We start from the raw sequence: 236,642 nt of genomic DNA, 5'->3' as shown, positions 1-236,642 counted from the left end.
CGGTGCGTATTCCACTATACCACCGACAGGCTAACATATAGATCCCCTGATAATAAATTTCACCTTGACATTGATAGTTACCAAGCACTGAATGTTACAGTTTTGTACAGACCCTTCTGCCCACTTTGTTGTACCATCCTTTATACCTATTCCAATATCAATCTAACTCTTCCCTCCCACAAAACCTTCCATTTTTCTATCATCCATGAACTCTTCGGGGTTTCTTAAATGTCTTTATTAGCCTGTTTTTAACATGATTAATTTCACCGAGAATGAACATGTCCAAAAAAAATCCTTGTGAACTCCTTTCTCCCAGAAAGATGGGACTCGCTGTCTCAGCAATTAATCAACCAATTACAAATCCATTTTATAATATTTCCACTTCTAGTTTACTGATTTTCAGAGAAAACTCATTCCTACCAAATGAATAGCCTCCCCAGTCATCCAAGATTTTCCTGTAGTCTCCAGAAATTGCAGGTCAACCTCAGAATCACTAATGCAAACAACATGGGAGGAAATAAAGCTCAGTATTAATCAAAAAGTTAAATTTTATGTTTTCTTTTACCCATTAAAAAATGGAAATGATTGAGGAATCTAACCAGTGTCTCTTCCAGACGGTCACAGGAAGTCAAAGTGTGGAGAATGTGGACAGGATGGTGCAAATGGGAGCCAATACGACAACATCTCCAGGACGGCATTCAGTCAGAGATTGCGACTCAACATGGAAACTCAACAGAAATAGGCAAGGGGATCTTAAACAACCCACTGAAGGAACTCAGCAGTCCGTAAAACCATAAGACTTGGGCTTTTCGGACCATCAGGTCTGCTCCACCATTCCATCATGGCGAACTTATCATCCATCTCAATCTCATTTTCCTGTCTTCTCCCCATAACCTTTGATGCCCTGACTAATCAAGAACCTATCAACCTCCAATTTAAATATACACAATGACTTGGCCTCCACGGCTGTCTGTGGCAATGAATTCACTTTCTGAGGAAACTGAAGAAATTTGGCCTGTCCCCTAAAACCCTCACTAAGTTTTATAGATGCACCGTAGAAAGCGTTCTTCTAGGGTGCATCACAACCTGGTATGGAAGTTGTCCTATCCAAGACCGGAAGAAGTTGCAGAAGATTGTGAACATGGCGCAGCACATCACACAAACCAATCTTCCATCCTTGGACTCACTTTACACCGCACGCTGTCAGAGCAGTGCTGCCAGGATAATCAAGGACACAACCCACTCAGCCAACACACCTTTCATCCCTCTTCCCTCCAGGAGAAGGCTCAGGAGCTTGAAGACTCATACGGCCAGATTTGGGAACAGCTTCTTTCCAACTGTGATAAGACTGCTGAACGGATCCTGACCCGGATCTGGGCCGTACCCTCCAAATATCCGGACCTGCCTCTCGGTTTTTTTGTACTACCTTACTTTCCATTTTTCTATTTTCTATTTATGATTTAAAATTTAAATTTTTAATATTTACTAGTTTTTACTATTTTTAATATTTAATATTTGTAATCCAGGGAGTGAGAAGCGCAGAATCAAATATCGCTGTGATGATTGTACATTCTAGTATCAATTGTTTGGCAACAATAAAGTATAAAGTATAATTCCACAGAGTCAGGCTGAAGAAATTCCTCCTCATCCATTCTGAGTGTGCGCCCCCCCCCCGCCCCCGGTCCGAGGCTCCCCCACTATAGGAAACATCTTCTCCATGTCCACTCTATCTAGGGCTTTCAATAATCAATAGGTCTCAATGCTCCTACAAAATCCTACCTTGGCACCTCACCTGGCTGAACATCAGCGGAGTATGGCAGAGATTCGTTCTCTGGCAGGTCTAACCGAGCCGTGAACATGATGTTCCATCGGTACACTACTAGACTAGATCTAGTAGTAGGATCGTGGCTAGCTAAGTCAAGGAGGTGAGCTTGCCTTTGCTACTTTGTAGGTTATGCTGCACCCAACGAGGATGCCGGCAGCAGGGCGTCTGATGGTGTCTGTGGAAGATGAATCCAAAAGGGTTAATGGTACAGCCACCTTGGTGGCATGTGGAGGAACCAGACCGCTGGTCAACAGATGGCATGGCAAGACTAGTTAGTTGTCACCATGGGGCAGGCTTCCTTATCCGCTAAGTGTGTTACGCTCCTGACAAGGATCAGATTTGGAAGTCCAGAGAGACTGTATGGTGGGGGGCACAACACCGTCTGTCTTATTACTGTGCAAGGCCTCAGTCAACATCGAAATCGATGAACAGCCGAAGAAGAAGAGGTCTCAATGAGAATCCCCTTCACTATTCAAAACTCCAGCAAATATGGGCCCAGAACCATCAAACGTCCTCACATGATAACTCTTTCATTCCTGGGATATATCCTGGGAACCATCAAACGTCCTCACATGATAACTCTTTCATTCCTGGTTTCTCACGAACCTCCTCCGGACCATCTCGACAGGAGATTCAAGCAGCATTTGATGGCGAAAAGAAATCGCAGGTGTTTCAGTTCAGAACACTGCGTCAGACATCAGACTCAGATTCGTTTATTTATCACAAGTACATCGAAGCATACAATGAAATGTCTTGTTTGCTTCATTTGCCTCAGCACTGAACTGGCTGCTTGTTTTGTGGACTCACATTCTCAGACTCAGCAGTTCACTTACTGTGTATTATTTGTTTACTTTTTTATTGTTTACGTGATTTGTTCTTTTTTGGATTTTGTCATTTTTGGCCATGTGTGTGTTTTTTGTGGGTTCTATTATATTTCTTCATTTTGTGGCTGCCTGTAAGGAGATGAACCTCAAGGTATATATAGTTTGATAATACATTTACTTTGACTTCGAATTTCGAACCTATGGATGTGCTGGGGGGCAGTCCGCTAGTGTCGCCACACATTTTGGCGACAACATAGCATGCCCACAATTCTCGGCAGAACAACACAGAACACAAGAAGCAACAAAACAACAACAGCAAAATGATCCACCTTCTCCCACCTACACACCCACTCACACACACAGCCAGTACTCCAACCACAGGACAGGCTGCCTCCTGGCCTTCAGCCTCCAGCAGACTCGCGGACTCTCGGATAATGGGCCTCCGTCTTCCCGAAGTGTAACCAGATTGATTCCGATATAAACGCTGGAATAAAGTAAGTTCTACATTTCTGAAATAACAGTAGGATCATGCGGGCAGATTTTCCTCCCAAACAAGAGAAAATCTGCAGATGCTGGAAATCCAAGCAACACACACAACATGCTGGAGGAACTCAGCAGGCCAGGCGGCATCTATAAATTTGCTGATGACACAACTATTGTTGGTAGGGTCTCAGGTGGCATATGGGAGCAAGGTAGATCAGCTGGTTGAGTGGTGTCGCATCAACAACCTTGCACTCAATGTCAGTAAGACCAGGGAATTGATTGTGGACTTCAGGAAGGAGAAGTTCGGGAAACACACACCAGTCCTCATCAAGGGATCAGCAGTGGAAAGGGTGAGCATTTTCAAGTTTCTGGGTGTCAGCATCTCTGAAGATCTATCCAAGGCCCACCCAGGTGTAATTACAAATAAGGCATGACAGGGCTATACTTCATTAGGGGTTGAGGAGATTTGGTATGCCATCAAAGACACTCGCAAATTTCTACACACTTATTGCGGAGAACATTCCAACGAGTTGCACCACCGTCCGATACGGAGAGGTTACTGCGCAGGACCGATAAAAGCTGCAGAAGGTTACAAACTCAGCCAGTCTCCAGCATTGCCACTAGCCACCTCAGCATCGAAGACGTCTTTAAAAGGCAACGCCTCAACAAGATGGCATCTGTCACTAAGGGCATCCGCCACCCAGCACATGCTCTCTTCTCATTGCTACCATCAAGGAGGAGGTACAGGGGCCTGAAGACACACACTCACTGATTCAGAAACAGCTTCTTCCCCCTCCCCTCACTCCCACCATACATCTGTATGGACAATGATCTAATCCATGAACAGTACCCTCACTACCTTTTAATATTTATTTTTACATACATTTTTGTGATTTAAATTTTTATTATGTATTGCACTGTACTGCTTGCACATAACAACAAACTTTATGACATATGTTATAATTATGTGGTTTTTGTCTTTTTTTTAGTCTTGGTTTGTCTTGTGTTTCTGTGATATCATTCTGGAGGAACAAATTGTATCATTTCTTAATGCATGCATTACTAAATGACAATAAAAGAGGACTGCGTCTCCTCATAATCTAATCTAATCTAATATGCTAGTGATATTAATTCTGATTCTGATTCTGACTTTCGCAAATCTTTACAGCTGTACCATGAAGTGCATTCTGACTGGTTGCCTCACCAACTAGTATAGACTCCAATGCACAGGATCAAAAGAGGCTGCAGATGGTTGAAGACTCAACCAGCTCCATCATGGGCATGACCCACCTTCAAAAAGCAGTGCCTCAAGAAGGCAGCATCCATCATTAAGGACTTGCCCTCTTCTCATCACTATCATCATGGAGGAGGTACAGGAGCCTGAAGATGCAGACTCATCATTTTAAGACCAGCTTCTTTTCCTGCACTAATATATTTCTGAACAGTCAGTGAACACAACCTCACTATTATGCACAACGTTTTATACTTCTGTTCAAGATGGCACCAGTGAACAACGATTCCTCAGGTGACATCTTCCAGGTAGTCATTCCTTTAAGATTTTCTATGTCTTCTACTTATCCTTTTTAACTTGATTTTCATTTTGAAACTGTTTGGAGCCTGTGAGTTACAGCCTGTAGTTCAACCCAGTGGGCTAGCGCTCTGCTGTCCCCGAGAAAACTGCAGGAGAGAAATGCGAGCATGAGCTACCACGAGGAGAAGCTCAGAGATGCGACGAGGGGCCATGATCAATTACGTTTCTTCCCGATTAAAGTGTCAAGGAAGATTGAAATATCAAGGCAAAAGTGGAGAAGAGCAAGCAGTTCTCAGAGGGGCCATCGGGTTCGAGTCACTGCCCCTGGAGGGTCAGCTGGATTTGACCTATAACTGTGTTTGCTGGTGACACCACAGTTGTGGGCCGTACCAAAGGTTGTGATGAATCAGCGTACAGGAGGGAGATTGAAAATTTAGCTGTGTGATGGAATAACAACAACCTCTCACTCAATGTGAATAAAACCAAGGAACTGATTGTAGACGTCAGGGGAGGGAAGCTAAAGATCCATGAGCCAGTACTCATCGGAGGATCAGAGGTGGAGAGGGTCAGTAACTTTAAATTCCTGGGTGTCACTATCTCAGAGGACCTGTCCTGGACCCATCATATAAATACAATTGCGAAGGAAGTACGACAGCATCTCTACTTCCCCAGGAGTCTCTGGAGATTTGGCATGTCATCAAAAACCTCGATAAACTTCTATAAATGTGTGGTGGAAAGCATGCTGACTGGCTGCATTTTGGCCTGGTATGGGAACACCAATGCCTTTGAGTGGAAAATCCGACAAAAGGTAGTGGATTCAGCTCAGTACATCATGGGTAAAGCCCTCCTAACCATTGAACGTACCTACATGAAACATTGCCATAGAAAAACAGCATCCATCATCAAAGGTCCTCAACACATTGGCCATGCTCTTTCTCACTGCTGCCATCAGGTAGAAGGTACAGGTGCCTCAGGACTCATACCACCAGGTTCAAGAAGTTACTACCCCTCAACCATCAGGCTCTTGAACAAAAGGGTCTTCCAGTGGCCACACATTTTAATTCCACGTCCCATTCCCATTCTGACATGTCTATCCACGGCCTCCTCTACTGTAAAGATGAAGCCACACTCAGGTTGGAAGAACAATACCTTATATTCCGTCTGGGTAGCCTCCAACCTGATGGCATGAACATTGACTTCTCAAACTTCCGCTAACACCCCACCTCCCCCTCGTACCCCATCCGTTATTTATTTATATGCACACATTCTTTTTCTCTCTCCTTTTTCTCCCTCTGTCCCTCTCACTATATTCCTTGCCCATCCTCTGGGTTTCCCCCCCTCCCCCTTTTACTACTCCCTAGGCCTCCTGTCCCATGATCCTCTCATATCCCTTTTGGCAATCACCTGTCCAGCTCTTGGCTCCATTCCTCCCCCTCCTGTCTCTCCTATCATTTTGGATCTCCCCCTCCCCCTCCCACTTTCAAATCTCTTACTAGCTCTTCCTTCAGTTAGTCCTGACGAAGGGTCTCAGCCCGAAACGTCGACTGTACCTCTTCCTAGAGATGCTGCCTGGCCTGCTGTGTTCACCAGCAACTTTTATGTGTGTTGCTGGATAACTACACACATTCTGTTTCTGGTGTTACCACAACCAACGGTCTCACTTTAAGGACTCTTAATCCTATTACAGTACTTCATGCCCTCATTATTTAATGCTGTTTATTTATATTTGCATTTGCACAGTTTTTTTGTTCATTGATCCTGTTTACAGTTACTGTTCTATAGATTTGCTAAGTATGCCAACAGGAAAAGGAATCTTAGGGTTGTATGTGGTGACATGTACGTACTCTGATAATAAATTTTACTTTGACTTAAACTCTGACTTTTAAGTTGCTGCCCTCAGAGGGGCCGCTGAGTCCCAATGCTCTCAGAGATGTTCTCAAAATTCTGAGATTTATAGATTGGACTGTAGTTTATATTGGCTTCTTTCAGTTCTGTGTTTTTGTTCTAGTTGCCAATTGGCAGGCTGGGGGTTTGGGTTTGATGCTGTTGTTTCTCCCTGTAGGTGATCTGTTAGCTTTTGTGCGAGGGAGGTGTTGGGGTGGGGGGGGTTGGGTTTGCGAGTTGTTTCCTTTTCTTTTCATGTGGGGGGTGGGGTCAATGTCTTTTCTTTGGACTTATATGGTTTTCTATATTTTATGGCTATCCGGAGAAGGCAAATCTCAGAGTTGTATTCTGCATACATACTTCAATAATAAAATGATCTTTGAATCTTTGATATTTTTATTGTAACTTATAGTAACTTTTTAAGTCTTTCGCTGTACTGCTGCCACAAATAACATATGTCTGTGATACTACACCAGATTCTGATTCCAATATTATATTCATGTCCCATCAGCTGATGAGACAATGTACAATATAAGTGGGTGTATTCCATGGGATGACTCAGGACAAGGGATTCAAACATCTGGATAACAGTCCACTCTCTCCCAATCGTACCCAAGAAATGCACTTATTAGTTTTCTGCCTGTGCATGCAAAGTCATGGCCAATGATCTGGTCACACCCAGAAATACATGAACTCATTCACAGATTTGTGTGTGTGAACTGGCCGCTACCCAGGTGTAAAAAGTCAAGTTTCAACAACAAGTTACATTAACAGAGTACATTTAAGTTTGGAAGTTCACAGGAATAGTTATCAAGCCAAATTTGAGACCAAACTGGAGAAGACAATATTTCAAAGTGCAAGGTAAATTTATTATCAAAGTACATACTGTGTATGTCACCACATACAACCCTGAGATTCATTTTCTTATGGGCATACTCAATAAATCTGCAACAGAATAATAACCATAACAGAATCAATGACAGACCACATCAACTTGGGCATACACCCAATCTGCAAAAGACAGCAAGCTGTGCAAATACAAAAAGATGGAAATAATAATGTTAAATAAATAAGCAATAAATATTGAGAACATAAGATGAAGGGTCCTTGAAACTGAGTCCATTGGTTGTGGGAACAGTGCATATTGAGGCAGGTGAAGTTGAGTGAAGTTATCCCCTCTGGTTCAAGAGCCAAACATTCGATGGCTGAGATACAATGTCCTGTGGACTTGCACAGCATGTGGCCTTTCAGTCGTTTTATTTTATTTATTTAGTGATACAGCGTGGAGTGGGGTCTTCAGGCCCTTTTAGCCATGCTGTCCCTGCAAACCCCGGCGACACCGATTTAACCGTAACCTAAACACGGGACAGTTTAAAATGACCTATTGGGAGGAAACCAGAGCACCTGGGGAAAGCCCACTCATTCCACAGGGAGGGCATACAGAGACTTCTTACAGACAGTGCCAGAATTGAACTCTGAACTCTGACGCCCTGCGCTGTTATAGCGCCGTGCTAACTGCTACACTACTGTGGCACCCACGGCTGTTGCTGCTGTAGTGCTTGTGTCCTAGTACAACAAACAAGTTTCCATGAGTTCTTTACAGATTCCTGAAATGGATTTATAACAATGCAAGTAGACAACAAATATGGTAAAATTAATAGTACACACAATTTCCCACAAACTGCCATTGCAATCTTTTTCCTACCAAAATGTTTCCATTACTTGCTAGAACAAGTTGCACAGTATGGTAAATTAAAACAAATTTTGCTGACAAATTTATGGAACATAAGCTATGGTATCATAAAATCTATACCACCAGATTGATTTCAATATCCAGATGGCCCTATCCTTTCCAAGCTATGAGAAGAATGTGACACTGGTTAGCTTTGGAATCAAGTTTCCCAGACACTATTTTGACCGTTTTGCTCATAGAAGCAATACTGAACACTGAGTAACACTTCTTAAATAAAAACAAACATCCATTTTCTTTCATGCATGACTTTAGTGTCATTGAGAACAATGAACTTACATTTTGTTCGTCAACAGCCACTTGATAAGTTTGGAAAAAGACATCATATAATCAGGGAATTTCATGAAGATTGTCTTTTACCTTGATATCACAGATCAAATGAAGCCACAGGAACGTTGCATTAAATAATTTGCACTTTGTATCTGTTGAAATGATGTGGCACAACTTAATCTATTCATTATACGCTCAGTGTCTACTTTATTAGGTGTCTCCTGTACCTAATAAAGTGGCCACTGCATGCATGATTGTGGAGTTATATTCCTATCGCACATATGAACAAAATCAGAAACATTTTTAGAAGTATCATTGGACTGTATTCCTGCTCCAATATCTTGCAATCACTTTTAATATTCACACAGAACATGTCAGAGTTGGTTGTGGGATTTAGAATTAGTGGATGGGGAAGAATATGAATGGCTAGTCATGACTTTCAAAGCAAAAACATAATCAACTCGCAATACAGTGGATTCTGGTTAATTGGGTCATTAGTTAATCATGCCAGCTGCTTGCTTGAGGAAACTCTTAAAGAGCAAAAACTAATCGGGAAAATAGGCAGAATTCTATTTGTTTATTTGGGACACTGTACCACTTAATTGGGACAGGAGACTGTTGCCAAACAGGTTTTAACTAGCATCTTTCATGCACTTGTATGGCTGTTAGACACCACACCGTGCTTAGAACAAACAGTTTTTAAATAGCATCAGTTACATGTGTTGTGTTCAAAAAGCAGTGATTTCTGTCAATGATTTTGTCACTTTGTTTGTGAGAAATATGCAGTAAGACAATTCGGAACTGTTTTGCTGACCACAGTTTCAAGCATTCAGGCTTGGAGATGCCAGAAACGAACAGGAGTGCAAATGAAACAATTTCACTACTTCAGCAAGTTGGGAACTAAAAAGAATTAGGAGGTATCGGCAATCCTGTACCTAATATAGTGGCCAGTGAGTGTAGGTTTGATGACTTTTGTTGCTGTAGCCCATCCACATCAAAGTTCCATGTGTGCGCATTCAGAGATGCTCTCCTGTACCCTACTGTTGTAAAGCGTGGTTATTTGAGTTACTAACCCCTACCTGTCAGCTGGAACCAGTTTGGCCATTCTCCTCCGACCTCTCTCATTAACAAGGCATTTTCACCCAGAAAACTACTGCTCACTGGATTTTTTTGTTTATTTGTTTTTGCACCATTCTCTGTAAATTCTAGAGACTGTTGTGCATAAAAATCCCAGGAGATCAGCTTTTCCTGAGAAACTCAAACCATCCCATCTGGCACCAACAATCATTCTACAGTCAGAGTTACTTAGATCACATTTAGATTAGATTATGAGGACACGCAGTCCTCTTTTATTGTCATTTAGTAATGCATGCATTAAGAAATGATACAATTTGTTCCTCCAGAATGATATCACAGAAACACAAGACAAACCAAGACTAAAAAACAACTGACAAAAATCACATAATTATAACATATAGTTACAACAGTGCAAAGCAATACTGTAATTTGATGAAGAACAGACCATGGGCAGGTAAAAGAAAAAGTCTCAAAGTCTCTCGAAAGTCCTATCATCTCACGCAGATGGTTGAAGGGAGAAACTCTCCCTGCCATGAGCTACCAGCACCGCAAACTTGCCAATGCAGCATCCTGGAAGCACCCAACCACAGTCCGACTCTGAGTCCGTCCGGAAACTTCGAGCCTCCGACCAGCTCTCCGACACCGAGCACTGAGCACCATCTCTGCCGAACGCTTTGACCCCGGCAACAGACAATAGGCAAAGCCGAGGATTTGGGGCCTTCCCCTCCGGAGATTCTCGATCGCACAGTAGCAGCGGCAGCGAAGCGGGTATTTCAGAAGTTTCTCCAGGTGTTCCTCCATGCTTCTTCACATCTGTTTCCATGAAATCAGGATTGTGCACGGCCCCTATTTAACAAATACGATATCAATTTGGAGCGGCTGCGCGCGCTGCACCGCGTCGCCATCTTCTCCTCCCCTCCCTGACGTCAAAGTTTTGCCAGACTGTTTTCTTCCCCATTCTGATGTTTGGTCTGAACAACAACTGAACCTCTTGACCATGTCTGCATGCTTTCATGCATTGAGTTGCTGCCATATGATTGTCTGATTAGATATTTGCATTAACGAGCAGGTATACAGGAATATTAAATAAAGTAACTACTGATTGTATAATCAGAGATTTTGACGAATGATATCTCTTATCTTAATATCACAGATCGAATGAATGCACTGGAACGTTGCATTAAATGATTTGCACTTTGTATCTATTGAAAATAGTAAAAGAATGTGGCACTTCCTAAAACATAATTGAGGTTCATTCATAATGTGTGAAACAGTATCTGCAGGAGCTGCCTACACGCGGGCTGCCCATCCATTCAGAACAAGTCGAGCAGGGAAGCTAACAATGAATATGTTTTGGTCTGGTGATCAACAATACAAAAATGCACACAGCACACATCAGAATGCAGTTCCTCTTCCATTCATCTGACATCTTGATCACATGTCTGCTCAGTTTCGTTGGCAACACTAATCTACAAGAAATGGATTCTTGAACTCAGAACAGTACAAAACAACACTGAATGAAATACTATCGTCTTCTACAGATTCAGATTCAGTATTGTTTATTTAGTGCGTGCACGTCGAAACATACAGTAAAGTGAATTGTTTGCGCTAACAACCAACACTACATATTGAGCTGGGGGCAGCCCGCCAGTATCACCACACATTCTGGAACCAACGTAGTGCGCCCACCAAGAAACAGAACAACACAAACAACATTTCTTTACTTTTTTTTCCTTATTGTTTGCATGATTTGTTCATTTTGTTTTGCACATTGGGTGTTTGACAGTCTTTCTTGTGTGGGATTGTTTAATGGGTTCTGTTGTGTTTCTCTGTGGCTGCTCACAAGGGGATGAATCTCAAGGTTGTATACAGTACACATAAACTTGATATTGAATGTACTTTGGACTTTTCTGAGGTGGTGCCCTCTGGTCCCAAACTCTCCCACACTTCAGAACGCTGAAGCAGGGACCCAATTGCAGACCAAATACTGTGTGCACTGTGATATTTACTGAATAGCAAATCCAGAGGGGTAACAAAGTCAGCATCAAAGTTCAGGCAGAGATTAAAGCATCCAAAGAAATCGAAAAACCAGAATCAGGAAACAGGCAGAGTCAATATTCAGACAGACAGAGTACAGATACAAATACTGGAAAGGCTCAGCAAAATTCACTGGCACAATCTGTCAACAAACAGATGAAAACACAGGACTGAAATACACTGAGCAATAAACAGAGAGGCAGATGATAGGTGGAGCACAGTGAGACACAGGTGGCAGCAATACAGGTAATAATGAGAAACTGATGAGAGACGGAATACTCAGTAATACAGGGGCCAGAGTAGAGCAGGAGCAGGGACAGGAGCACATGGTAATACAAAACTACAGACTGACGGCCGGGGGAAAACACACAAAAAGACAGAGTTCAACTGGAGGTACTGACAGCTTCATATCTAAGGAAGGATGTACTGGTGATGGAGAGGGTCCAGAGGAGATTCATGAGAATGATCCTGGAGATGAAAGGTTTAAAGTATGACAAACACATAGACGTTAAGATATAGGAGCAGGATGAGGCCATTTGGCCCATCAAGTCTGCTCAGCTTGATGACTCTGGGCCTGTACTCACTGTAGTTTAGAAAGATGAGAGGGGCTATCACTGAAAGTTACCAAACATTGAATGGTCTAGATAGAGTGGACATGGAGAGGATGTTTCCTATAGTGGGAGCGTCTAGGATCAGAGAGCACAGCCTCAGAATACAAGGATGTCCCTTTAGAATGAAGGTGAGGAGGAAATTCTTTAGCCAGAGGGTGGTGAATCTGGGGAATTCATTGCTTCTGTGGAGGACAAGTCATTGGGTCTATTTAAAGTTGGGGTTGATAGGTTTTTGATTAGTACAGATGTCTAAAGTTACAATGGAGACAGCAGCAGAATGGGGTTGCGGGGAAATAATAAATTAGCCATGATCGAGTAGTGGAGTGGACTCGAAGGCTGAATGCTCTAATTCTGCTCCTGTGCCTTTTGATCCTTTTTTCAAAATCAATTCAGTATTCTTTCTCAGATTATACCCAGACTTGACAGGTGGTGTTTTATTTTAAGTGTTGAGCAGTAGTTCAGAAGACCACATAAATAACTAGGATTTAATTAATGGTTGATTTGCTCTTATGATTTGCGTCAGAAAACTTGGACTGAAAGACCATTTGTTTCACTGCATGTATAAAGGACACTCCCTCTTTCCAGCACTAGGTCCAATACTCTGCGTACTCCATCTCTTAGAAACATAGAAGCATAGAAAACCTACAGTACAATACAGTCCCTTTGGCCCACAAAGCCGTGCTGAACATGTCCTTACCTTAGAACTACCTAGGCTTACCCATAGCCTACTATTTTTCTAAGCTCCATGTGTCCATCCAGGAGTCTCTTAAAAGACCCTATTGTTTCCACCTCCACCAAAACTGCCAGCAGCCCAGTCCACACACTCACCATTCTCTGCATAAAAAACTTACCACTGACATCTCCTCTATACCTACTTCCAAGCACCTTAAAACTGTGCCCTCTCATTCTAGCCATTTCAGCCCTGGGAAAAAGCCTCTGACTATCCACACGATCAATGTCTCTCATTATCTTGTACACCTCTATCAGGTCACCTCTCATCCTCTGTCGCTCCAAGGAGAAAAGGTCGAGTTCACTCAACCTATTCTCATAAGGCATGCTCCCCAATCCAGGCATCATCCTTGTAAATCTCCTCTGCACCCTTTCTATGGTTTCCACATCCTTCCTGTAGTGAAGTGACCAGAATTGAACACAGTACTCCAAATGGGGTCTGACCAGGGTCCTATATAGCTGCAACATTACCTCTCAGCTCTTCAACTCAATCCCACGATAGATGAAGGCCAATGCACCGTATGCCTTCGTAACCACAGAGCCAACCTGCGTAGCAGCTTTGAGTGTCCTATGGACTCAGACCCCAAGATCCCTCTGAAGGCAGGAGGAGAAGATGGCGGCGTGACGCAGCACGCAGCGGTCACTCCAGTGGTGATGTCTGTTATTTGTCAAGTAGGGTACCGTGCACAATCCTGACTTAATGGAGACGGATGTGAGAGTACAGAGTAACATCCGGTGAAACTTCTGAAATGCCTGCTTTCTGCTGCTGCTACTGTGTGGTCCAGAATCTCTGGAGGGGAAGGCCCTGAGTCCTTGGCTTTGCTTGTTGCTCGGCGGACGGGGTGAGGTCGAAGCGCTCGGCAGAGGATGGTGCTCAGAGAGGCTGTGTCGGAGGCTCGAAGTTTTTGGACGGACCCAGAGTCCGCTGCGGTCGGGTGCTTCCAATGGTGCTGCATCGGCAAGTTGGTGGCACTTAGAGGTTCATGGCAGGGAGAGTTTCTCCCTTCTGCTACCTGCGTGAGATGATGAGTCTATCGGGACTTTGAGACTTTTTTTTACCGTGCCCATGGTCTGCTCTTTATCAAATTATGGTATTGCTTTGCACTGTTGTAACTATATGTTATAATTATGTGGTTTTGTCAGTTTTAGTCTTGGTTTGTCCTGTGTTTTCTTGTGATATCATTCCGAAGTAACGTATCATTTTTTAATGCATGCATTTCTAAATGACAATAAATGAGGACTGAATGTCCTCATAATCTAATCCTCCACACTGACAAGAGTCTTGCCATTAATGCTATATTCTGCCATCATATTTGACCTACCAAAATGAACTACCTCACATTTATCTGGGTTGAACTCCATCTGCTACTTCTCAGCCCAGTTTTGCATCCTATCAATGTCCTGCTGTAACCTCTGACAGCCCTCCATACTATCCACAACACCTCCAACCTTTGTGTCATCAGCAAATATACTAATCCATCCCTCCACTTCTTCATCCAGGTCATTTATAAAAATCACGAAGAGTAAGGGTCCCAGAACAGATCCCTGAGGCACACCACTGGTCACCGACCTCCATGCAGAATATGACCCATCTACAACCACTCTTTACCTTCTGTGGGCAAGCCAGTTCTGGAACCACAAAGCAATGTCCCCTTGGGCCCCAGGCCTCCATACTTTCTCAATAAGCCTTGCATGGGGTACCTTATCAAATACCTTGCTAAAATCCATGTACACTACATCTACAGCTCTACCTTCATCAATGTGTTTAGTCACATCCTCAAAAAATTCAATCAGGCTCGTGAGGCACGACCTGCCCTTGACAAAGCTATGCTGACTATTCCTAATCATATTATACCTCTCCAAATGTTCATAAACCCTGCCTCTCAGGATCTTCTCCATCAACTTGCCAACAACTGAAGTAAGACTCACTGGTCTATAATTTCCTGGGCTATCCCTACTACCTTTCTTGAATAAGGGAACAACATCCACAACCCTACAATCCTCCAGAACCTCTCCTGTCCTCATTGATGATGTAAAGATCATCGCCAGAGGCTCAGCAATCTCCTCCCTCACTTCCCACAGTAGCCTGGGGTACATCCCGTCCCGCCCCAGTGACTTATCCAACGTTTCAAAAGCTCCAGCACATCCTCTTCCTTAATATCTGCATGGTCAAGCTTTTCAGTCTGCTGCAAGTCATCCCTACAATCACCAAGATCCTTTTCCATAGTGAATACTGAAGCAAAGTATTCATTAAGTACCTCTGCCATCTCCTCCGGTTCCATACACACTTTTCCATTGACACACTTGATTGGTCCTATTCTCTCATGTCTTCTTCTTGCTCTTCACATACTTGCAGAAGGCCTTGGGGTTTTCCTTAATCCTGTCCACCAAGGCCTTCTCATGACCCCTTCTGGCCCTCCTAACTTCATTCTTAAGCTCCTTCCTGCTAGTCTTATAATCTTCTAGATCTCCATCATAACCTAGTTTTTGAATCTTTCATAAGCTCTTCTTTTCTTCTTGACTAGATTTACAACAGCCTTTGTACACCACGGTTCCTGTACCCTACCATCCTTTCCCTGTCTCATTGGAACATACCTATGCAGAACCCCACACAAATATCCTCTGAACATTTCCCACATTTCTTCTGTATGTTTCCCTGAGAACATCTGTTTCCAATTTATGCTTCCAAGTTCCTGCCTGATAGCCTCATATCTTCCCTTGCTCCAATTAAATTTGTCTGTTCCTATCCCTCTCCAATGTTATGGTAAAGGAGATAGGATTGTGATCACTATCTCCAAAATGCTCTCCCACTGAGAGACCTGACACCTGACCAGCTTCATTTCCCAATATCAGATCAAGTACAGCCTCTCCTCTTGTAGGCTTGTCTACCTATTGTGTCAGGAAACCTTCCTGAAAACACCTAACAAACTCCACCCCATCTAAACCCCTCAGTCTAGGGAGATGCCAAACAATATTTGGGAAATCTAAAATCTCCCTCCACAACAACCCTGTCATTATTACTCCTTTCCAGAATCTGTCTCCCTATCTATTCCTCGATGTCCCTGTTACTATTGGGCAGTCTGTAAAAACACCAAGTAGAGTTATTGACCCATTCCTATTCCTAACTTCCACCCAGAGAGACTCCGTCGACAACCCCTCCATGACTTCCTCCTTTTCTGCAGCCGTGACACTATCTCTGATCAACAGTGCCACGCCCCCACCTCTTTTGCCTCCCTCCCTATCCTTTCTGAAACATCTAAAGCCTGGCACTTGAAGTAACCATTCCTGCCCCTGCACCATTCAAGTCGTCTCTGTAGTGGCCACAACATCATAGCTCCAAGCGCTGATCCACGCTCTAAACTGGATATCACTGTAGTGTAAACCACAAAAGGAATTTCTGTCTCCATCACCCTTGCCAACAGTACATTCTAAACTTTTACATGAAAAATGTTTAATCTCTCTTTTAATCTTTCCACTAATTACTTTAAATTTATGATCGTTTTTTGATCTCCCTCCTCAGGGAGATTCCTAATTGCTCTATCAAGACCTCTCATAAATTTTATACATCTCTAATAATTCACTTGTCGGTCTCCTTTGTTCCAAAGAAACAACCTTAGCTTATGGCACATAGATGAAAGAAAATCGGAGGGAAGGGTTAGTTTGATCATAGAATAGGTTAAAACAACATCCAGGCCATGGTCTCTTCTTGTTGCTCATATCAGGCAGGAGGTACAGAAGCCTCAAGTCCCACACCACCAGGTTCAGGAAGAGTTATTATCCTACAACCATCAAGTTCCTGAACCATTATGGATAATTTCGCTCACCTGAACACTGAACCTGTGGCCTCACTTTCAATAACTCTGTAACTTACGTTCTCAATATTATTTATTTATTAATTATTACTTTGCTTGTCTCCATTTGCACATTGGTTGTTTATCAGTCTTTGTGTGCAGGTTTTCATTTTTTCTATTGTATTTCTTTGTTTTACTGTGAATGCCCACAAGAAAATAAATCTCAGGTACCTCCTGCCCAATATGGTGACATGTAGCTACTTTAATAATAAATTTACTCTGAACTTTAAACTGTGCAAAGGTTGGCACAACATTGTGGGCCAAAGGGCTATACTGTTCTATGTTCTCCAATCTTTTCTCATAGCAAGTGTTTTCTAGTCTTTGCAACATCCTCCAATGTTGAAGGTTCCAGATGAAGGATCTTGGCCCTAAATGTTGATGGATTATTCCTCTCCATAGATACCACCTGACCTGCTGAGTTCCTCCCGCATTTTGTGTGTTTCTGGCATCTGCAGAACCTCTTCTGTTTATCTTCAGATCTCTTTGACTTGTGCACTTTGGTAGAAAAAGTGAAAGGGTTGACTGTTTTCTAAATGGAGAGGAAATTCAAAAATCTGAGATGCAAAGAGAGCTGGGAGTCCATGAGCAGAATTCCCCGAAGGTTAACCGTCGGGTTGAATGCGAGGTGAGGTTGAATGCAATGTTAGCATTCATTTCAAAAGGACTAGAATATAAAACCAAGGATGTAATGTTGAGGCTTTATAAAGTACTGGTGAGGCCTTACTTGGAGTATTGTGAGCAGTTTTGTGCCCATTATCTTAAAAAAGATGTGCTGAAACCGGAGAGGGTTCAAAGGAGGTTCATGAAAATGATTCCAGGATTGTCATATGAAGAGCGTTTGATGGCTCTGGGTCTGTATTCACCATAATTCAGGGGAATGGGGGACGAGCTAACTGAAACCTATTGAATGGTGGAAGGCCATGTTAGACTGGCTGTGGAGAAGATGTTTCCTGTGGTGGAAGAGTTTAGGACCAGAGGACATGGCCTTAGAATAGAGACGAGGAGAAATTTCTTTAGCCAAAGAGTGGTTAATCTGTGGAATTTGTTGCATAGGCAGCTGTGGAAGCCAAGTCATTGGGTATATTTAAGGCAGAGATTGATAGATTCTTGATTAGTCAGGGCACGAAGGGATACAGAGAGAAGGCAGGAGATTGGGACTGAGAGGAAAAATGGATCAGTCATGATGAAATGGCGGAGCAGACTCAATGGGCCAAATGGCCTAATTCTGCCCCAATATCCTATGGTCTTATTACCAATACTGAAGTTTGGCTTAACTTAATTTTCCCAAGGGCAGAAATAGTGGGAAGAATTTAGAGACTTCCTTGATGCACAAACGCCCACATAGACCTGCTGACTTTGGTAATGTAAGTACCTTTTTAATAATATTTATTCTTAATACTCTTCCATGCCTCATATTTGCATCCAATATTCAGAAGCACAAAAGAGTTAACAGTGAACAGAAACTGTAGTTCCATAAATATTGCTATAAATAACCCACGGTCCTTTTCCATCACAAGATTACTCATCAGTAAGGAGATGGCACTTCCATTGGCTCAGTAATAATAGTTTGCATTCATTTCCTACACTTCAACCGGCAGCATTTTAGTCTAGCATAATATCCAAGGCATCTTACCGAGCCTGCAGATAAAATGCAACATCAAACCACAGTAGCATAGCTGTTCACGTAACGCTATGACAGCACCAGTGACCTAGGTTCAACTCCTGTCGCTGTCTGTAAGGAGTTTGTACTTTACGTTCTCGCCATGACCACACGGATTTCCTCCGGGTACTCCGGTTTCCTCCAACTTTCCAAAAAAGTCCCGTACGGATTAGAGTTAGTGAGATCTGGGTACGCGATGTTGGCACCAGAAACGTGGAGACGATTCCAAAACACAAGCCTCACTGATCTGATTTGACGTAAACTATGCATTTCACTGCATGTTCCGATAGCAGCGTCAAGAAGTCAGCATGTTCTGGATGGTGAGGACAACACAGTAGTGTAGCTTTATAGACAGCAGACAATAGGCAATAGGTGCAGGGATAGGCCCTTCGGCCCTTCGAGCCAGCACCACATAATACTATCACAGCACCAGCGACCCAGGTTCAGTTCCCATTGCTGTCTGTATGGAGTTTCTACGTTCTCCCCAGAACCACGTGCGTTAGTTCCAGTTTCCTCCCAGATTCCAAGGACACACGGGTTAGTAGGTTATTTGGTCACATGGGTGTAATTGGGCTTGTTGGGCTGGAAGGACTTGTTACTGTGCTTTATCGCTAAGTAAAAGAAATAAAATGAAATAACCCAACGTCAGTTAGCTGGAGGCAGCACCAGACCAATGACTAACAGCAAACAATCGACTGTACAATAAACAAAGTGAATTTACTCAGGAAGCTGAATTTGTTTTTATAAGCAAAGGAAGCAAAAACCACAACGTCTCCCAATTAAAACAGAGTAATTTCTCTCAAAAAATGCACTTACGTATTTTACAAGCCGAAAATCAACAATGGTTCACTTACAAGCAAAGTAATTTTGATTTAGAAGATCTACAGTTGCCAGAAATCTGAAACCAAAACAGATCGGAAGTCCGGAAGTCGAGGCCCGATGCCCAAGTCTGTGAATCTCTGCGTGTCAGCTGGGGAAGTTGCAGGCCCAGTGTCCACTAGCCTGAGTCCGACAACACAGGGGGCCGAAGATGGCCACTTCTGGGATTGGAGTACTGTGTGCGGGAAGGAGGACTTACTTTATCGCTAATTATGTTCGGCTTTGTTGTGTTCTGTGAATGCTGTGTGGGTGCCAAAATGGCCGGTGACGCTTGCGGGCTGACACCAGTACATTTTTCGATTCTGTTGGTTGTTAACGCAAATGATGCATTTCACACTATGCTTCGATGTACATGCGATAAATAATTGAATCGGAGTCTGAAAAAGACAATTGTATTGCATTCAGTGTTGTTTTTTTACTGTATTACTTTCTTCAGTTGTTGATGGAATTTATACACTGGAATTTAGAAGGATGAGAGGGGATCTGATTGAAACGTATAAGATTATTAAGGGATTGGACACGCTAGGGGCAGGACACATGTTCCTGATATTGGGGGAGCCCAGAACCAGAGGCCGCAGTTTAAGAATAAGGGGTAGACTATTTAGAATGGAGTTGAGGAAAACCTTTTTCACAGAGGCTTGTGGTTCAGTGGAATGCTCTGCCTCAGAAGGCAGTGGAGGCCAATTCTCTGGATTCTTTCAAGAAAGAGTTAGATAGAGCTCTTACAGATAGCAGAGTGAAGGGATATGGGGAGAAGGCAGGAAAAGGGTACTGATTGTGGATGATCAGCCAGGATCACAGTGAATGGTGGTGCTGGCTTGAAGGGCTGAATGGCCTACACCTGCACCTATTGTCTATTGTCTATTGATGCGATTGATGTACGGTTTGAGGGACGTGTAATAAATAAATCTGAATCGAATCTTGAAAAGGGTGGAAATGTTCTTCACATCAGACAGTATCTTTGGGAAGAAAACAGAATTAATGTTTAAGGTTAGAAAGTCTTCTTCGGAAACAAAAAGGAGACGAGTTTGTAAAGCTACAGGGAGGATGGGGATGTCTTTCATCCTGCAAAGTGGATGAGATGCAGTTAAGAGCTTTGTTAACAGAGGGAAGCCGCATATCAGAAAGAACTTACTTACTGCCTGTTACGCCACTGGCGTTTAGGGCAGCAATGAAGGTCCTCCGTTTCCAGCGGTGTTCAGGCCTTCCTTCATCGTGTCAGTAGCTTCCTCTCCGTTTTCACTACTGTCAGTCATGCAAGTCCCAGGTGGAGACTCTGGAATACTGTCGCACTCAGATGTAGAAGGATTCTTTATTGCTGTTTCAGTAACGGTTTTGTTTTACCAGTCAGGGTTGTTAGCCCTGAGCTGAACCCCCGAACCTGGTGGACTGATGAACCACAAGGTCTGGTCTCTACCCTTTGTCCTGTTTGTCATGGGTGACCCTACCAAGAGTCAAAGCAAAAAGCCCTGAATCCAGCCAACATAGCTCTCTGGGTCATTGAGGTATGTGCCTCCAAACCATGACAAGGTTGAGGTCCTCTTGGAGGATATCAGAAAGAAATTTACAGCTTATTCCCCACAGTTATCTCAGTTTTCCCCCATCAGAGACATCCTTCCACACCACAACCTCACTGCAACTTTGTCAAAGCTGAAAAGTTGAGAACGCTTGAGAAGGATCCCAAAGCTGAAACATTGACTCTTTCTCTTCAAAGGGATACAGACTGGCCTTCAGAGTATTCACACCATTCTCTGGTTGTGTGTAACAGTCCCTTGCATCTGGCTCCAATGTCGCCACAAAACAAATAAGCCTAAACCCAATTCCCCAACAACACCACCGTCCCTGGTTAGGAGCATCTTTGAGAGAGAGGAATGGAGAGCAAGAGAAAGAGAGAGGAGGGAGGGAGGGAGGAAGAGGGAAATAGAGGGAAAGAGAGAGGGATAGAGGAGAGGGAGGAAGAGGGAAAGAGAGAGATGGAGAGAGAGGGAAAAGAGAGATGGAGAGAGAAAGGGGGAGAGAGAGACAAACCAACAGACAGACAAAGAGGCCGATGCAGAATTTAGTGCAGGAACTCCAGGGCTATTTGGTGTTTGAAGACAAGGCCCCACTGGAGGAATGGACTAAATTGTGGACGTACGAAGGTCCAGAATTGCAGGAATTCAGGGATGGAACGTGGGGAGCTGAAGGGGCAAGAACTCGACGTGAAAGTCAGGGCAACTCTTGGACTCAGGAGAAGGAAGTGTGTCAGCGAGCCAGAGTATTGAATTAAGGAATGTGATGTATCCTCCTTTGTTCAAAGCTGTGACGTGAGCCCATTTTTCAGTGACTTTAAGTGTATAACCAGGTTATGGATCATTTTGCACACCGGCAGGAACTAGCTTTACTTTGCAAGGACTTGGCTATGATGTTCCTCAGAGATGAATAGGCCATTTATAGTCATTATCTCGGCTCATGTATGAATATAGAGCACTTGGACATGACATTCAAGGGCATTAAGCCAAAACCCTGATATATCAGTGCCTCCATAAACAGTAGGAGGAAGGAAAATTTAATCTTTGATTCATTGTTCAGTGTGCAAGTGGAAGGCCAGCTGTTTCAAGCAGTCCTTGTTTTATTCAATTTACCGGCAATGCTTTTCATTAAATTGTGCAATTATTCACTAATATTGACAGCTGGGGTTTCCTCAATGCAGTGACATTTTTTTTCCTCTCTCGTGGCCCGTCTGTGAAAAAGGCTGAAAACTGGCTGGGGATGAATTATTTCCACTCAGTTCAAATAGAGCTCCAAATAGTCAATTCAGAAGCATAAGTAACGCTATTGGACCACAGTAGTGACTGAGAAACCCTAACCTTGAACGTGGGCCAGGAAGCTCCAGTGCAAAGAGCTCCAGACTGAGGAACAGTCACTGCGGGAAATCCAGAGCAACACACACTAAGTGCTGGAGGAACTCAGCAGGCCAGGCAGCATCTACGGAGAGGAGTAAGGGGCGCAATGGTAGCATAGTGGTTAACGCAACGTTATTACAGCTTGGGGCATCAGAGTTCAGAGTTCAATTCTGGCTCCTCTGTAAGAAAGTTAGTGTGTGTGTGTGTGTGTGTGTGTGTGTTGTCATTTATAAGAACAAGGGTGACAAGGCCATCTGTGGCAATAGTAGGGGCATATCACTCCTTTCTGTTGCTGGAAAGGTCCTGGCTAAGGTGATGCTTCAGAGACTCATCAGCAACTTCACCGAGTCAATGCTGCCTGAATCGCAGTATGGATTTAGGAAGAACAGGAGCATGATCGACATGATCTTCATAGCCCGGCAGCTTCAGGAAAAGTGCCAGGAGCAACATCAGGACCTGTTTATGGCCTTTCTCGATCTCTCCAAAGCATTCAACACTGTGCAAAGAGAGCTCTTATGGGATGTCCTCTTCAGGTTTGGCTGTGCCAATAAATTTGTTAACATCCTCCGCCGGTTCCACAATGGGATGACTGCTCGGGTGACAATAGGAGGACAAGAGTCCGAGCCCTTCCTTGTACACACAGGGGTGAGGCAGGGGTGTGTGCTAGCGCCAGTGCTCTTTAACATCTTCCTCGTGTGTTACCAAGCTTCTCCACAACGAGATCGAACACAGCAGCGGTGTGGCAGTGGATGTCAGATTAGATGGCAACCTCTTTGACATCAGGAGGCTCCACACAACCACCAATCTCCCTAGAGAGTGGGTCCTGGAGCTGCAGTGTGCAGACGACTGTGCTCTGTGACCCATACTCCGGAGGATCGTCAGACTGTCCTTGCTGTGGCGGTGAGAGCGTACAGCAGGATGGGGCTGACTGTCAATACCACCAAGACAGAAGTGGTTTGCCAATGGAGTGCCAGTGTCCCACCCACTCTACCTGTCTTCACTGTTGGTGATGAAAAGCTGTCAGTAGTGCCATCTTTCAAATATCTGGGGAGCATTCTCTCTGGGGATAGCTGCATTGACAACGACATTCAGAGCCGCATTAAACAGGCATCAGCTGCCTTTGGGAGACTTCAGCGTAGAGTCTTTCAGAACAGGAGCCTTTGTCCCTCCACAAAGGTCGCCGTATACCAAGCGGTCTGTGTCACTACCCTCCTTTATAGCTGTGCAGCTTGGGTAACCTACAGCCATCACATCAAGTCCTTGGAGCACTTCCACATAAGCTGCCTCCAGCACATCCTGGGAATTACCTGGCGTGAGCGGGTACCTCACACTGAAATACTTGTAAAGACCAACTGCAGAAGTATTGAGGCCATGATCACCCAGCGTTAGCTGCAATGGCTGGGGCATGTGATAAGGATGCCCCATGTCGGCTACCCCGCAGAATGTTATACGGCCAGCTACATCATGGTCGACGCTCAGCTGGAGGGCCGAAGAAGCGCTATAAGGATCAGATGAAGAATGCTTTAAGGAAGTGCAAGATCAGACCGGAGGACCTGGAGGATGTTGCTGCTGACCGTACCACTTGGCGACAGCTGTGTAGGGATGGGGTTCGTGTTCTGGAGATGGAAAGAACAACCAGAAGACAGCAGAAGAGAGCCAGGAGAAATGCAGCCATGGTTACCACCACTACCACATATACATGTCCCACCTGCAATAGAGCTTGTGGGTCCAGGATAGGACTGTATAGTCATCAAAGATCTCACCGTTAAAGGAGTGGACGTTATCATCGGATTTTGATGGACAACCGAAGAAGAAGAAGAAGTGTGTGTGTGTGCTCCAATTTCCTCTCACAGTTCAAAGGCATACTGATTAGTAAGTTAAATGGGCATTGTAAATTGTTTTTTATTTTTATTTATTTATCGAGAAATATCACGGAATAGACCCTTCCAGCCATTCGAGACACGCCACCCAGCAATCCCCTGATTTAATCCTAGCCTTATCACGGGACAATTTACAATGACCAATTAACCTACTAACCAGTACGTCTTTGGACTGTGGGAGGAAACCAGAGCACCCAGAGGAAACACACACAGTCACGGGGAGAACATACAAACTCCTTACAGGCAGCGGCAGGAATTGTACCCAGGTCACCTGTACTGTAAGGTGTTATGCTAACCACACTGTGATTAAGCTGGGGTGAAATCGGTGGGTTGCTGGTTAGCACGGCCCATTGGGCCGGAAAACCCTGTCCGCGCTGTATCTCTAAATAAAATAAATAAACAGCCGACGTTTCAGGCCGAGAGAAATGACAACTGTCTATTCCCCTCTATAGATGCTGCCTGACCTGCTGAGTTCCTCCAGCATTTTGTATGTATTACTCCTGACTGTGAAAGTCAGCTATGAAATCGGCAGCATGAACGTGTAGGTTGCATTACCCCGCAAATGTAAAGAGGGGAGGAAAAACAAAGAAAAAAAGATAATGATTAGCTTTTCTTGTCACACATACATCGAAACGTGCAGTGAAGTGCATCATTTGCTCCAGATCAAATCAGTAGGGATGTGCTGGGGGCAGCCAGCAAGCGTCACCATGCTTGTGCCATCTACGTAGCGCTTGCATGACTCGTTAACTCTAACTCTACATCTTTGGAACATGGGAGGAAACCGGAGCACCCGGAGGAAACCCACATGGTCACAGGGAGAACATACAAGCTCCTTGCAGACAGTGGTGGAATTGGATCCTGATCGGTGATCGGCAGCGCTGAAGTAGCCTTACGCTAACTGCGACACTACCCTGCCACCCCAAAGTAATAAAATAAAATAAATGATCACAGTTCAGGCCAGATTAAACTTATTAGCACAGAACTAAAATATTACAAGTCAGGAGGTGGCAACAGGATAAACATTTGTATTTATAAAGCTAATTAACCTAATAAAGCTTCCTATTCTATTTAAAGTAACATACAGTAAAACTGAGCATTTAAATTGTCGTAAAGGCCACAGCAGTATAAGGCAAGCTTGTTTTTGAATTTTCCATTTGACAAACCTAGACGTTAGTATTTTTAGAATCATAAATAAAAGTTTCAAACATTCACATAAGGTGGTGATGAAAGCGCCTAACTTCTTAACATTTTTAAAACTCAAATGAGGAAACACATTATCCCTTCAGCAAATAAATGCTAGTTCTATCCTGTGTCTGTTATATTCAAAGTGTTCTTGCTAATTGGCTTCACAGCCTTCATATGCTTTTCATTCCCGGATTGTACAAGACCACATCTCTCTTCATTCCCTCCAAGGGAGAGGAACATATTATGTCGATAATAGGCTTGGCAGCAGGAAGCAGAGGATAATTGTTAGTAGGTGTTTTTCTCTGACTGGAGGACAGTTACCAGGGGTTCCTCAATTCTCAGTACTCATTTCCTTGTCCCTGGTGTATAGTATTATTGGCTTAGACTTAAATGGGGGAGACATGATAAAAATTGGCAGGTGATATAAAATTAAAAATTGGTTATATAGAGTTAATAAGAATGAGGGAGGATCTCTCTCATTGAGGCACATCAAACATTGAAAGGCCCAGATAGGGAGAATGTGGGCAGCGTGCTTTCCTATAGTGCAGGAGTCTAGGACCAGAGGTTACAGCCTCAGAATAGAGGGGCGCCTATTTAGAACAGTGATGAGGAGCAGTTTCTTTTACTGGATGGTGGTGAATCAGTGGAGTTTGTTGCAACGGACCACTGTGGAAGCAGATGATTGTATATACTTAAAGCAAAGATTAGGAGGTTCTCAATTAGTAAGGGTGTCAAAGGTTATGGGGAGAAATGGCATAGAGAAGGATAATAAATCAGCCATGATGAAATGGCAGAACAGACTTGATGGGCCGAATGCCCTGATTCTGCTTCTATGTCTTATGGTCCTTATGGTACTTGACAGTGAAGAGGTAACTTTCATAACTGAAGGGAATATAGACATTCTGTTGGGCGCATGTCAAATTTAGAATCGGGTTTATTATTATCACTGACGTGAAATTTGCTGTTTTGTGGCAGCAGTACAAAGCAGTACATTAAAAATAAATAAATAGAGCAATATAGTGAGGTAGTGTTCATGGCTCAAGGACCACTCAGAAATCTGACAGAGGGGAAGAAGCTGTTCCTAAAACATTGAGTGTGCGTCTTCAGGCTCCTGTACCTCCTCCTTGATAGTAATAATGAGAAGAGGGCACGTCCTGGAATGGTGAGGTTCCTTCATGATGGATGTCGCCTTCCTGAGGCATGGCCTTTTGAAGATGTCCTCAGTGGTGGGGAGGCTAGTGTCCATGATGGAGCTGGCTGAGTTCACAACTCTCTGCAGCTTTCTCCAAGCCTGTGAATTGGTGCCTCCATACAAGTCATAACGAAGGGCCTCGACCTGGTATATTGACTGTTTATAGATGCTGCCTGCCCTGCTGAGTTCCTCCAGCGTTTTGTGTGTGATACTTTGCTAGGAGTGTATTGCAGACCTCAAAGCAACCAGTGAGAGATAGAGGAGAACATACAGAGATAGAATAATGATTGGTCATAATTCCAAATTCCCCAATATTAACTGAGATGATGTTTTGTGTGTTATTTGCTCGCTTTTTGTTGTTAGTATGATTTGTTCTTTTTATCGTATGTTGAGTGTTTGATGGTCTTTGTTGATAGGGTTTTTCTTTTCAACAGGTTCTATGGTATTTCTTTGCTTCAGGAAGGTGAATCTCAGGGTTGTATACTGTATACATACCTTGATAATAAATGTACTTTGAACTTTGAGATCACCAATCCCAAAGATTGGTGAGTTTGAAAACTTTCAAACATGGAAGTTTGTGGAGTAGAATTTTTAAAGTGCATCCTTTTGATGTGATACCTATACAGTCCTAATGGAGAAAAGGTGATATTATGCACTTAATCTTTGGGTAATTAACTGGACAAATGATAGGAGACCATATTATATATAATTCTGTTATTTAAGAAAATGTCCCAAGGCATGTAATTGATGAGTTATCAAAGATCAACACATGAGTCAACAGAGGCAGTATAGCAATGGTGTCATAGAGCTGGGTTAGAGATTTAGACAGCAATGAGAATCTTACACTTCTATGGAGAGTACAGTGGAGAGTATCCTAACTGGTTGCATCACAGCCAGTTGTGGAAAAAACCAAAGCCCAAGGATGGAAAGTATTACAGAAAGTAGTAGGCACAGCCCAGTCCATCACAGGCAAGTCCCTCTCCACCATTGAACACAGTTACGTGGAGCGCTGCCACATGAAGGCAGCATTTATCATCAAAGACCCCCACCATCCAGGCCATGAACCCTTCTCACTGTTATCATTGGGCAAGAGGTACAGAAGCCTTAGATTCCACGCCACCAGATTCAGGAACAATTATTGCCCTTCAACCATCAGGCTCCGGGACAGGCGTGGATATCTTCAATCCTATAATGGGGGAGTCTTGGGCCAGAGGGCATAGCCTCGGAACTGAGAGATGCCCATCTAGAACAGAGATAAAGAAGTATTTCTTTAGCTGGAGAGTGGTGAATCTGCAGAATTCATTGCCACAAATGACTGTGGAGGCATATTTAAGGGTATATTTAAGGCAGAGGTTTTTTGATTTGTAAGGGCTTCAAAGGTTATCGGGAGAAGGCAAAAGAATGGGTTTGGGATTGATGATGGAACAGCCATGACGAAGTGGTGGAATAGACTCGATGGGCTGAATGACTTAGTTCTGCTCCTATGTCTTATGAACTTATGGTCTATTTCTATGTGACTAGCTATTTTCATTTTATCATATCCCTAAAGTGCACTAAAAGGGGGGAGGGTGGTCTTCAAAGGTTACTTACCATTTCCAACACACCTTTAGTCCAATCACTTTGTCTTACCTCAGGTTTCCTGTCACCACCCTCCACAGAAAGTGGCCAAGCAAATTCTCTCAATAGAACAAGTGTGTTTCTACTTCCACTCAGAGGGCACATAAGAGTACTACTGCTAAGCTGTTTACATTATGACAATCAACATCAATAAAGATTTAACATTTCTCTCTCTCTCTCTCTCTACACTTATGACCGTGTGGCTAGGCACAGCTCAATAACTTCACAGCTCAACACGGAACGAATTCCACAACCTATAGACTCATTTTCAAGGACTCTACAACTCATGTTCTCAGTATTATTTATTTACTGTTGATTCATTATCATTATTTTGTTCTGTGCTTGCACAGCCTTGTCTTCTCTTGCTCGTTGATTGTTTCTCAGTCTCATTTGTGTGTAGCTTTTCATTGATTCTATTGTACAGTATTTATTTGTTGTACTGTGAATGCCCAAAGAAAATGAATCTCAGGGTAGTATACAGTAACATATACATACTTTGATAATAAATTTACTTTGAACTTTGAAACACCATCTGTAAGTTTGCTGATAATACAACTGTTGTTGGCAGAATCTCAGATGGTGACTGGGAGGACTACAGGAGCGAGATCGATCAGCTGGTTGAGTGGTATTGCAACAACAATCTTTCACTCAGTGTCGGTAAGACCGGGAATTGATTGTGGGCTTCAGGAAGGGGAGGTCACGTGAACACATACCCATCAGCAGTGGAAAGGATGATCAGCTTCAAGCTCCTGGGTGTCAACGTCTCTGAGGATTTATCCTGCGTCCAACATGTTGAAGCAAATTTGAAGAAGGCACACCAATGGCTATATTTCATCGGGCGTTTGCAGAGATTTGGTATGTCACCAAAGGATCTTGCAAGCTTCTACAGACATAGAGACATACATTTTAACAAGTTGCATCACCAACTGCTATGCAGGCACCAATGCGCAGGGTCAGCCAAAGCTGCAGAGGGTTGTAAACTCAGTCAGCTCCATCATGGGCACTAGTCTCCTCACTATCAAAGATATCTTCAAAAGGCAACGCCTCAAGAAGGCAACATCCATTATTAAAGGCGCCCACCAGCCGGGACATGCCTTCTTCCTATTGCTCAGGGAGGAGACACAGGAGTCTGAAGAAAGATATTCAACTTTTCAGCAACAATTTCTTCCCTTCTGCCACCAGATTTCTGAACGATCCAAGAACCTGTGAACATTACCTCATTATTTTGTTCATCTTTTGTACTACTTATTTAATTTATATACATTTCTCATCGTAATACAGCAATTTCTTCAGTCTTGCACGGTATTACAGCCTGGTTTGGGAACACGAGTGCCTTTGAGCAGTAGTGAAAGGCAGGGGATTCTGCCCCATACGATGTGGATAAAACCCACCAAACAATTGAGCACGTCTACATGAAATGTTGCTGTCAGAAAGCAGCATCCATTACCAAAGATCCTCACGACCCAGGCCATGCTCTTTTCTCGCTGCTGCCATCAGGAAGAATGCACTCACACCACCAGGTTCAAGAACAGTTACTACCCCTCAACCATCAGACTCTTGAGCAAAAGGAGATAACTACACTCTTCTAAGGACTCTTTACTCTTGTTATTTCATGCTCATTATTTATTGCTATTTACTTATATCTGCATTTGCACAGCTTGCTGTCCATTGATCCTGTTTACAGTTACTGTTCTATAGATTTGCTAAGTGTGCCCGCAGGAAAAAGAATCTCAGAGATGTATGAGGCGACATGTGTGTACTCGGGTAATAAATTTTACTTTAACTCTTGACTTTGACTTTGCCCTGCTGCTGCAAAACAACAAATTTTACGACATATGTCAGTGATGTTAAATCTGATTCTGCTTCTGGCAGATTTTGTTAATTTGGTGAACTAATGTGTGTCCTGCACAAACAGTAATTTGCAGTAAGAGATCAGGTCACAGAAGCACGATCAAATATCAAGTTTACAAACCTTTCTTCACACAACCCCTCAGTAGCATAGTGCAGTCAAATTCTAACTTCCAGAGCCCAGGATTAATATTCCAAGAAAACAAACGTTATCGGCTAGCGTAACACAATTATCACATAACAGTGACCAGGGTTCTATTCTGGTGCAGTCTGTTAGGAGTTTGTTTAATCTCCCTGTGATTGTGTGGGTTTCCTCTGGGTGCACTGGTTTCCTCCCACATTCCAAAGATGTACAGTGGGAAAATGATTTGTTGATCTCGTTACTGAAGATTCATTGTCACTGGACCTGCCACTCTGATCTGGCCCACTTTTTCATTAAACTGGTCCAACGTTACTTGGGTTTACTGGGAACTTCTTTTATCTATTACTATCTTATGTGGAGCGAGAGGGGGTTACGTGGTATTGTTGGATGTTTGTGTGAGCAAGGGCTGGGTTTGGGTTAGTAAGTTGTGGGCCTGCTATGTTGGCGCCAGGAGTGTACTGACACTTGTGGGCTGCCCAGCACAACCCTTGTTAATTTGATTCGATGCAAAAAACTCATTTCACTGTATGTGCACCTCAGGGGTGTGTGCTAAGCCCACTGCTGTACTTCAACTATCCCCATGTCTGTGTGGCTCAAGTACCATCTATTACTTTGCTGACGATACAAACATAGTTGGTGGAATGTCAGATGGAGATGAGAGGGCGTACAGGAGCGAGATATACCAGCTAGTGGAGTGTTGTCGCAGCAACAACCTTGCACTCAATGTCAGTAAGATGAAAGAGCTGATTGTGGACTTCAGGAAGGGTAAGATGAGGGAACACGAACTAATCCTCATTGAGGGATCGGAAGTGGAGAGAGTGAGCAGCTTCAAGTTCCTGGGTGTCAAGATCTCTGAGGATCTAACCTGGTCCCAACATATCAATACAGCTATAAAGAAGGCAAGACGGCTGCTATATTTCATTAGGAGTTTGAAGAGATTTGGTTTGTCAACTGAAACACTCGGAAACTTCTATAGATGTACTGCGGAGAGCATTCTGACAGGCTGCATCTCTGACTGGTACGTGGGGGCTACTGCACAGGACCGAAAGTTGAAGAAAGTTGTAAAATTAGTCAGCTACAACTTGGGTACTAGCCTCCATTGTATCCAAGGTATCTTCAAGGAGTGGTGCCTCAGAAAGCCAATGTCCGTTATTCAGGATCTCCATCACCCAGGACATGCCCCCGTCTCATTATTACCATCAGCAAGCAAGTACAGAAGCCTAAAGACACACACTCAGTGATTCAGGAACAGCTTCATCCCCTCTACCATATAGTTCAATGGACATTGAACACATGAACACTACCTCACTTTTTAAAATATATATTAAAATATATATGTGGAGGGGAGGAGAAGATGGTGGCGCGACGCAGCGCACGCGGCCGCTCTGAAATGATATCGGTATTTGTTAAGTAGGTACCATGCACAATCCTGATATGATGGAGGCAGACCTGAGAAGCACGGAGGAACATCTGGAGAAACTTCTGAAATGCCTGCTTCACTACTGCTGCTATTGTGCGATCGAGAATCTCCGGAGGGGAAGGCTCCAAATCCTCAGCTTTGCCTATTGCCTGTTGCCGGGGCTGGGGTCAAAGCACTCGGCACAGTTAGTGCTCGATGCTCGGTGTCGGAGGGCTGGTCAGAGGCTTGAAGTTTTCGTACGGACCCAAGAGTTGGCTGTGGTCGGGTGCTTCCAGGATGCTGCATCGGCAAGTTTGCGGTGCTGGAGGTTCATGGCAGGAAGAGTTTTTGTTCCTTCTACCGTCTGTGTGAGATGATGGCGCTTTTGAGAGACTAAGTCTTTTTTTTACCGTGCCCATGGTCTGTTCTTTATCAAATTACAGTATTGCTTTGCGCTGTTGTAACTATATGTTATAATTATGTGGTTTTTGTCAGTTTTTTTGGTCTTGGTTTGTCTTGTGTTTCTGTGATATCATTCTGGAGGAACATTGTATCATTTCTTAATGCATACATTACTAAATGACAATGAAAGAGGACTGCGTGTCCTCATAATCTAATCTAATCTAATTTAATTTCTGTTTTACACCGTTTTAAATCTATTTAATATAGATACTTCCTGTAATCGAGTTACTTATTTATGTCTTTCCTATATTTTTACACATTGCATTGAACTGCTGCTGCTAAGTTAACGCATTTCACGACACATGCCGATGATAATAAACCTGATTCTGATTCTGTTTTGATATTTGGAGGTATGTTTAGCAAAATAAAACAAAAAAAATCTTTATCTTTATGGATGATCGTCGTAGGTTGAATATTACATATCTGGGTTATAGCATAAAGATTATGGAGTCATAGAGTCATAGAAAACTACAGCACAGAAACTGGCCCTTCAGCCCATCTAGTCCATGCTGAACCATTTAAACAGCCTAGTCCCATCAACCTGCACTTGGACCATAGCCCTCCATACCCTTACCATCCATGTACTTATCCGAACTCACCTTAAATGTTGAAATCAACCCTGCATCTATCACTTATGCTGGCAGCTTGTTCCAGACTCTGAGTGAAGAAGTTTCTGTCTGTATCTTGTTTTACGGCAGTTGGCATCCAGCTTAATGGTGCATTACCGCCACGTGAAGAAGTTTTCCTTCATGTTTCCCTTAAACATTTCACCTTTCACACTTAACCCATGACCTCTAGTTGGAGTCCCACCCAACCTCAATGGAAAAAGCCTGTTTGCATTTGCCTTATCTATGCCCTTTATAATTTTGTATGGCATTCTCAAATCTTCTCTCAATTTTCTATGTTCCAGCGAATAAAGTTTTAATCTATTCAATCTTTCCTTATAACTCAGTTTCTCCAATCTCAGCAATGTCCTTGTAAATTTCCTCTGTATTCTTTCAATCTTATTTACATCTTTCCTGTACGTAGGTGAACAAAACTGCACACGATACTCCAAATTAAGCCTCACCAATGTCTTAAACAATTTCAACATAATATCCCATCTCCTGTACTCAGTACTTTGATCTATGAAGCCCATTGCGGCAAAACCTTTCTATACCATCCTATCTACCTGTGACACCATATTCAATACATTATGGACCTGTATACCCAGATACCTTTGTTTCTCTGCATTCCTCAGTGCCCTACTGCTCACTGTGCAAGACCTAATCTGATCGGTCCTCCCAAAGTTCAACACCTCGCACTTTCTGTATTAAATTTCACCTGATATTTTTCAGCTCATTTTCCAGCTGGTCCAGACCCTGCTGCAAGCTCTAATAGTCTTCCTCGCTGTCCACTACATCCCCAACCTCGGTGTCATCCGCAAACTTGCCGTTTCAGTTAACCACATTATCATCCAGATCATTGGTATAGATGACAAAGAACAACAGACCCAGCGCTAATCCTTGCAGCAGACCTCTAGTTAAAGCGGCAACCATCTACTACCACTCTCTGCCTTCACCCGCAAAGCCAATGTCTAATCCAATTTACTACCTCATCCTGAATGCCAAGCGACCGAACCTTCTTGACCAACCTCCCATGCGAGACCTTGTCAAATGCCTTGCCAAAGTCCATGTAGACAACATTCCACTGCCTTGCCTTCATCAACTTTCCTGGTAACTCCTCAAAGAACTCTAGAAGATTGGTTAGACCCGACCAAACGCGCACAAAGCTCTGCTGACTATCACAAATCAATCCCTGTCTATCGAAATGGTCATAAATCTGGTCTCATTGAATACCCTCCAATAACTTTCCCATTACAAATGTCAGGCTCGCCAGCCTGTAACTTCCTGCTTTATTCTTAGGGCCTTTCTTAAACAGCGGAACATTAGCTGTTCTCCAGTCCTCCGGCACCTCACCTGTTGCTGAGGATGTTTTAAATATCTCTGCGGGGGCCCCGGCAATTTCTGCACTTGCCTCCCACAGGGTCCAAGGGAACAGCTTGTCAGTCCCTGGGGATTGTCCACTCTGATCTGCCTGTAGACAGCCAACACCTCCTCTGTAATCTGTATAGGGTCCATGATCTCGCTGCTGCTTTGCCTCACTTCTATGGACTCTATATCCATCTCCCAAGTAAATACAGAAAGATCAAGTAGGATCTCCCCTATTTCATTTAGCTCCATGCGTAGATTACCATTCTGATCTTCCACTCAATCAATTTTATCCCTTGCAACCCTTTTGCTCTTAACATACCTATAGAAACCCTTAGGATTCTCCTTCACCTTGTTTGCAAGAGCAACTCTGTGCCTTCTCTTAGCCCTCCTGATTTGCCTTTTGTGTTAAAAACAAATTTAGTATCAACGCTTAACATGTCATTGTAAAAAAATGTTGGCACTGCACAACTGTTTAACCTTTTGCTCCTCCCTCCTAGTGGGCCCAGATCTCTCCACCTTATCAGCAGGATATTAATATCCCGCATGGTTATGACATTATTACTTCCCACAGTCTCCTTTGTCTGTGTAAACAAAACTCATTCTTGAACTGCCATCTAATAGCAGTTGTTGTTACTTTGATCTTTAGCGGCCAGCTTTTATCCAAATTACTTCAAGCAGCTCTTCCTCTGTTGTTTCGACCATTTTGATAGCTGTTATGCCATCTCTTAGTGTCACTCTTCTGCCAAGATTGCTATGTTTCTTTTGGAGAAAAATGCTCCAAGGTCAAGCTCTTGTCCATCTCCTGCACTCAAACATGTTTCTGTATTGACAGTAATGGCAGCTGTGCATACCCAGCATTCCTCCTGCTCAGGTCATCCTCTGACCCCCTTCCTATCTTTCTTACACTTGTCATTCTTTCTTTACCTAAAGAACTTTCTCTCCTCTTCCTGGACCAGCACTTACAAACAGCTCCGTTTCTTTCAGGTCCAGTCCAGGAACAAAGTTTCCACAAAATGTTTTTTTTTGTGCAAATTAAAGCATTGTAATTTGAATTTCACAGTAGCATAGTGGTTAGCACAATGCTTTACAGCCGCCAGTGACTAGGGTTCGATTTCCGCCGCTGTCTGTAAGGAGTTCATATGCTCCCCCCACGACCGCATGGGTTTCCTCCAGGTGCTCAGGTTTCCTCTCACGTTCGAAAGGCATACAGATGAGGGTTAGAGGGTTGTGGACATGATACATTGGCGCAGAAAGCATGGTGGTACTTGTGGGCCGCCCCCAGCACCTCCTCAGGATGTGTCGGCCATGGATGCAAATGCGCATTTCACAGAACGCTTTGATGAAAATGTGCCAAATAAACCTCAGACAGTCTAGTTCCATTGCGGTGCTGAGAGAGCACCGAGAAATAGTGCGGAAGGTCCGCAGCAGCGGTAACCATTTGTATGCTCAAAATGTACCTTATACTCTTCGGCAATCAAGAGTGATCAGTCGCCTGGGCTGATTTTAACTTTAATCAAAGTCAAAGTAAATTTATTATTGAAGCACGTATATGTTAACGTTTATGATCTTGAGGTTCATTTTCTTTCAGGCATTTGAAGTTCATGTTCAAGTTTACTGTTATCTGACTGTACATGTGAACGAAACAATGTTCCTCCAGACCACGGTGCAACCACAAAATGTATAACACACACACACAGCACATAAACCAAAATATTATGCTATAAATAAGTCAATAAAAATATAATTCAAAACGTATTTATTGAGATACAGCACTGTTTGGTCAATCTAAATGACGGCCCAGATAGACAGAAAAGAGACGGTGTTAGGATTCGGGACGAGCGCCGATTTCGCTCGCTCTCTGCGATGGTCACTCCTCTCTCCATGGCGCTGAGGCTATGAAGACCGTCCCGGCTGCTGTGCTCAGTGCCCACTAATATGATGGACAAGCAAAGCTTTGGGCCTGCTCCAGAGTTTGGATCAGAGGACTCAATTTTGGTTCAGAGTGTTGTTGTTTGCTTCAATTATTTGCATGATTTGTAGTTTTTTTTTCTGTTGTGCATTGGGTGTAGGTCTTTTAGTTTTTGTCTTTAATTGGGTTATTTCGGGTTTCTTGCTTTGTGGCTACCTGTGAGCAAGCAAATTTTAAGGTTGTTTATACATTCTTTGGTAATAAATGTACAAATGTTTGTACTTGAATCTTGGATAGACTCTTCTGGCCCTTCGATCCATGTCAACCAGCATTTCCCGATTTAATCCTAACCTGATCGTCGGACAATTTATAATGACCAATTAACCTACCAACTGTATGCCTTTGGACTGTGGGAGGAAACCACGCAGTCCCAGGGAGAACATACAGACAGTGGCGGGATTGAACCCAGGTCGCTGGTACTGTAAATCATTGTGCTAACTACTGCGCTAATGTATGTAGTAAAGTGCAGCACAGGTAAACAGCAAACAGTACAGTAAACAGCTCACTGTCCTGGTGATGAGACCTCGGTGCTGGCAAGGTATTCAGTAGGTTCACAGCCTGAAGGAAGAAGTTGCTACTCTGTCTGGCTGTCCTAGTCCTGATATTTCTGTACCTCCTTCCTGATGGTAGCGGATCAAAGAGATTGTGGGATGGGCGGTATGGATCCTCAACAACACTTTGGGCCCTTAAGAGGGAGGGATCCCCCAGTGATCCTCTCGGTGGTTTTTACTGTCCTCTGTAGGGTCTTCCGGTCCAAAGTCTTGCAGATTTCTTGCAGCATTTATAGGAAAAAAAGAAATACAATAGAATTTGTAAAAAATTGTAAACAACCAATGTGCAAAAGAAGGCAAATTGTGCAAATAAAAAAATTAAATGATTCTGAGAACGCAAGTTGTTGTGTCCTTGAAAGTGACTGTAGGTTGTGGAATCAGATCAGAGTTGAGTGGGTGAAGTTATTCTCGCTGGTAGGCAGGAGAATGGGGTTGAGAGCAATAACAAATCAGCCATGATGAAATGGCAAAGCAGAGTCAATGGGCTGAATGGCCAAATTCTGCTCCTATGTTTTATATCTTATGGTTGTAGAGTAATAACTGCTTCCGAACCTTTATTCCTTTCTTGCCTAACGTAGGGCATGGTATTTTAAAAAAGTCACACTGGGTTGACATTCCAGTCTAGTATTCCTTTGTGCTTAACCTGTGCCCTTTCACCTTCAAAGAATCTCAAATGCTCAGAGACCCCCTCAATACAGCACCAAGGTTTCTGTGCTCAAGGCTCCATGTGCGGGACTTGAACCCACAACCCACTGATTTGGAGGCTAGTGTCAAACCTACTAATATCTACTAATAAAGTAATGTGGAATTCCACATGCTTCAAAGGCCTGAACCAGGAGGCCAGAGACGCTGACCTTGTGGACTCCTGTCAACAGTCACATGCTTTCTACGTTACCAGCATTATTAACCAACTGGTTGATCATGATTTCAGAAAAATGTTCCACAAATGTATGGAATATTAGCCAGTATCTGAAAAGATACAACAACAGGTTAATATTTCAGGTATGTAACATCTTTATTGGGGCACGTGTTTTTGAAGCTGTGAGTGAAATGCTGTCTTTGGATGGAACATAAAAATATGCTTCCATTGTAATTTAAGTTTTCTGTCAGCATAGGAGTGATGTTACCAAATGCGGGAGGCTGCGCAATCAGAAACAGCTACTTTTGATCCAAAAGACTGTAACAGAGTTGTAAATTTATGGCAACTTATTCAAGGCTGCATGCTTAGTTGGCTGAGAGGTGCCACAGCAATAAACACTCACTCAGTATCAGCAAGACCAAGGAGGCGATTATTGAAGAAGAAACTAGAGGTCTATGAGCCAGTTCTCATCAGAGGATTAGAGATGAAGAGGGTCAGCATCTTTAAATTTCTCAGTGTTATCATATTTGGGGACCTGTCCAAGGTGCAGTATGTAACTGCCATTATGACAAAAGCACAGCAGCGCCTCTACTTTCTTAGGTGTTTGCATGGGTTTGGCAAACTTTGACAAACTTTTATAGCTGAGTGGCGGAGAGTATACTGACTAGCTGCAACACAGCCTGGTGTGGTAACACCAATGCCCTTAAGTGGAAAATCCTACAAAAAGTAGTGGATATTGCCCAGTCCATCACAGGTAAAGTCCTCCCCATCTTTGAGCACACCTAAATGAAGCACTGTCACAGGAAAGCAGCATCCATCATCAGAGCACCCTTCACCCGAGTCATGCTCTCTTCTCACTGCTGCCATCAGGAAGCAGGTACAGGAGCCTGAGGATTCACACCACCAGGTTCAGGAACAGTTATTACCCCTCATCTACCAGGCTCTTCAACTAAAGAGGATAACATCATTGACGTGGTCCCTGAACCTGTGGACTCACCTGCAAGGACTCTTCATCTCATGTTCTCAACATTTATTTATTAATTATTATTATTATTCCTTTAGTTTTGTATTTGCACAGTTTATTGTATTTTGCAAACTGGTTGAATACCCAAGTTGGTGTGGTCTTTCATTGATTCTATTATGGATTTATTGAGAAATTCATCAGAAAATGAATCTCAGAGTCGTATGTAGTGACATACATGAACTTTGATAATAAATTTACTTTGAACTTTGAAGATTTTTTTTGTCATTCTTCAGTACACAAGTGTAAAGGAGGAGAGACAGTTGTTACTCTGAATCCGATGCAGCATAAAAACACAATAAGCATAGAGAACAGAATTTTTTTTAAAAAGCACTATAAGTATAAGTAAATAAGATTAGTTTATGTGGAGAATTTTTTTCATTCATGAATGAGCTCAGAATGAGAGGAGTGGTAGAGCAGTAGAGCTACTAGGACTTGATGTTTCAATCCCTATGGTAAGTTGGTACTCTCGATGTTGGCAGTGGGCTTGGAGTGGTGATTAGGATCCAATGATTTAGTGAATTTTGATAGGTTGATTTTTTCTAAAATAGAACCAATATTACAAAAGAGATACCGAAGGAAAAGGCTCCTTGAACCTATCCTGCTGCTCAGTGCCTGATTCAACTTTCGTTAACAGTTCCACTTTCCCGCCCCTTCGCCAACAACCCTCAACCCGCTAATGGGTCAAGAATCGACATAAACCAGTGTTGAATGTATTCAGTGATACAATTCATGTAACTCTTTACAACTCCATTTTTTGGTAGATCCTTTGTATTTCTATATTTTTCCCATTAATGCCTGCAAGAAAATGGACTTCAGGGTAGTATATGGTGACATATATGTATTTTGATAATAAATGAGCTTTGATCCAATCTGCAGATCTGGAACATAGAATTTAGAACACAACAGACTTTCTTTCTGCTATTTTGTGTGATTTTGATCGGGGCAGACTGACTTGCGACCTGCAGTCAACGAATGACGCAGTGCTAAATTGAACTGAATTGAACTAAACTGAACATTCCTCGACTGTTTCAAGGACTCTGTGGTTTAGTGCGTTATATTCTGTGTGTTTCTCGCTCATTTTTTGCCGTTTGCAAGATTTATGCTTTTTTTGTGTGTTGTGTGTTTGATGTTTTCTTTGAATGGGTTGGTTCCATGGCGTTTCTTTGTTTCATGGCTGTCTGTGGGAAGACAAATCTCGGAGTTGTATACTGCATACTGTGACGATATCCTGAGTTATTCATTATGGACTGTGCTTTTAAAAAGAAAGAGAGAGTGTGCAGCTGCACAGCGCAAACAGCTTGTTACTGAGAGAGAGCGGGGCGAAGACTGCTCACAGTTGTTTGGGATTTCTGCAAGGACACTGCCAGCTTCTGAGTTCCTACAGAGAGAGAAGGGAGGAGTTACTTGATGGACAGCTGGTGTTCAGCACAACAGTATTTAAACCAGTGTAATTGTTTGTTTCACAGGACACGCAGACACACTAAGGTGTGGTGAAGTTACCACTATCCTGTTCAGGTGCCCATGACTGTGGGACTGATGATCGATTGTGAGGGATCGATCTATGATTATTAGTGTGTGAAAGAGTGACCCTGTGGAGTCTACCAGTGTGTCTAACCTTTGCCTGGGTTGGTAGACTATCACTTGAAGATGGTGCTCTTAAGTTGGTCAAGTTTGGCTAACTTGGAAGTTTCGGAGGACAACGGGAAGAATCAACAGTATCAGCTTACACGGACAACCACAACACCTCTCTCTCTCCCCATCACTACTCAACTCAATAACCACGAACTGAACTGATTTCATTTACCCATCATCGTAAGACTGTATCTTCACACAGAGAGTGGTGAATCTGTGGAATTCTCTGCCACAGGAAACATTTGAGGCAGTTCATTAGCTTTATTTAAGAGGGAGTTAGATATGGCCCTTGTGGCTAAAGGGATCAGGGGGTATGGAAAGAAGGCAGGTACAGGGTTCTGAGTTGGATGATCAGCCATGATCATACTGAATGGCGGTGCAGGCTCGAAGGGCTGAATGGCCTACTCCTGCACCTATTGTCTATGTTCCTATGTTTCTATGTATCCATTTACCCCTAGGCTTGAAGAAGCTTGGTTTTTATTTTTCCACACTTAGATATATAATCATTGCTAACCTGTTTGATATATCTGAATTTACATTACTGTATTGCGTAGTTACTAATAAACGAGCGTTAGTTAACAGCAATACCAGACGCCAAGGTGCTTTCCGTTTCTGCTGGTTCTTTAACCCGTTACGGGGTACGTAACAATACATACATGGTTAATAAATGTATTTGAACCTTTGACCTTTCAGGCCTCAATACACTGACATTTTAACTGACTCCAAGATTAGTCTGACCCTTCCCTCCCACAGAGCGCTTTGTCTTTCTTTCATCCATGCGCCTAACTGAATCTCTTAAATGTCCCTAACGCATCTGCCTCTACTACCACCTCTGGCAGGGTGTTCCATGCAGCTACCACCACCTCTGGCATCTCACCCCTATACTTTCCTTCAATCACCTTAAAATTACACCCCCTCGTATTAGCCATTTCCACCCTGGGAAAAAGTCATTGGCTGTCCACTCTATCTCTGCCTCTTATCATCTTGTACACCTCTTTATCAAGTCACCTTTCATTCTCCTTCAATCCAAAGAGAAAACTCCTGGCTCGCTCAACCTATCCTCATTGGACATGTTCTCTAATCCAAGCAGCATGCTGATAGATCTCCTCTGCACCTTCTCTAAAGCACATGCTTCCTCCACAGCGAGGCAACCAGAACTGAACACAATGCTCCAAGTACGGTCTAACGCAAGTTTTATAGGGCTCCAAACTAATCTCGTGGCTCTTGAACTCAGTCCCCCAACGAACGAGGACCAACCCAGCAAATGCCATCTTCCCCACCCTATCAACTTGTGCTGCAACTCTGATTGACAATACTTCTCAACAGCGCCATAAGTATAGATGCTTTCCAAATCCAAGTTGTCCCACTGCATCTCAATACATGCAAAATAATGAATGAGTGAGGCCCTTCGTTGGTCAGGGTCGATATGGATGCTTCGTCCCTGTTGCAGAAACATAGAAAACTTACAGCACAATACAGGCCCTTCAGCCCACAATACTGCGACAAACATGTACTTAATTTAGAAATTACCTAGGGTTACCCATGGCCCTCTATTTTTCTAAAGTCCATGTACCTACCTAAGAGTATCTTAAAAGACAAACCAATCTTCCATCCTTGGATTCACTTTACACCACATGCTGTCGGAGCAATCAAAGACACGACCCATCCAGCCAACACACTTTTCGTCCCTCTTCCCTCCGGGAGAAGGCTCAGGAGCTTGAAGACTCGTACGGCCAGATTTGGGAACAGCTTTTTTTAGATTATGAGGACACTCAGTCCTCGTTTATTGTCATTTAGAAATACATGCATTAAGAAATGATACAATGTTCCTCCAGAGTGATATCACAAAAAAAAGGACAAACCAAAGACTAACACTGACAAGACCACATAATTATAACATATAGTTACGGCAGTGCAAAGCAATACCGTAATTTGATAAAGAGCAGATCATTGGCACAGTAAAAAAAAGTCTCAAATTTCCGATCGACTTTGGATAATCCCGATAGCAGGCGGCAAAAGGGAGAAACTCTCCCTGCCATAAACCTCCAGGCGCCGACAACTGCTGATGCATTGGAAGCACCCGACCACAGCTGACTCTGAGTCCGTCCGAAAACTTCAAGCCTCCGACCAGCCCCTCCAATACAGCCTCCTGAGCACCATCCTCTGCCAAGCACTTCAACCCTGCCCCGGCTGCCGAGCAACAAGCAAAGCCGAGTACTCGGGGCCTTCTCCTCCGGAAGTTCTGGATCACACAGTAGCAGCAGCAGCGAAGAAGGCATTTCAGAAGTTTCTCCAAATGTTCCTCTGTGCTCTCACGTCTGACTCCATCAAATCAGGGTTGTGCAGGGCACCCTACTTGACAGGTAACAGATATCATTCACCAGAGTGGCCGCTGCACGCTGCGTCGCGCCGCCATCTTCTCCTCCTCCTATAAAGCTTCTTTCCAAATGTGATAAGACTGCTGAACGGATCCTGACCCGGATCTGAACCGTACCCTCCAAATATCCGGACTTGCCTCTCGGTTTCTTTGTGTTACCTTACTTTCCCTTTTCTATTTTCTATTTATGATTTATAATTTAAATTTTTAATATTTACTATCGATTTGTACTCAAGGGAGCGGGAAGCGCAGAATCAAATATCGCTGTGATGATTGTACGCCCTAGTATCAATTGTTTGGTGACAATAAAGTAAAGTAAAGTAAAGCAAAGTAAAGACCCTAATGTATCCGCCTCCACCACCATCACCGGCAGCCCATTCCATGCACTCACCAAAACTCTGCGTAAAAAAATTACCCCTGACATCTCCTCTGTACCTACTTCCAAGCATCTTAAAACTGTGCCCTCTTGTGTTAGCCATTTCAGCCCTGGGAAAAAGCCTCTGACTATCCACAAGATCAATGACTCACATCATCTCATACACCTCTATAAGGTCACCCCTCATCTTCCGCTGCTCCAAGGAGAAATGGCCGAGTTCACTCAACCTATTCTCATAAGGCATGCCCCCCAATCCAGGCAACATCCTTGTAAATCTCCTCTGTACCCTTTCTGTAGTATCCACATCCTTCCTCTAGTGAGGCGACCAGAACTGAGTATTCCTAATGGGGTCTGATCAGGGTCCTATGTAGCTGTAACATTACGTCTCGGCTCTTAAACTCAATCCCACAGTTGTTGAAGGCCAATGCACCGTATGCCTTCTTAACCACAGAGTCAACCTGTGCAGTAGCTTTCAGTGTCCTATGGACTCAGACCCCAAGATCTCTCTGATCCTCCACACTGCCAAGAGTCTTACCATTATAGTATGGGTACCAGAACAGATCCCTGAGGTACACCACTGGTCACCGACCTCCTTGCAAAATACGACCTGTCTACAACCTCTCTTTGCTATCTGTGAGCAAGCCAATTCTGGATCCACAATGCAAGATCTCCTTAGATCCCATGCCTCCTTACTTTCTCAATAAGCCTGGCACGGGGTACCTTATCAAATGCCTTTCTGAAATCCATATATACTACATCTACTGCTCTACTGTCATCAATGAGTTTAGCCAAATCCTCAAAAATTCAATCAGGCTCGTAAGGCACGAGCTGCCTTTGACAAAGCCAGGCTGACTATTTCTAATCATATTATACCCCTCCAAATGTTCATCAATCCTGCCTCTCAGGATCTTTTCTATCAACTTACCAACCACTGAAGTAAGACTCACTGGTCTATAATTTCCTGGACTATCTCTACTCTTTTTCTTGAATAAGGGAACAACATCTGCAATCCTCCAATCCTCTGGAACCTCTCCCGTCCCCATTGGTGACGCAAAGATCATCACCAGAGGCTCAGCAATCTCCTCCCTCGCCTCCACTTGTAGCCTGGGTCACAAGATGGAGACTTATCCAACTTGATGCTTTCTAAAAGCTCCAGCATATCCTCTTTCTTAATATCTATACGCTCAAGCTTTTCAGTCCGCTGTAAATCATTCCCTACAATTACTAAGATCCTTTTCCATTGTGAATACTGAAGCAAAGTGTTTGTTACGTACCTCTGATATCTCCTCCGGTTCCATACACACTTATCCACTGTAACACTTGATTTGTCCTATTCTCTCATGTCTCATCCTCTTACTCTTCACATACTTGTAGATTGCCTTGGGGTTTTCTTTAATCCTGCTCGCCAAGGTCTTCTCATGGCCCCTTCTGGCTCTGCTAATTTCACTCTTAAGCTCCTTCCTGCTAGCCTTATAATTTTCTAGATCTCTATCATTACCTAGTTTTTTGAACCTTTTGTAAGCTTTTCTTTTCTCCTTCACTAGATTTTCAACAGCCTTTGTATAGCACGGTTCCTGTACCCTACCATCCTTTCCCTGTCTCATTGGAATGTACCTATGCAGAATGCCACGCAAATATCCCCTGTACATTTGCCACATTTCTGCCGTACATTTCCCTGAGAACATCTGTTCCCAATTTATGCTTCCAAGTTCCTGCCTAATAGCCTCATATTTCCCCTGACTCCAATTAAACGCTTTCCTAGCCTCTCCAATGCTATGGAAAAGGAGATAGAGTTGTGATCACTATCTCCAAAATACTCTCCAACTGAGAGACCTGACACCTGACCAGGTTCATTTCCCAATACCAGCCTCTCTTCTTGTAGGCTTATCTACATATTGTGCCAGGAAACCTTCCTGAATACACCTACAAACTCCACCCCATCTAAACCCCTTGCTCCAGGGAGATGCCGGTCAATATTTGGGAAATTAAAATCTCTCAGCACGACAAGCCTGCTATTATTACACCTTTCTGGAATCTGTCTCCCTATCTGCTCCTTGATGTCCCTGTTACTATTGGATGGTCTATAAAAAACACCCAGTAGAGTTATTGACCCTTTCCTGTTTCTAACTTCCACCCACAGAGACTCTGTAGACAATCCCTCCATGACTTCCTCCTTTTCTGCAGAAGTGACACTATCTCTGATCAGCAGTGCCACACCCCCACCTCTTTTGCCTCCCTCCCTGTCCTTTCTGAAACATCTATAGCCTGGCACTCTAAGTAACTATTCCTGCCCCTGATATATCCAAGTCTCTGTATTGGCCACAACATCATAGCTCCAAGTACTGATCGGTGCTTTAAGCTCATCTGCTTTGTTCATGATGCTTCTTGCATTAAAATAGACACATCTCAAACCATCAGTCTGAGCGTATCCCTTCTCTATCACCTGCCTATCCTCCCTCTTTCACTGTCTCCAAGCTTTCTCTATTTGTGAGTCAACCACCCCTTCGTCCATCTCTTCAATTCTGTTCCCACCCCCCAGCAATTCTAGTTTAAACTCTCCCCAATAGCCTTAGCAAACCTCTCTGCCAGGATATTTGCCCCCCTCGGATTGAAGTGCAACTCGTCCTTTTCGTACAGGTCACACCTGCCCCAGAGGAGGTCCCAATGATCCAGAAATCTGAATCCCTGACCCCTGTTCCAATTCCTCAGCCACACATTTATCCTCCACCTCACTCTATTCCTATACTCACTGTCACATGGCATAGGCAGTAATCCCGAGATTACTACCTTTGAGGCCCTGCTTCTCAACTTCCTTTCTAACTCGCTGTAGTCTGTTTTCAGGACCTCCTCCCTTTTTTCTACCTATATTGTTGGTACCAATATGTACCACAACCTCTGGCTGTTCACCTTCCCACTTCAGGATATCGTGGACGCGATCAGAAACATCCTGGACCCTGGCACCTGGGAGGCAAAGTACCATCCGTGTTTCTTTCCTGCATCCACAGAATCGCCTGTCTGACCCCCTAACTATAGAGTCCCCTACTACTGCTGCCATCCTCTTCCTTTCCCTACCCTTCTGAGCCTCAGGGCCAGACTCTGTGCCAGACGCACGGTCACTATTGCTTCCTCCTGGTAAGCCGTCCCTCCCAACAATACTCAAACAGGAGTACTTATTGTTAAGGGGGACAGCCACAGGGGTACTCTCTAGTATCTGACTCTTTCCCTTCCTTGTCATGATTGTTACCCTTGTCTCTCCCGAGGACCCGGTGTGACTACTTGCCTATAGCTCCTCTCTATCACCTCCTCACTTTCCCTGACCAGATGAAGGTCATCGAGCTGTGTCTCCGTGTTGTCTACGTGATATGCAAGCCGGGGCAGTACGATATGGAGAGCAAGCCATTGCTCAAAGTAGCAGGCTCCCACTCTCTACGCAGTTGATAAATCCAAAGGAATGGTAGAGACCTACTACAGGTTGGCACCAGCAGCATCGCAGGAGTAAGCAGTCGGCATTGAATTCAACACAGGAGTGCCTTAGGGACTCCATCTCCATAGTGGGTATAGCCAAAGGCAGCGGAGGTTTGAGATCAGAGTTTTCTTTCTCCTATATGAGCTGCACACCACAGCTGACAAGCCCCATCTGCCCGATATAACTGGTTTTAAGGTACCAGTGACCCACCTTTGTCCCTTCTCCTGTCTGTAGAAAAGGCTCAACTGAACTGAGTAGCTAAGTCACACATGAATGTCAGGAGCTTGAGTTGGTTGTCAGAGGCTATTTGAGACACACGCCACTGGGAGCATTTAATAGGTAGTGGGAGCTTATCCCCACTACCACCCCTGCCAGCTATATCAAAATTAAGAAACCAGCTACAATAATAAACCAACAGCAGTTTAGATAGACAAAGATGGCAGCTGCCATGCCCTTCAAGTTGTCCAAGTCAAAGTCAAGTTTACTGTCATATGGACAAGTAAGTGTATCCACAGGTGTAATGAAAAACTTACTTGTAGCAGTATTACAGGCATACAAATAGAATTTACAAGGGCCGAGGGGGCACGTCGACTCAGACCACGAGAGGCCTGCGTCAGGCATTTTCATGCCTTACAAGGCGCAGATTGGAAGTCTGTGTGGGGCGCCACTCCTCGAACAGACTCGAGCAATGTGTGATTAAGTTCCTTGCTCAAGGGCACAAACACGCTGCCACAGCTGAGGCTCGAACTAGCGACCTTGAGATCACTAGACGAACGCCTTAACCACTTGGCCATGTGTACAAGGAAAATATGAATTAAACATAGATTACACACATTTTTCAAGAAAATAAAACAACTGGAACAAAAATGTCCATTTTATTGCAAAGTACTTGGAGTGCCGCTGAACTGTAGTTGAAAGTTCAAAATAAATTTATTGTCAAAGCCCACCAGATTCATTTTCTCGTAGTCATTCAGAGTAAATACAAAGAAACACAATAAAATCAATGAAAAACTGTACAAAAAGATAAACAAACAATGTCTAAAAGAACAAAAAATAAGAAAAAGTAATGGGGATGGTGCCAGATGGTTCAAGAACTGAATGGTTGAAGGGAAGTACTGGTGTGGCTTTTGTACCTCCTGCCTGATGTGATAGCCTAGATAATGATGGATGGTGCCTTCTTGAAGCAGTGCCATTGCCTGACTTAGGAATGTTCCTTTACTTACACTGGACAAAAATCCTGTAAGTTCTCAGCCAACAAGGAACACTTTACTCCAGGGGTTCAAGGAAGCATGTCAACACCCTCTCAAGTGCACTTCGGGATGGGCAATAAATGGGCGCTTTGCAGCCTTGCTATAATGAATAAAGTAGATAAGATTCAGTTAGAAATTCCAAGTTCACAATGTAGGAACCAGGCTTGAGTTTCAAGAATTCTGTACAATCCACTGGAGACTGGAGGACGGTGTCAATAAAGTTGATTTGTTGAAGAGCCGTCAAACGTGTCCTTGGTAACGGTCGCAAAGAAGCGGCGTGGTTGCTACTGGCGACGGCGAGCATGGCGGAGTCCCCGGTGGATGCGGAGGTTGAGCAGGCGGCCGAGGTGTGCCAGGCACTTGGCCGCCATCTGAACTGCCTGAGCAGCGAGAGCGAGAGCAAGAGCTCAAGGCGCCGGGCGCTCGAGTGCATCCGAGCCGAGGCGGCGGAGCGGCAGCTGCCGAGCGGAGTGCGGCAGCGGGTGCTGGCCACCCTGCTGCGGCCTTTGCTCAGCGCCCTAAGCGACCCGGCCGAGCGCTGCCGGGAGCTCAGCATCTGCACCCTGGCCGAGCTGCTGCGCGCCGTGCCGCGGCCCCACGAGGTGCTGCCCTACCTGCTGCCGGCCATCGTGCAGCGCCTGGGCCTGCCCGAGTTGGCCGAGCCGGCTGAGGAGCTGCGCTTGGCCCTGGTCGAGTTGCTGGTGTTCGTGGTCGAGCTCTGCGGCGCCCGGCTGGCTTCCTACCTGGACGACATGGTCAAGATCTTGCAGAGGACCATCGTCGACCCCTTCCCCGAGGTCAAGAAGAAGAGCTGCGAATGTGCAGCCAAGTATGCGAAATGGACCCCTGGTAAGTGTGGGCTTTGGCCCCTTCCCATGAGAGGCTCGTCTAAAAAGTCAGGAGACATGGGATCCTTGGAAACTTGACTACGTGGATTCGGAATTGACTTGTCCGCATAAGGCAGAGGGTGGAAATAGATGGGGATTGGTGGCTAATAGTTTTCCACAGGGGTGTGTTCTAGGAGCCCCGTTCGAGATTGCTTAATGTCATTCCAGCACACAAATGTAAAGGAGAACAAAGTAATTGTTAATTCGAATCTACTATAGGAAAAAAAGATAAAGAGCATGGTAATAAACACAATAAGTGTAAATTAGTATGACACATGTCTGTAAAGTGATGCTAGGGACAGGAGTGTCTGCATATGGTGACTGATGAGAAATGATAAAGTAGTGGTGGCTGTGGGTGTGGAGGAACAATAATGGATGGAGGTGTTATCAGTCTTACTGCTTGGATTTGCCTTTTGAGTCTGGTGATCCTGGTGTTGATGCTACAGAGCCTCCCCCTAATGGGAGTGGGACAAACAGTCCATGAGCAAGATTGGTGGGGTCCTTCATAATATTACTGGCCCTCTTCTGGCATCTTTTTGCATATATGTCCTTAATTCAAATTTTAATGCATTGGGCAGTTTTGACTACCCGTTAAGAGAGCCTTCCTGTCTGTTGCAATGCAGTTATCATACCATGCACTGATGCAGCTTGTTAGGATGCACATCTGTAGAATGAGGCGACTGTAGATGCGCATAATCCAGCTCTCTTCAACTTCCTCAGAAAGTAGAGGTGTTAGTGAGCTTTCCTGATTGCGTATGATGTGTTCTGGGACCATGAGATGTGCACTCCCAGTAGTTTGAAACTGCTTGCTCCATTGTAAGGAGGGAGTGAGTGGTGTGAGTCCTCCTAAGTTGATAACCATCTCCTTTGTCTTAATGCCGTTGAGGAAGGGGTTACAGGCCTGACATCAGGCCTTGAGGTCTTCCATCTCTTCTCTGTAGGCAGTCTCATGGTTGTTGGTGATGAGCCCCACCCCTGTCATGTTATTAGTAAACTTGATGTTATTGCTTGGGTGTTTGCCTGTAGTCATGTGTGAGCAGTGTATGCATCAATGGGTTCAGCACTGAGTCCCGTTGGGTATACGCGTTGAGGATGATGGTTGTGCATTTTGTAATTTTTGTAAGTGACGGATGAGGAAGTGGGAGGGTGGGTTAGTAAGTTTGTCAATGACGCAAGGTTTGTTAGAGTTGCAGGTGGTGCGGCAGGCTGCTGTAGGTTACAAAGGGATATTGACAGGATGCAGAGCTGGGTGGAGAAATGGCAGATGGAATCGAATCTGGAAAAGTATGAAGTGATATACTTTGGAAGATCAAACTTGAGGTAGAGTAAAAGGTTCTAAGCAGACCTCTTGTCAGTGTGGGATCCAAGTCCGTAGATTCCTCAAAGTTGATAGGGTGGTTTGGGGGGGGGGGGGGGGGGCGTGGTCAGCCTTCATTAGTCAGGGAATTGAATTCAAGAGGGTTGAGGTAATGTTGCAGCTCTGTAAAACCACAAACAAGAGAAAATCTGCAGATGCTGGAAATCCGGCAACACACACAAAATGCTGGAAGAACTCAGCAGGCCAGGCAGCATTTTGTGTATGCAGCTCTGTAAAACTCTGGTCAAACCACACAGAGTATTGTGTTCAGTTCTCGTCCCTCATAGAAAGGATGTGGAAGCTTTAGAGAGGGGGCAGGGGAGATTTATCAGGATGCTGCCTGGATTGGCGAGTATGACATATGAAGAAAGGTTGAGGAGCTGGGCTTTTTTCTTTGGAGTGAAGGACGATGAGAGGTGTATAAAATTGAGTGACGTGGATAAAATGGACGTTCAGCACATTTTTCCTGGTAAGAAAAGTGGAGGGTGTATAGGAGGGAAAGGTTAGATTGATTGTGAACTAGGTTTGTATTGGTCAGCACAATATCATGGGCCAAAGGGCCTGTATCGTTCTATGTTCTATCTCTGCTAATGGACTGAAGAAGCACCAGATTGCCTTAAGTGTTGTTAAAACATCAAACAAAAACTCCTCCAGTTTTCTCAGAACTATCTCAATGCACTATAAGACCATGAGACAGAGGAGCAGAATTAGGCCATTTGGCCCATTGAGTGCTCCACCATTCCAACATGGCTGATTTATTTTCATCTCTCAACCACATTCTCACGCCTTCTCTCGATAACTTTTCATGATCTGACTAATCAGGAACCTATCAACCGCCATTTTAAATGTACCCCATGACCTGGCCTTCACAGCTGCCTGTGGTAATGAATTCCACAGATTCAACACCCACTGGCTGAAGAAATTCCTCTTCACCTCTGTTCTAAAGGGACTGTCTTCTATTCTGAGAGTGTGCCCTCTGGTTTTAGGCTCTCTCAATACTGGAAGCATCCTCTTTATGTTCACTCTATCTGGGCCTTTCAATATTCTGTAGGTATCAATGAGATCCGCCCTCATTCTTTTAAATTTGAGGCCCAGAGTCATCAAATGCTTTTCACACATTAACCCGTTCATTCTTAGGATCATTCTCATAGACATCCTCTGGTTCCTCTCCAATGCCCGCACATACTTTCTTTAATATGTGGTCCAATACTCCAAATGTGGTCTGACCAATGGCTTATAAAGTCTCACTAATTTAAAAGGAATCTCATGAAAGTACTCCTCAATCTCTTGAATAATAATGATAGTTTGCCGAAATCAAATTATCTGCTCATTATCACATGGGATCTTGTTGTGCATCCAAATTAGGGATCTGGAGCAGCAACTGGATGATCTTCAGCTTGTACAGGAGAACGAGGATATAATTGATCAAAGTTATAGGGAGGTAGTCACCCTGAAGTCGCAGGAGGCGAGTAGCTGGGTGACCATCAGGAGAAATGGAAATAGGCAGTTAGAGCATTTCCTGTGGCCCCTGTGGCCATTTCCCTCAAAAACAAGTATACCACTTAGGTATACCTCCTGACGAAGGCTCTCGGCCTGAAACGTCGACTGCACCTCTTCCTACAGATTCTGCTTGGCCTGCTGCGTTCACCAGCAACTTTGATGTGTGTTGCATACCACTTAGGATACTTTTGTGGAGGATGACCTCCCGGGAGAATGCCATGGCCACCGGGTTACAGGCATGGGTCCATGATGCAGAAGGGAAAGAGAAGAAGGGAGTAGTAATGATGGGGCACTCAATAGTGGGGGGAACAGACAGGAGATTCTGTGGATGTGAACGGGACACCTGGATGGTTTGTTGCCTCCCAGGTGCTAGGGTCAGGGAGGTCTCAGATCACGTCCTCAACATTTTGGAGAGGGAGGGGGAGCAGCCAGATGTCTTGGTACATATTGATACCAATGACATAGGAAGGAAAAGAAATGAGGTCCTGAAAAGAGAATTCAGAGAGCTAGTTAGGAAGCTGAGAAGCAGGACCTCCTGGGTAGCAATTTCTGGATTGCTGCCTGTGCCACGCGCCAGTGAGGGTAGAGGCAGGATGATTTGGCAGATAAATGCATGTCTGAGAAGCTGGTGTAGGGGGCAGGGCTTCAGGTTCTTGGATAACTGGGATCTCTTCTGGGCGAGGTATGACCTATTCAAAAGTGACGGGTTGCACCTGAACCGAAAGGGGACTAATATCCTCGCGGACAAGTTTGTTAGAGCTGTTGGGGAGGGTTTAAACTAACTTGGCGGCGGTGGGGGGTGGGAACCAGAGTGAAGGGACTCAGGATAGGACAGATGGTAAAACGTAAAGATAACGTGCAGTCAGATTGTCAGGAAGGGCAGGCAGGTGATGGGACTTAGTTGCAGCCAACAGTTTGAGTATCAGGTCATTATGGATGAGAGTCAGAAAGGACAGCAAATACAGTACTCAAGGTGTTGTATCTAAATGCACGTAGTATAAGAAATAAGGTGGATGATCTTCTTGCAATATTACAGATTGCCAGGTATGATATTGTGGCCATCACTGAATTGTGGCTGAAGGTTGGTTGAGCTGAATGTCCAAGGTTACAGGTTGCATGAAAGGGATAGGAAGGTAGGCAGAGGGGGTGGTGTGGCTCTACTGGTAAAGAATGGCATCAGATCAGTAGAATGATGTGACACTGTATCGGATAATGTTGAATGCTTGTGGGTTGAGTTAAGAAACTGCAAGGGTAAAAGGATGTTTATGGCAGTTATATACAGGCCTCCCAACAGTGGCTGGGAGGTGGACCACAAGTTACAATAGGAAATAGAAAAGGTGAGTCAAAAGGACAGTGTTATGGTAGTTATGGGAGATTTTAACACACTGGTCGATTGGGAAAATCAGGTTGGTAATGGATCTCAAGAGAATGAGTTTGTTGCATGCCTAATAGATAGCTTTGGAGAGCAGTTTGTCACTGAGCCTACTGGGGGATCAGTTATACTGGATTGGGTGTTATGTAATGAACCAGAGGCGATTAGGGAGCTTAAGGTAAAAGAACCCTCAGGAACCAGTGATCACAAGAGTTCAACATGAAATTTGATACGGAGAAAGTAAAGTCTGATGTAGCAGTATTTCAGTGGAGTAAGGAAAATTGCAGTTGTATGAGAGAGGAGCTAGCCAAGGTAAATTGGAAGGAGCTGCTGGCAGGGATGTCAGCAGAGCAGCAATGGTTGCGTTTCCAGGAAAAATGAGGAAGGTGCTGGACATGTGTATTTCAGAAATGAAGAAATACTCAAATAGTACAACTGTGGCTGACAAGAAAAGTCAAAGCTAATGTAAAAGCAAAAGAAAGTGCATACAACAAAGTAAAAATTAGTGGGAAGATAGAGGATTGGGAAATTTTTAAAAACCTACAGTGAGCAACTAAAAAAATCATTAGAAGAGAAAAGATGAAATGTGAAAGCAAGCTCGCAAATAATATCACAGTGGATAGTAAAAGTTTTTTCGTCGACCGATCTTTTCCACGGATGCTGCCCGACCTGCTGAGTTCCCCCAGCGTGTTGTGAGTGAAGTTTTTTCAAGTATGTTAAAAGTAAAAGAGTGGATATAGGACCACTAGAAAATGAGGCAGGAGAAATAATAACAGGGGACAAGGTGATGGCTGCTGAAATAAACATCAGTCTTTGCTGTCCAAGACACCAGCAGTATGCCTGATGTTGTAGTGTGTAAAGGAGGAGAAGTGAGTGCAGTTATTGTTACAAGAGGGAAGGTGCTCAAAAAGTTGAAAGACCTAAAGGTACATAAGTCACCTGGACCAGATGAACTGCACCCTAGGGTTCTGAAAGAGGTAGCGTTAGAGATTGTGGTGGCATTAGAAATGATCTTTCAAAAATCATTGGACTCTGGCATGGTGCCAGAGGACTGGAAAATTGCAAATGTTACTCCACTCTTTAAGAAAGGAGGAAGGTAGAAGAAAGGAAATTATAGACCACTCAGCCTGACCTCAGCGGTTGGGAAGATGTTAGAGTCAATTGTTAAGGAAGAGGTGATGGAGTAATTGGTGTCACAGGACAAGATAGTACAAAGTCAGCATGGCTTCCTTCAGGGGAAATTCCTGCCTGACAAACCTTTTGGAATTCTTTGAAGAGATTAAAAGTAGGATAGATAAAGAGGATGCAGTGGATGTTGTGTATTTGTACTTTCAGAAGGCCTTTGACAAGGTGCCACACATGAGGCTGCTTACCAATTTAAGAGCCCATGGTATTACAGGAAAGTTACTAACATGGATAGAGCATTGGCTGATTGGTAGGAGGCAGCGAGTGGGAATAAAAGAATCCTCTTCTGGTTGGCTACCAGTGACTAGTGGTGTTCTGCAGGGGTCGGTGTTGGGACCGCTTCTTTTTATGCTGTATATAAGTGAGTTAGATGATGGAATAGATGGCTTTGTTGCCAAGTTTGCAGATGATACGAAGATTGGTGGAGGGGCAGGTAGTGTTGAAGAAACAGGTAGGATGCAGAAGGACTTAAACAGATTAGGAGAATGGGCAAGAAAGTGGCAAATTAAATACAATGTTGGAAAATGCATGGTCATGCACTTTGGCAGTAGAAATAAATATGCGGACTATTTTCTAAACGGAGAAAATCCAGGAATCTGAGATGCAGAGGGACTTGGGAGGCCTTGTGCAGAACACTCTGAAGGTTAACTTGCAGGTAGAGTCGGTGGTGAGGAAGGCAAATGCCATGGTAGTATTCATTTCAAGAGGTCTAGAATACAAGAGCAAGGATGTAATGCTGAGGCTTTATAAGGGACTGGTGAGGCTTCACCTTGAGTATTGTGAACAGTTTTGGGCCCCTCATTTGAGAAAAGATGTGCTTGTGTTGGAGAGGGTCCAGAGGAGTTTCACAAGGATGATTCCAGGAATGAAAGGGTTATCACATGAGGAACGTTTGATGGCTCTGGGTCTGCACTTGCTGGAATTCAGAAGGATGAGGGGGGATCTCATTGAAACCTTTTGAATGTTGAAAGGCCTAGACAGAATAGATGTGGAAAGGATGTTTCCCATGGTGGGAAAGTCTAGGACACGAGGGCACAGTCTCAGGATAGAGGGGCGCCCTTTCAAAACAGAGATGTGGAGAAATTTCTTTAGCCAAAGGATAGTGAATTTGTGGAATTTGTTGCCACATGCAGCTGTGGAGGCCAGGTTGTTAGGTGTATTTAAGGCAGAGATTGATAGGTTTTTGATTGAACATGGCAACAAAAGTTACGGGGAGAAGGCCGGGAACTGGGGTTGAGGAGCAAGTAGGAAAAATGATCAGCCATGATTGAATGGCAGAGCAGACTCGATGGGCCAGTTGGCCTAATTCTGGTCCCATGTCTTTTAGTCTAAATTGCGTACTGTATTTTCACAATATGCCTGGGACCCTGATTCAAAAGTGCTTCATTAGTGGTGAAACTATTTGGGATGTTTTCATGAGAAAAGGGACAGTGGTTCCCTTTGGAAGGATTTCCTTCCAAAATTACAGTTTTGTAAGTGAATCCTCATTCCAGCATATTGTGTACAAATAAATATTTTTAGCAAATTTCCATGGATGTACCATGGAGAGCATTCTGACTGGTTGCCTCGCTGTCTGGATGGAGGTGCTAATGAACAGGGAAGTTGCAGAGTCAGCGCCATTATGGGCAGTAGCCTCCCCAGCATCATGGGCATCTTCAATAGGCATTGTCTTAATAAAGCAACATCTGTCACTAAGGACTCCTTCACCCAGAACAAGCCCTCTTCTTAATGCTGCCATCGCGGGGAGGTACAGGAGCCTGAAGAGGCGCACTCAGTATTTCAGGAACAGCATTTCCCTTCCACTGTCAAATTTCTGAACAGATCAGAGTTCAAAGTAAATTTAGTATCAAAGAGTATATCTGTCATCATATAGATCCCTGAGATTAATTTTCTTGTGGGCATACTCAATAAATCGATAGAATAATAGTCCTAATAGAATCAGTGAACACTACCTCACTTTTGCTCTGTTTTTAACTATATAACCATATAACAATTACAGCACAGAAACAGGCCATCTTGGTCCTTCTAGCCCGTGCTGAACTCTTACTCTCACCTAGTCCCACCGACCTGCACTCAGCCCATAACCCTCCATTCCTTTCCTGTCCATGTAGCTATCCAGTTTAACTTTAAATGACAACATTGAACCTGCCTCAACCACTTCTGCTGGAAGCTCGTTCCACACAGCTACCACTCTCTGAGTAGAGAAGTTTCTCCTCGTGTTACCCCTAAACTTTTACCCTTTAACTCTCAACTCATGTCCTCTTGTTTGAATCTCCCCCACTCTCAATGGAAAAAGCCTATCCACGTCAACTCTGTCAATCCCCCTCATAATTTTAAATACCTCAATTAAGTCCCCCCTCAACCTTCTACGCTCCAAAGAATAAAGACCCAGCTTGTTCAACCTATCTCTGTAACTTAGGAGATGAAACTCAGGTAACATTCTAGTAAATCTTCTCTGTACTGTCTCAATTTTGTTGACATCTTTCCTATAATTCGGTGACCAGAACTGTACACAGATCTTACAACTTGTAACTTATAATTATTTTTTATATATTGCACTATTCTGCTACCGCAAAACAGCAAATTTCACGTGTCTCTGATAATAATCCTAATTCTGATTATTTTTTAGCATAATAGCTATTTTAATAATTGGAGGCTACAATTTATGGACCTGTACCAATAATTATCAGAATATACTTCAAATGAACCTGCTGCTTCCTGAAGCTTGAAATGGTACAGTAATTGCAAAACATTCTGTCACGAAAATATTATGTTTCTGATAGCAAATATTGAAACTGTTATATTATTTGCATTTGGACATGCAACAGTTTTGCACAGTACCCAAGGTTGAGAAGGTACTCATCAAAGTGCATAAGTGTTGTGAGAACCTTTTGTGGGATAAAAGATTCTCTGAAGTGATGTGCAAGAGAGCCAAGATGTTTGTGATGTGTATTGCCTAACGGTGATCTTAATGAATGTCATTTGATAATTCTCATTCTGGTTCAGTTACGCCAACTGGGATGCCCATCCAAGCGAAAGCCTATTTGCCTCCGTTAAGCCCGTATCCCTCTAAACCTTTCTGTAGCATGAACCTGTCTGAAAGTCTTTTGAATATCGTAATTGTATCTGTCTCTATCACTTTGTGTAAGGTAAAACTAAAAAACTTGAGTTGCAAATTGATCCTTCTGGTCCAAGTGTTTTGAAAAGGTTTCAATGCTACATTTAGAAGTATTCTTAGGAGCTTATGAAGATTTGGCATGGCATGGGATGGCATGGTAGCATAGTGGTTAGCTCAACGATTTAGCGTACAGGTGACCAGGGTTCTATTCCCGCTGGTGCCTGTAAGGAGTTTGTATGTTCTCTACGTGACTGCGTGGGTTTCCTCTGGATGCTCAATTTCCCTCCCACAGTCCAAGGACCTACAGGTTGGTAGGTTAATTGGTCATTGTCAATTGTCCCGTGATTAGGCTTGGATTAAATTGGGGGATTGCTAGGCGGTGTGGCTGAAAGGGCTGGAAAGGTCTGTTCCACACAGTATCTCAATTTTAAAAAATATATCTAAATCATTGACAAACAACTTTAGAGTTGCAGTGGAGAGTATCTCGACTGTTTGCATCACAGCCCGGTTTGGAAACACCAAGGCCCTTGAATGGAAAATCCAACAAAAAGTAGAGGTTATCACAGGTAAAGCCCTCCCCAGCATTAAGCACATCTACATGAAGCATTGTCACAGGAAAGCAGCATCCATCTTCAGGGACCCCCATCACTCAGGACATGCTGTCTTCTCACTGTTGCCATCTGGGAGAAGGTACAGAAGCCTCAGGACTCACACCACCAGGTTCATAAACAGTTGTAACTCTTCAACCATCAGGCTCCTGAAGCAAAGGGGATAACTTCACTCAACTTCACTCGCCCCATCACTGAAATATTCCCACAACCTATGAACTCACTATTAAGGATTATCTCATGTTCTCGATATTATTTATTTATTTATTATTGTTCCTTGCTTGTCGTATTTGCACAATTTGTTGCCTTTTGCACTCTGGTTAAATGCCTATGTTGATGCAGTTTTTCATTGATTCTATTATGGTTATTTTATTTTGGATTTATTGAGTATGCCCACAAGAAAATAAATCTTAGCGTTGTATATAGTTAATTCCGCTTGTGGAATTAAAATCCTTGTTCACTTCAAAAATATTTCCATGCTCAGCCTTTTATTTCATTTCACTGCAAACACCAAGAGATGCCGCATTGAAACAAACTCCATTACAAAGGACTTGCAGCAGTTTCTCTGTGATAATGACATCTACGTCATGAAAAGTTTTCATCTTGACTCTGAATGTGTGTGTTTCTGGATGAATGAGATAGTTTAATGTCACATACTGCTGTTGAGATTTGAAAGCTGCTGCTACTGAGGTCATGGGACAGTGCCTTCAAAATTGTTGCATGCAAAGCTCAGCAAATCTTTCAAGAAAAATGAGCCCATTTGTTATGGAAGATGTTTACTTTGCACATTCAATTGCCAAAAAGGAGCAGTAGTGTTTTTAAGAGATCTATTGTAAGTCACTGTAGAACTGAGTAAAAAAAAAGAAACGTATGAATGCAAAACTAAAACGCATTTCTCCTCTGGTGGAAATCTGCCCAACAGTCATCATTGTTCATTGTTACTTCATATTTTCTTTTTCAGAAACTTTTCACATGCAGTCTGAATCTCTAATAAAGCCGTTGATGCAGACCATCTCCCATCAGCATTCAAAGGTCCGCGTGTCCGTCATTCAGACAACAGGAGCAGTCATTCAGTATGGCAATGGAAAGTCTGTCGATGATGTTCTCTCTCATTTGGCACAGCGTCTCTTTGATGATGCACCACTGGTGAGGGGAAAACTCTCTGTTACTATTCATTTTACGTAATGAGAGGATGCAGGCATTTTGCTTCTTGCTTTTATTTGACACCACTAGGCCTCTGTGCTTAGCGATTGCAGTTTTCTGTTTTCAGCCCCAATAAACAGAACAAGTGAGTTTCTAGCAGTGAAGCTTCAAATTTATCATGGAATTTATCCTTGAATTTCTTCCTTCATTTAATAGAGCAATAAAAAATACCTTTATTCATAAATGGGTGGTAGAGATTTTGTTAAACTATAGCTGATTTGATTGTTTATTTAAAATAGATTATTCAATTACAGGTTTCCCCCGCCATCCGAATGTAGAGTGTTCCTATGAAACGGTTTGTAAGCCGGAACGTCGTAAAGCGAAGAAGCAATTACCATTTATTTATATGGGAAAAATTTGTGAGCGTTCGCAGACCCAGAAAATAACGTACCAAATCATGTCAAATAACACATAAAACCTAAAATAACAGTAACATATAGTAAAAGCAGGAATGATATGATAAATACACAGCCCATATAAAGTAGAAATACTTTTCCATAATCATTGCTGCACTGTTCTCCGTAGCGAAAATCTCACGCACGCGCTCTCGGCAGAAAATCTCATGCAAGCGCTCTTGGCAGAAACAATCTCCAGTAACCTTTAAGCTATGAAGCTGCCAAATCATACCAAATAACACATAAAAATACACAGCCTATATAAAGTAGAAATAATGTATGTACAGTGTAGTATCACTTACCAGAATTGGGAAGACAGCGCCGAGCACAGATGATGGTGTATTAGGCTGAGTCGTAGGAGGTTGGGGTGGTGCAGTGGTCCCCACCCTCCCGGCCGCCGACTGATACATTGCTGCGAAGCATGCAGGGGTACAGCAGTAGCCGGGACGCACCCAATACATCTTTAATAAAAAAGCCGAAATAAGCTAATTAATTAGGTGCCGCCCGGCACGTAAATGTCAGCCCAGATCAGAGACGATGTAATTAATTAGCTTGTTTATTTCAGCTTTTTTCTTAAAGATGCACTGGGTGCATCCCGGCTACTGCTGCATTCTTTGCGGATCGGTATCGGTCCACGGCCTGGATGTTGGGGTGGTGGGACACTGGGGTGTCATCTCATCGTCGTCTGTTTCCATCAGGGCAGGCAGGTCATCTTCTTCACGTTCAGTTCCTGGACGACTTCACTTTTGGTCCGTTCGCTACTGCATTTGGTTTCGATTGTTATCCTTTCCTCTTCCAATTGCATCAGCTCTTCATCTATCAGTTCTTGGTCATGGGATGGCAAAACCTCTTCAACATCATCTTCGTCAGCTTCCACAAGCCAAACTCACTTTGTCCTTACTTCGTTCACCACGATTGAAGCGCTTAATTATGTCTAGTTTATGCTAAGTGTAACACCCTTATGAGCTCTTCTAGGCTTTTCCGATACCGTAGAACTCATCTTGCAAACGGCTGCTCACAGGCACATGCTTAAGCAATGCCAGCTAGAATGCAGTTCCGAATCTGGGGGAGGAGTTTGGCTGCTCGGGGTGTGCGCTGCCTTTTTTTTGTAACAGTGAAAACACCTTCTGCTAGCGAACACAGGGAACTAATGTAGGTCTTTTGTAACAGCGAGGTTTCGTAAAGTGAACGTTTGAAAAACGGGGAACACCTGTATCATTATCTGATAAGTTATGAGGCTAATAAAACAAAGTATTATACCCAAAATTACTTTGTTGGAAAAGGATGGCTCTCCTCCACCATTGATGCTGCCCTTGCCTGTATCTTCTCCATTTCCCAGACATCTGCGCTCACCCCATCTTCCTGCCACCTTAACAGGGATAAAGTTCCTCTTGTCCTCACTTACAATCCCATGAGCCAACCTTGGCCTGGTGGGTGACACTCTTGCCATGGAGTAAGAATGTTTAAACCATGTTTAAATGTTTTCTATTGCTTTTTTCAGAGGACACTAACTCATTCTGGACAATCATTCAGTAGGAACCTAGGAGCCCCTTAACTGCTTAACCTCCCAAAATAATCTTCTTTCTAGCATGAGCTTTGAAGTTGACTCATGCACAGGCTCATGGTGGAGGGACATTATAGCTTCAATGCCCACATTACCTACTCTTAGAGCATTTGTTTAATAGTAACCAGCAGCTGCTTGTTTCCTTTGAAATGGCACCAGAGCCCATCGCAACCAACGGCGATGTCCTGCTGAAAACTTTCAAAACTACTATTTTTAAATATGCTTCTACTACTAAACTGCATGCAGTTGGAGTCTATAATTTGCATTTTGATTATGTGTTTTTGGGCTGTCTGAGCAATCTGGTGCTTTTGCCTTCTCTGGGGGAATTCGACGAGGTTGAAAGCAGAGTGTGCGGCCTAAAAGTGGAGCATGAAACCACGATTAGCTCTATCACTTCTTGCTGATTAAATCATCAAGCAAGATTAAAATTGACGAAGACAAGAGCAGAGGGTGAGCGGGTGCCCAGCACTGTCTGCCTGTGTTTGACCATCTCTCTCTCTCCCTCCCGCTTGCTGCTGTTGGAGAAAGGTGCAGGGATCTTGGGTCCCATCCTGTGAGGTTTGATCACCATGAATCATGGCTGTTGACTCATTTTTGGCTGTATGGTTCATGTTGCATATGCTTCTGGATTCTGGTTACTTTTTTTTTATGCTGTTTTGCACGATTTGATCGGGATGCTTTGGCGTGGACCAGAGCGCTTTGGTACAGACTTGCTGTGCAGAGTACAGTCAGTGAACGACGCAGTGCTAGACCGGACTGAACTGAATACTCCTAGACTGTATCATGGACTCTGCAGCTTGATGTTTAATATCCTATGTATTATCCTCTCACTTTTTGCTGTTTGTTCTTTTTTTTTCATGTGTTGGGGGTTTGATGTTTTCTTTGAATGGATTCCTTGGTGTTTCTTTGTTTTGTGGCTGCCTACGGAAGAACGAATCTCAAGATTGTATGCTATATACATACAATCTTGAGATTCTATATACATAATAAATGTGCTTTGAATCTTTGAATCTCTAAGCCTGAATCAAAGAGGCATCTATAGCACAGCCTGTATCTCAGTTTTGTTTATTTAAAAAATATTCATTTTCATAACCTGATGAGCTAGGAGGCTAATAAAACACAGGAAACTTTTATACTCTCAATAATTTTGGTGGAAAAAGGTGCCATTCACAGGTTCCAACTTTGGCCTGGTGGATGACACTTGTCATTGAGCAAGAAAATTGAGTAGTGAGGCCCTTTAACAAAACTTGTGTATAGGTTGATATCTTCAAAAAAAAGGCAAATTCAGCTGTGGTATCTACAGAGAGATTATCACCGCCTACTGTCTGTCTACTCCATCCATGCCTCTCATAATCTTCTAAACCTCTATATCTCCCCTCAGCTTCCACTGAGGAAACAACCTAAGTTTGTCCAACCTCTTGTTATAGCACATGCGTTTTAATCCAGGCAGCATCCAAGTAAACCTCTTCTGCAACCTCTCCAAAGCCTCAACATCCTTATAGTGGGGCAACCAGAATTGTAGGCAATGTTGTTGTTGTTCGTCCTTCGTAGTCGAAGATGACCATGGCTTCAAAGTCAAATGGGAGATTGGTGGCTGTGGGTCCGGAGGTGACTGATGAGGCCAATCTGGGCTCTGAAGGCTCGCCCACATGTGTGACCAAAGTGGGTGGGTGCTGTCGTGGCAGTGGATGCTGCTCGGGCCTTGCGCACAGCACACTTTCGTTGCGCCTCGATGATGCGCCTGACTTCAGCTGCACGGGCTCCTGTGGGGATCTTGCTGCGCCAAGCTGGACGGTCGAGGGCAAGCGTCTCCCACGTGTTGATGTCGACACCCAGGCCTTTGAGGGATGCTTTGAGGCAGTCTTTGTAACGTTTCTTCTGCCCCCCGACTGAGCGCTTGCCCTGACACAGTTCTGCGTACAGCAGCTGCTTAGGCAATCGACTGTCTGGCATTCTGACCACATGTCCAGCCCATGTGGCTTGGGCTTTCATCAGGAGGGTGTAGATGCTGCGGAGCCCAGCTCGTTCCAGGATTTCCGTGTCGGGGACTTTGTCCTGCCACCTGATGTGGAGGAGTCTGCGGAGACAGCTCAGGTGAAAGTGGTTGAGCTGTTTGGCGTGTCTGCTGTAGACAGTCCAGGTCTCACTGGCGTAAAGGAGGGTGGTAAGGACCACTGCACAGTAGACCTTCAGCTTGGTGGTAAGGCTGAGTCCTCTCCGCTCCCAGACGTTCTCACGGAGTCTCCCAACTGGCTTTGGCAATCCTGTTGTTGACCTCAGCGTCTATGTTCACTGCGCGAGAGAGTATGCTGCCCAGGTAGGTGAAGTTGTCGACTGCCTGGAGGTTCTGGCCCTTCACCGTGATGCACGGCTCCTGGTATGGCTTTCCTGGGGCAGGCTGGTACATAACTTCGGTCTTTTTGGTGCTGATAGTGAGACCGAAGTTGTCGCAGGCTTGTGAGAAGCAGTCCATTTCACGCTGCATCTCCTGCTCTGTGCTGGCGTTGAGTGCGCAGTCATCAGCAAACAAGAAGTCTCTGATGACAGTCTCTCGCACCTTTGTAACTGCCTGCAGGCGCCTGAGGTTGAACAACCTGCCGTCAGTCCTGTACCTGATGTGGATTCCTTCTTCGTAGTTACAGAAGGCATCTGTCAGCATGGCAGAGAATACCATACTGAACAGAGTCGGGGCAAGAACGCAGCCTTGTTTGACGCCATTTGTCACTGGGAAGGCCTCTGACTCGTCGCCGTCATCCAGAACTTTCACCATCATACCGTCGTGGAACTGCTGGACGATTGTGATGAACTTGCTGGGGCAGCCAAACTTCTCCATGATCTTCCACAAGCTTCTCTGCTGACCGTATCGAAAGCCTTGGTTAGATTGACAAAGGTCACGAAGAGGTCACTGTATTGCTCCTGGCATTTTTCCTGGAGTTGGCACGCAGCAAAAATCATGTCCACGGTCCCACTTTCAGCACGGAAGCCGCACTGGCTTTCTGGGAGCAGACCTTGCTCGAGATGTTGGAGAAGGCGGTTGAGCAGGACGCGGGCCAGAATCTTCCCCGCAATGGACAAGAGGGAGATGCCTTGGTGGTTGTCGCAAGACTGGCGGTTGCCTTTCCTCTTGTAGGTGTGCACTATGCTGGCATCTTTCAGCTGTTGCGGGACCTGTCCTTTTTTCCACGTGGACTGGAAGAGTACAGTCAGCTTTTGCATCATGACTTGGCCTCCTGCTTTGTATACCTCAGCAGGGATTGCATCGGGTCCTGGCGCTTTGCCACAGGAGAGTTGCTTCACTGCCTTCCTGACTTCATCTACTGTGGGGAGGGTGTCGAAGTTCTTGTTGATCTCTACCTGGGGCAGGCGGGCAATGGCCTTGTCGTTGATGTCGGCAGGGCGGTTAAGGACGTTGTTAAAGTGCTCAGCCCACCGATCCAGAATCTGCTTCTTCTCTGTCAGCAGCTGCGTCTCATCTGCGTTGAGGAGGGGTGAGGAGCCGGAGGACTGGGGTCCGTATACAGCCTTAAGCGCATCGTAGAAGCGCTTTATGTCGTGGCTGTCTGCATAGCCCTGGATTTCATCGGCCTTCTTGCTGAACCAGCTGTCCTGCATCTCGCAAAGTTTTTTCCGCAACTTTCTTCTTGCGTTGGTAAAGGCATCTTTCTTGGCTAGCGACGTGGGGTCATTCTGATGCGCTCTGTAATGTTGATGTTTCTCCGTTAGTAGTGCCTGTATTTCTTCATCATTCTCATTGAACCAGTCTTGGTTTCTTCGTCCTGACGAAGGGTCTCGGCCTGAAACATCGACTGCACCTCTTCCTAGAGATGCTGCCTGGCCTGCTGCGTTCACCAGCAACTTTTATGTGTGTTGCTTGAATTTCCAGCATCTTCAGAATTCCTGTTGTTTGGTTTCTTCGGGTTGCTGGTCTGAGATGTTCGAGGGCGGTAGTGTAGACAGCCCTCGAACTTCATATACTTCATATGTGGTCTAACTAGAGTTTTATAAAGCTGCGATATAACTTCCTGACTATTGAATTCAGTGCCTTAACTAATAAACGCAGGCATGCTATTTGCCTTCATAACCACCTTATCAACCTGTGTAGCCACTTTCAGAGAGCTATGAATTTGGACCCTAAGATCCCTCTGCTTATGAACATTGTTAGGGATCTTGCCCTTAACAGTGTAATACCTCTTTACATTTGACAAATCAAGGTGCAACACTTCACATTTGGCCAGGTTAAGCTCCATCTGTAATTTCTCCACCCATACCTGATCTATATCACACTGTATTTTTTTTTTACCAGTCTTCAACACTATCTTTGTATAATCTGCAAACTTGCCCACCCATCCACCTACATTTTCATCCAGGTCACTTATATACAATCACAAACAGCAGAGGTCCCAGTACAGTTCCCTGTGGAACACCACTCATCACAGACCTCCAGCTAGAATAAGGCCTTTTGACCACTACCCTGTGTCTTCTATGGATAAGCCAGTTCTGAATCCAAACAGTCAATTCACCATGAATCCCTTGCATCTTAATCTTCTGAATGTGCCTTCCATAAGGGACCTTGTCAAACACCTTACTAAAATCCATATAGATAACATCTTCAGCTCTACCTTCATCAATCACCCATGCCACCTCGTCAAAAAACTGAATCAAGTTAGATGTGGAAAAGCAGTTAAGCCAGAAAAATGACTGTGAGAGATCACATTGTACTATTCAATGCAGAGCAGGTGATTTCTTTTGGTATCCTGGACCATACAGTGTATAACCCTTGACTGACATCAGTGTAAGAGGTTTTCAAAAAGACTGCTACATCATTGATTCATCGATCAACACTCAAGTTTATTTTTTCCAAGGATCTTTTCTTTTTATTCTATTTTGGATCATTATCTTGAATTATAGAGAAGGAAGCAAGATAAGAAAATGTTTTTATCCAAAAGAGGTTATATATTTTCCTCCGTGGATCAAAGGGAAAATTGATTTTTTTTGCTCTTTCTATAATAGGCAAGAGTCAAATTACATTGTGTTCTTATCAATTTCCCATGCTACTGTATGCAGTTGTCAAACGCACTCAGTGGCCACTTTATTAGGTATCTTCTGTACCTAACAAAGTGGCTGCTGAGTGTATGTTCATGATCTTCCGCTGCAGTAGCCCTTTCACTTCAAAGTTGAACGTGTTGTGCATTCAGAGATGTTCTTCTGCACACCAAAGTTATAATGCATGGTTAGTTGAGTGACTGTTGCTGCCTTGTCTGCTTGAGCCAGTCTGGCCATTCTCCTCTGACCTCTCCCATTAATAAGGCATTTTCACTCAGAACTGCCATTCACTGGATGTTATTTATTTGTTTTTCACGCCATTCTCTATGAACTCTAGAGACTTGTGTGTGAAAATCATAGGAGCTTAACAGTTTCTGAGGTACACAAACCACCCCATCTGGCACCAACAGTTATTCCACGGTCAAACTCACTTAGATCACATTTCTTCCCCGTTTTGATATTGCTCTGAGCAACATCTGAACCTCTTGAACATTTCTGCATGCTTTTGTGCATTGAGTTGCTGCCACATGATTGGCTGATTAGATATTTGCATTAAGGAGCAGGTGTACCTAATAAAGTGGCCACTGAGTGTATGCACATTTAACATGAAGTACAACTTGGAGGAGGTAGATAATTGGATTAGGGGATGCAAATCCAATTCCCTTCCATTTTAAAACATTTGCTTTAATACTGTATATTTCATTTAAAAATCTGCATGCACTTTTGGATTCAACATACCTTTGTAAACTATTCTTAATTAATTGACAGTGTCCTACCCATGTAAGTTTCTTTTCAGAAATATTCTGATTGCAAAAATTTGAAACTTCCTTACCTCGTGCTTAACTCCTGGCCCATGATATAACCCGTGAAGTACAGTACTGTGCCAAAGTCTTAGGCATATGTTATTAAAAAATCAGTAAAGTGAAGATGCTTTCAAAAATAATGAAATGGAACATTTCTAAATATCAAAAATATTATTATAAAGAGCAGTAAACAGATCAAATCAAATCTAATTTGGTGTGACCATCCTTTGCCTTTAAAACTGAATCAATTCTCTTAGGTACATTGTTATGCAGTTTTATAAGAAAATTGGCTGGTAGGTTATTCTAAGCATTATGGAAAATTTGCCGCATTCTTCTGCAGACATTGGCTGTCTCACTTGCTTCCACCTCCAGGTAATCCCAGACATCCTTGATGATATTGAAATCAGGACTCTGAGGAGGCCATGTCATCTGAAACCATAGGAAAAAATCTAGGGTGCTTAAGACTTTTGCATTGTACTGTATATGAACTTTCATGTGAGGAGTAAATTATCTCCTTTCCTTGGTTAGTAATTGTGATAAAATGATGCTGCATACTGCTGATAGTGTTATTTCATCATAATAACCACTCGAGGCCAAAAGTAATCTTTCTCCATTCAAGAGCATAAGGAACAATTGTTGACTCTCAGTCCTAACAGCTTCAAGCTCAAGGCTCATGGCCAAATTTCACAAGACTGATGAGATTTGTAATCAATACAGAAACATCAGAGACACTGTGTAAATGACTAATGGTAGGGAGTGATTTCTAACTTTGTAATGTATTACTGGTATTTTGATCTTGGGGTTTGACCTGAGTCCTATTGTTTTCTATTGTCCTGCACTTTGAATTAAACCATTTTAAAAAAATAAGTTGGGGAGAAAAATTCTCAGAATGTGCTTGATGCAGATAGCTGTGGACAATTCGAAGTGAAACAACATTTGGTAGTGTAATATTTGATTTTTGTTGATTGAGACAGCTAATAAATTTTCAATCATGGTTGTTTCTTTTGGGTTATGAAAAAAAGAAATAATAGTTGGCTGTTCAGCCCTGTTAGTCTCTGCCTCCATTCATTTCAAACATGGCTGATCTAATATTAACTCCATCAATCTTCTCTACCAGAATAGAAATCAGATGCCCTCTAGCTGTCATACTTATGGGAAGCGTAATAGTAGTAGTAGTACTCCTCATCCTCATTCCCCCCCCCACCCCCACCCCAGGCACAAGCCATTTTGAAGAATCGTCTGTTGTCCATGCAGCAGGTTCCCTTCTCCACGTCCAAGGGAAGGGCAAGCTCCGATACAGCTTGGCACCAGTGACGGCACAGAGGTTGCCAGAGTGAAGTTGTAAACAACATCAAACTACCTTAGGGACCCCAGCACCAGATTTCTTCCTTGGGGTTTACTTCCGAAGCCTTTCCTATGGGTGGGTATGGCTCCAAGGCAGCGGAGGTTTAAAATTAGAGTTTTCCTTCTCCCATGTGGGTAGCTGACGAGCCCCACCTGCCAAAGCAACTGGTTTTGAGGCGCCAGTGGTCCGCCTTTGCCCCTTCTCTTGTCAGTAGAAACAGTTCTGCCGGGCCTAGTAGCTAAGCCACATGTGAAGGCCAAAAGTTGGACTTGGTTATCAGAGGCTGTTAGGGATGCACGCCATTTGGAGCGCTTTATAGGTAGTGGGAGCTTACCCCCACTACCCCCCTGGCTATGACAACCTTAGGAACCTGGGAAGTGTATAAGGCTTTAATTTGTTACAAGACCAAAGGTTACAGGCAATTAGGATTATATAAACATCATTAGACATAGGCAATTTGACCTATTGATTATGCTCCACTATTCCAATATGGCTGATTTATTATCCCTCTCTTTGATCTCATAATCTTTGATGCCCTTACTAATCAAGAACCTGTCAACCTCTGCTTTAAATATACCCAATGACTTGGCCTCCACAGCCATCCATGGCAATGAATTCCATTGATTCACCACACTCTGGCAAAAGAAATTCCTCTTAATCTCTGTTCTAAGGGGACTTCCTTGTATTGTGAGGCTGTGCCATCTGGTCCTAGAATCTCCCACTATAGGAAACATCCTCTCCACATCCACTCTATCTAGATCTTTCAATATTCAATAACTTTCAATGAGATCCAACCGCATTTCCCCCCACCCCATTCTCTAATGTCCAATGAGTACAGGCCTAGAGGCATCAAATGCTCCTCATATGTTAACCCTTTCATTCCTGGGTTCATTACTCTGGACCCTGTCCAACGCCAGTGCATCCCTTCTTAAACAAGAGGCCCCAAAACAATTGGTCCTTGAACCCATGAACAATATCTTGTGATTCTTTTTACTTTGCATTATTTATTTATTTTTGTAATTTATGGAGTTTTTATGTATTGCACTGTACTGCTATCACAAAACAAATTTTATGTCAATGTTCTCAAATTTGATTCTTAATTACAGCTTAATTTTGTGTTTTCAAACTGAGTCAGGTACGCCAAACGGTAACAGAAGTGGTGGGAAGCTGGCTTTTGGACCTCCGGGATCGCTACTCCTTCTTCCACAAGCTTATCCCTCTTCTGCTAAGCAGCTGCAGTGATGAGGTACCTCAAATCAGGTAAACAAAAATACTAAAATTCTCTTGCAAGGTAGCATTTCTGTACAGACAAATATTCAGACAATATACACTCATTGGTCACTTTATTTGGTACACCTGTACACAGGCTCATTGATGTAAATATTTAACTAGCCAATCGTATGGCAGCAACTCAGTGCATAAAAACATGTAGACATGGTCAAGAGGTTCAGTTGTTGTTCAGACTGAACATCAGAATGGGGAAGAAATGTGAGCTAAGTAACTTTGACCGTGGAATAATTGTTGGTGTCAGATGGGATGATTTAAGTATCTCAGAAATTGCTGATGTCATGGGATTTTCACACACAATAGTCTCTAGAATTCACAGAGAAATGGTGCGAAAAACAAAAGAAAAAATCCAGTGAGCAGTGGTTCTGTGGGCAAAATGCCTTGTTAGTGAAGGAGGTCAGAGGAGAATGGTCAGACTGGTTCAAGCTGACAGGAAGGTGACAGTAACTCAAATAACCACACGTTACAACAGTAGTGTGCAGAAGAGCATCTCTGAATGCACAATATGTCAAACTGTGAAGTGGATGAGCTGCAGCAGCAGAAGTCGTCTACAAGCACACACACTTTATTATGTACAGGAGGTACTGAATAAAGTGGCCACTGAGTGTAAGTTGCTGAGAAGACACCATTTTTATATGATTATGTAAGCACCTTTGAAGATAATAGAGGGGAACCCCCAGATATTAAACACCCTAATTCTGGTCCACCTATTACCAAGGAAGAAATAAATAAAACAATAAAAATCATGAAACATGGTAAAGCCACTGGACCTGATGAAATTTCAGTGGAAATGATACAAGCCCTAGAAGATCTGGGCATAGATATTCTTTTTGAACTGTTTAATGGCATATATGAGTCTGGTGTATTGCCTGAGGATTTCTTGAAATTAGTGTTTATAACTCTGCCAAAGATTCCTGGAACTATTGACTGCGAAAATTATAGAACTATCAGTCCTATGAGTCACATAATAAAGATTTTGTTGAGAATTGTTCTGAGTCGAATTAAAAACAAGTTGAGGCCAGAAACTTCTAAACTGCAATATGGGTTTATTGAGGATAGAGGAACTAGGTATGCAATATTCATACTACAAATGCTTTCAGAAAGGGCAATTGAATATCAAAATGATTTCTTTTTATGTTTTATTGATTTCACTAAAGTATTTGACAAAGTGCAGCATGAAAAATTATTTCAAATTCTCGCTAAACTAAACATTGATGGAAGGGACCCAACTGCTTCAAAATTTATATTGGAATCAAATGGCGGTGGTAAAAATTGATGATAATATAAGCATTTGGACTAAAATTCAAAGAGGAGTTAGACAAGGATGCGTTGCCTCACCGGAATTGTTTAATATCTATAGTGAAATTATTCTCAGAAAAATAGAAAACCTAGATGGGATAAAAATTGGAGGTGTGAATATCAACAATATAAGATATGTAGACGATACCACCCTAATAGCAAGTGCTGCAGAAGACCTACAAATCCTCCTAGACAAAGTAGTACAAACAAGTGCAGATTTTGGTCTAACCATCAACTGTAAAAAAAACACCAAATGTATGGTAATATCAAAACAATAGGATACATCGGTAACCAAGAGATTGAACAAAAGACCAGCTTTAATTACCTTGGTAGCTTTATATCACAAGATGCTAGAATTAAAGTAGAAATAAAAAGAAGAATTGCCATTGCTAAAACCAACTTCCAAAAAATGAAACCCATTTTTACCAACAGACACACTTCTATGACAGCAAGGCTTAGGCTACTAAAATGTTACATCTGGTCAATCTTGCTGTATGCTTCCAAAACATGGACTATAACACCAGAACTCCAAAGAAACTTAGAAGCAACCGAAATGTGGTTTCCTAGAAGAATGTTGAAAATATCATATAGAGATAGGGTAACTAATGAGACAGTACTCCAACGTGCCCATACAAAAAGATCTTTAATGAGAGGAAACTTAAATTCCTGGGCCATGTTATCAGAAAGGGAGAAATAGAATGCCTTATATTATAAGGCCGTATGCCTGGGAAACGCGGAAGAGGAAGGCAAAGGAGAAAATATATGGACACTGTGAAAGAACTAACAGATCTAAGTATGCGAGATATCATGGACGCTGCGCGGGATCGTTCGATGTGGAGAGCCATGATCGCCCAAGCGTGTGACGAGCAAGGCACATGAAGAAGAAGACATAAGCACCTGTTGACAGTAAGGTTTTACTGTGAATGTAATTTCCCAACTTTATAGAAAATTGTAAGTAAATATGGTGACTTAATTATATTTTTACTTTGCAACCTGTGACTGACAGTCTCATTCCTCCCCTCCTCCCTCCCCAGCATTTGCATCTCCAGTTCACTGCACATAACACTAATGTGTTCTGTGGGAGTATTAAAAAATATTTCAAGATATTGGGGGATAATTGCAATCCAATGATATTTATAAAATATTTCCGATATTTTTATGTGTAAGCTTTCAAAGAAGTTTGGATGTGTAGTTTGACCTTTATGGAAAATTGTTTTTCCACCTCATCCAAGGATATGTATATTGCTTAAGAGAACCAACTTCTGAATCTAAAAACGAGCCATAATCACTTTGTTGTGCGTTATATGTACCAATTTAGTTTAACTTCAGTTCATTATTGAAGAAGCAATGTTTTTAATTTGTGGTCAAAATTTTGTCTTGAGGAGATTTTGTGTGCATCTTGTTTTAATTAGAATAATTGTTACATTACATTGTACATGATTACTACCCTACATAAAAATTCTGGGAGAAGTTGCTCCTGCGGAAATATGGAAGTTCTCAGCAGGTCAACAGCAACACACGCAATATGCTGGAGGAACTCAACAGGTCAGTCAGCATCTACAGAAGTGAATAAACAGTTGACATTTTGGGCCGAGACCCTTCATCAGTACTGGAAAGGATGGGGAAAGAAGCCAGAATAAGAAGTGGGGGTGGGCAGTAGGAGGAGGAGTACAAGCTGGAAGTGATACATGACGCCAGGTGAGTGGGGGAGGGAAGGGTTGAAGTGAAAAGCTGTGAGGTGGAAAAGTAAAAGAAACGATCTGATAGGAGAGGAGGGTGGACCATGAGAGAAAGGGAAGGAAGAGGGACACTTGGCGAAGATAAGCAGGTGAAGAGAAGAGAAGAAGTGAGAGGGGAGCCAAAGTGGAGAATGGAAGGGGAGAAAATTACCGCTTTAGAGAAATCAATGATTATGCTACCGGGTTGGAGGCTACCCAGATGGATTATGAGGTGTTGCTCGTCCAGCCTGAGACTGGGCTCATTGTTGCAGTGAAGGAGGCCATGGACCGACAGGTCGGAATGGGAATTAGAATTAAAATGGTTGACCCACGTCAGTTGCTGTTCATTGATTAAGGCTTAGCATTCAACACCATTGTCGTTTCAATACTGTTCAATAAACTTCAAAACCCTGTCCTCTAAATCTCCCTTTGCAACTGGATCCTTGACTTTCTCATCTGGATACCACAGTCAGTATGGATCAGAAATAACATCACCCTCTTCCTGACAATCAACACTGGTGCACCTCAAGAATGTGTACTTAGCCCACTGCGCTGCTCCTTGACTCACTCTGTGGCCAGGCACAGTGAAACAATTCCGAATGAAGTTAGAGGCAGAATTGGGTGCACGTCAGCTCTGGCAGAGTTTGCAGGCTATTACTGCTTACAAAGCAAAGCTTAACATCATGACTGGTTGTGGTGCTTCACTCCCAAATGAGCTCAACATCTTTTATGCACATTTTGAGGGGGGAGAAAAATTTTACCCCTGTGCGAATCCGTGCTGCATCTGGTGACCCTTTGATCTCTGTCTCGGAGGCTGATGTCAAAGCATCTTTCAAGAGGGTGAATCCTCACGAGGTGTGAGACCCTGATGGTGTACCTGATCGGGAACTGAAAACCTGTGCCAATCAACTGGCGAGAGTCTTGAAGGACGTCTTCAATCTCTCACAGCTGTAGTCGGTGGTTCTCATCTGATTCAAAAAGGCGACAATCATACCAGTGCCCTTGAAGAGCAGGGTGAGCTACCTCAAAGTGACACATCTACTGTAATGAAGTCCTTCGAGAGGTTGGTCTTGAGAAGAATCAACTCCTGCCTAAGCAAGAACCTGGACCTGCAATTTGCCTATCACCACAATAGGTCTACAGCAGATACAATCTCACTGGCTCTTCACTCAGCCTTGGAGCAGCTGGATATCAACAATAGCTACTGTATGTCGGGCTGCTGTTTACTGATTATAGCTCAGTGTTCAACATAATCATACCCTCAGTAGTAATCACCAAGCTTCAAAACCTGGGCTTCTGCACTTCCCTCTGCAACTGAATCCTTGACTTCCTCATCCAGGGACCACAGTCAGTGCGGATTGGAAATAACATCCCCTTTGTTGTCAGTCACTGCTGGCGCACCTCAAGGATGCATGCTTAGCCCGCTGCTCTCCTCTCTCTACACCCATGACTGTGTGGCTGGGCACAGCTCAAATGCCATCTATCAGTTTGCCAATGACAACTTCTATTGGCAGATGGTGATGAAGCGCCGTATAACAGTGAGATAGATCAGCTGGTTGAGTGGTGCTTCAAACAACCTTGCACTCAACAGCAGTAAGACCAAGGAGTTGATTGTGGACTTCACAGCAAAGTCAAGGGAACACAGACCAGTTCTCATCGAGGGATCAGAAGTGGAAAGGGTGAGCAGTTTCAAGTTCCTGGGTGTCAACATCTCTGACAATCAATCCTGGGCCCAATGTATTGATGCAGTTACAATAAAGACACAACAGGGGAGTTTGGGGAGATTTGGTATGTCACCAAAGACACTTGCAAATTTCTTCAGATGTTCCGTGCAGAGCGTTGTAGCTGATTGCATCACCATCTGGTATGGAGGGGGTCGGAAAAAACTGCAAAAAGTTGTAAACTCCAGCCAGCTCCATCCTGGGCACTAGCCTCCCCAGCATCAATGACATCTTCAAAAGGCAATGCCTAAGAAAAGTAGGCATTTATTATCCCCCATCACCCAGGACATGCCCTCTTCTCATTGCTACCATCAAAGAGGAGGAACAGGAGTCTGAAGATACCCACTCAATTTGTCAGGAACAGCTTCTTACCCTCCACCAACAGATTTCCGAACAGACAATGAATCCATATAAACTACCTCATTTTTTTTGGTCTCTCTTTACATTACTTACTTAAATTAAAGTAAGAAATATTTATATAAATTATGTATTATTTATTATTGTATTGCATTGTACTGCTGCCACAAAACAGATTTCATGACGTATGCCAGTGATATTAGACCAAATTCTGATTTGGTATGCTATGTTTGCCATGGATACAGCTGTTGTTGGCAGAATTGCAGATGGTGATGAGGAGGCCTACAGGAGTGAGATAGATCAGCTGGTTGGGTACTGTCACAACAACATCTTTGCAGTCAAAGCCAGTCAGACCAAGGAACTGATTGTGGACTTCAGGAAGGAGAAGTCGGGAGAATGCATACCAGTCCTCTTATGACAAGTCAGACCTTAAGCTGATTAAGAAATGAAAATGTTGACTTAAGCTTTTAATTTTTGTGTTCCAAAATGTGCTATAATGTTATTTTGCAAAACAGTTGAAGGAAAAGTGAATGAGTGCTGGTAACATTTGAACCACATAAATACCAGGCAATGACGATATCCAAGAAGATATCCAAAATAGTCCTCTGACATTCAGTCACCAAATATTCCCCATGGCAATATCCTGTCAGTCACCACTGACAAAAAAATAAGAAATGGAGTGCTACAACAGCAGGTCAGAGTCCATGAATATTATGGTGACTAACTTGCCCCCCAACTCCCCAAAACCTGTCTGCCATTTACAGAGCTCTTCAGGTGTATGATGGAATACTCTCCATTTGCTTGGATTTGTGCAACTTCATGAACATCTAGGACATAGCAGCTCATCAGAAAGGCACCGCATCCACAGCCATCTCACTCTACCACCCATGCACAGTAGTAGTAATTTATACCATTTACAGGAAGTAATCTAATAATTCAGCAAGCCACCTTAGAGAGCACTTTTCAAAGTCATGACTTTCATCAGCTACAAGGGCTGCAAAAGCAAGGGAATACCGCCACCAAGCACCACACAATCCTGACTTCAGATCTGGATTCATTTATTTATCACGTGTGCATCGAAACATATGTGAAATGCATCATTTGTGTTAACAGCCAACACAACATGAGGGTGTGCTGGGGACCACAAATTCCAGCATGCGTGCTCACGTTGTTCAATAGAACAACACCAGCAACAGCAACAACAACCAGACAATACAAAATAAGACAACAACAGCATAACAGACCTCTTTCCCACCATCTGACCCACTCACTCATTCACACACAGACAAGCCTTCAATTCCAGGACGGGACATCTCTGGACTTATGGTCCTTGGCCTTGGGGCACCGAGACCCACTGATATGGGGAAGTACACTCAGTGGCCACTTTGTTAGGTACAGGAGTGGAACCTGGTGTGGATCTAATCTTCTGCTGCTGTAGCCCATCCACATTGAAGTTCAACATGTTGTGCATTCAGAGAGGATTTTCTGAACACCACTGAACCTCACTTTCAAGGTCTCTTTTTCTCATGTTCTCCATATTTATTGCTTATTTATTTATTTATTATTTCTTTCTTTTTGTATTTGCAGTTTGTTGTCTTTTGCACACTGGTTGAACGTCCAAGTTGGGCAGTCTTTCGTTAATTCTATTATGGTTATTATTCTATAGGTTTATTGAGTATGCCCACAAGAAAATGAGTCTGAGGATTGTATATGGTGACATATATGTAAAAACGTAGAAACATAGAAAACCTACAGCACAATACAGGCCCTTCAGCCCACAAAGCCGTGCCGAACATGTCCTTACCTTAGAAATTACCTAGGGTTACCCGTAGCCCTGTATTTTTCTAAGCTCCGTATACCTATCCATGAGTCTCTTAAGAGACCCTATCGTATCTGCCTCCACCACCGTTGCTGGCAGCCCATTCCACACACTTGCCACTCTCTGCGTTTTTTAAAAAAAACTTACCCCTGACATCTCCTCTGTACCTACTTCCAAGCACCTTAAAACTGTGCCCTCTCGTGCTAGCCATTTTAGCCCTGGGGAAAAAGCCTCTGATCAATGTACTTTGATAATAAATTTACTTTGAGCATTGCATACAGTACTCGTCGCCCCATTACAGGAAGGGGGGGTTTGGAGATGGTGCAGAGAAGTTTACAGAATGCTGCCTGGATTAGAGGGCATATGCTATAATGAGAGTTTGGATAAATATGGGTTGTTTTCTCTGGAGCGAAAGAGCCTGAAGAGAGATCTGATAGAGTAGCAACATTTTTTCCCCCAAGGTTAAAATGTCTAATACTAGAGGGCATATATTTAAGGTGAGAGGGGGTAATTTCAAAGGAAATGTAAGGACAATTTTTTTTTACACAGAGAATGGTGGGTGCCTGGAATGTGCTGCCTGAGGTGGTATGAGTGGCAGATATATAAGGGACTTTTAAGAGACATTTAGGCAGATGAATGTCAGGAAAATGGAAAGATAGGGTAGTGTAGGGAGAAGAGATTAGTTTGCCATATGATTACTAATTTAGTGAGTTTGTCGTGGCATTGTGGGCTGAAGAGTCTGTTCCTGCACTGTAAAGTTCAATGTTCTATGAAGTGGCTGATAGTTAGCATTTTGTGCTATGACCCACTGAAGAAATTACATCCACTGCTTATTGCAGAGCAACACTCACAAATTGCTGGAGGAACTCATCAGGCCAGGCAGCATCTATGGAAAAGAGTAAACAGTCAGCATTTCAGGCTGAGACCCTTCATCAGGACTGGAAAGAAAGATGAGAAATCAATGAGAAAGTGGGGGGAGGGGAGTAAGAAGTACACGTATAACCTATCACCTTGTACTTCTTCCTCCCTTCCCCCCCAATTTTCGTATCCTGACTTCTCATCTTTCTTTCCAGTCCTGAAGAAGGGTCTCAGCTCGAAACGTCGACTGTTTACTCTTTTCCATAGATGCTGTCTGACCTGCTGAGTTCCTCCAGCATTTTGTGTGTGTTGCTTTGGATTTCCAGCATTTGCAGGTTTTCTTGTGTCAGTGATTCCGCTGTTTATTGATTTTTTATTTTAATCACAAATCAAAAAACTGCAGATGTATCTGACCTGCTGAGGATTTCAGAAATTTTCTGTTTCGATTCATTGCATTCAGTTCGGCTCTCTGGGGAACAACTGCACTCAAAAGAAGGATATTTTCTCAAAAGTCTGGGAAGGAAAAGATGATGAGGAAAAATCATGCATGCAAAAATCGTCCGTCTTGTTCAAGTCTTGCTTAATAGTTTTATTTAGAGACACAGTGCGGAACAGGCCCTTCCAGCCTGATGAGCGACACTGCCCAGCAACCCACCTCATTAACCCTAACCTAATTCCAGGGCAATTTATAATGACCAATTTACCTACTAACCAGTATGTCTTTCGACTGAAGGAGGAAACTGCAGCACGGAAAGAAACCCATGTGCAGACGGGAAGAACGCACAAACTTTCTTACAGAGGATGCCATAACTGAACTCTGAACTCCGGCGCTCTGAGTTGTCATTGCTTTGCGCTGACCACCATGCTACTGTGGCATTTTAGACCCTATTCTGTGGAATACTTGTGTCTGAAGCAGCTGAGAACTGAGGGAATGAGATGACTAAAGGAAGAAAAACAAATTAACTGATTTTTTAAAAATAGGTATTCAGCCTTGTTGGGGGTGGGGGTGGTAGGGGGGAAGAAGTAATAAGGAATCAGCAAAATTATAGATGAACACTAGCGGCTTCTAGTGGTGGCAATAAGTAATACACTGTACAGGTATCACACAATATTTCCATTCATTAGTGAGGTTTTATTTTGGTGTTTTTATATTGGCTTAGAGCCAAGACACACTGGTCTCCAGACCTTGGTTGAGTGGAATTTTCAACCCTAGTTGACCTGTGAAAGTTAAGTTGTACTTCATGTTCTGCCACCTTGTTGAAAACAAACTTAAAATTGTAGATAAAGGGACTAACACATTAATAAATAAAATGGTTGTGTTTTTGATCTTAGTTTATTTGACTCTCTTTTGTTTGCAATGCAGGGAGTTGGCCTCTGATTACTGGAGGAAAGTTGGACTCCAGTGGCAACAGGAGAATGAGGAGGACCTTAAGGACAAGCTTGACTGGTCTGCTGAACTCTCTGTTAACTACCCTGTTGGCGGTAAGCAGATAATGTAATGTTTTTAAATCACTAGTTCTTGCTTATAAAAGATCAGCGTCTTGTGTATTTGGCATACAATAAAGCAGAGCAGTTTTATAAGACTATAAGATGTAGGAGCAGAACTAGGCCATTCCTCCCATTGAATCTGCTGCATCATTTAATCGTGGCTGATTTCTTAACATAGAACATTGCCCACAATCATAAACAAGAGAAAATCTGCAGATGCTGACTACTCATCTTTTTTTTTCCCTCTAGTCCCGATGAAGGGCCTCAGCCCGAAACGTCGACTGTACTCTTTTCTGTAGATGCTGCCTGGCGTGCTGAGTTCCTCCAACCATTTTGTGTGCATTGCCCATAATGTTGTGCTGATCTTTTAACTTACTCTGAAGAACAATCTAAGCCTTCCCTCCCACATAGCCCTCCAATTTTCCCTCATCCGCGTGCCTATCTGAGAGTTTCTTACATGTTCCTAATGTATCTGCCTCTGTCACCACCCTTGGCAGCACATTCCACATACTCACCACTCTCTGTAATTTTAAAAAAAAACTACCTTTTCATTTTGCACCCTTGTACTCCTCTCCAATTGCCTTAAAATTATGCCCCCTCATATTAGCCATAAACTATAAGCTTTTTTAACCCAATTCTCCCACCTTTTTCTGTAGCTCATTTCCCTCATACCAATCAAGAACTCAGCATTCTGTGCTTTAAATACTTAGCCTCCACAGCCCTCTGTGGCAATGCTTTCCACAGATTCACCACCTTTTGGCTGAAGAAATTACTCCTAATCTCTGTTTTAAGGTGGTGTCATTTTGTTTTGAGGCTGTAGTTTTGGATCCTGGACACTCCTATTGATGGGAACATTCTCCCTTTGTCCATTTTATTCAGGCCTTCGGCATCCTGTAGGTTTCAATAAAATAATTCCCCTTTCCCAATATTTAATTTGGGGCTTATAGAACATTCCAGCACAGTACAGGCCTCATAAGGAGGGAAAAATAGAAGTCATTCTTTTTAGTCAAAAGTAATAGAAAAGCAGTCTTCTTTGAAATGGTCAGAGAATGAAAAATACTACAACTGGATTCAGAGCATGACAGCATGGAAACAGACCCTATGGAACAATTCGTCCATGCTGACCAGAGTGTCTTCCTTAATTAGTCCAATTTGCCTGGGTTTGACACTTTTCCTAAGTATGTATCTGTTCAAATGCCATTTAGGCTTATTCAGAAAGTTAGAAGGCATGGGATCCAGGGAAGTTTGGCCAGGTGGATTCAGAATTGGCTTGCCTGCAGAAGGCAGAGGGTGGTGGTGGAGGGAGTACATTTGGATTGGAGGATTGTGACTAGTGGTGTCCCACAAGGATCTGTTCTGGGACCTCTACTTTTCGTGATTTTTATTAACGACCTGGATGTGGGGGTAGAAGGGTGGGTTGGCAAGTTTGCAGACGACACAAAGGTTGGTGGTGTTGTAGATAGTGTAGAGGATTGTCAAAGATTGCAGAGAGACATTGATAGGATGCAGGAGTGGGCTGAGAAGTGGCAGATGGAGTTCAACCCGGAGAAGTGTGAGGTGGTACACTTTCAAAGGACAAACTCCACGGCAGAGTACAAAGTAAATGGCAGAATACTTGGTAGTGTGGAGGAGCAGAGGGATCAGGGGGTACATGTCCACAGATCCCTGAAAGTTGCCTCATAGGTGGATAGGGTAGTTAAGTAAGCTTATGGGGTGTTAGCTTTCATAAGTCGAGGGATAGAGTTTAAGAGTCGCGATGTAATGATGCAGCTCTATAAAACTCCGGTTAGGCCACACTTGGAGTACTGTGTCCAGTTCTGGTCACCTCACTATAGGAAGGATGTGGAAGCATTGGAAAGGGTACAGAGGAGATTTACCAGAATTTGCCTGGTTTAAAAAGTATGCATTATGATCAGAGATTAAGGGAGCTAGGGCTTTACTCTTTGGAGAGAAGGAGGATGAGAGGAGTCATGATAGAGGTGTACAAGATAATAAGAGGAATAGATAGAGTGGATAGCCAACGCCTCTTCCCCAGGGCACCACTGCTCAATACAAGAGAACATGGTAAGGGGTGGGAAGTTCAAGGGGGATATTAGAGGAAGGTTTTTTACTCAGAGAGTGGTTGGTGCGTGGAATGCACTGCCTGAGTCAGTGGTGGAGGCAGATACACTAGTGAAGTTTAAGAGACTACTAGACAGGTATATGGAGGAATTTAAGGTGGGGCTTATATGGGAGGCAGGATTTGAGGGTTGGCACAACATTGTGGGCCGAAGGGCCTGTACTGTACTGTACTATTCTATGTTCTATGTAGATGTTGCTACTGTATCTAGTACCACCTGCTCCGGTAGCTCATTCCACAAGCCCTCCACACTGTGTGTGGAAAAGCTCGCCTCTCAGGTCCCTCTCAATCGCAGCTTAAATCCAGGTCCTCTAGTTTAGACTCCACTACCCTGAAAAAAGGACTGACCATCCACCTTATCTAAAGTTAACGTTGGCCCCCTTTGCTGCTGGATAAGGTTAAAAGGTTAATTTATTATCAAAGTATACAACTTGAAATTCTTCTCCAGGTAGCCATTAAACCAAGAAAGAAAAGAAAGGCAGCATGATTATCAACCCCCAAATTCCTCCTTCCCGCACATAAAAATGAACAAAACGGAACAAGCACGTACCCCCCCAATCCCTCCTGCCACACAAAAAAAAACAAATAAAGGTGTATAATTGGGAAAAGTGGTAGTATAGTGGTTAACACAATGCTTTACAGTACCAGCGACTGGAGTTCAATCCTTGCTGCTGTCTGTAAGGGGTTTGTATGTTCTCGTGATTGCATGGGTTTCCTTTGGGTGCTCTAATTTACTTCCATAGTTTAGAGAAATAGAAGACCTAGATAGAATAAAAATTGGAGGTATTAACATCAACAATATAAGATATGCAGATGATACCACCCTGGTAGCAAGTGCTCCAGAAGACCTACAAATCCTCCTAGACAAAGTAGTACAAACAAGTGCAGATTTTGGTCTAATCATCAACTGTTAAAAAAAAACCCAAATATATGGTAATATCAAAACAACAGGATACTCCCAACTGCCAGTTGTACATCAGTAGCCAAGAGATTGAACAAAAGACCAGCTTTAATTACCTTGGTAGCTTTATATCACAAGATGCTAAAATTAAAGAAGGAATATAAAGAAGAGTTGCCATTGCTAAAACCAACTTCCGAAAAATGAAACCCATTTTTACCAACAGACACATTTCTATGACAACAAGGCTTAGGCTACTAAAATGTTACATCTGGTCAATCTTGCTGTATGCTTCCGAAACAGGGACTATAACACCAGAACTCCAAAGAAACTTAGAAGCAACAGGAGTGTGGTTTCCTAGAAGAATGTTGAAAATATCATATAGAGATAGGGTAACTAATGAGACAGTACTCCAACGTGCCCATACAAAAAGATCTTTAATAAGAGGAAATTTAAATTCCTGGGCCATGTCATCAGAAAGGGAGAAATAGAATGCCTTACATTACAAGGCCATATGCCTGGGAAACGCAGAAGAGGAAGGCAAAGAAGAAAATCTATGGACACTGTGAAAGAACTAACAGATCTAAGTGTGCGAGGTATCTTTGACGCTGCGTGGGATCGTTCGATGTGGAAAGCCATGATTGCCCAAGCATGGAAAGCACAAGGCACGCGAAGAAGAAGAAGTCTAAAGATGTACCAGTTGGTAGGTTAATAGGTCATTGTAAATTGTCTTGTGATTAGGTTGTTGCTGGGCAGCGTGGCTTGAAGGGCCTATTCCACGCTATAACTCGCTAAATAAATAGAGACACAGCCAAACTGCGTCAAAATAAAAAATCAAATAAATGCAAGCCCTACTCATCGTATATGCAATGTACATATGTTTTCAAAACAATATTAATAACTAACCTAAGTGAACTGTTTTTCTTTGTCTCAACTGCAACAAGTTGCGAATTCTATATGACATTTATTCATGATTGGAACATGCTAGTTAATGTTGGCAAAACAATGCGAAAGCTATTTGTTTAAGCACTATTAATATTTAATAATGTGACTTAAAAACTCACCATTTCTCATGTAAACATTATTTTATCTTTATTGCTGGCGATGATTATAGTCCATTAATTATAATATAGAGTGTTATTCATTCTGAAGTTTGTCTCTTTAATCTTTTAATAGATTGTTAAAATAGACAAGTCTTGCCTAATACTTGTAAATGTTCAACCAATGTAGACTTCTCTACACAAAAATGTTCTATAGTGATCAAAGGTGTTTGATATACGTTTTACACTAGATGATATAACTGAGTGTGAGTTCCTTGTGTCCACATCCATATTATTTCAGTCAACATTCTAAGTTACTTTACTGATAATGAAACTTTTAAATACTTAAGCAGAAACAGTTTATCAATTCAACACGATTTCTGGTATTTTTTTTTCTTTTTCTGCCTTGTTATTCATGCCTGCCAAAGTGCTCTGGCAGGCATTTTGTTGTAAGTTTTGAAATAATTTTCTGTGGCTTCAGTGAGACATCACTTTGCCTCCAATGTTGTTATCAAATGACAGACAATAGACAAGATCCTACAAGTCAATAGACAAGCTGGGTTCTAGATTATTTTCTACTGCATCTGAGTAATTAGTAGATATACAGTAGAAATCTTCTAAATTGTCATTTTTTTCCTGTCTGAAATGATGTTCTGGAAAGAACTCTGGTCCAGTGCTGCTGGGCTTCTACATGAAGAGTGAAATATTAAATAGTGGAATCCTCCTCTTCAGACTGCATGATAGCATTTAATATTGCCACAGTGTGATCATCTTGTGTATTCATCTTCTTGCCCACAACACTTATTCAATTGCTATCAAATATTAAGTGAAATTTGGACATTTTGAAAGTTTTAAAAGTTGGATTATGGTGAAGTCTACAAGGTGCATAGGGTTATACATAGGACAGCTAATTTCTTAGGAAAAGACCCATTAAGAATTTCATGTTGAGACTTGCTGATGATGTTCAATTTGAGGGAAAAATGTCTTCTTTTTAATTTTGACTCCAGCTTGAATTTCCTTTTTTTTTGGTTGTTTTGGGTGTCCCCTTATTCGCCCCACTCCCTTCTGCTTGACCTTCTCTTTCTCAATAAGTAATTGTGGCACAGTAACAAATTCACATTTATGGGTTAGTAGAGTAAATTATTGAAGTTTTGGGCAGATCTGTGATGGCTGATGGAGTTATATGAAGGAGACTGAGAATGGCTTACTTCTGTATTGTATATCCTAATTATTGCTCTCTTTACTAAAGTACACATTTATCTTGGTTAATGTAATTATTGTTCCACTTGTTTTGAAGAATAGAAAAGGTATAAGTAACTTGAAGGAAAGTTAGCATTGTAGAGCTTTTGGAAATCCACTTTTAGGTCACATAATCTATTTGCAACTTTTTCTTTTCTGGAATTCAAAATGAAAACACTCAAAGCCACCCATGTAAAAAAGAAAATGCTTGGACCTCATGGTCATTGAGACTGAACAGGTGCAAGCTCATTACTCTTAGACCAGAAACTAGGATTTATGCTGTTCTGGGTCAAACCTGTGTAATTTGAATTGGAAGATGAGCTGGGCAGACTTCTCATACATCAAGAGTAACAAATGAAAGTGAGTATCCTGGGTATTAATTTTCCTTCCCAGACAATTTATAGGCTATTGCTAGATATGGTAGGCTTCTTTACAGACAGCTAAAGCATTAACAAATTGCAGCGTTTTGTAGCGTAAGGTTGCTATTTCAATGTTTGTTTTCTTTTCAACTCATTCACTTCATCTTCAGTTACTTGCCTGGAAATGTTTTGTAATTGTTTGTTAAACCTGAGGTGAAGAAGGAAGCAGACTGATTCATTGTTATCCTATGGAGCTCTGGGAATTGTGTGGCATTATACCTGACCAGGAGCAAGGACAGGTGACCTGGTGTCATCCTAAAGTTGTATAATGTTTTATGGTCTTCATAAATCTTTCCTGTGCACTCAGCTGCTGTGACCATCATTGGGCCTGCATCTAGTTCTTCATTAAAATCAACTCCAACAATTTCAAATAAAACAGCACTATCTGTGGGTACTGCATCTACTTAACCTCTAGAATATGGCAAGTTATTGAGGAGATGTGATAACTTGTTCCGTAGAAGCTTAAGACTGCAAAATTTTCAACTTGGCTGATCTGGTTTATAACATTTGGTGTGGAAGGTTAAAGTGCAGTTCTTCATGTTTGTTAAAACATGTCAATGATGTCTCCAAAAGGGGATTTGTATGATTTAAGATGACAATGGGGTGATTGACTGTAGAATAATACTTAGCAAAATGAAAGCATTATTGTATATAATGTGTCCCCTTGTGGGAAAGCCATAGGACATTAATTTAAGATGATTGGCAAAATTTGCAGAGGTGATCAGATAGTTCATTGTCATCTGGAATTCTCAACAGATATAGCAGTAATTTTCTAAAGGTAATTGGATTAAAATTGTGAATGGGAAATGTTTTAAGGAAAGGTAGGAATTCAAAAACTCTTTCAAAAGAAACTGGCACAGGCATAATGGGCCAAATGGCCTTTCAGACACGCAGATTAAGAGTGTGAGTAGGCTACATGGTATTTCAAGCCTGCTCCTTTATAAGTTCATGGTTAACCTGCTTATAAATTCAGCTTCACGTTAGCAGTTTATCCATTGTAACTTTTCACCTGTTTATCAGGAGTCTGTCTTTGCCTTAAAACTATTCAAAGACTCTATGTTCATTGCTCCTCGAGGAAGATGGTGCCAAAGTCTCTGAATCCCCAGAAAAAAAATTAACTTATGAATCTTAATTGGATGGCCCCAATTAAATAGTGACCTTTAGAATCTTTCACAAGAGGGAATCTTCTCTCAATGCCCATACTCTTAGTACTCCACAAGATCTTTTATGTTTCAATCGAGTCACTGTTGTTTTCCCTCTAAGTTCCAGATAAAAGCCTCGCCTGTCCAATCTTACCTGACAAGGCAACCTAGCCATTCCAGGTGTTAGTCTCATAAACATTGTCTGAACTGAGAAAGTTCATTCTTTGAACTAAGAAACATTAATATCCTTAAATAAGTGAAAACATTCTATGAGCTCTTCTAAGCAGCTCAGAGTCCATAAGATATAGGTGCAGAATTAGGACATTCGGCCTATCGAGTGTGTTCAATCATGGATATTTTTTTCATTTCCATACTGCTGCCTTCTCCCCCTTAACCCATAACCCTTATCAATCTCTGCCTTAAACGGACTCCATAGCTCGCTGTAGCAGCGAATTCCACAGCTTCGCTAACAAGGGAAAACCTGCAGATGCTGGAAATCCAAGCGACACACACACGATGCAGAGGCCAGGCAGCCTCTATGGAAAAGAGTACAGTCAACACTCCAGGCCAAGACCCTTCATCAGGATGCTACAGTCAATGTTTTGTGCCGGGACCCTTCATTGGGACTTATAGTTGATGTTTCGGGCCAAGGCATCAACTGTATTCTTTTCTATAGATGCTGCCTAGCCTGCTGAATTTCTCCAGCACTTTGTGTGCGTTCCACAGTTTCACTGCCCTGTAGCTGAAGAAATTCAGACTCGGGTTTATTATCGCTGATGTGTTGTGAAATTTATTGTTTTGAAGCAGCTTTATAGTGCAAGACATAAAAATCTACAATCAGTCATAATTTATAAATAAATAAATGGGCTTCAGTATGGCCACAGTAAAATTAATCTCAGGGTTGCATATGTTGACATATATGTACTTTGATATTAAAATTTACTTTGTACTTTGAACTTTGAAATAAATAGTACAAAAGACGAATAACAAAGTAGGCTTCGTGGACTGTTCAGAAATTGACTGCAGAGGAGAAAAAGCTGTTCCTAAGATATTGAGGGTGGATTTTCAAGTTCCTGTACCTCCTCCCTAGTGATGGTGATGAGAAGAGGTGAGGATTCTTAATGATGGTTGCTGCCTTCTTGAAGCATCACCTTTTGTCCTCAGTGGTGGGGAAGGTTATACCTGTGATGGAGGTGACTGAATCTGCAAACCTCTGCAGCCTTTTTCAATCCTGTGCATTGGAGTTCTCTTACTAGGCAGTCAGAATGCCCTCTACCTTACAACTGTAGAAATTTGCTAGAGTCTTTGGTGACATACCACATCTCCTGAAACTCATAATGAAATCGAGTCACTGATGTGCCTTATTCACAAATGCATCAATGTGTTGAGCCTAGGATAGATCTTCTGAGATGTTGACACCTAGGAACTTGAAGCTGCTCACTCTTTCCACTACTGACCCCTCAATGAGGATTCATCATTCAAATGTCTTCTCATTTTGGCTTAAAATATGCAATAAAGCATTTCATAAACTTGAGACTATCAGTTGCATCTGGGACCAACAATTGTGGAAGCAGAATGGTGCATGCTAGGTCAGGCCATTCACGTATTCCATGAGGAAGCACAAAAGGCTGGAGGAACTCAGCAGATCAGGCAGCATCTTAAAAAAAATGTATAAACAGTCGACGTTTCAGGCCGAGACCCTTCTTCGGGACTGAACAGAAAAAATGAAGATGTCAGCATAAAAAGGTGAGGGGAGGGGAAAGAGGCTAGCTAGAATGTGAGCAAGTCTGGGTGAGTACATGGTTGAAGAGTTGGAGGGCAGTAGAGATCACGGGGGGAGTAGTCAGACAGTGTTTCACTGAACTCCCATCGAAGAGAAGATGTAAGCTTTTTCAGGGTAGCCATCATTCAAAGAGACTTAGTAGAGCAGCAAATAATAACACGAGAAAGTCTGCAGATGCTCGCTCAGACTGGCGCACCTTCCAGCTAGTTCTTCTTCCCCTCCCTCAACCCTTTTATTCTGGCGTCTTCCCCCTTCCTTTTCAGTCCTGGAAATGGATCTTGGCCCGAAATGTCAACTGTTTCATTTCCAGACATGCTGCCTGACCTCCTGAGTTCCTCCAAAATTTTGTGTGTGTTGCTTTCGATTTCCAGCATCTGCAGAATTTCTCATGTTCAATGAGTTTAAATGGACCAGAAACAAGTACTTGGAAACAATGCTTTACATACATTGTAAAAAGGATGGGTTGCTCTTGAATCCCAGGGGGACCAATATACCGGCGGAGAGATTTGCTCAGGCTACTGGGGAGAGTTTAAACTAGAATTGTTGGGGGGTGGGAACCGAACTGAAGAGACTGGGGAAGAGGAGGTTGGCTCACAAATAGAGAAAGCTTGTAGACAGTGCGACAGAGAGGGTAGGCAGGTGATAGAGAAGGGATGTGCTCAGACTGAAGGTTTGAGATGTGTCTATTTTAATGCAAGGAGTATTGTGAACAAAGCGGATGAGCTTAGAGTGTGGATTAGTACTTGGAGATATAATGTGGTGGCCATTACAGAGACTTGGATGGCTCAGGGACAGGAATGGTTGCTTCAAGTGCCCGGTTTCAGATGTTTCAGAAAGGACAGGGAGGGAGGCAAAAGAGGAAGGGGCGTGGCACTGTTGATCAGAGATAGTGTCACGGCTGCAGAAAAGGTGGACGCCATGGAGGGATTGTCTACAGAGTTTCTGTGGGTGGAGGTTAGGAACAGGAAAGGATCAATAGCTTTACTGGGTGTTTTTTATAGGCCGCCCAATAGTAACAGGGATATTGAGGAGCAGATAAGGAAACAGATCCCGGAAAGGTGTAATAATAACAGAATTGTCGTGATGGGAGATTTGAATTTCACAGAAGGCAAAGGGTGGTTGTAGATGGGTCATATTCTGCATGGAGGTTGGTGGCCAGTGGCGTGCCTCAGGGATCTGTTCTGGGACCCTTACTCTTCGTGATTTTTATAAATGACCTGGATGAGGAAGTGGAGGGATGGGTTAGTAAGTTTGCTAATGACAAAGGTTGGAGGTGTTGTGGACAGTGTGGAGGGCTATCAGAGGTTACAGTGGGTCATTGATAGGATGCAAAACTGGGCTGAGAAGTGGCAGGTGGAGCTCAACTCAGATAATCGTGAGGTGGTTCATTTTGGTAGTCAAATACGATAGCAGAATATAGTATTAATGGTAAGACTCTTGGCAGTGTGGAGGATCAGAGGGATCTTGGGGTCTGAGTCCATAGGACGCTTAAAGTAGCTGCACAGGTTGACTCTGTGGTTAAGAGGCCATACGGTGTATTGGCCTTCATCAGTCGTGGAATTGAATTTAGGAGCCGAGAGGTAACGTTGCAGCTATATAGGACCCTGGTCAGACCCCCACTTGGAGTACTGTGCTCAATTCTGGTCACCGCACTACAGGAAGGATGTAGAAGCCATGGAAAGGGTGCAGAGGAGATTTACAAGGATGTTGCCTGGATTGAGGAACATGCCTTATGAGAATAGGTTGAGTGAACTCGGCCTTTTCTCCTTGGAGCGACAGAGGATCAGAGGTGACCTGATAGAGGTGTATAAGATGATGAGAGGCATTGATTGTGTGGATAGTCAGAGGCTTTTTCCCAGGGCTGAAATGGTTGCCACAAAAGGACACAAGATTATGATGCTGGGGAATAGGTACAGAGGTGATGTCGAGGTAAGTTTTTTACTCAGAGAGTGGTGAGTGTGTGGAATGGGCTGCCAGCAACGTTGGTAGAGGTGGATACGATAGGGTCTTTTAAGAGACTTTTGGATAGTTACATGGAGCTTAGAAAAATAGAGGGCTATGGGTAACCCTAGTAATTTCTAAGGTAGGGACATGTTGGGCGCAACTTTGTGGGCCGAAGGGCCTGTACTGTGCTGTGGGTTTTCTATGTTTCTGTACAAGACTGAAAAACCTGTTTTTTTTTCCTATCTCGTGCATGATTTTAATATTGGACATCCAGGACATCATTACATCTCAAATTGATTTAATAGAATGCAAATCATTGGCAACTTTAATTCTTGTAATATAGATAATTCTTGATAAGCCATGTTTTTATTACATAGCAAGTTAACGGTTTCAGATACTCTTGTAAGCACAGTATTGAAGATTTATTAATTGCAGTGATGAGTGTTTTTTGCTTCATTGTTAGCTTAACATTGTTTACATGGCATTTTCACTCAAAACTTTCAACTAATTGCTTAATACTGAGAATAGTTTACACTTTCAAAGGTGGTTTTCATAGTGGACTACACGGATTTAATGAAATAATCTATTTTATTTCAGATTTTGCACATTGAGTTGGGTAGTAGGGTGCGTCCATTAGCAGGGAATAAATTGTCACTTCTGTATTTTAAGCATCTAGTTGTTTAATGCCTTAATTTAATTTGAGGAAATTTGCCAAGCTAACACAAAATAAATAACTCCCTTTAGCAATGTTCTGCAGTTCAAGCAATTAAATAAAATTCATATCAGGTGCTAGACAGGAAATTTTATCTTTATCTTTCTGTTCTAGTCAGCAGCAGTCAAGGTTAAGTTCAAGAGAGCTGATGTTTTTAATTGGCAGTAAATTGCAATTTGTGGGAGTCCAATGAAATGGCACAGATCTGTGACACCCACAACCTGTGAAGCCTCCAAGACTTGGGAAGGACATGACTGCCCTGGATATGGGACAGAGAATAACCACCAAAATTCCATGAGTATGCTTACAATTTTGTGTCCTGACTTTGATATTACATGGATGCATCATCAATTAATTGATTATGGAAAAATAACATTCAATTTGGGAGATCTCAGGAGGACATGATTGGTAAATTTTATATAGTGATGCCATTTAAATGGATGCCATGCCGCATAGCAGTGCGATGCTATTACAGCTGAGGGCGTTCTGGAGTTTAGAGTTCAATCCTGATGTCCTTTGTAAGGAGTCTCTGTACATCCTCCCTGTGGAATGCGAGGGTTTCCTCTGGGTCCTCCCGTTTCCTCCCACAGTCCAAAGACATACCGGGTAGGTTAACTGGTCATTGTAAATTGTCCTATGATTAGGTTAGGGCTAACCAGGTTTGTCAGACGTTGCTGCGGCGGTGTGACTTGAAGAGCTGGAATCACTGTATCACTAAACAAATAAATAAATCAGGAAACTTCATCGCTGCAGATCTTAAAGCTTCCATATCTTTTATTATCCATGGACAGATTCCAGTTTTTTATATCTAATATAGCCTTACCAATTTTTGATACCTCGGTAAAACTATTATACAGAGGAATAAAAGCTCACTTATTGTTAGCTACAATAGATACACCTGATGGAAATCTATTCAACAGTTGTGCTCCATGAGAACAACTTCTGCTGTATCGCAGAGAACGAGCGGCAGCTGTGAAAGGACGAAAGACCCAGCCTCTAACCACAGCCACTGTTCTCTCCTGCCCACACTGTACCAGAATACGTGGATCCTGGATCAGCCACTGAAGACCCACCAATAGACAGCCCCTTAGGAGAACGTCGCACTCGACTTGAGTGACTGCACTACTACTACTGCAAGAGAAGTTCTCTATTTTCACAGATGTCTTCTCTTTTTAATGAATGAAAGACTATTGAAACACCTGGTGTCATTTTTCAGTATACACTATCATGAACTTGTTCAATGAGAAATGAATCAATCATTTTGATAGCGTGTAACTTAAAACAGAATTTAAATTTATTTCTTCATTGGAAATAGCATAAATTCATGTCGCAATACCTGTCTTTGGAGCCACACTTCATAAACTTGTGACGATTTCTTTATATTTTTCATCATTATGGAAATTACTATATCCTACTTTAAATCTTGCAAATTACTTTTTATCTCAAGTAGAATAAGATTAATGGCTTTGAACTTAAATAGCTAACTTTAAAAAATGCCATTCATTTTATAGAGCAATTTGCCCCTGAGGCTTGTAATTTGATCCACTTGCACAAGTGCCTTGGGAATATGTGATGGGAGATAGTAAGATCGGAAGAAAGAAAGGGGTGGCTTTAGGTGTGGGAGGTTTACTTGAATGTGTTTACTTGAATGAAATTGTGCAGGAATTTTCTCATGGCAATGCAGGTGGCCTCTAATAACCCTGTGACCACCCCATAGGATTTGTGGCAGGCTCAACTTGCAAGCCATGACATTGGGGTCACCATGGACATTTGGATGACTGAGCAGCTTAACACAGGAGCAGGGAAGAAATTGAACTCGTGGAATGCCCTAAACTATCTCTGTATCTCAGCCGGTCAACAAGCAATATCATGAAATTGGGTTGTGCATTAATATTTGAGAGCTTTGATAGATGAGAGTGAGATCATGAACACCATTTGGTGAGTACAGCCTCTTGCTGAAGCCATCTTGAGCTTTTGTATCATGTCAACAATAGAAAGATACTTGGTTGATGCAAGAAGTTGCACTTAGTGGCTGAATACACTCGATAGGCTGATTGACCTAATTCTGCTTCCATGTCTCATGGAAAAGAAGAAACCAGGCAAGACAAGATTAAAGCAGCAAGAAACAGAGGGTGGGTGCTTGGGGCAGGAGGCAGTAGGTGATGTGATGTTTCATCAGAAGGAGGAGATGATGCGTTTCGCCTCAGCCCCTAAACCCTAAGAACTCTCTACAGGGGCACAATTGAGAGCATCCTGACTGGCTACATCACTGCCTGGTTTGGGAACTGTACCTCCCTTAATCACAGGATTCTGCAGAGAATGGTGTGGACAGCCCAGCGCATCTGTAGTTGTGAACTTCCCATGATTCAGGACATTTACAAAGGCAGGTGTGAAAAAAAGGCCCGTAGAACCATTGGTGACTCGAGTCACTCCAACCACAATCTATTCCAGCTGCTACCATCTGGGAAACGGTACCTCAGCATAAAAGCCAGGACCAACAGGCTCTGGGACAGCTTCTTCCACCAGGCCAACAGACTGATTAACTCACGCTGATTTGAGTGTATTTCTATGTTACATTAACTGTTCTATTTATTATAAATTACTATGATTGCACACTTACTCGGAGATGTAACATAAAGATTTTTACTCCTCATGTATATAAAGGATGTAAGAAATAAAGCCATTTCAGTGGTGTCAGGGTATGATAAGGAAATGAACACCAGTCTGTTCTTCCAGTAATACAAATGAAGGAGACATGTGGTTCTGACATTTTTTGGGTTTCACTTACTGCTTTCTGAAAAATTCCTGCTTCTAGTATAAAAAACAACAACTTAAACAGGAGCAGGCCTGTGAACTAAATGCATTAAATAGCAGATGATTGTAGCCACTTGAGTTGATGTCTTTGAAGCAACAGGTCTGGAGGCTACTCTAGTAGAGGCCACCAAAGAATAGCAACTATGACTGACTGGTGGTATTTAAAGATAAAGATCTTATCTTAAAGATTAGCTTTACATCGAAACATGCAGTGAAATGCATTGTTTGTGTCTAAACATAAGATCATAAGATATAGAACCAGAATTAGTCCATTCATCCCAACAAGTCTGCTCCGCCATTTCATCTTGCTGATTTATTATCCTGTCTTCTCCCCATGATCTTTGACACCCTTACTGATCAATAACCTATCAACCTTTGCTTTAAATGTACCCGGTGATTTAGCCTCCTCAGCCATCTGTGGCAATGAATTCCAGATTCACCATCCCCTGGCTGAAGGAATTCTTCTTTGTCCTAAGTGGACACCCTTGTAGTCTGAGGCTATACCCTCTGATCCTAGGCTTCCTCACGATAGTAAAGATCCTCTTCACACCTACTCGATCTAATTCTTTCCATATTCGATACAGTCCAAGAATGTGCTGGGGATCAACATTGCATGTCTGCAACTTACTAATCCTGGCCCATAATTCTTTGGAATGTGGGAGAGAACTTACAAACTCTTTTTAGACAGCTGCGGGAACTGAACCCCAGTCTTCCGATTTCTGGCACGGTAAAGTGTGACGTTAACTGCTACACTGCTATGATGTCCTTTAATGTCGCTATTTCAGATGTCTAGCTTATAGGTGTTTCCTGGAAATTTTTTAAAAAATTGCTTCAGCTCTTTAATCTTTGGAGTGGCCAGATATTCAGGAAAATACTGCAGAACTGAGTTTTGCCTACTCTCTCAATAGTTTTCCTGAAACAAAAATAAAATTAAATATTTTTGACCACACATGTTGAATGACCTTCAGTCATAGCATTCTGGTGACATCACAAAATTTCTAAGATTAAAAGCTACAAGGAATATTGTGAGCACTGTAGTTCCTTAAACTTTGTTGTAGTTCCCAATTTTTTTCTGCCTTTGATCTTGACCATCATTATTCCATTTTATGATTGGTTAATGATAAGATGCTTTATGGCTGGCATTTTCCTCTTGAGATTTAGAATTGGAGTTTTGTTTTTAGAAAACTGGATCATTTAAAGAGATTGATTGGTTTGATTTGTGGTGTCATTAGGAATGTCTTGCAGAAAATGTTTGCTTTTTGTCTGTATCAGATATCTTTACAGCTGCAAATCTCAAACTCTATTTTTCCCCGCTACCCCAATTTGACTTGCTGCAGTTTCTTTCTCGAGGGCATTCACGCCTTGTTAAATGAAGGTATTGAACAGGATGATCAGTTTGCAAGCCCCTGCCAGCAGCTAATTGAATGACTTCTCACAGGAGTCCACAGTCATCCTCCAAAGAGCCCTTACAGCTTTGAAAACTTTCCAGAAAAGTCTCTTAATATCACTTTAAGAATGAGGGTGAGGTTTACTCTTGTTCTTAAATTTATGATAAAGCTCTGTTGGAGTCGGACTGTATCACTTTGTCAAAGCCATTCTTTTTTTTAAGAAACGAGAAAATTTCAAAGGGATCCATGAAACGGACAATTATAATGAAAGAACCTTTAGGTTTTTCATAGTGGTGCATACTATTTTTATAATCTCGAACTGTTGATTTATCTTTACAATGTTTTTCTTTTCTCATTCCACGCTCCATTTACCAACATATTATGTCTGAAAGAGGAGCTAGGACATAATAAAAAAAGAGTTCTGAAGCAGGAGGAAGCCACATGCCCTTCTAAGTCTACTGATTCATCAAGATAACCACTAATTTTCTACCTCAGCACTAATTTCCTGCACCATCCCCATATTTCTTGATTCTTTTCATATCCAAGAATTTGATGATTTTTGAATGAACCTAGTGACTGAACCTACTTAGCCTTCCAGGGTAAGGAATTCCAGAGGTTTATAACACACAGCACGAAGAGATGTTTCCACATCTCAAAGTTAAGTATCTTTATCTTTATTTTTGACTCCTCATCTGGAGGAAGCAATTCAGCTGCCACAAGCCTGTAGAGCTCTCTATGTCTGTGGCACAGTAGTGTAGCAGTTTATAGCACCATCCGTAAGACCGGAATTCAATTCCCACTACTGTAAAGAATTTGTACGTTCTCCGTGTGACTGCTTGGGTTTCCTGCCACAGTCCAAGGATGTACCAGTTGATAGGTTAATTGGCCATTGTGAATTGTTGCAAGATTAAGCTAAACTAGGGCTAAATCATGGGTTGCTGGGTGGCATGGCTCAAAGGGCCTATTCCACACTGTATCTAAGTAAATAAAACTTTTATAAAGAACTCTCTTAATAAAAACTCCATGAGAAAGCAGACAAGTCAACTCAATCTGTTGTGTTACAGTTGTACGAGGTGTTGGTAAGGCCACGTCTGAAGCACAGTGCAGTTTGGTTAACCTGATAGAGGAAAGATGTCTGGAAAGGGTGCAAAGATTTACAAGAATGTTGCCAGTGCTTGAGGGCCTGAGTTATAGAGTGTGGTTGGGCAGTATTAAGACTTCATTCATTAGAGCATAGGAGACTAAAGGGGGATATTTTGGAGGTGTCTGAATTCGAGGGGCACAGACAAGGTGAATGCATACAATCGTCTTTTTTCCTCAGGGAAATGGATTCACAAATTAGAAGGCATACGTTTATGGTGAAAGAGGAAGAATTTAAAAGGAATCTGAGGGGCAACATCACACAGAGGAAGATATGTACTTGGAATGAGCTGCCAGTGGGAGAGGTTGAGGCAGGTGCAATAACAACATTTAAAAGATCTTTGGACAGGTACATGGATAGGAAAGGTCCGGAGGGTTACAAGCAAAGCGGACGAACATAGATTGTCATCTTGGTTGGAAAAGATGAGTTAGACTGAAGGACCTGTTTCCATGCTGTATCACTCTATGACTCTATCTCCCCTCTGATAGCAAACCCACTATTTCAGGAACAAGTCTTTTTCCGCTTCCCCTATGGCATGAGTTTCCTTTTGTAGATAAGCATATCAAAGTATATTTTCGTAGCTGGTCCTGTAATATCCTTCTTCATTGTTGATGCTCAAATCTTAGTGGTGATAATGCTGTGTTTGACCTTCTTTTAAGCTTACATCAGCACAACAATGATTCTAGATTTGTGGAATTTCTTTCACTATCGTTTCTGGTTAGAGCAAAAGCTTGCAATGTTGGGACATGTAGGAATCTGGCTGTGTTCCAAACCCAAGCTTAAGGAGGCTGGGAAGCATGGATGCAGCCAAATAAGCAAGAGTCAATGATAAGGTGACAGAGATTCATTGTTAATTGCAAAGGATAATGGAGAAAATGTGAGGAAAATACCTTTTTTATGCAGAGTGGTGAATATGTTGGCGTGGTAGTATTGCGACTAGCACAATCACTTTACAGCACCAGCAGGGTTCGATTCCCGCTGCTGTCTGTAAGAGTTTGCACGTTTTCCCGTCGACTGTGTGGGTTTTCCTCCCACATTCCAAAGATGTATGGTCAGGGTTTATGAGTTGTGGGCATGCTGTGTTGTTGCTGGAATTGTGGCAACACTTGCAGGTTGTCTTCAGCACGGTCCTCTGACAGTGTCAGTTGTTGATGCAAAATGATGCATTTCACTGTATATTTCAATGTACCTGTGACAAATAAAACTAATGTTTATCTTTGAACGTCATCTGGTTTAATATCACTGGCATATTTTGTGAAATTTGTTGTTCTGCAGCCGCAGTACATTGCAATAAAGGAAAGGTACGTCGCATCCGGAGTTTCTCCGGTTAGTGGATGATTTCCCTCCACGCCTCTCTGACATAGTGGGGAACCGTGTACGAGGCAAGTTACAGCAGTGGTTTGCCATTGCCTTCTGCCGGGTGAGTTTCCAAAGAGCTCACCAGCTCGTAACCCAGCACAGATGGAAAGCGTGCAGGGAAGCCGGCTGGCTGGATTCAAACTTGGGACCTTTCGTCCCAAAGTCCGGTGCTGATGTCACTATGCCACCATTGCAATACATAGTAATAAAAACTATAAGTTACAATAAGTATATGTAAAAAATAAATTAAATAAGCTGTCCAAAAAGAAACAGGAAAAAATACTGAGCAATTGTTTGAATTCAATGTCCATTCAGAAATCTGATGGAGGTCAAGAAGCTGTTCCTGTAACACTGAGTGTGTCTTCAGTCTGTTTGCTACTATCAAGGAGGAGGTACGATGAGAAGAGGTTATGTCCCAGAACTCGCTGGATTTAAGGGTGGGAGAAGCTGTCAATCGTTTGGGCTTTCAAAAAGATGACCTTTTGGAGCAGGGGTTCCCAACCCTTTTTATGCGTGGACGAATACATTAAGCAAGAGGTCCGTGGACCCCAGGTTAGGTTTCAATAGGTACATTTAATGTCAGAGAAATGTATACAATATACATCCTGAAATTCTTTTTCTTTGCAAACATTATGAAAACAGAGGAGTGCCTCAAAGAATGAATGACAGTTAAAATGTTAAAACCCTAAAGCACCACTCAGCTCCCCCCCACCCACACACAAGCAGCAGCAAGGCAACGCCCCCCACCTCCACCAGCAAAAAAAGCATCAGCACCCTCCACCGAGCACTCAAACGTGCAGCAAGCATCAATAAAGACACGTTCTTGCGATAACCCAAGAACTACTTATTCACCCGGTAATACGACATACCTCAGGCTCTCTCCCTTCCTAATAAGGGATAAATAGGTGTCCCCGTTTCACAGTGAGAGGGGAGACATAACAAACAACTCACTGATTTATGATGTTAAAAGTCTGTTGCGTCACTTTTTCCGAGCTCTGCGCTTAGAGAGTTGGCACCAAAAAGACGCAGCTCTCTGGATACACAACCCCTGGTGGCTAACCCGCTGCTCCTGATGTTCCGTGTTCCCCTGTGGCGCTTCAGTCAGGGGCACTGGGCTAGAATCAGCCCGTCTCCAGAGCCACGGGAATCTGGAATGCTGAAGACGAGCTCACTTTCCAGGCCATGTCCTTGGGATATCATAAGGCCCTGAGAGCAGGTCCCATTCCCACAAAGAACCGAAATCAGAGTGTAACTCCAGTCAGGGTCTTCAGAAGAACCATGAAAGGGGGAGAAAGAGATATCGACTTTGCTCTGCCTCTTCACCCTGCGTTAGGGGTAAATAATTAGAGAGGTTCAGGGAGAGGGGAGAATGGGACTGAATGTTTTGCTCAGCAATAGGCTATCCTGGATTTAGTAGATTGCTGAGCCTCGTGTGCTGTAACAATTCTGTGATTCTTTGTGGGCAGTGCTTGATGGGTAGAACAAATAATTCTTAACGTGGTCCCTGCACAGCTTAAAACAATTTCCTCTATGTCTTTTCTGCATCACTTCCCAATACACAGATAAACTGAATTTTCTTATTCAAAGATCGTGTGTTAAGACTTCGTCACAATTAGTTTTCTTTGTCCTCAATCTTCTCCTCCCCCCTCCCCCCCAAAAGAAAAGTGATCCAGAATGTATGAGTGAACTGCTATTTGAAATGAGTTGTTAATGTACATAGAGTTTGAGAATTCCTCTTCAAAAAGGTACTGTTTGAACTTTTATATGTTATTCCTGTGTAGGAAAAAGGTTAGTGTGAATGCAAAAATCCCTCAGGTTTGCAGTCACTAATACACATCCACAGTGTTTAAATTAACAAGTTTATTCATGACTTCTGTACCTGTAATTGTTCAAACCAGAAACTATAGGAGCAAGAGAATCATAGTTTTTCAGTGAAAGAATTCTGCTTTGAGAATTCTTTGATATGCAAGCTGTTTATATTTTTCAGTGTTTAAATTTAAGCAATCTACTTGGTAGTTAAAATTGTTTCCCAGGCCATACTTTTGTGTTCAGTGGTTTGAGAGGAACCTCCAAGAGGTTTCCTAAATTCCACTGGATGTTCTGTGTGAAATGATGGGTTTGTTCTCCTGAGGGATGATGTGGCTTCTGGTGAGCAGGAACCATTAAGGACCGTGTTGTCAAGTTGTGGGCCAGACTTGGTGCATCCTTTGTCCATGATGATAATTAAGAATTGCACATCTGGATATCTTGACCATGTATTTAATAGAATTGCATCAGCTTCAACTAATTGAGGTTTTGAGGGAAATGAAAAGTTAATTTGTCATAGTTGTACAGCCTGGAAACAGGGTCTTCAGCCCAACAGGTCCATGCCGACCATGATGTCCCTCCAAGATGGTCCTATTTGCTAGTGTTTGGTCCATAACGTTCTGAACCTTTCCAATCCATGTACCTGTCCAATTGTCTTTTAAATTTTATTTTAGTTGCATCAACCACTTCCTCTGGCAACTAATTCCACGTTGATACCACCCTTTGTGTTTTTAAAAAAAAAATTACTCCTCAAGTTCCTTTCAAATTGTTTCCCTCTTACCTTAAACCTATGTCCTTTAGATTGTTACTCACCAACTTTGGAAAAATACTGAATGCATTCACCCTCAGTAGTATCAGATCATTTATTCGTTCACTGCTGCAGGTGGTTTAGGACCCATTTTATTTTTGTTTCAGATTCAGATTCATTTTATTTATTACATGTATATTGAAACATACAGTGAAATGTGTTATTTGCATTAACAACAAACCCAACTTAAGGATATGCTGGGGGCAGCCAGCAAGTGCCACACATTCCATCACCAAAATAGCATACAAGAGAAAATCTGCAGATGATAGAAATCAAAGTAATACACGTTCCTGAAGAAGGATCTCAGCCCAAAACTTCAACTGTATACTCCTTTCCATAGATGCTGCCTGGCCTGCTGAGTTCCTCCAGCAATTTGAGTGTATTACCAAAATAACATGCTCACAATGTTCAGCAAAACAACACAGAACATAACAAGCAACAAAACACAACAGCAAAACAAGCCTCATTTCTTCATCTATCCCACCTACACACCTACAAAACCAAGACAGGCCATTTCCAGCTTCCACTGGATTTGCGGATTTACAGACTTTGGGCTTCTCTCATTATTCCCATTCAGTTTACAGCATCCATCTTTTTATCATTGAATTTCCCATCTTCCATACCATCTTAGTCCTGCAGATCTTTTTTTCTTGCCTCTTTCTCAGCAGGTGTATTTTCTGAAAACCCTATATTGCAACATGATCGTCAAACTGAAGGTGTGGACAGAATACTTCATACAGAAAAATGTCCCATTTTTTCAATGGTTCAATATCATGACTAATAACATTTTTTAAATAGCATCATTAGTTCAAATCTATACAGTATGGATGCATAGTAAGGCTATAGTTGTTGTCAGTGCAAAGGCGTGGTATTATTTTAACTTCTTGACCAAATGTGGTAATACTATTGCAATATTATGAATTGGTAGCATAGCACAGTGAGAAGTATGGGTTTTAGTGCAACTTCATGCTGTTGACCATGAAACGGCCAAGTGCCTTTCTGTGCTAATTCAATGGATTCTCACTGGAAGTATTATTGATTCTGCTGGCAGCTGTACCAATGAAAGCATAATCATCTTTTAATTTGGATTTAACATCCCAAGTGCAGACTAGATTGGTGGACAAAAACATCTGGTGTAAACATTTAATTTCAATACATGTGTTTCTTTAATCCATGGCCAGCAGTTCTCCACTAACATATTTGTTTGCAAACCAAAGTTTTAGTGGGTTGCCTGCATTTTTGGTGATCAGCCATTACAGCCGAACCATATCTTTTGGTGGGCAGCAATGAAATACAAAATAATTATTTTGGACCCCACATTAATGACGATGCCCTCGCTTTCCTTTAATGCTTATTTATTTTGTATTAGCCCTCAAAGTTAATTTGGCCTCAGAAGGCCTAGATGTAACAAATATGTAATTTTACAAGGAAGAAAACATTGCTGCCAAGCCTTTTCCTCATTGAACATTGCAGGTTGCTGTGAATTAACAAGCGGGTAGCAGCTGGATGAGAAATTTTAGGCATCAAGTCAAAAATGTAGGCTCGTTGGCAATGAAAACTTCTGGCTAGCTTGAGACCCAAGTGAACTTCAGAACCAGTTTGTTTCACGGGAATCTGCTCTTCCCTCAGTTGTGTTAGGTCTACTACCTGGATCTTGGAAGTGAAGGATTTGCAGTAATTTTAGCTGGAACTGTTTATTTAGTGATTCTGCGCATTCTAGGCCCTTCCAGCCCTTCGAGCCTCACTGCCCCAGCAAACCCGATTAACCCTAACCTAATCATGGGACAATTTGCAATAACCAATTAACCTACCCTGGTTTAGATTTATTCTGGTTCTGATCCAGATTTATTTATCAGATAGGGCGGCATGGTAGCATGGTTTCAAAGGTATATTTAATGTCAGAGAAATGTATACAATATACATCCTGAAATGCTTTTTCTTTGCAACCATCCACAAAAACAGAGGAGTGCCCCAAAGAATGAATGACAGTTAAATGTTAGAACCCGAAAGTCCCCCCAAGCTCCCCTCCCTCCCGCGCGTAAGCGATAGCGAGCAACAATCGCCCCTGCCCCCACCAGCAAAAAAAGAGCATTGGCACCCGCCACTAAGCACTCAAGCGTGAGCAAAGCAACAGTAAGGACACAGACTTGCAGTACTCCAAAGGCTACATTGTTCACCCAGCATTCGATGTACCACAGGTTCTCTCTCCCTAATAAGGGAGAATGAAGTGTCTCTGTTGATAGCACTATGCTTTACAGTACTAGCTACCCGGGTTTAATTCCCACCACTATCCGTTCTCCACATGACTGTGTGGGTTTCCTTCCGGTGCTCCACTTTCTTCGCACAATCCAAAAACATACTGGTTGGTAGGTTAATTGGTCATTGTAAATTGTCCTGTGATTAGGCCAAAGGTTGCTGATTGTGTGGCTCAATGTGCCAGAAGGGCCTGTTCCGTGCTGTATCTCAATAAATAAATTTACATTGAAACATACAGTTAAATGCATTGTTTGCATTTATAACCACACAACCTATGGATGTGCTGGGGTCAGCCCACAAGTGTCGCCACACATTCTGTACTCCAATCTTCAGTATTAATCCCCATGCTAGCTGATGACAGGAATCTGAACACCAGGCTTGAATTCCAGGCATGCCAACTTGACCAGCCCTCATGCCTCCTGCTCTCATGGCACAGCGCAGAGGCCTGGACTGCAGAAGTCCTTCATCACCTGTTCACATTGCTGGCCTTCAAGCACCCAGCAGAGGTCTGGACTGTGGATGTTCTTATTAAACAGATGAGAAGCCAGGTTGTTCAGAAGTTTGCACCCATAATTATTCTTTCACATTTTGCTGCTGGTTTGAATTCACTAATGAAAACCAACTCCACATTCATTATTGTCTCTTGGATAATTACCTTATACTGCAATCCCTTAATATTTCACTGCTAAGATTCAGCACTATTGTGGGAAAAGTATTGAACCATAACTACACATGAGTCATTTTTCTCTCAAATGTTGCAGTTTTCCCTCTCTGATTACACAGCTTCAACTTTCACACCTTTCTGTCACCATTACTTCAACCACAGACTGCGAGCTGTGGGTAAATTTAGCAATAAGCTGGCCAAACCAGCTTCTAATTACTTTTATTTAACACTGACGGTTCAAATAAGCAGTGGGTTAATATTGAAAACTGCCAAGGATTCCAACTGACAGGGAGACAGTTTAATTACTCCAAGCTCTGTCATGGTAAGAAATTTCCAGAACAAAGAAAATGCTTGAGTATGTTCTGAAGGTTTCTTTGATTTAAAAAAAAAGGAACGTCCTTACCCCTGGTCTTTGCTGTTAAGAATGGGGAAGGCACTAAACATCCATTTCTGTTGGTTCTGGTAATTTCTGCCCTCCTCCCATTTTTCCATTCCTCATTCTGGCTGCCATCTTACTTGTCTCTTCTCCTCACCTGCCCTGTCACCTTCCTCTGTTCCTCCTCCTTCCTCTTCTCCTGTGATCCTATCAGATTCCTTCTTCTTTAGCCCTTTATCTTTTCCACCTATCAACTCCCAGTTTCTCACTTCACCCTGCTCTTCTTGACCCACCCACCTTCCTTCTCATTTGGTCTCACCTATAATCTGCCTATTTGTACTCCTTCCCCTCCCCTACCTCCTTATTCTTCCCCCTTCCTTCCCAGACCTGATGGAAGGTCTCGGCCCATAACATGAACTGTTTATTCCTCTCTATAGATGCTGCCTGACCTGCAGAGTTCCTCCAGCATCTTGAGAACGTTACTCTGATTTCCAGCATCTGGAGAACCTCCTTCCTTACTGAAAACCTCAAGACTCTTTGTCAAGGGCACATCGAAATCCAAGCAAAATTAATAGAAAGAGTGCTCACCTGTTATACTACCCACCTACCAGTTGCAGAGTCTGAGGAACCCATGTTGGCTTCATCAGCCACCCCAGATCTCTCAATTCTGGAGATGAGTCATCTTTAACCCTATGGCAGAGGTTCCCAACCTTTTATGTGCCATGGTGCCTTACCATTAACCAAGGGATCTGTGGACTGTAGGTTGGGAACCCCTGCCTAAGGGGATGGTAAGGAAGAAAATCACTAAACATGCTGTTAGAAAATGTAAGGCAATTTTCAAAGTTGATTCCTGATCTGATGCAATGGAGCTCTGGAATCTGCCCTATACACGTCTTCTGAATAATGCATGAAAAATAATTACACAAGTTCAGTTTTGTATTAGCTTGTTGTAACGTACAAGTTGCATTTTGTCCGTTATAGAACAGTGAAGAATGTAAGGATATGTGAAATTGTTGGTGTAGCTTCAATATTTAGAATAATTTTGTGGACTTTAGCTTCTATGAATCTCAAGATACTATATGGTGACATATGAATATTTTCATAATAAATTTACTTTGACTCTTGATAATTTTTTTCTATGGCTAGACTTAAGTCTCAGTGTCTTCAGACTCAATGTCAAGTGTTCAATGACAGGAAAAACACAGCCAGATAGATGTAAACTAAGCAAAACACCTTTGCCCCTGACAGCAGCAGTCCCCATTTCACCCTTTCTGACAATATTCATTGTGTGGCCCCTGGTCTGATAGCAACACAGTCCCCATTTCACCCTTTTTTGTCAATGGCCTAACGGCAGCATGGTCCCCATTTCACCCTTTTCTGCCAACATTCATCATGTGGCCCCTCGCCTGATAGCAACACAGTTCCCTCTTCACCCTTTTCTGTCAACGTTCCATCATGTGGCCCCTGGACTGACAACAACACAGTTCCCTCTTCACCCTTTTCTGTCAACGTTCCATCATGTGGCCCCTGGACTGACAACAGCACGGTCCCCACTTCACCCTTTTCTGTCAGCGTTCATTATGTGGCCCCTGGACTGATAGCAGCAGAAGAGACCCATTGCACCCAATAGTATCAAAAAATAATATTCTTGCACCTTTGAGTACAATTATTAAATCAATATAGAATAGAATCAGGTTTATTTTCGCTGACGTGTCATGACATTATTATTGAGATTAAGTGCGTAATAGGCCCTTCTGCCCCTTCAAGCCACACCGCCCAGAAATCCCCAATTTAATCCTAGCCTAATTGCAGGACAGTTTAGCTATCAACTGGTATGTCTTGGGACAGCTGGAGGAAACCGGATCACCCAGATGAAACCCACACAGTCATGGGGAGGGCACACAAACTCCTTACAGGCAATGGCAGCAATTGAACCCAGGTCGTCTGTGCTGCAAACCACTATACTACTGTGCAATCCCTCCATCGACCCGCCCAGCATGCTTCCACTGCAGCAGTACAGTCCAGGCATAACAAATTACTATAAGCGAAAGAGTGAGGTAGTGTTCATGGGTTCAGACATTTAACATTAGAGGGGAAGAAGCTGTTGCTAGCAGATTGATTGTGGATGTTCGGGCTCTTGCACCTCCTCCCTGATAGTTGTAATGAGAAGAGGGTATGTCCCAGATGGTGACAATGGATGCCGCCACCTTGAGGCATCACCTTTTGAAGATGTCTTTGGTGGCGGGGCTCATGCCCATGATGGAGCTGGCTGAATCTCCTACCCTCTGCAGCCTCTCACAATTCTGTGTACAGTATATGTTTCTAGGAGTGAAAGGTTTAGCATATGAGGAACATTTGATGACTGTGGTCTTGTACTTGACCTAGTTTAGAAGAATGGTGGTGGGGGGAGGGAGGAAATGTCATTGAAACCTATCAAATATTGAAAGGCCTAGATAGAGTGGATGTGCAGAGGATGCTTCCTATAGTGAGGGAGTCTAGGACCAGAGGGCACAAACTCAGAATAGAGCAACATCTCTTTAGAATAGAAATTGAGTAAGGGTGTCAAAAGTTATGGGGGGAAGGCAGGAGAATGGGGTTGAGGGGGATAATAAATCATCCATGAATGAATGGTGGAGCAGACTCGATGGGCTGAATGGCCTAATTCTGCTTCTATGTCTTATGGCATTCACAAGAAACTGCATATGCTGGAACCTGGAGTGAAAAGCAAACTGCTGGAGGAACTCAGTGGGTTGACGGCATCTACAGAGGGAAATGGATAGTTGAAGTTTCAACCTGAAACGTTGAGGATTTATTTCCCTCTATAGCTGTTGTCTGATTCACCAAGAGCCACCAGCAGATTGGTCTTCTACTGAATTAGAGGTGGTTTTGTGCTGTAGGCCTGTGCTCAGTAACAAATTTCCCAAACTGATCATACATGAGGCACTTGCTCTCAAAGGATATTGGAATTTTTTACGCTGTAATCCTGGCCCTAATGGTACTCATGTCCTTGTATCCAATTTATTGCAGTGCCAAATTTTGTGCCTTCACTAACGTGATGATATTACCATAAACTAAAAATAATCTTTAACTAATAATTGTGGATATTTTAAATTTGGGAGTAAAGTGCCTAAAGCCCAATCACCCCTGCTGGGGCATAGGCCACTGACAGCAGTTCACCGCAGTCCTCTATCCTGAGCCTGTCTGTCAGATTATCCCCAGGAGTAGCCCCATCTTCTTGGTGTTTTCAAGATGAAGATCCTTTCTCTCCCAGGACTTTAGAGCTTCTGCTGGTGTTTCTGTAGCTCTAGGTTTTAATGGGATGGGGTTGTTAGTCCCATGCCGAACCCTCCTCCTTTCACAGCTGGGCTTGGACAGTCCATGGTGGAGTTAAAAGATAAAGTGGGTGATTTTTGAGTGTGACCTGTTCGGGGCTAATAGCTTTAATCATGTCGCCTTAACTCTTTGGAACCATTCACGCCCGCTGAGTCATTTGGCTGTGTGTTCAAGTCCTACACAGGAGATCTCTTAAGATAACTGAGGCTGACATCTCTCTGCAGTACAGGTTTCATCTTTCACATCCATTCCGGTCCTTTTTGTTGAATAGCTAATAGGTCCCAAGGCACAATTCAGAAAGTTGGGATCCTGGTCAACAATCATGTGTCATTGCGTATCCTGCACTTTTTCTTTGAAACATAGGCAAAGTAACACAGTAGGCCCACTATTAGATTCAACACTAACAGACGGTAACAAGGGATAACACTGAACATGATCACAATTTGTATCTGTTTCTTTTGAAATTCCTATATGTTAATTTTCTCACTCACCTCCCGTCAACAGAGGTCAATAAGAATGTAATTCTTGCATCATTTTCTTAAGATGAAATAACATTCTATAATTAAAGCAAGGTGGCACCGCCAAGCTTTGTGTAAAGTAGCTCATGCTATCAATATTTTGTGATTTAAAAGCCTTCAGTGTGTTTGGCCACTTGACCTGAGGACTTAAATGCATGTCTCTAGGGTTACTGCATCAAAATGCTCCTTTACACTATTCCCAAAAACCGTGACCTTCTGCAGGCGCAGAAATTGAATGTTTCCACATCCCTTCCTTTTCTAAGCTAACACCGGTGTTGTATTGCTACAGAATGTGCTGCATAGAGCAGCTTCTCATGTTCATGAAGTTCTCTTGAATAAGTATTCATATCAGGAAGTGGGATTTGTGTTGTTAATGTTTGTGAGGTTGGTTAAGCAAGCACAAATCATCAGTTATTCTCTGCTCAAACTAGAATTACTATTATCTAAGTGCTCACGTGGTAATTCCATTGAACAAGAATTTGGCACTTCCTGATATTTAGCAGTTTACTTAAACACGTCCCTGAGTGCCACAAAACAAATTTTACCATGCTGCTTCTCTCTCTGGCTCTTGGTAGTCACACTCAGTGGCCACTTTATTATGTACCCTTCCTACCTAATAAAGTGACCACTGAGTGTGTATGTTCATGCTTGCTTGCTGTAGCCTGCCCAATTCAAGGTTCGGCGTGTTGTGCATTCAGAGATGCTCTTCTGCATACCTCTGCTGTAATGCATGATTATTTGAGTTTACTGTTGCCTTCCTGTCAGGTTGAACCAGTCTGGCCATTCTCCATTAGACCATTAAGAATTAGGAACAGAATTAGGCCATTAAGCCCATTGATTCTGATTTATGGCTGATTTATTATCCCTCTCAACCCCATTCTCCTCCCTTCTCCCCATAACCTTTGACGCACTTACTAATTAGAAATTATCAGCTCTGCTTTAAATACACCCAATAATTTGGCCTCCACAGTTGTCTGTGGCAATGATTTCCACAGATTCACCATCCGCTGGCTAAAGAAATTCCTCTTCCTCCTCTCTGTATCAAAGGGATGTCCCTCTATTCTGAGGCTGTGCCCTTTGATCCTGGACTAACCCACTATAGGAAAAATCCTCTCTACATCCACTTAATATATGCCTTTCAATATTCAAAAAGTTTCAGTAAGATTCCCCTTCATCCTTTTAAACTCCAGCAAGTACAGGCCCAGAACCATCAAATGCTTCTCGTACATTAAACCTTTAATCTGGGAATCATTCTCAACGTCATCTTCTGGTCCCTCTCCAATGCCAGCACATCTTTTTTGAGAGAAGGGACTCAAAACTGCTCACAGTACTCCAAATATGGTCTGACCAATGTCTTGTAAAATCTCAGCATTACACCTTTGCTTTTATATTCTGGTCTTCGCAAAATGAATGCTGACATTGCATATGGCTTCCTTACCAATGACTCAACCTTCAAGTTAACCTTTATCCTCTGACCTCTCTCATTAATAGGGCACTTTCTCCCACAGAACTACAGCTCGTTAGATTTTTTTTTCACACGATTCTCTGTAAACTCTAGAAATTGTTGTGCATGAAAATCCCAAAAGATCAGCAGTTTCTGAGAAATTCAGATTACCCCGTGTCACACCAAGCAATCATTCCATGGTCAAAGTCACTGAGATCACATTTTTCCTGCATTCTGCTGAACCTCTTAACCATGTCTACATGCTTTTATGCATTGAGTTGCTGCCACGATTGTCTGATTAGATATATGCATTAATGAACAGGTGTTTAGATGGACCTAAAAAAGTGGCCACAAGTGTATATTCTTCGTGTGGGAAATACAAAATGTAAATGAACAACAGATATACAAGGAAATTTATTGTGGAGGATCGATATGATGAAATATCGGGAGAATCAAATACAGTGCAGACTTTTCAGTTGCTACGGAAATGAGGTCTAAAATAGTGACCATACATTACTGGCTCAGATAGTGTATATGTGGTTCACAGATTTGACAGAATTGCTATGATCCGCCCTTGTTTCCAGGGCAAGTATTTATCCCAACACCAGTTCCAATAGGTTAGATAGTGCAATTACTTGAGTTGAGTATGATGTTCTCCAAAGGGGTTGCCTATTGATGGGTCCTTAGGTGGCTGTAGAGACTGATCCAGTATCCAGATAACTGGGATGTAATGGTGGATTCCCTTAATAGAGAACGCTTGTGCATGACTTTGTTTAATGTAGCAAGCCCGATGCATAGTCCTTGACAGATCTTGGTCAAGCTCCAGTGCTATGGAGTGTAAGGGGCTGGGGACCCTGCACTATTGCAGCCTTCCTCTGCACCTGTTAGGTCTTTCTTGAAGTCTGATCAATGCAGTCCCATTCACCAGTTCACAGACAGGAAAATGGTTACTAGTAATGCCCTCCTCGCAATTGTTGCAGTGTCTTTCTATTGCCTGTAAGCACTCATTGCAGGGAGGTTTACACATAAACCTCCTGTACCTAATAAAGTTAGCCTCTGAGTGTATGCTCATGGTCTTCTGCAGCTCTAGGCCATCCACTTCAAGGTCAGTGTGTTCAGAGATGCTCTTCTGCCCACCACTGTTGAAATGCGTGAGCATTTGAGTTACTGTCACTTTCCTGTTAGCTGGAACCAGTTTGGCTATTCTCTGACCTCAGGATCAGAATCGGGTTTATTATCACTGGCATGTGACGTGAAATTTATTAACTTAGCAGCAGCAGTTCAATGCAATGCATAATCTAGCAGAGAGAAAAAAAATAAAGAATACACAAAATAATAACAAATAAACAAGTATATTACTGATATAATTACATATATTGAATAGATTTTAAAAAGTGCAAAAACAGAAATACTGTATATTTTAAAAAGTGAGGTAGTGTTCATGGGTTCAATGTCCATTTAGGAATCAGATGGCAGAGGGGAAGAAGCTGTTCCTGAATCACTGAAGGTGTGCGTTCAGGCTTCTGTACCTCCTACCTGATGGTAACAGTGAGAAAAGGGCATGCCCTGGGTGCTGGAGGTCCTTAACAATGGATGCTGCCTTCCTGAGACACCGATCTCTGAAGATGTTCTGGGTTCTTTGTAGACTAGTGCCCAAGATGGAGCTGACTAGATTTACAATCTTCTGCAGCTTCTTTCGGTCCTGTGCAGTAGCCCCTCCATACCAGACAGTGATGCAGCCTGTCAGAATGCTCTCCACAGTACAACTATAGAAGTTTTTGAGTGTATTTGTTGACATGCCAAATCTCTTCAAATTCCTAATAAAGTATAGGTGCTGTCTTGCCTTCTTTATAACTACATAGATATGTTGGGACCAGGTGAGATCCTCAGAGATCTTGACACCCAGGAACCTGAAGCTGCTCACTCTCTCCACTTCTGATCCCTCTATGTGTTCCTTTGTCTTACCCTTCCTGAAGTCCACAATCAGCTCTTTTGTCTTACTGACTTTGAGTGTCCGGTTGTTACTGTGGCACCATTCCACTAGTTGGCATATCTCGCTCCTGTACCTCTCTCATTAACAAGGCATTTTTGCCCACAGAACTGCCATTCACTGGATGTTTTTAGCTTTTCACATCATTCTCTGTAAACTTTAGAGATTGTTTTGTGTGAAAATCCCAGCACATCAGCAGTTTCTGAGATACTCAAACTACCCCATCCAACATTAACAAACATTCCATGGTCAAAGTACTTACATCACATTTCTTCCCCATTCTGGTGTTTGGTCTGAACAACAACTGAACCCCTTGACCATGTCTACATGCTTTTATGCATTGAGTTATGATTGTCATTAATGAGGAGGTGTACCTAATAAAGTGGCCACTGAGTGACACGTGTTGAATATAATATGGTTCTCTGCCGTATAATTACTGAAAGCTATTTTAGGAAGAAGGTAAAAGAGCCTCAGGCCACACACTACCAGGTTCAGGAACAATTATTACCCCTCAGCCATGAGGCTCTTGAACCAGAGGGATAACTTCAGTCGCCCCATCATTGAACTGTTCCCACAACCTATGGATATACTTTCAAAGACTCTTCATCTCTTTATTTTTGTATTTGCACAGTTTGTTGTCTTTTGCACATTGGTTGTCTGCTCTGTTGGTGCGGTCTTTCATTGATTCTACTATGGTTTTATTGAGTACGTTTGCAAGAAAATGAATCTCAGGGTTGTATATTGTGACAGATGTGTATCTTGATAATAAATTTACCTTGCACTTTGAATTTCAGTCCTTTGCAGATTTCATTACTAACCTTAAATTATTATATATCCAAACATGCTTTCTACAGAGTAAGTGATATAGTGATTAGTGGCTGGTACAGAAATTATGATAAAAGTTGCATTAATTTCACAGTTCATTTAGGAAATTATTCTTCAAGTGATGCAAAGTTTCCATTTCTAGTCATTTGTGAGGGTGTCAACTTTCGCAAGGATATCAGAGCTTATAAACACTGCAAACAGTAGCTAGCAGCTTTAGTGTGTTGTTTTTAAATGTTGATCAAAGATATATGAGAACATTTAGTGTTTTCATTTCAAGGGTCAGTCGATTTTTGTTTTTTTCCGATCTATTCAATTATCCAATCTAACCAAGCATCAGGTGGGTACAGATTAATATGCTGTATGTGTATAATGTATCAAACATAACAGAAAACATTGCTTGCCACACCATGTGTGAAGTGTCAATGGTGTGACATTGCTTATGGCTTTACTATTAATTAACTGAGCAGATGTGGCTAACCACTCAGTAGCTGATAGCTCTCGCTTATAAGGTGGCCACTGTTCCCACACACATGAATAACCAATTAAAAGTCTGAGGAGTGTGGACCATAAAATGTTGCATGTCATGGCTTCGTTGAGAACCATTCCACCTGTTTCACTTTTAAGATCTACCCGTTTCTCTCTCCATTAGTCTTTAAAACAATGACAATATTTCTGTTTTGAGTATTAACCTTCCTTTCATCTGTTGGAGTTTGCAAACAGTTTGCCTGCATTGTATAAAACCATATCAGTTTTGGCCGTTGGTTATATTATTATAGGTAATGTGTTTCATGAGAATATATTTACAGAGTTGATTTGGTGTTGGAGTTAAAATATTCCCACTTTATATAAACTGTATGGTGATGATGCAAACCCGGGGGTCAAATAAAAATGGAAAGCTCTGGAAACTTTTATTTCAGTTTTTAAACATTTAAAAAATGAATTCCACCATGAAGTATTAATTCTTCGCTATATTCATCATCATCATCATTATTTGCCGTGTTGTAAGACGTGTGGGATCTTGGTTTTAGCAATTTTTTTCCAACAGAAGTGGTTTGCAATTGCTTTCTTCTGAGCAGTGTCTTTACAAGACGGGTGATCCCAGCCATTTTTTAACAGCCTTCAAAGGCGTCAATGGTCTCATAACCAGGACTTAGGATATGCACCAGTTGCTCCCGTAGCTTCACGTGACCCTGATCAGGGGGCTAAGCAGGTGCTACACCTTGCCCAAGGGTGACCTGCAGGCTAGTGGAGAGAAGGAGCGCCTTATACCTCGTTTTGTAGAGACGTATCTCCACCCCACCACCCTCTTTACTATATTACCCACTTGATTTTCATGGCTGAATTGAATACAGATAGTTTAAAATCTATTTAATCACAATTTACATATTTAGAAAGCAGAAATTTTCAGTTATCACTCCTCATCCTTGCACTAAGTAGGTTAATGGCTTATCTGTATGCATGTGTCCAGAATGAGTAGAGTTGTCTCTTAAAACAAACAAGCTGATCTACCCAATAAAATGCAAAGCGTCATAAATGGGATTCTGCCCAGATGGAATATGTCAAAGTCAAGTTTATTGTCACATGCACAAGTGCAATGGAAAATTTAGTTGTTGCAGCATCACAGACGCACAACATCATACAAGCGGAATTCACAAGAAACAAGATAAACTGCAGACAAGAACCTGGCAATTCAGTTCTTTGTGTTCTGTGAGTTCCCAAGTGCAGCATCATAAATGTAATCTTCAGTGTTCATTCTCGGCTCCAGAGGGACAATTTTTTCATGTTTAGTCAAATAAATTTACCGGTTTAAAGGAAACACACCCATTAGTTTAAAAAATGCTTTTTTTCCAGATTGCAAGATTATATCTGTCAATTCATTGAGAAATAAAACAAGCAGTGGCAAACAGGTTGTTCATACAAAGAGGAACGTGTAGAAGTTGGTTTTTATTCATAAACTTGATTTACATCAAACTCCCACAGATTAATTCAGACACCAGATGTCTGAAGAAGCTAATCTCTTGTATCCAAAGGAAAAGTTGAGCAATATGTAAACTCTGTGTGAGTGTGTGAATTGTTCATGCCACTGATATTATCTAAATTTCATTGCAATTATCCCAAAATATTGTAATGCTTCAGAACCATTTGAACTGCTTTTTCAACTTGGAAGTGGTGACAAGGTCTACTCAAATTCTGAACAGATTTTCTTAATCAGTTTGGAGGGAGCATGGTAGCGTAGCAGTTAGCATATGCTATTAAAGAGATAGCAACCCACATTCAGTTCCATAAGGAGCTTGTACTCTTTCCCTGTGACCACTTGGGTTTCCTCCAGGTGTTCCAATTTCCTCCCACGTTCTAAAAACATACAGACATAACTGAGTATAACTCAGTGGTGCGGACTCATTGGGCTGGAAGGGCCTGTTATTGTGCTGTATCTCTAAATAAAATAACTAATATTTCCAACGCAAACACGAGGAAATCTGCAGATGCTGGAATTTCAAGCAACACACATAAAAAATGCTGGTATACGCAGCAGGCCAGGCAGCATCTATGATGCTGCCACCAGCATTTTTTATGTGTGTTACTAATATTTTCAAGATGTGTTATAGTTAGAACATGTTGAAACATAGAAACATAGAAAATAGGTGCGGGAGTAGGCCATTCGGCCCTTCGAGCCTGCACCGCCATTCAGTATGATCATGGCTGATCATCCAACTCAGAACCCTGTACCAGCCTTCCCTCCATACCCCCTGATCCCTTTAGCCACAAGGGCCTTATCTAACTCCCTCTTAAATATAGCCAATGAACTGGCCTCAACTGTTCTCTGTGGCAGAGAATTCCACAGATTCACCACTCTCTGTGTGAAGAAGTTTTTCCTAATCTCGGTCCTAAAAGGCTTCCCCTTTATCCTCAAACTGTGACCCCTCGTTCTGGACTTCCCCAACATCGGGAACAATCTTCCTACATCTAGCCTGTCCAATCCCTTTAGGATTTTATACGTTTCAATCAGATCCCCCCTCAATCTTCTAAATTCCAACGAGTATAAGCCTAGTTCATCCAGTCTTTCATCATATGAAAGTCCTGCCATCCCAGGAATATGTTAAAGAAATATGTTAAGAATATTGGAGTAGGAGAGCATCAAAATTTGTCTTGTTTAAGAGAGAGCATGGGATTGCTGTTCACTAAATGATTAACAAGTGCGGCAGCCATGCAGAAAAAATGCCTGATGGGAAGTGACAACGTAGATCATCCATATTCGAAGCTTTGGGTTTATTTGAGATGCATGGTAAACTGAGAATTAGTTTCACAGCTGTGTGTGTGGTAACTTAAGCTCTTGTTTACATGGGCAAATTTGAAGATTAATTAACTCTTGAGTGTTTAAAGACTTTACCAACTTTCAAGACGTGCAAGTAATCTGTGCAAAGAAGATTTTCTAGAAATTAGTGAAGATGCATGTTGTTAAGTGCAATTAAATGCAATTATAGAATAAAAGAACATGTCTTCAAAGATCTTCAGAACATTATTGTTGAAAAGTTGACGTCTCGAAATAGCGCTGCTGCTCTTGGTGGGTGAATTTTATTTCTTTGGGTTTTTGTCTTGGGGGATGGGAGGGAGGGGAGAGAAACTTCTCCCAACACAAAAGCAGCAAATGAAGACAGATCTGTACTTAGTGTCAGTTTAGGTTCTGCCCGCTTCATTTCCATCTGAATTCCTGTGAAAGAAGGACTTTGCACCAACATACTTGTACTCATTGCCTCAGGATTTTCTAAGTACTTCCCTGTCAGTGAAATACTTTTGAAATGTATTCACTCTTGTTTTGTAAATAAACATCAGCAGCCAATTTGTACCAGGCAGGCCCCACACACATCAGTGAGATAATAACTAGATCATGCATTTTTAATCATGTTGGAGATTAAATGTTCGTCAGATCTTGAGGAGAGTTCTTTTATTTTTAGTTAGAGATACAGCTTGGTAACAGGCCCAATGAGTCCAATGCTGCCCAATTACACCCATATGACCAATTAGTCTGCTAACCTGAATGTCGTGTTTTTAATGTTAGTCCTCTGGTGTTTCTGCAATAATATCTTATGAAATGAATTTGCATTCTTTTACTTTCTAAGCAGGAGGATAAATTTATTCAGTAGCAGGTGTGAAAGTTTCTATTGGTAATATCATCATTAAATAGCCTGGATAGGAATAAATGGATCACTCTCAGGTTGGCAGGAAGTCGCTTGATACCATTGAGATCAGTGGTTGGGTCAAAGGAACCAAGTGTACATTTACAAGTTTCCTGCATGCAAAGCTAGCTGGAAATGTGAGGAGTGATGAGGATACTGGAGGGTGGGGAAAATATGGACAAGAGAAGTGGTGGTTGCAGTTGTAGTGTAAGCATAACACTTTACAGCATTCAGTGATCCAGGTTCAATTCTCACCACTGTCTATAAGGAGTTTGGACATTCTCCCCATGAACATATAAACTACTGATAAAATAAATTTATGCTGCAGAAATACTTCACCATGAAAAATTAATCTATCCTTCCTAATGTATAACCATTAAATAGAAATTATATAAAATATGTTCATCATAAATTCACGGAGGTTGAAACTTACATATTTGTTTCAAGCATTTACTCAATCTGTTCTTGTGTTACAAACCCACCATCCCAGAAACTAATGATGAGTTTTCATTACACTTCTATTATAGCATGCTTATTCTTGCTTATGGAGGAAGACTAAATCTGTGAATAATTCTCTGGGTGTGTTCTTAGCAAGACATAATTATTCTTATATTGAATCCTTTTGCAATACAGTCATCACACAGTTGTAATCCTAAATGTCTGCTCTATCAACCAATATATGAAGACACACACATCCTATGAAGCATTAACATTACTTCATCATTCACCGTTTAAAAATACTCAGCCTTTTGTTCTACTTAAATGGAAAAATCTTGCCTATTACCATTTAGAAGATGACAATAAACTGTATTTGTCACACGTACATCAAAATATTGAAGCACATTTTGAATGTGTAGCTTTGCATCAACAATCAGCACAGTCTGAAGATGTGCTGGAGCAGCCCACGAGTGTTGCCACAATGCCAGCAACACTGAATGTACACCTTTGGAATGTGGGAGGAAACCCACACAATCATGGAGAGAACATGTGAGCTCCTTACAGATAGTGGAGGGAATTGAACTCAGTCAGTGATCTTAGGCACTGTAAAGTGTTACGCTGAACCCCTATGCTGCTGTACACCCCTAAAACTGAATAAGTCAGTTCAGATCTAATTTAGAAGATTTAAACAACTTCATGGGGAGAATGTCCAAACTCCTTATAGACAGTGGTGAGAATTGAACCTGGATCACTGAATGCTGTAAAGTGTTATGCTTACACTACAACTGCAACCACCACTTCTCTTGTCCATATTTTCAGAAGTTGTTTAAATCTTCTAAATTAGATCTGAACTGACTTCCTGATAGTTGTTTTCCTTTGAGATACAGTTAGATTGAAAGGTTTTCTGTAGAGAAACAACATTGAAGATGTTTGCAATTGAATATAGTGTTATAATGCAGCATGCAAGTTTACTGCAATTTGTTTGTGTTTAGGATCAATAATAAGGACCATAGATGTATGTTTGATAAATGATGAGGAATATAGGTTTGCCATCTAGTAGTTTTAAATCATAGCTTAAAGTAAAAGACTATGTTGAACTTAGGGGCAACTCAGGGCTTTTAATAATTCTTCATTGACCACCATGGCCTGCTTTCAAGTTAATGAACCTGGCATTCTGACCTTTCCATTCTTTGATCATGGTGACAGCTATGGAAGGTTAGAGGAAAAGTGAAGTCAGCCCTGGTCCTTAGTTCCAGCCAGGTGATAGAGCAATTTTTCATCCAGATCAGCAGTTATTGACTTGAGATACAGGTGCAGACACTTAATGGCCATAATCTTTGACAACAGGTAGCTGGGAGGCAAATGGCTGAACTAGTGGACTGAAGTGAAAGAATGGTCAGAATCTGAAAATGCTGCCTTGGGACAAAAAGGGAGTGCCTCTCCATATTTTTCTTTTAAGCACTGATTATTACCTAACCTTTTGCCATCAATTGATCTGTAATTATACAGTACAATTGTTTTTGTAAAGATTTTTTTCCCCCTTTACCTCACATTTTCATTTTCTCTCTCCGGAACAAACACCTGTTGTCAGTCTCCTTTGCTCTGCCCATTCAACGTGAGGCATCGTTCCAGAAATGTGACCATTTTCCACCCAGAAGGTCAACCTGATCTATTGTATTTCAGTAAACCTTCGCCAGGAGGTCTACAATATTAGCTTTCCCCCAGTTTCCCTCTAGATTATTCTAGCTCCTTGCTTCCTCATGACTATTATCAGATTAATACACAATATCTGACCTTCCGAGGAAGCCTGACAAACTTAAAGTGCAGTTCAAAATATTACAATTGTAAAAACACTTCAAGATCTTTTCAGGCTTAAAACACTGCAAATCACTGAATCAAAATGACTGAGTGATTGTGATTGTAACTTGTAAATCTTGGAGAGGGGGCAAACTGTTGAAATGAGAACAAACTATTTAGGAGGGAGATGGGGGGTCACTTCATGTAGTAGTGGAAATATAGTGCTACACTTGTACGAGAAAATTAGTAGATGGCAAGCTGAATTAGTAATTGTAAAATTGATTATTTATCATGCACTACAATATAAATGGATATGGGTCTAAATTAGGCTGATGAACTCAAGGCACAGAGCTCTAACGATCTCATTAACAGGTGGAATAGTATTCAGTGATCAAATATTCTGCAGTGGCCAAATATTTTAATCCCCATTCCCATTGCAGTTCGGACATGTTGGTCCATGGCCTCCTGTTGTGCCAAGATGAGCCCGCCCTCAGGGTGGAGGAACAACTTGTCTTCGTAGCCCCTAACCTGATGATGTGAATATTGATTTCCCTTCCAGGTTAAAAAAAAATTCCCTCACTCTCCCCTGTTCTACCCCCAACTCTGGCCTCTGCTTACCTGCCTATCACCTACCCCTGGGTCCCCCCTCCCTCCCCTTCACCTATGGTCCACTCACCTCTCCTGTCAGATTCCTTCTTCTCCAGACCTTTACCTTTCTAACCCACCTGGCTTCACCTATCACCTTCTAGCTATCCTCCTTTCCCTTCCCCCATCTTTTTACTCTGGCATCCTGCCACTTCTTATTCAGTCCTGAAGAAGAGTCTCAGTCTGATACATCGACTGTTTATTAATTTCCATAGATGCTGTCTGACCTGCTGGATCTCCAGCATCTACAGGCTTCCTCATGCTTATGATCAAATACTACCTCCTTTTAAGTGCTTATGGAAGACCCATGGACTCATTTCCAAGGACTCTTCATCTCTTGTTCTCGAATGTATTGCTTATTTATTTATTTATTTATTTATTTATTATTTCTTTCTTTTTGTATTTGCAAAACTGGATAGTAGATAGTCTTTTGCACTTTGGTTGAACACTCAAGTTTGTGCGATCTTTTCATTGATTCCATCATGGTTATTATTTTATATTTATGGTTCTATAAATTTATTGGATATGCAAGAAAACAAATTTCAGGGTTGTATATGGTGACATATATGTACTTTGATAATACATTTACTTTGAACTTGAAGACAAAGTCATGAATTTTGCAAACATTTACATATAAACTATTCTAAATGGTCTTGGTTTCTAATTTTGAAGTAGCTTTTTTTCCCCTTTACTGAATTTACAGAAGGAGTTGCTGCCTCCTGGTGTTTAAAAATCTGGTTAATTCATTTAAAACTTTACTTAATTCTCTTTATTGGTAACTGCACCACATTGAGGCATAGTGATAGGGTTTGAAAGCTCAGTCCTGTTTTGTGTGGATAACTCATCCATTTCTTTCTTTTTGTATTATATGCATTATATAATTAATGTATTAGTTCATACGTTGATAATAAATGTACTTTGAACTTTGAAAATACAGGTAATGTTAAATTCAGACGTCCTGTTTCATGGTACTCCATCACTGTTTGATGCACAGTAATGTTATGGCTGGTAGAAAGTGAATTTGGTTTAACCATGAACAAGTCTGTGCACTGAACTTGTGAGCAGTCCTGGGAAAAGCATTCATTGTGTTAGTTAAACTTATAATTATCAAGCCACAAAACACTGAGTATGCAGCAATCCCGTAGTTCTGAGGCCTGTTATTTATAGTGGAAGGAGGAGATGTTAAAACCTCTTGTCAGTTTCTTGGGCACATGCGCCCTGCAATTTCTGGACCCCCAAAGAAATTGCATGGTTGATGTGCACCTGAAATAAATCCAGGTGTCTGCTTTGAAGATTTTTATGGCAGAGCCATCTTTAGAAATAAAAGAGCCTGCATTACTAGATGAACCCCATAAAGCTTTCAGCAATAATTAAGATACTTTTGATGTGCAATCAAAATGTACCAGCTGGTTTAGCCACAGTAGAACCAAGTGAACACCAATGAAATAAATGCCCGGATCCTGTGCTTTCTTGTAACACGAGATTCTGCAGATGCTGGAAATGCAGAGTAAACACATACAAAATATCAAAGGAATTCAGCCGGTCAGGCAGCATCTATGGAGGGCAATAAAGGTGTTTTGGGCTGAGACTGTGGCCTGAAAATGGCCAAGTCCATATCCTGATGAAGGGTCTTAGCCGGAAACATCAACTGTTTATTCCTCTCCATAGATGCTGTCTGACCTGCTGAGTTTCAGCAGCATTTTGTATATGTTACTGTGCTTTTCTCATTGTTACCATCAGGAAGGAGGTACAGAACCCTGAAGGCACACACTGAGCGATTCAGGAACAGCTTCTTCCCCTCTGCCATCCAATTTCTGAATGGACATTGAACCCATGAACACTACCTCACTACCTTTTTTTATTTATTTCTGTTTTTGCACTGCCTATTTTAACTTAACTATTAACTATACATATACTGAATGTAATTCAATGTTCAAAATATATGTATCATGTACAGTATTGCATTGTACTACTGCTGCAAAGTTAACAAATTTCGGGACATATGCCGGTGACTCTGATTCCGATTTTTCTGATGTTGGTTGAGCGATGATTGATGATGGAAATTATCCTCCACTTATTCTATAGGTTTTCTGCCTGCCCCTGTTGCCTTGTTGCTGTCTGACCTGATTTTCTCCAACCTGTTCTGTTCTCTACATCCATCTGACCACTGCAGGTGCTAACCCTGATATTTTGTATGATAGATTTCCTTGAAGCTGCACTGTAATGTCGAACAGGAATTCAGTGACACAGAGTAGCTCCTTCTCACTGCTATGTATATGAATATAAATTGAATATTTAATTTTATTATATTTATTGGTTATATCAAATTTGCATTTCTGACTTTCATGGAACATAGAGAACGGTGCAGGTCCGATGGCCGTTATGTTGTGCCGGCCCTTTAACCTACTCCAAGATCAATCTAACACTTCCCTCCCATACAGCCCTCCATTTTTCTTAGCCTATCTAAGAGTCTCTTAAATGTACCTAAGGTATCTGCCTCTACAACAACCCCTGGCAGGGTGTTCTCTGTGTAAATAAAAACCCTATACTTTCCTCCCAACAATTTAGAGTTATGTCCCCTTGTATTAGGTATGTGGTTGCTTCAGGTTGTTATAACCAGGGGGAGTAGTGGGGATAAGCTCCCACTACCAATTAAGTGCTTCCAATTGAGTGCATTTCAAATAGTCTCTGACAGAGAAGTTCACGGCCTCCTGGCCTTCATGTGTGGCTTAACTACTGACCCCAGTGGAACCATTTCTACTGATAGCAGAAGGGGCAAAGACAGGTTCCTGGCACCTTAAAACCAGTCACTTCAGGCAGATGGGGCTCATCAGCCGTAGTTGTCAGCTCATCTAGGAGAAGGAAAACTCTGATTTCAGAACTCTGCTGCCTTGAGGCTATACCTACTTAAGGGGAAGACCTCAGGGGTATACCCTGAGGAAAAATCTGAAGCTGGAGTCCCTGAAGCTGTCCTACATTGAGCTCAAAGCTGACTGGCAGCTCCTTCAACTCAGTTGGTACCAAACTGTATCAGTCTCTGTTGTTCCTTTGGATTTATCAGCTAGGTGGAGAGGGAGAACTTGCTACTTGGGCAACAACTTGCTCTCCATATTGTACTGCCTTAGCGTGCATAGACAGCTAGGAATCAATATCCATGGTTGACCCCAATCGACGGAGGGCCTACTACTACTATTAGATACTTCCACCCCAGGAAAAAGTCTCTGGCAGTCCACTCGATCAATGCCTTTCATCATCTTATACACCTCTGTCAAGTGACCTCTCATCTTCCTCCGTTCCAAAGAGTAGAGCTCTAACTCACTCAACCTTTTCTCGTAAGACATGTTCCCTAATCCTAATAGCAACTTGGTAAATCTCCTCTGCATCCTCTCTAAAGCCTCTGTATCCATCCTATAATGAGGTGACCAGAACGGAACAGAATTTATTTGCAAAGGTTAATACTTTTGGTTTGAGTAAATTTGTTTCACTAAATTGCAACAGCTGTTGAATATAACCATTGCTTTGTATGAAGATGGTGAACTTGAATTTTACATAATTATTTCATATATTAACACTTGCAGCATAAGTTATTTTTACCCATAGAATTTTCGATCTACTTGACCAAAATTTTTTTTTCTTTTACTTTCAGCGGAACGCCCTGGACTTGGGTGCCGGGAGTTGGTGTTCCGGAACTTGTTCAAGATTCTGCCAGCCGTCAGTCGAGACATTACTGACTGGGTCCCTGCAACCCGAATTAAAGCATCCCAGCTCCTGATAGTGCTGCTGTTCCATGCCGAGGATCACATCACGCAGCACATGGAGCTGCTGCTTAGTACCCTGTATCGATCATGTTCAGATGAGGAGAAACCTGTGGTTCAAAACGTGCGTATCTGTCACCCATTGAACAATTCATATAAATGGTTCTTTATCTTTTTGGTAATATATCTTATTAATTGTGCACCCACAGCTGAAGTTTATTAGCTGAAGGTGGACAAGCTGTTGAAGTATGGAGTTAGTACTGGGCAGATTGGTGTTTAATCAATTAAAATGGAGGCAGAGAGGTAGCTGATAAACCAGAAAGTGGGTACCCAAAGAATGTTTGGGAATCTCAGCCTGAAACTAGGTTGATTTTGAGTGTAATTAACCTCCTAGATCATGCAAGTAAATTAGGAAATCCTACAATTCAAAAAGTACATTGATATCTACGTGCATATATGCTGGCATAGTTAGAGAAGAATTAATTATAACACTCAGTGGCTACTTTATTAGGTTCAGAATCAGGTTTATTATCACTGGCATGTGACATGAAATTTGTTAACTTAGCAGCAGTTCAATGCAATACATTATCTAGCAGAGAGAGAAAATAACAATAAATAAAACATAATAAACAAGTAAATCAATTACATATGTTGAATAGATCTTTTAAAAATGTGCAAAAATAGAAATACTGTATATTAAAAAAGTGAGGTAGTGTCCAAAGTTTCAATGTCCATTTAGGAATTCGATGGCAGAGGGGAAGAAGCTGTTCCTGAATCGCTGAGTGTGTGCCTTCAGGCTTCTGTGTCTCCTACATGATGGTAACAGTGAGAAAAGGGCATGCCATGGGTGCAGGAGGACCAGATAGTGATATAACCTGTCAGAATGCTCTCCACAGTACAACTACAGATGTTTTTGAGTGTATTTGTTGACTTGCCAAATCTCTTCAAACTCCTAATAAAGTATAGGTGCTGTCTTGCCTTCTTTATAACTACATTGATATGTTGGGACCAGGTTAGATCTTCGGAGATCTTGACACCCAGGAACTTGAAGCTGCTCACTCTCTCCACTTCTGATCCCTCTATGTGTTCCTTCGTCTTACCCTTCCTGAAGTCCAGAATCAGCTCTTTCATCTTACTGACGTTGAGTGCCAGGTTGTTGCTGCGGCACCATTCCACTAGTTGGCATATCTCTCCTGCATGCCCTCTCGTCACCACCAAAGATTCTACCAACAATGGTTGTATCGTCAGTAAATTTGTAGATGGTATTTGAGCTTTGCCTTGCCACACAGACGTGTATACTTTATACTTACACTTTATACTTTATTGTCGTCGAACATTTGATACTACAACATACAATCATCACAGCAATATTTGATTCTGCGCTTCCCGCTCCCTGGATTACAAATCAATAGTAAATATTAAAAATTTAAATTATAAATAATAAATGAAAAATGGAAAGTAAGGTAGTGCAAAAAAAAACCGAGATGCAGGTCCGGATATTTGGAGGGTACGGCCCAGATCCGGGTCAGGATCCGTTCAGCAGTCTTATCACAGTTGGAAAGAAGCTGTTCCCAAATCTGGTCGTACGAGTCTTCAAGCTCCTGAGCCTTCTCCTGGAGGGAAGAGGGACGAAAAGTGTGTTGGCTGGGTGGGTCCTGTCCTTGTTTATCCTGGCAGCACTGCTCCGACAGCGTGCGGTGTAAAGTGAGTCCAAGGATGGAAGATTGGTTTTGTGTGATGTGCTGCGCCATGTTCACAATCTTCTGCAACTTCTTCCGGTCTTGGACAGGACAACTTCCATACCAGATTGTGATACACCCCAGAAGAATGCTTTCTACAGAGCATCTATAAAAATTAGTGAGGGTTTTAGGGGACAGGCCAAATTTCTTTAGTTTTCTCAGGAAGTAAAGGTGCTGGTGGGCCTTCTTGGCAGTGGACTCTGCTTGGTTGGACCAAATCAGGTCATTTGTGATATTGACCCCAGGAACTTAAAGCTTTTGACCTGTTCCCCTTGCGCATCACAGATGTAAATTGGGCCGTGTGGTCCGCTACTCCTTCAGAAGAAGTCAACAACCAATTCGTTCGTCTTGCTGACGTTGAGGGATAGGTTGTTGTCTTCACACCATGCCACCAGGTTTTTAATTTCCTCTCTGTACTCAAACTCATCATTACCCGAGATACAGCCTACAATTGTGGTGTCATCAGCAAACTTATATATTGAGTTTGATGGAAACTTGGCTACACAATCATGGGTGTACAGTGAGTACAGCAGGGGTCTGAGTACACAGCCTTGTGGGGCAGCGGTGCTCAGAGTGATTGTAGAGGAGAGCTTGTCCCCTATTTTTACAGACTGGGTCCTGTCTGTGAGGAAGTTGAAGATCCAGCTGTAGATCTGAGTGCTAAGGCCCAGGTTTCGAAACTTAGGAATCAATTTATTTGGAATGATGGTATTAAAGGCAGAGCTGTAGTCAATGAAAAGGAGCCTTATGTATGCGTCTTTATTCTCCAGGTGTTCTAAGGAGGAATATAGGGCCAGAGGGATGGCATCTGCTGTTGACCTGTTGCTCCGGTAGGCGAATTGCAAAGCATCGAGGTTGACCGGTAGGCTGTGGTTGATGTGTGCCATAACCAATCGCTTGAAGCACTTCATAGCATTTGATGTCAGAGCCACAGGTCGGTAGTCATTCAGGCATGCCACCTTGCTCTTCTTTGGCACTGGGATTATTGTTGCCTTCTTAAAACACGAGGGGATCTTAGACTGAAGCAAGGAGCAGTTGAAGATGTCAGCAAACACTCCAGCTAGCTCGCTTGCACAGGCCCAGAGAACCCATCCTGGGACACCATCTGGGCCCGTCGCCTTCCTTGGATTTATCTTCAGGAAGGCCCTTCTAAGGTCCTCCTTGGTGATGATGAATCTCGATGCCACCAGATCTGGTTCATCTGGAGGGAGCAGGACACTCCTCTTCTGTTTGAATCTCGCGTAGAATATGTTAAGTTCGTCAGGAAGAGAAGTGCCACAGTTATTGATATTCCCAGCCTTTTCTTTGCGCCCAGTGATCTCATTTAGACCCTGCCATAGTCTACTGGCATCCCTTTGCTTAGCCTTGGCTTTCAACTTGGCTTGATATTGCCTCTTGGCACCCTTAATGGCTTTCCGGAGTTCACGCCTGGATTCCGTGTAGCGACTGGTATCCCTGGACCTAAAAGCCGCAGCTCTAACCTTCAAAAGGGACTTGACCTCATAATTCATCCAAGGTTTCCGGTTAGGGAATACCCAGATCATCTTGCGAGACACACAGTCCTCCGTGCATTTCCAAATAAAGAGTGTATACAGAGAGTAGAGCAGTCTGGTGAGCAGAATTGGGACAGCACTGATAGATTTGTGCACCAAGAAGAGCTGATCATGAGGCGTACTCCTCCACCTCCACCATTTGAGAGGCTGTATAGATCTATCCTGACGGCGTATAGTAAACCCATCGATCTGAGTCGCTGCATCCGGTAGGGAAGGGGTTAACCAGGATTCTGTGAAACAACGGACAGATGCAGTCCTAATGTCCCTCTGATTCAGCACCCTGGCTCTGAGATCATCGATTTTATTCACCAGAGACTGCATGTTTGCCAGCAAGACAGTCGGTATAGGGAGTTTAAAACTCCGTTTCCTTAAATGCACTTGTAATCCTGAACTACGCCTGTGCTTCCTCCGAGGTGTTCTCCGTGGTCACTTCCAACCACAGTCTGTGTTGTTTCCGTCGGTTTTAAGCAGCGATAGTTCGTTTAAACACATTGAGACATCTTTGTTGACTGTACTAACCTTGGAAGCAGCTGTGCTTTTTAGCTGTAACAGGCTGAAACGGGAATATTTAATTGTATCCATTGAGAGTACTGCTGTTACTCGAGTCGCGCCTAGGTGCTCCGGAAGTAGAACCCAGTATTGTCTTCTGCTGTTGTACCTCATTCACTCAAGGTTCAATGTGTTGTGCATTCAGACATGATCTTTTGCACACCACTGTTGTAACGCATGGTTATTTGAGTTACTATTGCCTTCTTGTCAGCTTGAAGCATTCTGGCCTTTCTCCTCTGACCCTTCTCATTAACAAGGCGTTTTCGCCCTCAGAACTGTTGCTCACTGAATTTTTTTTTTGTTTTTCGCACCATTCTCTGTAAAATCTTGAGCGTGTTGTGTATAAAAAGCCCAGGACATCAGCGGGGGTGGGGGGGGGTGGTTGAGATAACTCAAACCACCCTGTCTGGCACCAACAATCATTCGATGATCAAAGTCATTGCATCACATTTCTTCCCCATTCTGCTGTTTAGTCTGAACAACTGAACCTCTTGACCATGTCTGCATGCTTTTTTGCAATGAGTTGCTGCCACATGATTGGCTGATTAAATATTTGCATTAACAAGCAGGTGTGCAGGTGTACTGCATTCAGGCTTATTTCAATTGAAGATTTTTTTTCAATCCCATTTGGTAGGAACAGTAGCAGTAAGATCATGTTAAAAAGAGTTTGACAGCCAGAGGTTAGTTGATAGGTTTCTTTTATTGGGACTACAGGAGGAATGGAGACAGGCTAACCCCTATTGACATCAATGGATCTAGAGTTGAGAGGGTAAACAGCTTTAGGTTCCTCAGCATATACATCACCGAGGATCTCACATGGTCTCTACATACGGGCTGTGTGGTGAGAAAAGCATAACAGTGCCTCTTTCACCTCAGACGGTTGAAGAAGTTTGGTATGAGTCCCCACATCCTAAGGTCTTCCTACAGGGGCACAATTGAGAGCATCCTGACTGGCTGCATCACTGCCTGGTATGAGAAATGTACCTCCCTCAATCGCAGGACTCTGCAGAGAGTGGTCCGGACAGCCCAGTGCATCTGTAAGTGTGAACTTCCTCACTATCCAGGACATTTACAGAGGCAGGTGCGTAAAAAGGGCCCGAAGGATCATTGGGGACCTGAGTCACCCCAACCACAAACTGTTCCAGCTGCTACCATCTGGGTAATGGTACCACAGCATAAAAGCCAGGACCAACAGTCTCCAGGACAGCTTGTTTCACCAGGCCATCGGGCTGTTTAATTCACGCTGATACAATTTTATTTCTATGCTATATTGACTATCCTGTTGTACATACTATTTATTACAAATTACCATAAATTGCACATCGCACATTTAGACGGAGATGTAACCTAAAGATTTTTACTTATTATGAAGGATGTAAGAAATAAAGTCATTTCAATTCAATTCTATTTATTGTTTTAAAATGTATAAATGGCTATAACTTTAATCTTAAAGGTTATTTTTGCCTATTTTGGGAATTTTTTAACATACCTAAATACACTTTTTAAAAAAATATTTTTTGATCAGATTGCAGTTTTTTTCCACATGCAAGTCATAACAGTATAAATTCAACACTAGTAATAGTGGCTTTGATCAACAGAGTAATTGATGTAGCAGTCAACTTCCCAGCTGTTGGCTTCATCCCTCCCCCTCCTGTCTTCTCCTATCATTTCGGGTCTCCCCCTCCCCCTCCCACTTTCAAATCTCTTACTATCTCTTTTTTTCTGTTAGTCCTGATGAAGGGTCTCGACCCGAAACGTCGACTGTACTTCTTCCTATAGATGCTGCCTGGCCTGCTGTGTTTCACCAGCATTTTGTGTGTGTTAATTGATTAGCACTGCAGTTTGAAGGCAGTATGTTTAGACTGTGGTATCATTGCCACCCTAATATCTTTCCTCTATCCAATGTCATATTATAAAGATTTAATTTTAGCCAAAGCTTGATGATTATTTGTGTTTAATAATGATTTTGTAATATATGCAATAAATGTGCATTTATTGCAGATCGGAATAAGTTTAAGATATTCCAGCTTTAAAAATTCATTTCTTAACATCTTGTTACCTTTCTAATTTTTAGTCGTTGAAAGCAGCAGAGCTGATTGGAACCTTTGTGGAACCTGAGGTCTCCTTGAAGTTGATTTTGACAGCTCTTGAGAAATCTGCTTGTACTGCTCATCTGATGGTCTTGGGTGCAGTGATAAGGGGCAGCTCAGCACAAGCGCTACATCCACATCTGATCAACATTGGAGAATCTCTGGCACTTCCTGATACGTGTCAAGTTTCCGCAAAGGTAAATATGAACAAAAGAAAGATATCCTTCTCCAAACATTGTATTCCTAATGAAAAAATGGAAAAACACAGAAGCTTAAAACCTGAAGTAGCAGAAAGTGGTACAAATGCTCAGCAGGTCAGGCAGTAGCTGCGGGGAAAGAAGTCATATTTAAGGTTCAAAGTTCAAAGTAAATTTATTATCTAGATACCTATATGTCACCATATACTATTTTGAGATTCACTTTCTTGCAGGCATTCACAGTAGAACAAAAAAATGCAATTGAATCAATGAAAAACTACACACAAAGAATGACAAACAGCCAGTGTGCAAACAAAGACAAACTGCAAATACAACAAAAAGTATGTAAATAATGCTGAGAACATGAGTTCTAGAGTCCTTGAAAGTTGGTCCAAGGTCAATGATCCTCCATCAAAATTGGATGGATTAACTGATTTATTGGCAGGAAAAAGTGTGGAGGGAAAAAGAAATGAACAAAATCACCCTTGACTGATTCTATTGTTTTTAATTACAGTGCATACTTTTGATTCAGCTTTTCTCTTATCATACATTGCATTAATGTCCCATTTTACTTTCTACCATCGTCTATCTCTCCACCACATCATTCCTGGCCTCCACGGACCTTAAATTTTGTTCTCTACTTCTTTCCGTTGCCTGCTCTGAACTGTGTTTTATCTCTTAACTTTTCCCATTCCTGATGAAACCTCATTCACCTGAAGCTTTACATATGTAAGGCTGCTCACGACTCAAGAGATGAGTTGGAAGTGGCAAATATTCCAGTTTTGACATCAGCAGCAGCTTCTCACCTGATGCCAAAGCACTAGAAAGAAGCCAGAGGTTCCCACAAGAGAAGCAGCATAATGAAAAGCCAAGAATATGCAAGGAAAGCCAGTTCAGTGGATTTTGGCTCTTTGAAGTCAAGAACACCAAAGTCTTCTCTGAATCTTGGCTCTGAGAATCCCGGAACAGCATAGCATCCAACATATTTAATCAGTAGGAAATGGAACGAACAGCATTGAAGACAAGTCAGAAGGAGGAGATAAGTGAGGTCAAAAGGCCAAGCATGTCCTTCCTTCATCATGATGGAACTTGGCCAGAGGACAACTACAGCATTTTTATGTACCTTATGAGAAACTGTTATAATGATAATCTAGAACTGATGTCTACATTAAAGATTGTACCTATTAATGGAATCTACAGGTATATGATCTACTTTAAGGTCAAGACTGACATGCTGTTTCTTCAGGGGCGTGACTCGCTGCACAACAGCAATTGTCAGTGTGGTGGTCCCATGGGCAGCTGATTGTTTCAGGAGTTTTCTAGCAACCACTTGTTCTGGATAGTGACTTAAGTGATGATTCACCAGAACAATCTGCAAGTTAGACACCTCAATTCCATGGTTAAAATGGTAAAAGATGCCAGACTATGCATGGTGCCTTCAGCTTTTCTGCAAATCGAGCACCAGGACAACACATCTGATGAGTCTGGTTCCAAATGGACTTCTGTTTGTATCCCATATGTTGACAGTCAAATCTAAAGTTCAAAGTATATCTATTATCAAACTATGTATATGTCACCATATACAACCTTGAGATTCATTTGCTTGCAGGCATTTACAGAAAAAAATAAAGAAATACAATAGAATCTATGGAAAACCATACATAAGCAAAGAGTGACAAACAACCAATGTGCAAATGAAGACAAACTGTTCAAATGAAAAAAATAATCCAGAGAACATGAGTTGTGGAGTCCTTGAAAGTGAGTCTAGGTCATAGAATCAGTTCAGAGTTGAGGTCAGTGAAGTTATTCACACCAGTTCAGGAGCCTGATGGTTGTAGGGTAATAGTTGTTCCTGAATCTGGTGGTATGGGATCTAAGACTCCAGTATCTCCTGCCCAGTGATAGTAGTGAGAAGACCGAATGGTCTGGATGGTGGGGGTCTTTGATGATAGATGCTGCTTTCTTGTGGCAGCATTCCATGTAAATGTACTCACTGGTGGAGAGCAGTTTGTCTGTAATGGACTGGGCTGTATCCACCACTTTTTGTAGTCTTTTCCATTCCTGGGTATTGCTGTTTCCATATCAGGCTGTGATGCAAATGGTTAGGATACTCTCCAGCTTGTATCTATAGAAGTTTGTAAAAGTTTTTGTTAACATCCCAAATCTACACAAATCTCTAAGAAGGTAGAGGCACTGTCATCTTTGTAATGGCATATTCATGCTGATCCCAGGACTGACCTACTGATCAGGACAGAAGCCACAAGTGTTTTGCAGGCAAAGGTCATGGTTTAAGACTAGATAGCACTGATGTACTGGAATGTGTAATCCAACTCCTTGGATTTATTTCTCATTGAATGATGAGTTTTTCCCTGTGGTGGCATCTATTCTATGATTGATTTGCAAGGTTTATCAACAGAATATTTTTTAAATAATCCATATCTTTTACCTTAGAATTTACCTGACCTGCTGAGTACTTTTTGATATTTTCTGTGTTCACTTTTTTACGTTTTCATCTATTTTAAAGCCGTGGATAAACACGTCCGTACAAGTGTGGAGTAATTCACACAAAATATAAGAGAAACTGAGCAAGTCAGGCAGCATGTATGGAGGGGAATGAACAGGCAGTGTTTTGAGCCAAGGATTGATCACTCATTCTCTGTTATACATGTACTACTGCACAGAAACAGGACCTTCGGCCCATCTAGTCTGTGCTGAACTGTTCTGCTTAGTCCCAGCGACTTGCACCTAGACCACAGCCCTCCCTACTCCTCCCATCCAGGTACTTATCCAAACTTCTCCAAAATATTGAAGTCAAATCTGCATCCATCATTCCCACTGGCAGCCCGTTCCACACTCTTACCCCTCTGAGTGAAGAAGCTTCCCCTCATGTTCCCATTAAACATTTCACCTTTCATCCTTAACCCATGGCCTTTCGTTCTAGTCTCACCCATCCTCAGTGAAAAAAGCCTGCTTGCACTTATCCTGTCCATATGTAGCTCTGGTGTCTAAGACTTTTGCACAGTACTGTAGTAATTTTATGCATTTCACTGTACTTCTGCAAAAAAAGACAACTTTCATGACATACGTGAGTGATGATAAACCTGATTTTGATATGGGTCTCTCTTGTAGACTGAGAGTGCGAAGGGGGCAGGGAGAGAGGATTCATAGTTGGAGAAAGGGGAAGGGAGAGGGGAGGGAGTGGGAAACACCAGAGACACCCTCTGTAATGATCAGTAAACCAATTGTTTGGAATCAAATGAGCTTGTCTGATGTCTCAGGGCTGAGTGGGCCTGTACCTGCACCACCCTCCCACCACTAGCACTTTTTCTCTGCTACCTGTTCCACACCCCTCCCATGGTGCTCCACCCTCGACGTTCCCAGCATCCCTTACTGCCGCCAGATTTACAAACTCACTCTTCATCCCATGTTGACAAATACAGTACTATGCAAAAGTCTTTGGCATTGTAGCTATATATGTGCATAGGACTTTTGCACAGGACTGTAATGTGGTGCTGTCAATCTTTATAGAGCATAGTGCTGGAATTGATTAATTATTTGTATGTTCAAAGTGTGAGAAACTGTTTCTTCATAAGTAGGATGTCTCAAACACTAGCATTGATCTGAGTACAAGTTTCAAATCTCCTTTGGCATCAATCAGAACAAAAGCCTAACATGTTGCTCCTCTCAGTATCCCCAAACTGATCAGGCCATCAGAATGACATTTTGTATTTGCTTCCCAGTCATCTGCATAGGCACTAACTGAACGTTGAAAGCATCCTAAATCTACATTGCAATCTGCCTGCCTACCTAGGTTTTCTTGAACTTCAGCATCTTCTTGTGATCTGGCATTCTCTTGATTGGGCCAATTGATCTGAGTCTGTTCTCAAAAATCAGTGTTGCAACCAGTGACTTGCCAACATTATTGGCCACTTAAATATTCATTGCCATTTAATTTGATAAAAAAAACAATAGACTTTTGCCTTTTAGATGATAAGAATATAAGATATAGGAGCAGAATTAGGACATCTGGCCTGTCAAGTTAACTATAAAACAAATCACAAAGAGAGGGTATATTTCCTGATAAAGTGAACTTTTCTATATAATGAGATTTTTGAAAACCAAATAATATAATACACATCCTAGTGAGACATCAGGCTTTGTGTTGACAATATGATAATGAGTGTCAGGTGAGGACATTCCTGTTACATTTCATAGCTGGCAATTAATAACGGATTTATTTGTGTTTTACCATTAAAGGAAGTAATTCTCATAGTTATTATCCCTGAACTTTCGGGCAATTGAACCAGTGGGGATAACTTCACTCGCCCCATCACTGAACTGTTCCCGCAACCTATTGACTTACCTGCAAGGACTCTTCATCTCATGTTCTTGATATTTATTGCTTATTTATTTAGTTAGTTAGTTTTGTATTTGCACAGATTGCTACCTTTTGCACATTGGTTGTTTGTCCGCCCTGTTGCGTGCAGTCTTTCATTGATACTATTATGGTTTTTAGATTTACTGATTATGCCCCCAAGAAAATGAATCTCAGGGTTATGTATGGTGTTATACATGTAGTTTAATAATAAATTTACTTGGAACTTTGAAACTTTGAAATACCTTTTTACCACAAATGTACAGACAAAAAATACAGATAGCCTGAAAGGAGGAATTAAAGTGTAATCATTGCTATCTGTTTGTTATTAGTCATTTCCAAATAGCCTTGTTTGTGCAGTCCAGTGACATTTGAATCTTCAGATATTGAGGAATTTGTCTTGTATATACTGGAGAGAAAAGTATACTTGCATTTGAAATTTTAGAGTGGACAGTTGTTCATGTTAAGCGTTGAATCGCTTAAGTTCAAAGTACATTTATTATCAAAATATGATACTATATACAACATTGAAATTCATCTCTTTACAGGCAGCCACAAAACAAAGAAACCCAATAGAAACCCATTAAAAAAAGACCGTCAAATACCCAAAATACAAGGGGGAAAAAATTGTGCATACAATAAAAGTAAGCAAGTAACATTCCAAAATTAAAGTCTGCAAAATAACATTTTGACACACTTGGGGATTGAATCATGGCAGCTTGTTGAAATAAAAAAGCTTGGTTTCCGATACACAAGAGATTCTGCAGATGCCGGAAATCCAGAGCAACACACACAAAATGCTTTCTTTCTTTTTTAATCTTTTTATTAATTTTCAAGTTCGTAAACATAATAACAATAGTGATACAAAGAAATTGGAATTACCTTATTGTTAATAAACATATACAAAAAACACTACAAATAGTACAAGTGTAATAGACTTCCAAACTCTTGATATAGTTAATCATGAAGAAAAAACAAATAAAAAGAAAAGGATGTTGCAAAGAAAAAACCCAAAAAAACAAAAAAAACTAAAAAAAATAGAACTAATGGCTAAACCCAAAAAAAGCAAACAAAACAAGGCTGAACCAATATATGAGATCGAATACATTAATTAATGTCATCAACTCCGCTCCTCTATTCATATAATCTAAGTTAATAAAAAGGATTTGGAAAAGGTCAAACTACATCATATGAAAATATTGAATAAATGGCTTCCATATTTCTTCAAATTTAACCGAAGAATCAAAAATGACACTTCTGATTTTTTCTAAATTTAAACATGATATAGTTTGGAAAAACCATTGAAATGCAGTGGGGGGGAGTGGGGTAAACTAGATCTCCTGGCCATTAATGTAACAAATGCGATCATCTGAAGAGCTGAAGAGGAGGTCATTGGCAAACCAAAAATTGCCGTAATAGGATGGGGTTGTAAATCAAAACGCAAAACTGTTGAAATAATACCAGAAATATCTTTCCGAAATTTTTCCAAGAGAACGCAAGACCAGAACATATGAGTCAAAGAAGCCACCTCAGAGTGACATCTGTCACAAATAGGATTTATATGGGAGTAAAAACAAGCTAGTTTATCTTTAGACATGTGGGCTCTATGCACTACCTTAAATTGTATCAGCATATGTTTAGCACATATAGAGGAAGAACTAACTAATTGAAAAATTTTTTCCCATTTCTCTATAGGTAGGCGAAGTTGAAGTTCCCTTTCCCATTCATTTTTAATTTTATCAGATATACCTGGCTGTATTTTCATAATTATATCATAAATAGTTGCTACTAATCCTTTCTGATAGGGATTTAAACCAAAAATTTTGTCCATGATATCAGTAGTGTGTGAAATCGGAAAGGTAGACAGTGAGGTATATAAAAGGTTTCTTATTTGTAAATATCTAAAAAAAAATGGGATCTGGGCAAGTTGTATTTATTAGATAACTGTTCAAAAGACATGAAACAGTTATTCAGAAATAAATCATGGTAACATGTTATACCCTTCATTTTCCATATCAAAAAGGCTTGATCCATAACCGAGGGTTTGGAAAAATAAATTAGATATAACAGGGCTTGATAATATAAATTTGTTCAGACCAAAAAATTTACGAAATTGGAACCATATTTGTAATGTATGTTTAATTATTGGATTAACCAATTGTTTATTCAATTTAGAAAATACAAAGGGAAATGAAGTTCCTAAAATAGAAACCAATGAAAACCCTTGTATAGAGTAACGTTCAAGGTTTACCTATTGTGGACTTGGAATTATATCCCAATCTTGTGTCCAAAATATTAAATATCAAATATTAATTGCCCAGTAATAGAATCTTAAATTTGGCAATGCTAAACCACCATCTTTCTTGGACTTCTGTAAATATTTTTTGCTTAACCTGGGATTTTTATTCTGCCATATATAAGAGGAAATTTTAGAATCAATAGTATCAAAAAAAGATTTAGGAATAAAAATTGGTACTGCTTGAAATAAATATAAAAACTTAGGTAGAGTAATCATTTTAATAGCATTGATTCAGCCAATCAGTGATAGAGACAATGGGAACCATTTAGTAAGCAATTGTTTAACCTGACTAATTAACGGTAAAAAATTGAGCTTGAATAAGTCCTTATGTCTTTTAGCAATTTTAACCCCCGAATAAGTAAAATAGTCGGTAATCAATCTGAATGGATGGTGAACATCTATAAATGGGAATCTGCATTTTTAATGGAAAAAGTTCATTCAATTTGTAACTAGAAAAATACTAAACTAAGCAAGCAGAGATAATACTGCCAGAATGGATTTCTCCGGGTTAGATATATATAATAGTAAATCATCTGTATATAGTGGCAATTTATGTATCACTCCCACGAGTAATACCAAATATATTAGGAGAGTCACGAATAGCAATAGCTAACAGTTCCAGAGCAATATCGAATAATAATGGACTAAGAGGGCAACCCTGCCTAGTACCATGGAATAACTGAAAAAAGGGAGATCTTTGATTATTGGTAAATACCGAAGCCAAAGGAGTAAGGTATATCAATTTAATCCAAGATATAAATATTGGACTAAAATTAAATTTCTCAAATGTATTAAACAAATATGTCCATTCGACTCTTATCAAAAGCTTTCTCAGCGTCCAATGAGATGACACATTCTGGAGTTCTAGGTGAAGAAGTATAAACAATATTCATTAATCTCCTAATATTAACGAAGGAGTAACGATTTTTAATAAATCCAGTCTGATCGACAGAAATAATTTGAGGCAATACATTCTCCAGTCTCGTTGCCAATATTTTAGAAAAAAATCTTAGAATCCACATTCAGCAAATATATAGGCCTATAAGATGCACATTCAGTAGGATCCTTATCTTTTTTAAGAATTAGGGAAATAAGAAGCTCGATAAAAAGATTGTGGTAATTTACCTACAGATACTGCATCCCTAAAGGTTCTACATAACCAAAGAGAAAGTATAGTAGAGAAGGATTTAAAAAATTCTACTGTATAACCGTCTGGACCAGGTGCTTTACCTGAATTCATTGAGGAAATAGCATTTTTTATTTCTTCTACCGTAATAGGTACATCTAGTTTTAAACGTTCATTGGGTGGTAATTTTGGAATATTCAATTTGTTTAAAAAATCGTGCATTATAGTGGAGTCATCAGGAAATTCTGATTGGTATAGGGAGGTATAAAATTCTTAAAAGGATTTGTTTATCTCATCATGATCAACCGTCAGAGTACCATCTTTTTTACAAATCTTAACAATCTGGCGTTTAACTGAAGCCGATTTCAGTTGATTAGCCAGTAGTTTCTCAGTCTTATCACCATGTATATAGAATTGACTCCTAGTTTTAATTAATTGATTTTCAATCAAAAATGATAGTAATAGACTATATTCCATTTGAAGTTCGACTCTCTCTTTATAAAGCTCCCGATTAGGAGCAATAGAATATTTCTTGTCAATTTCTTTGACCTTGTCAACCAGCTTAAGTATTTCATTATTAGTTCGCTTTTTCAGTTCAGCAGAATATGAAATAATTTGTTCACGAATATATGCTTTAAAAATATCCCATAGTACCCCGCTGGAAATTCCTCCGTAAAATTCGTTGCGAAGAAAAAATTAATCTGTTCCTCAATAAAATTAACAAAGTCCAAATTCTGAAGCAAAGTGGTATTAAATCGCCAGATGTATTCATGTATGAAGATGTATTCATTGAATTAATAGATAGTTTCAACGGCGCATGATTGGAGACAGCAATGGGGTCATATTTGCAGTCAATAACAGGTGGAATTAATCGAGAGTCAATAAGAAAGTAATCAATTCTAGAATAACAATGATATACATGTGAAAAGAATGAAAACTCTTTATCGTTGGGGTGTAAGAATCTCCAAATTTCTGAAATTACAGAGTCAACCATAAAAGAGTTAATAAGAGTAGCTGATTTGTTCGGGAGTGCCTGATTAGACATAGATCTACCCATCAAAGGATTTAAACAACAGTTGAAATCCCCACCCATAATCAACATATAATCGTTTAAGTTAGGAAGGGATGTAAAGAGATGTTTAAAAAATTCAGGACAATCAACATTTGGAGTGTAAACATTAACCATAACAACCTTTTTGTTAAATAACAAACCAGTAATTAACAAATATTTACCATTCAGATCTGAAATAGTCTCATAATACACAAACGAAATTGAAGGATCTATAAAAATAGAAACGTCTTACACTTTGGCCTGTGAATTCGAATGGTACTGTGATCCTTCCAAAACCTAAAAAAACGCTGATTATCCTCTTTCCGCACGAGTTTCTTGTACGAAAATAATATGAGCATTCATTCTATGAAATACTTAAAAAATTTTCTTCTGTTTAATCGGGTGGTTTAAACCATTTGTATTCCAAGAAACCAAATTAGTAGTCTTATCCATAGTACCAAAATCGAACTTAAGGTATGTAAAGGGTTAACCAGAATACAAACTCATGACCCCGGAAGAGGAAAAAAGGTTCAAAGAGGAACCGGAAGTCACGACATTTCGGACATTTGGTAGTTTCAAGTCAGCTGGTTTAAAGAAAAAATCTAAATTGAAAATAAGAACAAAAATACCCCACCCCTGCCACAAAAACCCGGGAAAAAGCCAGAAAGTGCCTAATGCTAAATCTAACCCCATCTATCCAGAAGGTAACCCAAAAGAAATACGTTTTTCTTAAAAAACACCACCTGTGGTCAAAAAAGTAAAAAAGCGATTACTATAAATGTAAAGAAAAGATTGCAACAATTACAAACATAAAATAGTTTCTTCTTGCTCATATTTCAAAAAAAAAAAGAGACCAAGCACCAATTCATATTATTAGTTTTTTCATATATAAATGATCGGAAATGACGCAGCAAGAGAAAATAAATTCTGAGAAGAAGGATAGAGCAATCCACCATCTTAAGATGTAATACTCCTCCAATAAAGTTTCAAAGAAAAGGAAAATCAAACACTGAATCTACTACTTAATGACTCTCAAAAGCAAAAAGATTAAAAGTAAAAAATACAAAATCACTAACGAAAAAAGAAAAAAAATGAATACTTTTATTCAAAAATACGAGAAATACCTACACTACAAAACCAAGGCAAGAACCCTTGAAATATAAAAATCTAAATCTGTAGGCTAGATATTAGCTTTTTAAAAAAAACAAAAAGCAAGTTAGAAAAAAGAAAAAAAGTGCGTTAATTAGTCCTTAGCAGCGGAAGACAGATTGTTGAGAAAACGTTGAGTTTCGTCCGGAGTCTTAAACAAATGATGAGAGTTATCCGCCAGAACAATTCTTAGACACGCTGGGAACAGCAGCGCTAATTTGAAGCCCTTACGATAAAGTTCTGACATCTGTGGTTTAAAAGTCATCCGTTCCCTCAATACTTCCGGGCTGAAATCCTCAACGATGCGAAATCTGAAACTTTGAAATTCGATCATACTTTTCTGCCAAGCAGCTCGTATTACTTGATCCTTAATATGAACATAGTGAAACCGAGCAATAATAGGTCTCAGTTTAAATTTTTTGGAAGGTTTGGGGCGTAAAGTACGATGTGCACGATCTAGCAATGGGGGAGGGGGCCTCCAAAACTTTTGGACCAAACACATCCGTTAACAATTTAGAAAAGTATTTACTAGGATCGCCCATCTCAACATCTTTGGGAAGCCTGACTATTCGCAGGTTCTGTCGCCAAGATCGATAATCTTTGATTTATAACATTCCAACTGCTGAGATGTCAAAGCCAGATTTTTTTCCAGGGAATCAATTTTTCGGTCTCTCTTCCGACCGGCTTCAGCCAGCTCTGAAATTCGAATCTGTTGTTGATCGACTTCGCACCTAAATGATTTAACGTCATCTTGAATCATTTTCAAAGCTTCTTCAAACACAGCATATCTTTGGTTAAGTGTATCCTCTAGAAGTTTCGACATTGTTTCAAAAGTTAATGGAATTTGCTTAGATGCTTTGGGATCACCATCTTTTTTCCCCTTCCCGCCAGAGTCTCTTCCACTTTTAACTTCTCGTCCTGTGGTCAGCATTTTCAGTAAGTTAAAATTGAAGTTCAAAGATATATTTGTGGTATAAACCCTTTAGTGTAGGTATAGATAAAATAAATAAGGGTGGTTACAGGTAAAAGAAGTAAAGGGAATGGAGCGAAGCCAAAGTGTACCTCCAGCATGAGCCCTCCTGGAGAGTCCCACAAAATGCTGGAGGAACCTCAAAAGTCAAGCAGCATCTTCCCCCTTCCTTTCCAGGCCTGATGAAGGGTCTCAGTCTGTAACGTCAACTGTTTATTAATTTCCATAGATGCTGCCTGAGCTGAGTTTCTCCAGCATTTTGTGTGTGTTGCTGATAACTTATTCTTTCAGATGTAAAAATGACTTGAAAATGTTTGTTTGGTTTCTACAAGCGAAGCAAAGGAAAATCAGGGACACCATTAGTCGTTGCTGGAAGCCCTGTTTGGAACAAATTGTCACCACTTTACCAACCAGGAATGGACTGTCAGTGAGAAGGTTGGAACACTCTGAAAATATAATTCTAATACAAATAATGCCTTGGTGAAGTAAGAAAAATATTATCCAGATATATCTCCTGAAAGATCGTAAAATTCTTGCTTATTTGCATTTCTAGTTTGTATTGTACCTTTTGGACTTGGACAATTCTGAGAACTGCAGAAATTCAGCTCCGTACTGCAGATTTGTTTTATTATAATGTTGCCATTCCAATGCTAAATGCACTTATATTAACTTTACAGCATTGCTGTTTCCTTTGGACCTGTTATTCCATCATAGCTTTCACAGTAATTTCTCACTCCTTCCCTCTTCTCTCTCTTTCCATTACTCATTCTGACTCCCCTCTCCCCCTTCTCTTCTTCTCACCTGCCCATTACCTCCCCCTGGTTCCCATCCTCCTTCCATTTCTTCCATGGTCCACTCTCATCTCCTATCAGATTCCTCCTCCTTCAGCCCATTTCCTTTCACACCCATCACCTCCCAGCTTCCTATTTAATTCCCCCCAAATCAATTATTTAATTAAATAAATAATTATATTATTATTTTGTGCTTTTATCTTTCTGTATTTGCACTATTTGTTTTTTGTATTTACTGTGAAGGTTCACAATAGAATGAATCTCAGGGTAGTATATGCAGACATATGTGTACTTTGTAATAAATTTACTTTGAACTTTTTAATCTTTCTAGGGCTGCTGTTCACCCTAATCCTGATTTATACTTCTGCGTTAACTCGACGCCGTAACCTACGCGTGGCCTACGCGCGTTGTGAGCATTTATACTTGTGCGTTGGTGCGTCTGCGTCGCTCTGCAATTCGCGCACGTTGCGCATGCGCGCACACCTGCCCATACAAGGCTTCGTGGTCATGGTAGTCTTTCGTATTGTAAACAAGACGCGAGCGTCTTTTTTCGTAAAAGCAAAATGTGTCCTCCATAATTTTGGAGGTCTGTAAAGCTTTATGGAAAGCATTGCAGCCAGAGTTCCTTCCCTGCCCTTCAGTCGCCCAATGGGAAACTATTGCAGCGTAGGAGGAAATGCGATGCTACCAAGCGGACCAATCACAGCTGTTGTGTTCTGCATTGCCGCAACATGCGGTTACATTTTGGGAGAGGTGCGCATCGCAGCAACGCAGGCTCTCGCGTAGGGTTCCGTGAAGGATTTGCGTGGGGTTTGCGGCAACGCAGTACTTACGGCGACGTGTTGACACAGAAGTATAAATCAGGCTTAACGCACAACCCACCCCCACCTTCCAAATCCTGCTTCTCTGCTTTTATGCCAGTTAAGAATCATTCACAATGCTGTTGTGAGTTTTTCATTGTAGCTGTACGTGACCATGTCATGCACGTGATTCGATTTTATCTATTGCACCCTTAGGAAAAACTAACGGTGTCACATTACAAAATGGTGCCTATTGGATGTTCTAATATACTAAACCCTCCCCTCTCTGTTCTTTCCTTCGGATTGGCTGCTGGAACAAGTTTAAAGTGCTTCAGATAATAAACAATACATTTATGAACTCAAAGATTTTAATCATTAATGTGAGATAATTACCCAATAACATTTGTTCAGCCCTACGAGGTGCAAAGGCAAAACCTCCTCTCTATTGACAATGTGTATAAATTTAACCTAGATACATGTTCCTTCCACAGGTCACAAACAGGTGTTCATGATGGTAGCTGAAAGGAAAAAAAATGATAATCGGTAAAATGGCCAATTGAGGGCTTTGTTATAGGAGGAAATTTACTCCTTTCAAAAAGTATTCAGCTCGTTGTATGGAGGCTTTTACCCATGTTCTTAGCCAAATTTTGCACCTGGTAACCCAGCTGAATGAAATTGGATCCATGTCTTTGAAATCTGTTGCATTAATGACAACCTACAAGAAAATAGTATGAGAAAATAGATTTGAGGCTTTTGTCAAAACAAGATGAGGGAGAAAAAATATTCTCTTTATAAAAAGAGTAATGCTTTAGGACATACTGAGGTCAGACACAGTAAATCTCTCAGTTTAGCCATAATCTTTTAGCAGTTTCATAACCTAGGAATCAAATAAATGGAAATAAAAGGTTCCAAATACATGGTATAATGTGGGTTAAAAGTTAGTAGTATAGAAAACCTGTATCAGTCGATGTTAGCTATTGCTAAAATCATTTACCAGCTAACAATACTTGTACTTAGAAACTGGTTTGAAATGTTTTCTTCTGTCTGCTGCTTTTTTAGCAGGTGGTTGATGTGTGTGAAGCGGCTGACAACTTTTGGGTGTGTGGTTTCCAGTGTTATCTTTGACGTACACTTTTTTTGCTTCGGTTTCTACCAGAACAATCTTAGCAGTTTTAATCCATCGAGAACACATGTAGATTCAGAATGATGTAAAAGGTTTTAATATAGCTACGAGTTCAAATTTGGAACAAATTTGTAATTTCCATTATAGCCTTGTTAATTCCCACAGGCCTCTGTTTATACAGGTAAAATAAAAATCAAAAGTGAACGTGTGGAATGGGAAGGGCTTTTTCAGAGCAAGACATTGATTGATTCTTTTATTTTCTTTCTGATACCTATAGGTGGAATATTTGGAACAACTGCTTCTGTGTGCACAGATGCTGATTACAGTATGTGGGAAACAATGCGGTGAAATCAATCTGCCACTTCTGAAAGTGCTGGTGACAGTCGTGTCTATGACTTCTGATGAAGAGCTGAAAAACAAGGTATTACAGAGTGCAAGCCACATCAGTTAGTTAAATAAAGTTCATCTGTAATTTGGCGATTGATTTTTTTTTTCCCCTTCTCTTCTGAAAGCCAAACATTTCAAAGCCTAAATGAATGGGTTCACTGTCTTTCAGCTTTAATTTTGGGTTCGTGCTAATTTATAGCTAAAAGTTCCATTTTGCAGTGAGTTTGGCTTTTCTGAGAGTTGAAGTGGTTTTGAGTGGAAGAAATGTTGAATAGGTTGAATTGATCCCAAGTCTTTAAATGTAATTCAAGGTACAATGAAGAAATATAATCCTTGTAAATGGGTTGCATCAGAAATAATTTGGTCACTGGTCCGTAGTAAAGTGTGTTTCTGTGTACCTTTTTTCTTGGTTTATTTTCTCTTTCCCTCAATATTTCAGCTCTGCATTTGTCCTTGCTAACTCTAATCCATCCTGGTCCTGACCCCATAATTGGCCTTGTCAGCAAGGGTGCACTGAAGTTGCTGTAGGTACTGTGATGTCTAAGCAGTAATTATTTCTGTCCTTGAGCACTGTGATATAGTTCTGCTGAGAATTTGAACTTGATGATACTTAGTGTAATTAGCTAAAGGATAATCACCTGGATTTGCTAATGAGGGATTATGCTTGAACCAAATTTTGCAAATTTCTGGTATGGTGGACGGGCAAAATCCATTTTGAATGTATTTGAATTTTCAAAAAAGTTTTTTGTCAAATCTATGGTTTGCCAAGAAATTGCTCTAGTTAGTAGTATTTAAACTCTCAACTTGGCATCTTAGTAACTGGTTTATTATTGTCACATGTACAGAAATAGTGCAAAATCTTCTGTTTGCATTCCTCACAGACAGATCATTCCATACTAGGTAGTACAAAGGATAAAATAAAAGAATATGGTATATGGTGTTACAAGGGATGTGCAGCGTAGGTAGACAAAAAAAAGTGCAAGGGACATGATTTGGTAGATTGAGAGATCAAGCGTTCATTTTTATCACAGAGGATGTCCATTCAAGAGTCTTAAAGCAATGGAATAGAAGCTGTCCAGGAGCCTGATGGTAGATGTTCTCAAGCTTTTATATCTTCTGCCCAATAGGGAGGGGAAGAAGCAAGAATGACTGGGGTGGGGAGGGGGTTGGTCCTTGATTATGTTGACTGCTTTCCCAAGGGAACAGAAAGCATAGACAAGAGGTCAACACCAATTCATGATGCTGGATCACCACTATCCTCTCGGGATGTTGGAGATAAGACCTTATGACCAAAAGAGATAGGAGCAAAATTAGGCCTTTCAGCACATTGAGGCTGTTCCACCATTCCATCGTGGCTGATCCCAGATTCTACTCAACCCCATACACTTACAAACAAGAGAACATCTGCAGATGCTGGAAATCTGAGCAACACACACAAAATGCTGGAAGAACTCAGCAGGTCAGGGATCATCTGTGGAAAAGTACACAGTCGACGTTTCAGGCGGAAACCCTGTGGTAGTGCTGAAGAAAAAAGGCTGAGCACCAAACACTAGTGGAAAGCAGAAAGTGGGGGGAAGGGAAAGATATGCTTGGTGTTGGTATCCTGTTGGAGATGTCCGGTGCTCCCAGTGTGGCCTCCTGTATATTGCTGAGACCCGACATAGATTGGGAGACTGCTTCACCGAGCACCTACCAGGAAAAGCAGGGTCTCCCAGTGGCTGCCCATTTTAATTCCCATTCTGATATGTCCATCCATGGCCTCCTCCACTGTCATGAGGAGGCCACTCTTAGGTTGGAGGAACAACACCTTATGTTCCGTTTGGGTAGCCTCCAACCTCGATTTCTCAAACCTCTGGTAATACCCCCCACCCCCTCCTTCATCATTTCTCATCCCCTTTTCCCTCTCTCACCTTATCTCCTTACTCACCCATTGCATCCCTCTGGTGCTCCCTCCCCCTTTTCTTTCTTCCATGGTCTTCTGTCTGTTTCACCAATCAACTTCCCAGCTCTTTGCTTCATCCCTCCCCCTCCAGGTTTCACCTATCACTTGGTGTTTCTTTCCCCTCCCCCCCCCCACCTTTCAAATTAACACCTCAGCTTTTTTTCTCCAGTCCTGCTGAAGGGTTTCAGCCTGAAACATCGACTATACTCCTTTCCATAGACGCTGCCTGACCTGCTGAGTTCCTCCAGCATTTTGTGTGTGTTAACCCCATACACCTGCCTTCTCGCCATGTCATTTGATGCCCTGACCAAATTTTGCCCTGGGGGAAAAATAATATCAATACATAAGCTGGGAAGTGAAAACATAATGAAATGGATGAAAGGCACCGTTAGGTAGAAGATTTGTATAAAATGGAGATCAAAGACCAGCATTTGGACCATTTTCAGAATGAAGAGTAGTTAAGAACAGGCTACTTTGCAAGTTGCTGTCAGGGCCTCCTACCATGGGCCTTGGATAAGGTTACAAGAAGGACAGCTGTCAATTTGGCAAAAGTCAGAACATGAGGCAAATGATAAATCAGAACTGGGGAGAATACTTTTAAGATGTGCTAGAGAAATAACATAGCTATTTAACAATAAGTGTAAAATTATTTGTGTGGAAATTTGTTAAATGGAGCAATGTTACATATTAAGATTTTTCATTTCTGCTTGGTAGCCCAATAAGAGAGTATTAAGGTGCAATACAGAAGGCAGACAAAATGGTGGATTGCATTAACAAGGGATAGAATGCATATTTAGAGATCATGAGATTTCTGTCTTGAAACTCTTGAACTTCATCAAGAGTTTACTCATATTTACTAATTTTTACTATTTTTAATATTTAATATTTGTAATCCAGGGACTGGGAAGTGCAGAATCAAATATCACTGTGATGATTGTACGTTCTAGTATCAATTGTTTGACGACAATGAAGTATAAAGTATAAGAGCAGTAAGGATCTTAGGTATTGTTATTGGTTTATTATTTTATCAAGATACCACGAAAAGTTTATCTTGCATTCTGTTCATACATATCAGCTCATTATGCAGTGCATTGAAAGTAAAACAGAACGCAGAATAAAGTGCAATAGCTGCAGAGAAAGTGCAGTGCAGGTAAACAATAGATGCAAGATCATAACAAGATAGAGTGTGGATTCAAGAGCCTATCACCCAGGTCATGCTCTCTTCTGGCTTCTACCATCAGGAAAAAAGTACAGTAGCCTCAGGACCCATACCACCAGGTTCAGGAACAATTTCTTCAGCTCAACATCAGGCTCTTGTACCAGAGGGGATAACTTCACTCAACTTCTCTGTCCTATTACTGAACTGATCCTACAAACTATAGACTCACTTTCAAGGACTCTTCATCCCATATTCTCGATATTTATTGCTTACTTATTATTATTTCTTTTCTATTTGCACAATTTGTTGTATTTAGCATGTTGATTGTTTGTCCACTGTGTTGGGTGTGACCTTTCATTGATTCTGTTATGGTTCTTGGATTTACTGAGTATGCGTGCAAGAAAACAAATCTCAGGGTTGTATATGGCGACATATGGAAGAGTGGATTGGGATAAGGGTTTCTGGCAAGGATGTGTTCAGTATGTGGAAGGCATTCAAAGGCGAAATTTTGAGAGTGCAGAGTTTGCATGTTCCTGCCAGGATTAAAGGCAAAGTTAACAGGCATAGGGAACCTTGGTTTTCAAGGGATATTGGCGATCTGGTTAAGAAAAAGAGAGAGGTGTATAGCAGGTATAGGCAACAAGGAACAAATGAGGTACTTGAAGAGTATAGAAAATGTAAGAAAATACTAAAGAAGGAAATCAGGAAGGCAAAAAGAAGACATGAGGTTGCTTTGGCAGATAATGTGAAGGTAAACCCGAAGGGTTTCTACAAGTATATTAAGAGTAAAAGGATAGTAAGGGACAAAATTGGTCCCCTAGAAGATCAAAGTGGTCGTCTATGTGTGGAGTCTCACGAGATGGGGAGATCTTAAACAATTTTTTTTGCATCAGTATTTACTCAGGAAACTGGCATAGCGTATATGGAAGGAAGGGAAACAAGCAGCAGTGTCATGGAACATACAGAGATTAAAGAGGAGGAGGTGCTTGCTGCCTTACAGTGAATAAAGGTAGATAAATCCCCCGGGCCTGACATGATATTTCCTCGGACCTTGAGAGAGACTAGTGTAGAAATTGCAGGGGCCCTGGCAGAAATATCTAAAATGTCCTTAGCCACGGGTATGGTGCCAGAGGATTGGAGGGTAGCTCATATTGTTCCGTTGTTTAAAAAAGGCTCCAAAAGTAAACCAGGTAATTACAGGCCAGTGAGCCTGACATCAGCAGTAGGTAAATTATTGGGAGGTGTTCTGAGAGATCGGATATACAAGTATTTGGACAGCCAAGGGCTGATTAAGGATAGTCAGCATGGCTTTGTGCATGGTAGATCGTGTTTAACAAATCTTGTAGAGTTTTTCGAGGAAGTTACCAAGAAAGTAGACGAGGGAAAGGCTGTGGATGTTGTCTACATGGACTTTAGTAAGGCCTTTGACAAGGTCCCACATTGGAGGTTAGCTCAGAAGGTTCAGACACTAGGTATCCATGGAGGGGTTGTAAACTGGATTCGAAATTGGCTGTGTGGGAGAAGACAGAGAGTGGTAGTGGATGATTGCTTATCAGACTGGAGGCCTGTGACTAGTGGTGTGCCTCAAGGATCTGTGCTGGGGCCATTGTTGTTTGTTGTCTATATCAATGATCTAGATAATAATGTGGTAAATTGGATCAGCAAGTTTGCTGATGACACTAAGATTGGAGGCCTTGTGGACAGTGAGGAAGGCTTTCAAAGCTTGCAGAGGATCTGGACCAACTGGAAAAATGGGCCAGAAAATGGTAAATGGAATTTAATGCAGACAAGTGTGAGCTGTTGCATTTTGGAAGGACAAATCAAGGTAGGACATACACAGTAAATGGTAGGGCACTGAGGAGGGTGGAGGAACAAAGAGATCTGGGAGTTCAGATGCATAATTCCCTGAAAGTGGCGTCACAGGTAGACAGGGTTGTAAAGAAGGCTTTTGGCATCCTGGCATTCATAAATCAAAGTATTGAGTATAGAAGTTGGGATGTTATGGGGAGGTTGTGTAAGACATTGGTGAGGCCAAATTTGGAATATTGTGTACAGTTCTGGTCGCCTAACTATAGGAAGGATATCAGTAAGATTGAAAGAGTGCAGAGAAGATTTACTAGGATGTTGCCGGGTTTTCAGGAGTTGAGTTACAGGGAGAGATTGAACAGGTTAGGACTTTATTCCTTGGAGCATAGAAGATTGAGAGGAGATTTGATAGAGGTTTACAAAATTATGAGGGGTATAGACAGAGTAAATGTGAATAGGCTCTTTCCACTTAGATTAGGAGTGAGAAATACGAGAGGACATGACTTTAGGGTGAAAGGGGAAAGGTTTAGTGGGAACATAAGGGGGAACTTCTTCACTCAGAGAGTGGTGGGAGTGTGGAACGAGCTGCCATCTGACGTGGTAAATGCGGGCTCACTCTTAAGTTTTAAGAATAACTTGGATAGGTACATGGATGGGAGAGGTCTGGAGGGTTATGGACTGGATGCAGGTCAATGGGACGGGCGGAATAATATTTCGGCACAGACTAGAAGGGCCAAATAGCCTGTTTTCTGTGCTGTAGTGTTCTATGGTTCTATATCTGTACTTTGATAATAAATTTACTTTGAACTTTGAACTGATAACAGCAGGCTAGGATCTGTCCTTAAGCCTGGTGGTACGTGCTTTCAGGCTTTTGTATCTTCTGCCTGATGTGAGAGGGAAGAAAAGAGAATGTCCAAGGAGTAATGCCTTTGATTATGTTGGCTGCTTTATGGAGGCAGTGGGTAGTATAGACAGAATCCATGGAGGGGAGGCTGATTGCCGTGATGTGCTGAGCTGTGTCCGCAACTCTCTCCGTTTCTTGTGGTCTTGGGCAGAGCAATTGCTCTTAACTCATTGCTGGAAATAAATGAGTGATTTTGAAAGACAAGCGGCGAATTTTGCCTTGGCATCTTAAGTTACAAGGACAGTCTAAACAATTTACTTTGGTCTCATTGAATTCATAATGTAGGAAACTTCCAGGTGATCTAATAATTTTCAAGTTTATGAAAGGAATTGACAAAACTGACTGAGACCGTTTGTTCCCACTCACAATTATTTCGGCCTAAAGAAGGAAATCAGCTGGAATATGATACCCAAAGGAGGATCAGGCTATTAAATAATAAACAAAGGGGGAACTTGTTTTTATGTCACACCTTTGACAGGCTCCGGATGTCTCAAAATGCTGTGCAGCTTAATGAAGTACTTTTAATGTGTAGTCACTGTTGTAAGTATAAATTAATAAGGGGATGGCCATTGGAATGGTGTTCAATTGAAAGTTTTGAGAGGGAGAAGGTGTTGATGAATATAGTGAGAAGGATGTTCGGTGGGGCTTGCCTGTACAATTGGATCAACTTGGTTGACCTAGTTGGCATTTCTTGTTAATTCAAGTAACTCAAGATTGTTTAATGTCATTTCCAGTACACAAATGTAAAGGAGAACAAACTAATTGTTACTCCAGATCCAATGCAGCACAAAAAAAATACAATAAGATAAAGGATGTAAAAATAATTTTAAAAAACACAATAAATATAAATACATAAGATAGCTTGTATAAATAGATTGATTGTATGTCCATAAAGTGATGCTAGTTGCAGGCATGTCTGTACTTAAGATGACTAACAGGAAATGATAAACATCTTTACCTCCCCCCTTCCTCTCTTTGCTTTCCGTAGGAATCGCTCTCTCCGTGGTTCACATATCCATTCATCCCTCTCCACAAATCTTCCTCCTGGTACTTATCCCTGCAAGTGGCCTAAGTGCTGCACTTCCTCCCTCGCTCCCATTCAGGTCCCCAAACAGTCCTTCCGGGTCAGGCAGCAGGTAACCTGTGAATCTGTTGGGGTCGTCTATTGTGTCCAGTGCTCCCAGTGCAGCCTCCCCTGCATTGGTGAGATCTGTTGTCATTTGAGGGACCGTTTCCTTGAGTGTATCCGCTCCATCCGCCAAAAGCGGAACTTCCCAGTGGCCAAGCATTTTAATTCCGATTCCCATTCCCGTTCTGGGTCCATGGTCTCTTCTAGTACCAAACTGAGGCCACCATCAGGGTGGAGGAGCAACACCTTATATTCCCTCAGGGTGGCCTACAACCTGATGGCATGAATACTGATTTCTTCTTCCAGTAAAAAAAAGTTTCCTCACCCCTCCGCCCTTCGATTCCCCACTCTGGCCCCTTATCTCTTCTCACCTGCCAATCACCTCTCCTCCACCTTCTCTTTCTCCTGGAGTCCGCTCTCCTTTCTTATCAGATTCCTTCCTCTCCAGACCTTTATATTTTCTACCCACCTGGCTTCACCTATCACCTTCTACATATTATCCTTCCCTCCTTTATTCTAGCATCTTCCCCCTTCTTTTCCAGTCCTGAGGAGGGGTCTCAACTCGAAACGTTGACTGTCTATCTCAGTAGCTATAAGTAGGTGGCATGGCCCAGATAGTGGGGGTTTTCGATCTTTGAGAAAGAAGTTTTGTTAGCATATTAATCTCTGTGGGATATTACTGTGAACAAATAGCTTGTCATATTTCTTGCTTTCAGCATTTACTTCACTCTGAAACTAATTTGTTGGCTGCATAATGCTTTCGGACGGACTGGAATCAGTGCAAGAAACATCATCATCGTCATTATATGCCATATGTCGTGGGCAGTCACAGTCTTCCATCTGTCTTTAATCTGAGAAGCCCTAATAAGTTCTTCAAAACTTTTGCCTGACCATCCCTTGATATAACTCATGAATGTTGTGCGCTATCGAGCATGACTTTTTCTCCCATCAATTTTTCACAACAGTGCAAGATGTTCAGGCTTCTCTTTCCTCGGTACATGTTCCAGAAATTCCAGCTGCTGTTTCCTGATTAATGATATCAGCTCTCCTCTTATTCCAGATATTCACAACACTTCTTCATTTGTTACTCTGTCCTTCCACAATATTTTCATTGTTCTTCTTAAAGAAAAACACATTTCTTCATCTTCGAGTCTTCCCTCACTCTACTTTGATGTTGTCCAACATTTGCTTCCATATGTTAGTGTGGAATGAATGTAGTACCGCAATACTGAGTTTCATATCCATAGAAATTATGTTATTTTTTAATATCTTGCTCAAGCACTCAAACGTGCATTTAGCAATCCAGATCCTCCTAATTTTAATATCAGACCTACCGTCAGATGTTACCATGCTCCCTAAGTAACTGAATTTCCATGTTTGTTGAATTGCTTTGTTGCCGACTTCCAGTTCGCGTTTCTGTATTTCTTTCTTCTTTGTGACAACCATACATTCAGGCGTCTTGCAGTTAATAGTCAAACCTCTCCTTTGCACTATCTTTGACAACTTTATCTAGTATTTCTTGGAGCTTCTGTTTAGAAGTAGCTCTCAGCACTGTCTGCATATTGTTGATTGTTCAAATTGTAGTCACCAATTATCATGCCTGGGATACTGCTAATTTCCCTTGTAATCTTCTTGCTGTAAAGATTGAATAGGTCAGGTGAGAGAACCTGTCTGATTCCCCTCTTAATCTGGACATAATCACTTGTCAACTCTCATTTCTGCTCTTTGTTCCCAGTATAAATTTCTGATGATTCTGATATCTTTCCCATCAACGTGTAAGTGCTGAAGGATTTTTATAAGCCCTTCATGTCTCACCTTATCAAAAGCTTTGGTATAATCGATGAAACATAGGTATAGGTCTTTCTGGACCTCTATGGCTGCTCACAGATCATTCTAAAGATGAAGATTGCATTTCATGTTTTACTACCTTCAATGCCCGATCTCTGGTTTCAAGCTCTTTCTTGCTCTCATCTTGATGATTTGTAGCAGGACTTTCACAACATGACTCATCAAACTAATTGAGTGATGCAACTTGCATTCAATTGCTCTTGGTTTTTTTTTTGGCAGTGCAATAAAGACTGACTTGCTTATTTCATACATAGAAAATAGGTGCAGGAGTAGGCCATTCGGCCCTTCGAGCCTGCACCGCCATTTATTATGATCATGGCTGATCATCCAACTCAGAACCCCGCCCCAGCCTTCCCTCCATACCCCCTGACCCCCGTAGCCACAAGGGCCATATCTAACTCCCTCTTAAATATAGCCAATGAACCGGCCTCAACTGTTTCCTGTGGCAGAGGATTCCACAGATTCACCACTCTCTGTGTGAAGAAGTTTTTCCTAATCTCGGTCCTAAAAGGCTTCCCCTCTATCCTCAAACTGTGGCCCCTCGTTCTGGACTTCCCCAACATCTGGAACAATCTTCCTGCATCCAGCCTGTCCAATCCCTTTAGGATTTTATACGTTTCAATCAGATCCCCCCTCAATCTTCTAAATTCCAACGAGTACAAGCCCAGTTCATCCAGTCTTTCTTCATATGAAAGTCCTGCCATCCCAGGAATCAATCTGGTGAACCTTCTTTGTACTCCCTCTATGGCAAGGATGTCTTTCCTCAGATTAGGGGACCAAAACTGCACACAAAACTCCAGGTGTGGTCTCACCAAGGCCTTGTACAACTGCAGTAGTACCTCCCTGCTCCTGTACTCGAATCCTCTCGCTATAAATGCCAGCATACCATTTGCCTTTTTCACCGCCTGCTGTACCTGCATGCCCACTTTCAATGACTGGTGTATAATGACACCCAGGTCTCGTTGCACCTCCCCTTTTCCTAATCGGCCACCATTCAGATAATAATCTGTTTTCCTATTTTTGCCACCAAAGTGGATAACTTCACATTTATCCACATTAAATTGCATCTGCCATGAATTTGCCCACTCACCCAACCTATCCAAGTCACCCTGCATCCTCTTAGCATCCTCCTCACAGCTAACACTGCCACCCAGCTTCGTGTCATCCGCAAACTTGGAGATGCTGCATTTAATTCCCTCATCCAAGTCATTAATATATATTGTAAACAACTGAGGTCCCAGCACTGAGCCTTGCGGTACCCCACTAGTCACCGCCTGCCATTCTGAAAAGGTCCCGTTTATTCCCACTCTTTGCTTCCTGTCTGCTAACCAACTCTCCACCCACACCAATACCTTACCTGCAATACCGTGTGCTTTAAGTTTGCACACTAATCTCCTGTGTGGGACCTTGTCAAAAGCCTTCTGAAAATCCAAATATACCACATCCACTGGTTCTCCCCTATCCACTCTACTAGTTACATCCTCAAAAAATTCTATGAGATTCGTTAGACATGATTTTCCTTTCACAAATCCATGGTGACTTTGTCCGATCATTTCACCGCTTTCCAAATGTGCTGTTATCACATCCTTGATAACTGACTCCAGCAGTTTCCCCACCACCGACGTTAGGCTAACCGGTCTATAATTCCCCGGTTTCTCTCTCCCTCCTTTTTTAAAAAGTGGAGTTACATTAGCCACCCTCCAATCCTCAGGAACTAGTCCAGAATCTAACGAGTTTTGAAAAATTATCACTAATGCATCCACTATTTCTTGGGCTACTTCCTTAAGCACCCTGGGATGCAGACCATCTGGCCCTGGGGATTTATCTGCCTTCAATCCCTTCAATTTACCTAACACCACTTCCCTACTAACATGTATTTCGCTCAGTTCCTCCACCTCACTGGACCCTCTGTCCCCTAATATTTCTGGAAGATTATTTATGTCCTCCTTAGTGAAGACAGAACCAAAGTAATTATTCAATTAGTCTGCCATGTCCTTGCTCCCCATAATCAATTCACCTGTTTCTGTCTGCAGGGGACCTACATTTGTCTTTACCAGTCTTTTCCTTCTCACATATCTATAAAAGCTTTTACAGTCCGTTTTTTATGTTTCCTGCCAGTTTTCTCTCATAATCTTTTTTCCCCTTCCTAATTAAGCCCTTTGTCCTCCTCTGCTGAACTCTGAATTTCTCCCAGTCCTCAGGTGATCCACTTTCTCTGGCTAATTTGTATGCTTCTTCTTTGGAATTGATACTATCCCTAATTTCTCTTGTCAGCCACGGGTGCACTACCTTCCTTGATTTATTCTTTTGCCAAACTGGGATGAACAATTGTTGTAGTTCATCCATGCAACCTTTAAATGCTTGCCATTGCATATCCACCGTCAATCCTTTAAGTGTCATTTGCCAGTCTATCTTAGCTAATTCACGTCTCATACCTTCAAAGTTACCCCTCTTTAAGTTCAGAACCTTTGTTTCTGAATTAACTATGTCACTCTCCATCTTAATGAAGAATTCCACCATATTATGGTCACTCTTACCCAAGGGGCCTCTCACGACAAGATCGCTAATTAACCCTTCCTCATTGCTCAAAACCCAGTCCAGAATAGCCTGCTCTCTAGTTGGTTCCTCGACATGTTGGTTCAAAAAACCATCCCGCATACATTCCAAGAAATCCTCTTCCTCAGCACCTTTACCAATTTGGTTCACCCAATCTACATGTAGATTGAAGTCACCCATTATAACTGCTGTTCCTTTATTGCACACATTTCTAATTTCCTGTTTAATACCATCTCCGACCTCACTACTACAGTTAGGTGGCCTGTACACAACTCCCACCAGCGTCTTCTGCCCCTTAGTGTTACGCAGCTCTACCCATATCGATTCCACATCCTCCCGGCTTATGTCCTTCCTTTCTATTGCGTTAATCTCTTCTTTAACCAGCAACGCCACCCCACCTCCCCTTCCTTCATGTCTATCCCTCCTGAATATTGAATATCCCTGAACGTTGAGCTCCCATCCCTGGTCACCCTGGAGCCATGTCTCTGTGATCCCAACTATATCATAATCATTAATAACAATCTGCACTTTTAATTCATCCACCTTATTACGAATGCACTTTCAATTCATCCACCTTATTTCCTCAGGTATTTCCCTGCATTCGTATATTTCATTCAACAAATCTGTCAAATATTCAATCCCGAAATCTTCCAGCACTTGAATCATTGCTATAGCAATGCCATCCGATCCTAATGCCTGATTCTTTTTTGTTTTCCCCACCGCTGCTTTAAATTCTGATTTCATAATCAGTAGGCCATCCATGTTATTAGTAATTATTGCTTTCTCTCCTCTCATATCTTCAGACAACTTAGCTGGTATATCTGCTTTTTCCATGAGTATTGATTAACCTTTTGCCTTGAAACACACACTGGATGTACAATTAGCACCCATGAGTGTCCTCACCTTCTTGTGCATATGGCCAGTACTTTTCAGTTTCTCTGTCTCTTCACATTCACCATTTATCCATTGTTCTTTCACTTTCCTACATGTTCACTTGATTTGTTTATTCAAAATTTTATACTTGACACTGTCTTTCGGTGTGATTTTCTGTCCTTCTTTCATTAGATCCAGAACTTTATCTGTCATCCATTTTTTCCTTCTTCTCTGCCCCTACCATTCACAAATAAACCAATGAATTGGACTTGCAGTGTTCCACACCACACAGTGTCCAAAAAGACAATAATACCTTTGGTTGACCCCATAGAAGCTGCTGTGTCTTGAGTGCACCGCCATCTTACCAGAAGATTATATGAATGCAACACACACAGGATAGCCGAAAGGTCTCGGCCAGAAACGTCGACTGTACTCTTTTCCATAGATGTTGCCTAGCCTGCTGAGTTCCTCCAGCATTTGTGTGTGTTGCTTGGATTCCCAGCATCTGCAGATTTTCTCTTGTTTGTCATTATATGAATGCATGTCTCTTTTACTTTGCAATAAAAATGCATAAAGATTGATTACCATTCATCCAAAATTGTCTAAAATATTTTCAGTGATATAAAGCAATATTACTTCTATATATTACATTGGAACTCCTTCACTTAATTGGGACGGTGCTTTTTCTGTATATGATTTATGTTAAAATTTGAGAATTAGGAAATTACAACTTAAGTTCAAGTTCTGTTTGTTGTCATTCAGCCACACACATGTATACCACCAGATGAAACAACTCACACACACAATACATAAAGTAATATTACCACAAATAAATTAACAAATAGTAAGATGCATTTACAACACAACTTAGAAAGTAAGCAGTATAGTGGTACTGGCACTTTATACGTTGATGAGACCTGGGTGGTGGCAGGGAGTTCATTAGCCTTATGGCTTGGTAGAAGAAGCTGTTTTCCATCCTAACAGTTCTGATGGTAGGCGTCAAAGACATTGTTGGATCGTTGAGAGGCATTGTTGACAATTCTAAAGGCCCTGCGCAAGAAACAGTCCTTATAAGTATCTCAGATGGGTGAAAGAGAGACCCCAGTGATCCTCTCGGCAGTCCTTGCAATCCTTTGTAGGGGATTGTGGTCAGAAGCCTTACAATTCCTGTACCAGACAGTGATGCAGCTCGCTTCATGAAGTGAGAACACTCATGTGCTCTCTGGACCAAAGATGTGTTGAAGGACCAGATAAGATCGTCCATTGTGTGCACTCCCAGAAACTTGGTGCTCCTAATTCTCCACGCAGGAGCCATTTATGTGCAGTGAGGAGCAGTTAGCCTGCACCTTCCTAAAGTCCACAATCATCTCTTTGGTCTTGTCCACATTGAGACTCAAGTTGGAAAAACTCAGCAGGCCAAGCAGCATCTATGGAAAAGAATAAACAGTTGACGTTTTGGGCTGAGACCCTTTATCAGGACTGGAAAGAAAGGGGAGAAGTCAGTGAAAGAAGGTGGGGGAGGGGAGGAAGTAGTACTAGGAGGCAAGTGAAGGTGAAACTGGGAGGTGGGGGAGGGGGAGTTTGATAGAAGAGGACAGAAGACCATGGAAGAAAAGGAAGGAGGAGGAACACCAGAAGGAAGCGATGGGCAGGTAAGGACAAAAGGTGAGAGGGGGAAACAGGAATGGGGAATGGTGAAGGAGGTGGGGGGGGGGGGGACAATTACCAGAAGTTAGAGAAATTGATATTCATGCCTTCAGGTTGGAAGCTACCCAGACAGAATATAAGGTGTTCCTCCTGCAACTGAGCGTGGCCTCATTGTGGCATTAGAGGAGGCCATGGACTAACATGTCAGAATCGAAATGGGTGGCCACCAGGAGAGCCCGCTTTTGTGGCGGGTGGAGCAAAGGTGCTCAACAAAGCAGTTTCCCAGTCTATGTCGGGTCTCACTGAGATACAGGAGGCCACACCTGGAGCACCAGGTACAGTAGATGATCCCAGCAGACTCGCAGGTGAAGTGTCGCCTCACCTGGAAGGACTGTTTGGGGCTCTGAACAGTCTTTTACTCTTTTCCATAGATGTTGCCTGACTTGCTAAGTTCCTCCAGCATTTTGTGTGTGTTGCTTTGGACTTCCAGCATCTGCTGATTTTCTTGTGTTTGCGACTCAAGGTGTGATACTGGCATCATTCTATCAGCTGCTGTACCACCTCTCTGTACTCCGTCTTGTCGTAGTTGTTGATGAAGTCAGCCACTGTCGTGTCATCCGCAAACTTAATGATTCAGTTTGAACTGGATCATGCGCCATCAGCGTGGACAGCAGTGAGCTGATCATGCAGACCCAAGGGCACCAGTGTTCAGTGTGATGGAGCTAGAGATATTTCTGGCAACACAGACTAGCTATGGCCTTTGTTAAGAAGTACAAGATCCACAAACTGGAGGAGAGGCTGTACTCAGTGCTGTCGCAAGATCGAAGAAGATGGAGGTGCATAGCCGCCAACCCTGGATTCGGGACAGCACCCACTGACTGACTGACAAGATCCAGTTACAGAGAGAGGTGTTGAGACCCAACAAGGACAGATTACCCATCAGCTTTTGAGGGACGATCATATTAAATTCCGAGCTGAAGTCGAGAAGGCCATAAGATATAGGAGCAGAATTAGGCTATTTGGCCCATCAAGTTGGCTCCACTATTTCATCATGGGTGATCCAATTTTCCTCTTATTCCCAATCTCCTCCGTTCTGCCCATATCCCTTCATGCCTTAACCAATCAAGAATCTAACCTCTGCCTTAAATATATATAAAGACTTGGCTTCCACAGCTGCCTATATGGCAAAGAATTCCACACATTCATCACTCATGGCTAAAGAAATTCCTCCTCTTCCCCATTCTAAAATGGCACCCCTCTTTTCTCAGGTTGTGTCCTCTGGTCTTAGACTCTCCCTCAGTATTCTGCCACATGAGGCACCATTTTCCAGGTAGGACTGGATGAAGTGGAGTGCAGAGTCTATGGAATCATCACCAGACCAATTTGAGGCGGTTTAAATCTTTGAGAGTTTGAGACTGAATTTATTGGACAACAAAGGAAGTTAACCGTACAGATACAATTAATTAGGAGGACAACTGCAACATTGGCCTTCATTATAAGAAGAATAGAGTACTAAAGTAGGGAAGACTTAAGAGAATAACACAAGCATTGGTGAAACCAAACCTGGAGAAATGGATAACAGTTTGCATCTCCTTGTATTGGGCACTTTAGTTCAGGACTTAAAGACAGTGCAGGGAAGGTTTACTAGACTAATTCCTGGACTTGTTTGCAATTTAGAGGAAAGAGAAGAGATCTGATTGAAACATGTAAGGTTGTAAGAGGCTTTGACAAAGTAGATGCTATGAGAACTTATTCCTCTTGTGAAGAGATCTAAAGCTTGGTGTCAGAATAAGGAGATACCGGTGTAGGACTAGGATGCAGAGGGGATTTCTTCTGAGAAGTAAATCATTGTAATTGTCTACCCCCCAGAGAACTGATGATGGCAGGCCATTGTGTAGTCAATGCAACAAAGAATTTTAGATTACAGAGAAATCGAAGATGATGGGTATCAGGCAGGAAAATGAAGTTGAAACCCACAGTAAGATGAGCTATGACCTTATTTAATGGTGGAGCAGCCTCAGAGGGGCTGAATGGCTGACCTGCATTTTGAAAAATTCTTTTATGCAATAGAGGAGTGACCTCTGATTTGACAGCTGTTAGCTATTTTGCTGATTTTCTTCTGACAGTGTGCGTGAACTACTGCAATAGGTAATATTTGGGCGTCTTAAGTGGTTGCAAATGTTTTTCTGAGCGTCGTTGTCTAAGAATGCTATGTGCTCTAATGAATGCATTCATGTGAAGTCATTGGAAATATTTCAGCAAACAAACCCTGTTTCTGAGCAGTAACTGTCACTGCTAACTCCAAAGGCTAATTTAAAAAGTATAACGGAGCAAAAGATACGTCCAGTTTCCACTTACTTACTTTGGGGAGAGTGGGGGGTTTTGGGAGTGGAGAAAGACTGCAGCTATTTTCAACTTGTTCCATTTCCTGATCTGATTAGTGGACGGACAGAATGAATCAGAATTTTCCAATGTGAGGTGAAACATTCAGTGTGTGAGATGGAGTCAGACTATTTCTGTGATCAAATTGCTTCTTATAGATGCTCTTAAGCAAAGTCAAAACTTCTATTCTGTTCTTTGTCGAGTCAGCATGATAGTGTAGCAGTGATTGCATCAGTTTACAGTGTCAGCGACCGGGGTTCAGTTCCCCCTGTTGTCTGTAAGGTGTTTCTGCTTTCCCCCCATGACCACATGGGTTTCCGTCAGGTGCTGCTGTTTCCTCCCACAATCCAAAGACATAGTGTGTTTTGGTCACATGGGCGTAATTGGTCAGCAAGGGTTCGTTGGGCTGGAAGGAGCTGTTGCTGTGCTATATTAATAAATTTTTTAAAAAATCTTCTTACGCGGTATATGTTGCCTACACGTAGGAGAAATACCCTGAAGGCCTTGATCCTCTGAAAGTATAGCTCACCTTTGAGCAGTTGAAGTAGTTTGCAAGAGTGACAGAGGCATCAGTTTGATGTCCTTTGCCACCTTGTGGTAAAGATAGTAGATTCCACTTTTACCAGTTTTCCATTTATTGATCTGTGTAGTCTTATTCAAAGTTCAAAGTAAATTTATTATCAAAGTGTTCAACCCTGAGATTCATTTTCTTGCAAGTATACTCAATAAGTCCATAACAGAATAATAACCCATGATAGAATCAATGAAAAACGGCGCCAACTTAGGCGTTCAACCAAAGTGCAAAAGTCGCAAACTGTGCAAATACGAAAAGAAAGATGTAATAATAATAAATAAGCAATAAATATCAAGAACATGACATGAAGAGTCTTTGACAGTGAGTCCATCTCAATGGGAACATGAAAGTGGGAGCATTTCAATGGTAAAATGAAGTTATACTCCTTGGTTCAAGAACCTGATGGTTGAGGAGTAATAACTATTCCTGAACCTGGTAGTGCTTGAAACTGCACTGTGACAGACAGGAGGGCTCCACAATGGCTAGTTAAAACTGTCCCAACGCATCACCAGCATCATCCTACCTGTACCAAAGGCATACAGTATATACAGAAAGGTGCCAGATATAGGCCAGAAATATCATGAAGGATCCTTCCCACCCTGCCTAGAGACTGTTTGTCCCACTCACATCAGGGAAAAGACGACACAGCATTCACCCCAGGACCACCAGTCTCAAAAACAGTTACTTCCCCAAGCCTCCTCTACGTTGGCGGGACTGCTTCGTCGAGCATCTGCACTCTATCCACAAAAAGCAGAACTTACCAGTGGCCAAACATTTTAATTCTAAATCCCATTCCCGTTCTGACATGTTGGTCCATGGCCGCCTCTTGTACCAAGATGAGGCCACCCTCATTGTGAACGAGCAACACCTTATATGCTGTCTGGGTAGCCTCCAACCTAATAGCATGAATATTGATTTCTCATTCCATTTTTTTCCTACACCTCCCCTTCTCTTCTATTCCCTACTCTGGCTTTTTACCTCTTCTCACCTGGCTATCACTTCCCCTGGGTCCCCTCCTCCTTCCTTTACCCCTATGATCTGCTCTCCTTTCCTATCAGATTCTTTCTTCTCTTGCTCTTTATATTTTTCACACACTGAGTTTTACATATTACCTTTCCGTTTCCTTCCATTTTCCCTACCTTTTTTATTCTGGCGTCTTTCTTCCCTTTCACTCCAAAGAAGGGTCTCGGCTTGAAATGTCAACAGTTTACTCTTTTCCATAAATGCTGCCTGACCTGCTGAGTTCTTCCAGCATTTTGCGTATGTTACTTCCCCAAGCCATCAGGCAGATCAACACCTCCACTCACCACCATATAGGCATCACCTAACATCACTTTATATGCATACAATCAGATTATGTATTTAATGGTTGCTTGTACTGTGGTGACTCACTTTCTACACAAGCAAACCGGCTCACAAAATGGCACGCGCGTTGGCAGAGAGGCCAGCCCCAATATGGCGCTGGGCCACCTTCTTCACCAGCAAGGGGAGAAAGCCTGCGCGCGGGAAGAGACTTTTGTAATGCACCTCTGACGTCATTTCCGCCCGGAAAGAGCAAGAATGGAACTGCGTAAAAGCCAGTGCCGCGAAGTTTGAATAAACTAGTCTCGAGTGCAACTTACAGACTGCGTGTCGTTCTTTCTAGCTCTGTGTGTAGCACATCACTACATTGGTGACCCTGACGGTCCAAATGGGATTTGGACCAAAGATGATCGACTCTTCATCTGTTCACGCAGTTTCACTAAAACTGCCAACTTTCTGGATGCTGCGACCACGTGTGTGGTTTGACCAAGCAGAAGCCCAGTTCTAGATTCAGCAGATATCTTCTGATTCTACGCGTTACTATTATATGGTGAGCTCCCTTGACCAGGAGACAGCTGCCCAGGTTGAGGATTTCATACAGTCACCCCTGGAAGAAGGCAAATATGCAGCATTCAAAGCGCTGCTCATAGGGACCTTTGGCCTCTCATGGTGTGAGCGAGGTGCCCACTTGCTGCAACTGGACGGTTTGGGAGACAGGCCGCTGTCAGCATTAATGAACGAGATGCTGGCCCTGGCTGAGGGACACAAACCCTGCCTCATGTTTGAGCAGGCGTTCCTAGAACAACTGCCCAAGGACATACATCTGCTGCTGGCCGACGCAGATTTCAGTGACCCCCGGAAGGTGGTGGCCCGGGCAGACGTGCTGTGGAAAGCCGAGAGGGAGAGCGGGGCGTCTGTTGGACAGATTACCAAGCTAGGCGCCCAACAGCAGGCCAGACCAGGCCTGGCAACGGAGCGCACACAACCCAGAGGCAGGAGTGAGGAGGCCAATGAATAGTGGTGTTTCTACCACCAGTGGTGGGGCACAGAAGCCCGCCATTGTCGCCCGCCCTGCAAGTTCCCGGAAAACACCAGGGCCAGCCGCCGCTAATGGCTACGGTGGCTGGCCACCAGGGCAGCCTCTTATACGTCTGGGACAAACAGTCGGGACGCCGCTTCTTGGTCGACACCAGAGCGGAAATCAGCGTCTTATCCCCGATGGGGTACGACACCCGCAACAGGGAGCTGGGACCCACCCTGAGGGCCGCAAACGGCAGCACGATACAGACCTACGGCACCCGCACAGTGTGGCTACAGTTCGGCGCCAGTCAGTTCACGTGGGACTTCACACTGGCTGCCGTGGCCCAACCACTCCTGGGGGCGGACTTCTTACGAGCTCACAGCCTGCTGGTCAATTTGCAAGGGAAACGACTGGTCCATGCCAAGACTTTCCAGACGTTCTCCCTGGGTGAAGCCAAGTTGCCGGCCCCACACCTGGACTCCATCACGCTGTCTGACAATAAATTCACCAGAATCCTGGCAAACTTTCCATCGGTTCTGGCACTGCAGTTCACGGCAGCTATGCCCAGACATGGAGTACAGCACCACATTCCAACCCGGGGGCCACCCCTCCACGCCCGCGCACAAAGGCTCCCCCCGGACAAGCTCCGCCTGGCAATGGAGGAGTTCAAGAGTATGGAGGAATTGGGGATCGTATGGCAGTCCGATAGCCCATCGACCTCCCCCCCTGCACATGGTGCCCAAAGCAGCCGGGGGCTGGAGACCATGCAGCGACTACTGCAGACTGAATGAGGCTACAACTCCAGACTGCTACCCTGTGCCGCACATACAGGACTTGGCAGCAAACCTGCACGGGGCAAGCTTCTTTTCCAAAGTAGACCTCATCCGGGGATACCATCAAATCCCATTACACCCTGAAGACATCTCCAAAGCAGCACTTATCACCCCGTTCGGCCTGTTCGAATTCCTCCGAATGCCGTTGGGCCTGAAGAATGCCGCACAGATGTTCCAGCGGCTAATGGACACGGTGGGACGTGACCTGGACTTTGCGTTCATCTATTTGGGCGACATCCTTATAGCCAGCAGTAGTCGTCAGGAACATCTGTCCCACCTCCGCCAGCTCTACTCCCACCTGAGTGATTTCGGCCTCACGATCAACCTGGCCAAGTGCCAGTTCTGACTCAACACCATCGACTTCCTGGGTCACAGGATTACCAAAGATGGGGCAACACCTCTGCCCGCCAAGGTAGACGCGATCCGCCACTTCGCCCAGCCCAACACAGTCAAAGGCCTGCAGGAGTTCATTGGTATGGTGAACTTCTACCACTGCTTCCTCCCCTCAGCAGCCCATATCATGTGCCCTTTGTTCACCCCGATGTCGGGTAAAGACAAGGACATTACTTGGGACGAAGAGGCTGCGGCTGCTTTCGTTAAAGCCAAGGAAGCCTTGGCAGACGCCACGATGCTGGTGCACCCCAGAACGGACATTCCAACCGCCCTCACAGTGGACGCATCCAACACAGCAGTCGGTGGGGTGCTGGAGCAACTCATCGAGGGGCACTGGCAACCCTTGGCATTCTTCAGCAGGCACCTACGGCCACCCAAACTCAAGTACAGTGCCTTCGACCGGGAGCTGTTGGCACTATATCTGGCAATCCGGCATTTCAGCTACTTCTTAGAAGGCAGGCCATTCACCGCGTTCACGGACCACAAACTGTTGACCTTCGCATTCACGAAGGTGTCCGATCCCTCATCGGCCCGCCAGCAGCGACATCTGTCCTACATCTCCGAGTACATGATGGACATCCAGCATGTTTCGGGCAAGGACAACGTCGTGGCGGACGCACTCTCCAGACCAGCTACCCAGGCCCTGTCCCAGGGGGTGGACTACACAGCACTGGCAGAGGCGCAGCAGGCAGACGACGAGATGCCCAGCTGCAGGACCGCAGTGTCGGGTTTGCAGCTGCAAGACTTCCTTGTAGGCCCAGGTGAGAGGACCTCCTGTGTGACGTGGCTATCGGCCAACCTCACCCCATCGTCCCGGCAGCCTGGCAGCGGCGAGTTTTCAGCTCCATACACGGCCTGGCGCACCCATCTATCAGGGCAACCGTCTGGTTGATCTCCAGCAAGTTCGTGTGGCATTGGCTTCGCAAACAGGTCAGCGAATGGGCCAAAATGTGCATGCAGTGCCAAATAGCCAAGGTGCAGCGGCACACCAAAGCCCCGCCGCAGCAGTTTGAACCCACCCGCCGGAGGTTCGACCACATTCACGTGGATATCGTGGGGCCCCTGCCAGTGTCGTGAGGAGCGCGGTACCTCCTAACTACGGTAGACCGGTTCACCAGATGGCCAGAGGCGGTTCCGCTCAATGACACCACCGCCGATTCCTGCGCCCGAGCGCTGCTTACAACCTGGGTACTACGCTTTGGGATACCGGCCCACATTACCTCCGACAGAGGCGCCCAGTTCACCTCCAGCCTGTGGTCAGCTGTGGCCAGCCTTTTAGGAACACAGCTACACCACACAACTGCCTACCACCCACAGTCGAACGGACTAGTGGAGTGCTTCCACCGTCACCTGAAATCGGCTCTCATGGCCCGTCTGAAAGGGCCTAACTGGGTGGACGAGCTTCCCTGGGTCTTGCTTGGAATCCGCACAAAGAGGATCTTCACACCTTGTCGGCCGAGCTGGTGTACGGCGCACCCCTGGTCGTCCCAGGAGAGTTCATGCCACCCCAAGGAGGCAAGAGGAAGAACCCGCAGCAGTCCTGGACAGACTACGCAAAAGGCTCGGCAACCTGGCCCCCGTACCGACTTCACAGCACGGACAGATCACGACCTGCGTACCCAAAGACCCGCAGAACTGTAAGTTTGTATTTGTGCAAAGGGGCGGACACTGGGCACCGCTCCAGCGGCCCTACGAGGGGCCGTTTAAGGTGATCAGGAACAATGGGTCCACGTTCGTGCTGGACAATGGGGGGAGAGAGAAGGTTTTCACGGTGGACCGACTCAAACCGGTCCATGTGGACTTGGTGCAGCCGGTCCAGGTTCAGGCACCGCGGCGCAGGGGCAGACCCCCCAAACAGAGGCCGATCCAGACTGTGGACATTGGGGGGTGTATTGCCGGTTCTGGGGGGGGGGGGGGGTGTTATGTGGTGACCCACTTTCTACGCAGGCGAACCGGCTCACAAAATGGCGCGTGCGTCGGCAGAGAGGCCAGCCCCGGAATGGCGCTGGGCCGCCTTCTTCACCAGCAAGGGGAGAAAGCCTGCGTGCGGGAAGAGGCTTTTGTAATGCACCTCTGATGTCATTTCCGCCCAGAGAGGGCGGGAATGGAACTGCGTAAAAGCCAGTGCCGCGAAGTTTGAATAAACTAGTCTCAAGTGCAACTTACAGACTGCGTGTCATTATTTGTAGCTCTGTACATTGTATTTATAGGATTGCTCTTATATTTATTTAGGTTTTTTTGTTTTTTTTTGTTGTGTTCTTTATGCCTATTGCATTTTTTTATATGTATCGGATCTGGAGTATCAACCATGAATCTTCAACTCTTATCCTGCTGCAGCAACATGCAACTCACTTGTGTGACTGTCACCCAAGTACTAATAGACTTGTTTTAAGTTGAAGTTCAGGTTTATTTTCATTTCATCTGTGTACATGTAAACTACCAAATAAAACAACATTCCTCCAGACGAAGATTCACAACCCAGTATGCATAATTCACACACAGTGCATAAAGTAATATTACCACAAATAAATTAACAAATAATAAGATGCACTTATGTCACAAGTTTAAAAAGTAAACAGTATAATGCTATTGGCTCTTTCTACGTGGTGAGACCTGGGTGGTGGCTGGGAGTTCAGTGGTCATACAGCCTGGGGGAAGAATCTGTTTCCCATCCTAACAGTTCTTATCCTATTGCCAGAGTATCTCTCGCCTGATGGTGGTGGGGGACAGGGTCAAGGAGTTTATTGGATGGATTGGATCATTGACAATGCTAAGGTTCTCAGGTGAGAACTTTGGAACTCATACTGGGAATAATTTTCACTTCCTGCACCATGAACAGGGTAGATTGTCCCATGGTTGAACAAAGCTTCAATGTTTCTGAAATCTGAAGAGATTTATGTCGTTTTTGAAGAGTTAAACCAAAGTGTCTATTCATGCAGGACCCTTGGATTGACTGTTATTCAACCGAAGGGAATGACTCCTTTACCTTAATTGTTCGGATGATGAATTGCCTTTGTAGCCCTCTAAATGTGCCAATATTCACTTGATAGCATTCTCAGATGTGAAATACTTTGTGTTATGCCAAAAGTAATTTGTTTGAAATCCAGAACCAGCGTTGAATTCAACCGGTAAAATATAATGAAAAGCCACTGGTGTTCCATGTGAACTAGGTTTGAAATACTTTTCTTTATATTACAGAAATCTAAGAATCCGCATCCCAACCCATTCTCATTATTTTCTCCAACCACACAAGGTTGTAATTGATTGTGCACTTACGACTTTCTCCATTTTAAAAGAAAGATTTGAATTCATCTGGCACACAGTAATGTCCCACAAGTAGCAGTTTAGTACTGACCTGATGACCAGTATACATGATGGTTCAGCTGTTTGCATTGACTGGGATAATATCCCTGTTCTTCAAAATACTGCTGTGGGATCTGCGATAATAGATCAAGTTCAGGTTTGAGTTTATTGCCACCTGATTGTACATGTATACAATTGAATGAAACACTGTTCCTCTGGACCACAGTGCACCCACAAAACATATATCGCACAAAGCACATAAAACAAAATATTGCCACAAGTAAGTTAATAAAATATAATTCAAAATGCATGTAGTGCACAGCACAAGTAAACAGTAAACAGCTTGCTATCCTAGTGATGAGAACTTGGTCATAGCAGAGTATTCATTAGTCTCACAGTGTGAGGGAAGAGGCCGTTAACCAGCCAGGCAGTTGATAGCTCACTTTAAGCTTTTCTTCAAAAACATTTAATGGTGGTTTAGCACTCCCTTAGTTCTGTTTTGGAAATATCATATTGGTTTTAAGACCATGAGACATAGGATCTAAATTAGGCCAATCAGCCCATTGAGTCTGCTCAGCCATTCTATCATGGCTGATGTATTATTGCTCTCAACCTCCATTCTCCTGTCTTCTTCTTGTAACCTTGCATGCCCTGACTAATTAAAAACCTATCAACCTCTGCTTTAAGTGTATACAGTGCCTAATTACAGGAAGTTTCGAGCTGTTGCCCAAGTCTCATCGGGGGAGGGGTGGAGACTGCCCAAGATTATTTCATCTCTGGCTCTTTATGATAGGTTTGTTTATGTTGGGCCTCTGGTTTTGGAGAACGTGCAACTTTCTAATTGGGAAAGATAGATCTGCAGAGGTTGGTATCTAGAGTAAATGTGAAGTGAGATGATGGATCTGGAATTGAAGCCTGAACTGTAATTTCCCTGCTCAGATGCTGGCTGTCTCATTGATTTTCTCCACCACTTTGTTCTTTTTCTAACTCAGGGCAGTGTTATCCAGTGAGTCTCAGTTGAAAGGATAGTTTATGTAGGAGCATTTTGGAGAACTGGTTTATGATCTCGTGTTAAGTAGGAATAAAGAAATGTGCGCAAATCACTGAATGTTTTAATCCATTGCAGAGCTGAATTAAATAAAGGGTTGACTATCTGAAGACTTTGGAAACACAAATGGCGCTCTCTTTGCAACAGTTTGAATTTGGCCTACAATGATGAGATGGGACTCTGTTCTCCAAATCCATTATGAAGAGTCAGAGGTGAAATAATCTTGGGCAGTCTCCATCCTTCTCCCAATGGGACTCGGGCAACAGCATGAAACTTCCCGTAATTAGGCATAAATTGCTAATCTGTCTCTAAAAAGCTGCAAGGATGGATGGCCTGGGAAATGGAACCATTACGTTGGTGGAATAGTGGGTGATCCTTACGAGACTTGCAGTTAAAACGCATTACTGAAAGAACTAAGGGAGTTTTATAATTTGTGTAGCAATGTGGCATCTGTCATTTCTGTGTTGCACACTGTGGAAAGTTACATGAAGTTTATTTTAAAAAATGTTTTGAATGGCTGCCATACATTAGTGAATACAGAATTTCTCTAGATTAAGGTGATGTTAAAAGCTTACACTCTGTACCACTTTATTAGATGGACGTTTACACCTGCTTGTTAATGTAAATATCTAATCAACCAATCATGTGGAGGCAATTCAATGAATACAAGCATACAGACATGGTCAAGACATCCAGCTGTTGTTCAGGCCAAACATCAAAATGGGGAACAAATGTAATCAAAGTGATGTTGACTGTGAAATGATTGTTGGTGCCAGACAGGGTAGTTTGAATATCTCAGAACTGCAGATTTTCTGGGATTTTCATACACAGCAGTCTCTAGAGTAGGGGTTCCCAGTCTGGGGTCCGCAGATCCGTTGGTTAATGATTAGGGGTCCATGCGTAAAAAAGGTTGGAAACCTCTGCTCTAGAATTTACAGAAACTAGTGTGAGAAACAAAGAGCATCCAGTGAGTGGCAGTTCTGTGGGCGAAAACGTCTTGTTGATGACAGAAGTCAGAGGAGAATGGCTAGACTGGTTCAAGCTGACAAGGCAGCGACAGTAACTCAAACAATGACATGTTGCTACAGTGGTGTGCAGAAGAGCACCTCTGAATGCACAACACATTGAACCTTGAAATGGATGGGCTACAACAGCAGAAGATCACAAACATACCCTCAGCGGCCACTTTATTAGGGTACCACCCATACTTAATAATGTAGCAATTGAGTGTACTACCATCAGGGATATCCATTTATAATGGGCATGATCATTTCAGCCAATTGCTTAATATTAAATCATGCAAAGATGCCATTTGACCTATCATCACCAAGTCAGGTCTTTGAAAAATCCAACAATTAATACCACCTTCTGCTCCTTCTCTGAAGTCCCTGTAAAATTTTCCTTTCCATGTAAAGATATCCAGTTCCCCTTTTGAAGAGCTGAATGGATCTATCTGCATTTCTCTGAGGTAGAGCGTATCATTTGCAAATAAAATATTTATACTTGCTGAATGCATTGCCTCAACTACATTGGCAGCTTTTCTGGGAAAACTATTTCAAGGAGTTTCTGGTTTGTCTTCATGTTTGCTTTCTGTACTTTCTGTTGCTTTCCAATTAGCATTTGGTATGATTCAGTGCTAGATGGCAAACTCTTATGATGTTAACTGTGAGACAGAAAGCTAAGGAACTCATCAGGTGCAGTTTACTTTGACCTCACCTGAAATAACTGCACCAATATGCCTTCAATTCAAGATTGTTTAATGTCATTCCCTGTACACAAGTGTAAAGGAGAATGAAATAATCCTTACTTCAGCTCCAGTGCAGCACAAAAAAACACAATAAGATAAAGAACACAATAATAATTTTAAGCAGCGCAATAAGCATAAATACATAAGATATCTTATGTACATAGATTGATTGTATGCCCATAAAGTGACACTTGTACCTACTAAAGTAGCCACTGAGAGCATGTTCATAGTCTTCTGCTGCTGTAGCCTACCAATTTCAAGGTTCAACATGTTGTGCATTCAGAGATGCTCTTCTGCATACCACAGTTGTAATACGTAGCAGTTGTAATAAATTCCAGAGACTGTTGTACATGAAAATCCCAGGAGATCAACAGTTTCTGAGATACTCAAACCACCCTGTCTGGCACTAACAATCATTCCACAGTCAAAGTCACCTTGATAACATTTCTTCCCCATTCTGATGTTCAGTCCGAACAACAACTGAACCTCTTGACCATGCCTGCATGCTTTTATGCACTGATTTGCTGCCAAATGATTGGTGGATTAGATATTTATATTAACGAGCAGGTGTACCTGATAAAATGGTCACTGAGTGTATATCTAACTGTCCGTGCCATTATAGTGAGCAGCGTATCTTTAACATGTTCCACAATGAATTGTTTGCAGGCAAAGAAGACCATAGCTTCACTTGCTGCAGCAGAGGACTTGGATAGCTGTTTGGGCCTTTATAGACTACATATAAGACAGCTGATTGAGTGGGTGGTTAGCGCACAGTGTGAGTGGACTAAATACTCCGTGCAGCACCTGCAATTTGAAACAATTATCACCCAGTCAGGTAAGAAAGTCGAGTTCTATCTCACACTCATATTTTAAATATCTGATATCCTGCTCATGTATTTTCCTGAACATCATGCACAGAATGCTGGAAGAACTCAGCAGGTTAGGCGGCATCTATGGAAATGAATTAGAATTTTATTTCATGCATCCACCTCACAACATGAGTGAGTAAAGATTTGTATGTTGCGTCTCCGTCACTATAATAATAACAAGTAATAAGGAAGGGAAATGTAGGAGGATATTGCCCAAACACTAAAATTGTATACATTAATTGTTTTGTATATACGTTGTACGGTCAGATATGCAATCAAATCAGGGTGTATTGATAAATTTAATGGCCAGAAGTTGTCCCAGAGCGTGTTGGTCCTGGCCTTAATACTGTGGTACCATTTGCCAGACAGAAGCAGCTGAAACAGTTTGTGGTTGGGGTGGCAGGAGTCCATGATGATCCTCCAGGCCCTTTTTATGCGTCTGCTGCTGTAAATGTCCTGGATAGAGGAAAGTTCAGATCCACAGATGTGCTGAATAAACAGCTGGCATTTTGGGCTGAGGCCCTTCATCAGCACTGGAAAGGAAAGGGGAAAGCTGCCAGAATAAGAAAGTGGGTAGAAGGGAAATAGTACAAGCTGGAAGGTGAAAATTGTGAAGATTTGGCATGACATCTAAAACGTCGACAAACTTCTATAGATGTGTGGTGCAGAGTATATTGACTGGTTGCGTCACAGTCTGGTATGGAAACACCAGTGCCTTTGTATGGAAAATCCTACAGAAAGTAATGGATACAGCCTAGTCCATCATGGAAAAAGGCCCCTACACTATTGAGCACATCTACACAGAATGTTGTTACAGGAAAGCAGCATCCATCTTCAAGGACCCCCAGACCCAGGTCATGCTCTCTTCTCACTCCTGCCATCAGGAAGAAGATACAGGAGCCTGAAATCTCACACCACCAGGTTCAGAAACAGTTATTACCTCTCAACCATCAAGTTCTTGTACCAGTGGGGATAACTTCACTCAATTTCACTTGCCCATCACTGAACTGTTCCCACAACCTATGGACTCTGTTTCGAGGACTCTTCATCTCATTCTCAATATTTGTTGCTTATCTATTTATTATTATTATTATTATTTCATTTTTTTTGTATTTGCACAGTTTGTTGTCTTTTGCACACTGGTTATGTTGGTGAGGTCTTTCAATTATTCTATTATGGTTATTGGATTTATTGAGGTGCCCGCAGGAAAACAAATCTCAGGGTTACACAGTACTGTGCAAAAGTCTTAGGCGCCCTAGATTTTTTATATGGTTTCAGATGGTGTGGCCTCCACAGAGCCCTGATCTCAACATCATCGAGGCTGTCTGGGATTACCCGGTGAGACAGAAGCAAGTGAGACAACCAAAGTCTGCTGAAGAACTGTGGCAAATTCTCCAAGATCTTGGAACAATCTACCAGCAGATTTTCTGACAGAACTTCATGACAGTGTACCTAAGAGAATTTGTGCAGTTTCAAAGGCAAAAGGTGGTCACACCAAATATTGTTTTGAGTTAGTTGTTTTACTGTTTACTACTCTTTATAGTAATTTTCTTTGATATTTAGAAACTTTTTGTTTCATTATTTTTGAAAGCGTCTTTGCTTTACAGATTTTTTTTTACATATGTCCAAGACTTTGGCACAGTACTGTATATGGTGACATGTAAGTTCTTTGATGATACATTTACTTTGAAATTCGAATTTTGGTAGGTGAAACCAGGTGGGTGGGGTATGAAGTAAGAAGCTGCGAGGTGATAGGTGGAAGAGGTAAAGGAATGAAGAAAAAGGAATCTGATAAGAAAGGAGAGCGGACCAGTATTTTCCTCTTGCTTTTTCACTTTCAAAATAAATGTTGTGAGTACTTGAACCAGTGTAATTTTTAAACTATAAATCCTTTTTGATATTTAAATCACTCAGAATCAGGTTTTTTTTATCATTGGCATATGTTGTGAAAATTGTTGTTTTATGGCAGCAGTACAGTGTAGTACATAATATATACTATAATAAATATGTATTAAAAATTTTAATAAATAATGCAAAAAGAGAGCAAAAGTGAGGTAGTATTTATGGGTTCATTGTCCATTCCGGTGTTGGAGGGGAAGAAGCTATCCCTAAAACAAAGAATGTGTGTCTTCAGACTCCTGTACCTCTTCTCTGATAGTAGTAGTGAGAGGAGCTCATGTCCTGGGTGGTGAAGGTGAATGATGGATGTCACTTCTTTTGTGGCATCGTCGCCTTTTGAAAATTTCCTCAATGGTGGGAATTATACTTTCTATTGTGGGCATGTGGCCAAGTGGTTAAGGCATTGGACTGGTGACCTGAAGGTCGTGAGTTCGCACCCCAGCCGAGGCAATGTGTTGTGTCCTTGAGCAAGGCACTTAATCACACATTGCTCTGCGACGACACCAGTGATAAGCTGTATGGGTCCTAATGCCCTTCCCTTGGACAACATCGGTGTTGTGGAGAGGGGAGACTTGCAGCATGGGCAACTGCTGGTCTTCCATACAACCTTGCCCAGGCCTGCACCCTGGAGAGTGAAGACTTTCCAGGTGCAGATCCATGGTCTCACAAGACTAATGGATGCCTTTAATAATTTCTTTTGTATGCCTTTCATCCTTCTGGCATAAATTGCCATCATTAGCAAGAAATATCCCCTTTAGTTTGCCAGTTCCTTTTGATAATCAGTTTACTAATGAACACATTCAGATTAAAGACAAAGATTAGATTTATTTGTCACATATGCATGGAAACATAGAGTAAAATGCATCGTTTCTGTCTGAGGATTGCACTTACAGTCCGCATGTGTCACCACGCTTCTGCCACCACCCTAGCATGTCCACAACTCACTAACCCCAACCCTAACTGTAGGTCTTCAGAATGTGGGAGGAAACTGGAAAACCCAGAGGAAACCCACGCGGTCACGGGGAGAACGTACAACCTCCTTACAGGCAGTGGCAGGAATTCAACCCTGATCAGTGATCACTAGTACTGTAAAGCATTGCACTAACGGCTTTGTTACCGTGCTGTCCACTACAAAACTATGCTCACAAGACCTGGTGTTTGATCATAAAAATGCCCTGGATTTTCCATTACCTTCTCCTTTCACTCTATTCCATTTTCTTCCCAGAATAATAAACTTTTTTTCTCAAAAAGATCTAAAGAGTTGTATTAAGCTTTATTTTTCAGCACTTTCAATGGAACAATTCCTGCCGTACATATTTAGTTTGATCGTAATGCAACAGAAAGGTTTGTGTTTTTCCAGTTGAATAAATCTGTTCAAATGTGATCAACGAGTGTGATTGTACTGTTGAAATAAAGGCATTTAAAATGAGTGCTAGCTCTGCTTACAGATTTTTCTTTCTTGTAATTTCTTTTAATCTCCCTGCATTATTTTATGTTGCTAACAAGTGTGAGATTACAATAGCTATGCTTCGAAATGCATATTTTAAAATCTAGTATTGTTCAGGAGAGTTGGCAGGGACTTGTACTTAGAGTCCAAGACTGAATGAAATTCACATATTTTTCTGTGATCTGCTACTCAGTAGAAAAGGTTATTGCTATCACTCGTATGTGTCCAGGACAAAGAAGCAGGCAGGAAAAATCATTGCAGATACTATATATCCTGCAAACTGCCTTTTCCAAAAGCTCCTTTCTGAGAAGCCTATAGGACATTAAAACAAAAACTTCACAGCATCTTAAAAGTTCCTTCCCACAGGCAGTTAATCTGATTAACCTTTCTAGTTGCCCGCCACCTCCTATCCATTACCACCCCCCCCTTTACTGTACTGCACTCTGAACACTTTAAACCACTTTTGATAATGCTAGTTATATTTTAAATACATGTTGGTATATATATTTATTCATATTTTATTCCTTATCTGTACTTCAATGTCACTTTACTTTTTATATAATTCTTTTAAATTGTTGAAAGTAGTAGTTTTTTTTATGCATGTCACTTCCTGACCACCACACCACAGCAAGTTTCTAACGCATGTAAGTGTACATGGTGAATAAAGTTGATCCTTGGTCCTTGATACTCTGTACATTAGATATCCAAATTATCCATAATGAGTCAGATAGGGAAATGGGAAAATCTTTCATATAAGTAAGACACAATGTTTATGACAGCTCGAGCAGTGAGTTTTCCAATGAGCATGTGTGCAGGTTAGGAGGAAGAATTATTAAAGTAAAGTAACCATATACACAATACATTTTTATTTTAATTATCATCCAATATCGATATTTTATTGTTCTTAAAATGTTCAAATTAACTGATCTTGAAATTTATTTTCCTCATTAAGTTGAGAGATAGCAGTGCTGCAAGTATGGGTTTTTCCAAGTCTTCGGATTTGCTATCCACATTACAATCCCAGATCAAGCAGAGCTTGAAACTATGATGCAGTACAGAAATCTTAAACACAAGAAATTCTGCAGATTCTGGAAATCTAGAGCAACACACAAAATGCTAGAGGAGCTCAGCAGGTCAGGCAGCATCTATATGGAGAGGGTGCTGATGAGGGGGTCTCAGCCCCAAACAGCGACTGTTTATTCCTCTCCATAGATGCTTGCTGACCTGCTGAGTTCCTCCAGCATTTTGTGTCTGTGAATCTCGATAGATGCTTCCTGACCTGCTGAATTTCTTCAGCATTTTGTGCGTGTTGCTATGCAATAAAAGAAGCTTTATTACATTGGTTCCTGCCAACAAATCTTATTCCCTGCAGTCTGGAAGCTCTATATAATTTGTGAACTGCCTTTACATTCAAAGTTACTATTATTCCAATTGAAATTGTCTGGTGGTTGGATTTGGTATTGTCTTGGACCATGGCCCCAATCTCTCTCAGAATGATCAGTATGAACGCCTTAATGGCTAGTCAGCCTTTCTTAGCTTCAAGGATTATTTGCTATACACATTTATATGGATTAGGAATTTGCTGTGGTATGTCGGTTAGGGTGCAACATGCAACAAAAAAACAACAAAATTCCTCAATTATAAAGAATTGTATAAAAAATAAAATTAGAGGTTCAAGTATGGATATGGAATAAAATGTACATAAATACATCAATACCAACATGTACATGTAATTATTTTACTTTAATGATACTATGTGGAGTAGACCCTTCCGGCCCTTCGAGCCACGCCACCCAGCAACACCACAAAGCAATTAACCCTAACCTAAACCTGTGACAATTTACAATGACCAATTAACCTACCCGGTACGTCTTTGGACTGTGGGAGGAGACTGGAGCAGCTGGGAGGAACTCGTGCATTCCACAGGGAGGGCATACAGACAACGCTGGAATTGATCTCCGAACTCTGGAGTGCCCCGAGCTGTAATAGTGTGGCACTAACTGCTACTCCACCGTGGCATCCAATGTAAACAGCGTTATAAGAAGTGGTTTAAGGTCTTTACAATTTATTGCACTGACTGGAGTAATAGATGGAGGGGGATAACTAGAATGATTAATCAGATTAACTGCCTGGGAGAAGAAACTTTTAAGATGGCTTGAAGTTTTTCTTTTCATAGCCCTATAGTAGTTTCAAGAAGGGAGCTTTTGGAAAAGGCACTTTGTAGGGTGTGCACAATGATTTTTCCTGTCTGCTTCTTTGTCCTGGACACATCCAAGTCATGCAGTGATGGTTAACTGCCAATGACTTTTTCTGTTGACTTGACAGTTTACTGTAGTGTTTGTACATTGTGAGAGGACGTTGCAACAAACCAGACAGTAATGGTTGATGAGAAGATGCTCTCTATGATGCCAGTGTGGAACTGCACCCAATATGTTCTGAGGAAGATAGTGTTTTAGGAATTTTACCAACTGCCACAAGAAGTACATCCTCTGCCGAGCCTTTTTTTAAAATGAGACATATAATAAAACATACAGGGGGAAAAAGCAAGTCGTAAGCATGAGGAAGTCTGCAGATGCTGGAAGCCCAGAGCAACACACACAAAATGCCGGAGGAACTCGGCAGGCCAGGCAGCATTTTCTGCTGAGACCCTTCTTCGGTTTTGGAAAGGAAGGGGGAAGGTGACAAAATAAAAAAGGTGAGGGGACAGGGAAGGAGGATAGCTAGAAGATGATAGGTGAAGTCTAGTGGTTAAGAAAGGTAAAGGGCTGGAGAGAAAGGAATCTGATAGGAGACGAGAGTGGACCATAGGAGAAAGGAAGGGAGCAGGGGACCTGGGTAGGGTTGATAGACAGGTGAGAAGAGGCAAGAAGCCAGAGTGCAGAACAAAAGGAAAGGGGGGGGGGGTTGGATTTTATTTACCGGAAGCAGAAATCTATATTCATGCCGTCAGGTTGGATACTACCCAGGTGGAATATAACGTGTTGCTCCTCCACCCTGAGGGTGTCCTCTTCCTGGCACAAGAGAAGGCTACGGACCAAAATGTTTTTCAGTGGTAAAATACTTTTTGCCAAATATTTATTTCTGGCCAGTGAATGTAACCTTTTCTCTTGCTTGCTAGAACTTTTGTTGTCCTTCAGACACGGTTTGCTTATAGATCCTTTTAGCACTGTTTGGGAATCACTGTTTGCGGACCTTAGCCCTATTTCTTTGCTAGCTGAGCAAAGAGACTTTCATGCAGTCCCAAGGCATTGGATTTAAATCAGCAAGTCAGTCATTGCCTTTGCTTACTTCTCAAATAGAGCATTAAGGACTGCTCCCAATTACCTTTAACATCCCGGATATTGCAATCACTAGTTAAGGAATGCTATTCATCGTTCACCTTTCTGACAGCTTTCCACCAACTTCTTTAAGTGGCTTAATCTGTTGTCAGATTCAGCTAAACGCTCTCCGCAGGGGATCTGTGGTGTCTCTGAGGAGGATGAAAAATAACAAGGCTCTTAAACCAATTTGATTGATTTTCTTGCTGAGAAATGCAGATGCAATATAAATTAGATTTAACTAAAGTACAAAGAGCAGTGTTACTGAAGACAAAGGTTAAAGACTAAGTTTATTTGTTACATATACATTGAAACAGTGAAATGCATCACTTGCATCAGATCTGCAGTGATTATGCTGGGCTTCCACACATCCAGCAACAACATAGCCTGCCCACAACCCACTAACCCTAACCATACGTCTTTGGAATGTGGGAGGAAGCTGAAGCACACAATGAAAACCCATGCAGTCACAGGGAGAACGTATAAACTCCTTACAGGCAGGATCGAACCCTGATCAGTGCCCCATTGTTGGGAAAGATCTGATAGTGACCCAGAGAGACAGAAGGGGCAAACAGAAAAAGACATTTTATATAAAGATCTCCTCTGTTTGATTAACTTCTGAAGGAGAAAAAAATCAAATCTTGTCAAAATCAAATTTTCAGCATTAGATAGGTTGTTTGGCAAACATCTACTTTTTCTGTGCTCAGTAGTCCTCTATAACTTATCCTGACACATTTAGTTCGTAACCAATAATACATGACCTCATGGAGATGGAAAGTAACTCCTGTGTAGATTCAAGCATTGAATCACTTGGAGGGTGTTACACTTGTGTAGCCTGTAGGTCTGAATGCATCCTCGGGGTTATGGTAAAAGGCATCCGTTAGTCTTGTGAGACCATGGATCTGCGCCTGGAAAGTCTTCACTCTCCAAGGCGCAGGCCTGGGCAAGGTTGTATGGAAGACAGGCAGTTGCCCATGCTGCAAGTCTCCCCTCTCCACGACACCAATGTTGTCCAAGGGAAGGGCATTAGGACCTATACAGCTTGGCACCAGTGTCGTCGCAGAGCAATCTGTGATTAAGTGCCTTGCTCAAGGACACAACATGTTCCCTCGGCTGGGGCTCGAACTCACAACCTTCAGGTCGCTAGTCCAATGCCTTAACCACTTGGCGACGTGCCCACACTGGGGTTATGGTAATAGTATGATCATCTGAGTTGAGTATGATGTTCTCCTCGTGAGTTGTCTATTGGTGGGTCCTCAGGTGGCGATAAAGGCCAATCTGGGATCCACATATTCTGTCTTAAATGGTGAATGCCTGCACGTGACTTTGCTTAACATGGGGAGGCTGATGCATGGGCAGCCACCACACAGTCCTTGACAGATCATGGTCAGTTTCCAGTGGCATAGAATGCAAGGTGACTGGGGACTCTTCACTGCTGCAGCCTTCCTCCTCCTTCGCTGCTGTTGTGATGTGTCATCGTCTTCCGCCAGCTTCACCGTTGAGGTCTTGGTTGGTTCACTCTTTGTCTGGAATCTTCTCCTTGCATCATGGTTGATCCTACCAGGAGCTAAACTCCAGGTGGCATCGCTCTCTGGATCTCAGGAACCCACAGGTTTCTCCACCACGACAAAGTGATGATCCTCAGAGAAGGATTTATAACATTCAGCTTTACACACCAGTACTTAAGAAGTCTCTGTCTCTTTTGTCAATGATGACTGCATTGCCCTTTTACTATTGTGGAAAATCCTAGCTATGATATGAACCTTAATTAAATGGTCAGACTTTTCTTGTAGCCCCAAATGTAGAACTGCAGTCAAAGTACATAACAGTTTGCTTGAAGTGTTTGGTCTATGCAAAAAAAAACTTTGTTATTTTTCCCTTTGTACAAAATATTACCTGAAAAGCTATAAAATACAAACAGAAAATCCCGGAAGCTACATTTATCTGAAAAGTAAAAGAAAGGATTAACTAACAATATGAGTTTCCTGGAGGTTATCAGTGAACTATTGTAAGGCTCTTAGTTTAACAATCATTTTAGTTGAGTTGTCCCTGTTCTTACCCTAACCCTCACTCTTAGTACTGCCACCTGTATCCAAGAAAGGGTATTTCTGATAGCTTGAATTGTGTTAAAGGAGAATATGTGACAGACAGTCCCTGTGACAAGATAGTAAGATCTGTTGCTTAGTGTGACAGATTTTTGTATGAGGATAAAGCTTAGCTTTATTTGTCAAATGTACATCAAAACATACAGTGAAATATGTCGTTTGTTTCAAATCAAATCAGCGAGAATTGTGCTGGGCCCATTCTCAGCACATTGAGAACTGAAGTGTTGCCACAGTTCCAGTGCCAATGTCATATGCCCACAACTCACTTAACACAAATGTACATCTTTGGAGTGTGGGAGGAAGCTGAAGCACCTGGAGGAAACACACACAGTCACAGGGAGAATGTACAAACTTCTTATAGACAGTGATGGGAATCAAACCCCAATCTTACAGCCAGTGCTTTAAAGCATTGGGGAGGCTGATGGCACGCTACCGTGCTGTCCTCTACGCTACCAATCAAAAGCAAGCTCAGCAGATCAAGCAGCATCCTTGGAGGTAAAGGAATGGTTGATGTTTTGGTCAAGAGCCAGGGTTGATGTGCTGTGCTACTGTACTTGTGCCTTTGCAGCCTCTCATTGGGCAGAAAATGCCATGCAGTCAATTATGGAGGTGCAAAAAATGCTTATTACAATTGAAAACAGTAACAGATTTACAGCCAGTAAAGCTCTATTATTAAAATACATTGAAATGTCTTTCATCATTTGAGATCCACCTATAATATTCCTGTTGTCAAGAAGTCAGACCGTGCCTAATGCTGCCCTTGCTCCATTTACAGATTCCAATCTGATACTTTTCATAACTTTACATCGTGTGTTGTTACAAATCTAGGGCACATTCCAGACAAGTTTGGTGCATGAGTTATTCATTGCCGTGGGGCAGGAGGTGAATAGGTGTTTAAATGCATTGTCTTAGCTCCAGCTGAATTCATATTCATTTCTTTTGTAGACAGTTTTTGAACTGCTGGTTCTAGGTGAAGGTTTTTAGTTTAAAACTACCACATTGCCACTGTTACCTTTGCACTTTGAATCTACAGCAACAGTGTATGGTGGGCAAATGACAGATCTGACATAGAATTTACTTTGTTGAGTTTAAGTGTTTCAAATGGAACTGGATAGCTCTGAAATCTGTGGTCATGTGTTAAAAATAGCTTCTGTAAACTGTTCTTAATTAGCTGTATGTTACATATAAAATCTATCTAAAATTGATTTTCCAATGTAAAAATTGATCTCAATGCAATCATTTTGAACATGCTGTTAAGTATTCATTAAACGTAACTACCTTATAAGCACTATTCCAGCAGAATTGGTTGCTAAGGTTATCTGTACTGTATTTGTAGGTCCCGTGCTTGGAGAATCGCTTGATATAGTTTTTCCAGTTTTGAAAAGCTGCCTTCAACCCAGCAAAGATCCTGAAGTGCGCCTCAAACTCTTCTCTGTTTTATCAAAATTGCTGCTGAAAGCTGATGAAACTCTAAATTCTCAAGGGTAGGTACTCTGTAAATATAGATGTAAGTTTAATGATACAAATTTATACAAATAAGAATTAGTCATTATAATCCTTCTTATTTTACACTGAAAAAACACTAAAAAAAAACATTGCATCTTTACACATTTCCCCGTTAGCTGCATGGTTTGTGGAGTTACCACTAAAGACCGCAGGTATGTATGTTTACTTCGCAGTAGTGATGTTGATGACTAAGTGGAACCATGAATCAGTGAGGCTTGAATGCAAATAACATATTTGTGTCTCACGTAATCCCAGTACAGAAAAGGATCATGTGGTGATTCCAGAACACTTCAGGCTTTCACACAGTGGTGGTCACCATAGGAATAAAAGACTAGCTTTATTTGTCACTTGTACATCAAAACAATGGAATGAATAGTGAAAGGGAAAATAAAATGCGTTGTTTTGTGTCAACAACCAACACAGTCTTGCTTGGGGGCAGCCTGCAAGTGTCGCCTCATTTCCAGCAGCGGTATAGTATGCCCACAACTCGGTAACCCTAACGGTACATCTTTGGAATGTGGGAGGAAACTAGAGTACCTGAAGGAAACCCACACAATCATGGGGAGAATATATACTGTTACGTACTCCGTAACTGGGTTGCCAAACCAGCAGAAATGGATCACTCAGTTGGAGTCTGGATTACTAGAACTAAGAAAGTTTTATTAAAGAAACAAACAACACAGTACTCTAATCAAAAGGATAATAAATGCAACAGTTCAGCAATGATAAACACACATGTACACAGAATTAGGATAACAGGATCAATCAAGCTCTATCGTCGTCTAGGGGTAAATAACCAGTTTCAAAGTGATGCAAAGTTCAGTTCAATTGAATTCAGTTCAGTTCGCAGTAATCGCTGCCGTGGGAGATGGACAGTGGGGGGAAGGAGAGAGAGAGCAAAACGAATGAATATTCAAATGGCTTCCACACAGACCTTCGATATTCTTCGCAGTCAGCTTTCAGGCGAGCCCTTTGTGATGTCTTCTGAGGTCACCGACCGTGACCCCTCCGTTTCCAGATACGATCGTTTCTCTGCGGTGAACCTGGCACCCAGGCAAGGCCGGACACACACCAGGTTCCCGCTGATCGTGCCTTTCCACCCTGTGCGTCTATGGCTTGGTCCCGCGACCAGCCTTCCAAAACTTCCCACCGACTTGTAGGAGACGCACTGCTTCCAGGGTCTCGTTACCTCAGGGTGTCGTGTGTGTTTTGCCTTAGCGAACCTGTCCCTTTTTATCCCCCTGCTGGGGTATCGCCTGTCCATCACTTCAAACAGTTCAGGGTTCAAAGGGGGAGCCGATCTTGACAGCTCTCCTTCCGTTAAACTCTCCCGTCCCTTCATTAACATCTCCAAATGCTGCTCCATTGTTTTCCTTATCTCTCTTTCTCCTGAGGACAGGTGGCAGACCAACTGCTGATTCCACTGGTGCCAGCACAGGACAGCTACATCTTAATCTATGTGTATTCTCGTCACACCTCCCATCTTTAAGGATTTTTACCGGGGTAAAAATTACAAACATGAATACATTATTTGATACACACAAATATACATCTTTATTAGCTATTTGGCTAATACAGTGAATTTTAAGTTGTCAACACCTTGACAGACAGTCAGCCATCACATTTTCTGTTCCTTTTATATGTGTTATTAATAATCCCTTAGACCAGGCTCCAACTTAACAAACTTCATAGTGGCCAAAAACGCTGATGAATTGCGATCAATGTAACCTCTCATTGGGTTTCGTCCCGGACCACAATAACAAGGGTCGTCCCATTCCGACTTAGTTTTCTCTCGCAAGGGCTTAGTAGGAGGGGGAGGGGTAGTAACCGCAGAGTTATTGCAAAACTTCCTACAGTACCCCACCATCTCCAAGAGCCTTCTGAGGGTCCTCTTGTCTGTCGGGGTTGGGATGTCAGAGATAGCCCGCACCTTAGCTTGCATCGCTGCCAGCTGCCCGTGTCACCACAGTTCCCAGATAAGTGACCTCCGTGTGGCCGAACTCATTTTTTTCAAGGTTCACTATCAAGCTGGCTTCAGACAGCCGTATTACATCGCCAATACACACCTCTGTGTTCGTCAGCCCTTTCGTCACTGAATTACTCATTCTATAGGGATGTTGCTCACTAGGCTGACCTAGCGTAACAAACATCACCCAGCGTCCCAGTACTTTGCATTGCCTTGGGACAATCAAACCCACGTGTGCGAGTCATTTAATTACTTCTCCTAAAGAGTCGCTTTGTTCAGGGATTAAGGGAGAGACCTTATCAGCAGAGCTGGCCAAAACAATAGCCTTCTCCCATCTGGTCGGTACCATACTCATCTTTTCAAAATGGTTTTTTTCTCTTACCGGGGGACCCTAGCTTCATTGATTTCCGCGCTAACACCGACTAGGTTTGTTAGCATATCAAAAGCCTGTGACCATCTCAGTTCGCATCTGCCATAATCAATAACATCCTTCCTCCTGTGCAGCTGGTAAACCTCTTTCATAATTCCACCAACGGTTTCCTCCAGCACCGCAAAATGTCCACCGAGGGGTACCTTGTGGGCCAGGTTAAAAATCTCATCCCCATAGCTCTTTTGCACCACCCCCCATTCCTCATCTGTGGGTACGGTACTTGGTCTCCCTTTCTTCCTTAGCACTTCCTCTTCCACACAATAGCCTACTGGTTCCCTTTTTAATTCTGCGTCAGAGAGAGCTGTCTCCGCCAAAACCATCAGCCCCTCGTCTCGCTCCTGTGTCTGCACAAATTCTTTCCTGGCTAATGCTACGTCTGTCTCAGCTCCCTCACTACCTCTTGTTTCACTACACTCCTTCTTTTCACTTTCTACCCCCTTCTCGTACAAGGCTGGCAGAAACGTCTCAGCTAAATTTACTTCGGCAGTCCTGTGATGAACCTGTGAGTCCATGGGCGGGGCCTCAATGCTGGCAGGCTGACCTGCCAATCTCACAGCTGGGAACACGATTCCCCCGGCGAGGTCATTACCGAGCAAGACTTCCACGCCTTTCATCGGTAATTCGGACCTCACCCCGATCGTGACTAGTCCAGAGACCAGGTTGCTTTGTAGGTGTATCTGGTGCAAAGGGACTGCCTCTGTCCCTTCCCCAATACCTTTGACCTTGACCTCCCCAGTCTGGGTCTCTGAGCTAAACTCTAATACACTCTTCAATATCAATGACTGACATGCTCCCATGTCTCTCCAGATCTGCACTGGAACTGGTTTTAACCCCTCCTTCACTGACACCAAATCTGGCTGAGATAAACCTCTCGCGCCCTTCCTGAACTTTGGCAGACCTTTCCTCTCCTAGCGGTTCGTTTACCAGCTCGAAACAGCCAGTCAAAATCGCCGTTTTTCCTTTTCCCGCCTCCTTCTTTGGGGCAAAGCACCTGGATGCAAAGTGTCCGACTTCCCCACAGTTATAGCAGACGACCCCAGGAGACTTCCTACCAGACTGCTCCCGGTCTACCTTATCCTTCTCACTAGTCCCCAGCTTACTTACTGACTTTTCTGGCGGACTCCCCCCGCCGTCCTGACTACCCTTCTGGTAGCCTTTACTCGGGGCAAACTTCATTTTATGCATCAACGCATACTCATCCGCTAAATTAGCAGTTGCCGCTAACGTGGCTGCCTCTTTCTCATCTAGGTAGGGTCTCATACCCTCAGAGACATAACCTTTAAACTGCTCAATCAGGATCAGCTGTAGCAGTCTGTCATAATCCCCCTCTACCCCCTTCGAGGCGCACCAATGCTCACAATATGTCTGCATCTCACGGGCAAACTCTAAATACGTGCGGTCCCACTGCTTCCTCGCATTCCGGAACCTCTGCCGGTATGTCTCTGGGACCAACTCATAAATCCTGAGGATCGCCTCTTTCACCACCTCATACCTCTGGGCATCTTCCGCGGACAAAGCTGAGTAAGCTTGTTGGGCTTTCCCTTTCAGTACACTCTGAAGCAAAACAGCCCACTTATCCCTCGGCCAGTCCTGACTTGTAGCAACTTTTTCGAAATGGAGAAAGTACCGATCCACATTGGTATCGTCAAATGGGGGAACCAGCCTAACCTCTTGGGTCGCCCGGAACCTTCCACCTTGGTTCGACACGGGCCCCTGCTCTGCCCTTATCTTTAACTTCTCCAGCTCAAATTCCCCTTCCCTCTGTTTTCTTTTTCTTTCCCTCTCTCTCTCTCTCTCTCTCTCCCTCCCTCCCTCCCTCCCTCCCTCCCTCCCTCCCGCCTTTCTAACTCGTTCTCTTCATGTTCTAACTGCCGTACCCGGAACTCGTGCTCGAGTCTCAGTTTTTCAAGCTGCACCTGTACCACGTCTCCAGCCGGTTTTTCAATGGACACCACCTCCAGCTCCCCTTGGGGAAACACACCTTTAGATACATAGTGCTCTACGATAGCTCTGTGTATCTCCTCTCTCTTCATTGTCGACTTCCCCTTAGCAAGATTCAACCATTTGGCCACAGCTGCCAATTCTGCTTTCCTGGCATCCTCTAATGCCTCCAAGGTCGGCGCCTTTATAAATTCCTCAACCTCCATTTCTGCTGTTTGTCTTTCTTTCGGGAATTTTAACCCAATCAATTTACTCCGTCCCAAATTTAGCATTCAAAATCCCGGACGAGAACCCCACTTATGTTACGTACCCCGTAACTGGGTTGCCAAACCAGCAGAAATGGATCACTCAGTTGGAGTCTGGATTACTAGAACTAAGAAAGTTTTATTAAAGAAACAAGCAACACAGTACTCTAATCAAAAGGATAATAAATGCAACAGTTCAGCAATGATAAACACACATGTACACAGAATTAGGATAACAGGATCAATCAAGCTCTATCGTCGTCTAGGGGTAAATAACCAGTTTCAAAGTGACGCAAAGTTCAGTTCAATTGAATTCAGTTCAGTTCGCAGTAATCACTGCCGTGGGAGATGGACAGTGGGGGGAAGGAGAGAGAGAGCAAAACGAATGAATATTCAAATGGCTTCCACACAGACCTTCGATATTCTTCGCAGTCAGCTTTCGGGCGAGCCCTTTGTGATGTCTTCTGAGGTCACCGACCGTGACCCCTCCGTTTCCAGATACGATCGTTTCTCTGCGGTGAACCTGGCACCCAGGCAAGGGCGGACACACACCAGGTTCCTGCTGATCGTGCCTTTCCACCCTGTGCGTCTATGGCTTGGTCCCACGACTAGCCTTTCAAAACTTCCCACCGACTTGTGGGAGACGCACCGCTTCCAGGGTCTCGTTACCTTGGGGTGTCATGTGTGTTTTGCCTTAGCGAACCTGTCCCTTTTTATCCCCCTGCTGGGGTATCGCCTGTCCATCACTTCAAACAGTTCAGGGTTCAAAGGGGGAGCCGATCTTGACAGCTCTCCTTCCGTTAAACTCTCCCGTCCCTTCATTAACATCTCCAAATGCTGCTCCATTGTTTTCCTTATCTCTCTTTCTCCTGAGGACAGGTGGCAGACCAACTGCTGATCCCACTGGTGCCAGCACAGGACAGCTAACATCTTAATCTATGTGTATTCTCGTCACAATACAAACTCCTTACAGACAGTGGTGGGAATCGCACCTTGATCACTAGGGCTGTAAAGCAATTGTACTAACCTCTGTGCTACCGTGCCGCTGTGTGTGTGTATGAGGCCCTTGTTCCTCCCCAGCCAGACATCTTAATCATAAACACAAGAGATTCTGAAGTTGCCAAATGTCTTGAGCACCACACAAAAGGTGCTGGAAGAACTCAGCAGGTCAGGCAGCATCCATGGAGGGAACTAACTCAGGCTGATACTGTTCAACAGGACTGGAAAGGAAGGGGGCAGAAGCCAGAATAAGAAGGTGGGGAAAGGGAAGGTGTACAAGCAGGTAGGTGATAGGTGAAGCCAGGTGAGGGGGAAGCTGGGTAGGTAGAGGGGGGATGAAGTAAGAATCTGGGAGGGGATAGGTGGTAAAGGGCTAAAGAAGGAATGTGACAGGAGAGAACAGTGGACCATGGAAGAAAGTGATGGGTGAGGGGCACCAGAGGGAGGTGATGGGCATGTGAGGAAAAGTGGTGAAAGGGTAATCAGAATGGAGAATGAAAAACTAAGTAAGGGGAGGGGATAGAAATGACCAGAAGTTAGAGAAATCAATATTCGTGCCATCAGGTTGGAGGCTATGAGGTTTGCACCTACAGAGATGTTAATCTCTTGGTCATATCACCATGCAGCATTCTTTAATTCAGCAGTATGCAACTGAGAAAATGATTTTGTTACCTTAAATCAAAAACAATTTTTTAAACTTGAAAAGGTAGCCTCAAAAGTGTAATTCTAATAACCCTCAATTAATGGATGAATCATGATAGGAATGTAATTAATGAAATGCAATTTAAAAATATTTGGAGTTATCAGCCACCATTTCACTTCCAAGTACTTCATTGCCTGCAATAAACTTGTTCGTTTGGTTCTTTGTTCCTGCCAGCTGTGACTACAGAGACAGCAGGGTTTCCTTTAGTTCATTTGAAATGACTGTAAAAGAGTCATTATCAGAAGGCTGACCTTCTCCGGGAACTAATTACTCTTCATCATTGTAGGATGTTTTCAGCTTATTTCTGGAATTTTACAAGCCCATGATTCAGATGACAGGTGCATAATTTCTCTGTCATGGCTGAGGGCCACATATTCAAATCCTTTGTCTTCAACGGAATCTAATGGTCTCGTGCGGGAAATTATTGTGGTCGTGCAGACTGGCAGACTCCAAATGTTGATCATACAGTTTCTGAGTGGCCCACCCACTTGTTCAATTTTCACTGGTATTTTCCTTTCCTTTCCTTCCTGTGATTGGTCTTTGGGGGGAAAAACACTATTCACTTTCTTCCCTTGTGCAAATCCTATCGGAAAAGCAGTACAAACTCAAACCAGAATTCATGCTTTAATGTGGGCAGTTTGCCTATCAACAGTGACTATTAACAATGCCAACAGACTGATAATACTGGAAAGGGGTCACTGTACTATGAATGCAGCCCACCCTACTGATTTGCATTCACTTTGGACTGAATTATTACGAGGTTAAAATCACTGTTTTCTCTTGTGGTAACCCAACATCAATCACATGAGGTTCATCTAATTATATATAAGAAATTACTTTTAATTATGTAACACACATCAAAGTTGCTGGTGGCATCTCTAGGAAGCAGTACAGTCGACGTTTCAGGCCGAGACCCTTCGTCAGGACTTTCTGCGTTCACCAGCAACTTTGATGTGTGTTGCTTGAATTTCCAGCATCTGCAGAATTCCTGTTGTTTGACTTTTAATTATGTGATATTTTAGATGCAACTTGAATTCACTGTTTGTTCAGCAGGAGCTGGGGGAGTTTTAACAATTCTAATAAGGGAGCGCCATCTCCTGGACTGTTGAAGTTCAAGATTCAGGATTGGTTATCATCATTCTTCAATACAGACGTGTAAAGGAGAACAAAATGCTTGTTACTCCAGATCTGATGCAACATAAAAAAACCACAATGAAGATAAAATAATAAATATAATGATAAAAGCAGTCCTACAAAACACAGTGTACCATAGCAGTTAACACGACACTATGCAACAAACACAAATTTTTGGAGGAACTCAACAGGCCGCACAGCATGTATGGAAACGAGTAAACAGGTGATGTTTTGGGCCGAGAGCCTTCATCATGACCGGAAAAAAAACAACTTTTTACATTTTTTTTCCAGTCCCAATAAAGAGTCTCGGCCCAAAACATCAACTATTTACTCTTTTCCATAGATGCTGCTGCCCTGCTGAGTTCCTCCAGTATTTTGTGCATGTGTGTTGCTTGGATTTCCAGGATCTGTAGGTTTACCTGTGTTTGAAACACGACACTGTTACAGCTTGGGGCTTACGGAGTTCAGAGCTTAGTTCCAGCGTCCTCTGTAGGAAGTTGGTTATCCTCCCCATCAATGTGGGTTTTCTATGGGTGCTCCAGTTTCGTCCCTCAGTCCAAAGACACACTGGTTAGTAGGTTAATTGGTCATTGCAAATTTTCCTGCGATTAGGATTGGGTTAAATAGGTGGGTTGATGAGCGGTGTAGCTTGTTGGGCCGGAAGGGCCTGTACCACACTGCATCTCTAAATATAAATAAATAAATAAATTGTTTGTGATCATATGTACATAAGATTAGCTTATATACTGTATGTTGACTGTATGTACATTAATGATGCCAGATGCAGGAAGGTGACTCTTGACAGAAAATGATAAAGTGACAGTAAGGCACATGAAAACACAGTGACTGTGTCGGTGTAGTATGAGGTGTGGAGTGTAAGCATAAAGGGGCAATCATGGGGGATGAAAGGGTCTGTGGAGAAGAGGGAAAAAAATATAACAAGTGGAAGTGCCCTTTGTCCAAGACATCTGTTTTGTGGTCACCCCACTGAGCATGTCAAACTTTATTTGATTTCATAAGAATTTAGATTTTCTAAGATGGATTTTTTTTTTTGCATCTGGGCTTTGCTGGCAAGTCCAGTGTTAGTTGTATATTCCTAATTGGTCTTGAGAAGTTGGCGCTTGCCGCTTCCATGAGCTGCTCCAGTACTTCTGGTGGGAGTTTGTGGATTTAGACCCAAACTGAATCTGCAGGAAATTGGCTTCTGTGAAAGTGTGCACTTTAGAAGAACATTCCAAGATCATCTACTCAGCACTTCTAGTGTGAATGAAGTTGCAAATGTTCCAAAGTTCAAAGTAAATTTATTATCAAAATACATATGTGTCACCCTATACAACACTAAGATTTATTTTCTTGCGGGCATACTCAATAAATCCATTGTAGAATAATAACTATCATAGAATCAATGAAAGACTGCACAAACTGCACATTCAACCAGTGTGCAAAATACAGCAAACTGTGCAGGTAGAGAAAGAAAAAATAATAATAATAATAATAAATAAATCAGCAATAATAATTGGGAGCATGAGGTGAAAAGTCATTGAAAGTGGGTCCATAGGTTGTGGGAACATTTCAATGATGGGAATTGAAGTGAATTTATATCCTTTTGTTCAAGAGTCTGATGGTTGAGGGGTAGAAACTGTTCTTGAACCTGGTGTTCATTACTTTTGTATATCACTCATACATTTGCTGGGTTTGGCCACTATTGAAGATGGATATTATTGGAATCTCCTCCCAATAGCTGTTGAAATGTCCAGCACCATTCTTGACTAGGAGTGGCACAAAAGTGTAATACTTTACAGCAATAGTGGTTCGATTGAGGTCAATTCTGCCTCTGTATATAAGGAGTGTGTGCATTCTCCCCGTGAATGCGTGGGTTTCCTCCGGGTGCTTCAGTTTACTCCCAGTCCCAAGGCGTACAAGTTGGAGTTAGTAAGCTGTGTTGTTCGTTGATGCAAACAACACATTTCACTGTATATTTCAATGATTTGATGTGCATGTGACAAATAAAGCTAATCCTTTTTCAAATCATTTTAGATGTAGTAGGACAGGATATCTTTGATCTGTTGATTTTACTTTATACTTTATTGTCACCAAACAATTGATACTAGAACGTACAGTCATCACAGCGATATTTGATTCTGCGCTTCCCACTCCCTGGATTACAAATATTAAATATTAAAAATAGTAAAAATTAGTAAATATTAAAAATTTAAATTATAAACCATAAATAGAAAATAGAAAAATGGAAAGGAAGGTAATGCAAAAAAACCGAGAGGCAGATCCGGATATTTGGAGGGTATGGCCCAGATCCGGGTCAGGATTCATAAAGCAGTCTTATCACAGTTGGAAAGAAGCTGTTCCCAAATCTGGCCATACGAGTCCTTTAGTTGATTTGATGACGTATTTTGTGCTGTTTGGCAAGTATGCTGTTCTATACCAAAACCATGGCGAAAGCTGTATCACCAGACGGAGAAACAGCAGTGTTCGAGCTCCTAGCTGGTGTGCTGCAAGGAGACACTCTGGCACCCTACATCTTTATAATCGTCCTTGATTACACTCTATGTCAAGCTACCAAAGATCATGACAAGCTTGGTTTTACCATAAAACCAGGACAAACCAAAAGAGTCAGACCAGTTACACTCACAGATCTCGATTTTGCAGATGACATAGTTTTCCTCTGTGACCAGATGGAGGAAGCACAGCAGCTACCGACAAAAGTGGAAATTGAGTGCAGTAAAGTTGGACTTCATCTAAACGCTAAAAAGTCAGAGTACATGGTGTTTAACTGCAACGAAGGTACTTTCAAGACCGTAAAGAATGATACCATTAAGAAAGTCTTTGACTACAAGTACCTCAGGTCAAGAATGATGAGTTCAGAGAAGGACATAAAGATACGGAAGGCGCTGGCGTGGAGGGCTATGTACGACATGAAGGAAATCTGGAAGTCGAACCTGACCAGAGGGCTTAAAAAGAGGATTTTCATAGCAGTCATAGAGTCCATTCTCACGTACGGATGCGAGACGTGGATACTCACCAAGACTATGCGAAAGTCTCTAGATGGTTGCTATACACGAATGCTCTGGATGGCTCTTGACGTGAGTTGGCAACAGCACATAAAGAACGTTGAGCTCTATAACGACCTACCGATGCTCACCACTAAAATCGAGATGAGAAGATTGCAATTAGTGGAGAACTGTCCATGCCACCCCAAGCTACCTGCCAGCCTAGTCATCATATGGGAGCCCAAGCATTGGAGGATGAACCCTGGGCGCCCTTCCAAGACTATGGTCAACATGCTCTTAGAAGACAGCGGCACGGCTAATGTAGATGAACTGAACACACTGATGAGGGAGAGGGAGAAGTGGAGAGTCGGTCATCGTGCCCGACGCCGACCTCCTAGGCCTGAGTCGACGTAGTAGTAGTAGTAGCTGTTCTATATTACAGCATATTGGGTATGACTCTAGAAGCAGGAGTAGGACATTCAGTCCCTGTGCCTTCCTAATCATTGAATAACTCAATGTTTGAACATACATTGAGAGTTAATGTTGCAGGTATATAGAGCCCTGGTCAGACCCCACTTGGAGTACTGTGCTCAATTCTGGTCGCCTCACTACAGGAAGGACGTAGAAACCATAGAAAGGGTGCAGAGGAGATTTACAAGAATGTTGCCTGGATTGGGGAGCATGCTTTATGAGAATAGGTTGAGTGAACTTGGCCTTTTCTCCTTGGAGCGACAGAGGATGAGAGGTGATCTGATAGAGGTGTATAAGATAATGAGAGGCATTGATCGTGTGAATAGTCAAAGGCTTTTTCCCAGGGCTGAAATGACTAGCACGAGAAGGCATAGTTTTAAGGTGCTTGGAAGAAGGTACAGGGGAGATGTCAGGGGTAAGTTTTTTACGCAGAGAGTGGTGAGTGCGTTGGAATGGGCTGCCGGCAATGGTGGTGGGGGCAGAAACAATAGGGTCTTTTAAGGGGCTTCTGGATAGGTACATGGAGCTTAGAAAAATAGAGGGCTATGGGTAACCCTAGGTAGTTCTAAGGTAAGGACATGTTCGACACAGCTTTGTGAGCCGAAGGGCCTGTATTGTGCTGAAGGTTTTCTATATCCTATACCTGACTCAGTCATAGAACACTAGAGCACAGAAACAGGCCCTTTGGCCCATTTAGTCTGTGCTGAACCATTAATCTGATAGTCCCCATCGACATGCACCCTGACCATAGCTCTCCGTTCCACTCTCATTCATGTACCAATCCATATTTCTCTTAAGTGTTGAAATCGGCCCCACATCCACAACTTGCGCTGGTAGTTTGTTCCACACTCTCACCACCCGCTGAGTGAAGAAGCTGTCCCTCATGTTCCCCTTAAACATTTTGCCTTTCATTCTTAACCTATGACCTCTAGTTCTAATCTCACCCAACCTCAGTGGAAAAAGGCTGCTTGCATTTACACTATCTGTACCCCTCCTAATTTTGTATACCTCTATCAAATCTCCCCACTATCTTCTATGTTCTAGGAAATAAAGTTCTAACCTATTCATCCTTTCCCTATAACTCAGGTCCTCAAGTCCCAGCAACATCCTCGTAAATTTTCTTTGCATTCTTTCTATCTTATTTATATCTTTGCTGTAGGTGACCAAAACTGCACACAGTACTCCAAATTAGGCCTCAGCAGCATCTTACCAATATCAAAATAACATCCCAACTCTTGTCTTCAATACATTGATTTTTGAAGGCCATTGTGCCAAACACTTTCTTTATGACCATGTCTACCTGTGTTGCCACTGTCTACATCGATGTTCCCAGACCCCTCCGTTTTACCGCACTCCTCAGTGCCCTACTGATCACAGTGTAAGACCTACCCTGGTTGGTCCTCCCAAACACCTCACACTTGTCTGCATTAAGTTTCATCTGCCATTTCTCAGCCCATTTTCCCAGCTGATCCAGATCCTGCAGCATGCTTTGATAGTCTTCCTCGCTGCCGCTACACCCCCAATCTCGGTGGCATCCACAAATTTGGTGATCCAGTTTACCGCATTATCATCCATATCATTGATACAGATGACAAACAACAACAGACCCAACACCGATCCCTGCAGCACACCATTAGACACAGGCCTCCAGTCAGAGAGCAACCATCTACAACTACTGTCTGGCATTTTCTGCAAAGCCAAAGTCTAATCCAATTTACTACCTCATTTTGAATGCTAGGGACTGAACCTTCTTGACCATCCTTTCATGACCTTGTCAAAGGTCAGGTAGACAACATCCACTGCCTTGCCTTCATCCACTTTCCTGGTAACTTCCTTGAAAAAATTCTTAAGATTGATTAAACACAGTTTACCACACACAAAGCCATGTTGACTATCCCTAATCAGTCCTTGTTTCCAAATACTTATATATCCAGTCCCTTAGAATACCTAGTAAAAACTTTCCCACCACTGATGTCAGACTCACTGGTCTACAATTTCCTGGCTTATTCTTAGAGCCTTTCTTAAACAATGGAACAATATTATCTACCCTCCGGCACCTCACTATGGCTAAAGATATTTTAAATATCTCTGCAAGGGCCCCTGCAATTTCTGCACTGGTCTCTCACAGGGTCCAAGGTCCTGGGGATTCATGCACTGTAATTTGCCTCGACAGCAAACACCTCCTCATAATCTGTATAGGGCCCATGACCTCCTGCTGCATTTCCTTGCATCTATAGACCTCTGTGCCCATCTCCCAAGTTAATACAGATGCAAAAAAAACATTTAAGATCAGCTCCCCTCTCTTTCGGCTCCACACATGGATTATTATTTCGATCTTCCAGAGGACAGGTTTTGTCTCTTGCTATCCTTTAGCTCTTAATATTGCTGCAGAAACCCTTCACCATGTCTACTAGAGCAACCTCATATCTTCTTTTAGCCCTCCTGATTTCCTTCTTAAGTGTTCTCTTACATTTCGTATACTCAAGTGCTGTACCTTATTTGTTCCTGTCTGCCTATACCTGCTATGCACCTCCTTTTTCTTAACCAGCTCCTCAATCTCTTGGAAACCAAGGTTCCCCAAACCTGTTATCCTTGCCTTTTATTCTGACAGGAATATACAAACTCTGTACTCAAATTTTCACTTTTGAATGTCTCCCATTTACCAAGTACATATTTGTCAGAAAACAACTTATCCCAGTCCATACTTGCCAGATCCTTTCTGATCCCATCAACATTTGCCTTCCTCTAATTTAGAATCTCAACCCAAGGGACGGGCCTATCCCTTAGATGCAAAACGTTCACCTACACAAATTTTTGTCACCTGCCCTATCTCGTTCCCTGATAGGGGATCTTGTATCACACTTTCTTAATTTGGGACTTCTATGTACTGATTATGGAAACTTTCCTGAACACATTTGACAAGTTCTTTCCCATCCAGTCCTTGCACAGTCTGGGAGTCCCAGTCAATATGTGGAAAGTTAAAATCACCTACCATCACAACCTTGTATTCCTTGCAACAGTCCACCATCTCTCTATAAATTTGTTCCTCTAAATCCTGCGGGCTGTTGGGTGGTCTTTAGTATAATCCTGTTAATGTGATCATACCTTTCTTACTGCTCAGTTCTACCATAAAGCCTCACAAGACAAGTTCTCCAGTCTGTCCTGACTGAGCACTGCCGTGACATTTTCCTTGACTAGTAGTGCCACCTTTCTCCCTTCAATCCCTTCCGCTCTACCGTGTTTAAAACAATGGAGTCCCCAGAACACTGAGCTGCCTGTCCTGCCCCTCCTGCAACCAAGTCTCACCGAAGGTTCAATGTCATAATTCCGCTTGCTGATCTATACCCTAAGCACATCTGCCTTTCCTACATTGCTCCTTGCATTGAAATATATGCAGCTTAGAACATTAGTCCCCCCACGCTCAACCTTTTGATTCCTGACTTTGTAGTAGGTTTAACATCTTTCTCCACAACTACTCCACTATCTGTTCTGGCGCCCTGGTTCCCATCCTCCTGCAACTCTATGTTAAACCCCTGGTATAACACTAGCAAACCTTCCTAAGTGGACACTCCCTTAAATTTAAATAGTCATAGTCATAGTCATACTTTATTGATCCTGGGAGAAATTGGTTTTCATTATAGTTGCACCATAAATAATAAATAGTAATAGAACCATAAATAGTTAAATAGTAATAAGTAAATTACGCCAGTAAATTATGAAATAAGTCCAGGACCAGCCTATTGGCTCAGGGTGTCTGACCCTCCAAGGGAGGAGTTGTAAAGTTTGATGGCCACAGGCAGGAATGACCTCCAATGACGATCTGTGTTGCATCTCGGTGGAATGAGTCTCTGGCTGAATGTACTCCTGTGCCCACCCAGTACATTATGTAGTGGATGGGAGACATTGACCGAGATGGCATGCAACTTAGACAGCGTCCTCTTTTCACACACCACCGTGAGAGAGTCAATGATAATGATAAAGATAATGATCCTGCAATACCTTAGTCAAGGGAAATGATAGCTCCACATCTATCCATCAAACCCCACAAAGAATATTATACATTTCAATGGAATCACCTCCTATTTCTTTAAATTCAAGAATGCAAGTCTTGTCTGGACTGCCTCTGTCACAATTTTGCCCTTCCTAAGTAGAAAAGCAAAACTGAAACACATATTCCAGAAACTGTCTCACTGGGACACAATGTCTTTGGAGCAAGACTCAATTTATTTTATTTATTTAAAGACACAGTGTGGAACAGGGCCTTTCCGCCCATCGAACTGCGCCATCCAGCAACCCACTGATTTAACCTTAGACTAATCACAGAACAATTTACAATGACAATTAACCTACTAACCTGTGCGTCTTTGGAAACCAGAGCACCCAGAGGAAACCCACGCAGTTCACGCGCAGAAAATACAAACTCCTTTCAGACGCCGCTGGAATTGAACTCTGAACTCCAATGCTCTGAGCTGTAACAGCGTAGTACTGTCCACTACATTTCTCCTGCTGTAAATTCCAATTGTTTGCTGTATCCGCACATTACTTCCTGCTTCTGAATGTACTTTGAGGATCTGTGGCTATGTTGAAAGCTGTTGCCTCATCACAAGTCTTTCTTGTTACTCACAAAGTGAGTAGGCATATTCTATCAAAGTGACTTCCAATTTTTTTACATGACTATATTCTTAAAACGAGTCGTAGATAGGGTCATAAAGTGAGCTCTTGGCACATTGGTCTTCATAAATACGTGTATTGAATACGGGAGTTGTGATTTTGTCTTAAAGTTGTATAAGACATCGGTGAGGCCAAATTTGGAGTATTGTTTGCAGTTTGGGTCACCTACCTACGGGAAAGATATCAATAAGATTACAGGAGTACAGAGAAATTTTGTAAAGCTGTTGTCAGGATTTGAGGACCTGAGCTAGAGAGAAAGGATGAATAGATTTTGACTTTTTTCTCCAAGAGCATAGGAGAATTAGGCAAGATTTGATAGAGATATGCAAAATTATGAAGGGTATAGATAGGGTAGATGTATGCAGTTGTTTCCACTGAGGTTAAGTAAGATTATAGGTTATGGGTGAAATGTGAAATATTTAAGGGAAACTTCTTCACTCAGAGGGTGGCACAAGTGTAGAACAAGTTTCAACATTTAAGAGGTTTGGATAAATACATTGCTGGGTCGGGTATGGAGGATTATAATCCAGGTGTGGGTCGATGGAACTTGTAGAATAATAGTTTGACATGGACTAGATGGGCCAATGGGCCTGTTTCTGTGCTGCAGCACTCTCTAAAGTGGAAGTAGCAGTATAAGCAAAGCTAACACAAGAAGCTAGTTCCAAATGTTTTTGCAGCACCATAGGAACTGAATTAAAATTGTTTGTCAAGTATTCTAATCTTTCCCCTCACTGAAAGGCAAACTCTTCAGTCAATTTAGAACATAGATCATAAAACAGTACAGCACTGAAACAGACCCCACAGCTCAGTGTCTGTGCCAAGCACGATGCCAAGTAAAACAATTTCTGCCTGTGCATGATTCATATCCCTCCATTCTCTGAACTTTCATGTGTCTGTCTAAAAACTTCTTAAATACCACTATCTTATCTGCTTGTACCACTGCCCATCTTTATGTAAAAAAAAACTTACCCTGCACATCTCCCTTAAAGGCATGTACCCTACTATTTGACATTTCTGCCCTAGGAAAACAGTTCAGTCTGTTTAGCCATTCTACATCTCTCAAAATTAAATGAACATCTATCAAATCTCTCTCCTCAGCCTCTGATGTTTCAGAGGAAAAAAAACACAAGTTTGTCCAGCCTCTCCGTAGCTCATACACTCTCTCTCGGTCTTTATTTATTTGTCTTATTTTAACATGGCTTTTATGTGTTGGAGTAAGCCTCTGTTTTAGTTGCTTAAACAGTACTTATGGTTGTACCTCTTGTACAGACCATTAATTATAGTAATGCCTTTACTTAGAACAAATGAATGGATATTTGTGTGTCAGCAGTATTTAAATACCAAAGGGTCTCGTCCCGAAACGTCGACTACTTTCTTCCATAGATGCTGCCTGGCCTACTAGGTTCCTCCAGCGTTTTGTGTGTGTTGCTTGGATTTCCAGCATTTGCAGATTTTGTGTTTGTGATTTAAATATATTAGTACATTTACACATGCTCTGCGTTCAGAATTTCTTAGTATCACTAGATGAATAATGATTGAACACAGAACATTGAACAATACAGTTCAGGGACAGGCTATTCAGCCCATGGTTTTGTGCTGAACCAGCTAAAAAGCAAATCAAATTGATTGAAATAATGAGCTAGATTTATTTGAGGAGTCACTTGTATGCCTACTTTTGTTTCCATTTGGAAATGAAAAACAGAATTTCATTGCATCAACTTCGGCTGTATGTTCAAGTGTTCGTGGTTAGAATTGTTAGTGTGGGGTGTGTGGCTTAATGGATAAGGTGCCTGACACAATGTTTGATGCAGTGCTAATTGCAGCTTCAATTCCTATAACTGTCATTTCTGTAGGGCACCATGGTGGTGTAGTGGTTAGAACACCACAAATACAAATCGGGGTGTTAGAGTTCAAAGTTCAATTCCAGCATCCTCTGTAAGACCACACAGGAGCAGAATTAGGCCATTTGCTCATCGAGTCTACTCCACCAATTCATTTCCTTCTCAGCCCTAATCTCTTGCCATCTCCCCATATCCCTTCATGCCCTGACTAATCAAGAGTCTAGCAACCTCTACCTTAAATACACCCAATGACTTGGCCTCTACGGCTGCCTGTGGCAATGAATTCCACAGATTCAACCACTCTGTGGCTGAAATATATTCCTCCTCATCTCCATTCTAAAGAGAGTTTGTAAGAAATTTGTATTTCTTTCCTATGTATGCGAGGGTTTCCTCTGAATGCATCAGTTTTCTCCCAAAGACATACCGATTGGTAGGTTAATTGGCCTCATTGAAAATTGTCCTGTGATTAGGCTAGGGTTAAATAGGTGGATTGCTGGACGGTGTGGCTCGTTGGGCCGGAAAGCCCTGTTCTGTTCTGCACTGTATCTCTAAATTTTAAAAAATCAATAAATTATGCCTCCCTCTTTATTTGGAGCATGCCAAGTGCAAAATATTCACACCTTTCCAGCTGTTATCAGCTATCCAGGCAGAGTTGGGAAATACCCAAACAAAGAAATCATTCAGGGCAGCCAACACATTTGAACCACACTATTCCAAATGCACATCAAAGAGTCAGCTTTAAATATCACATTGAAATATATTTAAAAAAGGGAAAAATTAGTATTAAGGTAAAACAAATTTAGTCAACAACCAAGTTTTGAGCCACCCAATCACTTCTCCCTGTATCGCACCTGTTGTATACTTGCCTCTGATGCATTCAGCAACTGCCAGCTCCTTTCTGTTAACTATAACCCAGCTTTCTTAGAAAATATCCTGTAAGTTGGCGGTTTTCGAATTTTATTTCATTTCTGTGTGTGTGTGTGGAAAACCCCTTTTCAAAAATATTGAAACATACTGAAGATGGTCCAGATTATTTTCTCGAGGAGAATGCTTGCTACTGGAAGAAAACCAATCCTACCACTGCTGATAATACTGTTTATAATTATACAGCAGCAAAGTAGTCCTTCAGCAGGTTGGCTAATGCAGAAATATAATGCTGGATGTTCAGGCAGGCAGAAATCACCTTGGTTGCAATTTGAAGCCTTTTGGATGACCTAGAAACCAGGACTAGCCTCCACATTTGTGCTCTTCAGTTCTTCTTCTTGCCTCAGTCATTTTCCAGATCCAAGCTTTGCTAGCGCGATCAGCATTTATTGACTGATAGCCTTTGAGAAAGTGGTTGGGACCCCTGACGTGAACAACAGTAGTCTCTCTGGTGCCAGAAAAAGGCCAGTAAGATCATGAAGGATCCCACCCTCCCTGCTCATGGACTCTTTGTCCCACTCCATTCAGGAAGGAGGCTACATAGCATCCATGCCAGGACCACTAGACTCAAAAACAGTTAACCCAAGTACTGAGGCTGATCAACCCCTCCACACCCCCAACCACCACTAGTTTATCATTTCATGTCAGAGTCACCTTATGTACCTAGTGTCACTTTATAGACATACAATCAGTTGATGCAAATAAACTCTGAATTTATATTTATCTTTTTTCATTATTCTGTTTTTTAACTGCGCATCAGATCCGGAGTAACAATTATTTAGTTCTCCTTTACACTTGTGTGCTGAAAATGACATTAAACAATCTTGAATCTTGAAGGTAATCATAGAACACTGCAGCACAGTACACATCCTGCGGCCCACCATGTTGTGCTGACTTCATAACCTACTTTAAGATCGAGTTAACCCTTCCCACCAACATAGTCCTCCATTTTTCTATCATCCACGTGCCTATCGAAGAGTCTCTTAAATGTCCCTAACGTATCTGTCTCTACCAACACCTCTGGCAGTGCATTCCACATACCTACCACTCTCTGTGTTTAAAAAAAAAACAGAACAACCGTACTTCTGACATCCCCCCCCCCCCATCTCCAGTTACATTAAAATTATACCCCCTGATATTAACTATATCCACATGTGGGAAAAAAATCTCTGGCTGTCCACTTGATCTATTACTCTAATCATGTACCACTCTATCAAGTCACCTCTCATCATCCTTCACTCCAAAGAGAAAAGCTGTTCTTCACTCGACCTATCCTCATAAGACATGCACTCTAATCCAGGCAACATCCTGGTAAATCTCTGTGCTCTCTCGAAAGCTTCCACATGCTTCCTGTAATAAGGTGTTCAGAACTGAACACCTTGCAGCTCTGGAACTCAATCCTCTGTGAAGCCCAAGATCAATCTTTTACTCTGCAATGTTAAAGAATCCTGCTATTGAACCTGTACTCTGCCTTCAAGTTTGACGTTCCAAAGTGAATCATTTCACACTTTACTCCATCTGCCAATTTCTCAGCCAAGCTCTACATCCTGTCAATATTCCATTGTACCTACGAAAATCTTCTACACTTTCCTCAACTCCGACAAACTTTGTCTCATCTGCAAACTTACTAAACCACCCTTCCACTTCATCATCCACGTCATTTATAAAAATCACAAAGAACAAGGGTCACACATGTTCTTTTTCCATCTGTTTGGCCTGCTGAGTTCCTCCAGCATTTGGTGTCAAGGGTCCCACTGGTGTTTATAGACAGGGAATTCTGGTATTAAAGATTACAAACAAGGGTCCCACCAGTGGTTTTGGACTGGGATTTCCAGTATTAAGACCCGATGGCAATGAAGATGTAGTGGTGTAAATCCAGTGACCTGGGGGGAAGTCTGCAGCCAGCAGTGTTTCAGTGAACTTGCAGTCTGCTGTCATTCTAGGTTGGTATAGTGCGGTTTTGGAGTAGCCTGGGTGATTAATTACAATGAAATGTATAGATGACACACTGCTTCTGTTGACTGTTTGAGCTGGTGGCTAGAATTTCAGTCAAACGTAACTGTTCCTGAACCTGGTGGTGTGGACTTAATGTTCCCGTACCTCCTTCCTGATGGCAGCAGCGAGAAGAGAGCATGGCCTGGATGGTGGGGTCCTTGATGATAGATGTTGCTTTCATATGGCAGCACTCCTTGTAAATGTGCTCCAAGTACCTATCCAAATAGCTTTTAAACATTTTAATTGTATCTAATTCCACCAGCTTGTCTGGCAGCTCATTCCAGATATTCACCACCCTCTGTGTGGAAAAACTTACCCCTCTGTTCATCGTTAAATGTCTCCCGTTACCCTAAACCTGTCCTTTCTAGCTCTAGACTCCCCTGCCCAAGGAAAAAGATCCTATTGATTCTATCTACGCCGCTTAAATTTTATAAAAGATGAAGGGTTCAAGGATCAACTTTATTCACCATATACATTTACATGTATTAGGAATTTGCTGTAGTGTGTTGGTGTGCTATGCAACAAAAAACAACATTCAACAATTATAAAGAATAAGGAATGATATAAAAGTTAGGGGTTGAAGTATAGATATGGAATAAAATGTGCCTATCTACTTGTGTCATCACTTTTGGGGAGTTACGAACACCCAAAATTCTCTGTACACTGGTGATTGCTGCTGCTGAATTCATTCACACAGATGGTAAGTATTCCATCACACTCCTGACTTGTAGCCGCTTCTACCATAACCTGGGTGTTGATTGAGAGCGAACTGATTGTGCAGTAATTAGCCAGATTGGATTTGTCCTGCCTTTTGTGAATGGGTCATGCTTTGGCAGTTTGTCACACTGGTAGGTAGCTGCCAGTGTTGTAGCCATTTGTTATGCTTTTGTCTAGAAGCAAGGTGCCTTTGCTCAAAGTTTTAAGATAAAGAAAAGACAAGAAATGGCATCACACAAGGGCTGGTCACAGCGATGATGTTTCAGATTGATGATCCTTCATTAACTTCCTGGTAATCAGTCACTTAGGGGAACTACCTCTGCATATGCTGAGTCATTTTCTGTTTGCAACTTATTTAACATGTAAACAAACAACTCAATACTCTCACAAAATGGATCATTTCCAGCAAGCTGGCATCTTGCTGGAGGAGGGAGGAGAAGATGGCGCGACGCAGCGCGCGCGGCTGTTCCGAATGATATCGTATGTGTTAACTAGGGGCCGTGAACAATCCTGATTTGATGGAGACAGTGTGAGAAGCACGGAGGAACACCTGGAGAAACTTCTGAAATGCCCTCGCCGCTGCCGCTGCTACTGTGCAATCGAGAATCTCCGGAGGGGAAGGCCCCAAATCCTCGGCTTTGCCTATTGCCTGTTGCCGGGGCCGAGGTCAAAGTGTTCGGCAGAGATGGTGCTCGGTGTCGGAGGGCTGGTTGGAGGCTCGGAGTTTTCGGACGGACTCAAGGGTCGGCTGTGCTCGGGTGCTTCCAGGATGCTGTATCGGCAAGTTTGCGGCGCTGAAAGCTCATGGCAGGAAGAGTTTTTTTCTTCCTTCTAGTGTCTGCATGAGATGATGGGACCTTCAAGAGACTTTGAGACTTTTTATCGTGCCCATGGTGTGTTCTTCATCAAATTACGGTATTGCTTTGCACTGTTGTAACTATATGTTATAATTATGTGTTTTTTGTCAGTTTTTCAGTTGGTTTGTCTTGTGTTTCTGTGATATTCTGGAGAAACATTGTATCATTTCTTAATGCATGCATTACTAAATGACAATAAAAGAGGACTGCATGTCCTCATAATCTACTCTAATCTAATTAGATCTACAGCTAATTGGAGTCATAGAGCAATACAGTACAGACAAGACTAGGGCAGCACGGTGGCGTAGCGATTAGCATAATGCTATTATAGTACCATCAGCCAGGGTTCAGCTCCACTGCTGTCTGTAAGAAGGTTGTGCATTCTCCCCATGTCCATGTGGGTTTCCTCCAGGTCCTCTGGTCTCTTCCCCTCGTTCCCAGGACATACAGGATTTGTAGGTTAATTGGTCTCACAGGTGTAATTGGGTGGTGCAGGCTCATTGGGCCATAAAGGCCTGTTACCATGTTGCATCTCTAAATAGATACATGTAACGTTCCGTTATATTGGCTTGTGTATGTCTAGGGGAAATCCCACCCAGCACCCGCCTCAACACTCCCCACAGGGTTGGTCGCCGTCTGAATCAATCCCAAACATCAATCATCAGCCAGCACACCCAGTAAATTTTAACAAGTACACTTTATAGATATTACTAATTCTGTGACATTAATATAAATTCGATACAGAAAAGGAAGTAATGAAAAAAGGCGCCAACACTTATCAAAGTCCAAGTTCTTTGTGCGCTACCGTTGGAGCTCAGTTGATTCCTGACGACCACCCGGACCCTGTCGACTCACGGCTTGGGACCACCCGGAGTGACCAACCGGAGCCTCTCCGCACGTCCGCTGTCCTCCCCGTCTCTCCACCGACTCCCCGTCTCGCCTCCGACTCCCTGCCAAAAACCCCGTCCACCGTCCTCCCCATCTCTCCTCCGTCCTCCCCATCTCTCCTCCGACTCCTCGTCTCTCCTCCGACTCCCTGTCAAAAACCCCGTCTCTCCTCCGACTCCCTGTCTCCCCTCCGACTCCCCATCTCTCCTCCGTCTCCCCGTCTCTTCTCCGTCCTCCCCGTCTCTCCTCCGACTCCCCGTCTCTCCTCCAACTCCCCGTCTCTCCTCCGTCTCCCCGTCTCTCCTCCGTCCTCCCCGTCTCTCCAACGACTCCTTGCCAAAACCCCCGCATGTCCGCCATCCTCCCCATCTCTCCTCCGACTCCCTGCCAAATCCCCCGCACGTCCGCCGTCCTCCCCATCTCTCCTCCGACTCCCCGCCAAAACCCCTGCACATCCGCCATCCTCCCCGTCTCTCCTCCGACTCCCCGCCAAAAACCCCTGCACGTCCGCCGTCCTCTCCGTCTCTCCTCCGACTCCCCGCCAAAACCCCCGCACGTCCGCCGTCCTCCCCGTCTCTCTTCCGACTCCCCGCCAAAAACCCCCATCCACCGTCCTCCCCGTCTCTCCTCCGACTCCCCCCCAAAACCCCCGCACGTCCGCTGTCCTCCCTGTCTCTCCGCCGTCCTCCTCGTCTCTCCTCCGACTCCCCCCGAAAAACCCCGTCCACAATCATATGATACAGCATTGTATCCGAAAACAAAACGATACATGACCACCCATTGGCTAATAGCACCCTGCTAACTATAATAACCCAAGCAACTGTCTAGTTAGAGACTGTCTCAGCATTCCTCAGTATAACATAACAAAAGAAGCCATTTTAAATTTAACAAAAAGAAAGACCCCGTACATACATAAATAAATAAATACATAAGGCTCTATGGCCCAACAAATCCATGCTGATGACATTGATCACCCAGCAACACCCAATTTCCTGCATTCAGTCCATATCTCTCCACGTACCAAGTGCCTCTTAAATGAAGCTGCCTCAACCAAATCCTCTGGCAGCTCATTCCATACCTCTGTGTGGAAAAATTGCCAATCAGGTCCCTTTTAAATCTTTCCCCTCTCCTCATAAAACTATGCAACCCCCCTCCCAGTTTTGAACTCCCCTCCCATGCAGTAAAGATTCTACCATCCACCTAATCTACTGTTCTCATCCATCAAATTGTGAAGCATGTAGAACAACTGCTGGCTGTATAGGAGTGCACAATCAGGCATTTGATCTTTTAAATCAAAATCTAAAAAAAAGTTGTGCTCTGTGCTAACCTTCAAAAGATAAGCTCCACCTCACATATCTTTCAGCCATGATTATATGTTTTTCTTGGCCTAGTGATTATGTGTTCCCTGCAGCAGAGGAACCATTTCATGATTTCTGCCTCCCTGTACCCATAAAACCAATCAAGTTTTCATCCAGATGTTCTCTTCACCCATTCTTTAAAGGAATATGAGGAATGGAAGCAGGAGTCAACCACCTAGCCCAATGAACCTCCTCCACCATTCAATAAGTTCATGGCTGATCTGACCCTGTACTCAGTTTCACCTACCTGCCTTTTCCCCATGACCCTCAATTCCCCTACTATGCAAAAATCTATCTAACTGTGCCTTAAATGTATTTAGTGAGGTTCCCTCTACTGCTTCCTGGGCAGAGACTTCCACGGTCACGTATAGTGATTAATGGACACAAGGTTTGTTAAACAGCAAGCATTAAGGTGCACTTCAACCATAAGGAAAGCAAACCAGCATTTTTGCTTTCTTAGGAGGTTAAGGCTTGTCATCAAATAACTCTAACAAACTTCTAAGGATGTTCTGTTGAAAGCATACTGACTGCTTCATTGTTTGGTATGGCAATTCGAATGCAAAGGAACATAAGAAGCTGCAGAGAGTAGTGGACACTGTCATTAGCACATCCCTGCCCATCAGTGATCGTACCTTCAGGAGGTGTTGCCTCAAGAGGGCAACGTCTTATCAAAGATCCCATTAAGCAGGGCCAAGCCATCTACTCACAGCCACCTTTGGGCAGGAGGTACAGAAGCCTGAAGTTCCTTGCCACCAGGCTGAGGAACAGCTACTTCTCTACAACTATTCTGTTCTTGAACCAAACGACCAAACCCTGATCACTATGGTATAAAAGTTTTTCTTCTGAGCCCTTCTTATCTGATGCTGTTACTAGTAAGTTGTTCATTACACCTGTGTATATGTATACTTGTACAGATATACAGTACTGTGCAAAAAAGACACATATATTTATCACTAGGATGCCTAAGACCTTTGCACAGTACTGTAGTAATTTTATGTATTGCACTGTAATGCTACCACAAAAAAATTCATCACATGTGAGCGAAAATAAACCTGATTTTGATATGTGTCTCTATTGTGGATTAAGAGTAGGAAGGGAGCAGGGAGACAGGCATCATGGTTGGAAAAGGGGAGGGGAGCAGAGAAGGAGCAGGAAACACCAGAGAGACATTCTGTAATGACCAATAAACCAATTGTTTGGAATCAATTGACCTTGTATCACAAGGCTGGGTCTGTCTGCCCCTGGTTCTCCTCCTCTGCCACCTGTCCCACACACCCCTTGCCATTCCCTACTTCTGTTATCCCGCCAGATTTACAAACTCACTCTCCGCTCCACATTGACAAATATAGTACTGTACAAAAGTCTTGGGTACCCTGAACACCCTAAACCTGACTTCAATTTATTTGGAACACAATTATAAAAAGTGAACCCTTCAACCTCATAGGGCACCATTAACTAGGGGTTGTAAAGTTACCTTGTTGAGAGCCACACTCACAAAATACTGGAGGAACTCAGCAGGCCAGGCAGCATCTATGGAAACTAATAAACAGTTGACATTTCAGGCCAAGACCTGGGGAAGATTGGGGAAGATGCTAGAATAAAAAGGTGAGGTAAGGGGAAGAGGGCAAGCTAGAAGGTGATGGGGGAAGCAAGGCTGGTGGGGGAGGGGGATGAAGTAAGATGCTGGGAGTTGATAGGTGGAAAATGCAAAGGGTTGGAGAAGAAGAAATCTGATAGGGGAAAAGAGTGGACCATGGGGGAGAGGAAAGGAAGAGAGGCACCAGGGGGAGGTGATAGACAGGTGAGGAGAAGAAGTAAAAAGCCAGAGTGGAGAATAGAAGAGCTTTTCTTGTTTAGTTTTTAGGTTTTTTTACATGAACTGTTCATCTTAATGGTTGTAATTAAAAGTATGGGACACCACAAGTCGAGTAAAATCTTCACGCTTTGCAATGGAGTCTTTAGTTATATCCATCACCCAGATATTGTGAAGTATCCAAATCGGGAAGGTCTTTCACCTTGTCTAGTTTCAAGTGGCTACTTGAGAGGACATTTTAAGATAACTGGTGCCAGATCAGGTGAACAGGAATACATTGGAGGTTTCAAGATTCAAATTTATTTATTGGGTGTACATTGAAACACAGTAAAATGCATTGTTTGTGTTCATAACCAACAGACCTGAGGGTGTGCTGGGGGCAGCCCATAAACAATTCTGAATTCTGAATGTGAAATGTTCCTAAAGTAATTATGGAATATATCGCTCATGTTGGATCGTGGTAAAGGGTTGCAAAAAATGATAAACTTCCATCCAAGTTGCATGATGCTTGTTGATCTGTAGAAGAATTGATAAATACCAGAAATAGTCTTTGTGAGCCTACGTGTCAGTTCATTTTACTGAACTGCTAGTTTGCTGGACTCTCGGTGAACCTGAAATATCTTCTTAGCGCCAAAATTTAGAACAGTGGATGACTCCCTTGCTGACCTTCTGTTTCCATATAAGCTTTTCACAGCCTGCGGAGTAACTTAGAAAAAAAATAAACTAAATTATCTAAGAAGAGCTGCATGCTCAAAATTGGAAGACAATATTTAATAACTTTTATATCCCTGCAAAATATAACTGTTTGGCAAGATTAATTTCTCTCTTAATGAGAAAAGCCACTCAGCTGTACAAATAAAATCAGACAAATTTCTCCCTAACCCACTGAACCTCACCTTGTCATGTTATTTTGGAGGAAATGCAGTGCCTTCCCACCCACATCTCTTTAAAATTAAAAAATTCCACATTCACAAGTTATTACTCCTGCCTCAGTTTCTCATTGCTCACCACAGTGTCTTCTGTTTTGCTTCAGGCATTTCAGTAGCTACCTGGAGACGCTTGTAAGAGATATTTTGGTGCCTAATCTGCTGTGGCACGCTGGGAGGACAGCAGCTGCAGTCCGCACAACTGCTGTATCCTGTCTGTGGGCTCTGCTGCATAGCAAGATGATTACACTGGAACAGGTAAATCTCAAGAGGGTCAAAGATTCAAAAACAAGCCAGCTCAAAATCAGAAAAATATTAAATTCTCAAACAAAGCTCTTGTCGATCTCCCTATTAATTTCACAAAGTTAGCATGGTAATAATTTCAAATATGCGGGCATTTGTGTGGATTTTTGTGTCATAAGTCTAAGTAGGAAGCAGCAGGTAATGACTCTAATGAGGCTACACATAAAAACGATGGAGGAACTCAACAGGCCAGGCAGCCTGTATGGGGGCTGAGACCCTTCATCAAGACTGACTTGCGAAGTTCCTCCAGCATTTTGTATGTGTTGCTCCAGATTTCCAGCAGCTGCAGAATCTCTTGTGTCAGTGATTCTAATGGGACCTTTTTATTTCATCTTGCTCTAATTTTTAATGATTGCTACATTCCTGGTCAGCTAGGTATGCTTCTTGCATGTTTCCTCTCCCTGTCTCCCCTCCCTTCCTTTCTGCTGCCCTGCCTTATGTATTTTTGCTGTCTTAAGTTCCTGTAATTTTCCACCACCGCCACCTTCTACCTCCCTTTCTTATTAATGTAAGATTCAAAATTTGAAAAAAAAGCTTCTCTAAACCTCTGATGCTTGTGTAAAATAGTATGTAAATAATATCTATTCCTATATGGTCGTCAGTTTTGTGTTATCGTTCACATCTTAGTTACAAAAAACAGTGAATGAATTACATATTTTTTTAGGAAGTGCTCTCCTGCACACACCTGTAATTCTACCAATGGAAGAAGATTGCAGAAGTCCTTTTTAGTGGATTTTTTGTTTAGTTGTCTTAAAATAAGTTGTTCTGTTGCATTAAGTTTATGAGAAAGGTCTTGTGTAATTGTTCTATGGCCAGGTTTATTTTCTGCAATTCTTGTGCACTGAACACAATCTCTTTCAGTTTAATTCTCACATTAAGCCATGTCCTACACTAAACATTAAAATATTGAAACTTACCTCCACATATAATCTAACCAGGAGATCCAGAAGCTTATGAACTAATATCAGATCTGGAGATATTGATTCTGAAGTTCTTAGAGAAGTGGAGCTTAGAAAAATAGAGGGCTATGGGTAACCCTAGGTAATTTCTAAGGTAAAGACATGTTTGGCACAGCTTTGTAGGCCAAAGGACCTGTATTGTGCTGTAGGTTTTCTATGTTTTTTCAGAACTCAGGAATGAGACATAAAATTAGCAGTTACATTATATTAACTTTAAAGGCATCCGTTAGTCTTGCGAGACCATGGATCTGCATCTGGAAAGTCTTCACTCTCCAGGGCGCAGGCCTGGGCAAGGTTGTATAGAAGTCCAGCAGTTGCCCATGCTGCAAGTCTCCCCTCTCCACAACACCAATGTTGCCCAAGGGAAGGGCATTAGGACCCATACAACTTGGCACCAGTGTCGTCGCAGAGCAATGTGTGATTAAGTGCCTTGCTCAAGGACACAACACGTTGCCTCGGCTGGGGCTCGAACTCCCTACCGTCAGGTCGCTAGTCCAGTGTCTTAACCACTTGGCCACATGCCCACTTTATATTAACTATTACAAGAACAAACTAACAGCTGGTGGTGTCGTGGCATCCGCACCAGACTTTGAGGTGAATGGTCCCCAGCTGAAGTCCAACCAGCTCCTTGCACACTTTCTATCCATGCTGGGTTGAGCATCAAGCTACAACTCGGCCTCATAAAAAAACACTAAAATCCTGTTGAAATGGCAAAAATACTACTGAATACACCACAAGGAAAATAACTTGATTTTCTCATTGTCAAAATAGAACTAAACACCATTCCAGTAATAACAATTAATGTATGGAATAACCAGATTCAAGTGGTGTGACACCTGCTGCAAAAAAACGGAGAAGGTTGTAGAAATGCACAGAATCATCTACATTTTTATCACTGGAAATTTAACTGAACAATTACGTGTATGTAGGTGATTATATACAAATTATATGCAAACATAGGAAAGATAAACTACAAGGAAAATACTAGAAAAATAACCCTTCTGCACTCTAATCCAACATCATCAATGCAAAGCTCCAGAATGCCTCAAAGAAAAAGAAATGGCCATGTAGGCACCTGAAGGCTGCGTCTAGCAGAAAGCCTGTGACCTACAGAGCAGGTGATAGACGGAAAGAGTGCTGGAAATTCAACGGCATGGCGGCAGCCTTAACATGAGTGGATCCTTCCATGTTGCTAGGACCATCTAAGGTGCAAATTTCAAAGGCACCATTGCATGGAGAGGCAAAGCTGAGATGAGCTTATCAGGAGCACAGGTAGTCAGCATCTGCTGGAGGAATTTGGCATGACTCTGTTCTTGATGTGACTCCATTCTTTAGGTATCCAGTGAGCTGGAGCTCACTGACAAATAATTGAAAAGCCTATTGATAAGACAATTAAAAATCAACAAGGCCTTAGGAACAGATAGTGTGCCTGTTGAGGTCCTCAAACGTAGTGGTAGGAAATTTCAGTCATGAATTGATAACCTCATTGCTGATCTCAAAGAAAATGAAAGCATTCCAGGGGATCTTAGATTTGCTGTCATCATGAATATCTTCAAGAAAGGAGATAGGTCGGATTGGTGTAATTACAGAAAGACCCCACTTCAACTTGCCACAGGGAATGTCTTAGCAGGGGTCATCCTCACCTGCTTCCGCCCTTTTGTGAAAGAGCTACTGCCCAAAACGTAGTGTGGATTCTGTCCGACTATGTGTAGCGTGAGTGTGATCTGCCAGCGAAATGTTTGAGGACAAACAGCAACTACATCCCTCTTCAACCTTGCTGAAATGAACTATGGAGCAACCCCTCAGATTTGGCTGTTTGCAAAAATGTTTCCACAATCTAGATCCAGTCTCAGTGCAGAACCACGTAGACAAAGACCATGTCACTGCTCCTGCACGTCCTTTGGTCATTCTTGTCACACTGCCGCACCTCGCCTCCAGCTTTCTTTACGCTGGAGTGCATCTACACAACTAATGGAAAAATTCAACTTAAGGATCATCCAATCAAGAACCAAGGCCACTCCAACCACAGTGGTCAAGATGCAGCATGCAGGAGAAGTTTGTCGATATTTGTGATCGATTGCTGATCTTATATACTTGCACTTAAAACAACACAAAAGGATGGTATTCTGCCCATTGGATGCATGCTAGATCACCACCTTAGGAACAATTTCATCGGTCCCATTCCCCTACTTCCCTTCTAATTTTCTTCTTCCTTTGCAACTTGTTTCTCCTCCCAAATGCTCATTGACCTCCTTGGATTTTATTTGCCATTTCTCTGACACTAAGAGGTCATTTACAGTGATCAATAAACCTAATGGTATATTTTTGGGATGTGAGTGGAAACCAAGCAAGGCCTAGATAGAGTGGATGTGAAGAGAATGTTTCCTGTAGTGGGGAAGTCTAGGACCAGAGGCCACAGCCTCCCAATAAAAGGACATCCCTTTAGAACAGAGTTGAGGATTTTCTTTAGCCAAAGAGGAGCGAATCTGTGGAATTCATTGTCACAGATGGTTGTGGAGGTCAAGTCATTGGGTATATTTAAAAGGAAGGTTGATAGATTCCTGATTAGTAAGGATGTCAAAGTTTACATGGAGAAGGCAGTAGAATGGGGTTGAAAGGGTTAATAGATCATCCATGATGGAATGGTGAAGCAGACTTCATGGGCTAAATGGCCTGATTCTGCTCATATGTCTGATGGTCTTATTATCAAAGTATGTGTATGTTACCATACACTACCTCGAGATGATGATACAGGTTTTCATCCATACTGCTCTCTGACCATAAAATATGGAATGTTTCCCACTTCTTCAGAGCTGCCTCTCAGTGAAGACAGGCATCGCTAATGAATTAGCACCTCAGGCAGTCTTGGCCCGTCTGCGAGAAATTGTCTTTGAAGATCAAGACTTCAAACCTCGCATGAAACTCACAGTCTACCAGGCACTAAACCATGCTCTCTGCTCCGTCCCCTGAAAATTCCAGAATAACATTAGTATGGTACACTCCCAAAAACATCTCGCCTCAATGCTGAGCTGACTCCACAACCTATAGGCTCACTTTCAAGACACATGTTCTCAATATGATTTATTTACTTCTTTTATTATTATTTGCACAATTTGCCTTCTTTTGCACATTGGATGTTTGTCAGTCTTTGTTTATGTACAGTTTTTCATAAATTTTATTGTATTTCTTTATTTTCCTGTGAAAGCCTGCAAGAAAATGAATCGCAGGGTGGTAAATGGTAACATATGCATACTTTGATAATAAATTTACTTTCTCTTTGAACCAACTGTCAGAGCAGGAGTTTGGAAATATGTATTTTATGATAGCAACGAAGCATTTTGAATCGAAATACCAGTCCAAAATGATCATCATCACTTGATATTAGTCTTCCTTGTTTGAACATTTCTATTACACTGTGGTGTAGATAATGATCTATTGAATGTGAAGCAAACCATAAGGCATTTAAAGTAAAGCCTGAGTGTAGAAAACATTTTAAGTAGGGTTACGTTCAGATACCTAAACCACATTGCAATTTAATTAAATTCTTGGCATAGATTAAGCAATAAACACAGCTTTACGAGCATGAAGCATTAGGCAGTTCAAATCTGCTTCTGTTAATTAAGATCATGCCTGACCTTTAACCACAAGGCCACTTTTCTACATATCTCTTGATTCAAAGGATTCAAAGTACATTTATTATCAAAGTATGTACGCAGTGTACAACTCTGAGATTCGCCTTCCCACAGACAGCCACAAAACAAAGAACTATAGAACTATAGGCAACTATGGAAATATATCTAACAATATATTGATTTCTTTCTTAGTATATTCAGTAACTGAGTAGGCATAGGCCTCATACATACTGAATCAAAAGACTCATTATGGTCTGGGTGAAAGCAATCTTTTCTCATCTCCTTTCTTATTTTGAGACACTCCAGCCAGGGAAAACATCAACTCTACATGAACCCCTTTGGGAAAGACCGGAATTGAGGAAACACTATTACAAGAAAACCACCTGAGGGAAGTCTAGATTGGGTGCAGAGTTTAGTAATCAGTGACCATTCTTTTAAACATTTCTTCCTCATATCTCATAATCATGGAATGAATACAGCACAGTAGGAGGCCATGCAGTGCAGTGTGTGAAAGTTGTCAATTAATTCAACACCATATTCTTCCTTCAACGGCTTGCCTTTCTTTTTACCCAATTCTCTCAATATATCTGATTTTGCCACCTACCAGGCAACACATTCCAGACAGCTCTGCATTTTTTCCTTTGCTTCTTCTCTTGGTCACCTGAAATCTGTGTACTTAACCCTCCTATTACTGAAGGTTAACACCATCAGCTCACTCCTCTGTCAGCCCAACCTTCAGTGATGTAATTTTATTAATTTTTGTTTTATTTAATAATTAACATTCTAATATTTATGTAGCACCATAATGATCCACTATAATTTCATTTTTGTATTAAAACAGTTGCATCATAGATATTTAATTAATTCATAACCATAAGTTGATATCGAACCGTTTTGATAATTATCTGTGATGATCTATGTGAAAGATTTTAGGTCCACATAAAAGATATTCTGCAAATGCTGGAAATCCAGAGTAGCGAACACAAAATGGCTGGCAACCCTCAGCAGTATCTATGGAGAAGAATAAAGTCTTTCAGGCAAAAATAAAGGATTTCGGCTGAAGCACCAACTCTTAATTCCTCTCCATAGCTGCTGTCTGACTTGTTGAATTCCTCCAGCATTAATTATGATGTGAACTGTATTACTTTATGAATGTCACATATACAGTGGAAAACAGTTCTTGCATATTGTTCATACAGGTCAGATCATTACACGGTGCATAGAGATAGAACATGGTGAAGCAATAATAATGCAAAATGAAATGCAACCACTGCAGAGAAAGGGCAGTGCAGGTAAAGAGTGAGGTGCAAGGTCATAACAAGGTAGATTGTGAATTCAAGAATTCATCTAGGGGATTATTTAAAAGTCTTATAACAGTTGGATAGAAGCTGTCCCTGAGCCTGGTGGTACATGCTTTCAGGCTTTTGTATCTTCTGCCCGACGGAAGAGGGAAGAGAGAGACAATGTCCAGGATTTAATGTTGGCTGCTTTAATGAGGCAATGGGAAGTTAATGCAGTTTTTACTGTTTTATTTTGCTAACTACAACAGATCGGCTCTGTGTAATAAATCATTGTCTCAAGTCTAATTTTTCTTTGTGCCCTTCCAAAGTCTTTTTGAAAATTATTTCTTCTTCTTCTTAAGCCCATCACCCCTAAAGGGGCAAAGGCCTCTGACAGCAGCTCACTGGAGTCCTCTGCCCTGGGCCATTCCTTCAGTCTTTCAAGGTGTAGCCCATCGAAGATCCTTCCTCTCCCATGGATGAGCTCTTTGGAGCTTCTTTTGGCATTCCAGTAGTGCTAGGTTTTTATGGGATAGGATTGTTAGCCCCATGCCAAAACCACCTCCTTTCACAGCCCAGCTTGCAATCATCCATGGTAGAGTTGCAAATTATATACTTAATGCTTTTCTGTATAAAATTGCCCCTTTTATTTTGCTAACCAAGCTTTATCTTCACTGTGAGTACAATTGCAATCCTGTAGGACCAAACCTGTGAACAGAAAAGAATAAAAGAAACCTTCATATATACAAGAATATTAACGTAGCTTTCAGTATATTTTTTAAATAGTAAGCATTTTGGAAAGTGAAGGTAAGTATGGTTGAGAAAGGGGTGTATCAGGCAAGGTGTTTTACAATTGTAAGGGGCTATAATGATCCATTCTGACTGGCCAGGTCTAGCCAGTAATACCACAAGGAGCCTCATCTTATCGATATGTTTCTTTCACATGGTTTCACAATCTTTGTGACATTATTGCAACTTAAGTCTACCCTCTCCTATCAGATTCCCCCTTCTCCAGCCCTTTATCTCTTACACCAATCAACTTCCCAACTCTTTACTTCATCCGTGGCCCTCCCAGTTTCACCTATCACCTACCACATTGTCCTTCTTCCTCCCCTGCCTCCACCTTCTTACTCTGAACTCACCTTTTTTTTTTCCAGTCCTGATGAAGGGTCTCAGCCTGAAAAATTCACTTTTGCATAGATGCTGCCTGGCCTGCTGAGTTCCTCCAGCGTTTTGTGTGTGTAACTTTCATTTGTAGTTTGCAGGATTGTGTGAGAAATCAGGTTGACTGCAATTTTCCTTTGCTTGCAATTATTCAATAGGCCCTTGGATTATATGAAGACTTGATGCCAAAAGTGATTGCGGCCCTGGATGAAGATTCCAGAATGAGTCGGCTGCTGGCTTGCCGTGCCATAAGTGCCATTTTAAAAGTTTGTGGGAATCAGGTGGATCCTGAGGAGCTAAATAAGTTGTATCCAGGTGGTGTATTTATCAGAATCAGAATCTTGCTCTCTTTTTCCACTGCTTATTTTGATATATATGCCTTATTGTGGAATACGTGGGTTTTCTCCGGGTACTCTGGTTTCCTTCCACCTACCAATTGCTAAGTTAATCGGTCATTGAAAGTTGTTCTATGATTAGGCTTGGTTAAAATTGGGGGTTGTTAGCCAGTGTGGTCTGAAGGGCCAGAGGTACTATACTGTGCAGTATCGCGAGAGAATAAATAAATAAGAAAAATTCATTGGGGGAGAAAAAGACTTTATTTACTTAAGTTTTTTCAATATAAATTCAGTGAGACTGAATCTTATTCTGTATCTCAAATTTTTGGGTAGTGATTTGTGACTTCTGTCAGACCAAATAGCTGTTACCCAAATGGCCATAAATGGGGATCTCCTGTATTCCTGGAAATAGACATTTTTAAAAATATTTCAGATTAGTTAAATCCTGGCTTTTTTAAAATGAAGGAAACTATAATGGCTTATGTAGGTTGCCCTATAAGTCATATCTTTGAATATTGTCACAAAAATCTACACACAGTGACCAGTTTATTTGCTAGCTCCTCTACCAAATAAAGTGGCCTTTGAGTGTATGTTCATGTCCTCTGCTGCTGTAACCTATCCATTTCAGTGTTCAATATGTTGTGCATTCAGAGATGTTATACTGCACACCACTGTTGTAATGCGTGGTCATTTGAGTTACTGTCTCCTTCCCGACAGTTTGAACCAGTCTGGTCATTCTCCTCTGATATCTCATTAACAAAGCATTTTTGCCCACAGAACTGCTGCTCACTGGATGACTTGTTTTTCATACCATTCCCTGTAAACTCTAGAGACTAGTATGTTGTATGAAAATCCCAGGAGATCAACAGTTTTTGAGATACTCAAATCACCCTGTCAAGCACCAACAATCATTCCACAGTCAAAGTCACTTGGATCACATATCTTCCCTATTCTGATGTTTGGTCTGGATATCAACTGAACCTCTTGACTATGTCTGCATACTTTTATGTATGAGTTGCTGCCACATGATTTACTGATTAGTTATTCACAGATATAGATTAGATTCAACTTTATTGTCATTGTGCCGTGTACAGATACAAAGCCAATGAAATGCAGTTAGCCTCTGACCATAAATGCAAAGAATAATGTCATTTACAAAATAACTGCGAATAAAAAGTAAGTGCTACAGCACAAATATAAAGTACTGAGACAGTACAATATGGGTGCAATACTGCTTAGCGCTGTGATGTGAGGTTCAGTAGGGTCACAGCCTCAGGGAAGAAGCTTTTCCTGTGCCTGCTGGTGCGGGAATGGAAACTCCTGTAGCACCTACCGGATGAGTGGAGAACAAAAAGTCCATGGTTAGGGTGAGATGCATCCTTGATAATGCTTTTCGCCCTGCCCAGGCAGCAATTATGGTAGATGTTCTCAATGGTCGGCAATTGGATGCCGATAATCCACTAGGCAGTTTTCACCACATGCTGGAGTGCTTTACGGTCCGATATGGGACAATTGCCATACCACACTGAGATGCAGTTGGTGAGTATGCTCTCAATGGTACAGCGGTAAAAGTCCGTCAGTATCCTGGGACAGAGGTGAGCTTTCTTGATGCTCCAAAGGAAATAAAGGCGCTATTGCGCCTTTTTGATCAGGATGGAGGAGTTCAGGGACCAGGTGAGATCCTCGGAAATGTGGACACCAAGGAATTTGAAGCTTGATACACGCTGCACTACAGCTCCGTTGATGTAGATCTAATAAACTTATATAATATACCTAATATATATATATTAGGTATATAATAATATACCTAATAAAGTGGCTGCTGAATATATAAGGAAATCCTGGATTAGTTCCTTTTATTAAAATTTCTGAAGATTGTGGCATCATAACATCACTAGTATTGATTAATTTTCTTTTTTTTTTAACTAGAGCTGCTGAAACGGTTGGATGATTGTTTGGATGAAGTACGTATCGCAGCTGCCAAAGCTTTGAGTGTTTGGTTCCAATGTTGTGGGAATGATTACGACAGATCACTTTTCAAGAGTCACATTGAGTTCCTGTACCATGCACTATTGGTTCATCTGGATGATCCAGAGAGTGAGATCCAAAAAGTACTTCTCGGTAAGAACTTATAATACAGTTCTTTAATTTTTTTTTCCATTCAGTCTTTACCAAGATACTTATAACAGTTTAATTTGGATAGACAGTAGATTATGCTGTGTGCTTATCAACCTGCTGTACATGCGTTATTCTTATGACTGTGAGGTTAAGCATAGCTCCAGTGCCATACTTAAGTTTGCTAGCAACACCACTGTCATTGGCCAAATCAAGGTTAGTGATGAATCAGAAGATAGGAGGGAGACTGAAAATGTGGTTGAGTGATACCACAGCCACAACCCCTCACTCAATGTCGGCAAGACCAGGGAGATGATTATTGACTTCGGGAGGAGGAAACCGGTGGTCCATAAGCCAGTCCTCATCGGGGCATCAGAGGTTGAGAGGGTCAGTCAGCAACTTTAAATTCCTCGCTGTATAATTTCAGAGGATCTGCTCTGGGCCGAGCACATAAGTGCCTTTATGAAGAAAGCACGGCAGTGCCTCTACTTTCCTAAAAGTTTGCAAAGATCCAACACGTTATCTAAAATTTGTCAAACTTCTATGGATGTTGGTGGAGAGAATATAGACCAGTTGCATCAATGCCTGGTATGGAAACATCAATGCTCTTGAATGGAAAAGCCTACCAAAAGTAGCGGATTAAGCCCAGTCCGTCAAGGGTAAAGCCATCCCCACCATTGAGCGTATCTACATGGTGCACTGTTGCAGGAAAGCAGCATCCATCATCAAGGACCCCACCATCCAGGCCATACTCTCTTCTTGCTGCTGCCATCAGGAAAGAGGTACAGGAGCCTCAGGACCCACACCACCAGGTTCAGAAACAGTTATTCCTCTTCAACCATCAGGCTGTTGAACAGAGAGGATAACTTCACTCAAGTTCACTCACCCCATCACTGAACTGTTCCCACAATCTATGGCTCACTTTCAAGGACTCTTCATCTCATGTTCTCAATATTTATTTATTTATTATTTTTGTCTCTTTCTATTTGTATTTGCACAGTTTGTTGTCTTGTGCAGTTTTTTCTTGTCCGTCCTGTTGTCCTTCATTGATGCTATTGTGTTTCTTGTATGTACTGTGAATGACTGCAAGAAGAACATCAGGTTGTATATGGTGACTTGTACTTTGATAATAAATTTACTCAGAACGCTTGAACATTGAGGATGATATGATTCGTACTCAGTTCTATTGTGGTATGCTTGCATTATTTTGCATTGATGAATATTTTAACACGTGCTCAGGACTTCCAGGTTGCCTGTTGTTGCTCACCACGGTTTCCAAAGACAGCCAGTACGAGATATCTGAAATATGTGAGTAATAGGACACTACTGTTGCACTGCAAGTTTCAATATAAAATAAAACATCCAAAGGAAAGATAAAGGAGGCTGATAAACAAAAGGGAAGCTTCTGGAAGATAAAGCTCCTGGAAGCTTTAGAGAGGGTGCAGAGAAGATTTACCTTGATCTACCTGGATTAGAGAACATGTCTTTTGAGGACAGGTTGAAGAGCTAGGACTTTGCACTTTGGAGCGAAGTAGGATGAGAGGTGGCTTATTAGAGGTGTACTAGATGATGAAAAGCATAAATCAATTAGATAGATGTTTTTCCCAGGGTAGAAATGGCAATACCAGGGGCATGCTGTTGTGTGCTGGGGCAGCAGGCTGAGGGTAGCAGACACCAACAGAATCAACAAACTCATTCATAAGGCCAGTGATGTTGTGAGGATGGAACTGGACTCTCTGACGGTGGTGTCTGAAAAGAGGATGCTGGCCAAGTTGCATGCCATCTTGGACAATGTCTCCTATCCACTACATAATGGACTGGTTGGGCACAGGAGTACATTCAGCCAGAGATTCATTCCACCGAGATCACAGAGCATCATAGGAAGTCATTCCTGCCTATGGCCACCAAACTTTACAACTCCTCCCTTGGAGGGTCAGACACCCTGAGCCAATAGGCTGGTCCTGGACATTTTCTGGCATAATTTACATATTACTATTTAATTATTTATGGTTTTATTACTATTTAATTATTTATGGTGCAACTGTAATGAAAACCAATTTCCCTTGGGATCAATAAAGTATGACTATGACTATGACTATAATTTTAAGGTGTTTGGGGAAAGTACAAGGGAAATGTCAGAGGTAAGTTTTTACCCAGAGAGTGGTGGATGTGACGAACTGTCTGCCAGGGGCAGTGGTAAAAGCAGGTACATCAGGGACGTTTAAGAGACTCGTAGACAGGAACATGGATGATAGAAAAATGGAGAGCTAAGGAGCAGGGAAGGGCTAAATTGATCTTAGAGTAAGTTAAATGGTTGGCACAACAATGTGGGCCAAACAGCCTTTAATGTTCTGTGTTCTATTATTAAGTCAAATTATTTTAAAATAAAAGCTAATTGAAGAAAGAATCAAGGAAATTCTAATGGTCTAGAGCAGGGTTTCCCAACCTGGGGTCCACAAATCCCTTGGTTAAAGGTCGGAGTCCGTGGCATAAAAAAGGTTAAGAACCCCTGGTCCAGAGAGAGACATTCTCTTACTGCAATTAACTAGAACAATCTTTCTGGTGGATTCAAAGAAATAATTTTATTTGGATGTTCATCCCTGCACTTTAAAGTACCATGTCTCTTATCTATCTCCATGTGTCGCCAAACTTTAGCAAAGCCTTGTGAGACAGACAAATGTATGTGTGTTATGTTAAACTGGGAGAGAAGGTGGTATTGAGCTGCCAATCTGAACCCTTGCAGCTGTGCTGATGAAAGTACTGCCACAATGTTAGAGATCTAAAATGTTTTTCTCATATCTACTACTACTTTTACGTTTGTAATTGGGAATACTGATGTACTGTGAGAAGCAATGAATTATTATTGAGATCTTTATTCATTTATTTATTTTATTTATTGAGATACAGTGTGAAACAGGCCCTTCCAGCCCTTTGAGCTCCGCCACCCAGAAATCCCACGATTTAATACTAGACTAATCATAGGACAATTTAGCCTACCAACCGGAATGTCTTTGGACCATGGGAGGAAACCGGAGCACCCTGAAGAAACCACAGGGTCATGTACAGGCAACGGTGGGAATTGAACCCTGGTCACTGGTACTGTTAAGCATTGTGCTAACCACTACGCGACCGTATATCTTCTGAGTATTTTGCGCCAGCTTCATTGGGGGGTGAAAAGTAATAATTCTTGAGGCTATGTAAATACAGGGCTATATAAATCTGAAGTCAGGTTGGTGAAAAGCATTATTCCTTGTTTAGTGAAGTTACTATTGTGTGTCTTTCTTAATTTACAAGGATTAAAGATTTACAAAGATGTTGCCTGGATTGGGGAGCATTCCTTAAGAGAATAGGTTGAGTGAACTTGGTCTTTTCTCCTTGGAGCAACGGAGGATGAGAGGTTACCTGATTGAGGTGTATAAGATGATGAAAGGCATTGATCGTGTGGATAGTCAGAGGCTTTTTCCCAGGGCTGAAATGGCTAGCACGAGAGGGCACAATTTTAAGGTGTTTGGAAGTAGGTACGGAGGAAATGTCAGAGTAGGTTATTTACGCAGAGAGTGGTGAGTGCGTGGAATGGGCTACCGGCGACGGTGGTGGAGGTGGATACGATAGGGTCTTTTAAGGGACTCCTGGATAGGTACATGGAGCTCAGAAAAATAGAGGGCTATGGGTAATCCTAGGTCATTTCTAAGGTAAGGACATGTTTGGCACAGCTTTGTGGACCTGTACTGTGCTGTAGGTTTTCTATATTTCTATGTTTTAATTTATTGAGATAATATTTTCAATGTCAGTTTCATGCAATTGCATGCAATGTTTTTAAAGTACATCAACAATGTAATCAAAATCAAGTTTTAGAGAACAAGCTTTATTGCTAAAATATGAATGAAGATATAGGTTGAAGCAACTTTTTGTTCTCAGGATCTTCTGTTACAGAGATGATCAGCCTTTGTTTACATGCCCGAGTACCCCTTTAACAGCATGGCTAGGCTACTTAAGTGGGAAATTAATCATGCCAGCCAGACGGGATGAAGATTTTGTTTCTTGAAAAGGGATGTCATTGAATTGTATCTAATTTCTTAAGCCCAACTTTCATAGTCAATCATAAACTTCTGTTAATGAATAGTTAACTATACCCAGCCTGTTAAAACATCCTGATTTATACAAGTCTGCTGAATCTGAAACAAAGTCAAAGTCAAATTTACTGTACAGGTGCAAGGAATAAATGATTTACAGCTGCATCACAGGCACATAGCATCATATAAGTAGCATTCACAAGAAAAACATAGATTAAACTATACACAATTTTTTACAAGAAAGAGCACAATTAGAACAAAGACAAAATCAAATTTAGTGCAAGTGATCAAATAGTTTATAGTGTTACTAAGCCATAGTCATTAGGGTTTTGCTGGTTGGCTCAAGAACCAAGTTATTTAAGAAAAGTCACTGTTGTTGAACCTGGTGGTGTGGGACTTCAGGCTTCTGCATTTCCGGCCCAATGGTAACATCAGGAAGTTGGCATGATCTGAATGGTGGGGCAGCACAGTAGCACAGCAGTTAGTGTAAAGCTATTACAGTGCCAGCAACGTAGATTAAAATCCGCCACTGACTGTAAGGAGTTTGTACGCTCTTCAGTGTGGGTTTCTTCCAGTTGCCCTCCCACATTTCAGGGACATGCAGGTTAGTAGATCTGGTCACGTGAGTGTAATTGGATGGTGCAAACTCGTTGGGCCAGAAAGGCCTGCTACTGTTCTCTAAATAAAAAGAAATAAAATATAAATCTGTGACGATAGATATTGCCTTCTTGAGGTAGCACTTCCTTTAGATACCACTGATGATTGGGAGTGTTGTGCCTGTGATATATCAGGCTGGTCCACTACTCTCTTCAGCTTCTTGCATCCCTGCACATTCAAGCTGCCATACCAGACAATAGAGCAGACATTTAACACACTTCACATTTTAAATGCTGAATTAGACTTCCACAGTGGAAACATTTATATATTGTGAAAGAAATAACTGTTCATGGGTATGCAAGTCAGATTTGGGTCAGACTGCTGAGATTTCTTTTCTTTATCTCCCTGTGGAGGATGAACATGTTAAGAGCTGTTGCATCTGTTATCTTTGTCATTTCATACCTACTTTAACCCATTATTATAAACCCCGTGAGTGACTTCCTGCCCCTAGGATGTATATGGGTTTAGCTCCCTCTGCAGTGCTTTAATCCCTTGTCAATCTGCAACAGTTCAGGAGGTATTTGGTAACAAGAGTTCCTTTTCACAGGTATGGTTTCAGATTAGTTGTGTTGAAACCCTAAAGGGGAGTTTACTTCATGGCATTTTGTGTTGGTTTAGTTGGCTCTTGTTTTAGCTTTCAAAATTCCACAATGTGAGGCATGAACAAATCTCAAAATGCAAAAGAGCCACAAAAAAAAAGGCAGTGAGTCAAAGGCTTTAAGACTATGAGACATAGGAGCAGAATTAGGCCATTTGTCTTATTGAGTTTATTCCACCAATCAATAATAGCTAATTTATTATCCCTTTCAACCCGCTTCTCCTGCCTTCTCCCCATAACGTTTGATGCCCTTACTAATCAAGAACCCATCAAGGTCAAGTTCAAGTTCATTGTCATTTGGCCATATGCATATATACAGCCAAATGAAGCAATGTTCCTCCGGACCAAGGTGCGCAACACAACACATGTAACTCACACACAACTCAGGGGTAATATTACCACAAATAAATAAGATGCATGTACAAAGCAAGTCTAAACAGTATATGCTATTGGCGCTTCATAAGTGATGACACCTGGGTGGTGGAAGTGAGTTCAGTAGTCTCACAGCCTGGGGAAGGAAGTTGTTTCACAGTTTCTCTGTTTTAAATATGCCCAATGACTTGGCCTCCATAGCCGTCTGTGGCAATGAATTCCACAGATTCACCACCCTAAAGAAATTCCTCCTCATCTCTGTTCTAAAGCGACATCCTACTATTCTGAGGCTGTGCCCTCTAGCTCAGACTCACCCACTATCGGAAACATCCTCTCCACTATCTCTATTACCCTCTGCTAAGACCTTTCAGTATTCAATAGGTTTCAATGAGGATTCCCCCCATATTCATCAAAACTCAAGCAAACACAGGCCCAGAGCCATCAAATGCTCCTCGTACATTAACCATTTCATACCCAGGGTCATTCTCATGACTCTCCTCTGGATGTGTGGAAAGGATCCACACATCCTTTCTTAGAGACGGTGGACAGTGACTACTCCCTTGGAGGTCCTGTTCTTCAGCATCTTCCCTTACTCCCTATACGCACTGCACAGAACCTCTTCCCCCTTTCTACCTACGTCATTGCTGCCAATGCTCACTCTCTGTCTTGAGAATCTTTTGCAGTTCCTCTGAGACATCCTGAACCCTAGCACCTGGGAGGCAACACACTATCCTGGCTTTTATTCATGGCCACAGAATCTCATATCCGCCCCCTTAACTCTTGAGTCTCCTATCACAGTTTCTCTGCTGAGCCTCAGAGCCAGCCGCAGTACCACGGCCTGGCTGCTGCTGCCGTGCACTGGTACGTCATCCTCCTCTCAGTAGTATCCAAAGGGGTATACTTAATGCCGAGTGGAATGGCTCCAGGGAAACCCTACGCTGATTGCTTCCTCCCTTTATGAATCCTCATGGTCACTCATCTACTATCTGAAGCCTGCGCTCTGGATGTGACCACCTCAGTAAAAGCCTCATCTCTGAAATTTTCAGTCTTCTGGATGGTCCTGAAGACATCCAGCTCCAGCTTCAGTTCCTTGATCTTGACAGGCAGGAGCCGAAGTTGGGTGCTTCTCCTGCAGATGTAGTCATCAGAGAGAATGCTGGGTATGCCAAAATCTCATATCTCACGTGAGATCACGTTGCCCAAAGAACCATCCTGCCTCCATTTGTTATGCCTCTTACTTCTCAAACTTAAGTTCTAGCCTGCGGCTGTTCCCACCTAAGCCTGTTAAGCCAAAGACAGACCACTCTAGCACTCACACAGTGATCACTCCACTCAAACACTGCTTCTTTTATTGGCTTATGCTAATTAACTGTAGTTGCTATTAACCCAAGCATCCTCCTGCTCCGCAGACAAGTCCCACAGGCCTCGCACGTATAGTCCACGAGGAACTGTCTCCAACTCACTCAGGGATCTCCCACAACGCAAATTAATCCACAGGATCAATCTAACCTTTCCCTCCTGCATAGCATTACATTTTTCAATCATTTAAGAGTTTCTTAAATGCCCCTAATGTATCTCTCTTTACCAGCACCTCTGACTGGGCATTCCAAGCACTCACCACTCTGCGTAAAAAAAAACACTTACCTCTGACACCCCTTGCCCCGCCCCATACTTTCTTTCAATCACCTGAAAATCATGCTGCTTTCCATTAACCTGGGAAAAAGTCTCTGGCTATCTGCTCAATCTATTATCTTGTACACAAGTGTTTCAGATCTGGCTGTGAATCTCGTGTCCAGACTAACTATTACTGCAACACAGCTAGATAGAACATCTCTGGGTTGAAACCGCCACGGAATTCAATATATGACAAAGGTGTTAAATGTGGACATGGAGTTCACCAATGTAAATTTACTACATGAATTGCTGTATTATCCAGTACACTTTATTTTGTATATGACTACTCCTGAGTCTTGGAATTTTAAATAAAAGCTGATGCTTTGGAAAAGCATTTGATAAAACTCACATTGATAATTGCACTTTGTTGAAATGTCTACATATAACTTCTTGTTCCAATAAAAATATTAAAGATATGAATGAAGGTTTTTAGTATTTTTAATGCAGGATGGTTGCTGTTACTCACCTTTGCCAGGTTTCACTTAAGCAAACTGTGAAACATTGCCTTAGCCAAAGTGGCAGCAAGTGAACAACAGCAGAGCATTGACTGTGGTCTCTGTGACTCACTTGGGCTTCTCTCTCTTATTCCAATTTACCATCTTCATAGCTCCAAACTGTATGCACTCCAGGGGCTTTGTTAAATGCCCCTCGTATTCTTCTTCTCTCCCATCATCTTTCACCTTTTCTTCTCTCTCGTTCTCCACATCTCACTCTTTCTCCATGTTCCTCTCAACCTAATCTTTGTTCCTCTGTATATAGAGTTGGGTATAGAGTCATAGAACACTACAGCACAGAAACAGGCCCTTCAGCCCATCTAGTACATGTCAAACTATTAATCTGCCCAGTCTCATGGACCTGCACCCAGACCATAACCTTCCATTCTCCTCCCATCCATGTACCTATCCAAATTTCTCTTAAGTGTTGACATCCTGCATCCAACACATCTGCCGACAGCTTGTTCCACACTCTCACCACCCTGAGTAAAGAAGCTCTCTTCATGTTTACTTTAAACATCTGACCTTTCACCCTTAACTCATGATCTAGTTCTAGTCTGAAAGTGTCAGAAGTGGCATTCAAACCCACGCCTCCATTTGGAGAGCAGAACACCTATTGTACAAAGTAAAGAGTTTATTCCTCGAGTCTGGCACCTTGGAACAGAATCAGGTTAAGTAAATCGTGAAATTTGGTGTTTTGCGGCAGCAGTACATTGCAGTACATAATAAAACTGGATTACAGTAAGGAGAGTACAGTAAGGTGTGTATGTATGTATATATTCATATACACACACACACACACACACGACCCAGGATGCAGACTATGCAGGAATCCCCTGAAACCATCCAGCACGTGGTAGCAAGGTGCAAGATGCAGGCAGGAACATCATACACTGAATGGCCCAGCTAAATTTTAGGAATTGTTTACAGAAACACCTGTACTGAGTGTGGATTGGACACTCCCAAGTCCAAATAGGAAACACCTGAGAAGATAGTGGAGAATCACAGAACTAAGATCCTGCGGGACTTCCAAATATAGACTGAGAAGCAGGTACTGGCCAACCCACCAGACGTAGTAATACTGGACAAGAACAGGAGAAAGCAATAGTGATAGATGTGGCAATCCCGAATGACAGTAACATCAGGAAGAAAGAATGTGAGAAGCTGAAGAAATACCAGGGCTTGAAAGAGCAGATGGAAAGGATGTGGAAGGTTAAAGCCAGAGTAATCGTGGTGGTGATAGGAGCACTTGGAGCTGTGACACCTGGACTGGGAGAGTGACTCCAACAAATCAACAGCATCTGAGATCTTGGTCCAGGAGAGTGCACTACTAGGAACAAGGATACTGTGCCAAACCATCAAGCTCCCAGGTCTCTGAAAGATGTCCCGAGACTGAAGGTAAAATACATATACACACCACCCATAAGGGGTGAGAAAAAATACACATAGAGAGAATTTTTAAGAAGTTAAATTAAATAAGTAGTTCAAAAAGCAGGGAAAAAAGGTAGTGAGGCAGTGTTCATGAGTTTAATGTCCATTAAGAAATCAAATGGCAGAGGGGAGGAAGTTTCTGAATCCTTGTGTGTGTATCATCTGGCTCTTGTGCCTCCTCCCTGATGGTAGCAATGAGAAGAGGGCATGTCTTGGGTGATGGGGGTCCTTAATGATAGCCGCTACCCTCCTGAGGCACTGCTCCTTGAAGATGTCCTGGATCCCCTTGAAGATGACCACTTGGCCATCCTGACATCTGATATGTATTCAAGGACATGATGTGTGTTGCGCAACCTGTAGAAAGCACAATAAGAAGGCTCTATCTGTCAGATAAATATATATTTTATAATTTTGCCTGAAATGTTCTATTTTCTTCCATTATATGCCTGGCATTTAATACTTAAGTGTTTTACGTAATGCTTTTCTTGTGAAATTATTTTTGGTTTACTTCTCCCCAACATTGTCAAGTAAGGTTCGAAAAATTCTGAGTAGCAAGTTCTACTTTAATTTGATTTAAAACCACAGAAGACATTGATTTATTTTTTCCTTCCGTCCTCTGAATGTTCGCCAACTGCTCAGCTCTGGTGTTTTGACTTTTTGCCAGCAGCAAGTCATGGTAATGTCAAGGAAATGGATAGTTTCTTTTTTCTGGGCTGTCGGCTGTTGACAACTCTGGGCATGTTCGAGCAAGGTTTCCATTGCTCTGAGCACCACTAGGTCAGTGTTTCATGAGCTCTGTAGTCAAAGTGTTATCCTATATACTTGTGAAAGTAGATACATGCTAACACCAGTCTTTATTATGTTTAGCTGCTAGGAGCGACTCAAAACTTCTGTAGCACTGCCAAATGACCCAGCATGAAAAGAACCTAACATAGGAAGATTTATGGAATTTTGGATCTATTTTCAAGGGACTCTGCAAGCTGAAGAAAACATGCTTTTAGAGCATAAACTTCAAACTGATGCACTTTCCATAAGAATGATGAACTGCAATATAAATGGTTCAGTAATAGTCACAGTTTTTCCCCCTTGTCTTTCCAGTCTCAACATCCCCCTTCACACTAGAGGCGGTAGTTACTGAATATCAGAATTGGTTTGACCGCTCACCACACTCGTGCATTGGGACAGGAGGCGATAGTTTGCAATTGAGGAAAAGGATTCATTGCATTTACTCGTTGATTGCTCTGCTGGCTAAACATTGTCCTTTCACAATTTATTAAATTGCTAGAATTCTAACTTTCACTTGGGAGAAAAACTTCATTGTACACATTCATTTTGTTAGTTGTAATGTCATTGAGACAAGTAGTCAGTGTTGAGGTAAGAGAGTGTTTTGAGGAAGAGGGTTAAGAAAAGACCGTGTTTTAAAAGGGATGTTGATAACCTTTGAATCAATGTTAAGTGGTAATAGATTATTATTAGATTAGATTATTATCAGAATCAGGTTTAATATCATGAAATTTGTTAACTTTGCAGCAACAGTACAATGCAATACATGATAAAGGAAAGGGTACGTCGCATCCGGAGTTTCTCCGGTTAGCGGGCAATTTCCCTCCACACCTCTCTGACGTAGTGGGGAACCGCGTACGAGGCTAGTTACAGCAGTGGTTTGCCATTGCTTTCTGCCGGGTGAGTTTCCAAAGAGATCACCAGCTCGTAACCCAGCACGGATGGAAAGCATGCAGGGGAGCCGGCTGGATTCGAACTCGGGACCCTTTCGTCCTGAAGTCCAGCGCTGATGCCACTGCACCACCAGCTGGGTCGCAATACATGATAATAGGGAAGAAAAGTGTGAATTACAGTAAATATAAATATATAGCCTTGGAATCACAAGTAGCTAGCCATCTAGACACAAGCTGGGGTCTGATCAGCCCCGGCTGGGTCACCTGGAGGAGGGTGTATGATGTTGAAAGACCTGAAACACCCGATGATTCCAGGAACATCACTGAAGATGTGTCCAGAGGCATCAGTAGGTGTATGTACACAGCATATATGTGTGTGTGTGTGTGTATATATATATATATATATATATATATAAGTTAAACTAAAGAAGTAGTGAAAAAAAGTGAGACTGTTTATGATCCATTGAGACATCTGATGGAAATGGTGGGTGGTGGGGGAGCTGTTCCTGAAACATTGGGCTTCTATCTTCAGGCTTCTGTACCTCTGATGATAGCAATGAGAAGAGGGCATGTACTTTATGGCCAATACTGTCAGATCTCTGACAGTATGCTGAGAAGCGAGATGATTTATCCCAAATCATGGTTAAACACTTTGTAAGGCCATAAGATGAGCATACCTACAACCTCAGCATCTCCTTTCTAACTGTTGTTTAGTTTGCAGAAAGGACAGGGAGAACAGGCTGTACTTTGAGAGTTTAAGCCAGATTTACAAGATCATGGAAAGGCCTTCAGCGCCACCTGGTGCAATACCTTGTCACAACCAAGCCTCAGAATTGCAGCAGCCACGAAATGCTGCAGGACCTCAGCAGGCCAGGCAGTGTCTATGGAAAAGAGTACAGTCGGTGTTTCAGGCTGAGACCCTTCAGCAGGAGGTTTTCTCTTGTTTGTGAAACCTCAGAATTGGCTGTTCACAAACGGTGCTGAGTTATTTTAAGAAAGATTAGGTTTATTTGTCATGTGGATGTGCTTCGGTAGCCCATAAGTGTTGCCATGCTTCCGGTGTCAACGTAGCATGCCCACAACTTATTAACCCTAACCTGTACAAATTTGGACATTTACGTATTTTAGTTTTTGTTTTACCTCGGGAATTTCCAATAAATTATTGTTGCAAGGCCTTCATTGTAGAAATACAGTTGTTAGTTGACCACATTACTGACCTTCACTCAAATACTAATTCAGCACAATGCCATTGCAGAACTTCACAATACTATAAATTAAAATTGCTTGGCTAAGGTTGCCTAAATGACTTTGCTGAATCACAAGGGACCACGGATGCTGGAATTTGGGGTTGCTGGAGGAAGTCACCATAAGCAGCATCTATTGAGGGAAATGGACAGTCAATGCTTTGGTCAAAAACCCTAACCCAATAAGTTTGTGTTACTTGCTTTTTGTATATTTTCTCTGGAAGTAAGCATTAACAGCTAAAAAAGAATTGTTTTCATAGTAATCATTAGTGGCGTTCCAGTGTTTGGTTCTGGATTGAGTTATTTAAAAGATGTACTAATTTCAAGATAAATTTATTATTGAAGTACATTATAGGTTGCCATATACAACCCTGAGATTTGCTTTATTACAGATGAAACTTTCTGGTTCCGTCGGCTGCATAAGTCAAGGAAGACAATCTCTGGCCCCACCAAACGTGTGAGATTGAGGTGCAAGCCCACCCCAAAACCCCGTTTCTGTAGATGCTGCGTGACTCGTTACCCTGTTACAAATCAGTACCATGAAATAACAGGCAGAACACCACATACAATTAAACGATTTAGCTTTATAATTCTTAATTTGACTAAAGGGGTAGTAAAGAAAAAGCAAAAAAAAAAGGCCCCATTCTAATGAAACAGTCTGATATGCAGAAGTTGAAGCTCACAGTTTCCCCTTCACCGATCCTCCTTTGATCTCCCCGGGCTTCGTCGAATCATGACCCCGCTCCAGGTTGAGTCCTACAACCTCTTCTCTCCCTTCATCTCCCTCCGAACAAAAGACCCAGCTCACCCCAGTGTCAGACACACAACACAAAAGCACACTCCCTTCATTGGACAGCTCACATTCCAAGGCACCCGTTATCTCTAACCATAACCCAAACGCAGCCTCTGCAGAATGACCTTTACGTTAGCAGTGAAACCTTTCCCAGGGTGTTACACAGGCATTCTCAATAAATCCATAATAGAATAATAACCATAACAGAATCAGTGAAAGACCACACCCAACAGGACAGACAAACAACCAATGTGGAAAGACAATAAACTGTGCAAATAGAAACAGAGAAACCTAGAGACACAGCACATTACAGGCCCTTCAGCCCATAATACTGTGCTATGTAGCCTACTCTCGAAACTGCCTTTAATTATCCTACCACATAGACCTATTTTTCTAAGCTCCATGTACCTATCTAAGAGTCTCTTAAAAGACCCTATTGTATCCGCCTCCACCACTGTTGCCGGCAGCCCATTCCACACACCTACCATTCTGTGTGAAAAACTTACCTCTGACATCCCCCTTGTATCTATTTCCAAGCACCTTAAGACTATCCCCCCTCGTGTTAGCCATTTCGGCCCTGGGGAAAAGCCTCTGGCTATCCACACGATCAATGCCTCTCATCATCTTATACATTTCTGTCAGGTCACCTCTCATCCTTCGTCACTCCAAGGAGAAGAGGCTAAGTTCACTCAACCTATTCTCGTAAGGCATGCTCCCCAATCCAGGCAACATTGCACTCTTTCTACAGTATTCACATCCTTCTGGTAGTGAGGTGAACAGAACTGAACACAGTACTCCAAGTGGGGTCTAACTAAGGTCTTATATAGCTGTAACTTTACCTTACAGCCCATGAACTCAGTCCCACAGTTGATGAAGGCCAACACACCATACTCCTTCTTAATACCATTGTCAACTTGCACAGCAGCATTGAGTGTCCTATGGATACAGATCCCAAAATCTCGTTGATCCTCCACACTGCCAAGAGTCTTACCATTATTATTATATTCTGTCTTCAAATATGACCGACTGAAATGAACCACTTCACACTTATCTGGGTTGAACTCCATCTGCCACTTCTCAACCCAGTTTACATCCTGTCGATGTCGCGCTGAAACTTCTGACAACCATCCAGACTATCTACAACACCCCTAACTTTTGTGTCATCAGCAAACTTACTAACCTACCCTTCTATTTCTTCATCCAGATCATTTATAAAAATCACAGAACAGATCGCGGCTGAACACCAGTGCAGCAGATTGCAGTCCTCCATGCAGAATACGAACTATCCACAGCCACCCTTTGCCTTCTGTGGGCAAGCCAGTTCTGGATCCACAAAGCAAGGTCTCCTTGGATCCCATGCCTCATTACTTTCTGAATGAGCCTCAGTTGGGGAACCTTATCAAATGCTTTACTGAAATCCATATAGACTACATCCACTGCTCTACCTTTAGCAATGTGTTTTGTTACATCCTCAAAGAATTCAATCAGTTTTGTAAGGCACGATCTGCCCTTGACAAAGCCATGCTGACTATCCCTAATCAGATTATGTCACTCCAAATGCTCATAAATCCTGCCTCTCAGGATCTTCTCCAACAACTTGCCCACCACTGAAGTCAGAGTTACTAGTCTAAAATTTCCTCGGTTATCTCTACTCTTTCTTGAATAAGGGAACAACATTTGCAACCTTCCAATCCTCTGGTATTTCTCCCATCCCTATTGATGATGCAAAATCATTGCCAGAGGCTCAGCAATCTCATCCCTCGCTTCCCATAGTAGCCTGGGGTATATCTCATCCAATCCCGGCAAATTATCTAACTTAATAGTTTTCAAAAGCTCCAGCACATCCTCTTTCTTAATGTCTTTAATTCAAGCGTTTCAGTCATCCCCACAATTGCCAACAAAGTGCTCATTAAGTACCTCTGCTACCTCCTCCAGCTCCATGCATGTTTCCACCCTCGTTCCTGATGGCCCTATTCCCACGCAGCTCATCCTCTTGCTCTTCACATACTTGTAGAATGCCTTAGGGTTTTCCTTAATCCGTCTCCTGGCCCCCTCTACTCTCCTAATTTCTTTCTTGAGCTCCTTCCTGGCACACTTGTAATTTTCTAGAACTCTAGCAGTACCTAGTTTCTTGAACCTTTCATAAGCTTTTCTTTTCTCCTTAACTAGATTTTCTACATCCTTTGTACACCATGATTCTTCTACCCTACCATCCTTTCCGTGCCTCAATGGAACATACCTATGCAGAACGCCATGCAAATATTCCTTGAACATTTGCCACATTTCTGCTGTGCATTTCCCTGAGAACATCTGCTCCCAGTTTACATTCCCAAGTTCCTGCCTAATGGCATCATATTTCCCCCTACCCAATTAAATGTTTTCCCAAGTTGTCTGCTCCTATCCCTCTCCAGTGCCATGGTAGAGAAGATAGAGTTGTGATCACTACCTCCAAAATGCTCTTCCACTGAGAGATCTAACAGCTGACTAGGTTCATTTCTCAATACCAGATCAAGCACAGCCTCTCCTCTAGTTGGTCTACATATTGCATCAGGAAACTTGCCTGAACACACCTAACAAACTCCACCCCATCGAAACCCCTTGCTCTAAGGAGATGCCAGTCAATATCAGGAAAGTTACAATCACCCATCACAACAACTCTATTATTATTGTACCATTCCAGAATCTGTCTCCCTATCTGCTCCTAGCTGTCTCTGTTACTAATGGGGAGTCTGTAAAAAACACCCATTAGAGTTATTGCCCCCCTCCTGTTTCTGACTTCCACCCACAGTGACTCGGTAGACAATCCCTCCATGACCTCCTCCTTTTCTGCAGCCGTGATACTATTCCTGATTACCAGTGCCACTCCCCATCTCTTTTGCCTCCCTCCCTGTCCTTTTTGAAGTATCTAAAACCCAGCACACTCAGCAGCCATTCCTGCCATATACAAAAGGTAGGTAGTTAGATAGATAGATAAATAAGCAAGCAAGTGATAAATATTGAACATGAAATGCAGAGTCCTTGAGAGTGAGTCTGTGGGTTATGGGAACAGTTTAGTGTTAAGGTGAGAGAAGTTATACCCTCTGGGTAACTTCCTGAACCTGATGGCGCAGGTCATGAGGCTCCTGTACCTTTATTCTGACGGTAGCAGCGAGAAGAGAACATGGCCTGGATTGTGGCAGTCCTTGAGGATGGGTGTTACTTTCATGTGATAGTGCTCAGTAATGGGGAGGCTTTGCCTGTGAGGGTCTGGGCTGTATCCACTACTTTTTATAGGCTTTTCTGTACAAGTGCATTGGTGTTTCTACACAAGTTTGTGATGCAACCAGATACCCTCCACCACACATCTATAGAATTTTGTCACTGTTTTAGATGTCATGCCGAATCTTCACAAACTTCTAAGAAACTAGAAGCAATGCTGTGCTTTCTTCGTGATGGCGCTTGGTGCTGGGCCCAGGACAGGTCCTCTGAAATAATAACACCGAGGAATTTAAAGTTGTTGACCCTCTCCACCTCTGATTCCTCAATGATGACTGGCTAATGGATCTCTGGTTTCCTCCTTCTGAAGTTAATAATCATCTCCTTGGTCCTGCTGACACTGAGTGCCAGGTTATTGTTGTGGTGCCACTCAGCCAGATTTTCAATCTCTCTCCTATATGTTGATTTGTCACCACTTTTGATTTGGCCAGAGACAGTGGTCTCATCAGCAAACTTAAATATGGCATTGGAGCCTTGCTTAGCCTCACAGTCATAAGTATAAAGCGAGCAGAATAGAGGTGTAAGCTCACAGCCTTATGGTGCACCCATGCTGAGAGATTGTGCAGGAGATGTTGCTGCCAATCTGAACTGACTGGGGTCTGCAAGTGAGGAAATCAAGGGTCAACTTTGTACATTTTGTCCTGTGGTCTTTGCTGATGAGTGGTTGCTATGTATTCTCCAAAGGTTTCTTTTGTTACCTATGGCACAGAATTGATGGCAATAGTGCTTGAAACAGCCCACTAAGCTGTCACCAATGGATAGAAAGAAGGTTCTATAGCACTTGGGCGCCAAGGTAGCGTGGTGGTTAACACAATATTATAGCTCAGGGTGTTCGGAGTTGAGAGTACAATTCCAGGGCCATCTGCAAGGAGTTTGTATGTTCTCCCCTTGACCATTTAGATTTCCTCTGGGTGCTCCTGTTTCCTCCCACAATCCAAAGATGTAACAGTTAGTAGGTTAATCGGTCATTATAAGGTGTCCTGTGATTGGGCTAGGGTTGAATTGGTGGATTGCTGGGGTCCAGTTCGTTAGGCCAGAGGGGTCAGTTCAACACTGTATCTCTTAATAAAAATAAAATCTGGAAGAGGGGTTCTTCCCGGTATCGTGTATTAGGGGTATCAGTGAGCATAGCAGTTAGAGCAATTGCTGTACAGCGCCACCGATCACTGATCAGGCTTTGATTCCCCTTCTGTCATTAAGCAGCTTTTATGTTCTCCCCATGACTGCATGGGTTTTTCCGGATGCTCCGGTTTCCTCCCACATTCCAAAGATGTGGAGGTTAGGATTAGTTAGTTGTGGGCTGTAGTGATGCTGCCAGAAGCGTGGCAACTCCTGTGGGCTCCTCCCAGTATAAGCCTTGGACTGTGTTGGTTGTTGATGCAGAATGATGTACTTAACTGAATTTTTTCATATTTTGATGCATGTGTGACAAATCAGACTAATATTTCTTTACCCATTAACCAATATTACTGAAATAGATTAATTGGTCATTGTCACACTGCAAGTTGCCGAAAGCTTGCTGTGAATAAATGGGCTGCAATTCCCGTATTGGCACATTGGCAACACTTTAACATTGCTTTATGGACTGCAAAACCCTTTGGGGTCATAAAAAGGACTTCCTCCAAACCTGATTTTATTACAGAAACTATTTGGATTGCTTTTGACACAGGATGCAGCTATATAAATACATGTCATTGAATAAGGTGCATAGATTCAGTTTTTCTCAGCTGAGGCTTTCTTTATAAGGCATTGGTCAAACTGCACCTGGAGTACTGTGAGCAGTTTTGGGCCCCTTATCTGAGAAAGGATGTGCCACTGGAGTGGATCCAGAGGAGATTCATGACAATGATCCCAGAAATGAAAGGGTTAAAGTATAAGGAGGGTTTGATAGCTCTGGGACTGTACTTGCTGAGGTTCGAAGAATGAGAAAGGATCTCATTAAACCCTATCAAATATTAAAAGGCTTAGATAGAGTCGATATGGAGAGGATAGCGGGGGTGTCTGGGAGTAGAGGACACAGCCTCAGGATAGAAGAATGTCCATTTAGAACAGAGATGCGGAGGAATTTCTTCAGTCAGGGGGTAGCGTATCTGAAATCTGTGCAAGCCAAGTCATTGCAGAGGTTGATAGGTTCTTGATTAGTAAGGGTGTCAAAGGTTATGGAAAGAAGGTAGAAGAATGGAGTTAAGAGGCCCAATTCTGCTCCTAAGTCTTATGGTCTAATGCTCTTGTTTTTTTTTCTCTCCTGGCAGATGTTCTAAAAGTGGGGAGTTTTCTTTCTCCTGCGTTGCTGACACAAGAGATTGAGGTAGTAAAGCATAAACACCGCAGCTCTTATTACTGTGAGCAGCTGCTACAACATCTTCAGGAGGCCAGAGGGGATGCCAGCTAAGTGTGGAGGCCAGTGGTTCAGTAGAAGATGCAACACAGATACCACAAGCAGAATCACCGTGGAAAACATGCACGGGATATTGATAGAAGACGGATGAAAGGGACAAAATGTGGACATAAAATTTAATGGTAGATAGTTTTATACCAGAGTACCCATGATAGGATTGTGTCGATGGGCACCTGAAGTTACCTGCCTAAAATTGGCATTGGGTTCTAATCCTTCAAGGAACACAGTCATGACATGGGACATTGTGACATTAAGTCAGCAGTGACCTCCTAAACCTCAAACGATTTGAAAGTTGTTTGAGCTTCTGTGATTTGAAAGCATTTGAGAGGATACTTGTAGAAGAGGAATGTGCTGTTGGCATCAGTTCTGAATTGGCAGTAGGGCCCTGGGCATTGAAGTGCTGGAAAATAATGTTCTGTAAAGAGCACAGAAGGGTTTTGATCTTGTTCTCTTGTGCACTCTGAAGGTGTCAAGCGTTTCCAACACTTGCAGAGTTTTTTACCGATGCCTTTTCATTTGGACAATGTTTTCACAAATTCTAAATCAAATGTCTTTTTTTCATTTGTGCTGCTTTGACTCAGGAGGGAGAAAAGAAATGTTAATATATTCTCTTGCCTTTTTGGTTTGAAGTAACTATTATTCCTCTGGAAGTTGTTAAGTCCTTTGATTTTAGTATCTCTGGTGAGAATGTTATTTTCTTTTACTTTTCCTTAATTGTATTTCTACTCTTTGGTTATAAATTTACTGTCAGATTTATTCCTGCACCCTGTCTATCAGTCCCTAAATTATAGAATTCATGAATGGATTTATTTACTTTTATTGTGAATTTTGCTACAATATTGTTACCAATTTGATAATTTAATACTTTTGCATTTGAGTGCCCTTATAGTGCCCAATGTTTATTTTTGCACAGACTTTTATAAGTTTTAATTACATTACCAACTCCTCCTATATTTTTGGAGAACACAAAAAGTCTTCATTGAAGATTACTCTGGTGTTTTAACTGTACACTTGACAATTAAAAATAAAATTACATTTGCTGTAACTATTCAGTCTAATACTGTGGACCCGTTAATTGCTAGGAGAAATCCTATTGTAAAATGAAAGTATGAAGTCAGGTAACGTAAATGTTAGCTTGAGAATGAGAATGTGACCTGAGGATGACGTGAACGTGTCCTGGGGACGAGGAGAACATGTCCTAGGGATGGGGAGAACGTATCCTGGGGATGATGTGAACGTGTCCTGGGAACGGGGAGAAGGTGTCCGGGGACGAGGAGAACGTGTCCTGGGATGAGGAGAACGTGTCCTGGGGATGGGGAGAACGTGCCCTGGGGAGGAGGTGAACATATCCTGTGGATGAGGTGACCATGATCTGAGGATGAGGTGAACATGTCCTGTGGATCAGGAGAATGAGTCCTGGGGATGGGGAGAACATGTATTGGAGATGAGGTGAAAGTGTCCTGGAGATGAGGGGGATGTTTCCAGGGGATGATCTTGCATGTTACCCCTTTGCACATTTTTGACGTTAGCCCACCATCCCTAGACTAATCACATTTACCTCCTCTGTATTTTATAAATAAGACTGGGGAATATGGAAAATGCAGTGCCTCATTTACCCTTCAGGCCTGTAAGTGAACCAATGTCAATGATTCATCAGAAGATATGTCCTTATCTTTTCCTCAGCCACTCTTACCAGACAAGGAAAGGTTGATTGGTATGTGGTGGCCCATCTGTAAACAAAGGTTCTGAATTGTGAAGCTTTACAGCATTAAGAGCTGGACACCATTGGTTAAACTGTTTCTATCAGTCCAGGTGGTGTGAGCTGAACGTTTGTTAACTTATAATGTTAACGGGATGGCAATTAAGCCTGTTAAGTGACTTAGCTGACGCCTTGCACATACTGCTGAGGATGATCCCAATCTCAGCCACAGGCGTTGTATTATGTGTGGGCTGTCACCCAAGTCGGAATCTCCAAACGCATTCCCCAGACCTGAAGTGAGGTCAACTGAATGCCTTCAGCCGAGATGAGTGGGACCACTGCCTCACAGTGGCTATTGTATAAACACAGAGTCATTGAAAGACACACAGTTATACAGCTGGGAAACAGGCACTTCAGCCCAACTTCTCCATATACGACCGTGGCCGTATCCAGTCTAAATCTTTGCCATCCATGAACTTGTCCAAATGTCTTTTAAATGTTCTAATTACATAAAGGTGGCATGGTGGCGAAGATCAGGGTTCAA

The 236,642-nt window shown here is 42.3% G+C and overlaps 1 protein-coding gene across 1 annotated transcript; it reads left to right on the top strand.

The window, feature by feature from the left end:
- Positions 1-47,758: 47,758 nt before the first annotated feature.
- On the top strand, positions 47,759-235,877 carry LOC140203181 (dynein axonemal assembly factor 5-like). Its single transcript, XM_072269098.1, has 13 exons — positions 47,759-48,347; positions 58,487-58,671; positions 69,014-69,138; positions 78,301-78,419; positions 121,145-121,377; positions 127,169-127,381; positions 141,343-141,486; positions 168,586-168,754; positions 178,893-179,040; positions 206,054-206,204; positions 213,443-213,599; positions 215,549-215,740; positions 234,254-235,877. The coding sequence occupies exons 1-13, from the start codon at positions 47,801-47,803 to the stop codon at positions 234,391-234,393; spliced, it is 2,523 nt and encodes an 840-aa protein (XP_072125199.1). The 5' UTR covers positions 47,759-47,800; the 3' UTR covers positions 234,394-235,877.
- Positions 235,878-236,642: the final 765 nt, after the last annotated feature.

The sequence above is a fragment of the Mobula birostris genome, chromosome 9 (assembly GCF_030028105.1).
Source record: "Mobula birostris isolate sMobBir1 chromosome 9, sMobBir1.hap1, whole genome shotgun sequence".
NCBI lineage: Eukaryota > Metazoa > Chordata > Chondrichthyes > Myliobatiformes > Myliobatidae > Mobula > Mobula birostris.
This window is presented reverse-complemented; position numbering and strand designations above follow the sequence as displayed.

Excerpts from the sequence above, each read along its gene's own strand:
- LOC140203181 (XM_072269098.1), top strand. The coding sequence starts at position 47,801 with ATGGCGGAGTCCCCGGTGGATGCGGAGGTTGAGCAGGCGGCCGAGGTG. Across the intron at positions 58,672-69,013 it reads TCTTTGATGATGCACCACTG|GTACGCCAAACGGTAACAGA; the intron begins GTGAGGGGAAAA and ends AAACTGAGTCAG. Across the intron at positions 168,755-178,892 it reads AACAATTATCACCCAGTCAG|GTCCCGTGCTTGGAGAATCG; the intron begins GTAAGAAAGTCG and ends CTGTATTTGTAG.